This window comes from Cavia porcellus, unplaced genomic scaffold (genome assembly GCF_034190915.1).
Source record: "Cavia porcellus strain 051 isolate PalLab524CR breed Dunkin Hartley unplaced genomic scaffold, mCavPor4.1 scaffold_14, whole genome shotgun sequence".
In the NCBI taxonomy this organism is placed as follows: domain Eukaryota; kingdom Metazoa; phylum Chordata; class Mammalia; order Rodentia; family Caviidae; genus Cavia; species Cavia porcellus.
Genome location: NW_026947497.1, coordinates 64,373,208 through 64,623,873, shown reverse-complemented (window position 1 = coordinate 64,623,873; position 250,666 = coordinate 64,373,208). Strand labels below are relative to the sequence as shown.

Sequence of the window (250,666 nt, the reverse complement as noted above, 5' to 3'; positions counted from 1 at the left end):
GTGGCTCTTCCCGCTGTCACCTTATCTGAGTGGGCAGTCGCCTCGGACCATGTGGCCCTGGTTGCTGGGCTCTGGATTCCTGCACTGTGGAAGCCAGCACCTTGTTCACTCTTTGGTGCTGGTCGGAGGTTTGTGCAGCACTTCGGGTGGGGGCAGAACTGGTCCAGGCTACCTGGCCCACTGTTGACTGACAACAGAAGTCCTGTGTGCTGGCCTTGGACTCCAGCCTGAGCACAGCCAGCGCCATCTGCCCTGTGCTGCAGGGAACAGCTGTGTGTCGGGGTGCGTATCATGGTTTTGCCCCTGTATCTCTTTCCCACTTTGGGGCAGGGGGTTGGCGTGGTTGTGCCCAGGACTCCTGTGCTCTGGGAATCAGGGGTCCTTTCCCCCCAGCACAGGCCCCTGGGATCCTTTCCACAGAGGCCAGATGGAGAGACAGCACCTGAGTCCCGTCCAGGCCCAAGGCCTCCTGAATGCTCTGCTTTGCTCTGTGGTTCTCACAAAGGGTGAGGAAATAGGTGTCAGAGCCTCGGCTTTGTCTCCCAAGTAGTCCGTGCAGGAGACAGTGATGTTACTGCTACAGGCCGCTGAGTGAGATGGAATGTTCTAGGCCCTCAATGGCCGGGGCCCTTCAGTGTCAGCGCAAAGATGAAAACTCAACACAACTGCAGCCGGAGGGGGGTCTGTTGGAGGCCATACCTCAAGACAAAGAAGAGATGGCCAGGCCTAAGATAAGCGGCAGCTCCTGGTCTGATAGAGTCTGGATGGCCATCAGTCTCGGGTCCTCACTAGGTGACCAAGACCCGCGGGACTCCTCACTGCCTGCACAGGCCTCTGTTCCTTCTGTGGCCCGACTTGCTGCCCTGTGGACCAGTATGAGCTAAGTGCTGTACTGAGGATCTTACCAGTTGATCATAGCTGTAGCCCACATTGTACCCACATGATTGTGCTCTATAAAACTTCCCTTGAAAAAGTGGGGTTTTCAGAAACCCATGCGGGATCCCTCCTCCTCTCAGGAGCTGGATCTCTCCCTCTCAGTAAATATTTCCTACTCTTAACCTCTGTCCTTCTTTGATTTCGAGGAACACAATCTTGGTGTATCCAATACTGTGTAGGGTGGTGGTTATAATATATCCCCTATGTCATTTTGGGGGTCCTGGGTCATTCCTGTACCATACTTGGAGGCCCCCGAGAGATAATTGGAAGAAGTTCACTTTCATTTCATAGATTCTAGATTATGATCTGTTTAGGTAATCAATCAGTCATCACCTTTGTTTGTCAGTTGTTTGTGCCGTGCATTTGTGCCTTGTCTCTTACAAACTTTTTTCGTCAAAATGATGATAAATTTGAGAACACGGGAAAATTATTATGTTCAAAGTAAAATAGTGTGTAATTTTATGTTCACAGGCAAGGCCTTATGTCCCTGTTTAAATGTTGTGTTTACTGGTGGTCCTTGTTTGACCTGTTTGCTGAGTGACAGCAGCATAGAAAGAAGTGTTAGCGCATCCGCTCGTGGATTTGATGCTAATTAAAATGTGAATTTACAAAATGCTGTCAAATGGGTCTTTCTATGAAATCTAGTTTTTATTTAGGAAATACACATCAATTAATAAATCATAAGACCCCATTTCCAGTTTAAAAAAAAAAAAAAAACCAGTAAGTTGGCAACCGTTGCTAAGACAGGGAGGGCAGGTTTCACCGGGACAGACTGGCCCTGATCCCCTCCACACACTAGAGGGGATGCTGAGACTGCTCTGCCTCTGTTTCCTTTCTGGTCTGATTGCCCCCTAGTGAGGAGGCAGTGGTAGCTCTTGGCATTCCCCACCTTCCCCTCTCCAGGCTGAGGGTGATGTTCACAGGCCAGTTGTCTTAGTAACTCACTGTTACTGAATGTGAGAGAAAAGACCTCCATTTCTGCTTGCATTTCTGAGCTTTTCCTGTGGCTTTGTACACTCCTTTTTTCTTTTTTCTTTTCTTTTCTTTTCTTTTTTTTTTTTTTTTTTTTTTGAGGGATGTAAGAGAAAGAGCCAGAAACTCTGAATTTACCTTTCCTGAATCCACCTTTCCCTCTTACCCAACTGCTGAGAATCTGTATCCCTGACAGAACTCTCACAAACAGTGGCTCCTCTGTCAGCTAGGGAGAGCCTCCAAGAGCGGCTTCCACTCTTAAAGCAGAGGACAGGTCTCCCCAGCACCTTTCGGTGAATCCCATGAAAGCCAATGAAACGCTGACCACACAGGTACTGGCTTCCCTTCCAGAGACACAGCCCAGGTTGTGTGGAACCAGTGGACTCTAAAGGACAACTGAGGAGTCATGGTCAGGGCTACTCTCTGGCAGAGACCCAAAGCTTCCGCAGTGGCAGCTGGGTGTCCACAGCCTGACTGGATAACCAGCAGAAAAATCTCCACTTCCAGGACTTTGTCTACACTCCTCAGAGAGGTGAGAGGTAACCCTCTTGCTAATCTTCTGGTATCCTCTGTTCCTCAGGGACTAGAGACCACACAGTTAGAACCCGCTTTCAAGCCTCCATTAAGAGTTGAGCTAAAGTTTTGGACTTTTTCTCTCTGCTAGTAAGTTAGAAACCCCAGGTTTTCTCCTACTTGTTGGGAGCTGACTTTGGAACTCCTTAGTTAGCTAAACTCTTTTATCCCTAGACCACCCATCCTTCCAGGAGGACAAGTGTTTGCCTTTCGCAGAGAAGAGTATCACAGAGGAGCAGTTTACACCTGTGCCTTACAAAGGAGAACTAGGAAAAAGGAGGTTCAGTAGGCTTCTTCTTTTGTGTGCACGTAAAAGACTGGTATGTCCCTTTTCTAGCTCTGGGGAATCACTCACCCTCAAAGTTCCGGGGCATCTGAGGGACATAAATGAGCTGTCCAGCAGAGTGGCAGTGAGATATGCCTCTGCAGCCATGACTCAGCAGAAGACAGCCAGGCACACACCGATGAGACAGCATGCAGGAATGTAAATATGTGACAATGCTCCATGTAGCAATGATACAATAAAGATGCAGGCTGCTCTTGTTCTGCTCAGCTGCTGCTACTGCTGTGTTGCTGATGCCCTGCACATGTACATCCCTTAACCTGGGGGCCTCACCTGCAGAAGACTCCCTTGGACCCCTATGGGGCCGACTCTAGCACATATGTGTTGAGGCTGTGATGGGCATAAATTTAACTTGTGAGCTTTAGAGACATAGAAATTTTACAGTGGACTCTGAATAAAACTTAGCCTTGTCTTGCTGAGGACGATTGCCCAGGTGATCAGGTAAACAACATTTAAGAGACTTCTTGGCCCTAGAACCCAGGGCAAGTTTTCTCAAGCCATTTCTTTGACTCTGTGTATCTCTAGAGGTGAGCTCTTTTGCAGGCTGGAAAGTACCCCAACCCTTAGCTCTTTGATCTTCTTTCTTCACTCTCAAGGAATTGGAAAGCAGTGGTTCAGACCTCTTTTTTTTTTTTTTTTTTGTCTTTTTCATTTTTATCGGTACCGGGGATCGAACTCACGATGGCCTGCTTGCAAGGCAGGCGCTTATGCCGCTGAGCTAAACCCCCAGCCCCCAGACCTCTTGATTACTGGTTTTGTTAACAGTGCTTCCTTCTTCAACTATGACAGCTACAGCTGGAATCAATTATAGCTTGTGCTTTTAGAAACACATGCTAGAGTTAGGCGTAAGAGTTTCCAGGAACGATAGGATCATGAGTTGATCCTTCTACTCTCCAGATGGCAGGTAGACACCTGCTCAGCAATGGGTCAGCTCAAGGGGATGCCTTGAGTGTATAGAAATCAAGTAAAAATTAACGGGATGCCAATCCTTTCTATTGTATTTCAGATGAGAAACTTACTGTCAAAACCTCTTCCTCATCTGGAATGTATTCGTAAGCACTGGAAAATGTTAGCTCTCACATATTGAGAAAGAGTGGTTTAATATATTCCTGCACCTGTGCTTGCCCTGCCTACCACCTAGAGCCAAAATGAAATGCAGAGTGAGGTACTAATTTGATACTATTTGACAACTAAAATTGTACTGTAAGAGGGAGAGAAAATGGTCAGAATTACCTTATGTTGAGACTTCTTATGCATTAAGAAATAATTCTTACTTGTGTTCAAAATGTAAATATAAGGCACAGAAAACCAGATATCTCTGGCCCTTAAGGCATCTACCTCTAGAGATGTTGAGCCTGGGGTATCCCGCATTTGCCCTTTGGAACCTGAGGATAACTTTCCAAGGCAACCCTACTCAATTCTGCCCACTATTACTGAGCCTGAGGATTCTTAAATCAAACGAACCTAGAACCTAAGTTTTCAGATGACCCTGGTAAGTAGCATGAAGTCTTTGAGGACTTACTCAGACCTGTGAACAGGACTAAAAGGATGTAATGCTACTCCTAAATCAAACATTGATTTCTGATGAGAGGCAAACAGTGTTACAAGCTGCTATTCCATTTGGAGATAAATGTTATATTGTTAATTTTATTTTTTTAATTTTTATTTTATTTTATTTTATTTTTTTGGTCCTTTTCATTTTTATCATACCAGGGATCGAACTCACGACTGCCTGCTTGCAAGGCAGGCGCTTATGCCACTGAGCTAAATCCCCAGCCCCTATATTGTTAATTTTAAAAGGCTAGAAGAGGGGCTGGGGATTTAGCTCAGCGGCATAAGCGCCTGCCTTGCAAGCAGGCAGTCGTGAGTTCGATCCCTGGTACCAATAAAAACGAAAAAAAGACAAAAAAAAAAAAAAAAAAAAAAAAAAGGGCTAGAAGAGAGGCGGCCAGGGGAACATCCATTTCTGACTGGAGCCCAAGAGGCCCTACACAAGACCCCTACCGGTCTAACCACCAGACAGGCAGTTGGAGTAGGAGGCACCCTTCTGACAGGCATCCTTGGAGGTGTGAGAAGGACAGAAACTACGCCCTTCTGTCTTCAAGAGGGAGATGAGGATGCCTCTGCCCTTTTAGACTGTTTTAAGGACCACTGAGGAAACACACATGCCGGGCTCCTGATACGATAAAAGGACAGATTATTGCCCAGTCGTCCCCAGACAGAAGGAAAAAGCTGCCAAAAATGGCTTTTGCTCCAGCAGCTCACTGAGCCAAAATGGCCTTCCCAGTAGTTCATAATCAAGACTAGGAGAAAAACAAGGGGTGAGAACAAAGAAACCAAGAGAAAATGCCAGCCCTGGTTGGTCTTAAAAGGACTGGGCCCTTACATGTGATTCTCAGGGCCTCACAAAGAGGTCAGTGACTAAACTCACCTGCCCCTGCTGCAGAAGGCGGGGCCACCTCAGGAGAGACTGTAAAAAGAGTGCCCGGGTGGCACAGGTGACCACTAGGAGTCACTGTGCCCCCGAGGTGAAGGCCCAGGGATCAGATGCGTCTTACCAGCTGGTCCAGAAAACCAAAGGGCCCCCGGGGCACTCTCAGCTAGACTGTCATCTCCGACAGGAGCCACCGGTAATCGTGACTACAGAGGGACAGGAACCCAGCCTCTTGCTGGACACCAGTGCATGCCTCTTGGTCTTTCCTTTCAACCCTGAGCCTCCTTCTAGCTATCATACTTCAGTAAAAGGAGTCACTAGAGAAGTGATAACCTTTAGGCTGTCACTGGGCCCAACTAGCAAATTCACAGCTCTGACCAAAGCATGCTTTCCTTGTATTATGTGCCCTTGCAGCCATATAGAAAAAAAGAAATTATCTGATGGGCAATAGATATAAAGTATCATAAAGAAATAAATGAACTTTTATCATCTATCTATATGCCCTACAAAGTGACAATAATTCACTACAGAGTACACCAAAAAAAAAAAATTTGATGACGTATTTCAAGGTAATCAACTGGCTGATGCAGCAGCAGAAGCCTCCCAAGGGCCCCCCACTTTTAGGTCCCTGTGATCTGGGAGGGTCCCTTGATCATACTTGACCCAAATTTTCTCTGTCAAAAACCAATTGGGCTCTCTCCCATGGGGTTCAGTCCCCACCATCAGGATGGTCACAGTCAGATGATGATGAGTTGTCCCTTCCTGGTTCAGACAGTAGAAAATTAAGTCTTTACAGCTCACCTTTCACTTGGGGAGAGACGAGACCCAGCAGACAGCCTCAGAGTTATTCATGGAAAAGAGACTTTCTCAGACAGCACAACAGACAGTCAGGACGTGTGAGCTCTGCCAAAATAACAGTCCTCTTCCCTGGGCCATAGCCCCTCCAGGTACACAGATGTGGTAAAGATCCTGGGAAAGACCAGCAGCTCGATTGCACTCATATGCCAAGAATAAGGGCTCCAGGGGCTGGGGATTTAGCTCAGCGGCATAAGCGCCTGCCTGGCAAGTACACGGTCATGAGTTTGATCCCCAGTATCACCAAAAAAATAAAATAAATAAAAAAGTAAAATAAAAAAAAAAGAATAAGGGCTCTAACACCTCCAGCATCGGTCTGGGTAGAGGCTTTCACAAACTGGGCTGAGGCCTTTCCTTGTATAACAGAAACATACAAGAGTGGTAAGGGTTTTGGTCTCAGAAACCACCCCCAGGTTTGGATTCCGAACAGCTCACAGAGTGATAATGGGCCTTCTTTTAAAGCAATGGTCACACAGGGTGTCTCAGCTGCTGGGCATCCTCTATCACCTTCACTGTGTGTGGGGGCTACAGTCATTGAGAAAGGCAGAGAATATCAAGGAGACCCTAAAGAGACATCTTCACAGAATGGCTCAGGAAACCCACCTACAGTGAGTCTCTACTTTTAGCTCTGATCAAAGTGAAAAACACACCTCAGCCTCCAGGCCTCAGTCCATTTGAAATGCTTTACAGGGATCCCTGAGCATTATTGCAGGGATCCCTGAGCATTATCACTATTTTCTCTTTGATAGAGAAACAGATGCCTTACCAAGGACATCCCCTCACTGGCTAAATTCCAGTAGGCTCTTAACAGGTGGAGAGCGCTCAGCCTGAAGAGAAGGGAAATCCCGTATTCCACCCCAGAGACGCAGCACTGGTAAAGTCTCTTCCCTCCTGTTCCCTTCCCTGGGACCGACTCAGAAAGGACCACACACCATGATCCACTCGACTCCGTCAGTTGTCAGGGCAGCAGGCCTGGACTCCAGGACCTACCACCCCGACTTGAGCCCTGGAACCAGGTGAGCCACCCCCTGAACACTCCTATGAACCCACAGAAGACTTGAAATCCTTGTTCCAAAAGAAGTGAAGTCTTCAGATGAGTAATAAAGAAGTTAGTCTTAGTCCTTCTCCTGATACTTCATCACTCATGGAAGAGAGCAGCTCCTTTCTAGTGTGGGCATAGGAGTGTGCAGAGATGTTACAGCAGGCATCTTGCTGGCTATGTGGCCTGCTCCCCTTGGCAAGTATATCAGGACTTCCTTCAGGGGTATCCCCACCTCAAAGAGATGATTGGAATAAATTACAAGACTGCACTGATCAAGTACAAGGTTGTAAGTTTGAGTCCCAGTACCAAAAAAAAAAAAAAAAAAAAAAACCCACCTGATGAGTCCTGAAAAACTCCAGAGGTTTGTTGTTCAGCCCAGTGTTATGAGGTTAATGGAGTAGCCCATAAACACCACCCTTAATGATCCTGGACGTAATCAAAGTTTTTCTAAAAATGCCACTAAAGCCTCTTGACAGACACCTTCCTGCTTCATGGTGATGTGGCACAGGGTGTCCCCTGGTGACACAGGGTAAGTGTCCTGTTTTCTAGCTGCAAATGCCAGCATGAGCGCTTTGCCCCGTGGCTTCATCTCCTTCTGATTGACTTCCACATGCTCGGAACACGTGATCGTAGGAATAGCCCCGGTCATTTCCCCATCCCTGGGGCCACACACTCCACATCCAGACTCCCGAGGCAGGCTCTGTCCTGGCTCAAGAGCTCAGTCCGTGGTCAGCTGGCTCCAAGACACAAGCAGCGTGGCGGCAGGGCTTGGCAGCAGACAGCCGAAAGGAAGGTGAGCCGGGACAAGGTCACAGCCGTGAGGTCACTTTTCCCAGTGAGCATCTCCATGCAGATGCAGACCCTACCCTGTCACTGCACAGTCCACTGCGGACTCCTTGGAGTGAACCTGGGATGACCACAGCTCCCTGTCATCCTGTCCCCTTGGGGACTTTTTAAGATGCTACTATGGCTCAGTAGCAGGCCAGGAACATTTTCTTTCTTTCTTTCTTTCTTTCTTTCTTTCTTTCTTTCTTTCTTTCTTTCTTCTTTCTTTTTCTTTTCCTTCCTTTCTTCCTTCCTTTTTTTCTTTAAGCAGGCCAGGAATTCTCTCTTTCTCTCTCTTTCTTTTTCTTTCTTTCTTCCTTCATTCCTTTCTTTTCTTTTCTTTTTTACAGGCGTGTGCCACCATGCCCAGTTCCTTCCTTCCTTTCTTTTTAAAATTAATTTTATAGCCTAGTGTGATGGTGCACGCCTCTAATCCCAGCACTCGGGAAGCTGAGGCAGGAGGATCGTTTTAAGTTTGAGACCAGCCTGGGCTCCAAAGTGAGTTCAAAGCCAGCCTGAACTGCATAAAGAGATCCTATCTCAAAAAGACAAAAAATAATAATTTTTAAAAATTAATTTTACATGTTCATTTTTGATATGCCAAAAGATCACATTCATCATAGGGTTAGTACCTGTACATAATATATCTTTCTTTCTTTTTTTTTTTTTTTTGTCTTTTTCGTTTTTATCGGTACTGGGGATTGAACTCACGACTGCCTGCTTGCAAGGCAGGCACTTATGCTGCTGAGCTAAATCCCCAGCCCCACATAATATATCTTGATTCTTCTTTTTTCTCCACGCCCCCACCCCTCAGCCCTTCTTCCCCTCCTTTACAAAAGTTTTCCATTTTTTTTCCTTCCATTCTTTTTCCCTGCCCCATGCGTTCTCCTTCCCATCTGAACATTTTCTTCCTGCCTACCAATATCCGCCACCCATTTTGGTCTTTATTTGAGCTTTCAGCTTCTCTCGGGAGAGAAACAATGTGATATTTTAAAAACTATGTCTGCTTTGTTTCACTTAAAAGTATGGTCTCATGGGCCGGGGATTCAGCTCAGCAGCATGCATAAGCGTCTACCTGGAAGCACGAGGTTGTAAATTCAATCCCAGTACCAAAAACAACAACAAAAAAAAGTATGGCCTAGAGACTTGGCTCCCAAGGGGATGTGACAGGGCCAGGACCTCTGCCCCACCCTGACTGGGGTTTAGCCTGGCCAACTGTGAGCTAAATCACCCTTACATCCTTCTACAGGAAACATGCTGGAATGGGCCTTGGGAGGAGGAGCCTTGGGAACAGGTGACTAGGAGGTGACTGGAGGAGCAGGCTAAGAAAGCCTGCAAGCTGTGAGGAAAATGCTGCGCTAGAGAGTCTGGGGATCTCCAGAACCACCCCCCCACACCCCCACCCCCACCCCCACCCTCACCTCCCCATCACCCCCACCCCCGGCATGCTGCACACATGCAGGCAGGGAGTATTGATGAGGCTTCTGATGCAAAGGAGTGCTCTCTGGGGAGCGGGAGTAAAGGTGTCATTGTTGCATGGTGGCAAAGTGTCCTTGTCCTGAGACTGAAAAACTCTAAATTTCAAAGTGATAGACTCCTGGCCTGGCAGAGGAGCAAAGCAGCAAAGCCCCAGGCTGCTTTTAATTGCTTACAGTCAAAAGAGAGTGCAAAGGGATGGGCTGGAGAGAGAACTCACCCTTAGAAAGGAAGCAGAGAGGAAAGATTTGGAAAATTTACACCTGGCCAGGGAAGGAGAAAAGGCGAGGGTGTAAGGGTGAAACCAAGAGGGGTTCAAGTGAGCAGCTGCTTGCCGAAGAGATCAGAGCAGACAAAAAAAACCCACCAACAGGAAAAGGGCCTCCAGGGCATTTTAGGGATGAGCCAGGGCAGAACTGTTGATAAACAAGAGCCCCACACCCCAAGGTGCTCTGGTGGTCTGGCAAAGTACAAGGCTGCTGCAGCCTTGGCTCAGAGGGGCCCAAACTCAGCTCCTGCAAGTGGTGGTTAATGCCGGTGTCCAAGTGTGACGTTGCTTTTTCAGCTGTGCAGAATGTGAGAGGTACAAGCTCCCCGTAACTTCCCCCAAGATTTGCAAGGAAAGCCTGAGAGGCCAGGCAGAAATCTGTCTCGATGTCCAAGGCCCCAAACAATGTGCTCAATGTGGAAATGAAGCTGCCGTGGAAGTGAAGCTTCAGTGGAGACCCCAGAAATGTGGAGGTGCCACCACCATGAAGCCCCCAAAGCGTCAGAGAACTGCAGATGTCACCTTTCAGCTTGTGAGAGCAGCCGTGTCGGGGAGGAGACCCACAGATCCATAGAGGCAAAGATTTCGCCATGTGCCCAGAGGCCCATGCTGAGATCTGTGGAGGGAAGGAGCCACTGCAGAACCGCCTTGGGCAAACCTAAGCAGAACTGTGGGGTCTTTACCAGGCCAGTGCCTGCCGGAGCTACCAGCAAGCAACAGCCGGTCCGGAGTTGCTGCAGAGACTCCGAAGGGTGAGAACTGAAGTGTAAACTGAGTCCAGGTGAGCGGAGCAGCTGAGCGACAAACTCTGGTGCAAGAGCAGGGCCAGCCCCCAAACCACGAAGCTCCAGAGGCTTTCTTTTTAACATAGTTAAAAAGAGTAGTAGTTTTTTTCTTAATCTCCCATCAACCCCTCTCAGGACCCTGCCCCCTGCCCAGCTTGTGTCATCTAGGAAGCCCCGTAGGAGTGAGGCTGCCCACAGCCTTGGGGCACTTAGCCCTGCCCCAGTATGGACCCTGACTTGGAACTTTGAGTTTAATGTTTGCCCTGCTAGATTTTGGTCTTGCTTTGTACTGATTACTCATTTCTGTCTGTCTATTCCTTTTTTCTGTTGGTGGTGGTAGTGATTGTTAGACATACACGGTGACGGTGTTCGTGGTATAGCCTGCTTCTCCTTTTTCCCATCCCCTCCCCTCAGGCCCCACATTGTGTCTTTGGAATATGTACTTTGTTCTGGGTTTACGTGTTCACAGCTGCAAGGAGTTTGCCTCAGCTGGGCCACTGAGCTTTGGAGTTAATGTGGGAATGAGTTAGGCTTTGGCGTTGTATGAACGGAAGGACTTCGTGTTGTGTGGGAGAAGGACATGAGCTGCAACAGTGAATGAGGACCCAGGAGGGAAATGCAGTGGTTTGAATATGGTTTGTTCCCCTGAATCCACCGAGGAGTTTAATTCCCGAAGCCTTACGTTAGTGGATTATAAGGGGTACTTAATGGGACTGTGGTGTCAGGAGGTGGGGCCTTCGGGAACAGACCAGCTTAGGCCTCAAGGTGAGGCCCCCAGAACTGAATCCTGGTAGCTCTGTAAGGGAAGCAAGGACAGACACAGAAATGCACAAGGGCCCCACTGTGGCGTGATCCAGCTAGAAGCTGTGCCCTGCTGTTTGGGTTTTAGCCTCCAAAACTGTGGGCAAAATGAATCCTTTCTCTTTATTTTTTTTCAAATAAAAAATTGTATTAGAAGCATCCAGAATGTCAATACAATGGCTGCAACTTTTTTTTTTTGCAATTCCAGAGTGGTATTCAGTTAAGAGAACAATTATTTCACACAAGCCACATCAGAGATGACTGAAGGTGGAAAACTACCCTCCCGAAGGGTAAGTAATTTGTGCTGTACACCGACAAGAACCTGTTTTAAGTGTCCATGCCAGGGCCAGGTAGAGAGCTCAGTAGCACAAGCAACTGTCTGGCAAGCACAAGGTCCTGAGTTTGACGCTTGGTATCAAAAAAATTATTTTCCAGCTGGGCGTGGTGGCACAGGCCTGTAACCCCAGCATTTGGGAGACTGAGGTAGGCGGATCGTTGCAAATTTGAGATCAGCCTGGGCTACAAAGTGAGTTCAAGGCCAGCCTGAACTGCATAGTGAGACCCTCTCTCAAAAAGACAAAAAAAGAAATCCCCCCCCTCCATGTCAATCTACAACCCACACCAGGACTGGGCTATCTAAAGACACATGGGGTAGTACGTTAACTATCCACACACAAAAAAAGACATTGTATATTAAAAACAAATCTTAAGCATCCTTATACTTCGATTTTTTTCTTTAAAACGAATGAGTTGCATAGAGGGGAACGCATGCTCTATAGACAAGAAAAAACCTCACTTATTCATGAGCCAGCTTGTCACCATCATCACCTTCGTTTTCCCCCTCTTCTCCCTCCTCTTCTCATCTGTCTTGCATTTCTTCGCTCCCTCCCTGGCTGCTGCATCCGCTTCCCTGCAGCCCGACGGGCAGCACCATCCTCTCCATGCTTTTCCTTCCCCGGAGGCCCAGTACCCTCTGCCCAGCGGTACTCTCCCGGCCTCTTCGAAGCGTCCCTACGGTGCAGGCTGGGATGTGCTCTTTGCATTCTGGGCACATCCTCAGGAGGGAACCAGAAAAGGCCCAGGAGGCCTCCTGGACGCGCTGCCCCCTGACTTCTCTGCTTCTCCCTTCGGGGGATAAAGGTTTCCACTCTTTCATGACCAACCTGGCTGCCTTTGCCAGGGCTTCCCGTTTTCCTTTCTCTTTGGCAGATGTGGTCTCCACCTCTCTGGTCGCTTCCTAGAAAACTCTGAGAAGGTAATGGGAGCCTCTGGGTGCTGCTTCTTGTACCCTCCTGGCAGTTTGCATGGAGGACACATGTGATGACCTTTGTCTCTCGGCTTCTTAGGGCTCCTTTGCCCACCTTTACTTGTTTCCTTAGTAAGGCACAGAGTCGCCAGTGCTGACCCTGCCTAGTTCAGTGTTCTGCAGGGACTGTGTGAGCCGGAGCTGGCCGCCCTTTCTCTTCGTAAGGTTTTTTAAAAAACATGGTCTCCAGGTGCATCCATGCACCTAAAAAGTCTCGAGTGTATCCTTCTTTGTGGCAGAGTAGTACTCCATTGTGTATAAAAAACATATCTTCTCTATCCCTGCCTCGGCTGATGGGCGGGCGTCTGGACTGTTTCTGCTACAGAGTATGCTGCTGTAAACATGGGTGTGCATTTGTCACTGTAGCATGATGCTTTTGGAAAAATACCAAGAAACAAAGAAAAAGGAAAAAGAAGAATAAACCCAAACCCCCTCCCCACAAAAAAAAAAGAAGAAAAAATAGGTAAAAATTTTTCTGTCATTTTGAGTGGGTAGTTTCTTTCCAGCGTCTTCTGCAAGCTTGTAACTCAGCAAGTCTCCATGTTTTCCATCTAGCTGTGGGTTTGTGAGGGGTCCTCCCTGCTCCTGTGCCCCTCTGTCCATATGTCCCAGACCGTGGCAGCATCTAAGCCAAAGCACGTCCTTGCTCACACTGGTGGTGGGGAAATGAACCAGACGGCTCTGCTGGATGTAGCCAGTAGGCCAGTTGGGCTGAATGCCAGCGCTTTAAGATCCAGCTGCCTCTGAGAGCCACACACACCAGGCCTGGCTTCCCACTGTGGAGAGCAGGGGGCAGTCTGTTTCCAGCCCATGCCACCCCTCCATGGCTCTTTCTCACCCAGTCACTGTGGGAGGGTAGCACTGGGAATGCTGAGGTACAGTTGTTCTGTGGCTCCATCTGAAATAGTTCATTCAACCCTGCCCGACACAGTGCCCACTTAAACACTCTTTGGCTACATGGCGGGCCATTGCACTGGATTTTTTCTCCAACTCTAGCCTCCCATGAAGGAGTCACTTTCAGAGCAAAACCCTTTGCTGCTTTTGTAGTTTACAATAGCTGTGGAATTTTCTTGGAGTTAGCACTGCTGTCCTGGCCCATTATTTCTCCCCGGAGCTGCAGGATCTCCAGGGCTTATCTTGTGTCCTGGGCCATTAGCTTCCCCCTTGATCAGGTCAGTCAGCTGATTGGGGCTCCTGCTGTCCTGTGCCAAGGGGAAACAAAACACAGAGTGGGCTTGGAGTTTATAGGTGGCCACAGTCAGCGTGTGAGATCCACGGGTACGGAGTTGGCCTGGGGAGAATACTGCAGAGGGGCAGGTTGTGTCCATGATGACTGTGGCCAGGTCAGATAATTGAATTCTAACTGGGAGCGGTGGTACAGCCCAGTCTTCCCAGCACTCAGGAGGCTGAGGCAGGAGGAGCACCATGATGAATTCGAGGCTACCCTGGGATTTATGGTGAGACCCTGCCTCAAAACAAACAAACAAATAAATTTTAAAAATAAAACTCCAAAGATGACAACACCCCTTGGAGGAAAGTCAGAGTCCACGTCCTGCTTGTCACATGGCAGAGCCCAGGAGGAAGTGGTAGCACCACAGGGCAGGAAGGGAAAGCACCTAACTGAGAACAAATCCATGAAAGCGGAACGGGAGCCGCCAGACAGCGTCCCCGGGCGGCCCAGGCCCAGGGAAGGATTTGGCAACAGCAAATCTCAAAGCTAGCAAATCTCGAAGCCCACTCTCCTGCCTTACACGGAGTACGTGCAGAAGGGGCTGTGCCCCGCTCTGGACATAAATACTGTTCATCACTATTATGTTTTACTCAGAATATTTAGCATTTCTTCAAAGCTTATGACACAAGCATAAAAAAAACACCAACAATGATAGAAGGGAAAAAACAATCACACCGGAGATAACACAGTGACAGAACCACCAGACAGCGACTCGTGAGCCTGGGAACAGATTCAGCCCTGTGCAGTGGTTTGTGTGCATTGTCCCAGCTACTCAGGAGATCAGGAGGGTCCCCTTGTGCCCAGGAATATGATACCAGTCTGGGTAACAGGAAAAATATAAAAAATAAGAATGCATTTCCTATTTTGAGATTATTTTCCTAAGTCATATTATTTTTAAAAAACTTTCAAAAATTGGGCTGGGGATTTAGCTCAGCGGCATAAGCACCTGCCTTGCAAGCAGGCGGTCGTGAGTTCAATCCCTGGTACCGATAAAAATGAAAAAGACAAAAAAAAAAACTTTCAAAAATTGATCAGTTCTGAATTTTGAAACCATTGGCCTTTCTCACTGAAGTCCAGAATCAGCAGTTTGCTGGGGTTTGCTCATACTGGCTCGTGAGAAAGTTGTTAAATTTTCAGGAACATTATGATCCAATTGTTAAGCATAACTCTGCTTCTGTGTTTGGACATAGTCTTACTGAGTTGTCCAGGCTAACCTCAGACTTGCAGTTCTCCTATGTTATGGTTGGTGTCTGCAAATCCCCTCAAAGCCTCATTTAGCCATGAATGGGCTTCTAGAGCTTGTGAATGATTCCTGGAACAATGGTGGGACTGCGGGTATGCATGCTACATTCCCCTTAGGGTGAGTGGTCTACATGCAACACAAGGAACATAAAGAGTCTTCTCTCCACGCTCCCCTTTTGCTCCTCTTGCTTTTGATGTTCTCTGCTGCCATGCACAGTTGTCCCGCTGCCATGTGCCACCCTGCCTGGGAGCCAGCTGGTTACAGGCTGAAACCTCCACACACTGTGAGCTAAATAAACTTTCCTTCCTTCCTTTTGAGTGTCAAATATTTTGTCTCAGCAACGAGACAAAAGTAACTGAGACATCTTGCCTCAGCCCCTGAGTTGCAGAGATTACAGGCACGCCCTGTCACTCCGACAATTATTTAAAATTATAGGACCTTCATTTTTGTTCCTTCGGCCTTTTTGTCTGTCTTTGTGCCATTATCACGCTGGGTTACCCACTTTGCTGTGAGACCAGGTCCTCCACTTGATTCTTCAGGCCGGTCTTAGTGATCCATTTACATTTCAGTGCTATTTCTTGGTTTATCACAGTAGCCAGGACCTTTGAGGATGTGATGAACGTATTTAGCACGAGCAGATATCCTGCACATTGCCAGACTCAGGGGAAGCCTTGTCCCCATCGCCGAGAGTAATAATAGTAGGCTCTTGGCAGATAACCCTTTACCACCACAGAGTGGCTTCCACACTCTGAAGTTCAGGTTGCTAATTACCTTGCTGAGCGTTTTCACATTGACTAGATGTACAACTTTGTCAGAAGCTTTTCTGCATCAACTGGAATGATCCTATAATTTTCCTATTTTATTCTGTTGTTTATTTTTATTTGCTATCGTTGCCTGGGAGACTGAACCCAGGGCCTGTGCACTGAGCCATGTCCCCAACCCTTTCTATTTTTCTTATTTTGGAACGATATCTCTAAGTCACTAAGTCATACAAGCTGGATGCAAGCTTGTTCTCCTCCTGTCTCAGCCTCCAGAGAGCTAGGATTACAGGCTTGCGGCACTGCGACCAGCATTTTGTTCTCTTAATACAGAAAATTACAGTCTGTTGATCTTTCAAACATGACACCAATCTTCCAATTTGGGAATAACAATGAACATAACCCCCGGTTACTGTTAGGATGTGGGATGTGTGTGTGTGCACGTGCATGTGTGTGTATTTTGGATTTGGGGAGATTTTTAAGCTATGGACCGAGCCCCAGGTCCTGCACATTGTAAGCATGGGCTTGCCCCTGGACTGTCCCCAACTCTGGCCCCGTGTAGCAGTCACACCACCTCTCCTGTGAGAGTGGAGAGAGGCCCCATGCCTGGGTCCTCCTTCCTCCGATGTTTCCTTTTTTTTTTTTTTTTTTTGTCTTTTTCCTTTTTATCGGTACTGGGGATCGAACTCATGACTGCCTGCTTGCAAGGCAGGCGCTTATGCCGCTGAGCTAAATCCCCAGCCCCCTCTCTGATGTTTTCTTAGCTACAGAGTTAACTTCCTCAATTACGGGAAAGAAGGTTTTCTCCTTTTGTTTCCATAAGTCGAATTTTCCAAAAGATTTGTTCATTTTCATCTAAATCTCCAATGTCCGCAGTAATGTTTTCCATACTACCCTTCGTCATTTTTACTGCTTCAGAGAAGGTGATTTGTGTTCTCTCGTCCCTCTCCTTAGGCCACGAGAGACTGAACCCCCAGCCCACATATGCCCGGTACCCACACTGCCACCGAGCAACAGCCCTGTTCTTCCCTCTCCTTTTGTTTGAGGCAGCGAAGGAAGAGACGCAGGGATGGCAGGTGGGCTGGACAGTAGGGTGGCCTGTCAGTCACACAAGCCTGCCCAGTCCCAGCAGGGAACAGCTTTTCACAGCCCAGATCTGACCTCAGAGGAGGACACAGCTCAGGGCCAGTGCCTGCCTGGCAAGGACGAGATCCTGAGTTCAATTCCCGGTGCCCACAGAAGAAGAAGGGGAAGGAGGAGGAGAAGGCGGGGTGGAGACGGATGATACAGCTCACAGCTGGCTCACCAGCTCACACTGGTCACCAGTGTCCTCTTCTCCCAGGTTTCCCCACTACATTCAAGGCACATCGTCTCTCTTCCTCTAGCTTCTCTTCTTTCTTCATCTTCTATTTTTTCCTTCTTTTTTATCTTCAGTGAGTGAAACTTTAGTATTCATGAAGTGTCTCCATCCAATTCTTTGAACAGGATGAGAGCCTAGAGTTGCTGGCCCCCCACTGTCTGACAATAGGGTCTTGCTATGCAGCCCAGACTGGCCTTGAACTCCTGGCGATTCTCCTGCTTCAGCCTCCCCAGTGCTGGGATTAGAGGCATGTGCCACCATGCTCAGCTCTTCCTGTTTTCTTGATGAGTTGCATGGTCAGTTTAGATGTTGCATTAGTCTTTTCTAAAAACAAAAAACTTTCAGATGTGGTGCCACGCATCTGTGATCCCAGCACTTGGGGGGGCTGAGGCAGGAGGGTCTTATGAGTTCAAGGGCAGCCTGGCTGCACAGTGAGAACCTGTACCAAAAAATACATATATAAACAAAAGGAAAACTTCCCGGCTTTTTGTTGATCCCTCTCTACTTGTCCCTGCATTTGTTTTTAATTCTATTATTACTTTTTATTAATTTCTTTTGTGTAGATTTTGCCATTGTTTCTCTTGTTACAGATGCTTGGTTCATGCATTTTCAGACTCCTAATACACTGATTTTAAGACTTTGAATTTTCATTTCCTGAATAGTTTTTTAAGCCATTTATTCAGATCTTTGGTTTGTTTGTTTGTTTTTGTTATTGTTATTCTTTGTTTTGTGTTGTCTTTTTGAGGCAGGGTCTCACTATGCAGTTCAGGCTGGCCTTGAGCTCACTTTGTAGCCCAGGCTGGCCTCAAACTCCCAGAAATTCTCCAGCCTCAGCCTCCTGAGTGCTAGGATAACAGGCCTGCACCACCACGCCCAGCCCCATTTATTCAGCATCTTGATCAAACTATCACATTTAACAATCAACAACACAGCTTCAAACATAAAAGCTACATAAAAACCTTTGGCTGAAACCCAGCTCTTTATGCAGAACAGGAACAAATATAACCTATTGGGAACTAGTCCTTGAGGCTTTCACCCTGTGCACACCCTCTCCTCGGGAGCCAGGTCTGACGGAATCACAGACCTCTGGCAACCTGCACCTCCCCGTGCCCTCTCCAAGGCCCTGTCTGCTCGTGGTGTTTCCTGGCAGTCACTAAGGCCTCTGCCACCGCCACAGCCACTGGCCGCAGTCCTCTTGCGCCTGTGGCTTGGCACTGCTCTGTCCTCCTCCAGCCAAGGTCCCGCTGCTGCCTCCAGAATGATGCAGAGTGGTCTCTGGTCTTCCCCAGTGCCCAGTGCCCACCATCTCCGGAGTAGCTTCCGCCACTGCTAAGTCTATGGTCGCCATCTTTGCTGCCACTGTATTCACCACTGCAGCTGCCACCAAAGCCAGCGCCACCACAGAGGTCCCTCCATGATTGAAGCTGTTAATGCCAGCCAGGTGTGGTGGCACACATCTTTAATCCGAGCATTCAAGAGACTGAGGCAGGAGGGTCTCTGGGAGTTTGAGGCTAGCCTGGGCTACAAAATAAGCTCAAGGCCATCCTGGATTATAGAGCGAGACCTTGTCTCAAAAAGTCGGGGGGAAAAAACCTGTCATTGCCACTTCCAGAGCACCCCTTGCAGTCACTGGAACCACCCCCAGCTCTGGTTCCGACAGGGCTCACTTCACAGAGGCAGTGCCCACATTCTCCGCGGGGTACCCCAAAGCCTGACGTTTGGCTGCTTGACTGCCTTGCAGTCCGTGGCTCTGTGGATTCTCATCAGTTGTGGTAGCTCGGCCTTTTCACCCAGTCTCCTCAGCTGTCCGTGCTTGCCAAGATCCTGATTTAGAGGTCATGCCAGTGGGCACAGGGACTTTACCATACTTCCTTGGTGGTCTTCAAGGCAGAGAGGGTGAGCTAATGAATGGGTTGCCTCAGGATTTTTTTTTTTTTTTTTGAGACAGATCTAGCTATGTAGTTCAGGCTGGTGTTGAACTCACTATGCAGCCCAGGCTGGCCTTCAGTTTTCAGGGATCCTCCTGCATCAGCCTCCCAAACTCAGCTTAATTTACATCCCATACAATTCACCCACTTAAAATGGCTTTAGTATACTCACGGATTTTACAGAAGTCACCACAATTTTAGAACATTTTCATCACCATAAAAAAGAAAATGCCAAACTAGGCATGGGGTGCACACCTGTAATTCCAGCACTTGAGAGGCTGAGGCAGGAAGATCACTGGGAGTTAGAGCCCAACCTGGGCTATGGAGTAAGTTCAAATGCAGCCTGAACTTCATGGAAAGACTGTCCCCAAAAATCCACATCCATTCCCCTTTTCCAACTTTCCCCCACACCTGACAACCAATAGTTCACTTTCTATCTCTGTGGATTTGTCTTTTCTGGAAAATTCATAGAAAATGGAATCCTGAGATGTATGGTAATTCTGCGACTCTCACCAGATGTTTTCAGGTTCACTGATGTATCAGTACTGCACTCCTTTTTGCTACCATGTAGTATTCCATTATGAGGTGCACCCACTTCTGTAATCCATTCGTCAGTTGATGAACTTTTTCCTTGGTACTAGGAATTGAACTCGTGACCTCACACTTGCCAAGCAGGTAACAGGCTGCTGAGCTATTTCCCAGGCCCTGTTGAATGTTTGAATCTTTCCCGCTCTTTGACTTGCATGAACATTGCCGCTGGAAACGTTTCTGTCATGTTGCGGGTTCCCTTGGGTGCGCACCTAGAAGGCGGTTGTGGGTCCAGGTGCTGACTTGTGGTATAACCGTTTGAGCACCTTGTTGGGCCATTTTCCAAAAGGGTGGCACCATTTCCTCCCCGGCAGCAGCACCTGAGACTTCCGATGTCACACACCAAGTGACACCCATTACCCTCTTTCTGATCAAGCCGCCCTGGTGCTGTCTTGTTTGGGGCACCAGGGGTTGGAGTCGGGGCCTCACATGGCAGGCGGGTGCCCTGCCACTCCGCTGCCCCCTGCCCTTCTCCATCGGTTTCCACAGCCAGTACCTTGGTACTGAGTTTCCCCTCTGACTCTGCTTTATTCAGAATACGCTTCCCTCTTTGCAAATTTAAGAATCGTCCAGTTTTGTGGCTGTGTAAAGCTCAGCTCCGCGCTGCTGTGTTATGGTCCAGATGGCTCAGAGTCGGGGCTCTCGGAAGGTGGTCGGATCCGGGGTGCTGGACTCCTTGGTGGTTCCTAGCCGAGCGAGGTGTTGGAAGCAGATGCCTGGTCAGAGGAGCCATCTCAGGTTATGGCCTTGGCCTGGTATCTGCCACCCTGGGCCACCAGACCAGCAGCTTTCCTCCTGCCTTGCCAAGCCCATCCCTGTGCTGTTTGTTGACTGAAATTTCTGAAAACAAGAGCCAAAATAAACATTTCCTCTTATATTTTGCCCCAGCAGTGAAAAGTGGCTAAAATTAAAGAACATTCTCCAGCCAGGTGTGGCAGTGCACCTCTGTAATCCCAACTCTTGGGAGGCTGAAGCAGGAAGATTGTACAAATTAGAGGCCATCCTGGGCTAATAGTGAGGCCCTATGGGAGTGTTTACATTCATGGATCTCTGAATCCCTCCCCACCCAAAAAAAGAAAAGTAAAAAAGAAAGGACATTCTCTTATTTCAGCCACTGAAATTTTTCTAGTGTTTGCTTTATTGAGCCTATGTGCTCGTATTTTTGCCAACATTCTTCCATGTTTTTTTTTCTGTTAGTACCTTCTTTTTTTTAAATTTTAAAGAGAAAAAAAGCAAAACAGAAAAAGGGTAGAAATAATACAGAATTTCAAAAAAAATAAACTTTAAGAAATCACTAGTTGATAAATTACATACTGTCCTCTTAGAAATAGTTGTTCAATTTACAAAAGTAAAGCATACAAAGTGGACATTCAGACAGTGAGACTGCAAACAGTTCTGCTCAACGATCCAACAAAAACTTAATCATATAGTTATCAATCCTACACACTTAAACATACATGCAGTTATATCCTTTAGAGCACTTTCTTTTCCTCTCTTTTTTTATAATAGCAATAACACATTTTGGGTTTTAATACTCCTACAGCTCTTATTACTTTTTACACTAGAGACACAAAGTGATATTTATAAACATGATTTTTATTTATTTCACTTATGAACATTCTTCCATGTTTTGAAAAGAGTATCTGTAGTTTGAACTTCAGAGATCCATGTATATCAGTTAGGTCATTAGCTAATCTTACCTGTATCTTTCATAATTTTTTGGCTTGATTTTTCTATTGATTTTGAAAGATAGGGATTAAAAATCTTCCTGTGGTATATAAAATTTTGGCTTAATAAGGCTGTTTAATTAAAAGCATCCCCATGGTGATGGTGGATATGTCAGTTTTCTCTTATAATTCTATGCATTTTTGTTTCACAAAATACAAGGCCACACTGGGCAAGGTGGTACCTTAGAATTCCACTTAGAATTCCAGCTACTGGAGAGCAGAGGCCTAAAGCAGGAGGATCACAAGTTAAAGGCCAACCTGGGCAATTTAGTGAGACCTTGTCTCAAAAATAAATAAGGAAGCTGGGTGTCAACTGTCATCCCAGCGCTCAGGAGGCTGAGACAGGAGAATTACTGCAAGTTTGAGAGCAGCCTGGGCAACAAAGTAAGCTTAAGGCCAGCCTAAACTGCATAGTGAGACCCTGTCTCAAAAAAAAAGACAAAAAATTTAAAAATAAGTAAGTACATAAAAGTCTCAGCTGCTTGGTAAGCATGAGGTCAAATTCAATTCCTGGTATCAAATATAATAAAATAAATAAAAATATCAGGATGTAGCTCAATGTTAACAGCAGCCCTGGTTTAATCCCCCGTTTTGCCAAAACAAACAAACGAACAAGAAAAGGTCGCGTTATAGAATACTTCCAAGGGCTGGGGATTTAGCTCAGCGGCATAAGTGCCTGCCTTGCAAGCATGTGGCTGTGAGTTTGATCCCTGGTACCGGTAAAAAAAAAAAGAGAGAGAGAATGCTTGCAAATTTACTGTATTTCATGGTGAATTGTGCATTGCTAATATCACAGAGAACCATCTATCTCTGTGGTAATGTCTGTGTCCTGGCTGTCTGAGGTTACTACAGTTACTCTGGTTTTCTGCTAGTTAGTGTTTACAGTGTATATTCTCCTGTTCTTTTATTTTCATACTTCCTGAATCCTTTTGGTGTAGACATTTAACTTGTAAACAACATATGGGTGATTTTATCACTCTGGAAATATTTTTATTTTCTACCTGGGTCGGGGACAGGCTGAGTTGAGAGCAACTGAGGTAAAAAAGCACCTGAGTGCTCTGTGTCTGGCTTCTCTCTGGGGCCGGGGTCTGAGCATCTCTGGGGGTGGGAGGCGGCAACAGTGCAGTGCAGCAGACTCTGTGATTTTCTCCTGTCTTGTTTTTGGTTTTCTTTGTCTTTTTCATTTTTATCGGTACCAGGGATCGAACTCACGACCGCACACTTGCAAGGCAGGTGCTTATGCCACTGAGCTAAATCCCCAGCCCTCCTGTCTGGTTTTTGAAATCCAATGTTGTTCTCAGTGTTTTGTTTTGTTTCCGTTGTTTTGCTTCATTCAGTGTTCTGTTTTGGTTTTATTCTGTTTGGTTTCGTTTGACAGACAATTGTTCCATCATAACGGGTTACACTATGGTGGCCATTGTTGTTCTCCTACTCTGCTTTGAAATTCTGCACCAGTTTTGCTGCTTTGTTTTGATTGGCTTTATTCTGTTTTATTTTTGTTGGGTTTTATTATTATTATCTTTAAAAAATTTTTTAAAAAAGTATAAACCCACCAAAAACTAATCTGTGTGTCAGTTTGGAGTGTTTGGGGTTTTTGTCATTATTGTTGTTGGTTGGTTGGCTTGGGTTGGTTTGGTTTTCTGAGACAAGGCTTCACTGTGTAGGCCAGGCTGGCCTTGAGCTTGTCGCAGCCCTCTTGCCTCAGTCTCCCAAGTACTGGAATTACAAGCGTGGACCACTACACCCAGCCCACATATGGCTATTGAACATTTGAAATATGGCCAGTGCAACTGAGGAACTGAAGTGTCTGTTTGTTCATTTGTGTTTGTTTTGGTTTGGTTTTTTGAGATAGGTTCTCACTGCGTAGTTCAGGCTTTCCCTGAACTGTGTAGCCCAGACTGGCTTTGAACTCACAGCAATCCTTCTGCCTCAGCCTCCCGAGGGCTGGGATTACAGCTGTGAACCACCATACCCGGCTTGAAGTATTAAATATATATATATATATATATATATATATATATATTTTTTTTTTTTTTTTTTGTCTTTTTCATTTTTATCGATACCGGGGATCGAACTCACGACCACCTGCTTGCAAGGCAGGTGCTTATGCCGCTGAGCTAAATCCCCAGCCCCGTGTTAAATATATTGAATGTAAACACCCCCATAGGGCTCACGGCTCCCACACTGGACAGCATGTTGTCTAAGTTAAAATGTCATCTTTGCTGGTTGGTATCTACTCCTACTGCTGTCTTCCTCGCAGATGACACAGAATTCTTAACACTAACTCCTTCGTGCCTCTCCGAGACCTGGGACAGTTAGTATCTTATGATTCTCTCTGTATATTTTAAGTTCTTGAAGATATAGTTGTTATCATTGTGCCACCTCCCTCTCACTCCGTCCATTCTGTCACTGGGCGGTCTCCCGGTATGCTGTGAGTACCGGGCTCTTCCTCCAAGCCTCTGTCTGGAGTGTTGTCTCCTCATGGAACAACAGTACAGGTGGCTCCTTCTCAGTGTCCAGATCATGCTCGGATAAGTCCTCTTCTTCATAACAGGGCCACACAGTGCTCTGTTCCAGGAGCCCCATTTTTGCCTCCACAGAGAGCCCCCGTGTTCCAGAGTGGGCCCCACTGGTGGGCAGCCACGTGGACCCTGTCACCTCGCCAGTGACTGGTGCTGGCCCTGAGCCTGTGGTGCTCTGGGAGGCTGGGTGTGAGCGGAAGTTTGCAGGGGGAATTCTGGGAACTTTCCTGGTCCCTGGGAAGAGATGGGGACATGAGGCAGGAGGCTTGTCACACACAGACGCCCTGAAAAGCAAAGCGCTGTCACCTGCCTGAGGACAAGGCTGAAGGTTTCAGGACAAAGGGATGGAAGACGCCTGTCCTGGGAAGTGGACCTGGAGCCCCTGGGTCCTAGAGCTTTCCTGTCCTTATGCCTGCCCTGCGGTACACAGCTTTCCCATCCCCACCTTCCAGCAGAGGAGGCCCAGACGGAAGAGAAGACGCTCCTGGAGGTTCCATTGCTTGGTGGAGCTGGGGTCAGAGTCAACACCTTTCTGCTTCTTCCTGCCTGGCTTCTGTCTGATGCTTCCGTTTGGAAGCCCACATCCTGGCTGTCTTGTCCCGGATGTGGCCAGCTGCAGGGCACTCCACGGGGGGCAGTCTGCACTAGGAATGAATGAATGAATGGGTGGCTGAAGATGACTGAGAACCCGACTGTTTCCTGTTGGTGGCTGTGGCACTCATCCTTGAGGAGAGCGGAGCCTCCCTCAGGCTGTGCGGAGAGGGCCTTCGGGAGCGCCCCTTTCTGGATCCCTGTGGTCTCCTTCCCTGAGGTCCCCGGGGAGCTCTCCAGAGCATGGAACTGTTCTTGGGGCTGCCCGCCTCTTGCTAGGTGCTGGCACAGCTGGTTACCCTCTTTCTCCCCCTGTTTTCTCTCCTCCACCTCCCCTCCTTCTTCCCTGCACAAGGAAGGAAAGGAGTTGGCCCCTCTTCCTTCTTGGCAACCTGGGTACTCATTTGGAGCCCCGAGGCTGGGCCCAGTGGGCGGCCGAGTGGCTGTGGTTCCTCACACAGCCTGCCGTGGCTGTCCACACGGCTGCCTTTGAGGAGAGGCCAGGCCTCAAGGAGAACCGCTCATCGCTCTAATTGGCCTCTCCCGGGAGGCGGAGGCTCTGGCTCACACTCGTCGTTACCCTGGTGGCCACTTTGCCCCGTCCAGGGGCACAGCATGCTTCCTGGGAGCTGGCTCTGTGGCCAACAAAGCAGGAGTCCGCCCCTGTTCTACAGATGGGGACGTGGGAACCGCGGGGCAGTCTGGGTCCCTACCCAGGGCTACAAGGAGGCTGGGCTGCGTCACTAGAACAAACCACCAGCAAGGCCTGTGCCAAAGCTCTCCTCTCCGCTCTGCTGGCAACCAGAAGGAGTTACCATGGGAAAGGGACTTCCCCTTTCCCAAATGCCAGGCACAGGACTCTGGCTGCTCACGGAGATATCCCTGTGAGAAGTGTCACACACCTGGACATCCTGCCCAGATGGCACAAGGCAAGCATGGGAGTCAGGGTGCTTTGCCCAGCAGGCCACCTGGTCATGAGGTCCCGCTGTGACCTCAGTTTACTCTTGCTGGAAAGTGGGAAGAGGCCAGGCAGTTGTTCCCCGGAGGGGCTCACACATACCTTTCATCGCCAGCCTTGGAGACATCTCAGGGCAGGAACAGGCTGGATTCCTGGTTGGTCCTAGTCCTCCATCTGTGGCTGCCATCACTTCTCTGGACCCCTAAAGATCACGAACTTGGTGCATATTATGGTCTTTCTCCCCCTCCCCCCCTTTTTTTTCCTCCACCCCTTTTTTGAGAAAGGGTCTTGCTATGTGGTTCAGGCTGGTCTTGAACTCACTATGTAGCCCAGACTGGCCTCAGCTCATGATCCTCCTGCCTCACCTCCTAAGTGCTGGGATTATAGTTGTGGGCTACCACACCCAACACAAAGGATTTTAACAGATTAGAAACAGGACACCCAAAAGCTGGCCTTACACCACGTTAGACCATCACCATAACCATACAGTAATTTATACTAGGACAAGAACCTTTCATTCCCATCTTTTTATTGTTAGGAAAAGGGCAAAATGTTCTCTTACTGATTCCTGCTGAGAGGGGGCATCATATTGGGGTTCAGGAAGGTTGACGGGATGATGGTTGATGCCCACGCAGAAGCTGGTGCCAGGTGTTTCAGCCAGGACAACTGGTGAACACTTGCATCCTAGATTGGAGAAACAAAGAGACAAGGTGCTATGAGGAGGCAGGTCACTATCATACTTAAGGACCCAGGAGAGGCAGAAGGAAAGGTGCCCTTGATCCAAATGTATCATTCCATCAGGGCCACGGTAAGGAAGAATCTGAAAAACAAGCATGGAGTTAAGAGGGGTGGAGTTACAAGAGGTAATTATTTCTCCATCTGAAAGGATAAAAAATAAAAGTATAGGTAGGACTTGTCCTTGGTCCAGGAGTTGAGCTGGAAATAAGAAGCATGAGAAATATAAGGCCTGATGACTGAATCATGTTTGGGAGATTATAGAATAGGGGTGGGAGGGCCTTGGCTATGTCACTATAAGGGAGCTAAGAGCCTAAACCCAGAGGGATCTCTTGTTTAACTAAACAGCTGTGGGCGGAGAGAACTAAGATAGTTATAGTGAAAATTTTAACTAATAGAATGTAAGGGATCAGGAACCAAATAGGATAACAAAACATGATCTAGCCTGAAAATTGTGGCTGTGGGGCCCTGGTGAGATGGAGATGGGAGACAGGAGATAAGATGACCACTCAGGTGGAGATGTTTAGAGTCAGGGGAGTTAGGGTTAGGAGGGCACCGCTTAGCTTGAGTGATGTGGAACCAGGATGGCAGTCCAGCAACCCTGATCACCATTGAAGTTCCGAGGAAGACCAGGTAAGGGGCTGCTCCATTTTAGTTGTAGTCCTAGTGAGAGATCTGAGGAATAAAGGCTGGACCATTATCTGCCTGAATACTCTGAGGTAGACCAAACCTTGGGATGATTTCCTGTAACAGAAGTTTAGTAACTACATCAGCAGTCTGCCTGGTTGTGGAAAAAGCTTTTATCTATACTGAGAAAGTACAAACAAAGGTGAGAAGATATTTGAGACTTTTGTGGACGGGCATGTGTGTAAAACCTACCTGCCAGTCCTGGCCAGGGGTGTGTCCAGGAAATTGATGAGTAGGAAAGGAAGGGGTGCTATGTGTCTCTGAGAAGAGGTTCTACTATAGAGATGACAGGTGTAAGCTGTTGAGACCTGAGAATGTCTGGGTCAGTCTACATAAACACAAAGGAATCCTAACAGTCAGGATGTAGGGGGGATCGTAAAAAAGGCATCTTTAAGATCTATGACTGTAAAGTGAGTGGTGGAGGGAGGGATATGAGAGAACATAGTATAAGGGTTTGGCACCATTGGGTGAATCAGGGTAACAGCATCACTGATTACCCTAAGGTCTTGCATTAGATTATAGGACCCATCAGGCTTGAGTACCAGGAGAATGGGAGTATGATAGGGTGAATGGGTAGGTTTAAGAAAACCATTGTCGGAAGGCTGGGGATTTAGCTCAGCTGTGTAAATGCCTGCCTGGCAAGCGTGAGGTTGTAAGTTCAATCCCTGGTCCCAAAAAATAAAAAAGAAATCCATTGTCTAAAAAACACTTGATTATAGATTTAAGTCCCCGTAAATGTTTGGGAGCTAAAGGATATTGGGAAACACAAGGAAAAATTGAAGGATCCTTGAGATGAATTAAAATAGGCGTGGCATGGATAGCACAGGTGGGGTTGGAGGTATCAAACTATGGAATTGACAAAGGAAGAAGGGAGGGGACAGGATGGCTCTGGAACCTGCATGGAATGGGCCCTGTCTGCAGGGGCTGTGTAGGTTGGCTGTCGATATCTACTACAGAGACTGAGGACTTAATAGAGTGGCCTGAAAACTCAGGAAGAACACTGAATATGGCCTTGTGTCTACAAGTACAGAGAATGTCTTACCTGAGACCTCCAGTGAAACTTGGGGCTCTGAGGACACCTTAATGGGGGCTATGGACCCTGAGCCCCATCAGTCTTCAGCAGCAGGTCCAAGTAGATCAGCCAGTGATGAATGCAGTGGTGATGAGATCCCCTAGGAGGGCAAGGAGTTAGAGGATGGTTTACCCGCTCTCTGGAGACTAGGACAGTTGCTCTTCCAATGGCCCTTGATATTGCAGAGGAGGCACTCTCTTGTCCAGTGTCCTTTTTGTTGCTCTTGGAGTATGGTCCAGGAGGGATTGGGCAGTTCTACCTTGTCTCAGTTTACCTGTCTCAGAGCTCCAAATGTGACTGCTAAAAGATCAGGTTGTTGTTTTTCCTTTGGATTTTTATCTCTGTTGTTGAAAACATAAAAAAAATATTTAAGCCTTTTGTCATGGGATCTGGCCCACAGCAGGAAGTATCTGTCTCCTCCACAGTCACAAGACATCTGGTCCTTTGTGCTGGCTACTTTGAGGCCCTTGCCCTGTCTGACTGCCTATCATATTTTTAACTGACTTAGATGCCTGTAACATTTTTCCTCTGAAGAAGTAACCCAAACTGCCATGAGGGATAATGGGCAGAGACCGATCTGACTTCTTCAGGCTGAAGGAGGTTGAAGTTGTTGAATGGCAGTCAGGGATACTCTGCAGAGCTTTTAACTAGCGGCCCTCAGTAGACAGCAGGCATTTTCATCTTGGGTAGGTGCACAGCTTTAAGTCCAAAGGAGACAAAGGCAAAAATCAATTAAGTTTGCAGGAGTCAAATAATAGAATCAAGAGGGTATTTATAATTTTAGTAATGGTTTCCCATAAGGAGGATAAGGATAAGGTCCAGGGAATTTTAGAAACTGACATGTCATTCATTTTTCACACACACATTTCGGTTTTACAGTTATATAAGTACCTCCTGTGCTGTTAGAATGTGTACTGTCATTTGATTTTGGAGGATGGCCTGTTTTATTAATTTTACCTTTTTTTATTTAGGAGAGAGATCAGCTGTGGTGTCATTTAAGGCCATTTGAGTATAGTTAATTATGGCCCCAAAATGCATCATATAACCTTTTTCTGGAAAAGATCTGGTGGATCTCAGTAAAAGGAATGTAATAGGAATTTATAATTATCTCTTACTTTTAGTTGTTGAACATCCAGAAGAAAAGATGGATAATAGTACAGTGTAGTAAATTTAGTAAGCTTAACACAGTACATTAAATGGAACTACTATTTTCTATTAACCATGGGTGTTTTAACATTTGAACACTGAAAGAATTTGTGACATTGTTTGTACTGCTCAATATTTAAGCATGTCTAAGTATAACATATACATTACATAAATTTTTGTTTAAAAATTATTATTTGACTGATGACCTCATGTTGGTTTGACTTGGATTTCCTGGCTGGAGCACAAGAAAAAGGCAGGCGTCTGGATCTGAAAGAAAACACTTGTCATCATAAACAATCCCAATTTTATATTTGAAGGCGTGACTATACCACAGATCAGCAACAATGAATTGTCTTAGTCATATGAACTTTAGTTGAGGTGTCTCCCATAGGCTACGGAGATTATTGGGGCCTCCAATTAATGAATAAGAGCTGGTTAAAGTTACCAGGGGGCCACTTTCTTGTTTATCAGGTGGAGTCCTGTCTAATGTCTCCTCACTCCAAGAGATTTTGTTTAACCAGTTTTAGCATCATTATGACCAGCTGGCAACCTAGGTAGAAGCATGTTTTTTAAATCTATAACCCAAATAAACTTGGATTAAATGATCTGAAAATGTAAAAGAAGAGAAAAAAAGATTGTTGAGCTCAAATAAAAAGGATCAGCTGTTTACAGAACAGACATATGGACAAACATGGACAGATGATCTGTACAGTATAAACAGACTGAAGAAACAGACAACAGATATGTAGACTGATAAACATCTTACAAAATCAGAGTGCACTCAAATATATTTGACCAATTTGAACTATGATAAGTAGACTAGTGTGAATATTTTTGTAAGTTAAGTAATAGAGATCTCTTGAAATAAGAATAGCAGAAAAGGAACCTAATTTATGGTTACTCTGAGATAGGTGAGTAAGGGAAAAAAAGAACATGAATATGATCTAGTCCCTGGGACCAGCCTGTTCCTGAAGCAAGAATAGGGACTGAGGCTGAGAAGGCTGTGGAATGGGAGGTGTAGATGGCCACCGAGCAGCCAACTGCCCAGCAAGCATCTGTGGGCAATTACTGGGTGACTGGCCACCGTGTAACAGGAAAGCACAAGACGGCAACTGACTACCATGAGACCCACAGCTAGAGGGCTGCTGCTGGTCCCATGATGAGGGACAGCAAGATGGTGGTGCACTCTCATGTGGCAGAGGGCCACAAGACGGTGGCTGTCCTCCATGGGAGCTGCAGCAAGATGGCTGCTGAGAACCATGTGGCCTGCTAGGTGACTGAAACACACAAGACCAAGTATGGTAAGCCAGCATGGAAAATGGTGACACAGGAGTAAGGGACAAAGAAGAGCTGTCTAATGAAATAGATTGCTCAAGTGGAAGGGATTGAGAAATCTGCAACTGGGGAGGGAAACTAAGGGAAGAGTTAAAGGCCACTGGGAGTGAGAAATGGGGAGAGGACAGTGCAGGGGGCACAGAAACCTCTGGCTGAGAAGGCTGTGGGATTTGGTCTTAGAGATACAGGGAAGGAGCTGTAAAGACAAGACCCGCCTCATCTGAGGGGTCTGGTGGGGAAGAGTGGAGAGTTTTTGGTATGGTAGAGTGAGCCAGATGGATTTGGGCCTTCACACAAGACAGAGTGAGAGGAGGACGCGTCCTCAAAGTGAAAAGGCCTAAAGATGAAGGGTTCTGCCAACTTGCCACCATTGTGACAAAAACATAAATTAAAGATCAGCTTTTTGGTTTTCACAGCCTTCTTGAGGCCAAGAGCACCAAAGCACCTCAAAGATGTGTTTTTCGAGGGACAGGAAGTGGTCCCCATAACCGAATTATAAATGAGCTGAGAGAACAACTTTACCTCAGGACTGTAGCTCTCCCTCAAGGAACGTGGAAGCTGTCCTGGATCACGCCTTAAAAAGAATTCATCACTGTTTTGAAAGTGTGACACGGAAAGTCCCAACACCCGTTCTCCTCAGCAGTCACCAAGAAGTACAGGACCGGGTCCCAGGGAACAAAAACATCAGTTTTGCCTCTGGCTGTGAGGCCTAAGGAGCATGAAAAGTGCTATTTCTGTCCAGGGATGGGCAGGGATGGGTTTTCTGATGCAAGCTTGTGAATTTTAGGAACGGAAACAGAAAACCCCAGACGGAAAGCAGCTTACCTGTGATGAGTGAGGAAGGTCCTGTTGCATGTGGATTAGTGGCAGCAAGTAAACAGCCCCCCGAGGAAAAAACAGGTGGTTCTTAGGCAGGGGAGCCCCAACTGGGAGGGGCCCCAGGAGCCACTCACTCTGCCATCCAAGTCACGGCACCATTGTGAAAGAATTTTCTGGTGCAATAGAGAAGTAAAAGTACAAAATGCACAGGTTTACTGAGTTGAGGACGTGGAAAGGAGCACCAACCCATGGGCTGTCTCCTTCCACCAGATAGAGAGGCAGAGGGTTGTATGACCTTTGATTGAAGTGGCACATGAGGCAGATATTGATGACATGTGAGGAACCAGTTGGAATTCTCTGTGCATGCAAACAGGCAGGGGAACTGCACTTAAGGCTGAGGAAGAAGCAGGAAGTGGTAGGCGGTCCTGCTTTGGCCTTCTACCACGTTACACCACCGCCATAACCGCACAGGAATTTATAGTAGGGCAAGAACCTTTCAGTCTCCACCAGGCAGAACTTCTGTTTTTATTAATCCTTTGGGGAATTAATAAAATTAATTTTGAAATTTGCAATTTAAAAGAATAGATTTTGGGGCTGGGGATTTAGCTCAGTGGCATAAGTGCCTGCTTTGCAAGCAGGCAGTCGTGAGTTCGATCCCTGGTACCGATAAAAAAGAAAAAGACAAAAAAAAAATTAAAAAGAAAAAAAGAATAGATTTTACGGGACCGGGGATATAGTTCTGTGGCTTAAGTGTCTGGCTAGCAAGTGCAAGGTTCTGAGTTGATTTCTGTACCCACTGTTTCCCACCCCCAAATAAAGGAAGAATGGATTCTAGTTCATCTTCTGGTCAGGTTTCTCTGAAGTCAGATTCCTCCTGTGTCTCCCATGGTTCTGGCCTGCAGGGGTCTTCATGTGGCCATCCTGGAGCTTGACCATTTTGTTTTGTTTTATTTTTTATTTTTATTTTTTTTTTTTTTGTTTGAGACGACGTCTTGATATGTACCCAGGCTGGCCTCAAACTCACAGCAATCTTCCTGCCTCAGCCTCCTGAGTGCTGGGATTACAAGTAGACTTAGCCCTTCCTGCTGTTATGTTGTCCCTCTGCTACTTGGATGGGGAGACCAGGCTGGGTGTCTCCAGGTCCCTGCCAGCCTCAGCCAGAGCTGGGCTCCCCCCAACCTTCCAAAGGATGCCTGATTCCAGAGGAACCCCTCAACTGCTCCCCTTGGCCCTCTAAGAGCCATCTGGGCTTCCCAGAGAGAGAGGCAGAAGTCAGGCCAGGTCCTTCTACAGCCCACTGGAGGCCCAGGCATGTAAGTGCTGGTCAGAGCCCGTGGTCTGGCCTCGTCATCACCGGAAGCCCTCGTAGCAGTGACATCCAGCTGCACAGTTGCTTGGCGGGGGCCACAGCCCTGTGATGAGATGCAGTTGGCACTGGAGTGTGGGACAGGGGACGGGCTGGCAGGAGACCAGAGCGGCCTTCTGCTGCAGGCTCCAGCCTTCCGCTGGTGCCACGTAAGAGGATTAGGGCTCAGGACGGCGGACAAGGGGCTTTTATTCTCGGGGCCGTGTTCTCATTAGGCTGCAAAACCCCAGAGAGGGGAATGAGAGGGAGAGAGGGACCTCCAGGCCCTCATCCTCCAAGCTCCGTGCTTTGGGGAGCACAGGAAGCCCTGAACCCCCTAGTGATGGTGGGGGGCATCCAGCCCCTCCCAGATCTGCCTGAAGCTGGAGTCCAGAGCCCGGGGACAACCATACCACACAGAGCTGTGTCAACACAATGGCTTACTGGGAAGTCAGAGTCCTCGGATGTCTGCATGGAAGGAGGTGAACAGAACACCTGCATGGGGAAACTGAGGCACAGAGAAGCTGCGATGTGACTGGTGCTACTGGTGCTACTGGTGCTGCTCCCAAGCTGGGGCTGGAACGAGAAACTCAGTCTCGTCCTCCACAAGGCCTGAGGTGATTAATTGCCACCAGATTTCCCTGGCGCTGGAACCTCCTGTAACAGGAACCGTAGTGTGTGCTTATAAGCTAAGACTCCTTCCGGCACAGTGGTGTTGCACGCCCAGTGTACTGGTAGTTTGTTCCTGGTCGTTGCTCAGAATATCCCAAAGTTTGTTCACCAAGTGATGGACATTTGTTTCCACTTTTGTTTGTTTGTTTTGAGACAGAGTTTCTCTATGTAGTCCAGGCTGGCCTTGAGCTCACAGCAGCCCTCCTGCCTCATCCTCCTGAGTGCTGGGATGACAGGCATGTGCCAACATCCTCGATTGCTTTTTTTTGTCCTTTTCAAAATCTGCAGCCAGGTGTGGTGGCACACGCCTTGCTGTGCATTTAGGGGCATCCTGGGCTACATATCAAGATCCTGTCTCAACAATCCAAAACCTAAAACAAACAAAAAACAAAACAGCTATGCAAAGGACACTGATGTGGAAAGGCCACACACTTCGTGATCCCAACCGTGTGACATTCTGAAATAACCCAGAAGTAGTAAAATGATCAGTGATTGCCAGAGATTGGGGCCAGGAGGGGTGAACTGGGTGAACTGTGGATTTTTAAGATGCTTCAGCTATTTTGTAAGACACAGGACGCGTGTCCTCACACGTGTCAAAACACACAGGATGCACAAGGGTGTAAGCCATGACTCTGAGGGGTGACACACATTGCTGTGGGTTCAGCCATGACAAACGTACACTGGAATGGGGCACTGAGAGTGGGGCAGGCAGGGAAGGCAGGGGGCAGGACACGATGGAGGGGGACACTCATGAGGGAGAGGTCACGGGCCTGTGAAGCGACCGGTACAGGAACAGGAGGGAGGAGGGGGCGCAGCAGCGTACAAAACTCTTGTGTCTTGTGGTTAAAGACAGGATGAAGCGAGACCGGAACTTCATCTGACCAGCAGGGCTCAGGATTGAGCCCTGGTGCTGGTGGGAGGTCTCAGGGAGGTTTATTTTCCTGTTTCTGGGAATTGAACCCAGAGCTTGGCACATGCCTGGCCATCTTTGCTATCCTGCCGGCCCTGCTCAGACTCTTCTGAACCAAGTTTTTCCTGATACTTCTCAGGCTCCACTTAACTGCTGCCTGAATACTGTTTTCAAGAATTCCCTGGGACATAAATTACTCAGCAGGTGGCTAAAAGGGATCTCTCTTACGATATTGTTTGAGATTTTTTTCTAACTTCAGGATGACTTTTTTTCTGTATCTTTCCCTGGTTCTTTTTAGTAAACTAATCCACCTACAATTTAGTGTCTTTAGACTCCTCCAGGTTTGCCTTTTACCACAACCTTCATAGCTTCTGAGAGAAAATGTAAGCGTTTACACACTGTTGTAAATGAAGTCACTTAATCATGTTTTTTTTTTTTTTAATCTTTCTGAGACAGGGTCTCACCATGCAGTTCAGGCTGGTCTTGAACTTGCAATGATCCTCCTGCCTCAGCCTCCCAAGTGCTGGCATTATAGGCGTGCGCCACCATGCCTGGTTTATCATGTTCTGTCTTTGTTTTGTTTCTTGAGATGTGATTTTAGTATGTAGCCCAGGCGGGCCTCAAACTTGGTGATTCTCCTGCCTCTGCCTCCAGAGTGCTGAGGTTCCAGACATGCATCACAGTGCCCAGGCTTCAATCGAAGTCATTTTCTTTGGAAGGAAATTGGGAATTCTGTGCCTTCCCCTCGGCCCAGGCCAAATCAAAGACAAAGGCCTGGATTTTGTGGAGTGATGGGCCTATGCCTGGACCGGGTCACTTAGTAGAATGGGTCTCCCTCCCATGTGAGCTGGAGCAGGGCCTTCCCCAGGATACCACTCCCAAGGCAGAGCTAGGGGTCCCCAAATGGGACTAGTGGGGACCAAGGGAGCTGCCATCTTAGCCACCCTCATGCAGAGCTTGGGCCACTGCCACATCCTGGTCTCCCAGTCAGGAGGCTCTGATGATGGGACCCTGTGTCCATGGCTGCTCCAGTCTGGAATGAAGTTGATCTCATTGGTGGACAGGAAGAAGACGAGGAAATTTTTATTTTTATTTTCATTAGTCTGTGTTTGCAGTACAATGATCACGTGTTATGGGGAACGCATGCATGGACCAAGCACACCCCGGTTCCTGCCCGGGCCCCTTCCCATCTGCATAAGATCTGTCTCTCCACTTCCTGTTGTTCTATTGTGTATTTCTGTTTATATTTTGGGTTTCTCATAAAAAAGAAAGCATGCAGCACTTAAGGTTGTTTGTTTATATTTTACTTAACATTATAGTCTCATCAGTTTTTGGTTTTTCTGGGTACCAGGAATAAAACTCACAACCTTGTGCTTACCAAGCAAGCGCTTAAACACTGAGCTAAATCCCCAGCCCTAACATTACACTCTCAAAGTGCAACTATTTTCCTCTGACTGAAGATCTCCTTATGGCAATGTGGTACTCCATTGTGTACAAACACTACATTTTCTCTATCAGTTCACTGTTGATGGACTTCTAGACCACTTCAGAGATTCAACTGCCATGAGCTACGGTGTTACAACAGTGGCTGTGTGTGGATCAGGTAATCCCTCGTCTTTAACTCTTCATGAAGACACCTGAAGGGGAATCGCTGGGTAATGTAGACTTTCTCATTTTAATGTTTGAGGAATAATCACCAGAGTGATTACAATCCCACCAAAAAGTTGTGTTTTAAATATCAGTGTTGTAACCTATCAAACTCTAAGAGCAGATGTTTGCCTAATCTAAACTTGCTTGTTAGCCCACCTGAAACTTGTACTTCCCAAGAAATGTAACCATTGTGTTCCTGTTCTGTAGTGTGCTGCAAACTCCACCCCCCTGCATTGTGAAGACCAGTAGCTGTTTACAGTTTTTTTTTTAAACTTTTTTTTTTTATTTTGAAAGTATACAACAGAACAAGTCAGAATAAAGCCAACTAAGATCGTACAGTGAAACTGGTACAGAACTTCGCAACAGGTTACTGGGATAACAGTAATAGGTATCACAGTATATTTTGTTATCTTGATAACAGTTGTTCTTTCAATCCTGTATATCAAAATGAGATGAAATATAGAACACTATAGAACTTATCAAAACAGAATATTGAATAGAGCAGTACCATTAATCAGAAAAGAGCAAAACAGTAATAAAAATATTTGCCTTCAAAGAAATGGTAGAAGGAAGTCCCCCTTATTTGTTATGGTCAACCTTCCAGGAGATGCTCAGATTTCTGGTTCCCACTTGCTAATGGGCAGAGGGGGGGAGGGGAGAAGGAGGATAGGGGAAGTGGGATATTTGACTCTAGGCCATGTAGCAGTAGGTTCACTATTGCTAAGCAGGGAGGCAGGATTGTCATTTGCTTTCACAGTGTCCTCAGTTCCAACATGTCGTGGATCTCAGGAGACACTGCTGGTTCTCCCCCTGGAGGGGCTGCAGTCTGCCACACTGCCTCCGATTACCAGGGAGGGGAGGTGCTTGCTTGGCTTCCCAGAGTCCTAAGTTCCAACATGGTGTGGATCTCAGGAGACACTGCTAGTTCTCCCCCTGGAAGGGCTGCAGTGGGCCACACTGCCGCGGCTTACCAGGGAGGGCAGCTGTTTGCAGTTTTACAGGATAAAAACCCTGCCCTTTAGTTGTTAGGTACCCAGTCTTCCATATTGGCTACTGGAGGCTGCATCACCAGGCCTGTGCTTTAATAAATAATTTTTTCCTTTCCAAATTATTTTCTCTGGCTCCTTCATACCTCAGGAAGTGGGGGACCACCACAATCAGAACTTTGATGGTTCTTACCAAGTTTTGGTAAGTTTTGTTTATTTCCTTAGGACCATTTAAAGAGAATTTAAAAGTGTGTTTTTTAAAAATGCAAGCACATAATTCTATTTGACTGTTTTTAAAGCATTGGGGGTTTTGGCTTGGATACTATCGGACATCAAATCCCCAGGTGACTGTCCCAAGCCTGGAAGTAAAAAAAATAAAATAAAATGAAGTAAACATATTTCTTCCCCGTAGAAAGATTCTGAGGTCACGGAGAACATAAACCCACTCCACTCTGGCTGTCACTAATTTTCCTTATCTTCCACCCACCTTGAGCCTCAATCAACTGGACCTTGAGGAGGTCCATGGTCCATGGTGATGAAGGAGGGCGGCCTGGTGGGAAAGGTCACGGGAACAGGAATAGGAAGAGGAGTGGGAATCATAGGCCTCTGGGCAGTGTCTGACTCTCTCCTGAGGCCCTGCTGGTGGCTGGAGCCAAGTGCTCAAAGCTCCCCACATCTGTCCACGCTCTTGCCTCGGCCCCCAATGTGTAATCTGTCCGTGGAGCCTGAGAAGACGCATGTCAAGGGCTCCCAATGGAGACAGACTTCAGGGGTACATGATATGAAATACGGGCTTCTTCTGCCTGGCCGAGAGCCCGCTGCCTCACCCTGAGAGGTGATGACCAGCTGACTACTTTAAAGCAAACAAGTGGTCACTGGTATCCTTCGCTCTGGGAAAGCAACAGTAACTAAGACAGAAATTCAAGAAAAATGTATAAGACCACATCAGATACCATTTTTGTATCTGGATTCAGAGTCCACTTTGAGAATGACAAGACAACTGGCCTTGGCATGGTTTATGGTCCCTTAGATTACGCAAAGAAAAATGAACCTGAACATAAATCTGCAAGACATAGCCTGTGTGAGAAGAAAAGCTCAAGAAAATAGCAAAAAGTGCCAGGTGTAGCAGTGCACACCTGCAATTCCAGCACTCAGGAGGCTGAGGCAGGAGGATCACCACCAGCTGAGACCAGCTGAGGCTACATAGTGAGTTTGAGGCCAGCTTGAACTAAAAACTGTCTAAAAACACAAACAAAAAATGAAAACAAACAAATACCAATTAAAAGAAGAAAGCCAAAAGAACAGAATGGAGAAAGGGAGATGCGAAGGCCTGTGCTGATGCTGGCAAAAAGTGAGCTGAAAATTAAAGAACCATGAAAAAAAAAAATACTCTGCAGCAACTACAGGGACTGTGCGAGTGTTTCACAAGAGCATGAAGAAACTAAAGAGCTTCAGAATATGTCCATGTATCAGGCTGTGGCATGGCCCCACGATGGAATGTTTACTTTGCACGTGTAAGGCCCTGGTTCTGCCGCAGTGCTACACACACACACACACACACACACACACACACACACACACACACAGGCTCTCACGGTCCCTGGAGCCCGTGGGCAGCTGTGGGCCCACCTGCCTGCGTGGAGCCTGTGCCCCCAGCCCCGGCTTCCGCAGAACCTATTCACTGCGTCCCTCAAGGTCTCTGCCACCCCTGCCTTCCTGCCCGCACAAAGCCACTCATTCTTCCCAGGACTTAGGAGGCCATTGAGATTTTAAACACTGGCTTCTCTTCTCTCCAGGGCCTGGAGAGACAGCCCAGACTGAACGCCGCTTTATCTGTGCTTGGTGTGGAGCCCGAAGCTGGGCAGGGCCTAGCAGACCAGGCCAGGCTCCTGCAGGGTCAGGGCAGGTGCATTCGTCCTGGCTTGAGAGAGGTCCGCCTGGCCTGGGAGCAGTACCCTGGGACTCAGCTCAGAGGTCGACAAGACTCCCAGCGCAAGAGGGCTCGGTTCTAATTGGACCCTTTGGGTCCTGATAGTTGAACCCAGTGATCTCTCTCACTCCCTGTGTGCTCAGCCCCTCACCTCCAGCATGAGTTTTGTGATCCTGAGGTCTCTGGGGTGCAGGCATCAGCACTGTTGGGGAAAGCCTTTTGTTTGGTTTGTAGTAGGAAATGAACACGCTGAGCTACGTCCCTGGTTCTTTTGAAATATTTTATTTTGAGACGGGGTCTGGGCTTAAACTTGGGATCCTTTTGCCTCAGTCTCCTGAATGCTGGGATTACAGGCATGCACCACCCAGCCTGGTGTCAGGAGTTCGGGACAAACCCCCGTGAAAGGAAGGAAGACAAAGTGGGACTGGACAGAGGGAAGATTTGAACAGTGACAGGAACTCAGTAAACCCAAGGACACTGAAGCAGAGCAGTCAGCCTGAGTGTCCCAATGCCAGACATGTGCAGTCCCTTAAAGGCTGCCTGGGGGAGGGCGTGGTCTCAGGTGAGGCCCCACAGGTGGCTGATGTGGACCTTGGAGGAACTGGGAGCTGGGGAGGCCTCAAGGAGTAGGGACTGAAGGAGGAAACCGGGCCTGTGGATATCTGGGAGTGTCTCACAGACACTTTGAGGGATACATGGTAGCAACTGAGGTCTTAAGTTGTCACCAGGAAACCAGGTCCTGATGCAGCCCCTCTCTTTCTTGGTCCTTGGTTCCTGTACCCTGGATAAGGACTCAGGCCATGTAGGCCGTGCGGGAGCTGAGGCAGAGCTTCCTGTGGGGTGGACACTGAGTCTGAACCTTCCAGGGAGGAGGCAGGCAGTACACGGAGGCCTCTGCCTTGGGCTCGAGTTTGCTCGGGTTTTGATGCTCACAGAAGTGACTCCTGGCTCCAGGAACTGGAGTGACCACGGTGCTGGTCGCTATTTACTCAGAGGCCACTCTGGAGTTGCAGAGTGTCTTCCCGTCCTATTTAGGTGGTCAGTGTCTCCCGAGGGGCTTCAATCGCATCAGAAACTCAGAGAAACTAAGTTCTATGAGAGCAGGCCCTGCGGAAGCAGTGAGTCTCTGGAGGGTGCCTCCTTTCCTGATGCCACTGGGCTGTGGCAGCCAGGAATTGCTGAGCCTTGCTCTGGAGCTGAGCAGCCTGTGGCCAGGTGTCAGAAGGAATGTGTGCCGTGTTTCGCGTAAGATGTCACTGTGCCCCGTGGACCACTTCGGGTCTGAGATCTTAGAAGTGATTTAAATGCATTAGACATTGATGTCTTTTTTTCTTTACATAACTGGCAATGCAGGCTATTTTGGGATGCCCCTCTTTGTCCCTCAGGCCCACTCACCTGTCTGGCAGAGTGGATGGGTGAGGACAAGACAGGTGTTCACATAGCCAGCTCCATGCCACCCAGTGAGGACCCTGGCTTTTAGTGTGGGACAGAGGGGACATCCTTAAGGGACATCCTTAGTGGACACCTGGGCAAGGACTGCTCAGGGCTTCCTCAGAAGGGAGGCAGGACCAACAGGGGCAGCCCAAATGCCTGCCTGGCCTCTGCCCCAGGGAGTTTGGCAGCATTTGTCAGGGGCTTCTGCCCCCTAGTGGCATTCAGAGGCGACCCACCCTCCTGCCAGCTGTTTTTCTTCTGCCAGGATTCTGTGGGTTCTGTGGGTTCAACCTCAACACCAGGCTATGAAAACTCTTGTCACAAATGGCAGAGGTGACAGGCAATACTCGAGAGAAAATAACTCATAAATTAGAGACAGGAAAGCAAAGGGAACATATAGTGTTGATACAGAGTCTACAGAGCTGGGCCAGGCAGGGCCCCGTGACATTTTCAACAGTGATGGTTGCCAGCATCCAGAGGTAGGGCTGAAGGACATGTCCAGGGGCTGGGAGCTGGGGAGCAGGTCCTGCTGGCGTCCCCGGAGGAGCCTGAGGAGAGCTCTGAGTCAAGGACATGATCAGTTCCTGCTAGGGAAGAAGAAATGGAGCCAGAGGCCCAACTACTGGAAAGAAAGCAGACATGATTAAGCCCTGTAGGTCAAAATGGAGCTTGAATCTAGGAATAGTAATTTTGGCATTTAAGGAGGCTGAGGCAAGAGGATCACAAGTTCAAGGCCAGCCTGGTCAACATAGCAACACACCATGTTGAATAAAATTAAAAAATGAGAACATGAAGCTGGATGTGGTGGTGCATGCCCATGATCTCAGCACTTGGGAGGCTGAGGCAGGTGCACTGCTGCAAGTTTGAGGCCAGCCTGGGCTACAAAGCTCAAGCCCAGCCTAAACTACAGAGAGACCCTGTCTCAAAACAAAACAAAACAACAAAAACCCAAAACAAAGCCCATGGAACAATGCCTGTGGATATAGCTCAATGGTAAACTATCCTTGGTTTTCATCCCCAGCACACCCCCACCAAAAAAGGCAATGCATTATGAATGCTAATTGGCTTTATTGCCTTAAGGTTAAATTCACCTCTGCCTATAATCTAAACATTCCACTTTGTGGGCCAGGGATATAGCTCAGCAGCATAGCATCTACCTGGCAAGCACAAGGTCATGAATTTGAGCCCTGGTACCAAGAAAAAAAAAAGTCCATTCTGGATATATATTCAAGATAAAGTCTTTTGGAGTCTGCCCTAAAAGCAGCTAAGAGGACGAGAACTAGACTGGACCCACTGTGACTCACATCAAGATTGCCTCACAGACTTGAGTATGGAGCATTTGATTCTCAGTACAGCAGTGTTCTCATCAAGGCATTAACTGATGAGTTCATGGAGCCAGGAATGATGGTGTACACTTGTGACCCCAGAACTCTAGTGGCAGAGCCAGAAGGGTCACAAGTTTGTACCCAACTAAAAGTCTGGGCTGTTTAGTACTGTAACTCAGTGAGAACCTGTCTCAAAATTTAAAAAGTACTGGGGATGTAGCTCAATTCCTAGTAATGGAAAAAAAGGAACTATGGCTGGGAGAGTAGATGTTTGGTAGTTTTTGTAGCTTGAACAATGCAGATGTTTTGTGTTCAACATGATTATGGAGTGGCCTAGTTTTGTCTTGCTGCTTTACAATCAGTCTGGTGTTGACATGTCTGGAAACTGTTTATGTTCAACAGGACACCAGGCCAGTTCCTTCTCTCCTTCACCTGTCAGTAAGCATGAAACATCCCAGTGTCACCTTGGGGATTTAAGTCACTTTGACATAGAAGCAGCCTTGATTTCCATTCCAGGTGCAAAGCTTCTGCTAAGAGACTTCATTTCACAATTGTGTGTTTTAATCTTATAGTTTCCATACAAACAGCACACTGTGTCCACTTTGCAGGTCAGATGTTGACCCCTGTGCACACAACTGTACTTTTTGTTGTTGTTCGTTTGTTTGAGGCAGGGTCTCACTATAGGCTCAGGATAGCCTTAAATCTCCATCCTCTTCTGCCTCCCACTGCTGGGATTACAGGCCTGGGACACCACACTCGGCAGCTGTGCTTCCTTTTGAGCCTTTATAAAAACATTCCTTCATTTCAACTTTACCCCCCTACTCTTCCTTCAGACACAACCCCAGGCTCCACTGGGTGTTACGTCCTTCATCGAAATGAATCAACAAATCGACTTTGGTGGAATTATAGATTAGTATCTCGTGACCCGAGACTAACTGGAACAAAACTACGTTATGAGAAAAATAAAAGCAAAGAAAATGTAGTGTTGAGAAAGGAATAGCTATGAGTGGTGGTGCTACACCTGTAATCCCAGCACTAAGGAGCCTTAGACAGGAGGATCGCTGAAAGTTTGAGCCTAGTCTGGGCTATAATGAGCTCAAGGACAATGTGGATTACATAGCTAGACCCTGTCTCAAAAAAAAAAAAAAAAAAAAAAAAGAAAAAAAAAAAAAAAAAAGGAAGTTTGAGGTTTAAATAAGGTGCTCCGGGAAACTCAGGTTAATGACATCTGGACAAAGACCTAAAGAAACTGAGAATTGCTAACTGGTTGACTACCTGGTAAAAAAAAATCATTTTAAGAAGAGGCTTTTAGAGGCTTGTCCTAACATTTCTGTAGTTCTGTAACCTATCCGCTACTCCCATCGTTACTCCCTTCTGCTTTTGCTTTTCTCCATTGACCTTTTCTTTCTTCTTCTTCTTCTTTTTTTTTTTTTTTTTGTCCTTTTTTGAGACGGGGTCTCGCTATGCAGTTCAGGATGGCCTTGAGCTCACTTTGTAGCCCAGGCTGGTCTCAAACTCGCAAGGATCCTCCCACCTCAGCCTCCCAAGTGCTGGGATTACAGGCGTGAGCCACCAAGCCCGGCTTCCATTGATCTTCTCAACATACAATGCCGTGTTCAGTTTGTATCATATTCATTTTTGCTTTTTGTGAGGGTGAGCACAGCCCAAGTTTCTGACACTGGGGCACAGAGCAGGCACTCGACAACAGCACGTGGAATGAGGCCAAGAGCAGGAAAAGATTCTACCAAGTGAGCCATCACACGACCACCAGGGGACACCCGTGATCAGGCTCACCACCGATCCTCGTCCCTAAGGCGCTCTGAGGCACATTCCTGCGCGTGCGCCGTAACACCCGCCCGATTGGTTGTGGCCGTAGGTCCCCAGTGGTGGTGCGCATGCGCACTGCATGGCGCGAAGCTAACAGAGGGTGACGCTGTTTACCCTGCGTTGGCCACGCAGCAGCTCACCTTTTCCACCGTGCTAACTTTCTCGGAGTTCGTTATGTTCCCAGAACTCAATCATCTTCTCAACACCACTCCTGACAAAGCAGAGCAGGTAAAGTGTCGCGCGACCTGGAAGGGGGCGGGTCCCAGGAGCGTGGCGAAAAACACATCCGGGGAGTAACGCGCATGGGCTGGCGGGAGAGTACGGTGGCCGCGAGCCCCGAGTGCCGGGTAGAGGTGGTCACTTATTTTTTTTTTAACCAGGCATAATGCTGACCCAATGGTCACTTTTTTTTAAGACCTAGTTTCACAACGTAGTTCAGACTGGCCTTGAACTTGACTGTATAGCTCACGCCGGCCTCGAATTCATGGCAGTTTTCTTGCTTCAGCCTCTCTAGTGCTAGGATTATAGGCGTGTGCCACCATGCCTGGCTGGTCACATTTTAAGTCATGCACAAGTTACCTCTTCCAGGAACATCAGTGGCTTGCTCCTCCACCTTTGTAATGAGAAACTGGACTCCTTCAAGCACTGTAAACTGCCTTTCCTAGTGCCACGCAAATTGTAGTTTGAGTATTCTAATTGAGGAGTTCTTGTGTATTCAAGCCTTCAGATGATCGTGGTTACCTGATTACCTTGGCAGTTACTGAGACCAGAGGGAATGGAGGACTGGAGTGGGTAAAAGAGAATGACAGCGTTGGTGTACAGCAGCAGGCTCAAAGTATGCCAGTGTGAGCCAATCTTTTATTTTTGGTACTGCAGATTGAACTTACAGCCTTTACACAGAGCTATGTCCCTACCCCTTGTTACATTTTTTGAGTGAGAGACTTGTCAAGTCAATAAATTGCCCAGACCAACCTGGAACTTGTGATCCTTCAGCCTCAGCCTCCCAGGGTGCACTACCTTGTCCAGCTTTATCTTTCCTACTTTACCAGTGAGAAAAGAGAAACAACAGAAGCTCAGAGAAGTTGGGCACTTGCTTAAGGTCACACAGCATGGAAGTGGTGTGTGTGATAAACAGTCATTGGGAGAGGTGTGTTATCAGAGATGTCTGTTACAACTTCTTCCAGAGCCCTGAGACCCACCCACCAGGATATAGGACAAAACTGGCATGAGAATCAGAAAGTGAGGTTAGAAAATCCCTTCCTGAAAGTCCCTTGCAATCCTGGCAGTCTGTGATTTTCACTGGAGCTAGATGGTAAAAGCATTTTTGCTTCAGAATCTCATTCTCCCAGGGACTGGCTCCTGAGTTAGTAAGGTGACAAGGGGAAAGAGAAGCAGCTTTATTCTGTTTTGCCTTGAGAAAGTGTAGGCTGTGATAAGCTTGTACATCATGAGCTACAACACAGGTAACTTTGATCTTAGTTTCTTAGACGTTTTCTTCATTTTTGGGTAAGTTTAGAATATACAGCATTAACAAGTACACCCTAGGTGTAGAAATTTAGCAGTGGACACAGTTTACCAGAGTTTTACACTAGATTGATCTCCTTTTTGGAAGTCAAATTCACCTTTGTGTTTTTCTTAACTTTTAGGGGAAACTGACTCTCCTCTGTGATGCCAAGACAGATGGCAGTTTCCTTGTGCACCACTTTCTCTCTTTCTACCTCAAAGGTAATGTAACTCACTGATGGTGCAGAAAAAGAAACCCAATGCAAAAAAAGGAAAAATAGCACAGCCTGCTTCAGGCAGCAGTGGGATGACTTTTACTAAGTGGAGTTGGGATTTAAGTAACCAAGAGCTGTTTTACTAGGTAACAGAACACTGGCTGCATTTTGTTCTCTCCCAACCCTGCAGGGTGGCATGTACTCACTGCGCCCACTTCCCGCCTTCCCCCTCTGTCTCTGATGTCCAGGTGCTAATTACCTCTCAGAGGTCCTCATGTGGTCCTTGTTTCATGGCTCCTTAGTCCTTGCGTATCTTGAAGTTTCTGGACGCTTAACTCTTTGACACTTTGCCCGGCTAGTGGATGCTTCCTAAAGAGTATGGCCCCTGCAATTTCCATCTGGAAAGAGGCTAGGAAAAGAGTCAAAAGCAAAAGAGACTTGACCTGGCATGGTGGTGCATGCTTGTAATCCCAGCACTCAGGAGGCTGAAGCAGGAGGATCGTTGCAAGTTTGAGACCAGCCGGGGTTACAAAATGAGCTCCAGGCCATCCTGAACTGCATAGCGAGACTCTGTCTCAGGAAGATTTTTTTAAAAAAGCAAAAGACACTAACTTACCAGTGGGTTCTCCTGGAGTATGTCCTGTGCCAAACCAGGGTATAAGGCAGAGCCATAGTGCTCATGGTTGCAATAACTTAAAGCTTTTATTTATTTATTTGTTTAGTTTTGTTTTTACTTAAAAAAGTTTATTTAACAAAAAACAGTACAAAAATGTGTATGACTCAGTTTTGAGTCACTGAAACTAGCGCTTTGAAGAGGACCATGGATTTCTCTGCTGAACAGTCAATCATTGTTTAAACTCGTTCTAAGGCTTCCCACATAATGATACTATTTCCTCGTATTACCACCATTCCAATATTGTTCTGTTGCCCATTAGTTACCATCTTCACACATTCATCTATCACAAGATTCATAAAGGGATCAAATCCTCACAATATTCCTTGGACATGCCCACCACCATTTAATTTCAATGATAACTTCTTGTCCATAAATTTTTTCAGCTCAGGAGGGAGGGTGAGCTTTGCTCATCTTGTCTAGTTCACAGGCTCAGAGAGTCTTCAAAGGGAATTTGCGGCCACCTTTACTTGTTTTTTAGTTTAGAGACAGAGTCTTGCTAGGGCAAGAAGGAATGGATAGTTGAAGTGAGTACCAGGAAATGACAGCAGTGGGGCACAGGACCCTTAAAAGTGTGGCATTACATTTTTTTTTTTTTTTTTGTCTTTTTCCTTTTTATTGGTACCGGGGATCGAACTCACAACTGCCTGCTTGCAAGGCAGGTGCTTATGCCACTGAGCTAAATTCCCAGCCCCCTGGCATTACATATTTCATAAGTGATAAAACAAAACTGAAGCCCAGGGAAATTAGGCACTTGGTTAAGGTCACATAGCATGAAAGTGGTAATGGTGGGGCTGGGGATTTAGCTCAGTGGCATAAGCACCTGCCTTGCAAGCAGGCAGTCGTGAGTTCGATCCCTGGTACCGATAAAAACGAAGAAGACAAAAAAAAAAAATAAAAAATAAAAAAAAAAGAAAGTGGTAATGGCATAGAACTTGTGATACTCCTCCCTCAGCCTCCTGAGTGCTAGGATTACAGGCCTAAACCACCCCATCCAGTTTAATCTTACAACTTTGAAAGTAAAGTTCATGTAATGTTGTCATCAGCATAGAAAAAGCAATTTATCTACAGATAAATTGTTAGAACTAGTAAGAGTTGGTTGAGTAACTGGAGTTTCTTTGTGCTTTCTTTGTTTTCTGTGGGATATAAAAATTTTTTTTTGAGACAGCATCTTGCTGTGTAGTTCAGGGTGGTCTTAAACTCACTATGTAGTCCAGGCTGGCGTCAAACTTGTGGCAATCCTCCAGCCTTAGTTTCCAGCGTGCTGAGATTACAGGTGTGCATCACCATGCTGGAGCCCTATAAAACTGTTTAAAAGGTGAATAGTATTCTTGTATACCAGCAGTAAACGGGAACACTAATTTAAAAAAAAAAAAGACACACTTCACAATAGAACAGAAGTAAGTATCTAATAATCCATCCATCAGAAGTACATCTCAGAATCAACACTGTAAGGCAAAAGTTTCGGTTGTTTTGTTTTGGTAGTAGGACTTGAGCCCAGGGCCTTTGCACTGAGCAAACCCTCAGCCCCTCCTCGCTTTTTAAAAATCTGTTTTATTTCAAAGAGAATGAAAAAGAAAAACATAAAATTTCAAAACATGTCAATCAAGGGGCAACAATGGTACATACATTGTACATCGTCATCCCCAATTCACCCAGAGGACAGGACATCTGCGTTCAATCCAAATAATACCAGCACAAATTTTTCTCTTCAGTGAACTCAGAGAAATCACACATATATACATACATTGTTTCTTTTAGCTTCTCACACTAGTGAGACAATATGATGTTTACACATGGATGTCTAATTTATTTCACTTATGAATATGGTCTCGAGTTGCATCCATTAGAGTCTCCAGTTTATCCTTTATTATGACTGAGTAGGACTCCATTGTATAAAAATACCACATTTTTTTTATCCATTCCTAGTTGTGGATATTTCGATTGTTTCAAAGATCTACCTGTTACAGATTGTGTTGCTGTAAACATGCGTGCACATATAGCACTGTGGTGTGATTTTTTTAATTCTTTGGGGAAGATACCCAGAAGGGGAATAGCTGGATGGATTAGTAGCTCTAGCCCTAGGTGTTTTTTTTTTTTTTTTTATCGGTACCGGGGATCGAACTCACGACTTCCTGCTTACAAGGCAGGCGTTTATGCTGCTGAACTAAATCTCCAGCTCCCTAGTCCTAGGTTTTTGAGAAATCTCCACACTGCTCTCCACAAGGGTTACACCAGGCTACACTCCCACCACCAGTGGAGAAGGGTCCCTTTTTCCCCACAGCCCCTCCAGCATTTGTTATTGGTTGATTTCTTCATAACAGCCATTCTTTCTGGGGTGAGCCTTTTCTGTTTTTTATTTTAAGATAGGGTCTAAGTTGCCTAGGCTGGGTTTGAACTTGCGCTCTTCTTTCCTCAGCCTGAAAAAGTGTGTCTCGGAACCAAATTTGTCGGGTGCCTTAGTGCCTTTGTTCCTAGAGTGGCTAAGGTTCCCGCAGGCTGACCGTAAACAGGGGCTGTGTTCACCAGCAGCTTACTTTGCTTCCTAGCTAACTGCAAAGTCTGCTTTGTGGCACTTGTCCAGTCCTTCAGTCACTACGGCATCGTGGGACAGAAGCTGGTAAGTACTTCAGACCTCTGCACTGGGGCCCCCGCGTGAGAGCATGTGCTGTGCCCTTGTGGGCGGCCTTTTCTATCTCGGCTGTAGAGGACTTGGTGAAGGAAACGCTAAGAAAGTCTTGGGACCCCACTGTCAGCTGCAGGGTGAAGATGGCATCTCAGCATGATTTATTGACTGAGCTGTTAGTGCACATCAGTGACTCAAACCCCTCTCTACTGATTCTGGGCCACTTAAGGCCGCCTCCTTGTCAGTGTGGGCTTTTGCAGTGGTCTGCTGGGGTGCAAGTCACAGCTTAGTCTCTTGCTAGGCTGGGGGTCTAGGCAGAGCTGTGAACCTGTGGTTTTTTCCTAAGACAAAAGGTGTTCATGTATAAGTTGTGTTTTCTAAACTAAGGCCTCATATCAGGGTTAGTTGCAGTGTTAGCATTTTGTGATGAATAAGTGGGTTGCATCTTAGGCACCTGGGCTCTCGAAGGTTCCCCATCACTGCTCTAGGGCTTGGAGTTCCACTGTGGGCAGAGGCAGTGGTACTTGACTCACCTTGCTCGTCGTTAACTTTTCTCATTGCTGAGACAAAATATGCAACACCCAAAGTTAAGGAAGGAAAGGTTTATTTAGCCCACAGTTTGTAGAGGTTTCAGTCCACTATTGCCCCTGGCTCCAAGGAGGGGGCAAACAGTGCACGGGGTGGAAGATAGCAAAAGCAAAGGGGCACAAACCTCTTTCTGTCCCTTATATTCTGTGCAGGCTACCTAGTCCTAGTCTGGGTGTAGCACTCACACCCTTAATCCCAGTATTGGACCATGAATCAGTCACAAACTAGATTCAGCCACCCCCGAAAACCTGCCCCCCTATAATTGTATGAGGCTCTGGGCCAACATCTAGACCCAAACCATAACCCCTCTGATCTCATCAGATAGGGGCAAATTTTTTTTTATTTTTTATTTTTTGTATTTTTACCGGTACCAGGGATTGAACTGATGACTACACACTTGCAAGGCAGGCGTTTATGCCGCTGAGCTAAATCCCCAGTCTCAAATTTTTTTTTGTCTTTTTGAGACAGGGTTTTGCTATGCAGTTCAGGCTGTCCTTGAGCTCACTTTGTAGTCCAGGCTGGTTTCGAACTCCCACCAATCCTTCTGCCTCAGCCTCCCGAGTGCTGGGATTACAGGCATGAGCCATCACAGTCGGCTCTGAGCAGACAAATTTAAAATAGCAGATTGGGCGTGGTGGTACACACCTGTAATCCCAGCACTTGAGAGGCTGAGGCAGGAGGATTGCTGAGAGTTCGAGGCCAGCCTGAACTGCGTGTGAGACCCTGATTAAAAAAAAAAAAAAAAAAAAAAGAGAGAGAGACTGGGCCAGATATTTAGCTCAGTGGTGCAGCGCCTGCTTGGCAAATGTGAAATCCTGAGTTTGATTCCTCCCTTGCTAAATAAGATAGCAGAGACCAGTGAACCTGCTTACCTGTCCAGGGACATGGCCCATGACCAGTGACCTGTACTTAACTGCCCGGGAATGGGAGCTCAAGGGACACAGACTTTTGGGGGTTTGGGGAGTGGATGTGCCAGGCTTAGCAAGAGAACCAGGGCACCCGTCAGGAGTGATTTTGTCCCCGGAGCTGTGGATCCAACACAGGACTTGGTGTGTGCTCAGCGAGTGTTTACCACTGAACTCCACTCCCAGGCCCAGCAGTGATCTTTAAATGCCACTTGGACTGTTATTGGCCAGCGGGGAGAGAAGGGTACATTCCTTGCTGCCTTTTACAGAGAAGGAAGACCTCCCTGTGGAGCCCGGGAACATGAGTTGCATGCCAGGTCTCTGATGCATATGCACTGCATAAGCCTGTGTGTTTCTCATGACAAAGCTCTGTGCACTCACCTGCAGATTGGGCGCTTTTTCTTTCACCTTCGGCTCATCTGCACACCAGACAGCACACACTGAGGTGGCCTGTGAAGCATACGCGTGGGGCCCTGCTTGTGGTGCCATACTGCACTTCCCCGCATATGCGGGGCTGCGCGGGAGCAGAGAGGCCAGTGGGAAACACATAGCGAGACCCTGTTTCAAAGGAAAAAGAAAAACAAAGAATCAGTAATGCAGCAGTGGGTCAGAGTCTGGGAGATGCCAGGACAGCAGACTCGCAGCTTCCTCCTGATTCATAGTGCGTGCCTTCAGTGTGGTTCTGAGGCTTTAGGAAGGCAGAGATCATGGGCCGCAGCTTTCAGGCTATCAGAACTATAGCTGAGTCATGCAGGTAAGTTCTCCAGTGCTGCCAAAATGATTCCCATTGATACCTAACACACTGGATAGTTACCTACCCAGTCATACCCAGCACTGGATACTCAAGGAAGCACATACATAAACAAAAGAAAATGCTATTTTTAAAATATGACGAGGAAACGGAATGGGGCTTGTGGGTGGGGCAGGGCACCCTTGGGTACATGGGGGGTGGAGGGTCTCTTTCCATTGAGTGTGTGGCTCGTATCTCTTGGGAGCTGCCATCCTGTCCCTCTGGCAGGTCCCTCATGAGTTGTAGCAACTTCCTCTCTTCTGTCACGTTCAGGGAGTCAGCCTGACTGCGGCTCGGGAGCGCGGGCAGCTCGTGTTCCTCGAGGCTCTCAAGACCTCTGTGGACATCTTCTTCCAGCCCCCAGTGGAGCCTCACCCCCTGCAGTTTCTCAGGTCAGACTTGTGCACCTGGTGGGCAGGCGCGTGTGCTGTGCAACCCCTGTTTGTGGTATGGGAAAGTAGAACTGGCTTCAGGGCTCCCCATCGTGGGGCAGGGTGTACAGTGGTCTCCAAAGCTGTAGGAAGCTTGTGCTGGCACTGCTGCTCAAGCCCTAGCACACCCTTCTAAGCCATGGGCCCCGAGCTAGAGCACCCCTCTGCGTGGCTGAGCCGTGGGCTCGACCTGTTTTGTAAATGACTTGGGTAAGGGCACAGCCACCCTCCCTGTTTGCCTGTGTCCCTGCTGTTTTGTTTTTCAGCAACAGACTGAGTAATGGAGACAGCTAAAGACTATGACCCTAGCCTGGGGTGTTCACTCTCGTGGGTGTTTCCCTAGAGGGCTGAGATTGGCCCCCTGGCCTGCATTCCATTCTGAGCATCAGCCCCAAACTGGGCCACTGCTCTTCCAGCCCTGTGTGTGACTCCTCTGACACACGCCCCTTTTTCCTCCAAGTGCAGGGCTCATTACCTCTGATGCCGAGGTGTGGGGAGTCGTCCTCCTTGGTGAGGGGGATCTGGGGCTGGGGGATGTTCGCTGGCACTCAGGGCAGTGGGGTGGTTGGCGTGGGTCCTATGCTCTGCTCCTCCTCCTCCAGCTGGGAAATGAGTGTTGGGGTGTTCATTAGGGAAGACAGGTGGGGTGGCCAGCACGTGACCGCAGGCCCATCCACGCAGCCCTGAGACCACTGCCCCTCACCGCCACCTAGGCTGCCACTTAACTCTCTTCAGTGGCACATGGCTTCCGAGGAGGCTTTCTTGTTTAATCCGCCAGGTGCCATAGCTCTTAGATTGAGAGGCCACCATCTGGAGTCTTTTTCCTTTTTTTTTAAGATAGGGTCTTGCATTGTAGCCCAGGCTGGCCTTGAACTTGCCAGCCTCCTGCCTCAGCCTTCCAAGTCCTAGGATCACAGGAGTGCACTTGGATGGTGTCTTTTTTTTTTTTCTGGAGATAGGGTCTCCCTATGCAGCTCACACTGGCCTTGAACTCATTATACAGCCCAGGTTGGGCCCAAACTCACAGTGCTCCTCCTGCCTCAGCCACCTGAGCTCTGGGATTATAAGTGTGTGCCACCACACCCAGCTGTATGATTTCTCAGCTATACAGGCCCCAGGACTGTTCCTTTCTGTGTCCTCCAGTTTCTCGCACAGTGTTTTTGTACCTTGTGGTCCTCAGGGAGCACTCAGTGTAGAGGAAGCCTATTCTTGTGTGTCTGTGTGTGTATGTGTCCCACATTGCTGAGGGCTGTCGTATTGTTCTTTGGTGCAGCTTGGTTACAGGTAGAGAGTGAGCTCTAGTGACTTTTGTGCTGTGTCCCCAGGGAAGCCAGTGCAGGGAACCTGCAGCCGCTTTTTGAGTTCGTGCGGGAGGCTCTGAAGCCTGAGGACGGCGGGGAGGCGAAGTGGAGGCACCCGGTGCTGCTGGTAGACGACCTCAGCGTGCTGCTGAGCCTGGGCGTGGGGGCTGTGGCTGTGCTGGATTTCATCCACTACTGCAGGGCCACTGTGTGCACAGAGCTGAAGGTACCACGGGGACCTATGACCTCTGAGAGCCCCAGCAGGTCCAGGCTGGCCACCTCGCCCACAGTGGTCTCTTGTTATTTACCTGGGCTTTAGCCTTCCTCTGGGTGGCACAGAAATCATCTGGCCTGTCCACTCTGCACTCCCCTACTCCTGTTGCTAAAAGTAAAGCTCTCCAGCACTTGGAAGGCTGAGGAAGGAGGAGTGTTGCAAGTTTGAGACCAGCCTGAGCTACAAAGTGAGCTCAAGGCCAGCCTGAACTGCATAGCGAGACCCTGTCTCAAAAAAAATACAGTTAAGCCCTCAAAGCTAAAGGAGCAACTGGCCCTGTGTTCAGCAAGGCCAGTCAGGTGACCCTGCATATCTTGGAGCACATTATCATCCTTGGGTTCTTTTATTTTTTATTTATTTATTTTTGTGTGAGTGTGTGGTACTGGGGATTGAACCTGAGCCCTCTCGCTGCCAGGTTGCTTGAGTTTGCTTTGGAATCATCTGATGTCTCTTTTTTGTGGGGATGGAGGGTGCTATTGGGGAACAAGCCTAGGGCAAACATGGTTTTACATGAATTGAGCTAGGAGTACAGGTTGGGAGTACATGGCCCAGTGGGTTTTTTGTTTTCCTTGGGTACTGGAACTCAAACTCAGGACCTTGTGCTCGCCAGGCAGGCATGGTGCCCCTGAGCTGTGTCCCTAGCCCCCAGGAATGCAGGTTGGACTTGCTGGTGCCAGTCGCCTGTGGATAACTGGATCATGGTCCTGGTGGAGAGGGTGACCTAAGAGGGTGTGCAGGGTGGGGGTGGCAACAGCACTGAGAGCCTGGGGGCTCCTGCTCCCGCTCCTGTGTGGCTGCAGGGAAACGTGGTGGCCCTTGTGCACGACAGTGGAGACAGTGAGGATGAGGAAAACGACCTCCTGCTGAGTGGCCTCAGCCATCAGAGCCACCTGATCCTGCGGGCGGAGGGCCTGGCCACCGGCTTCTGCAGGGATGTGCATGGGCAGGTACGTGGGGGCGGCTGCTCCCTCAGGTGGCAGGGCTCGGGCATGCAAGCACCAGTCAAGACCTGGCGCATCCCCTTGGCACCACTGTGACCGAGGTGGAGAGCCCCTCTGGGGAAGGAGTCTCTGCAGCACAGCACAGACTCAGCGCATTCTGGTCACTACTGTTTCTTGGAAAGAAGGGACTTGGGGAGGCTGTGCCCCACCCCCAGGCTCCTGTGGTACTGGGGATTGAACCTGAGGCCTCTCGCTGCCAGGGGGCGAGGCGCTAACCCCATGCTAACCTCTCTTGAGCCAATGGTTGGAGCCATGGCCCAGTTGCTGGAAGACAAATCCAGCAGAGAAAGCGAAGGAGCAAGTTAAAAAAAAAGAAAAAAAAAATTTGAAGACTTGGTGGAAGTAAAAATAAAAAAGAAAGCGAAGGAGCAGGCCTGGAAACCAGTGTAGGTGCCTGTGGCCCTGGGCAGGGTGAAGGTCCTGCAGGCCAGTCAAAGGCTCTATTGTCCCTATGACAGGCCTTCCCTCCGCAGAATCATCCATGTCTGGCCCGTGAGCCTCCGTGCTATCTGTGTGAAGTGCGATGTGTTGGTCTAGCTAACAAGTCTAAAGCTGCATAGAAAAGAGACAAAAGGAAATACATAGAAATACTGTCACAGTTTTTCTCTGGGGGACAGTTTTCCTCTGTGGTCAGCTCTGCCCTGCTTGCTTCCCCTGAGCACATGCCACCGCACAAATGCTTACTGTTTTTTTTTTTTTTTAATATCAGCTTTGCATTATATAATAACATTATTCGTGTTCCTTCTAGAAGGTTGCAGCGTGGAGTTGTAAGCTGGCCAGACCTGGATTCCAATTGCAGTTTGCACTTGATAAAGTCATTTAACCACTCTCCAAAACAAGCCACTTCTTGGTCTTCAAACATTTCTTTTTTTTTATGTTTTGGTATTGGTGATCAATGCACTTGACAGGCAGGAGCTGTGCCACTAAGCTGTGTCCTCGGCCCTCTAAGGGACTTTTGATTTCATTTTTTTCTCTCATGTTTTCTGTAACAAGGAAAGATGGCTCTGCCATGGAAGGGAGGGCCTTTATTTTTACTTCACTGTTTATTGTACAAGTTGGCCCCACTAGCAGCCTCAGTTGAAGGCTGCAGCGAGGCATGGTGGGGTTCACTGTGGGCCGTCCAAGTGCTGCCCCCCTTTCATTTTGTCTGTCTCTGCAGCTCAGGGTCCTCTGGAGGAGGCCGTCTTGGCCTGCAGCCCAACGGGATCGAAGCCTCACCTACCAGTACAAGATACAGGACAAGACCGTGTCCTTCTTTGCCAAAGGCTTGTCCCCTGCTGTTCTGTGATCAGATTTGGGGGCTACTGAGGCTGCGTTGGACTCTTAGTGGATGTGGACAATACAGGGCCAAGCAGGAATGGGCCTGTGCCTGGGCAGTAGCACTGCAGACTGGCCTGCGGCTCCATGGTGACCGGCGAATGGTAACACGGCGGTTTGCATGCTTTGTGCCCTGGCCTGTGCCCTGTGCCCAGGAATTGGGGGAGTCTGGCCCCTGCCCCTGCTGAGAGGGCCCGGCTGGCACGGCCTCCTTATGCTTGAGCCCCTGCCTCCAGGAACCAGAGCAGGAGTGCGTGCCAGGCAGGAGGTTGCCTGCTTCAGGGCCCCAGGGCGGCCTCTCAGGTGCCTGAGGCTGGAATAAAGTGAGTGCCTGCCGGGGTCGTCTTGCTTCTTCTTCCTCTCCTTCCTCAGGTGCAGTGAGAAAGCAGGCCTGGGGGGCGGGGTGGAGGCCCCTTGGGGGTGAACCACACTTCCGGTTCTGTGGTGCGCAGCCCTGGCTGTCCAGGGCTTGGTGTGGGTCAGGTCAGCCTGTGTGGGATACAGCCGTGTGGCCTTGGGGATAGGCAGGGAGGCTTGTGCTGCCAGCCAGGGTGCGGCCTCAGTGACTGCAGGGGCTGAGCCCTGGTCCCGGCACCTGGAGTGGACCTCTGGTTCCTCTGTGAACCTCAGTCACCACCACTGTGGGTGATTTAAAACAGGTGCTTTGTTTCTGTGTGTAATTATGTCACAATGAGGTATATCTTAAAAATAAATACAGTGAAAGGATAGCATTACTTTGTGGTGTACTAAGGAACTTTTATATCTGTTGATTTTAGATTTTTTTTTGTTTTTTTTTTTTTTTTTGAGACAGAGTTTCACTGTGTGATTCAGGCTGCCCTTGAACTCACTAGGTAGTCCGGCCTGGTCTCGTACTTACAGTGATCCTCCTGTGTGCTGGGTTCTGGCTTGGGAGTGGTTTTTCTTTGATTTTAAGATAGGATCTCACTATATGTCTGGCGCTGAACTCCTGGGTTCACATAACCCTCCTTCCTCAGTGGCTGGGACTACAGAAATGAGAAAAGTACCCCAGTGCTAGCTTCACTTCAAGATCCTGTTTTTTTGGTTTTTTTTGTACTGGAGGTTGAGCCCTGTGTCTTTGCAGTGAGATACACTTCCAGCCTTTTTATTTATTTTGAAACATGGTCTTGCCTAGTTGCTGTGTTGTCCAGGATGGGCTTGAATTTGGGATTCTCCTATCTCAGCCTCCAGAGTGCTAAGATTACATGTGGGCACTACCATGCCCAGCTTTTTTTTTTTTCCCCAGCCTTTACTGTGAAATCCTTAATCCTTTTTTTCTTTGTTAGGGTAGTCAAGGTCAAGTGAAACTTTGAGGATAATTAAATTGTTATTGGCCTTTATGATTAATTTTTTATTGTATCAATTATCTTTTTCTGAAATATTTTCTTTTACTGAAAAAACATTTCTAATCATATATACAATAAAAGGCTTATTTTCAGAGTGTGGTGTGAATTCTTACAACTTAATAAGACATAGAACTCATTTTTTAAAAAGGTCAAAAGATTTGAATAGCTGTCCCACCAAAGCAGACACCTACACTGCCGTGTGCCTGTAAAGTTGCCAGACATTGTTAGCCATTAGCACCAGTGAAACCCACAATGATATCCCATCACAGGCCGAGGAGAGGGCTGTGGCGGACCAAGTGTCTGTGGGGTGTTGCGAGGCGGTAGAGAAGCCAGATCCTGGGTACCTTACATTGCTGATGGGAATGGGAAATGGCTGCTGCTTCAGTTTGTTTTGTCTTGTTTTTTTGAGACAGGGTCTTGCTATGTAAGTCAGGCTGGCCTGGAATTCGCCAGGATCTCCTGCCTCAGCCTCCTAAGTGCTGGGACACAGACGTGTTCTAGCCCACCCAGCTATGGTACAGTCTTTTGGAAAACAGTTTGATAGTTCTTAAATGCTGTATGTTAGACACAGATTTATTATGCAACTCAGCTAATCTGTTCATAGGTATGCAGCCAAGAGGAAAGAAGACATCTAAGCTGGGTGTGGTGGCACACACCTGTATTCCCACACTCTAGGAGGCTGAGGCAGGAGGATAGATGATTTAATGATATAGTGAGACCCTGTCTCAAAAAAATAAAAAAGGCTGGGGATACAGCTCAATGTGAAGGCTCTGTTTCTATCCCTAGTATGACCAAAAAAAAAAAAAAAAAAAAACGTCAGGCAGTGTTCATTTATAAACACTTGTATATGAATGTCCATAGCAATGTTTCTCATAGTAGTCAAAAATAGAGGAGCTGGGATGTAGCTCAGCTGCGTAAGCGCCTGCCTGGCAAGTGCGAGGTCGTGAGTTCGATTCCTGATACCAAAAAAAAAAAAAAAAAGAAAAACTGGATGACTTCAGTGATGATAAAAATGCATATTTCTACATGAAATATTAGTAAAAGCAAGAGAAGACTGCACATTCCCCAACAGGGTGGACTCGGACACACCAGCCACAAAACCCTATGTCCCATGGTTCCACCTATAGGAAACATCCCCCAACGGTGAATTTGTGGGGACACAGTGTAGTGTGGTTGTGGGCCTGGGAGTGTGAATGGGAAATGGCTCCATGAGCTTCCCTGGCATGATGGCAGTGTACTAAATCCACTGGTGATGTGCTCTGAGCTAGCTCACTGGCTCGTGCGTGTAGCCTATCCTGTGGTGGGGTGTGCCTCTTTTCCTGCTTTTACTTAGCTGGAACTTTCTCTGTAGAACCTGTTTCTCTTCCTTCCTTGAATAAAACTTTTCTGTTTAAAACACATTACATTGTAATGGTTGCATAGTATATTTACTAAAAGTCATTTAATTATGTTGATACATTGTGTCAACTTGAGTTTAGAAGTTTAAGACTCAGCAGAGGCTGTTACTTTGTAAATGTCCTGTGCAAAAGGAGGGCATAGAGATTTTGTGAGTGTTACACTGCCCTGGGTGGGGGTTACACTGCCTGTGTACAATATAAGGGCTCTGGCTGCTGCCATGAAGTGTTGCTCCGGTGCCATGTGCCACTCTGCCTTGAAGTCAGCTGATTAAATGGGCTGAAACCTCCACAAAGTGTGAGCTAAATAAACCTTTCCTTCCTTCATTTTGGGTGTTGGGTCTTTGGTCCTAGTAACCAGAGAAAAGTAACCCAGACAATACTTAACTGTTATAGCATTTATGTGATGCTTGTGAAGTTTCCAGCTGATTGTGTGACGATCTACTGTCACAGCAGTGCCCTCCCAACCCTAGAGCTTGAAACAAACATGTTTACGCACATCACATCTGAGGGTTACAGGGACCAGAGGTCAGGGAGTAAGTAATGTGTCTGTGGCTTATGCAGGCTTATGCATCAACCCTGCTGCTACTAGCTTCCTGTGGAAGGCCACATTGAGTCTGTCCTCCCGATTCCTGCTCTGGCTTCCCCCACCGCTTCCCTTCAGGCCATATGGAAAAGGCCATACAGCAAAAGGTCAAGGGTCCTGAGTGGGTCAGCATTGGATGCTGGCCCTGTCCAGAGATCTGCTGATGTCCTAACGGCAGCTGCCGTAGAAGCTGGGAATGCTCCATTCTTAAATACTTACAACAGGCTTTATCTCACTTACCTTTAAGGGTCATTGCAGGGTCCTATTAGCTAATGTAGCTAATGTCTGCCATGGGCAGAAGCCAACCACAACTGGTCACTGAGCCATGTCCAGTGGCTCAGATCCGTAGGCCAGGTAGGCGCTTATGCTGCTGAGCTAAATCCCTGGTTTGGGATTGAGGCATTTCGTATGTGTTCCTACTCTGATTTATTTCAGGAGCTACAGAAATTTGAGTTCTTGTTGCATCCTGCGCTTGACTTCCAAGTCAAGGTTCTCTGAGGTTAATTCTCACTGCCATGAAGCTGCTGCTTTAATCCAAATGGGAATTTGAACCCCAGAAATGTGCAAGGCTTTAATCATGTGGCCAGCTCTTATCTCCGATGCTAAATTCATAAGCAGGATGCATGGTGTGATGAAACCCCTGCGGCAACGGGGCAATAAGTTGGAACTTGGTGTTTGGGGTTCTAGACTGAGGCCATATGGTCAGTTCTCAGGGTGACCTTGAGGACGTTATCTCACTCTAGAAATTTGCTACGTTTACAAAATATTCTCAAGACTGCTCTGAAGCTAGTGTGGTGGCGCACACCTGTAATCTCGGCCCTCAGGAGGCTGAGGCAGGAAGATCACTGTGTGCAGCACAAACTCAGCCTGGATTACATAATGAGCCCACGGCCAGTCTGAGGTGCACAGAGAGACCCTGGATCAGAATCAAGAATAGGCCTAGCGTAAAAGCCCAAGACCTCAGGGGTCTTCCTCCGTCCACCCTGCAGGACACAGCCCCCCGGGGCAGCTGGGGTAAAACAGGCTAGGATTGCAGAAACTGAAGGAATAGTCACTCTTCGAGGTGGAAACCAAGGTGGTACTTCCACCGACTCTAGCCCCATGACCCTCCTTCCATGCATTCTTCAAAAAGGCACACCCCGAGTTGTTGCTCATGCCTGTAACAGCAGCCAGTTCCGCGTTGCGCGAGTCCTTCCCAAACCCCGCCCCGCCCCGCCCTCGAAGTGGTGTTGCGGCCTGATGCCGCCAGGGGGCGAGCGGGAGCCGCGGCCGGGGTGACCACGCATGCGCACGACGTGGGTCGCACGTGCGGAGGGCGGCGGGCGCAAGGGGAAAGGTAGGAGGTGAGAGGTGAAGGGGCGGGCGCAGCGCGGGACCCGGAGACGGAGGGCGGGCGCCACGCACCGGGCCGCGGGCGGGAGCGCGCACGCCGCTCCCTGCCGCCCAGAGCTGCCTTGGCCTCAGGTACGGTTACGCGTCCCCACGCGGTGCGGCCCAGCCCGACCCGGCCTCGCCTCCTTCTTCAGCTGCCGGGGCGGCTCTGGGAGTGGCGGCCGGGCGGCAGGCGCTGTCCAGCAGCCGGACGGGCCGGGCCCCCAACTCTCCACTCCCCGCCTCCCGGCCACGAGCGACCCGGCCAGCCGCCCGGAGCTCGGGCTCCGGAGTCCGCGTGGGGCTGCGGGGCGCGCCGTGCACGCCTGTCCGTGCGCAGGGCACTGGGCGCGAGCCGGGACCAGCTTGCCCTGGGGGGTCAGTCCCTGTCCTGAGACCTCAGCTTTGCCTGCTGCGGTTTCGTCTGTTTGCTTCGGGTGGGTTTATCACCCCCGGGTTACCCCGGAGTGTGAGGCCAGCCCGGGGCTAGCAGAGGGAGCTCAGTCCATGCTGCATCGCTGAAGGCTGTGCAGATGAGATGGAGGGGCAGTAGGATCCGCGTGGGGGCTCCTTTACTTTGATGCAGGGTCTGCTAGGTACTCTAGGCTGGTTTTGGACTGGATATGTAGCTCAGACTTACCTTGAATTGGCTACATGGCCCAGAGGGGCTTCACACTTGCGATTCTCGTGCCTCAGCCTCCCTGGTGCTGGATGACAGGCGTGTGCTACCCACCAGGCTTAGCTCTGGACTTTTGCTGCACCGCCTTTTGTGATGAAAGCTAGGTCTGAGTGATGAAACTCTTTTCTGGAGATTTTGTGATACTTGTGATAGGGACATAGAAGGCGTTTTTCTTATGATGTTATCTTTGTAGTGGTTTTTGTCATTTCATCCAGCGTTTGGTGGAGTGTGGTTGTGTAGTGTTCTTACTGGCGTGCTGGCGTCTTGAGCTGTGGTCTTAAAAGACTGAAGTGAACCAAGATCTCGTGTGTCAGTGGAGAATGAGTTTTAGGTGTTCTTGACTGATACCTAATTAAAGATGGTATCTTTCTGTTTTTTGTTGGACACAGGATTTTGTTGTGTAGTCCAGGCTGGCCTTGAACTCTCAGCCATCCTCCTGCCTCAGCCTCATGAATGCTGTTCCAGGTGGACACTCTCATACCTGGACAGAAGACGGCATTTGTTTAAATGTGTATTAATATAGTTGAGGTTTTACAACGATGTTGTGCACCCATGTTTATAGAAGTACATTGGAAACTATGTAAATGCCCATCTTCTGAGGCATGGATATAGTTGAGGTTTTTAAGTGTTTTGCACATTTGCAGCCATGACGTCAGAAACCATACCTACAGGTAAACATTGTAGCAAAAGGACACCTTCCAGAGGGTTCCGTGTGCTTTATACCACTGGTTTACTACCGGTCTACCTCAGTCTGGGTTAATTTTACTGTGAGATGGGTAAAAAATTGACTCCTAACTTAGGGCTAGAAGACAGAGCCGGAAAGGTTGTGATTTGCCCAAGGTCATCTGTGAACAATGAGGGGGCGGGGCTGGCCTGCACTGGAATTGCTGTTAGTACTCACCTTTGATGGGGGTGTTAGGGCAGCCTGGGCTTAGTATCTAGCCTTGCACAGAACCGTGTCCAGGGATTCTGTGGTGACCCCCACTGCATGTGTTGTTCTTGGGTGACCATTTGCTGGCTGCAGCTGTCAGGTTTAGTGGCCTGGATCGGTGCTGGTCGTTTGTGTCATCCATCACTCCCTGCCTTGCTCTCTGTTGCTGTGACAACACCTGTGGGTAGCCTTGTGTGAAAACATAAAATATTCACGGCTTCTTGTGAGTCAGTTGTTCCTGAGCAGAAGTCTAGTGTGATCCTGCATAGTCAGACTAGTATTTCATACTAATAACTAGTAGTGAGCTGTTATTAGTGAAACTGTCTAAAAAACAAAACTAGAAGGGGCTGGGGATGCGGCCCCTGGGTTTGACCTCCAGTACTGAGAACAAAAACGCAGTTGGGAGGTGCAAGAGGATCTGTGTTTCAGTGGTCTTTGTTTCAAGTAGGCATTCATGTTAAGTCTCAAGCTAGGGTGACTGACAGGGTTCCCTCAGATGAGGCTAGCGCATAACACTGAAACCAGGCCAGGGTTAGCTCAGTGGCATGAGCACCTGCCTTGCAAGTGTGCAGTCGTGAGTTTGATCCCTGGTACAAAAAAAAGAAAGAAAACTGTTGAAACCATTCTACTTTATTATTTTTTTAGCCATTTGAAATTTCTAAGTTTTTTATTAGTGCATCTGCAGTGTATGATAATTACTGTCACCGTGGGGGGTCAGCACGTATTCCTGACATCCCAGTCCTGAGTGTCTCTTCACTCTCCTCCTCTCCACTTTCAGCTCTTGGCCTTTCTGCTTTACACATGTTCATCTGAGTGGGAGGCCAGAAGTACTGAAATCATCTGCTCACATGAATGTGGCACTTGCAGTGTGAGTGTTCCTTGTTTAATGACTTACTGTTTAGCTACTCCTTGGACTTGACGAGGACCCACTGCTCAGACGTGTGCCTGTCTTTTTTGGGGGGTACAGTTCTGGTACATCTTGTTTATAGAGCTTCAGTGCCTTGCTTTTGTGACACATCTTGTTCATGCAGTACTGTAATTTTCACTGATTGTACGGTAGTTTTATGTTGTTCTGCACAGTACGAGTTACGCAGATAAAAGCTAAGTCATCCTATTGGATCCTAAATATCATCATGCACAGACTATGTACGATTTGTCATTTAGGGACCAGTTCACCAGTGACCTATTGTAGGAGTGTAGCTCGGTCATTAAACAAAGGATGAATGTAGCTTTTATGTATTTAAAATTTTTTTTGAATGTTTATTTATTTCTCTATCGTCAGTTCTTTCCTTCCATATCTCTTTTTCTTCCTGCCCTCTTCCCTTTTTTTTTTCCTTCCTTCCATGCTGGGCCTCCAGAATGCTAAGCAAGTCCTCTAACCCCTGAGCTACATCTCCAGTCTTATTTTCAAATAATCTAAATATTGAATTTGAAAATGCGTTGATTCCTTATCATTTTGACAAAGTAGATTTCATTTTCTTCAGTTTAATTCCACTGCAGTGGTTCTGCATTATCTCAAAATAAGCAGTCCCAGGATTCTACCTAATTAAAACAAAACAAACTTATCCTCTTTCAGTTTGTCATTTCACTGGTAAATAGATTACTTTCTGTTCCAGAGAGTAAATACAAATGACAGAGCATTTTGAGCATGAAACACATTTCCCTGCGGGGCGCAGAGGCACACCCCTGGAGTTCCAGCACTTTGGACACTGAGGCAGGAGGAGCACAGATGTCAGCCTGACCCGGGAGCCCTGTCTCAGAGTAAAAGGGCAGGAGATGTAGCTCAGGGGTGGAGCCCACTCTCCCGGGTTTATTCCTCAGTACCATGCATAGAAACGCCACTAACTAGGGAAGCTGTTTCACCAAAAGGGACCCCGATACTTCTGTGTTCCTCACTGCTCCGTTCCTGCTGGTGGTGCAACTTTGGCGAGAGTCATGGCCACTGGATGGCTTGTGTGAACCCCATCCCTAGAGCTGCTGATCCTGTAGGTCAGAGGTGTGTTTGGAAATTTGAATTTCAAAAACAACTCCAGGGCTGCTGCCATCCGCCCCTGGCCTGGCACAGGGCTGAGGGCCCTTGGGAAGGCACCTGAGCCTGGGGGTGTGGGTGCCTGTGCTCGCCGTGTTCTCCTGCAGAAGCCCAGCAATAGCCAGCTGTATTGCGTCGCTTTGATTAGTAGGTAATTGGCCAGTTTTCTTCCTCCTTTCAGATGGTATTATAGCAAAGATTGCATTTTTAATTATACTGTTACTTTCATTTTTCTTTAATCCTGTAGTTGTAAATTTCTGAAGAGAGTCGAGTATTTTTTTGGTGTAAGGATTGAATGCAAGGCCTTGTTCTTGCCAAGGCTGCTCCTGCCCTGAGCCACTGGCCTAGTTTGTTAATACAAGTCACCTGTTTCTTTTCTTCTCTCTCTCTCGCTCTCTTTTTTTTTTTTTTTTTTTTTTGCGGTACCAACGATTGAACCCAGGGCCTTTGCACTGAGCTACATTCCCAGCCTTTTAAAATTTATGTATTTTTGTCTGAGAATTTTGCTATGCAATTTAGGCTGGCTTTGAACTCACTTGTAACCCAGGTTGGCCATGAATTTGCAGCAATCCTCCTGCCTCAGCCTTCTGAGTGCTGGAATCACAGATGTGCACCACCACGCCCAGCTTTATTTTTTATTTTAAGACATGGTTTTGCTCAGTCGTGCAGTTGCTCAGGCTGGGCTTGAACTCATGATCCTCCTGTCCTCAGCCTGTTAGAGCACTGGGATCACAAGTATGCGCCATCCCTTAAGGAAAGTTCATAAGCACACGTTCACAAAAACCAAAACAAAAGCTTTGATTCCCTGCAACCCTGGCAGACTTCCTAGGCTTCCTTCTGCTCAGTCTGTCCTCTGAATAATGTGGTCTCTCTCACATTAGGTTATAAACTTCCCTTGATTCTAAAAAAGTGAGTCAGCATTAAATCTCATTTGCTTTTATGTTTCTGACAATGTTTTTGAGCAGTCCAGTTTGCACTTTGGGCCACAGGTCTGGGCTGTGGGTTCTGTCTCTCAAGGTCCTTCGTGGTCATCATAGCTCTGTAAGCTCCACACCCTCCTGCCCTGCACTGGCTGTGTCCGTGCTGCCTCTTCTGCATGTCCCGAATGGGCTCCCTCTTTCAGGCTTATGTGACAGTGATTTGCACTTGGCAAGGATGGTGACTTAGGTACCTCCAGACCTGCTCTGAGTGGGAACAGTACTGTCAGGAAGGTCAACCTTGGTGTGAACTCCTGAAATCCCCCAGAGCCCAGCAAGGAGAAGGGTCACCCCGGAACGTGCTGGCGTGTTTCCGTGCACCCATTTGCAGTCTGCAGTGCTTCTGTCTGGCAAAGCCAGGACTCGCTCACGTTGCTGTTTTAGCCTCCCACATAGATGTTTTCATTCTGCACACTTTGCATGGCCCGTCAGCTTGCACTGTGGTCTGTGAAAAGCTTCCAGGGAAACCTGTGAAGCTGAGGAGCTGAATGTGGGTCCAGTGCCCGGAATGGCCGTGGCTCCTGGAGCTCCCGGTTGGAGTTGGCCCCTGTGAACTCTGTGCTCACTCTTTGCCTTTGGCACTAGCGGGTTATACAAGGTTCTCTAGCTTGCACTTTCTATACTGACCTAACTTCTGCACTGCATTTTTTATTTTTTGCGGTGTTGAGAATTGAACCTGGAGTGGCTTGTATCATTGTGCATGTGTGCATATGATGCTGGGTGCTGAACCCACGGTCTCCTGTGTGCTAGTCAAGCTCTCTGCCACTGGGTGACACCTCCAGCTTCTGCGTCAGTGCTGCTGATGGCTGCCCTGTTCTGTGTCTCAGGTTTTACTGTGACTCATCTCTCTGTTATACACAATACCAAGATTATATTCCAGCAGCAGAATCCCTGTCCCCACCCCCCGCATTTCCTTTTGTTTTCATACGGTTGGTTTCCTTTGAGCTCTGTGTGTCCCCTCTCTCCTCTTCTTCCTAGGTGCTCATTCCTGAATCATGTAAGGTGATGGGGTGTTTGTTTGTTTGTTTTAGACAGCATCTTGCTGTATATTACAGACTGGCCTTGAGCACACTGTAGCCCAGGCTGGCCTTGAGCTCTCAGTGATCTTTCTGTCTTGGCCTCCTGTGTGCTGGGGTTGTAAGCACTCACCTGGCCTGGGGGTGAAGTCTTGGGGCCGTGTAGCATTGTGGTGGTAGAGTGCTTGCCTGGTGTGTACAAGGCCCTCATTGGGACCTTGCAACAAAACATGTGTGTATTTTGAAGGATTTTTTGTTTTTAAAGATGTGGGGCTCACTGAGTAGTTCAGGCTGGCCTCCTGCCCCAGTCTCCCAGGTACTGGGAGTACAGGTGTGCACCACCACATCCCACTAGGATTTAATTTTTGTGACAGTAAAACTCAGACACAGATACAAGGCAAATTCAGATAGCACAGGTTTGTCACACACTTGGGGCAGTTACAGATGAACTAAGGGATGTTATGTGACTGACCCGGAGGAGAGGCCATGCAGGAAGGCAGTGTCACGGGCTTGAGTCGACAGAGACATGCTTGTTTCACCTGCATCCTCCCCTCCTCCTCTTTACACTCTTCTAAGAGTTGGCTGATTTTTTTTTTTTAAGTTGTGGGAAAAGAATACACGACATAAAACTTACCGTTTGCTTTCTTAAACTCACCATTTTACCTTTCAGTGTACTGCATTCGGTTACATTTGCAGCACTGAGTGGCCCTCACTGCCGTTTTCAGGACTTTTTCATCATTCCAGGCAGAAACTTTGTCCTGTTAAACAGTCCCCACTCCTGACCTGTACTCTGGTCACTGTGAATTTACCTGTCCAGACCTGGGGCTTTACCGTGAAACACAGAACACACTTTCTCCCTGGGCTACACGTCACTGTGATTATGTTCCCAGCCCTGCAAAGCTTTTGGAGATCTGATTCCTTACAGAATTTAGCAACTATGAGTAACCCCAAAAAGCACAGCCACGCAGGCAGGGCGCAGAGGGATTAGTGGTGTAAAAAATTAAAGAAGAGGGATGGGGAGAGGCCAAGATTGGATTGCAGGTGTTTAAGTGGAATCACACTGTGTCCTTTGCACTTGGCTTACTTTGTGTAGCTGTTTGCAGAGTTCATGTAGTATATCAGTGTCATCACTCCCAAATAGTGGGATAAACAACAAAAGACAAGAGAATTTTATTCTTCTTTCAGAGTGTTAAAATTCTTTATAAACTACACTAAAATGCCTTTTTTTTTTTTTTTTTTTGGAGACAGGGTCTCACTCTAGTGTAGCCTGGCTTTGCAGTCACCTCGTAGTCCAGGCTGGCCTCCAGTGCTCATTGATTCTCCTGCCTCAGCCTCCTAAGTGCTGGAGTTACAGGTGTGTGCCACTATGCCCAGAAAAAGTGGTTTTCAGAAAGAGGAAGCATTTTCGGTAGAGGCTGTGCTAATTAAATTAGCACAGTCAAGACCAAAAATATAGTAGATACTGCTTCCTTATTATCTTTAATCATTGGCTTTGACAAGGCTAACAAACAAAATTCAAGCACAGGTGATTTTTCCTGGGTCTGAGCCAGATTTCTGATCCCCTTTTAGCTCTGAGATACTGTAGTGGCTGCCTCTTTGCTGTTAAATGTGAGGAAGAGCAGAGGCTTAGGTGTGCGCAGGTGGGGCTGGCAGCAGGAGGCCGGGCCTGACTTTGCCCTCTCAGTGCCCGCCAGGCCAAGGTGGAGAGGGCCTGCTTGCTGGGCCGAGGGTCTCCTGTGCAAGGAGAGCCTCAAGGGCTGTCCCAGGGACTGCTGGCTTGTTTCTGGGTTGAAACTGGGTGACTGATTATTTATTTAGTTTTGGTGCTGGGACTCAAACTCAGGACCTTGCACTTGGCAGGCAGGCACTGGGCCACGACAACAGATAATGTGAAGTGAGAGGACACTGTTCAAAAAGAAAGAGGAACTAGGGTGGGGGAAAGGGGAAAGAAGAAAAAATGCAAGTTAGTTATACAATAGTGTCTCTTAGTTCATAGGAAAGGAAAGTTTGCACTTACATCGATTGGAGAATGTTTTATGCCCATATCTTTTTTTTTTTTTTTTTAACTTTTTTAACTTTTTATCGGTACCAGGGATCGAACTCACAACCGCCTGCTTGCAAGGCAGGTGCTTATGCCACTGAGCTAAATCCCCAGCCCCTTATGCCCATATCTTGTACTCTCAATATTAAGGATAATATGCAATGTATTGACCATTGTTATTTTCCTGGCATCTTTTTTTTTTTTGTCTTTTTCCTTTTTATCAGTACCAGGGATCGAACTCACGACTGCCTGTTTGCAAGGCAGGCACTTATGCCGCTGAGCTAAATCCCCAGCCCCCTCTCCTGGCATCTTGTCATGAAATTTTGTTTTACCTTTTTTCCATTAAAAAAATAATTGGAGCCGGGTGTGGTGGCTCACGCCTGTGATCCCAGCACTCGGGAGGCTGAGGTAGGAGGATCATTGCGAATTCGAGACCAGCCTGGGCTACAAAGTGAGCTCAAGGCTAGCCTGAACTGCATAGCAAGACCCCAGCTCAGAAACACACAAAAAAATAATAATAATAATTGGATGATTAGTAGTGGGAAGTATAGTGAAAATGTAGGTAGCTAACATTGTGCAAGAAAAGGGGGTGGGTAGGAGACACATAAATACATGTGTTGCTGTTCTGCTGTGAAGCAGGTTGGCGCCATGCCCATGGTTGGTTGTAACAAGCATCACAACCAGTAAATGTAATCAGCTGGTCCTTCAGTCTGCATGTTCTGTGCCATCCAACAGTAATTCTAAAATGGAGCAATAATTACCCTCCTGAATGTGGTTGTGCTCCAAATTATGTGAATTAGCTGTATTCATTAACTGAAATTCCCTTCTTTAGTGCTTAACCTTGACTTGGTTTCCTAAAAATTACTCCAATGTGACTTTTTTTTTCTTAATTGGCATTGAGGATGGGTCTTGAGCATGCCGGGCAGGTGTTCTACCTCTGAGTGACATCAGTTTTATCAAGACTGGGTCTTGCTGGCTTCCCAGGCTAGCCTGGTGCACTCAGTCTTCTGTTTCACCGTCCTGGCCAGCTGGCACAGCAGGCGTGTGCCCTGTATACCATTTATTTGGCTAATGTCGATGCTCAGAGGAGTGAAGTTTCTTCCTCTGAACACTGGTCCACTTGGAAAACAAATTTTAGAACAACTTTCTTTGTCTGAATAGATGACTTGCAGCTCCGTGCAGCAAAGAGGTTTGCAGTGGCCTTCTGTCCTGCTCCGGATGAGGAAGGGCCGGTGGAGCCATTCAGATGTGACCTTGTTGGGTGAGGCCTGCAGTCAGTGAGTGTGTAGGGGATAAGGAGTTTAAATGTGCACCTACAGGGTGGAAAGACGGTAACAGGCACCTGGTGACTGATGTCTGGAGAAGGGGGTTACCCCCGCAGGAAAGCTGTACTTTTTATTTTGCGCCTAGTGCAGGAATTCTGCCCATGACACAGAATTAAAAAGGTACAACCGAGTCCGCACGGGACAGCTTCCCTTCCCCCTGCCCCGGCCACCAGATCTTCTCCTGAGAATGGCCAGTGTTACCGGGGTCAGGTCTTCCATGTCTCAGGTGTTTTGCACGTATGCGGGCCATGCACAGAGAGCTCTTTTTCTCACTTGAAAGTAGCACACTATATTCTCTTTCTTTTTTCTCTGGGTGTTGCTTCATGAGGGCTCATTATCAGTGTTTGAGAGCTGGGCTGGGGCTGTATCTTGGTGTGGAGTGCTTGTCCAGTCTGTGCAAGGCCCAGGGTTCTTTTATTTTTTTGTGGTGCTGGGGATTGAACTCAGGCAAGCGCTCTACCGCTGAGCCACATCCCCAGTGCTTGAGGCTCTGGGTTCTGTCCTAGCACTGGAAATCAGCTACAGTACAGAAGGCTTCTTTACTGTCTGCACAGCTGGGTGATATTCTGTGGTCCATTGTGATTAATTTAGGCAGAGCTCTATTGATGGAATCATAGGGAGCTCTAATTGCTGGTGAAGGTGACACGGTGGGGGTAACTTGGTGGCGCCAGTCCATCACACAGCCAAGGAGGGTGAGCAGACAGCTGTCACCAGATGTTTGATGCAAGCCTTCTCCTAAGCAGTATGAGACAGTGCTTGTTTATATACACCCACACCAGTACTGCGGTGACAGTTTGATCTTTACAGTTCGATGGGTGAGAACAGGTTCTCTGTGTACATTTTACCACATACATGTGTGTGAGCACACATGTTCTTGCAGACACACACAGTGATATAGGGGAAGGAAACTCCCAACCTACTATGTCCAGTATCAGTTTGTGTTCTCTAAAATCAAAGAGTTAGTTTTAAGAACAGTGGAGATTAAGATTGGAATGTATTTACTGAGAGAAAGAAAGCTGCTGTCTGAGAGATAGAAGGGTCCCGAGCGTGCTGCCAAAGGACTCTGTCTTCTGTAGAGACTTTCATAGAGTAAAATCATGGGGTGAGATGGTTCAAGGTGGGGAAAACTAGGAACTCTGCAAGGCAGAGGGGCATAAAATGGGACAGAATTATGGTTAACCAGTAAGATTAACTGTTCAGGTAAAGATTAAATCAGTAGAAAGCTGGCATGCTTCACAGCAGTGACTCTTCCTGTAGGGGGTTGGGATGGTACCTGTGCTTAGGGTGTGGGTGCATTTGTTTGATCTTTTGTCTTGAGGCCTGGCCCACAGCAGGAAGTATCTGCTCTCCAAGTTTGCAGGGCATCTGGGCTTCTGCACTGGCTCCTTGGAGGACTCAGCCCTGTCTCACTGCCTAAATACTGAGTTAGTATTTCTTACTCAGTTGCCTTACCAATAGTATCATAGTCTTGAGTTCAACCTACAGAAAGGTGAAAGAATAGAAAGAACATGCATTATCTCTGGGTCAGTTTAAATTTATATCTCTAGTTGCAGTAAGGTGAAAGGACCATTTACATTTTCTTTTCTCTGAGAGATGTTCAGATCCTTTGCCCATTTTCTATTGGATTTTGGTATTTTTAAATAGATTTGGTAAAACTTGTTTACCTATGAGGGGCCTAGTGCTGCAGTGCCACGAATCACAGTTACTGCCTTGCTCAGGATGTAATAACTGAGGCCAGGTACGACGGTGGGCACCAGGAGCCAGATTCAAGCACAGTATGAGAGTTCGGGAGACCTTGTCTCAACTAAAAATGAAAAGGACTGGGGTCATAGCTTAATGTGAAGGCCCTAGGTGCAGTCTCCAGTGCTGAAAAAGGGCAACAAGAAAAACTGAGTCATTTTTATATTTCCTTTTTCAGTATCTTTAAATCTTTTACACATTTGGAACTTCCTTTGGTTGCACTGTGAACACCGCTCTTTTCCCAGATGACTCCCTGTTTGCGGGACGTGTCCTGCTGAACACATTGTCTTTGCCCGTGTGTTTACTCTTTACATCATTTTCTGTGTGTGATGTATTTTGCCACATATTGTGTACATTTGAGTCTATTGCTGTGCTTTCTATGCTGTTAATCCCTGTATTTATGTATTATGTATGTACTAGTTTTTTTTTTTTTTTTTTATCGGTACCAGGGATCGAACTCACAACTGCCTACTTGCAAGGCAGGTGCTTATGCTACTGAGCTAAATCCCCAGCCCTGTACTAGCTTCTTTTTTTAATGCAAAGTGTTTTTTATCGTTAGCCTCTTGTGATAAATTGAAGGTTTTAGCATCCTGTCCACCAAATTATACCTAAACAACTACAAGTGAATTACTGTAGCTTTGTAACAACATATTTTAGTATTTGATAAAATTCCATTTCTTTTAATTTCAGAACCTTCCTGACTATTTTTGTTTTTCTGTATGTACCTTAAAATATGCTTCTGTAGTTTTTTTTTAAGACCTGTGTGTTTTTGTTGTATTATTTATTTATTTAGGGCTGGGACCCAAACTCAGGACCTCACGCTTGCTGGGCAGGTGCTGTGCCCTCCTTTTTTAGATGAATACAGGAAGAGTGACATTTCAGTGTCCTGAGTCTTCCTCAGGCACATTGCTTGCCTTTCTTTTTGTTGAAGTTTGTGAGTCCTTTGGAATTTGAGAGATTCCTCTTTTATTTTGGTGGTGGTACTGAGGCTTAAACCTAGGGCCTCTATACTGAGCTACATCCCAGGCCTTTGCATTTTGAGAAAAATTCTCACCAGGTTGCTAAATTGCTGAGGCTGGGTTTGAATTTATGACCCTCTTGCTTTAGCCTCCCAGGGTGCAAGGATTACAGATACCACCACACTCACACTTGGTTTGCATTGCTTTTTTCAGTGTTGAGATTTCCTACTTGCTTGTTGATGATCTATTTGAAGACTGATTCCTATGTTTTTGCTAACCTACCTGATTCTTTTCTCAGCTGCAGAGGTTTTTAGTTGTCTTGAATTTTCTAGCTATATAATCATATCACCTGAAAAAAAATTATATCTTCTCCTTTCCAGTTGTGTACCTATTTTTTTCTCTTGCCTAATTGTGATAGCTAATGCTTTCAGAATAACAGTAAATGGTGGTTAAGTGAACATCCTTGTTTGACCCCTGACTTAGTGGGAATTTTTCTAGTGTGTTTTCCTTGGGCTTGATTTGAGCTTGTGGTTGAGAAGCAGGTAATTATGTAATTGAAGACTCTTTCTTATTAAGATATGCACGTATATAAGTCAACATCAGTATTTACCAAGCACCTGAGAATTTGAAAGGATGTCCAGTGTCTAAGGTACTGCTGGTGGTCTCTATTGATGTAGTAAATGTAGTGCGTTTTAACCTAAGCAGCGTTGAAGTACTTGTGTGTTTCTGGTATGCAGGGGTGGAGCAATGTTTGGAGAAGGCGTGGGAGGAAGTAGCACTTGTGTCTCAGGACTGGGTGAATCAGGGAGAGGTGGGGCTCTGGGGTGTGGCTCACAGAGGCCCTGGGTTCCAGTCCCAGCACTACAAAACAAACAAACAGCAACAAAGCCAGGTGTGGTGGCCCCAATTTGGGGCCAGTTTGGGCTATATAGTGAATTAAAGGCTGGCTTGGACTGCATGACGAGACCCTGGCTCAGCACACCAAAAGAAAGGAAGCGAAGAAGGAGGGGCAGACAGGTGAGGGATTGAAGGATGGAGTGGGAGTGAAGGGCCACTCCGAGAGGGAGGCAGATGGTTTGAGGCGGGGATGCCGGTGACCAGTGTGGGCTCCTGGACGGACAGCCCCCACTTCTGGGCCTCAGCATCCTCATGTTTGGAACTGAAATGATAGAAATAGTGTGTTCAACTTTCCTTTTTAAAAGCTTACTGTAAAGGCTAAAGGAGATGTATAGTTAAAAGTCTTAGTCCAGAGATTAACACATGGTACATAAATGGTATTTTTATTCAATAAAAGAAGGAAAGAGTTTCTAGTACTGTTTTGTTGCTCACTAAACTATATGCCCAGCTCTTTTTGTTAGAAACAGGGTCTTGCTAGGTTGCCTAAGTTAGGCCCAAATTTGCAATCCCATTTTAGCCTCCCAGAGTGCTGGGATTCTGGTGCATCCTGTATCACCCAGCTCTTAGTGTATTTTGAGTGCATCTGTATACAAAAAAATGAAGTGTGCCCCAAAAGTGTGGGCACTAGGGAGCAGTTCAAGGCCTTTGTGCTAAGAATGACTGGCAAAAGCAGGTCTTTATTCTTGGAAGCTATCCCCACCAGTGGTGTTGGAGGATGAGCCACAGGGGGAGGGAAATCTATGAAGCAGAGCATGCGGGGTTAGAACGTGCTGGGGGTGCATGGAGGGTCACCCATGCTGCCTGCCTGGGGATCACCATGGTGTGTGACATTGCTTGGGCTCCGGCACACCAGGAGTTGGTCGGCCCTCGATGCTTGGAGGGCAACACACACAGGCGGCCGAGCTCCCGCTCTGGAGGGAGCCCAGTAATTTGCACTTGTGTTTTGCAGGCCTGGGGATGGAACCCAGGAACCTGCACACGAGGGGCAAGTGCTCTTCCTGGAGCTGCATCCCCAGCCCCCGTAGCACATACTTCTGACCAGCTCCCAGATGTGTCTCTCAGGGCTGGCTGCTCTGGGACCATCTGAAAATCACCATGCTAGAGGGATGGAGAGTACGCACTGGGTGCCTGTACTCTGTGTTGATGACTGACTTGCTTGTTACCTCTTCACCTCATTTTTATTAAGTGCTGGGCTGGGCTGTGGTGCACAGTCAAGAACAGACAAGGAGTCGATCATAGTCTTGGGACAGGTCGGGACAGATGATAAACCAGGAACTAGACTGCACGGCTAGCTAGTTTGAATCTCAGAGAGGGATACTTAGGCTCTGTGAGGAACAGTAAAAGAGGCTTCTTAGGAGCACATCCAGTCAGGAGAGAGGGCTTTCTGTCAGCGTGTCGTTGCATTTGAGACCTGAGGGATGAAGAGGTGCCAGGCCGTAAGGAGACGAGGGAATTGAGAAGGGAGCCGTCTGTGCTGGGCCTTGAGATGGAAATGAGGCTGGCACACACAACACTGGGCGAGAACAGGGCATGGAGGGAGGTGACGTGAGGTGAATCTGGGGAGGATGGGGCGGTGTGCAGAGTCCTTGGGACCAGGGACAGGCTGTGGGCCTTGTTCTCAGTGCAGAGGGATCTGGCCAGGGCACCACAGAAGCTGTCCAGGGGACCCGAAGCAGGTGGATTGAAAGAAGATAAGCAGACAGGTCCGTGGTAAGGCCAGGTTGAGGCTAGGGTGGGGCAGTGGCTGGTGTCAGTGGGGTGCGGAGTTGTGAAGTATCCCCAGGTTCTGTGTGGAGGCCCTTGGGAAGGCAGGATGAGGTGTGAGGTGGGGAGAGAACGCAGGGCTTGGGGGGCAGGTGAGGCTGAGCTCCTAGAGCCTTGTGTCCAGGGTTTCTCCAAAGGGAACCAGGGCACGAGAAGTAGGTTTAGTGATGGAGTCACATTGCTACAAAGGTGATTGTTTTCCCACTTCGAATCACAGCAGGATATGCAGGATGGGGGGTGGGGCCAAGAATCCTACAGAAGTGACTCTTTTTGCACAAGCACGGTGAGTGTGGCAACACCAACCAGAGGAGAAGCTACAAAGGTGTTCATTACCTAGAGAGTCAGTAGTTGGCTCTCTGCACTGGAACCCCGTGACTGGTTCCTATTGCTGTGGGGCCTGTGGAGTCGTGATAGTCCGCAGGTCATAGTGGGGATATGTTGTTGGGTGGACTTGTCACTTACTGACCCCAGAGCCATGGAGGGAGGATGGGACAGGCCAGGCTCCCAGAACCTTCTGAGGGACCAGCAGCCTTCTCAGGATGGTACGTCCCCTGGGATAAGCTCTTCAGCACACTCAAGACCCACATCACAGCAGCAGAGCAGGTGTCTCATGGTGTGGGTGCTGCAGAGAGGAGCACCCTGATCTGGCGGGGCCCACGGTTGCTGGGTGGGCAGGCAGCCTGCAGTGGCCTTTGGATACTTGCTACTGTTGGTTCTGCAGGAATCCCCAGGAGAGCACACGGGGTGTTAGGGCTGAATACCAACAGTGAGGTCATCATGGGTGGTTTCATAGACACGCTGCTGTGAGTGAAGAGGTGTTCGGTGGACAGTGCCGACGATTGGATTCCCAACTGGAAATAAGTGGTGTGTAGGACTAGGAGAATCGGCAAGGTCGTTTGCAAAAGAATAGTCAGGTGAGAGGAACATGTTGTCCAGAATGCTCCCTAGGTCTGTTTCTTCACCTGGAGCTTGGGGTACCAGTGTTTGTTTTATCTGCCTCTTTGTTATTTTTGTTAGATGAGATCTCACAGTGTAGTTCAGGCTGGCCTTGAGCTCCCTCTGGCTGGCCTTTAATTTGTAATTTTCCTGCCTCAGCCTCTTACAGGTGTGTACCACCACACCTGGCTGTTGTCTGTCTCTTTTCTCTCTCTTTTTCTCCCCACTCCCTCTCCCTCTGTCTCCCTCTCTTCCTCTTTCCCTTTCTCTCTCTCTTCCTCTCCCTCATGACAGGGTCTTACCCTGTAGTTCAGGCTGGCCATGACCTCACTGTAGCCCAGACTAGTCTCCAACTCACAGAGATTGTTCTGTTTCAGTCTCCTGAGTGCTGGAGTTACAGACATGTGCACATGGTGGTATTTTCTGACTTTGATTTTCCATTGTTTTTGTTTGCTTACTTTTTTTTTCTTTTGTACTGGGGATGGAACTCGGGACCTTGCCACTTGCCAGGCAGACACTTATGCTGCTGAGCTGAATCCCCAGCCCACTTGCTTGCTTTTCACATCCCTTTCCTTTAGCCATAGGGTGTCTTTGTGCATGCATCCTCTGGCTGGTGGAAGCTTAACTTCTCTCTGCTGAGTGTGGAACTTAGGTGCCTTGGAACCTGGGCTCTTGGTCACCTTTGTGCCGTTCCAGAGCCTGGCAGATGCATGTTCCAGGAGGAAATGGAGGTGTACACGGAATCCTTGATGTTTTCACTGAGCTCAAATGTCCATGGAAAGATTTTGCTGATTGGTAAAATAATATTCTGCAGGAAAAGCAACACATAATTGTAGAAATAGAAAACATTTAAAATTCCTCCCCTGTATTCTTCCCAGAAAGAAAATTTTTTGTTGTTGTTTTTTTGAGACAGGGTCTTAATGTATAGTCTGGGCTGGCCTGGAACTTGCTGTGTAGCTCAGGCAGTCCTCCACTCTCAGCCTCCTGAGTGTACCACATGTGGCAAAATAGTAGTTTAGTTTCTGCCCCAGTAAGTCTGTGGTGGTCTTCTCAGCTGTAATGTAGGAGTAGTTTTTTGTTGTTGTTACTGTTTGTTTTTGTTTTAAATCTTAGTTCTGTTTTGACCTAGGTTATAAAGATGAAATGAGAGGTAGTGTGTGTAAAGTTCTTATAGTTTGGTGCTAGGTGAGCACCTCATCGTAAGTGGTAGGCTCTGTCACTGCAGCAAAGATTGTTATTTCACTACACCTCATATCGTTTCTGTTGGTATCAGTTACTTCTGAGCAGTCGGGTGGTGGCCTGTCATCCCAGCACTTGGAAAGCTGATGCAGGAGGATTGCACTGAGTTTGAAGTCAGCCTAGGTTGCACAGTGCAACCTTGCCTCAACAAAACTTGTTTAAAAAAAAAAACTGCTTTGGGAAAAAAATGCAGATTTAAAAAAAAAAAGGTTCAGGGCTGGGAATTTAGCTCAGCAGCATAAGCACCTGCCTTGCAAGCAGGCAGTCGTGAGTTCGATCCCTGGTACCGATAAAAAGGAAAAAGACAAAAAGAAAAAAGAAAAAAAAAAAGATTCTACCCAAGAATAAATCCTGTTGTTATTTTCTAATTTACATTTTCGAAAATTTAGTAATGTTGTGATATATGTTTTTGCCTTTAAATATTTTTCTAAGCATCACTTAAAGAATAGTATAACTACTTAAAAAATATTTTTGTTGCAGAAAGTATCACATAGAGCCAGGCATGGTGGCGCACGCCGAGAATCTCAGCACCTGAGAGACTGAGGCACAAGGATCTCTGAGCCTGGACTACATAGTGAGACCCTGTCTTAAAACCCAAAAAAGAAAAAGAACTACATGTAGAACCGTGTAAAGTCCCAGAATCAGTTTTCTCCTCTGCAGTCTCCCATATGTTTTTCATGAATATTTCAAAAACATGAGTGCAATCTCTGTGTGCATGTGTTCACTGGGGGCTTGGAGATCGAATCCAGGGCTCCGGTGGGCCAGGCACTCACTGCAGTGCCCGTGACCCACAGTTCTTTTTATCTTTCTTTTCAGAGACACTGGGGACAGACAGACAGACATTCTAGAGAAGCCCTGACCTTCTAGGGGAGCGTCCTTGTGGGTCAGGAGTAGGTGTGAGGGGCAAAGCTCCACTAGTGCGCTCTCTCACTTTCTCCTTTTTCTCTAGCTCTGGCTGCGAGCAGCTCTGTGCAAGTGGTGTTGGGTGGATGAGGGCGGAGCCCGCTGTCCAGCACAGAGGGCTTGGCGAAGGGTCTCACCTCTGTTAGCAGGTGTTCTCTGTGGCATGCCCTGCCGGCAGCGCTCTTTTCCCTTTTTGCTCTTCCCTCTCCTCCCCTCCATGCGGCCTCCTGAATGCTAGCAGATGCTCTGCACCCTCAGTCCCCTGCCCTTGAAGTTCTTCCTTTCCTCTCTTTTCCTTCATCGCTTGCCGTAAGCAGCTGTAGTAGCTAGAGGTGCTCAGCAAAGCCAGGAAAGTAGAGTCCTGGGTTTCTGTCCCAAAGACCAGGAAATGAGCCTTGGAGCTGGAAAGGCTTAGGAAGAGTGCAGAAAGGAAGGAAGTCAACAGAGTGTACCAGAGCATGTGTGTGAACTCCTGGTCGTGCTCTGCTGTGATTGCAGCCCACCCTGACCAGCATGGCCTGGCTTTAGGGACACAAGCAGGTCTTCAGGGACCCGCAGATCAGTAACAGAAGGCTTGTCCTTCGTGTTGTCCAAGGCTCAAGAGGAAAAGAGGAAGAGTGTTACAGAAAAAAATACTTGAAGAAATTATGGAAGGAAAAGCATGTTCCCCTTCGCAGATGACACAGTAGTCTGTAGAAGATACCAAGGAGTCCACTTCTGTTTGTTTTGTTTTTTAGACAGTGTCTTGCTATGTAGTTCAGGGTGGCCTAGAAATCACTGTGTAGCCCAGGATGGCTTGAAATTCCTCCTGTCTCAGCCTCCCAGAGAGCTGGGATTACAGGGTGTGCTACCATACCTAGCCTACTGCTTTTTTGAGTGAGGTGATAAGGCAGTCTGGTGAAGGAAAGGTAGCCTTTTTAACAAAGAGTGCTGGGACACTTGGTTATCTAGAGGCTAAAAAAGTGGACCCTACCTAACACCTTACAGTTTATGCAAAAATTAATGCAAGTGGATTATAGATTTAAACGTAAAACTGCAATAAAGAAAACATTGGAGAAAATTACAATTATTACATTATGACTATGAAATTCCACTCTCAATCATCAGTATACTCAAAAGAATTGAGAACAGATGTTCAACCAACAACTTGCACAGGAATGTCCATAATAACGACACTGTTCACAGAAGCCATCTAATTGGCTGTCAACTGATGAGTGGGCAAAAGGTGACAGATCCATTGAATGAAATGTTTCCAGCCAGGAAAAGGGATGATGTACCGATACCCGTGGCTTCAGTGAGCCCCATGCTAAGGGAAAGAAACTATTCACAAAAAGTCACATTAAGTGAGTCCCTTTATATGAAATGTCTAGAATGGACAAGTCCATTGAAACCAGAAAATTAGTGCTGGGGGTAGATGGAAAAGAAATGGGGTATGGCATTTCTTTTGGGGATAACAGAAATGTTTGGAGTTAGATAGTAGAAATGGTTTTACCATTCCATGAATGTCTTAAAAAGGGTGATTTCTATGCTTTGTGAATTATACCTTAACTTATTTAAAAATATCTTCAGTCTTAAACATTCAATTAGAACATGGTCAAAGGAAATGAAAGAAACATGCATGATGGAAAAAATATACTGATGGCAAATTAAACCCATGAAAAAATGATTAGCGTTACTAGCCACGAGGGAAATGTAAATTAATACCTAATTAAATGTCAGTACATAACAATTAGTATAGTATTTTTTTAAAGTGACCATGTAAGAAGCTGCTGAAAAAGTGAAGACTTTAGATCTCTCCTGTGCTGCTGGTGGGCGTGTGCAGTGGTGTGGGCACCGCTGGATATTCTGGCCGTTTCTTAGAAAGCTTAGGACACCTTGGGGCTGGGGATTTAGCTCAGCGGCATAAGCACCTGCCTTGCAAGCAGGTGGTCGTGAGTTCGATCCCTGGTACCCATAAAAATGAAAAAGACAAAAAAAAAAAGAAAGCTTAGGACATCTCCCCAGCAGTTATGCCTCTGAGCATTCTTCCAGAGAATGATAAACAGCATGGTCAGGACAGGCATGCTAGCCCAAGGTTTTAGGGGTGATGGGCATTTTCAGGAACTGATCTGGGAACACAGCCTCTGCCCACTTTGGCCTTTGCAGGGAAGTGCATCCCAGGCCTTGAAAATTTTTTGTTTTACATTATGAGACAGGGTGTTACTACAGTGCCCAGGCACAGCTCAAACTTGCAATTAGCAGTTGTGTTTCAACCTTGCGGAGTGCTCTGCCACGCCTGGTCTCTCCATCCCTCACCTGTATTCTTTATCTCCCTCAGGCTTTTAGCACCTTTACTTTTCTTCATTGATCTCCCTCCCTCCCTCCCCCCCTTCCTTCCTGTCTCTCTGCTGGGAATTGCATATGTGGTGAATGTGTGTGGATTTCCCCTGACTTCTTCCCTCTCATTTGGGATGGATTGAGGGACCTGGGTACCCTGAGCTGGCTTAGGATAAGGTGGGGTGCATCTGCCTCCTGTGGGGCTCATACTCATTCCCCACCCTCATGCCCCTTATCTCAAATGCCCTTGGCTTGACTTGGGCTTGTCCTCTTTGTGGGTGTCCTTAGGACTGTTGTTCTGTCCTCTCTCAAAGTGTTTGTTCCTTGTTTGAACAGCTCTATAATTTGGGTTTCACCAAGCTGCTTTGTTTTTGCTTTTAGTGGGGTCTTCCACAACAGCAAAGGCAGGATTGCTTGAGTTTTTATGTAATTGGTCCAGTTAGGCCTCCAGGACAAGACTGTTCCTTGTGATCTGAAGCAACCTATAAGTGTGGGTCAATACAAGAAAAACAAGTTTTTCTTGCAGGTTGGGTAAATTCTGTTTTGGAGAACTTTGCATTAAAATTTGTGCTGTGGAGCAGAGATAAATAGCTATCTCCTCTTGCTAGGTTCAGGTAGGTGGGCTGATTGAACCAGAATCTGTGTGTGTTTCCCAAGTGCTGTGAAAGTCAGCGGCTGGCATAGTAAAGGCCAGCCACAGCGAGATTTGTGTTGGCTGTAGGGTAAATGTGGATTGGATGGCTTTGGCTTCCTTCGAGCTTTGGCTTCCTGAGAGCTAGCCAGTTCTTAGTGTGAAGAGCTGGGTGGGCCCTCTCTTTGTGGCCAGCACATGTGCAGGAGACCTGGGAGGGGATTGGGATCCTGAGATCAGGATTTCTGGAGGGCACAGTATGGGGCCACATTTGAGGGAAGATGTGTGAGGCCTGTCAGGGAAGCTGGAGCTGGCTCCTGGCTTCTGGCTCCTGGCTCCTGGTTGCCTGTCTGCAGGGATCTGAACACTGTCTCTCTGCAGGTGCCCAGCTTCTGTGCATTGATTGTCCCCTGGGGAGCTGCAGGGAGGGTGGTGTGCAGGAGCAGGAAGTTGCATGCTGAGAACCGTAAGCCGGTCCTTGGCTTGAGGCCTCTTCCGTCTGTCACAGTCCCAGTGAGTCCCATGGACAGTGGAACGGTTGTGAGCACCTCTGTGGCTCAGACTGCAGCTGTCGTGGGCTACTAGGATATACTTCCAGCTGGTGCTTCCCCCCAGGTGGAAGGAGTGAGAGCTACTCTTTGGCTTGCGAATTCATCATGGTTGACTTCTTTTGCTTCTCAGTTCTGGTCTTGACACTTCAGAGTCATTTTTCAGCATGGGTTTTCTTCAGGGAGGGTAATCAAGCTGAGACACGTGTCTGGGCAGGTTCCCTGTAGCACAAACCAGAGACACAGCAACACGGAATAGAGGTGAACTTCAACTCAACTGGATTGGTGAGCTCAGTTAGGAAGAGATTCTAGATCACTAGGTCTTCTCTTGTAGTTTTCTGTTTGGTTGTATTGGTTTAAGATGCTTTGATTGCAAGCAACAGAAACCAACATGGGGAAAGAGGTTTTTTGGAATGCTGGAGAAAGACTTCCAGTCTGGAATTAGGAAAGTCGATGAGCCAGTTTGGAGAAAAGCCTGGAGCCAGCACAGCCCCGGATTGTGTGAGCAGGAAGAGCTTGGGGCTGAACAAGCATCCAGGCCTGTCTTCCCTTTGCTCAGGGTCACAGTTGGGGCAGTGCCCAGCCGCTTTGCTGTGGTTCAGGAAGGGGTGGCCTGACTGACACCAAACCCATGGGGAGGCAAGTCCCCCTGAGCATCAGTGGGCTCCTGTTACTCAGAAGGGGACAGCTGCTGGGCAGGCAGGGCAAGAGGGGCTCTGCCCTTACAGTCCCAGGACAACTGCAGGGCCAGGAGTAGAAGCTGCAGCCTAATACTGCACCAGAGAGAATTCCACCTGGTGACACTTACCCTGGGGACTGAGCGATGGGGAGAGCTTTTGGGTTGCACACTGATCCCATCAGCTGTTCTTTATCAGGGGTTGCTGTTGGTTTTGTGCCCATCCCTTTCAAAGGTTCTTTTCTGCCCAGCCTGTACACTGAAGGCAGGGAGGTGCCCAGAGAGCCCGCCTGACAGAGGCCTGCAGGAGGTGATTTCTGTTGCATGCATGGCTTCCTGTGCTGTCTGTGAGAGCAACGCCCTGTGAAAACTGCTGGCCTCCATGAGAGCTGAAGTTTCAGGGCCACACGGGAGGCTCCTTGGTGTCCTTGGTTAGACCGAGACAGAATGTGGCCCATGGTCATTTGAGAGGTGACCATGGGGGATGGGTGTGTGTTCACGGGTATATGTCAGGATGCCCTCTTCAGATCTTGCACATGGATGTCCTGTGGCCACTGTGGCCACATTTCTGCTGCTGCACCAGCTATCTAAGTGTGCAAAAGCAAGAGCTCTTTGGTTTTTTTTTTTTGTGTGTGTGTCTTTTTTCCTTTTTATCGGCACCTGGGATCGAACTCACGACTGCCTGCACTTATGCCGCTGAGCTAAATCCCCAGCCCCCCAAGAGCTCTTTGTTAATGGCTTCTGTCTCTTCTGGCCAGGTTCCTGCAGATGATGTCCTTTGTCATTGGTGCCCACTGCCTGCCAGACTGATCCATGGTCACTTTCCGGGATGGCAGCAACGTGACCTGGGCCGAGGATGACCCTGACTGAACGACTACGTGAGAAGATTTCTCAGGCCTTCTACAGCCACGGGCTGCTCTGTGCCTCCTACCCCGTCCCCATCGTCCTCTTCACGGGCCTCTGCATCTTAGCCTGCTGGTATGTGTCTGGGTCGCCCTTGGCAAGGTGGGTGGTGTCTTGGAACCCTAACTGTAGCATAGCCCTTGGAACTCCCATGTGCTGTTATGCAATGAGACCTGGGCCCGCTGGAGTGGCTTGGTGGAAAGCTCTAGTCTGGGGTGTTTAGCCAGTGAAGTGAAGCAGTCTAGGCTGGCTCTGGGGTGGTGATTCAACAGAGCGGTTGCGCCATGGTGCTTTGTTACTAATAACATAGAGACAATTATAAGAAACTGCAGGATATTGGAAAGGCACACCCTTCTCATTTCCCTTGGGAATAGTGACAGTTCCCTTTCAGTACCTGGTGAAGAGCAGTTGTTAGAAGGCAAAGGCCATTTGGACAGTTCCTCAGACACTGTCCTGCAGGCGAAGCCCAGGGTCATGTCTCTGCCCCGGCACCTTGCTCACTTTTGCGTGGATCCTCTGCCTGGCATCTTGTTGGTTTTGAGGCCTACCTTGCTGGCAGAGGCTGCAATGAGAGGTCCTTTGGTCTCAGTTCTGTTTGCCTTTTGCAGGCTTTCTTAGGAGCCTGGGGACTGGCTCAGGATAGTGTAGAAGCAGGCCCTGGATGCGAGATGGTACTGGGGGCTGCTGGCTGCTGTGCGTAGGGTTGGGTCCTGTTACCCCTTTCCAGAGGGAATTCTGGTTTCTGGAGTTGTGGTGTGTCTTGCAGAGTGTGGGCAGGTTTCCTTTCACTGCTACACTGAAGGGTGGCCCAGGCATAAGCTGCTTGCCTTTCTGTGGTGAAGGACCCCAGTTTTTTCCCTTGTTAGCAGCGGGAAATGTGATCCTTGTTCGGAGAGCTCCCTTGGTGGTGCCAAGTTGGTGCTTCAGGTGTCTAACCCAGTCCCTGAGTCAGCACATGGCCGGTGTGACTTCAGGTCAGTGCATGGCCCGGTGGCACTCCATTGGACAACAGATGGGCCCAGACCCTGGCCACTCCATGGCACCTGTGGGTGTCACCGCCTCTCCTCATTCTGGCTCTGGGTGTTGGGATTGTGTTGAGATTTTGCACAGTTGTGATGCACGGGAGGAAACACAGAGCGTGACAGGCTGTATGTGATGGTTGGGATGCTGGGGCACCCACTTTCATTTTCTTGTGTTTTTTTTTTTTTTTTTTGTACAGGGAATCAAACTCCCAACCTCACAGCCGTCAGGCAGGCGCCGTGCTGCTGAGCTGTATCCCTGGCCCTAGCTTTCTGTGTTTCCTCTAACCTCTCATTCCAAATCATGTTTTGCTCAGCCTGGCCTCTAGGCCAAGGCAGCAGCTGCAGACCTGAGGGAGCCTCAGCGTGACCTGGAGGACATGTCCAGCTCACTGCAGAGTTCTGGCTCGTGGATCCAGGGTAGCCACACTGCACACTGCAAGCACTGAGCTACATCTTCCTTGAAAATTTCTCTGCACCTCTACCATAGCCTTCAGCCATAAGCACAGCAGCAGGCCGTGGAAGTGCTGTGTCCTTGGCTCTGAGTGCCTTCTGTGGAAGGGTTACGCTGAGGAGGCAGCTGCTGGGATCTTTCTGCCCAGACGGCCCTGGCTGCAGGCGCGGGAGGGGGGTTCTTCTCTGCGATTTGTGCCTCTGGGGCTCAGCAGAGCTGGCCAGGCCAGGTGCCACTGGAGTAGGGTATGTGAGGCAGCTGTGCGGGTGCAGCTGGGTCTTATCTTTGGGTAACTTGATACTGCATGCAGACCTGTTTCAAAATAGACTGTCCTTGGTGCTGACGTGAGGACCTCTGCTCTGAAAGCAAAAGACGGTCAGGGTCTTGAGCGTGGAGGCCGCTTCCCTGATGTGGGGTGGTCAGAATGCAGAGGCTGATGGCAGATATGTGATGACAAGGTCTGACTCTGGGTCTGGTACAGCCCAACGCAGCTGACCAGGCGGATGTCCATCTTTCCATCTTGAGAGAGGGGCAGGCGAGGCTGCGGCTGGGCTTTGGGGAGGAGGGAGGAAACCTGGCTTTCACTGACCACCAGCCAGCGTGGAGGGTGCTTTCATTTCCCAGCACCCCAGGGAGGACTGTTTTCCTTTGAAAGTTCTCGTAAAGATGATGAGACTTGGCTGCTTTGTCCAGTAAACAGTAAGGGCTGCCCTGCGAAGGTCCGCATGGCCAGCCGGAGCCTGTGCCCACTCTACTCCAGGGTGGTGCTGGGGATACCTTTCATCCTGAGGAGCTGGCCCCTTGCTGCTTAGGAAGCCTGCGGGGTTTAGTGTGGCGGCAGGAACACTGGCAGGCAGGCCAGAGAGCAGAGACCTCTGCGTCAGTGGCCCTGCGAGGCAGGAGTGGGGGTGGGGAGGAACCCCTGCCTTGGTGCGGAGGGGAGGTGGGCCCTGAGCCAAGCCCTGGGCGAGCAGGGGCCCTTGGACTGACGTTAAAGGCTCATGCAGTTATGTCAGAGATGCCAGGGATTCTGGACTTCACAGCCAGGAGAGCAGAGATCCTGCACCCAGCAACTAGGCTTTGCTGTCCTCATCCATCCTGGGAGCGGTTCCTCCTCTTTCCAGAGTTACTTAGAGGAATAAAGTGTGAATAGACAGCTAATAGTACTTTTGTCAGATATTCAGCTTCCATTTAATTGCTTATCTTTTACTGTTTCCTCCGTGAGAGAGTTGTTCAGCTTGAACCCAAAGGGCCACAGCACTTCACCTCTATACAGACCCAGCGCCCCCAGCTGTGTAACACCCCCTCCCACTGTGCCCCCCCCAACTGAATGGAGCCAGAGGCCTAGCTGTTAATGACAGCTTAGGAGTGCAGGGTGGAGGGCGTTGATGGACCCAGCCCCCCAGGCAGCACTGAGGTGCCTGCCTGGCACAAGCGGGGTGTGTATGTGTGGGGGGGGTTGTGGGGACCAAGTGTGGCAAGTAAGTGACATTTGTTTTCTTCCTCACTTGTTCCTCTGGGAAAATCTGATGAAATGCAAACAAGCCTGTGGCAAGAGGTATCTGTTTACATTTCCTAGAGCACTGGTCAGAGGGACCCAAGGTATGAGCTTGCAGGGGGTCCTGCTGCTCTGGACCTGACCTGGCAAGTGGAAAATGCCTGGACCTGGACGTGCCCCCACCTAGGCCTAGGCCCAGCCACCCGTGGGCTTCCCCAGGCTGTGCGCTGGGCACGTGGGTCCCAGAGAGAGAAAGAACCAACCTGCCCCTCCTCCACAGCTCTTTTCCCCCTAGACAGCTGTCATGTGGTGGCGGCTTCCCCTATATTTCTGGTCTTTTTGAGACAGGGATCACTGCACAGTGTAGGCTGGCCTCGAACTCACAGCCAAGTCCTGGGATTACAGGTGTGCGCCACCAGGCCTCGCCTTTCCCCTTTTTTTCCCTGTCTTTTTGCAGCCTCCTTCTCTTGTCCACCCTGTTTCAGGTCTTCTACCACCACTGTGGCCCCTTTTGGGTCATGCACAGGTTTGGGTCCCTTTCTGCTCTTTCCACATGGCCCCTGCGTAGACGATGTACTTAGGTGTGATGAAGCCCTGCCGCCTGTGCTGTGGTGAGCCAGGCTGGGCGGCAGAGGGCAGCTCCAGAGTCCCTTGACCTCTGCCCTGAGTCCTACACTGAGGACTGGGCCCTGCTGCTGCTTCCAGGCCAGAGCCTCTTCCTAAGCTGACACTCCCAGCAGCCTCACAAACGAACCTCTTTGTCACCTGCAGAAGTCTTCAGAAGGAAGATCCCAAGTGTAGCCCCTCCCTTCCCGCCTAGGCCTACATCTATGTCCCCCGGGAAGGAGAGAGCCATGTCTCCCTAGGGACATCTCACGAGAGCTGTGTCCCATCTCCCAAGCTTCCCTTTGGCGATGACAGGCGAGGGTGGGAAGAGGGCAGAGCTATCGTGTCTGTGTAATCTGTGGGACCAGTGTGACAGAAAGCAGGAAGGAAAGTGCCCTCAAAGGTAAAGAGATGTGCCTGGACGGCTGCAAGTGAAAGGCAGCCAGGTGTGCCGTGGTGCCCTCGCATCCTGAGACAGCGGGGCGAATGCATCTGACGCCCAGCCTGCTCTGTGCCTGGACTGACAGGACAGAGACTCGGCACCTGAGCCCAGAGGGGAGGCTGGTCCGGCACACAAGAGGGAGCTGGTGGTGGAGACCCAACCTGGGCAGGGAGGTGACCTGGTGTCCTGCTGGAGTTTCTTAGAAAACCCAAGGTGTTATAGTTTGGGCTCCCTCAGAGGCAGGGTTTGGGGTCAGGCAGCTCACGCCCTGTTGTGCTGAGCTCCGGGAGGGAGGTGGGGACACCCGAACAGCTGAGATCCCCTCACACACAAGAAGGTGCAGGACAACTGTCAGTATCCCCACCTGAGTAAGGGGCTGGACTTGCCAGGCGTGGGCCCTGTACCCCTTCCATAAAGGGCTGGACAGTCCTGTGGGCCATGCACTCTCTGCCACCTTTTCCTTGTTTTTGTTTTTTGTTTTATGTGAGCCTTTTAAAACTGCTCTTAGCTCATGGACTACAAAATCACCGGCCGTGACTCAGGTGTAGCTCTCAGGTGGGCTGTGGGCTGTGTGCTGAGTAGGCACAGGGTGCTGGGCTCAATCCCCGACACCAAAACAAACAGGAAAACAGGCCGTGGGCTGGTTGCTGTCCAGGGGCTGTCACCTTTGAGGCCTGCGAGGCCTGGTCTGCATGACAGCACAGCAGCCGGGTGGAGGCTGCCTTCAGACTGGTGTCAGTCTCTGCAGAGCCAGAGCATCCTTGGGCACAGAGGGGCAGGTGCTGAGCTGAAGTGCAGGAAAGGATTGGAGTGGCCTCCAGTGGGGGCTCAGGTGATGGGGTGCAAAGCGAGCTGTCCAGTCCTAGCCCCAGCAAGGCACGTGGCCAGGGGGGTCACTCAGGACAGAAAGTGTGGAGAGCCCTGGTAGCAGTGCACCTGCAAGCCACCCTGAGGAATTCGGCCTTCGTTTCTTCCACGAGTTGGGGGCAAGGCAAGATTGCAGGTGGAAGCCGCTGCCTGGCCAGGCTGGTTCCCTCCACTGGTTAGTCTGAGTAGAAGCTGTGGAGGGGGGGGTGAGACCCAGGGGATTCTCGGTATCTTGAAGGTGGGGCTTCAGGACTAAGTGTGGGGTGCAGGAGAAAGGAGTCCAAGGCTGGCCAGGGAGCTGCAGTGGGAGGTCCCGGGCACGCTGCAGTCCTCTGCTGTGTAGTGAGATCAGGCTGCGCCTGCGGAGTCCCATCTAGGAACCAGTTGGCAGAGGCAGCACGTGAGTCAGTGGGAGAAATTCCCAGCCAGCTCCTTTCTCAAAACCCTTGGTCTTTTTTCTGACCTTGGTAAATTGAGTGTTTTTAACTTCTTAAGACTACTTGACACTTTCCTCCCAGGCTCTCCTTTAGGATTGGAATTTGGTAGCCATGGGCAGTAATTATTCCTTCGCCTGTTGCATTTTTTACACAATCTTTTGGGTGTGATTTTTACCAATAATAAAAGAGCATATAGTTAAGGTGTTAAATCAGAAACCTGGCACAAGGCAGTTTGGTGTGACGCTCGAAGACAGGCTCAGGGCCAAGCTGCCTGTGCAGGGGGCCTCAGCACTCTGGTGGGGATGCACCCTCGCACGCTTCTTCCGTGGAGCTGATGCGGGGAAGTGAGCGGAGGCCCTAGAAGGCACAGGGCTGGTGGAGTCCTGCAGTGGCTCTGAGTGAACATGTGGGAACTGGTTGTACCAGCAGCCAGGGAATGACAAAGGCCATCATCACCATGCAAACAGAACCAGCAGGTCCTCTGGGGGAGGCAGGAGCTGCACTTTGGGAGACTTTGGGGAATGGGAATGCCTGGCCCAGGAGAAGGATGGGCAGGAATGCCCCTTACATAGGACGAAGCCTCAGAGACCCGGCAGGGGTGAGACAAACCCTGGAGGTGGGTGTGGCTCGGGCTGGGCTGGAGACGCAGTGCAGTGCCAGAGGGCCTATGAGCCGCCTGTTGCTGTCTTCCTTCGGGAACATTCTGGTAAAGGCACAGACACTTCTGACCTTGCAAATCTTGAGAAACAGGTTGTGTGGGGCACAGGGTGGCCTCTTTGTAGAGGGCGAGTGCTGCCCGCCTTTGGCCCAGCAGCCCAGGGAGCCACAGACTGCTTCCTGCACTTGCACACAGCCCCGCCTAGGCTTTGAAAGCTGCAGGAGAAGCCTCTCCCTTGCACAGGGGAGCCTCAGCAAGCCAGGTCCCCATCTTCTGGAACCACAGGGGACCGGGGGCGTGGCGCGGTATGGAGCTGTGCAGGAAAAAGACTGAGCAGCGGCTGAGTTGTGTGTTTGACAAAACTTCCCTTTAAAGGCTGGGGATTTAGCTCAGCGGCATAAGTGCCTGCCTTGCAAGCAGGCAGTTGTGAGTTCGATCCCCGGTACTGGTAAAAACGAAAAAGACAAAAAAAAAAAAAAAACAAAAACAAAAAAGGAGAAATGAAGACCTTCCCAGGCAGAGCCTACCTCACCACAGGAAGTCCTGAGGGCCTTTCCGGGGCCAGGGGGAAGGGGGCTGGGGTCAGGGGGAAGGGGGCTGCCGCAGTTGGGAACCGAGGGGAAGACAGGATGCTGACTGACAGGCCACCTTGTGATTGCACTTTTGGGTCAGTTTGTGACTTTTTCCTGTGTGATTGCTGGCAAGCAGTCTGTGCCACAGCAGTGCAAAGCACAGGGATGCGGCATCCGAGCTTTCCCGGCCTGGAAGCGCGGCTCCCTGCTCAGACTGACTGTGGAGCCCCTCGAGAATTTTAAGTCTTCAACTAACCAAGTGATAGAAATATACCCTTTATCCATATTCACATTAACTGCTGCTAAAAGGAAAAATTGGCAGATACACTACAGCTTTAAGATCACAAAGGGGTGGGCTGGGCCAGAAAGCTGCTTCCTGTAAAAGGTAACCAGATAACACAGACCTCAAGTCTGGCGGCAGTTCTGTACACGGGAGCGTGTCACCCTGGGAGGGTTCGCTGGGAGAGGATGTGATAGCTGTGAACATGAGCACTTAGCAACATAGCACTGGATGGCAACTTTGCAGTGATTTTGGGAGCTCACACTCCACTTTGAGAAGTGGATGCAGCAAGCAGACAAATGGGGAGGGAAACAGAGGTCCCGATCCTGTGCCTTGACTCCTCCGAGGGCCTGCCCTCTGGCAGCAGCTGGGTCTGTCTGGCACTGACCCTGGGGGGCCATGAGCCACCCCTAATGCTAAATGTTTGAAATCCTGTGAAGGGAACAGAACAAAACAAACAAATGGAAAGGAAATCAAAGGGAAATTAGAAAATGGCCAGAGGGATGAGAGCAGAAATGCAGCTCCCCAAACCCTGGGCAGCAGTGCAAACCACGCTGGAGGGAATGGGCTGCTCGGAAGAAGACTCGAGCCTCAGGTTTAGAACCCAGTGGTGCCTTAGCCTAGTTGTTAATTGGTTCGGGAGACACAGTGTGTACCAGACGTGACGAGTACCAGATGGTTTTGGTCATGAGGCAATCAGTGCCGACAAGTACTATCTTGTGTGTAGTACCAAACTAATGGGACAAACTGTCCCTGTAGTACCAACTACAGGGACAAAACTGTCACTTCAAAATGCATTGACAAACCTGCTGAGCAAGGTCAGGCATCTATAATCCCCATGCTTGGGAGGCTGAGGCAGGAGGATCACTATGAGCTCAAGTCCTTTCTGGGCCAAATAGTGTGTTGAAGGCTGAACTACATAACGAGACCCTTGTCTCAATGAATAGATAAATAAGTAAGTAAACAGGTAGCACTGGATAACAAATTTCAAAGCAGTCAAGAACCAAGGCATGACTGTATATGAAGAATGAGAAGTCAACTGGGAATGCTGACACAGATCTGCAGCCCCACCACTCCAGAAGGCTCAGGCAGGAGAATCACATGCTCAAGCCCAGCCAGGGTAGTTTAGTGACTTCGCAAGATCCTATCTCACAGAATATAAAAAAGGCTGAAGACAGGAGGCATGAAGGCCCCATGAAAAGGCAGTGAAGAATCAGTTCCTCTGTCTGAGTCCTCGGCAGTGGGCCTGGGTCCCCATCTTCCTGGGAGCAGTGCCAGCTCATCCCCTCGCTGTGACAGAAAGTATGGAGCTGAGAGAGCAGCATTCCCAGACCCTGTCCCTGTGGCCTGGAAATGCGGAAGGCTCTGGGTCCCCTCCCTAGAACCAAAAAGGAAAGATCTGCTTCTGGGACAAAGCAGGCCGTGCGGGCTGAGGGGTGCTCAGATGACCTGGCTGACCAAGGGGCCTGCAGGACCCCGAACCAAGGGGGACCAGGTACACAGACTGGGTGGGTACCAGAGGTTTAGGATGGGTGGACCCTGGGGCAGGGGCGGCCAGGTGAGAGACTGGTTGGCAGCTGAGGGGCCACAGGACTGGATAAACCTGGTGCTCTGTGCAGGGCGCAGCCTGGGCGATGCAGCCTGATAATGTGGGCTCTGGTTGTGCAGGCTCTGGTTGTGCCTGAAGTCCCTGCTTCTTGGGACTCTATCCTGGGCCCCTCAGCCCCTTTCTCCCACCCCAAGTGTAAATTCTGAGAAAGCAGAGAGCCGTGTCTTTCACCCCGGACCTTGCACAGTGACTGCCTGAGTTGATGCTCAAATATTTGCAGACAGCTGCGGAGAAAACCTCTGGGCTGCTGGCTGCTGGTGCACAGTCCCCAGCCTGAGCAGATGGCCTGCCCTGTGCCACACAGGTCCCCCATGTGAAGTTTCACCTCGGCCTCCCACATCTCACCAGATAATCGTGCCCTCAATTCAGGGCAGAGCAGCGGAGAAATGCCAAGGCCCAGTGCCCTTGTGACGCAGCATGAAGGTCTCTGGTTTCCCCAGGGACAGTACAGATTGTGGAGCCGACTGCTGGGTTGGAAACCTGGCTTAGTGACCTTGCGCAGGTACCAAATGACTGTGCCTCACCAGTAACGTGCACGCTCTCTCCAGGGGTATTTACATGGTCAGGGCATGTAAAGTTCAGAGTAGTTCCTGGCATATGCTGAACATCAGAATTTCCTGTTACTGCTACCTTGCTAATTTCTACATCCATAGCCTAAAAGTATGAGCATACTCAGGAGGCTGAGGCAGGAGGATTGCTATGAAAGTGAGCTTAGCATGGGCTGACATAGTTCAAGGGCAGTGTGAACTACATAGAAGATCCTGCCCCAAAAATAAATAGATCAACTCAAAGCGTAACAGATTTTTTTTTTTTTTTTTTGAGTCTCACTAGGTGGTTCAGGCTGGCCTTGGGCTCACTTTGTAGCCCAGGCTGGTTTTCAATTTGCAGTGCTCTTCCTGTCTCAGCCTCCCGAGTGCTGGGATTACAGGCATGCACCACCACGCCCAGCTAAGCATAGCAGGTTTCAAAATGTATACATGTATTCTAAACGTAAAACAAAACCAGGGCGGTGGGTGCCTCCTGTGCTCACTGTGCAGATGCTGCAGTGAGCCTCAGTACTCCTTGCACTATGTCCTAACCGTTCACGGGTCTCCCTGTCAGCAGACCCTGTATTCCTAGCACCTGGCATGTGATTCTACTACAAGGAACAGTTTTGGTCAATAAAACCGGGAAGAAGCTAGGGAAAAGTGAACTTTTATTTTAATGAGGCAATGGGATAGTGTGATTGTATTTTGTTGTAAGTATTTCAAATTTAAAGTTCAGCAAGAGTTGAAGAGGTATTTTGTAAGAGGCTGTATCCAAGTGGCCAATAGAAAGCATATAGAGAATTTTCAGTATTGTTTCTTTTAGGGAAATGTAAGTTAAAACTGTATTTTAGCTGGGGATGCAGCGCAGGGACAGAGGAGCCCTTGCCACTAAAGCCCTGGGTTCAGTCTGCAGCCTCGGAAAACAGAAACAAGCAAAACCCTTCAGCGAAATGCCACCCCTGCCGCAGGGGGCACATGGAACAGGCTGCGCATTCCAAGAGGTGCAGGGCTTGGGGGCCGGAGTCCGTCGTCCTGGTGATGGTGGGTGGGGACATAGATTTGTACAGCCACTTGGGATGGAATGTACATGGAGGTGACTTAGAAACTGTCCTTGGAATGCACAGGGGACAGTGTGGGTGGCCTCCGGGAGCAATATCCCAAAGGTGTCCATGCCAGAGGGGGGATAGGCGTGTGGTGGCCACCCAGCAGCACCCAGCAGCACCCAGCCTTGGGGATGAACAGGTCAGATGGGAGAGGGTTTCCATGAAGGCAGTCATACCAGGGTGTGTGGCGCATGGGTGAAGACCATCTGTGTGACACCCAAAAGGAACAGCCTGGGGCTAACACTGTAGTGCAGTGGACAGTGGTGTGTGGCGAGCGCAGGACCCTAGCTTCAGTCTCTGAGGTCAGAGACAAGATGGGTTGTTGTGGTGCAGCCTCCAAGAGCTCATCCTGGAGTGGCAGGGGTGCCGGGAAGGCCTGCAGTTTGACCCAGGCGATGCTCACACAGGGACGCATCCAGCGCATTGCACTGTGTATTTGAGGTCCATATGCTGTACCGGGTACAAAATTATTATTATTATTTATTATTACTATTATTTTTTGGTACCGGGGATTGAACTCACAGCCTTGCTCCTGCCGGGCAGGCACTTATGCCACTGAGCTAAATCCCCAGCCCTCTGGGTACAAAATTATTGCTAAATTTTGAAAAGTTTTTTAAAAAGTGAGACCTAAAACCAAATGCCAACTTCTCAGTGTGAAGCCAAAGTTTTGTGTTCTTTTTTTCTTTGTTTTGTGTTTTGAGGCAAGGTCTTCCCATGAGTTCAGGCTGGCCTTAAACTCACTGTGTAGCCCAGCTGGCCTAGAACTTGTGATGATCTTCCTTCCTCAGCCTTTTGGGATTACAGGCATGCACCCCACGCCTGACCATTCTTTGAACAGAGCCACTGCCCCACCATCTAAAGCCTAGTCCCTCTGGGTTTTTTTGTCTAACTCGACAGGGAAGTTTTAGGTTTTGCTCTTGGCGTCTGGCCTTTATGAAGTCTGGAAACTCTTAGCAGTTGCACTCCCTTGTCCACTTCATGTAGCTAAAATAAACTGTAACAGCCAGATGGAGGTGGCGTCCCAGCTCTGACACTTGGTGATTCTAACCTGTTGGGCGGCTGCAGTGGCCTCCAGCTGAGAGCATTTCCCACGCCACTGTGGGCACTGCCTCTGGCCAGTCGACCTCACCTCTCGCCTTGCCCCCTGCAGCTACCCCCTGCTAAAGCTGCCCCTGCCGGGCACTGGCCCTGTGGAGTTTGCCACCCCAGTGAAGGACTACACCCCGCCCCCTGCTGACCCTGAGCCCTGGCCGGGGGAGCCCAGCGAGCGGCCAGATTGGGTAGGTGCTGAGTAGAGAGCCTGTGGGGCTGGCCAGGGAGGGCATACATGGTCAGCCTCAGGCCCCACCGCACAACCTGGTGGAGGTGCAGAGATGCCTTGAGGGGACCAGCCAGACACCAGAGCATGACTGTGCCAAGGAGGTTGCGCACTCCTGCACAGGCTGGGGGATAGGCCCTTTCCTCTTCGCCCACAGTGATCAGAGGAGAGATCCTCCCCAGCATCTGTCCTCAGGGTCCCACACAGCTGGTATTTGCAGTGTGCACCAGCAGTTTTCACATCTCTTAGGTTCTACTTTATTCCCATGATCTACACGGAAGGAAGAATTGCAGGCTTTTAGTGAGGGTAAGAAGGCAGCTAGGAGGCTGTGCCATGCACCAGAGAGCCCAGAGCAGTGTGCCTGGGTCTTGGGGTGCAGGTGCCTGGTGCTTCGCGGCTCTGCCCTGAGTAGGGGCCTGGCTCTCGAAGCCCATGGAGCTGTGCTGTGCCCACTGTGCCAAGCTGACCGCTCTACTCCTCTCGTCTCCTCTGCAGTATGTGGGTACCCCAGTGGCCTATATCCAGCAGATATTTGTGAAGACCTCTGTGTCACCCTGGCATAAGAACCTCCTGGCAGTGGATGTGTTCCGTTCCCCTCTGTCCCGGGCTTTCCAGCTGGTGGAGGAGATCCGGAATCATGTGCTGCGAGACAGGTACTGGGGACCTGCTCCCTCCTGAGGGGCATCGGGGCTATGGTGCCCAGGGAGTGGTCAGCTCTGCAGGGGTGAGGGGGGCAGCCCTGGCTTAGCAGCACCCTGCAGGCCTGGCTTGGGGGCCCTCCGCATTACAGATAGCTGCATGACAGCCCAGGTTTGTCCTTGTGGCTCAGACAGGCTGTGACCAGCAGGCTGAGGACCAGCCACCTGTCAGACATGCAGCTCTGGCCTCAGGGTCATGAGCTGTGAGGGTGGTAGTGGCTCTGCCTGGGGACACCTTCTGCAGCACCAGCACAGGCCTCACTCCCCAGCCACCAGTAGGTCTGCAGAGCAAGCTGGTGTCGCGGTTGCGTCCTCTTCAAGTCGTGGGTAGCTAATAGGACAAGGGTTTCGGTAAACAAAGTGGACCCCTGAACCTTCCCCTTGTGACCCTTTGCCTAGAAGTTTCAGTGTGTGTACCCTCTGAGGTGGCAGGTGCCACACGCCCTTGAAGGACAGGCAGGCACTGGTCTGGATGTTGACTATCTTGAGATACCTTCTCCTAACCACAAGGCCATCTGAGATGCCAGGCTGACACAGGCCATGCAGGAGCCTGGCAACACAGTGCCCTGCACTGTGGGCCTGTCCTCTGCTGGCTCCTCATCCTTTTAGTATGGGACAGACGGTCCCACTGACAACCCCGAGCCCTTCCTCATCCTCTGTCTGCACAGCTCAGGGACCAGGAGTCTGGAGGACGTGTGCCTGCAGGTGACCGACCTGCTGCCAGGCCTCAGGAAGCTCCGGAACCTGCTCCCCGAGCATGGCTGCCTGCTGCTGTCCCCGGGGAACTTCTGGCAGAATGACCGAGAGCGCTTCCATGCTGACCGTGACATCATCGGGACCATCCATCAGCACGAGCCCAAGACACTACAGACTTCCGCCACACTCAAGGGTAGGCCCTGCATTGGCTGGGTGCTCTGCAGCCCGCATCTCCTGGCCCCTGTCCTTGGGGGAGGGAGTCCTGGTGGTCCTGCCATGCTTCGATCCCACCGCCAGTGCCCGCTGTGCCTGCAGACTTGCTGTTCGGTGTTCCTGGGAAGTACAGTGGGGTGAGCCTTTACAAGAAGAGGAGGATGGTGTCGTACACAATCACCCTGGTCTTCCAGCACTACCACGCCAAGTAAGGGGGTGGGCCTAGGTTCCTGGCCAGTCTGTGGGTGACAGGAGCCTGAGTGGTCCCTATGCTGGTTGGGTGCCTGGTGGCTATCAGGCCTCCTGCAGAAATGCTCCCCTGGAGGCGCGGCCTGCCACATGGTAGTGAGGAGCATCTGACAGCTGGCCCAGAGCACAGACGGAGAAAGGTGTCCTGACATCTCCCCTGCTCTCGAGTGCGGTGCATGCGGCCCCTGGTGGTGCCTCCGAACCCATCCTGAGATAGCCAGGCCGCTGCACACTCTGGGCAGAGGCAGCCAAGACGCCCAGGCCTAGTGGCCAAGCAGAGCAGCAGCTAGGGAAGGAGCAAACCATGCAGCACTTTGGTGCTCCAGAGGCCATCTAGAAGCCTGGCTGCCTCAGAGAGGCCCCATGACATGGGTGGGGTGCAAGAGGCCTGATGGACCCTCCAGGGAGTTCCCTTGTCCCCAGATTCCTAGGCAGCCTACGTGCCCGCCTCATGCTCCTGTACCCCAGCCCCAACTGCAGCCTCCGGGCGGAAAGCCTGGTGCACGTGCACTTCAAGGAGGAGATTGGCATCGCCGAGCTCATCCCCCTGGTCACCACCTACATCATCCTCTTCGCCTACATCTACTTCTCCACACGTAGGTCTGCCAGTGGGCACTTCCTCACCTCCCTACCACTGGAGGCGACTGTTGGCAGAGGTTACCCCAGGGCCAGGGCTTCCTCCCCACCCTGACAGCGTCCTGGGGACCTGGGTGTCTGGGAGAGCCTTCCGGGCTCAGGGTCCCAGAGACCACACTTTCCTTGATTCACCAGGGTGCTGCCCTGATGCACCCCCTCTCTGCCTCCAGGCAAGATCGACATGGTCAAGTCCAAGTGGGGGCTGGCGCTGGCTGCCGTGGTCACTGTGCTCAGCTCGCTGCTCATGTCTGTGGGGCTCTGCACACTTTTCGGCCTGACACCCACACTTAATGGCGGGTAGGTCCCTGCTGGTCTGGGCCCTCCTGGACCCTGTCTTGACTGTGCCATTTCTCCCTCACAAGCACCTGGCCTGTGTGGGTTCTGTCTGGGTGTATATGTGTGCACACGTCGGTACTGTGGACTGTGTTCATGTCGTGTGCAGACAGAATGCCTGTGTTGGTGTCATGGGTGTGTGTGCATCTGTGTTCTCACTAGGGGACTCGGCACGCACACATAATGCACCTTAATCCTTCTCCCATCCCGGTCGCCTCCTGCCTCCTGTGTCCTGGGTGCCATGGCCGCATGCACACTGCTGCCTCCCAGCTCACATTGCAGAGGGGCAGGAGGGGTGGTTCCTTCCTTCCCCTTGGAGAGAGCTGTCCCCAGTCAGTGCGCAGGCCATGGTCACCTCCCTGCTGGGTGGCTAGCTTCAGTCAGGTCCCACCTGCCCCCCTGGGGTCTGCTCTCCCCAACCTTGGTGTGTCAGAGGAGAGCAGCTAGCCTCCTATGGTTTAGAGGACCTATGGTTTAGGTCCCAGGTCACACAGCGGACACAAAGGTGACCGCGGCTCCGGCTGCTTCCTTGGGGACACCTGCTTCTCCCAGTGCCCCACCTCAGAGCCCTTGCTCCCTCAGTGCCTTCCTTAGTGTCTGTCACCAGTCATGTGAGGCCAGGGGGCCACAAGCTGGTACAGTGTACTTTAGGAGCAATTGCTCAGCCAGGCACAGTGATGCTCACCTGCAGTCACAGCTACTCAGGAGGCTGAGGCAGGAAGATCAGCAGTCTGGCCTCGGTAACATAGTGAGTTCCTTTGTCAGAACGCTGGACAAATAGCAACGGTGTAGCTCAGCGGACAAGCACTGCCCTGCTGCATGCGGAGCCCCGGGTTTGCTCCCCATCCCAGTCCTGGTCCCTAAGGCAGCAGTTGCTTGGCAGAGCCCTGGGCCTTCAGGCTGGCTCCCCCCTTCACACAGCTGCCCATGCACCCAGAGTCACTGGTGTGTGGGGCTGGGTGGTCGTTGTTCTATCCCCAGCAGAGGCTGGTGTGTGAGGGCAGGAGAGTGGACCGCTGCCCCTGCCTAGGTGCAAGTCCTGGAGCCCACCCGCAAGCCACCGGCGAGCTGGTGGGAGGCAAGGTTGCTGTCCTGTGCTCAAAGGCCCCTGCGCACCCTTGCTGATTCCTTCGTCCACAGTGAGATCTTCCCGTACCTGGTGGTGGTGATCGGCTTTGAGAACGTGCTGGTGCTCACCAAGTCGGTGGTGTCGACCCCGGTAGACCTGGAGGTGAAGCTACGGATTGCCCAAGGTAACTTGGGGTGTGTTCCTCTGGTCCGCATGGCCCCCAGGAGCTGTGGGCGCCCTGCTGAGCTCTGGTGGCGCACATCAGGGGTTTGCATTTGGGGTGCCTGCTGTCTCCACCACAGCTCACAGCGGGAGCTGGACACTGGGGTTCTGGGGTGAGTGAGAGGCTAGGGCCCTGCCAGTGAAGCATGGCTGGGGCTGTCCACTCACTGTCACTGTGTCCTGTGGTGACCTCGCCCTAAATGGTATTGGGCCCCGAAGCCACAAGGCAGAGGTCCCAGGCTGCCTGGCCCTCAAAGCCAGATGCCACAGTGAGGGCCAGGGCCCCAGCTGGCTAGGGCGGAGGCCAGGCGTGGGGAGCCCAGCTGCGGTTGCCCCTGCAGGCCTGAGCGGTGAGAGCTGGTCCATCATGAAGAACATGGCCACTGAGCTGGGCATCATCCTTATCGGCTACTTCACCTTGGTGCCTGCCATCCAGGTGAGGCCAATGGTGCTGCTGCTGCTGCTGCTGCTGCTTGGGGGCTGGGGAGAGGGCTACCCTTCAGGGATGTGTCCTGTGGTCTGTGCTTGGTCAGGCGGGATGTACAGTGCTGGGTTGGGCACTCAGGCCAGGACTTGCGGAGCAGAGGTGCCCCGCTTCAGCGTCCACACGGAATCAGGTCTTTTGTCTTCTCTTTTCCTCGGTCCCGGGTAGGCCCGGCCCGGGTTCTGGCCAGGTCGGTGGCACCTGGGCAGGGCCAGGGCCAGGGCCACCTGGGAACCGGCTGGATGGCTTGGAGTTGGGGCCTCCTGGGTTGGCTCACGGCTCCTTGGAGCGGGGTGCCCACCCAGGGTGGTGAGAGGGAGCCTGTGCTGCCCCCTGGTGGTGACAGCGCTCCCCGGCAGCGGCCCTTGATCTGGACCTGTGCTGTCACCTGCCTTGGGCCGAGTGGTCAGGGCACTGGGCCTGTGCTCTGTTCCAGGAGTTCTGTCTCTTCGCGGTTGTGGGCCTGGTGTCTGACTTCTTCCTCCAGATGCTGTTCTTCACCACAGTCCTGTCCATCGACATCCGCCGCATGGAGGTAGAGTGGCTGGGCCTGGCCTTCCTGGGTGGCGGGCAGCATGGGAGTGTGGGCCACTGGCAGGGTCTACAGACTCAGGCCTGTCCCCTGCTCCCGACAGCTGGCGGACCTGAACAAGCGGCTGCCCGCAGAGGCCTGCCTGCCCCCGGCCAAGCCCGTGGGGCGGCCAGCCCGCTATGAGAGGCAGCTGGCCGCGCGGCCATCCACACCTCACACCATCACACTGCAGCCGTCCTCCTTCCGCAACCTACGGCTGCCCAAGCGGCTGCGTGTCGTCTACTTCCTGGCCCGCACCCGCCTGGCGCAGCGCCTCATCATGGTACCTGCCGTCCTGCGCTCGCACTCGTGCGACCGTGGCCTGGCCGGCAATGCCTTCCCTGCCGGGAGCCTGGGGGTCCTGGGGCGAGGAGTCCATCTGGGGGCGTCAGGGCAGGGGAGTCCCCCAGAGGGACCCAGGACAGGCATCTGGGTCAGAGACCAGGTGGCCGCCACGCTGGCTCCTGGGCGCCAGAAGCACGGGAGAAAGCTGGGGCCTGTGGGGGTCTCTGGCTGCAGCTTTGCGGGGCGTGCAGGCGGCGAGGGCCGTGGGCAGCCTCCTCCCTGGCTGACCGGCGCCTGTACCCTGCAGGCCGGCACCGTGGTCTGGATCGGCATCCTGGTATACACAGACCCCGCCGGGCTGCGCACCTACCTGGCTGCCCAGGTAACAGAGCAGAGCCCGCTGGGCGAGGGGTCCCTGGCCTCCATGCCTGTGCCTAGTGGCGTGCTGCCCGCCAGCCGCGTGGACCCCGCCTTCGCCATCTTTCCACCTGACGCCCCGAGGCTCCCCGAGAACCAGACGCTGCCCGGGGAGCAGCCCGAGCAGGCCGGCCCAGCCGAAAGCGCCCAGGACGGCCCGGTGCCAGAGGTGACCTGGGGGCCCGAGGACGAGGAGCGCTGGCGGGAGCTGTCCTTCCGCCACTGGCCCACGCTCTTCAGTTACTACAACATCACGCTGGCCAAGCGGTGAGGATGGGCGGCCGGCGGGGGTGGGGCAGGGCTGAGCAGGCGGGCGGGGTGGGGGTCCTTGCCCAAGCCGAGCCCAGCCGATGCCCGCAGGTACATCAGCCTGCTGCCCGTCATCCCCGTGACGCTGCGCCTCAACCCGCGGGAGGCGCTGGAGGGACGGCACCCCCAAGACGGCCACAGCGCCTGGGCCTCCCGTGGCCCCGCACCGCCCGGGGTCTGGGAGGCAGCGGGGCCCGCGGGGCTGGGCTCCGCGCAGGCGCCCCGGGACGTCACGCTGTACAAGTGAGCGGGGAGTGGGGGGCGCGGGGGGGCGGGGCTGGGCTGGGGGCGCGGTCCTCGCTGCTCACCGCCGCACTCCCGGCCGCAGGGTGGCGCTGCTCGGGCTGGCAGCCGGCGTTGCGCTCGTGCTGCTGTTGCTCTGCCTCTACCGCGTGCTGTGTCCGCGCGACTACGGGCAGCCCGGGGGTGGTGGGCGGCGGCGGCGCGGGGAGCTGCCGTGTGACGACTATGGGTACGCGCCGCCCGAGACAGAGATCGTGCCATTGGTGCTGCGCGGCCACCTCATGGTAAGCGGGCAGCGGGCAGGGGGCAGGAGGAGAAACGGGGAGGTGGGGGAGACAGGGGGCTTGAGCCCACACCGCACCCGCCTCCCGCAGGACATCGAGTGCCTGGCCAGCGACGGCATGCTGCTCGTGAGCAGCTGCCTGGCGGGCCACGTGCGCGTGTGGGACGCGCAGACGGGGGACTGCCTCACGCGCATCCCACGGCCAGGGTAGGTGTCCCCGCCACGCCAGGCCTCCCTGCCACGCCAGGCCTGGCCCGGCCTGCCCTGGCCCTGCCCTGCCCTGGCCCTGCCCTGGCCCTGCCCTCCCCTGCCGTCTCTTCTCACCTCGCCTTCCTCCCCGCTCCCAGGCAGCGCAGGGACAGCGGAAGCCCTGAGGCTAGGGAACACTGGGCGCGGCTGCCTGAGGATGGCCCGAAGGCAGGTGCCCAGGAACCAAGAGACAGCCCCCCACGCCGCCGCCGGCCCCGGGGCCCCCCGCCCACGCTTTTTGGGGACCAGCCCGACCTCAGCTGCCTCATCGACACCGACTTTGCCGGGGCGCAGTCCAAGCCCTCGCAGCCGGAGCCCCGACATCGGGCTGGTTGCGGCCGAGTGTGCGACACCCCAGGCTACGACTTCAACCGTCTGGTGCAGCGCGCCTGCCGCAGCGAGGGCCCTGCCCGTCACCCCCCCTCGCCCACGCCCCCCTCTGAGGACCCCACGCAGGACAAGGACGGCCCCCCACCTGCCTGGACGCCAAGCGCTGAGGGCTCCATTTGGAGCCTGGAGCTGCAGGGTGGTCTCTTCGTGGTGGGGCGGAGCAGCGGCCGGCTGGAGGTGCGGCCCCACCCATCCCCACCGCCTGTCCCCTGGGTTGGCCCCCTGCTCACAGCTCTGTGCTCTTTGCAGGTGTGGGACGCCATTGAGGGTGAGCTGCGCTGTAGCAGCGAGGTGTCGTCCTCGGGCATCACAGCCCTGGTCTTCCTGGATGCTAGGTGAGCTGGTGCCACTGCCCTGCCTCACCCTCCTGAGCCCTGGGTGCACGGTGGTGGCGGTCCAGCGGTCCCCAGCTCCAGCATCTCCACGGGGCACCTGCAGCTTCCTGTGCAAATCTTCCCCTGGGTTCTGGGCTCTCCCACTGCTGCCTCCCTTGACTGAGTGTCCACGCTGTCTGTACCCGCATTCTAGTCCAGCCTCTGAGTCTGGCAGCCATCCTGAGTCGCAAAACCATGTGGCTGGCTGTCAGCATCACTGGTCACTGCCAGGCTACCAGAGCTAGAACTGGAAGGAGCCTTTGCTGGGGGACAAGGACTGTCCCTATAAACACTACCCATTAATGGCCCCTTTGGCATTGCTGGTATCTGCCTTGCCTCCATCTGGTGCTGGTAGAACGGCCACTCACTGCCCAGGAGCCTTAGTGCAGCCATCTGCTCCAACCAGCGAGGTGCCCAGGGATGGTGGCCCGTCTTCTGCACTGTGGCTCCCGCAAGGCTTGGATTTTTGAGGGCACAATGGTCTTTTGGGCCATGGATGGTGGCCTGTAGTAGGAACTTTTGGGCACCAGGGACACCCTTTCTTCTTTATGGGAGAGGGAAGCTGGGTGGGTTGCTGCTCCACACAGGGCAGCCTCCCGCACAGCCCTGGGCCCTGCGTGTCTTCCTCAGGGGTAGCCCTGCTTAGATGAGACTGTGTGGGGAAACCTGCTGCTCAGTTGCTTCTTGTGCTTTAATGGACACATGCTGGTAGCCAGCCCTCAAGGTGGGCTCAGTTACCTCCACTGGACATCTGACCCTGGCATGGCAGGGTTGGCAGAGTTGACAGGTGCAGCCGGTGTCCTCTGCTTCCTTGCCTTAGCCAGACTCCTCCTGAGCTGGCCTGAGCTTCTCAGTTGTCCCCACCACCTACTGAAGGGAGCCACCTGCATCTCTGTTGCAGGGTGGTGGCCGCTAGGCTCAATGGTTCCCTGGATTTCTTCTCCCTGGAGACACATGCGGTCCTCAGCCCGCTGCAGTTCCGAGGTGAGAGGTGTGGGTAGGGACAGGGGCACTGCTCGCCCAGTAACGTTCACAGGCTGCCTCATGTGGCTTGTTGTCCCAGGAACCTCGGGGCGGGGCAGCTCTCTGTCTGCTCTGCAGAGTGGCAGTGACGTGGTGGCCTGCCGCCTGACCCACACGGTGCCCTGCGCACACCAGAAACCCATCACAGCACTGCGAGCCGCTGCTGGGCGCCTGGTGACCGGGAGCCAGGACCACACCCTGAGGGTGAGTGGGCCTAGCCGGCAGAGGGGTGCTGCGCCTGGGGCCATCTGTGCCTCAGAAAGCCTAGAGCATCCACCCCACCGCAGGTGTTCCGTCTGGAGGACTCGTGCTGCCTCTTCACCCTACAGGGCCACTCAGGGGCCATCACGAGTGTCTATGTTGACCAGGTGAGGAGTGGGGTGGGGCACAGGCTGAGCCCTCACTCGTCTGGTTCCTTGGCTGGCCCAAGGGCCTTCGAGGAAGGTGGCCCAGCCTCCCCAACCTCTTCCCCCAGACCATGGTCTTGGCCAGTGGGGGACAGGACGGGGCCATCTGCCTGTGGGACATGCTAACGGGCAGCCGGGTCAGCCACATGTTTGCGCACCGTGGGGATGTGACATCCCTCACCTGCACCGCCTCCTGCATCATCAGCAGCGGCCTAGATGACCTCATCAGCATCTGGGACCGTAGCACGGGCATCAAACTCTACTCCATTCAGCAGGTGGGCAGGCGGGCAGGAGGGCGCAGGCACAGCCGGCTACGTCGAGACCCCTGACCAGAGCACCCCTCCTTCTCTTCTAGGACCTGGGCTGCGGTGCAAGCCTGGGTGTCATCTCTGATAACCTGCTGGTGACTGGTGGCCAGGGCTGCGTCTCCTTTTGGGACCTGAACTATGGGGACCTGCTGCAGACTGTGTACCTGGGGAAGAACAGTGAGGCCCAACCGGCCCGCCAGATCCTGGTGTTGGACAATGCTGCCATCGTGTGCAACTTCGGCAGCGAGCTCAGCCTGGTCTATGTGCCCTCTGTGCTGGAGAAGCTGGACTGAGGGCGAGTGGGGCCGGCACTGGACCTGGCTGGCTGAACAGGAGCATCCCTGCTCCTGGACTGTGGCATTAAACTTTTTAAAAAACAACGCCTGTGCGCTGGAACTACGTCTGTCACTCCCTGCCCAAGACAGAGTGGGAGGCCCTGGGTGAACTGTGCTCCTGGCTGAGGAAGCGGCAGGGGCAGACACTGGCCACAGAAAGGTCTGTTTATTTCATAGCAAAGAGCTGAGAAACACCAGGTCCGATGCAGGGCAGGGCCGGGCCGGTGGGGCTGAGGCGGTGCACAGAGGCACTCAGGTCTTATTGAGGGTCCAGAGCGGATCCAGGAGGCTGAGGGGGTCGTCAGGGGCTCGGGCCGCGCGCAGGCCCTGCCCATTGTGTGCCTGCAGGAAGCTCTGCTTGCTCATACGCTGCTTCCCGCGCAGGGAGCTGTCCAGGGAGAAGGCCTCAGGGGTCAGAGAGGCCAGCAGCTCCAGGGAGGATGATGGGGGCCCCACGTTGGGGGCTTCAGGCATCAGAGGTGGCTGCTCCTCGGGCTGGGGGGCAGCAGGCAGGGGTGAGGAGAGGGGCGGGGGGGAGGCTGGGGCAGGTGCAGGCTCAGAGAGGCTCACGGGTGCCAGGCCCGGCGTCTCCGTGGGGCCTGACTGCATGGCGGCTGGGGAGTCCATGCCCGCGGTGGGCCGGATGCTGAGCTTGGCAATGGTGGCCTGGATGGAGCTGATGGGTACGTCCCCGCCGAGGACCAGGTCCTGGGAATCCTGAGGCGGCGGCTGGCTCTGGAGAGACCGCAGAGTTGAGGCCGGCAGGTGGGAGGCTGTGGCCCACCAGCCCCAGGAAGCCCGCTCACCTTGGGGCCAGTGCTGACATTGGCACCAGCCAGGGCCTTGCAGGGTGGGGGCACGCCATGGCGCTGCAGGACCTGTTCCACGTGCCGCACCACCGCCTCATGGCAGAACCTGAGGTGCAGCTACAGAGGTGAGGGCCGGGTCAGCAGGGCAGGGGTGCGGGGCCGGGCCCAGCCATCCCTACCCACTGCCACCCGCTGCCTCACTTTCTCCTGTAGCATGTGCTTCCTCTGCTGCCGCATGCGGCGCACCAGCTGTGGCAGCGCAGGGATGCCGCTGCCTGCCTCCACCTCCTGCACAGCTGCGTAGAGCAGCGCAAAGGCACCTGTGCGACCCACGCCGGAGCTGCGGGAAAGGGGGGTGAGGCTGGGCCAAAAAGCCCCCAGGAGCCCCGGGCTGCTGGCCCTACCTGCAGTGCACAACGACGGGCGTGTGCAGGGGCCGCTGGTGCAGGTAATGTGCGTGCACCTCCTGGATGAAGTGCAGCAGGTTGCTGGGACTGTCCGGCAGGCCTCTGGGGGCAGGGCGGGACAGGGCAGGGCGGTGAGAACAGGGCCTGGCCCTGGGCAGTGCACCCCCACCCCCGCCCGCCCGTGTCCAGGACACACAGCTCCGGCCAGGTGGGGAAGTGGAGGTGCACAAGGGAGCGCTTGAGGCTCTGGTCGCGGAACTGTAGGCTCAGCACCCGCTCCACGTGGGTTTCGGTGTTACGCACGCTGCTCAGCGCTACGCTCAGGGCTCCATGCACCATGGGCTGGCCACGCTCCGTGGGGAAGTAGCGGGCGACCTTTTGCTAAGGGACAGAAGAGCACGATGAGGCCAATCCTGCCTAACCCCCACTTGGGGGAACCCAGCTCACCACACTCACCTTCTCTATCTCAGCCTCTGACACCAGCATGACGATGACCGACACTTTCTGCTCGTGGACCATGAGCCAGAAGTCGGCAGCTGTACCGGGCAGCGGGGCCTGGGTGGCCACCAGGGGCGGGCAGTACGGGGACAGCCCCTCCACACAGCTGGCATTGATGTAGTCATCTTTGCCCGAGCGAAGAACCACGCGGTTGCTGTCATATGGCATCACGTCCTGGTGCCGGTTCTTCAGGGAGTAGCAGCGGGCGATGGCAATGGAGCGGCCTCGAGCGTCCTGCTCCTGTGCCTCCTGTAGCTCCCGCCAGACCACATCCAGCGCCCCTGAGTCCCCCAGCTGGCCCCTGAAGGCCTCCAGCTCCTGCCGCAGCCGCTCTAACCTCTCAGGATGCTCGTAGGGATCCCGTTCTATGAGCCGCAGGGCCTGTGGGCGTCGGCCATCAGCTGCGTCCACCTTGGTCGGCTGCAGCAGGGGCTGCCCACCCCCAGGAGGCTGTGCACCACCGTGCTGGCTCTCTGGGCTGGAGGACAGCAAGTCTGCAGCCGCTGTGCCCCGGCGTGGGCACACAGGTGGATCTGTTGCAGGGGGCCGAGTGGGCACTGGGCCAGGTCCCGGGGAAGGGGCGGGTGAAGGCACCAGATGGGCACTGGGGCTGGGCTGGCCGGTGGGCGGAGGGCCACGCATAGGGAGCGGGGCTGCCTGGGTGCCCATGGGCCTGGGAGACGGAGCGGGACCATAGGCCAGAGGTGGGTGAGGTGGCTGGGGAGTCCCTGGGTTAGGGAAGGGCAGAGCCCCTGCCGGGGTTGGCAGGCCTTCCTGGGAGGGGCCAGGGTAGAGCTGGGTATGCAGGGCAGCTGGTGGCTGTGCAAGGACACCGGATGGTGGTGCTGGGAAGGGGTAAGGAGACTGGGAGGGAATGACTCCCGGAGCCTGGGGTGGAAAGAGGTGTGGATGCTGGAATGGAAGAGGCTGCGGAGGGGGCAGAGGTCCAAATGCTGCCCTGGAAGGATGTGGCTGGGGGGTGATCCTGGGGCCCTGTGGTGGGGGAAACCCCGTAGGGACCCCAGAGGAGAAGAGCTGAGCTGGGGGTGCTGCAAGAGGCTGCTTGGTCCCAACCGGGTATGTGTAGGGCACAGGCAGCTGCTGCGGCGGGGGCATGGGCTGTGATGGGAAGCAGGGCTGGGGAGCAGGGCTGGGGTTGGGCTGCAGTGCCAGGTGGCTGGAGATGGGGGCCTGGACACTGTCCACTGTGGTGGTGGCTGGCCGAACTGCCATGGCCAACTCGGGGCCTGCAAACTGGGAAGGAGGAGCGGAGGGCAGCCCTGCACCCGCCAGGGGTGCCCCTACTGCCCCATAGGGAGTGCTCACTGCACCATGCTGTGGGGAGGAGCGGGGCACAAGCCCCAGCTCAGGGGAGTAGGCAGGGGCTGGGTAGAGGACAGGGGACGGTGCCACGGGCATGGCCAGCGGCCCTGAAACCCTAGCCTGCAGCAACTTGGGGGGGCCAGAGTAGGGAGCCGGGGGGAGCACACCTGGGGCATAGTGGGAGCCCGGGATGGTGGAGCTGGGGAAGGGGCCAGGCGTGAAGTGGAGTGGGGTGGGGGCACCCAAGAAGGTGTCAGGCAGCCGTGGGCCGGCCGCTATGTCAGGGGGCAAGCTGCGCAGTTCCTCCGGCAGGTCCCCCGCCTCTGTGGCCTCGCTCTCCTCCCTGCGGGGCAGCAGTGGCTTTGGGGCTGTGGGCCGTGGGGGTGGCTTCTTCTTCAGCTCTCTGGGGACAGGCAGGGAGGGCGACCATTACCGTGAACAGCCCGCCTGGCAGGAGCAGAGCTACGAGGCAGTGGGGCCTCACTCACCGGTCCAGGAGCTGCTGGCGGGCAGCCTCTCGTGCCTGGTAGGCAGACTGAGCCCGGTCCAGCAGGGTGGCCACCTTGCTCTCCAAGTCCGCATAGAAGTCCTTGCCCTCCTGGGACTTCTTCATCAGGTCCTCGTAGGCTTCGTAAGAGGCCACCAGGGTCTGCAGTGTGGAGTTCCACCTGGCAGGCAGGCAGAAGGCTGGTGAGCCAGCGGCCTGCAGGCAAGGGCAGGGCGGGCAGGGCAGGCAGGGCAGGCAGGGCAGGCAGGGCAGGCTCAGGCACTGACTTCTGGTCCAGCTCACTGAGCACCCGCCGCACAGCTGCGTACTGCACATTGGCCTCGGTGAGCGCGCGAAGCACGTTGTCCTGGGCAGCCAGGTTCTGCTCCAGGTACACCCGCAGCTGGTCATATTTCTTCAGCTGCTCCTCAAACAGCTTCTAAGGGGGTAGTGGGGAGGGCACTCAGGGCCTCAGGGCCTCAGGGCCTCAGGGCCAGGCAAGCCGCCATCCCACCCACCTTCATCTCCGAGTGGTCAGTGGTCACTAGGGAGGCTGTGATGTCATCCTTCTGGATCAGTTCGCGCAGTTGCTGCTCCAGGGACACACGCTGGTCCCGCATCTCCTGCACCTTGGCCAAGATGCGCTTCAGGTTCTGCAGCACGGCCTTGTCCTCTGAGGATGGGCACCAGTAAGGCCACAGAGAGTGCCAGCTCCCCCTACACGCGCAGGCATGGCAGCTCACCTGGGGTGAGGTCCGGCGTGGGCAAGGCAGCCCGGACCTGGTCCAGGGGCCCGCTGAGCAGGCGCAGGTTGGCCACATGCAGGTTCATGGCACGGTGCAGCTCACTATTGGTGAAGGAGGCCTTCTCGTGCACCTCCATGTACTTGGTCCACTCCTTTCTCACCTCTGCCAGCTCCCCCTTGGCGGTGGCTGGGCCAGTCCCAGCCTGACCCAGGGCCTCCTGCAGCTTCTGCTCTTGAAGCTCATCCTCCTCCAGCAGGGTCCCAATATCTTTCAGAGAGGCTTCCACATCCGTGAACACGCCTGACAGCACTGAGGTGGATGGAGTGGCCCCTGAGCAGGTGTGCCAGGCACCTCTCGGGGATAGGCTAGACAGGAGGCCGCAACAAGGGACTCATGCCATCCTCTGTACCCGTCCTGCCCCTACGCACCCTGCATGGACTGGACGAGGTTCCTGACCGTGTCAGGCCGCACACTGAGCGCAGCACACTTCTCCATGAGCTGCGGTGGAATGTGGCTGTATGCGTCCAGGTTGTCCACTGTTTCAGGGTCCAACTGCATGGAATCCATGAACTGGCTGTGGAGGAGTCAACCAGGTGAGCTGGGTATCAACCCAGCTCCTGCTGGAGTGCATCTCTTGCTGAAGCTGGGCCTAAGACTTAGCAAATCTCCTCTACCAACCTTCACCACAGCCACACAGATCACACCCAGGGACAGCTGGGAACTGGCCCAGAAAGGACAGCAAGCTTCTGGGCAGAGAGGCAGGCTAGCAAGCCGCTGTGAGCACAAAGGCAGCACTGTGCACCCCCTCCCTGATTGGTGCTCACCCCACACTTACTCCAGGACCTCGTTCTTGTCCTCTATCTTGGCCATCACCTCCCGGAGCAGCTTGGCCTTCTCCTCACTGTGGAAGCCACACAGCAGCTGCTGGGAGGCCCATTTCCTGGGATGCCCAATTCCTCCCTTGGTAGAGGCAGGCCAGCCCACCCCACCTGTACAGTGATGAGGCCTCGTGGGCAGCCATGGGTACCAGTTTGGCAAAGATGTCAGGGCCTGTGACAGCCGGATCCGTGGGGTTTACAGGCAAGGGCTTCACCAAGGGAGCACCTGAGGCAGAAAAGAAGTGTCAGGCCTTTGGAGACAAGACCTCGCCCACCATCCCCTCACACTCAGCCTCTCTCAGCCACAGACCTTTCACAGGCTGCAGGGTGTCAAGGGCTGGCATCGCCTCATGGTAGATGAAGTCATTGTCCTTCTTGGCAGAATTGTACCTGGGGTTTGGGAGCAGGGAGAGTGAGGAATCCGGGGCCACTCCCATGGGTGCCACTGCTCTGTGCTGGTGCCACCTCCTCAGGGGGCAGGCAGACAAGTGGTGCCCCCCCGTAAGACAGCACCCCACTCACTTTCCCCCGATGACATCCATTGTGAAGCGAAGGGCATCTTGCACAGTGTCAGGCTGGCCCTGGAGGTAGCATGAGAATGGGACCTCAGTAGCCACTAGACCAGGCCAGGCCTGGCAGTCCTGTGCAGTTTACTTCCCTTGCCCCAGCTTCTGGGGGCAGCCAGGCCTCCTCAGCCTTACCTTGGCCAACTTGATGGCTTCATTAAGCTTGTCCAGAGCACTCTGGAAGTAGGCCACCTGCAGAGAACAGTCTGCTCTGCTGTCCCTGTGTGGACCCTGTTCCTCCTACCTGGTCATCAGTGACCATTGGAGGACCAGAAGCCCAGGTGGCAGGGGTCCCGCCACGCCTCTGCAGCCCGGGGTAAAGGCTTCTTGGGGATCCATGTGGAAAACCCTGTAGGCGGGGCCTGCAGAGTGGCCCGGTCCCAACTTGCCACCCTGTACAGGACAGAACCAGGGCCCAGGTGCCCCCACCACAGCCTGCTCACCCGCTCCCCGAACTTCTGCTGCTCCTCGGCCTGCTTCCCCATGTGCAGCTAGGGAGGAAAAGGAGGCATCAGACTCAGTCATGACCGGGCCACCCTGCCCACCAGCCTAGGCCCAGAGCTCACGTGAGCCACAGCCGCAAAGTAATAGATCTTCATCTGCACCAGCTTCCTCCAGTCCTTCTGCACTCGGCCCAGCAGTGAGGCGGTGTCAGGACTCTCCAGGGCCCGGCAGGCTTCCTTGTAGTAGTCCACCACCTGCGGGGGAGGCGAGCACTCAGCAGGGCCAGCCGGCTGGGCCAGGGCACAGCCCACCCTCAGCCCACCCCTACCTGTGCACTGATGCGGGCCACCAGGAAGCTCTTCCGATTGTCCAGCATGGACTTCTCCAGCAGGCACTCCTGAGCCTGGCCCTGAGGACACACATGAGTCACCTCCTCCTCCACGGCAAGTCTTTTTCATGGAGGATAGGGGGAAAGTGCAGATGACTGCCACAGGCACCTCACACAGCCCTTCCCTCCAAGTCTGCCCACTCTGCCACCCAGAGCGCCACTCTTGGCCAGTCCATGCCAGCGCTAACCCAGATGTGGCTCACTCTGCGCAAGGCCCCTCTCACCAGCATGAGATTGACATTGAGCGTGAGGATCTGGCGGCTCATGTCCACACTATAGGCCTGTGGGAAATGCTCCCGCAAGTAGGCAAAGGCGCCTGCTGCACACTGGAAGTGGGTGCAGGAGACCTTCATGCCCTGTGAGGGAGGAAACAAGCTGGCCAAGTCCATTCCCGTGGGACAGCGCTCACCTGTCCGTCCCGTTGCCAACACCTCCATCTCTGCTTCCACCTCCCCTCCTCCAACACCCCTGCCTCACCTCCTCTGACACCCGCTTGTCCATGGCCCCCAGCATGGAGTGCAGCGCGCCTGAGGAGGCAGAGGACATGGCGTAAGGAAGGCAGAGCACTGTCCAGCCCACCCTGGAGGGAAGCTGCCCTCCAGGGCCACAGGAAGCCCAGCAGCCCAGCCAGTGCCCAAACTCCACTCTGCATACTGCAGGGCTGGGTCACAGCAAGGAGAGCTGCTTGCCAGCACCCAGGGGTCCCCCCAGCAGCGCCCAGAATGGCTAGAGTCCTCTGCAGCTCCTCCCACTTCTTCCTGCGCCCAGGTGGTCCTGAGCCACAGAAGGAAGTGCCCCTGCCTCTCCCTCCGTGGGCCCCACAAACAGCAGAGGTTGCAGGGCTGGGAGGCTTCAGGGAAGGCCAGGTGGCTCACCGAGGTTGTAAAGGATGCAGGCTTGCTCGTATTTGATGTCTTCATGGGCCACAGACTTGCCTGAGAAGATCTCAGTCCTGCAGATGTGACAGCACCTGGTCACTTGCAGGCAGGGTTGGCCAGGGCCAAGAATAGTACCACCACAACGTGTGTCGGTGGGGATGCGGGGTGCTCCATGGCCACTCCTTCCCCAGAGGTCAGAGGGAAGAGGAATGTTGCTGTCATGCAGGCTCTTGGGTCCCTGGCCCCACACCCCAGCCTTACTGTAGCTCTCACCAGGTGACAGGGACTGCAGCCTCCTGCCCTGAGCCCATGGGGACGCGGCTCTGCAGGTAGTGCAGCTGGCCAAGGTACTTCCGGAGGACACTGCAGCCCTCAAAGTCCCGGGGGACACGGATGGCATTCTGGAGGCAGGAAGGGAGAAACAGGGAGCTCATCCCCAGCTGCCAGGAAACTCACACCAGATCAGAGCTGGCAGAGCCCCACGCCTGGGAGCCACCCGGGAGCCTACCCCAGCTGCCAGTGCTGGCTACCACTATGGCATTCCTAGACAGTAGCTTGCAGTGTCCACTTGGGTGTTTTGGAAGCAGGACAGACAACTGCAAGACTGAACCCAGCCAGCACTGAGCTACAGCCCCGCTGCTTTTTAAACTTTGAGATATGACCACATTAAGGTGCCCAGGTTGGCTTCGCTTGCAATCCTCCTGCCTCAGCCTCTTGAGAGGCTAGGATTACAGGTGTATATTGGTTCACCTTGTTAAAACTTCTCAAATTTAATTTTCCATCTACAGTTCTGTATCTAAAACTTCCATCATGAGATATTCAGAAAAGCAAATCTTTGTTTATACAAGGATGTTTATTTCCCACATTACTGCTCACAAACTGTATGCCAAGCCAACTTCCACTCTAAAGAACACAGCTGAAATAAACCCAACTGAAGCAGACACAGAAGGGCACGCTTTGAAGCTGTGAAAACTACAGACAGATATGGGGCTCTCCACCTATGCATTAAAATGTCCTTGACATACTATCAGGCAAAAAAGCACATCACGGAAGAATGGTCTGGTCTCAGGTAAAACCACAGAGAGAATTTCTAAACAAATGTGAATACCAAATGGAGAAGGGTTCAGAAAACTACACCAAAATGTTAACAGAGCTTACCTCTGGGAAGTAAGATTAGCTTTCCCTCTTTCTATACTTATCTTGTAAGCAAGTCAACAGATAAGAGTACGTACCTGGCAGAGACATGTATTTAATTCCTTATATTCTTAACATTAAACATTTTTAATTTTTATAATAAACAACAAAAGTAACAACACAGCAAATGAACCATCTGCTTAAACAGCAAAGCAGACATATATCCTCCAAGAAGCAGATACCTAAGCCAGGCATGGTGATGCACACCTGTAATTCTTTTGGAGGCTGAGGCAGGAAGATTACTAGTTTGAACCCAGCCTGAGTAGTTTAGTAGTGAGACCCCGGCATAAAACAAAACACAACAAGGCCCTTGTGCAGATAGGCAGACCTGAGTTCAGCCTCTATTCCCACCTCCCCCCACAAAAAAGAATCACTGATAGGATTTAGACCGTTACACTCTTTTTTTGGGGATTGAACTCACAACTTTGTGCTTGCCAGGCAGGCGCTCAAGCCACTGAGCTAAATCCCTGGCCCTCATTTCACTCATTTTTAAACTCTATTCAAATAAGCTCTTATGTAAATTTCAGTTTATGTGGAAGATTCCAGATGGTGGCAGAGTAAGAAGTGCTAGAAATATCTCCCACCAAAGCAGCAACTGCACTGGCAGATTCTGCCTGAGGAAACTACTCCAGAGTTCGGGTATCTCCTGAACTCGAGGTTTGCTGCTTTCAGGACAGGAACAGCGAATAGGTCAGCTCCAGTCCCAGCACAGGAGCAGCACCCACCACAGGTCAGCACTGGCCAGCGGCCTGCACCTCACAGAGCATCTGTTGGGAGCCAGCAGGGCAGGAAGGCCTTGGACCTCAAAGGACAGGGATCAATGCCTGACCATTGACCAGCTTCGGACCAGAGATGCAGACAGCAGAGCAGTGGCCACTGCCACACCTCCCTCCACTGCTACAAGCTCCTCCACCTCTAGCTGCAGCAGTCCCTGGAATGAAAACGGCCTAACTCCATTTTGCCTTCGCCTTCATATTCCTCTTCCCCCTCTTCTTGGCAGTGTTGGTAATCAAATCCAGGGCTTCATGCACGCCAGGCAACTGCTCTACCACTGTGCTACGCAGTCCTTTTTAGTGTTTCACTTTGCGTCAGAGTCCCAGGCTGGCCTTGAACTTGAGACTCTCCTCCCTCAGCCTTCCAAGTAGCTGGGATTATAGGCCTTCATCACCATGCCAGCCTGCATGGCTCCTGCAGCCTCTTTCAAAGGCTTCCTCCTCCTGGACTGACCTCGGACAGCCCCTCTTTCAGGAAGCTGTGCAGTCTAGTGGCTGGGCCTTACCCCCAGGCCAAGCTCCCAGTGCTGATCTACCCGGCCAGAGATGGGTCCACTTTGCCATGTAGCTTCAGCGCCCCCTTTGCTGTGTCTGTGCCGCCGCCTCCCCCGCCCCAGCTGGCCTCAGTGCTGGGGTGGGCATCTGCAGTGTCTCCCAAAGGCCTGCGTGTTAAGACCACGCCAGGCGGTTCCTGTCATTTGTCTACCCAGCCAGACTGCTCGTCCATAGAAATACTCTCCTACCTGTCTGAGCAACTCCAGCTTCTTCAGCTCCTCGTTGTAGGCTTCTGGGTTCTCACCATAATTCTTCAGCACAAACTGGAGAGAGAGAAGACTGTGAGCGGGCACACACATCCTGCTCTGCTCCGTGGGGGAGTAGCCTGCTTACACTGTGAGGAGGGAGCGAGGCTTGCTTGCTCTTCCCCCTTGGCTCTTTTGCTTCTGCTGTCTTTCATAGCCCTCAGCTGCTGCCCCTGTCACACCACCCTGCCTTGCAGTTAGCTGGTTAAGGACTGAAATCTCCACAAATAAACCATGAACTAAATAAACCGTTCCTTCCTTAATTTTGGCTGTCAGGTATTTTGTCTCAGCAATGAGAGAAAAATAACAGCAGTGGTGACAGCCAGGGTCTCATTGTATATTCCAGGCTGGCCTTGAAATTTGGCAATTTTCCTGCCTCAGCCTCCTGAGTGCTGAGATTACAAGTATGCGCTGCTGCATCTGGCTACACACTGAATCTTTTTTACTTTCTCTTCCTTCCCACCTCCATCTCCAGATCCCCTTCCTACTTGTAAAAGGTGACTTCCCTTTTACTTTGCTGATTAAATGTTCTGATTTAATGTTCTCATAAAGAGAAACCAGGTAGTATTTACACTCGTGTATGTGATTTCTTTCACAAAGTGTTATGGTCCCAAAGTGCATCCATTCCCTACAACCGATTCAAACTGACTCCTCTTTGTAGCAGAGCAGCACTCCATTAATGTATGCATACATGTTCTGTAGCCAGTTATCTGTCCACAGACACTAGGTGACTTCCAGGATTTATGAACTGTGCTACCATAAGTATGGGAATGCATGTTACACTGTAGCACAATGTCTTTAGGGGCAATATTCAGCAGAGAAATAGCCAGGTTGAGTGGAATTGTTTTGTTTGTTGAGGAAACTCCAAACTGATTTCCACTAGTTTACATTCCCATAAACAAGGTGGAAGGGTTCCCCCAACCCCATCATGCCCTTGCCAGCATTTTGTTTTTTTAGCTCCTGATGATAGCCATTCTTCCTAGAGTAAGATGGAATATTAATATCGTTTTTGTTGTTTGGTACCGGGATTGAACTCATGACCTGTGCTAAGCCGGCAAGCCTGAGCCACTGCGCTAAGCCCCAGACCCTGGAATATCAGTGTTTCATGTGCATGTAAAACGTTTTTTTGGAGACAGGGTTTCACTATGCAGTTTCTGGCCTCAACTTCACCTCGATCCTCCGACCTCAGCCTCTCGAGTGCTGGGACTACAGGTGTGCACTGCATCCAGCCAAGTGCATGCCTTTAACAGCCACAAGACGAACATTTTCTCCTGTACGTATTAGCCAATTTCTCCTGTACGTATTCTCCTGAATGTATTAGCCAATTTCTCCTGTGTGTATTCTCCTGTAGGTATTCTCCTGTATGTACTTGCCAATTTCTCCTGTATGTATTCTCAATACTATATGTATTAGCCAATTTCTTCTGTACGTATTCTCCTGCTGAGAAGCATCTATTTTTTCCCAGCAGATTTTATCGGTACATTTTAGATATACACAATGATCACATTCACCATAGAGTATTCATTTGAAATGCTCATTTTTTTATTCTTTTACTTTTGGGGAATTTTTTTTATTTGCTGCTGAGGAAGAACATACATTCTGCTGTAGTTAGGCTGAACATTCCATAGATATTTATTAAATCCATGTATTTGAAGTAATGATTCAACTCCGATTTTTTTTTTTTTTTTTTTTTTTTTTTTTTTGGTCTAGTTGACCTATCTGAGACTGTGGGGACTGAGGTCTCCTACCATGCTGCATCAGTGTGTATCTTTTATATCCAGTAGCATTTGTTTTATGAAGCTGGGTATGCTGTATTCACACACATGCAGAACAGCTCCCTCTCCCGTTGGAGAGTTCCCATTACCAGTACGCAGTGACCTTCTTTGTTCTGATCAGTTCTGGCTTGAGGTCTACATTCTGTGAAAACAGTATCGCTATTTCTGCTTGCCTTCACACTCCTGCTGCAGGAAAAATTGTTTTCCATCCTTTGTTTTAATCTAAGGGCTTCTTTAAGTAATAAGTGTATTCAAAAAAGGAAAAAGACAAAAAAATATTAAGTATATTTTTCATATCCAGCACACCACTGGATTCTGTTCTTTAATCCATTCTGCTACTCTGTGTCTTTTCACTGGGGAGCTGAGACCACTTGCGTTGAGAGAGATTACTGAGCTGTACACCAACTCCTGTCACTGTGGTGTTTTCCTTGCTGATTCGTTTCTCCCTCTTGCTTAACTGCTTATCCTGCTTGTTACACACATTCCAGCAGGCCCTTTGGCATTGTCTCTGTCTGGGATATCCTTGAGTATTTTCTGTAGTGCTGGTTTGGCAGTCATGAAGTACTTCATGAAGGTGTCCTTTATTGTGGAAGGTTCTAATGTCTCCATTTGTTTTTTTAAAGGACAGAGTCTCGGACTTCCAGGAGAACATGGCGGACAGATAGCAGCTATGGAGGCTCTCTGAGTTAGCCAACTTAGAATCCAGGAATGGTGTGGTGTGAGGAGTCCTAAGCAAGGGAAGATATACCCTGCCGACCCAGGAATGAACTGAGCTGACAGAAACCAACAGGAAATGCAATCCCGGAGCTATAACCACAACAGATAAAATCTCAGTGCTGAACCTGAAACCCGTGCCTCTGGAAGTTGTGATTTGAATTTGCTGCTGCGTCTGAATCGGCACAGCAGGAACAAAGAGGTGAAACCTCTGAGAGCGGGAATCGGCAAACAGAGTTGAGAGTTGGACTGGCAGGGAGCCCTGTATCAACCTGCAGTGAGTGAGAGGAATGGGGACCCTTCCATAGATTAGGAGGCTCCAACAGAGGACATTTTGGGACCTGGCAGACTAGCCGGAACAGGACGCTGCAGTGACTTTAGTCTCATATTTCCCTCTCAAGTGGGTTTGGTGGGGAGCACTTGGCCTGGGTGATGCCGCAGACTAAGACCCAGTAGGCTAGCCCAAATCAGGTCCCAGCACCTGGCGGTGCACTCAGCAGTGAAGCCTTCAGCAGGTTGACCTGGAGGGGTGGGCCCAGCAGAGGCTGCCAGGTCTGTGTCTCCCCAGTACACTGCAGTGGGCGGGAACACCTAGCCAGCACAATTGAAACAAACTGTAACCGACAAAGAAAGAAACTGGGCCTCCTATATACGCTTGTATGGAAGGAACAAAAAGTATGGGAAGAGGGAGCAACAAGAAAGGGTCCTCGGCCCCCAATCCTGAGAACACTGATCCAGGAAAGGTAAATACAAAGGAGAATGAGGACAGAAAATATGCAATATCAGACACAGCACCAACAGATATAAAGCGGTACCTCCAGAGCCTCGTAGATGAGTTCAAAAGTGAAGTATTTAACGACCTAAAGCAAGATATAAGTAGAATAGTTAGAGAAATGCTAAGCACCGCCCAAGAAAAAACAGATGGTGGAATGGAAGAACAGAAAAAAAGGGGAGAATTCTTTGATGGAGATAATAGAGAAAACGTAGAATACGTGAGGCAGGTTCAAAGAGATTACCAGGAAACTAAAAACTCTATTGAAAACTGGCATAACAGCTTGAAAGAAACTAAGGATAGATTATCTGAACTGGAGGACAGATATGTAATGTGAGAGCATGAAATGAAAAACTTCTTAAAAATAACAAGAAAACAAACAGCAATAATACAAAGGCTTGAAGATGATAAGAGGATCTATAACTTAAGAATTAAGAATGTAAAGAAAGAAGTAGGGACACAAACAAATGAACTACAAAAGCTATTCACAGAAATAATCCACAATTTCCCTAATTTAGCAAAAGGTAAAGATACTCAGATGTATGAAGCATACAGGACCCCAGCCGCCTACAACCCAAACAGAACTACACCCAGGCATATAATAATCAAAATTCCAAAAATCCAATATAAGAACAGAATATTAAAAGCCGTCAGAGACAAGAAACAGATCACTTACACGGGAACATCCATCAGAATTACAGCAGACTTCTCGGCACAAACCATCAAATCACGAAGAGCGTGGAGGGAAATAATTCAAGCTTTGAAAGATAATAACCTCCAGCCAAGATTGATATATCCTGCACAACTGTCCCTAGAAATTGATGAAAAAACAAGGTGCTTCCAGGATAAAGAGGAACTAGGGGAATTTGCAACCACCAACTCAACTCTACAGAGAATACTGCAGGACATTCTAAAAAAAGAAAAATACCAAGATTTCAGAAACAGTGGCAGGGAGGCCACAATGAATGGAGGAGAAAGCGAAATGAAGACGACAAACTGACAACTAATGACAGAAAAAGAGCTCAACAGAAATGAGGCAGAGGAGTTTGGATGGTAGGAACAGCTATTTTGGAGAAAACAAGACATCATTATAGCTAGTGCTGATTTAATACAATCTTGTTTTGAAGTCCCATCAAGCTTTTGTTCTTCTGTCTCCATCGGTCTTAATTATGTTGTATCTTATTGGATTTTATTATATGTGATAATATAAACAAAAACTTTTATAGACAAGGAGATTATACAGAAACCATTGTTCATTTTCTGTTAATTGGTTCTAAATACCCTGTAATACTGTCATTCTCTTAAATGGTTTTACATTGTCTTGATATGTTTGATGCTACAGTATACGAAGTTATACTCAAAGATTTCAAGGAAAGAGACACTATAGTAACTACTTTTATGTCAGGATATCTTGTGGTGAAACACTATTTTGCTTAAATGGTTATATTCTGACCTGTGCTGTTGTGTTATGTCCTCTTTTATCTCAACCTCATTTTTTATTATTTATTTTATTTTTATCTTTTTAATTAAGGGAAAAATTTTAAAAAGCAGGATATATTATAGTAACCCACTTTCATTTCCTATTAACTTGATTTGAAACCCTGTATTGCTCTCACCATCTTGTTTTGACTGATTTTCCTCTATTCTGTTTTGCTTGATACTACCAAGTTCGAGAGTATAGGCAACAACTGTGAAGACAATACGATTCATTATGACACCCATTTTGGTTTGACTATTATCTTCTTTTGAAGTCTTGTAATGTCTCCAATGTTTTGGTTTTATTGGTTTTGTTCTTTACTGTTTTGTTCAATTTTATTATAACTGATCAAATAGGCAATTCTTTTTAAGATAGCAAGAAGCATTATGGTAACCAATGTTGATCACCTTGTATTTTGTTTTTACAGTAGGTATTATGTCCATCCTTTTGATTTGACGGACTCTTTTGTTATATCACATTTGGTTTTATTCTCTTCAAAAAAAGTATTAAGAACTATGGGAGTAATAAAACCCAAAATGTGTAATTGTCATTGTACAAAAGAGAGAAAAAGAAAGTGTTCTAAAGGATATAACTGCATGTATATTTAAGTGTATAAGATAGATAACCATATTAGAGTTTTGTTGGATCACTGAACAGAACTGTTTGCAATCTCACTGTTTGAATGTCCACTTCATGCTTTAATTTTGTAACTTGAATAACTATTTCTAAGATGACAATATGTAATCTATTAACTAGTGATTTCCTACTGTTTACTTTTTCTGAAATTCTGTATAACTTGTACCCTTTTTCTTTTTTTTCTCTCCTTAAAATATAAAAAAAAATAAAGGACAGAGTCTCACTATGTAGCTCAAACTGGCTTCAAACATGGTAATACTCCTGCCCCAGCCTCCCAAGTGCTATGATTATGGTGCCACCATGCCCAATTCTCTCCATCAATTTTGAGTAACAGGGGCTGGGGATTTAGCTCAGCGGCATAACTGCCTGCCTTGTAAGCAAGCAGGCAGTCGTGAGTCCGATCCCTGGTACTGACAAAAAGGAAAAAGACAAAAAAAAAAAAAAAAAAAGAGAGAGAGAGAGAGAGAGAAACAGTTTTGCAGGCTATATTAGTCTGGATTGAAAGTTATATATATTCTTTTTTTTTTTGAAAGGTGGAGCTGGGGATTTAGCTCAGCGGCATAAGCACCTGCCTTGCAAGTGTGTGGTCATGAGTTTCGATCCCTGGTACTGATAAAAACAAAAAAAGACAAAAAAAAATTTTAAAAAAAGAAAGTTATATTCTTTTAGGGCTTAGAGAACCTCCTTCCACATTGTTCTAGCCTTTAAGATTTGTACTGAGAAACCTGCAATAATTCTAATAGGTTTACCTTTATGGGGAATTTGTTTTCCTCTAATAGATTTTATTTTATTTTTTGAGACAGGGTCTTGCTTGTAGCTCAGGTTTTTTTTTTTTAAATTTTTATCGGTACCAGGGATTGAACTCACGACCGCCTGCTTGCAAGGCAGGTGCTTATGCCGCTGAGCTAAATCCCCAGGCCCCTGTAGCTCAGGTTGGCCTTGCACTTGTGGTAACCCTCCTGTCTCAGTCTCTCGAATGCTGGGATTACAGGCATGTACTACCACACCCAGCCTCTCACAGATTTTAAAATTTCATTCATATGCTGGACTTCAGGGATTTTAACTGATATGCTGTACAGAATTTCTTTCCTGATCATGGTTATTTGGAGTTCTATATGCCTTGCTAATTCTTTCCCCATACCTGGAAATTTTTCTATGATTTTTGTGAACAGATTTTTTATGCCATCCATACTGTCTTCTAATTTCTAATTCCAATTAAGCCTTAAGTTAGTTTTCTTTGTATTACCTAGCAGCTACTGTATCATTTACTGGGATTTCTTGTTTTTAAGGTATCTCTAAGTAACGGTCACCTACATCAGACCTATCTTCTAGTTGTGACACTTTCCCTGTGCTAGTCACTTCTGCCCCAACTTTGAACAGAATTTTTTGTCTTTTTCGTTTTTATTAGTACCAGGTGAACAGAATTTTTTAATCTTCTGGATTTCTGCTTGGTCCCCTTTTGTGGACTCTGATTCTTTGTAAACTGGTTATTCATGTCTTGCATTGTCAGGGTTAGCTCTGGTAGCTTTTTAATTGTACCATCCTTAAGTTCACTGGTCACTTTAAGTCTTTCATCTGCTTAGTTATATCATCTCTGTGCTTCCCGAATACCTTCCTGACCTGGTTTTTTCTTTTCTGACATTGTACAATTCAACCATCTGGTACTGTATTTCTTCCCCATTAATTCCCACTGCATCAGCTTTAGGGGAGTCAGAGCTTCCTGGGGGCATTTTGTTGCCTTGTTTTTTTATGTTTCTATGGTTGGTATGTTGCATGCATGTATGTACACGTGTACATCGAGAAACCATTAAACCGGAAGACTTTTGTTACAAATGGAGAGCTCTTCAGTTAGTAAATACTTCCATCATGCTCTTTCTTCACAGATCCACAGGATCAGACCCACGTGCTATGTCGGAGGAGACTCTACTAGTCATACCAACATCCAACCAAGCATCACCTATACGCGCTCCCCCTCTTATCAGCACAGGGAACACTAACAGCTAGGCTGTGATATGATGTGAGGGCAAGGAAAAGGAGACAGAAAAGAAGGGAGTAAATCAGTAAGAAGGAGGGCACAGGTATCAACAGGTGAAAACCAGCAGAGGGAGCTGGTATCTGAGAGAACACTAGTGTAGATTTTCTCAGGTGTAAGAACACTGCAGCTGTGTGAGACCGTCCTTGCCCTCAGGAAACATGCTGAGACGTACACGCATCCTTCTCTGCACAGATAATGGGGCTGTGCTGCCTACCTGGTGCAGGAGCTGAAACTCCATCATTTCTGTAAAGCTGTGAACCCTGAGACCGGCATCTTACTGAAATAATTGTGTGCACACAGGGGCCTGACTGTAGACTATCGGGCCAGACCTCTCGGGTCTCCTACCACTGCAGACTGACAGGAAGACAGGTGACAAAACATATAAAGGTGTCTTGAAGCGAAGCTGTAAGGAACCTGCCTCCTGTGACTCTGGGTCCGGAGTCCTGATGTTTCATCACACAACAGTAGTTTGCAAAAAGCACTGCCTAAACTTAAGTGGAAATACGAGCTTCCTCAGTTCAACATACTCTTAAAAATAACATTTTCTTCTGGGATCTGACTACTAAAGGTTAAGTGAACTAGAAAATATTTACTAGAACTGTTAAATATGTATGTACATAAAAAAATTTAAAAACATGTATGTACATGTCTACACATGCACAGAGGCATCTCTGCATGGTTCTCAGAAACAACTCTGAAAAATGCGAAGTGAGAATGAAATCCACACCACAGGTCTGCGGAGCAGCCAGAGTGTATTTTCACTTCATTTTGTTGTTTGTTTTTGCATCAGGGCCTCACTATGTAGTTCAGGCTGGCCTTGAATGCACTATGTAGCCCAGGCTGGCCTCAAACTTTTGGCAATCCCGCCTCAGCCTCCCAAATGCTGGGATTACAGGCATGCTCCACTACACCTGGCCAGAATTTTTTTTTTTTTTTTTTGGTACCAAGGATTGAACTCACAATCTTGCACTTGCCAGGCAGGTGCTTATGCCACTGAGCTAAATCTCCAGCCCTGGCCTGACAAAATCCTCTATTACTGCTGATCTCTCCTCCACTAAAAAAACTGGGAAGAGGTTAGGCATGGTAGAGCATGCCTACAAACCCAGCACTCTAGGAGGTTGAGGCAGAAGGATTGCAAATTGGAGTCTAGCCTGAGCAACTTAGCAAGACCCTGTTTCAAGGGGTTGGGGGTAGAGGGGCTAGGGCTGTAGCTAGGTACAAGGCCCTGGGTTTAATCCCCACATGGGGGAGGGAAAGAGGGGAGGCTGGCTGAAGGTCACAGTGGTGGCAAACCTACGGCACACTGCAGCCAGCTGTTGATATCATTGAAAGCTTGAAAAGGTTCACCACCACTGGCCTAGAGTAAAAAACAGAGCCTGAAGTACTCAGAAGTTTGGCCAGGAGTCTGAAGCTTCCAACAGCGTGTGAGGAAGCAGCCCCACAGCAGAATGATTCCGCAAGAAGACAGCACTGGGGCACCTTACAGCTCAGAGACTGTTCCAGGACAGTAAGGAGAATGTACTGAGGGATCAGGCCCACTGGGATGAGGAAAGAAGGCAGGGAAGGAAAGGCAGGCTACACACAGTCAAAGACATGTGTAATCTCAACACTGTAATCTCAACACTCTGGGAAGATCTTAAGATGAGGGCCATTCTGGGCGATGCAGCAACTTAAGAGTCTGTCTCGAATAACAAACAGATATGTAGCGGTGGGGTGTGCTGCAGCTCACTCAGTATTCAATCCCCAGCTCTACAGAAGAAAAACAGAACAGTAAAATGCTATTTCCACATCCAAAAATTAACTAGAAAAAGGCCATGTCCAGAAATACTAAAATAGGGTTTTTTTAAAATGCTAGCTGTGAGACCCAGGGCTTGGCTTTTCTTGTGTAAAATGGGCTTAATATTACCTGTCAAGCCTAATTCACACCTCCCAGACTTGAGCTGTTGTTTCCTACACAAAAGAGGATGTTCCAGTGGGGGATAACTCAGTAGTGTAAGTGCCTGCCTGGCAAGTGTGAGATCATGAGTTCAATCCCTGGTACAAAAAAATAAAGGGAATACTCAGCTGAAAATACTGCCAGGATCTGTACTGAAAACTCCAAGCACTGACCCCTGGTTCTCACAAGCTTGTTACAGAAGCCAAAGCAAGGACCAGATTAGTTATGGAACATGTGTAGCAGCCCAAGGCTATTCAGCTCCAGGGACACAGAGAGGCCTGAACCCAGATCTGCCTCCAGTGGCCATGATTCTTCCACGCCACACCTCTGCACCTTTCCTCAGCAACTCGTGGCACTGGATTTCATGCCCTGTGAACACTGCAATAGACATGGGCCCCCGCTGTTACTCCGCAGGTTAGAGAAATGGGAACCATAGAGAGCAGTGCTAGGGTCGGCACCCAGGCCAGGTATACCGCCTCCTGTCTAGGGACAGTCCCTCTGCCTCACGTGCTCTTCTGCAAGAATGTTCCCATTCTTCTATTGTGCTTTGCGCTTAATTTTTATTATAATATCCTTGAATATCAGGGTACTAGTTAAAGTAATAAGCCCAAAGGAGAAGAAATAAAGCATTGTGTATCTTTTTTTTTAAAAAAAAATTTTGGAAACAGGGTCCTGCTGACCTCAAATTGGCAATAATCCTCCTGCCTCAATCTCTCAAATTTTGGGATTACAGACTGAGCCCCACACCCAGCTTTTTTTTTTTTTTGTACTGGGGATCAAACCCTTGACCTTGTGCTTGCCAGGCAGGCACTTATACCACTGAGCTAAGTCCCTAGCCTTTTTAAAAATTTTTTTAAGAGACAGGATTCTTGCAGTGTTACTCACGCTGCCCTTGAACTCCTGGCCACAGGGGATTTCCCAGCCTCAGCATCTCAAGTGCCTATAACTAGATATATGTCACCACAGCTGGCATCACTATGCATTACCTTTGTTCACCACATATACTGTATTTCTTTTTCCCCTCCACTTCCAGACTTGATTCAAATGCATTCCTTGGATTATGCTATGTAAGTACATAACTGAGTCCCACATATAATACTATCACATAGGAGCCAGGTGTCGTGGCTCCTAATACCCCTATAATCCAACCACTTGGGAGGCTGAGGCAAGAAGATCCCAAACTGAACCAAAGGTACTACAAAGTGTGAACCTGTCTCAAAAACCAAAAAATGAATAACAAAATAATATTGATACTTAATACAGTATCTGCTACTCAATTTCAAATGAGACTAATGCTATGCAGAAAGAAGTAATGCCAAAAGAAATCTTGAGCCCGCTGGTCCATCCATGCCAGCAAGCATGGAAAAAATATCAGGCATGAAAAAAAAAAAAAAATTCCAGGCATGTGGCTGTTACAGCTTTCCTCATGGCAGTCTGCCTTGTGTCCATCAGATGTCCTTTTACCCACTTTCCCCTCTTTTACGCAGCCCAAGCTCACTAAAGAGCCAGCTTCTCCTCACTCTTCACTTTTACCTTTTCAAATAACTTTGCCATCATTTTTTGGAAAAATGAAACAAAACAAAAAAAAACATGAGAAGAGACTTTCATCCTCCCCAGCCCAGCCCTCCCACATCTCTCCTGAGTGGGCCCATGTCTTCCTGAACACAAGTGAGAAAGACTCAGGTTACCCCTCCCAGAGTGCCAGCAGCAGACCAGGTCATCCAGCTGGCACTCCTGAGGTCCCCCGTGTCCATCAGTTTCTGAGGAAAGAATCTGGTCCACGCCTAAGCGAAATGTGTGCAGGACCTGGCATACAAGACTAAAGTCAGAGGAGAGTGAAGCGGACAATCCAGGTCATTGGTGCCCAAAGCCTCTGCCTTAGGACACAGGGGGAAGATAGGCCCCCAACTCTGACTGCACAACAGCCAGAGGCCTTCATGCCTCACCCACTCAGTGCCTGTTTGTGTGTATACACACAAAAAGCCACCTTGCCCCGGTGCAGCTGTCCCCAGGGGAAGTCTGGAAAACCCTGAAAAACCAGGTGTGAATAAGACCAGTAAGAAGGCACAGTGAGCAGGCGCATTTCAGGGGAGGCATTTCAGGGGAGGACAGTGAGCCGCATGGCTAACATCGAGGGTGGAGTTTCAGCAGAGACCCAGCAAGGACAATGACCAGATGTGGAAGGAAGAGAGGCTAATTGTGTCCACAGGAGGGGACTGGGATGGGGCAGTCGGCAGTTTCTCTGGAGGGCCCTAATAGGAAGCAGAGAAGACTCGGACACTGTGCCACATGCCTGTAATCCCAGCACTGTGGGAAGCTGAGGCAGGATGGCAAGTCTGAGCCCAGGCTGAGCAACTTAGCAAGATCCTGTCTCAAAACAAAAACTAAAAAGGACAGGGGCTAGGGACAAAGCCCAATGGAAGAGTGCCTGAGAGTTTGATTCCCAGTATCAAAAAAAAAAAAAAAAAAAAAAAGGAGGAGAGACTACAGAGGAGCAGAAAGAGGAAGAGAGGGAAAAAGAGTAAGATTTCTGGGGGCTGGGGATTTAGCTCAGTGGCATAAGTGCCTGCCTTGCAAGCAGGCAGTTCGATCCCTGGTACCGATAAAAAAAAAAGGAAAAAGACAAAAAATAAATAAATAAACAAAACTGTGAGCTAAATAAACCTCTTTAAAAAAAAAAAGAATAAGATTTCTGTAGCTAGCTAATATTACTGTGGAGCAGCCAGAGGCTAATGAAAATATCTGAAATATAAATAAATAGACACACATACGTGTATTCTTTTCCAGACAGAATCTCACAAAATTTTCCAGGCTGGCCTCAAACTTGTGATGCTGTTGCCTCAGCCTTTCAAGTAACTGTAATTACAAACATTTAGGGGCCAAGGATTTAGCTCGGTGGAGACTTAGAAATCAACTGAACCAGGGTGGAAGGGAGGGAGAAATGGAAAGGCACCTGACAAGTCAAGTGGCCACCCACCAAAGGGAACACGCACCCTGGAAGGTCACCACCACGGGGAAAGTTCCACGAAGGCACAGATTTGCTCCGTGTTCTCAGGGTAGCCACATAGTGCCTCAGGGTGGGGGTAGTGGGAACTGAACACAAGGCCTCACACTGCCACTGAGTCATGCCCCCAGCTCTTTTTAAAATTTTGAGACAGGCTGCTCAGGCTGTCTTGAACCTCCAGCCTCAGCCTCCTAAGCAGTTGGTATTGCAGGCGTGTGCCACCATGCCCAGTTCAGGAGCTGAATAAATGAGTCAGAAGCGGGTGCATCCCTCAAACCCAAGTAGGCCTGCCTTGGGTTCATGCTGCCTGGGTAAGGATGGGTGTTCAGGTCAGGAAGCAGGGAGACCGTAGGACACAAACACCTGCGGCCAATCACTCTCATAAAGTACAAGAGTCACACTCCAAGTGACCAGTGAGTCAGCACTTCGTCCTACAAACCACAGCTAGGAAGGTGCATGGGCCGGCAGCTCAGTGGGGCAGCATTTGCCCAGCTCAAGGGCCTGGACTCCATACCACCCCCTACATGCATGTACGCATGCGCGCGAACACACACACACACACACACACACACACACACACACACACACACGCACACAGTGCAAAGCCAGCAGCACTCCTGCACTAACACATTAAGTGGGCCCAGGAGGCCAACCCAAAGTTCAGCACTGTGGTTCAAAACTCCGGGCTCATCACTGCTTAACGAAGTAACGGCAAATCCTTTAAAGCTTTCAAAGATAAGAAACACCCTGCCGCAGCACGGGTACCACAGATGTACCACCACTGATTTAATGGAAGGCTTATCATCCACTGGGAGAAAGAAACAAACAAAAAAAAAAGAAATGCTGCTAAAAGAAAAGCCCTTGACAAGTTTAAATTTAATGGGGTAGGGGATATAGCTCAGTGACATAAGTACCTATCAGGCAAGCACAAGGTCCTGAGATCAATTGCCAATACCAATCAATCAACAAATGATTTTAAAAAATGGTGTTTATTGGAGCAAAAGCACAATGATCTGTGAATCAGGCAATCTGACCAGAGCAGGTTCAGAGAACTCAAATTCGATCTAACACATATAAAAACAGTACCTGGCACAGGAAACAACCTAATTGGCTAGTCAGTCAATCAATCTGCCAACTGCCTACCTAGTTGTTTAATTAGTTAATTGGCTACAAGGCCTCCAGCAACCAACCAAAGTTCAGTTACAGTGATTAAACTACAGGTTTGGTCTTTTGAGCCCACTGCAAATCATGATTGAGTATTTTTGGCACTCAAATGTAAAGCAGCACAGGATAGATAAGGAGACAAAGTAGAAGAGGCCTTTAGCGAGGGCATGGGAGAGCTTTATAGGGGTGCAGCAGCTCTCCTCTAGAATAAACAAGTTACTCTTATGCGTTCTGAGTCAGGGAGGTGTTTGGGAGGTGGGCAAAATGACATATTAACCACTGATTTGAAGGAGCATCTGCCTGTGTAAAACAGGAGACAGAGAGATTTACTGGGGGCTAGAGGTGGAGGCTTGGGTGGTTGTGGAGTTTTGGGCTTGGTGCACTGCAAAAAGGGAGCAGCAGGTTTATCTCTGGAATGAGATGGAGAACACAGAAGTTAGTCTTGGAGAGATAAGTTGTTTCTCTGGGTCCAGTACCAAACTGGTGGAGGTCATGTTACAGATAGCTAGTCCCCAGGCTAGCAGAACCTATCATTTCACAAATTTTATTTAATAGTACCAATCACCATTAAAAGTTTTGTCAAAAGACTACCCCGCACAAAGAGACTGTCTAGAAAACTCCTTTTCATCGTTTAAGATTCACTCTAGCAAGCCTTTCTGATGACCCCTCCTAACCTGGTCGTTCTACACAGTGCAAATACTTTTAAGTCTCACACTAAAGTCGTCTACGCAATCTTAAAATTTCCTCTACTAGCTGGGGATATAGTTCACAACTGCTTGCCTAGCAAATGTAAGTTGTGAGTTTGATTCCCAGTACCCAAAAAAAAAAAAAAAAAAAAAAAAAATCTCTTTTCCTCCACTATACTAAGAATTCAGAGCAGGGGAGTCTTCATCTGCATTACCAGGACTCAGCGTATTGTACTTGACAGGCTGACCTTGTAAGAACCAATTTATTTTCACTCTATATACTAAGTCAAATTCTACCCTTAACACCAAATTGATGGTAGAGATTCCCACAGCTCAGAGCAAGGGCAGAGACGGGATAACTGGCAGAAGCTAGAAAGGGTCTCCAGCGTTAGGAAAGGAAGCAATGCCAGGCTGCAGACGCTTCTGCAGAATCTCCTCTAGTATCAGGGCCACTGCTTCTCAAGCAACTTGTCTCAGAGGCCCAGATGTTCCCACAGTCACAGTTCACCCAACACTGTACCCAGCTCGTTGTACATGAGTGACCACAGCAGGAAAGCTAAGTTCAAACAAAAATATCTCCAAGAAGTTTCTGGGCTGAGGTTTTTATCCACTGGATTTTCACACAATTGAGCTCATAGCAATATAGTTCCAATCTAATAAGTGATGGAAGAAACATTTTGTGACAGCCAACTATGAGAGTGCTCCGCTGGGTATGAGGACCATGGAGATGTCTCTTCAGGACACCAATTGAATAAAAGGGTTAAAACATAGCAAGCCTTTGGGCAGGGGGTATAGTTCAGCAGCACAAGAACCTGCCTGGCAAGTGCCAAGGTTGTGGGTTTGATCCCCAATACCAAACAAACAAACAAAAAACATATCAAGCCAGGTATGGCAGTGCATGTGTCAAGTCCCAGCCCTCTGAGGCAGGAGAACTATTGTAAGTTCAAGGCCAAACTGAGCTACATAACAAAACTGCCTTAGGAAAACACACACACACACACACACACACACACACACACATAACTTATCATCAAAGAAAAGACAGAAGGCCCAGTATGGTGGTACACACCTACACTCACAGCATTCAAAAGGCTGAGAGGCAAGAGCATCATTATGAGAAGGATCACTATGAGTTCAAGGCAAATCTGTACTACACAAAGACCCTGTCTCAAAAAAGAGGCAAATTCAGAGAGAAATCAGCTCAGTTAAAAGGATTAAGAAAGGCTTTATGGAAGAGTGGTCTTAACCTAGACCTTAAAAGAGATTGAAAAAGGACCCATCATCACCCTCCAGGGCAAAAACTGAGTTTTTCTTAGCAGGAGGGGATTCTACCACCAAAGATGCAGAGGATGAAGCCCAGAGCATGTTAAGGAAACAGCAAGTAGCTATGAGATAGATACGTGTATCAGAAGCATGCAGATCAAACATAGAGGAACCTCAAGAAATGCTGAAAGGACTGGGACAGGTCAAAATGGGAAACCCAAAACACTGATTTTACTCTGTAAAACTAGAAAACAAGAATTCTGCTGTGTTTTTAAAAAAACTCGTCTAATTGCATCTGTACCAAAGATGGGAAAGAGTTAAAACTGTGGAATTTTTCACTGGTCTAATCTGTTGGGTTTATAGAAAAGGAAAAAAATGCCTGGGTTGGGAAGGGGACTGGAGCAGGAGCGAGCTGAGTGGACAGAGCATGCCTGACGCGTTTGAGCCACTGGATTCAACCCCCAGCACTGCCAACAAAGGAAACAAATGAGGCCTTGAGCAAAAGCGGTGGGTAGAAGATTAGAGATGGCTTCTTAGGAAACTACCTCCAGACCACTCTGAGCACCTTACTGAGCTGGGAATCACTGTCTACTGCTTGCGATAGCAGCGGAAATGCCAAGGCCTCCCAACTTCAGCAGTCTTCTGCTGTTCCTTCTCACTTCTTCTCCTGTCCTCAAAGCTGCTGGGCGGTCCGCGGGCGCCTGATCCCCACTCAGCACCCCGTTCTCGGCCTCGTCGGAAGCCCCCTCGCCTCCGCCAACGCCAGACCCTCCAGTCGGCTGTGTCCAACACAGTGACCAAAGGTCAATGCCCCTTCCTGCATCCAGGCAGCTAGGGAAAGCAGCAGCTTTCCTTAAAACAACACGAACTGCTTTCTGGTCCAAGGGAGATTCCGAATAGGATTCTTCTAGGGAGGTGGCCACACAGCACTGCGGTGAGCGCCAAAGAAACCGCCACTGCCAGGACCAGCGTCCCTCTCAGCCCCTGGAGCCCAGAGACCTCTCATCCCCCGCGCCAGTCCCCGCGGGGTCGCGCGCTGACACCCCCGAGGAAGGCGGTCCTCCCGCGGAGGAAAGGCGGGGCAAGTCGGGTCCAAGCGTCACGCGGAGGAAGTAAGGGGTCCGGTTGGGAACTGCGGCGGGCCGGGGCCAGAATCCCGAAGGGGTTCCGACGCGGAGGCGAGAAGCGAGCGGCGAGCGAGGGACGGAAGGAGGGCGGTCTGCGGGTGCCGGCAGAGGCAAAGGAGCCCAGGCCGAGGAAGACCATCCTCACCGACGGGGCCTGCAGAGGGGCGGGCGTGCGAGGGGACATCCGGCGCTGGGCGACGACAGAGGTACACGGGGGAAGGAGGGAGGTGGCTCACCTTCTTCACAGCCGGCTGGAAATTGAAGTCACCTGCCTCCTTCAGGTCCAGCCAGATCATGGGCATGCGGGGCACGGCCTCCATGGCGGCCGGCGGCCAGCGCCCAGCGGGCCCTCAGCCGCCCTCCTCACGGCTCCAGTTGCTGGCTCAGCCACGCACAGCCCCGCCTCTCTACGCCGGAAGTCGCTGGTCACGAGCGGCTGAAGGCAGCCCCGCTGCCTGTTGGGAGATGCAGTCCGCGCCACCGCAGGCTTTGTGCGCACGCTCAGTCCGCCTTGGGTGTCTCCGAGTGGAGGGAATGCGCAGGGCAGAGTCCACCCCAGGGGAAGCGGTTTCTGGGACCAGTGGGGTTTTTACTAAGCAGGATGGCGTCGAGTAAACTCGGGTTGTGTTAGCCGCTCCTACCTCCCAGGGTGGGCACTGAGAACTCGGTGCCCTTGAACTTGTAGATCCAACTATGGTGGAGGACGGTGCAGGACTGGAGCAGATGCTGTGGTGGACATGTGGCAGGCCGGTGGGTCAGTGGGTGCATTTACCAGACTCAGGAAGGGTCATGGAGTGTTTACCTCCAGAGAGGGGATAGAGTTTTAAGTGGAAGCAGGGAGACAAGTGAGGAGCCTTCTGCCGTCTCCCAGGAGATACAGATATTCTGTCCACTTTGGGAAACTTGACAAATTATTTTGGAGACAAAAATATCAGTTTGGGGGCTGAGGATTTAGCTCAGCGGCACAAGTGCTTGCCTGGCAAATGCAAGGTCATGAGTTCAATCCCCGATCCTCAGTCCAAAAAAAGAAAGTCAGCATGGGGTGGGTGAGAATGGGTATGTTGAAGGTGAATCCAAGTTTCTGGCCCATGTAACTGGACCGTTACTGACGTGGGAAAGCAGAAGAGAACGGGTTGAGAGTAAAGAGCAAAGGTTTAGATCTCTCTTGCACTAGAAAAGGATGTATTGCAGGAAATGTGGAGGGGGACAAGGATACAGGATCTGAGCTCATAGACAGGCGTCACGCACGCACACTCCCTTTTGCAGTGAGCACAAGCCTTTTAATATTCAGCCGAGGGCCTATCTTCATGCCAACGGAAGTGAGAACAAAAGAAAGTATACCAAGTTCATAGCAGCACTACATGGACAAAATCTAGAAGCAATCCAGGAAATGGATCAATTGCAAGTGGTATATAGATACATTGGGTATTACTCAGGTGTAAAAGGAAGGAAATTTCTGATTCACACTGCAACGAGAATGAACCTTGAAAATAGTGTACTAATGAAACAATGAAAAGGTCTAATACTGTGTGATTCCATTTATGTGAGGTACCAAACGTAACCAAATTCACAGAGGAGAAAGTAGAGTAATTGGCAGGTGCCGGGGAAATGAGAGAACTGAGACTTAACTGTGTCATTACAGGATGATGAAAAAACTCTGGTGCTGGGCGAGGTCATGCCTGTAATCCCAGGACTCAGGTGGCTGAGTCAGGAGGATTATTGAGAGTTCCAGACCAATGTGGGCTATATAGTGAGTTCGAGTCCAGTCTGAACCCTGTCTCAAAACAAACAAGCTGGGACAAAGAGAAGAAGGGTATAGAAGGGAAGGGAGGGGGATGCAAAAAGAATAAAGGTGTTGTGTACATGTACCCCTTCCCCACAATGAATGTGATCATGTCCTGCAAACATGCGCTTATTAGTAAAACAGTGTGCTTATTAAGAAAATGAAAAGAACAAAAATGAAAAGAGCTGGCATGTAGCTCCGTGCAAAGGCCCTGGGGTCAGTCCCCAGTGCAGGAGTGGGGGAGTAGTTCTGGCCAGGCTCCAGGATTCAGAGCAGCCAGGCAGATGGGTTCCCACCTCATGGGCTCCATACAGTGACACCTTTGGCTCCCTCCCCTTTCTCCCCTGTGCCTCACTGTCTTCTAGAATTGGAGCCCATTGCTCCGAAGGGCACTTCTGGAGTCCAGCCTAAAGTTCCAGGTATATTATCAGAGTATATGGCTGAAGTTTGTCATCAAGGTGCATAAACATGATTCTAAGCAATGAGTATTTGACAAGAAAAAATGTCACAAAAATAAATTGAGTGTTTAATTTTTATTGTGTATAAAACCAACATTTTCAACAACCGCTGGTTTTTGGTGTACGGAGTCTAGAAAAGGACATCAGAAATAAATTCCCGTGTGAACTACAATGAAAACACCAATGGCACACTACAAAAAAAATCATCTTTACTTCGGTGGTCACACCTGAGCTTCTGCACATGTGACAGCAGCACCTTCCACACACGCACACTGCTTACGCTGACAGCACGTCTCTCTGCTCTCCTGGCCCTTTTGAGGGCACATCTGACATCTCAGAGGTCTCACTGTTTGGTCAGGCTCTCACTGTGCTACACAGTACGTAATTAGCAGGAACATAGGCTATCAATAAAATAAATTATTAAATTCTTAGAATGCACTGTGCATTTGCATAGACAGCATTTCACATTAGCTGTGTACTTCCTCACAAAACCTAAAAGATAGCATCAGAGCTAGATTCCTCTAGGAACGGCAATCAAAGCACCAATAGAACTCCACCATCAAAACAGGCTTGCTTCAGCTGCCGCACCACGGCAGTCTTCACACAGAACAGCTGTGTGTGCCATGCACCCACCCCGCTTGCACTGACAGCATGTGTGCCTAGCTTAGCTTTCCTTTCCTGTGTGGCAGTCTTGTCACCTCTCTTCTCTCCCTGTTTTGCTGGGACCTTCCTACTCTATCGTACAACATGCGCTTAGGGAAATAAAACATGGATAAAATACAGCATCAGGTACGTAATGAATGCCCAGAGCAGACATCAGCACTCTCACATCAGCTGTTTACAAGCTCACAAACTGAAGGAGAACATCGAAAATAAAAAGCCACGTGAACTGCAGTGTAGACACAAGCAGAAGGCAGCCACAGAAACAAGCTTTGCTCAGCCCTCACACCAAGGCCTCTTCCCGTGAATAACTGCGTGTTCCACACACAAGCACCCTCCCATTCATAGCACGTGTTTTGTTTTCCTGTTCTTTGTTATAGGGCACAGTTGAGATCTTCTTTGTTGGGGCTTGGGATTTAGCTCAAGTGGCGTAAGCACCTGCCTTACAAGCAGGTGGTCATGAGTTCTATCCCCAGTACCGGTAAAAAGAGAAAAAAAAAAAACCACGAGATCTTCGTTTTCCTGTTGTAATAGGTGTTCAAGATGCTGTGCCTGCCTGTTTACCTGTCAGCTCACCAGTGTGTGTGCACCAGTTTTTTGTGTAGTTCCCTAGGCAGAAGCATTTTTTGTCTGCTTTAAATGATATCTTAGGAGCTCCAGCTAATCTAAAATAGTCTAAAAATTTTTCTGTATGACATTTTGCACTTACTATTTTCTTTGTAAATTATCAAACTATTTATGCCACACATTTAGGATCGAGTAAAACCACCACTGACCTGTGCTTTGTTTCAAGTGACATCATAGATGCTGCATAACTCATCAAAAACATCTGCTCCACCTTTGGGTTTTTTTTGGTGTGTGGGGGGTCTTTTTGAGACAGGGTCTTGCTCTGTTCAGGCTGGCCTTGAGCTCACTTTGTAGCCCAGGCTGGCCTCAAACTCACAAGGATCCTCCTGCCACAGCCTCCTGAGTACTCCCTCTTTGGTTTTGCTGTGAAAGTTTCCTTCTGTTGCTGTTTCCCTGTCAATATTTGCATAGTGCCGAAATCTTGGCATCAGCAGTTCTTGGAGCCGTTGAAGCTGAACACACATGTGAGGCTGCAGTGTGGCTGGGCATGATTGAACAAGGAGAATGCCTTGGGGCAAGATAGACAACAGCTGAGGCCACCTGGAGACTTTCTGGACAGTTTTCCTTAATTAGCTTTGTCTGTTGCTCTGAGGGGTTCTTGAACCCCTCCCAAGATCCTGCTCAGGTTTCTTGTGTTTTCCACTCAACTCCTGAGGCTGCCCAGAGTCAGTTGGTTGGCTGGCTAGCAGAGTTACGAGCTCTGCAAAGGATTTTAGTCCTCTTGGAACCCTAAATATCATGCCTCTTATCTCATTCCTTTGGGCCTTCGCTGTGCACCCACTTGGGAGATTGAGGATCTAGGCACAGACTCTAGTGTTACATCTTTCTGAAATCCAAAGATTGTACTATACAATTTTCTGTTTTGAAATTTCTTTTTTTTTTTTTTTTTTTTTTTGGTCTTTTTCGTTTTTATCGGTACCAGGGATCAAACTCACGACTGCCTGCTTGCAAGGCAGGCGCTTATGCCGCTGAGCTAAATCCCCAGCCCCCTGTTTTGAAATTTCAACATTTCAGGTTGGGGATTTAGCTCAGACAGTACAAGTGCTTACCTGGCAAGTATGAGGTCATGAGTTCCATACCCAGAACTCCCCCACCCCAAAAGAAAGAAATTTCAACATTTTGGCGCCATGGATTTAGTTCAGGGGTGTAAGCACCTTCCTGGCAAGCATGAGGTCATGAGTTCAATCCCCAGTACCAACCCGCCCCCCCAAATTTCAACATTTCATTTGGATTTTCTGCTTTGTTCCTCTGTAGTTTCTGCACTGGTCAACCTGTGCTCTGCTAGCAAATATAATATTAACTGGAAGCCAGTAAACCAATTGTCAACTGTCACATTCTGATCAGTTTGGGAGATTCGAGCAACAAGTCTGTTCGTGACTTCAGTTTATTCCTATAGGAATAAGGACCTGATGGCCCAGTTCCCGGACAAATGTCTAAATTGAAAGCTTGATAAGCCTTTGCATGTACAAGGGCATCAGTTTCATGCCGTATTTTGATCCATCGCTTTTCCTTAAGGCTTACATCCCTGTAATCAGCATGAGAAAGCTGTGCTAGGTACAGCAGAACTAGGAATGCTTGCAGCTGAGCTAGTGAGATGGACCTACAAAGGCTTTGTCTCCGGGACCCAGGTGCCCTCCTGATGCGCATATTCCACCCCACCCTGCCCCCCCCCCCCACTCCTTGCCCCAGCAGGGCTGGGAATCAGAGGAAGCAGAGGCTTCAGTGATACTGTGGAGAGTTGGCCCCACCGCAAGGGGGCAGAAGCACCACATTCAGCCTGGGGAAGCCGCCCCTTTCCTCCAGACAACTCCCTGATCACACTCATGCTTGTTTTGAGCATTGTTTCTTGTACATATGTTATATAGCTCAGTAAAAACACGAAATGTTAATGTGACGCGCAGATACTGTCACCCAGGTTGCCAACGCAGAAACTGAGCCAGGCTGGGGGAAGTGCCCCGGATCTCCCAGCAGCAAGTGAATGTAAAAGTCCAGGAGGGTCGTGGGTTTCTCCACTGCAGTTCAAGTATGGACCAGACATTTGCTCAACACCCACAGCATCCTACAAACTGTGGCTACTGAACAAAACAGGCAAAGACCTCTGTGCCCGTGAGGCCACAGCCTGGTGAAAGGGGAGGGACAGCAGCCAGAGAAGGAGCAGACAGTACACTGAGAGGCAGCAACCACTGGCAAGAAGAAAAGCTGAAGCAGGGGGAGGCGAATGGCATAAACCCCAAAGATCTATACATGGGGAGTAAAGGACCCAAGGCATCCACAGCAGCCACTTGATGGCTCCCCTGGGGGGAACACAGGCCCCTGAGAAGCAGGGGACCACTGAGTCAACAGTGCAGGCCAGCCACACATGCCTGGGAGAAAGTAAGTGGGAGTCTGTTTAGAGTTGAGTTGTTTCTGAATGTTAAGGGCTGGCCATATAACTCAGCTGGAAAAACAATATACAGTGTCTGTGCGTGGGACTTTATTTTGGAATAGCTTCTTTGCTCTCATTCTAGATTAACAGGGTCCTAAGCCAGTGACCAGAGTCCTTAGGAGAAGAAATTCTGCTTTGGGACTGTGATATCAGCTCATACCCACACTTCCAGCTGCCAGCTGTCCCTAATTGCTTTGGACCTGCCAAGCCCACAGTTCTGTGAGCCATTTTCTTGATCTGTTTTTCCTGTTGCTACCATTTCTCTAGAGAACCCTACTGTGAGTCCTGCCTCACACCATGTCTCCAGGGGTTCTGAAGACATAAGAGTGGCCACCCTGGGGAAGGGGACTGAGCAGAGATCTGCAGCAGAGACACAAAGGGGCTCTTAGAACTCCATGGGTGTCCTGTTTTAACCAGGGGACTGCTAACAGGAGTTTGTTCACTTTGGGAAAAGAAACCAAGCAGCATGCTTGTTTTGAGCATTGTTTTTGTACATATGTTATATAGCTCAGTAAAAACATGAAATGTTGGGCTAGGGAAAAAGCCAAAAAAAAAAAAAAAAATCATGAAATATTAATTCCGGGTACCTGACAACATAAGAAAGGCAGATTTCTGACTTTTTTGGAGAAGCAATAGGATTTTTTGTTGTTGTTGTTAACTCAAGTAGGAAAGGATCTCAAACAAGATTTTGAAGTTGGGCATGGTGGCGCAAGCCTGTAATCCCAGCACTCAGGAGGCCTCAGCAAAATGATGGAGGGTATATGGAGAAAGAGAACTGAGGAGAACCAGCTGGGAGAAGATATTTGTAATTCATAAACAGAATCACCATCTGGCAGAGGTGATCCTCCTCCCTCAGCAGGAGGATTGATAACTGTGAGTTTGGGGCCAGGTTGCTACAGAGTAAGACCCTGTCTCAAAAAGGAATTAATTGGGGCTGGGGATTTAGCTCAGCAGGCATAAACGCCTGCCTAGAAAGTAGGCAGTCGTGAGTTTGATCCCCAGTACTGATAAAAAGGAAAAGGAAAAAGACAAAAAAAAAATTAATTATAAATAAAAATAAAGATAGTAAGAACTATAACCCATTGAATAGGAGAATATATAAGTTTACATAGGTATAAATAAAAGAGTAGAAGGGGTAAAATCCTTTTGTACTATAAAAAGTCAACTAATATTTGTGCAAATGTGGATAAAATTAGAAAATTGCAGGGGCTGGGGATTTAGCTCAGCGGCATAAGTGCCTACCTTGCGAGCAGGCAGTCGTGAGTTCGATCCCTGGTACCGATAAAAAGACAAAAAAAAAAAAAAAAAATTAGAACATTGCTATTTGGGGACTATTCCGGAATCAGTGGACACAGAACAGTGCATTTGAGGAGGACAGGCCAGGGCAGTCACAGAGCCTCATGGTGTCTTCCCTGCTTCAGCCTGAACTGCATAGCAAGACCCTGTCTCAGAAAGAAAAAGAAAAAAAAAGTTGCTTGAGAAAAGAACACACTGAGGGGCTGACTGTGACATAACAGACTTGTCATTTCCAAAGTACCAGCATCGGGACACTCAGAGAAATGCTGCTCCAGAATAAAGGACCTTAAAGAGACACCACAACCTCCCAGTACCCTAGGAAGTTGAGACAGGAAGATCTCAAGTTGGAGCCCAGGCTGGGTAACTTAGGGACTTAGCAAGACCCTGTCTCAAAATTTAAGAATTTTGAGGCTGGGGATTTAGCTCAGCGGCATAAACGCCTGCCTTGCAAGCAGGCAGTCATGAGTTCGATCCCTAGTACCGATAAAAAAGAAAAACACAAAAATAAAAAATAAAAATTTAAGAATTTTAAAAGGGTTGGGGATTTATGTAGCTCAGTGTAAAGGTCCTGGGTTCAATCCCTGATACTGAAGAGAGAGACAGACAGACAGACAGAACAACCAAATATAACACTTGATACAAGATTTTCATTTGCTCCAAAGGACATTACTAAGACAATTGGTGAATTCTGTAGGTGGGATAATGATCAGAGTAAACTTGCTGATTTGGATCACTGTTCAGAGGCAATGCTTCCATATAGAAGAAGGTTTTGTTTTTATTTTTATGAAATATTCACTGAAGTATTTTTTTTTATATTCACTGAAGTATTTTAGAGCAAAACTCTTACATGGGCTCAGGAAAGGTGTGTGTGTGCACAGAGAGAGGGGGCAAATCTAAAAGGCTTGTGGGGAATTGACACGGAGGGCATTCAGGACTTCTTTGCACTCTCCATGCAACTTTTCTGTGCAAATACGTATTTATGTTGAAATAAAAAGTTAAAAGAGGCTAGGAGTGGTGGCACATGTCTGTAATCCCAGTTACTCGGGAGGCTGAGACAAGAAGGTCACAAGTTGGAGGCCAGCCTGAGCCCTGTGTCAAAGTAAAATTTAATCAAAGGTCTGGGAATGTAGTTCAGTGGTAGAGAGCTTGGCTCACAGGCAACGGTCCTGGGTTCAACTCCCCATACTGCAGAGAAAAATGATGGAGGGTACATGCAAAATGATGAGGAGGGTACATGGAGAAAGAGAACTGAGGAGACCCAGCTGGGAGAAGATATTTGTAAGTCATAACCAGAAAGAATCACTGTCTGGCAGAGATGAAGAATTTCCTAAATTCTCAAGAGACAATGCAATGGCATGGATAGAATCTTACAGGAACAGGCAGAAGTACTTGGAAAGATGTCTCCTCATTAGCAAACAGGGAACTGCAAAGCAAATCACCCCAGAGGGCCATTTCCAGGCTGCAGAGTATACACAGTCCATAATAGTGCTACACAAAGCCCGTGATGGGTGTGGATTACTTTCATGATCCAAGTAAGGAAGTGTTTTATTTTACTTCCTCCTTCCTCTCTCATGTTTTATGTGAGATGGGGTCTCACATTTTCATCCAGGCTGGGCTCAAACTCATTCTACACCCCAGATTAGCCTCAAACTGGCAGCAGCTCTTTTGCCTCAGGCTCCCATGCTGGGATTCCAGGACAGAGGCATCATGCCTACCCTACCAAATTAAGAAAAAATTAAATCAAGTACTACACACACACACACACACACACACACACACACGGATGTGGGGTAACATCCACACTCCTCTGTGCAGATCCACACTCCTCTATGCAGATGGGGCTGAAGGTGGGCACCCCCTGGTTTATCTGCTCAGGCTGATACCCTTGAGTCCTCTGTCCCAAGTTCACTGCTGGCTGGCTGTGCACGACCTCCACAGTCCTGCTCCAGAGTACCAGGGGTAACCAGGAAGAACAAGCAAAGCACCAAACAGGAGGGCCAGGGGAGATGGTTGGAAAACAAGGGAGGGGCCTCTCCTGGCCTCACACTTGGGAGGATCACGGTGTAGCCCGCCCTGGTTGCCCAGTGAGTTCAGAATCAACCTAACCTGCATAGCTCAAACAAAAAAACTAGAGAGGTGGGGGCCTGTCTCAGCAAGGTAGCAAAGGAGCACCGCTCTTGAGAGGGTTCTGGACGCTCCAGGAATCCCAGAACATTGGATACTTTCTCCCCTAGAAAGGCTCTAATGTCTAGGACTGCAGAGAAGCAGGGAGGTCAGAGCCATTTGAGGACCACACATGCAATCAAACCCCCTCCCCAGCTGCAGGGGTCTCAGCTGGCAGAGGGCACCAAGCCAAGGTGCTGCTGCAATCCCAGATGCCCTGGCCATGCCAAACCCTACAGAATGGGAACTGCGGTTTTTCTGTTCTAGACCAGTCTTAATTCTCTGGCAAAGGACCCTTGTGTACTGGCGTCTGTAACTGGAAAGGGAGCAGAAGAGGGTTTATTAAGAAGAGGGTGCCGGGACTGGGGATTTAGCTCAGCGGCATAAGCGCCTGCTTTGCAAGCTGGCAGTCGTGAGTTCGATCCCTGGTACTGATAAAAATGAAAAATGAAAAAGACAAAAAAAAAAGAAGGTGCCTGCCTAGGACAAACCCCCCAAGTTCAGGCCATTGGTAGGGAGGGCCCCCAGGTTGAAGGCCTTCAGGACTCCCCCACCAGGCACACCCGCCAGGACTGGCAAATGTGGAGCTTTAGGACAGCCTGGCCCTTGCAGGGAGACGCCCCAGGCTGGGCAGTGTACCTCCACCCACTGCGCCCTGCAGGGTGTGGCACAACCATGTCCCCGGTACTGGTTTAGGAACTTCAGGTGTGTGTCCCCATGGGACCTGTGTGTGGTCACGGGAGCTTTCCCCATCCGGACTTGGCACAGCCACTTGGGCAAGGGTTCTGAAATCTGTGTCCACCTCCTGACCACCCCATTCTGCAATAGGAAGCCCAACCACAGTGGGATGTGTTTTGCCGCACAATTCTCCAGCCCTTATGAAAATCTTTGCTCTGGCCATTTTTTTTTTCTTTAAAGACAGGGTCCCATGATGTAACCCAGGTGGGCTTCAAACTCACAGTGATCCTCTTTCCTCAGCCTCCCAAGTAATAGGGTTACAGGCATGCACCACAACACCCATCTTTTCCAGGGAGGGGTAGAAGCTGCAGGGACACTGGGAAAGAGACACAGGTGACCTGTCACACTAGCTGTGTGCACTAGATGGGAACCAGTGCTTGCGGGGTGGGACTGCAGCCCGAGTGGGATTTCCCACCTCCTGGAGGAACAGGACTTTTCCCTGGGTGCTCCTTACCTCTGCCCACTTCGGTTGCCATCCCAACTCCAAGCCCCAGGGTGAAGCTGCACTCTGGTTGGGTCTACAGGACACTTCCTGCTGGATACTGGGGCCCTGTCCTCAACAGCTGCAGCTTGGCTCCTAGCAGCCCCAGGCTCTCCTCTGTAGGCAGAGCCGCAAAGTGAACACCACCAACTGGGGCTGGAATCCCAGACCTCTACTTACCAGCGTGGTAGCTGGGCATGGTCTTAACTGCCCAGGGTCTGTGTTTCTGGTTAGTTGAGGTCCCCTCATCCTTTTCTGGCTGAGGTTGGCACCCCACATGTCTGCTGTGGGTCTTGGCTGTGGCCGCAGTAAAGCCACCACACCCGTGGCTCCCTCTGCTTCAAAAGCTGGCCCAGAGTCCCCTCTCCACTTTAGCTTTCTTACTCCTTTGCAGGCGAGAAAACTGAACTCCAGAGAAAATAAGGCACTGGGGAAGTGACAGAGATGGGATTTGAACCCAGGTCTATGTGACTCTGAAGCAGAGGCAGGACTCACACAGCTCTAGCCCTCGGTCCACAGTAAGGGACAAGGTATGGAGATACGTTTATGGAGCTCAGAGTTTGATCATTTGAACTTTTTTTTTTGTCTTTTTCCTTTTTATTGGTACCGGGGATCGAACTCACCACTGCCTGCTTTACAAGGCAGGCACTTATGCTGCTGAGCTAAATCCCCAGCCTGATCATTTGAACTCTTAATCTGTAAAGTCCACTTGCCCCAAATAGATAAATGCCAGTGAGATGATACTTCTGCTTCCCACAGGGCTCTCAGGACCAACTGCTGCCTTCCATCCTCAAACCTCTGGACTTAGGGTTTGATAGGAGGGCTGCTCCCTCCCCTTCTCCAGTGATGGCCTGCGTCCTGCCTGCATTGCATCTCTGTACTGGAAGCCACAAAGAAGCGCACACAAACTGGCTTGAAGGATAGATCCACCCTGTTCTCTATGTTCACCTTGTCTCTTGCTCTATTTTAGAGCAAGCACTGTTGCATTTGGGGCTGGGCGGGTTCTTTGCTCTGAGGTGATGTTCTCTGCCTGGGGAGGATATTTAGTAACATTCCTGGCCTCTGTCTACTCCATGCCAAAAGTACCTTCTATGTTATGATGATTGAACAATTAGAAATGTCCCCAGATACTGACAATTGTCCTGGGAATGGGGGGCAGGATTGACCCATCGGGAACCAATGCTTCACTGTCCATAGAGTTCCATGGTGTGTGCCCCATCTTCCTTGGCTCACATCCCATGATGGACCCTGGACACAGACACAGACACAGATCCTGCTGTCCCGAGCACCCCTGCGGCTCCAGAGTGAGAAGCCTGGCTCATGCACCAGCACAGACTGCATCTGTCAGGCAACCTGCCAGCCAGGCTCCCATTAGACCTGCTGCACGGAACCCTTGCTCCTCCATCTAGGAGGAATGCAATCACTGTGAAGAAAGCTTCTGTGCTCCCACAAGCAGGACCTGTATTCTGGGAACACACACCTGCACTAACAGTCACTTTCTGGGGTTTGAGATAGGGTCTTCTGTATATTCCAGGATGGCCTTAAACTCACAGTGTATCATAGGATGGCCTCAAACTCACAGTGACCCTCCTGCCTCAGCCTCCTGAGTGCCAGGATCACAGGCGTGCACCACACACTGGCTTCTGTTGTGTATTTAGGTTGATTCTAATCTGCCACCACTATGCATCAGGCGTCTGTGGACTCGAAGATGAGATGTGGGTCCTCAAGGACCCATTCTGTCTATGGAGACTGGTACTGGACTTGGTCCCCACCCCTAACTTCCAGCTCCGACTCTCTCACCTCCACCCTTAGCTTTTGGGAGAAAGCATCATGAGTCGCTCTGTGCCTCAGTTTCCCCACTGGCAGGCTTCCGGGGGGCTGACAGTTGCTGTCTTCCCTAGTCTCTGAGTCTCCTTTAGGACAGCCAAAGCCCCTCGGCCCAGGGCTGGTTAGGAAGAGAAGGGCTGAGGCTCACTAGCAAAGGAGCCCAGGAAAGTGGGCGTCTTCAGTGGGGCAGAGGCCCTTGTGTTCCCCTTCCATGCTGAGCCTTCCTGCAGGGAGTGGCCAGAGCAGACTGGCACCAAGGGGCCACCAACTGCACAGCTGAGGTGGCCAGGATGGTCAGATCTTGATTTTTCAAAGTTTGGGTCCCCAGATTTTTGAAGGTTGGCAACCAATATTTTGTTTTGCATTTTGAGAGAGGGTCTTGTTCTCTAGTTCAGCTAAACTCTGCCTCGGCCTCCTGGGAGCTGGGCTGTGGGTCTGCATTGCCACACCTGGCTTCCAATTTTTTTTTTTTCCTTTTCGGTGCCTGAGCACAGCCTGGGATTGGATCCTCTCTTGGCCATGGAACCGTCCTTCTCTAAGGCTGCGGATTCCGGGCAGAACAGCCAGACTTCGAGACACGAGGAGTCCTAGGAGAGCAGGACAGTCCTCCAGGTGGTGACATGGGTCTGGTGTGAAGGGGTACACAGATGTTTTGGCCCAAGTCAGGGCCTTGGGCTGTTACCCAAGCTTCTTGGCCAATGGCATTTTGCAATATTGACCAACCTCGCTCCCCGGCTGCGCAAAGCAGCAGCCCTGTTTCAGGAAGGCACCAGCCTTCATGTTGCCAGCCGCTCTTGGGCAAGGTGAGCTGAGGAGTCTAAAAGGGGCCGCGTGAGCAGCGGGTCAGAGTGGGCACCATGGCAGATGCCTGGAAGTTACTCCTCCTCACGTTGGCCTTGGCAGGGGTGTACTGCGCGCGCCGTACCCAGCCCTGGCTGCGCTATGAGGACATCATCACTGAGGCCTTGAGGGTCTACAATGATGCGCAGCGGGGGAGGCCCCTCTTCCGCCTGGTGGAAGCTACCCTGCCTTTTAGGTTGGTGAGTGTCTGGGGCTCAGGCTCAGAACCAGGCAGTGGGGAAGCTGGTGCCACCAGCCCTGCACCTGTGGGTGATGGGCAGGAGAGAGCCTGGCACTGTGACTGGTAACATCAGCCACTGTTATAATAGTGTTTCTTAGTCAGGTGTGGTGGCACACACCTGTCATCTCAGTACCTGGAAGGCTGAGGCAGGAGGAGTATCATGAGTTGCAGACCAGGCTGAGTTATATAGGGAGTTGAAGGCCAGCCTGAACTATATATAGAGAGACTCTGTCTCAAAATAAAACAAAAAAATAAAGATTTTTTTCCACTTGAAGATTGTAATTGCAGCCTACAGCTGCTCGGCTGAGAAATAAGGGGCTTCATTCAAATATGGGGCTCCAGCCTCTGTCAGGCCCTGGGCTTGAGGGACTATGAGAGTTGCTCCAGGGACAGGAAGGAACAGGCCTGGTCCCACTACACCTTCGGGGTTCCCAGACTCTCCTGTCCCCCAGCCCCGCTCTCTGGGCAGTGGAGCATTCGGGGAGAGAGTCTTCCTTTCAAAGTGAGGCTGCAGAGGGGCCAAGGCAGAAAGGGCAAGCCTGCAGGGTTTGGCTTCTTTCTGAAAACCAAGCACCTCCTGTCCACAGAGGCACCCAAAGGAGCCTCCGGTCCTGGTGGGGCCCAAGCCCCTGCCAACAGGGTTCCCCCAGCTCCTGCAGCTCCTGCCATGGCTCTGAGAGGGAGGTGGTCACAAGCTTCCTGTCACGTCCTTCTCTAGAACTCTACCGCCAGGGTCCCGCTGAACTTCAGGATTAGACAGACGGTGTGCATCTCCACCTGGGAGAGACTGCAACAGTCCGAAAGCTGCGCCTTCCAGGAGGGTGGGGTAAGTTAGCCCCAAGGCCACAACGGGCCCTGTCACTGGGCCACCTCGCCAGAGGTCTGAATGTGAAAGAAAGCCTTTTTTTTTTTTTTTCCAATTTTGTTTTAATTGGTACTGGGATCAAACTCAGGACCACCTGCTTCCAAGGCAGGTGCTTTTGCCGCTGAGCTAAATCCCCAGCCCCGAAAGAAAGCCTTTTTGCAAAATCAAACCTTTCTTATTCCTTTTTTCTTTTTATAAATTATCATAAACCTTTATTATAAAAGCAACACACTTTAAAAATTACCATCTGGAGAGACTTCGATAGCTCAGGTCAATCCAATACCTCTAGCTGCTTTTCTTATACTGTAAAGAAAACAAAAACTAAAACATGTGACCATAATTCACCTAGGAAGATCAGTGTTTTTTTAAAAATCAGTAAAGCAAGTAAAGGCATGGTAGCTCATGCCTATAATCCCAGCACTCGGAGGCTGAGGCAGGAGGATCATTGTGAGTTCGAGACCAGCCTGGGCTACAAAGTGAGCTCAAGGTCAGCTTGAACTGCATAGAGAGACCCTGTCTCAAAAAGACAAAAAAAAAAGAAAGAAAGAAAGAAAAAAAAAAAAATCAGTAAAGCATATGTCCGTAATCCCAACTATTTGGGAGGCTGAAGCAGAAGGATCCAAAACTTCAAGCCCAGTTTCAGTAATATAGCCAGACTCAGTCTTAAAAAAAGAAAAGCTGAGCAGGAAATGGTGGCTCACGCCTGTAATCCCAGCACTGGGGAGGGTGAGGTGGGAGGATCATTGAGAGTTCGAGACCAGCCTATGCTACAAAGTGAGCTCAAGACCAGCCTGAACTGCACAGCAAGACCCCATCTCAAAAAAGACAAAAAGCCAAAAAAAAAAGCTGTGGGTGAGCTCAGTGGTTTAGTGCTTGCCTAGCAAATTTGAGGCCCTGTGTTCCATCTCCAGCAATGAAAACAAAACACTTAGAAAGGGGCTGGGGATTTAGCTCAGTGGCATAAGCACCTACCTTACAAGCCCAAGGTCATGAGTTGGATCCCTGGTACCAAAAACAAAACAAAAGAATAACCTTATTGGTTATCCTACAGTAAATGCCCTTATTGGGCAGGGAGCATAGCTCAGTATCCTGGGTTTAAACCCCAGGGTCCCCCTCCCCCAAACCAGAAAACATATTTTTGCTTTATTCTGCTCCGGGCTCTGGCTTGCACCTTGGCTCTGAGGCCGGGCTGGAGCCGTGGGTGGCTGCTGCACCCAGCTCCTGTTCCTGTCCCCACAGGAGGAGCGCATTTGCACTGGCCTGTTTTCCAAGGTACGGCTACGGCGGAGCCTGACTATCAGTTGTGACCGAGACTGTGGGCGCCGGGACCAGGTGAGTCCCAGGTCCCCTTCCTGTGTCCCACCTGCAGGGCAGCCAGTGGGAAATGGCATGTGGTCAGGAGGAGGGGACAGGAGGGACAGTGGCCCTGGAAGGGACCTGACCACCCAGCCTGGCCCTACAGGGACGCTTCTTGGAACAGCCAGACCAAACCGAGGTTGCGGAGGCTCCGGAGAAAGCTGAGGCCTCTGAGGCTGTGGAGGCCCCGGAGGAAGCTGAGGCCTCTGAGGTTGCGGAGGCCCCGGAGGAAGCTGAGGCCTCTGAGGTTGCAGAGGCCCCGGAGGAAGCTGAGGCCTCAGAGGTCGCAGAGGGCCAGGAGAAATAGCTCCATGAGGCCAAAGCCACAGTGCTGCCCACTGTCAGGGACCTGCATGGGAAGGCCAAGTAAAATATCATCCTCAACATCCTGAGCAAAATCCTGATCAACTTCTAGGGCCAGAAGGGAGAGGAGCCTGTGTCCGGCGCTGGGCTGCAGTACCTCCTTCCTACACTGCCCAGAGACTAGTGACCCCAAACTTAAGCCCCTCTTTGTACATCTTCTACCTCTACCTGGTCTGCCTGCCCTTCTGGTATCTGTAAATCCAGTTTCTCCCACAAGGCTCAGTGGGGAAGTCACCTCCTCCAGGAAGGCCCCTGCTTTGCAGAGCAGAGGCATCCTTCCTGGTTTGCTCACTTGGCCCTCACACCACATGGTGTCATTGCTGTGTCCCCAGCCAGCATCCATTCAGTGGCTCTGCCAGCTGCAGCTGTGCCCTAGGAGGGAAGTTCCTTTTGTGTAAGCCCTCGAGCCCCTCTGCCCAGGCCGACAGCCAAACTCGCCTTCGCATGTCCAGAAACTTCAAGCAGCACAGAGAGGGTTCAATAAAATGCTCCTGCAGTAAATGACCAAGTGTGTGGCCCGAGCACTGGGGGCTGAATGTGGGGCGAGGTGACTAATGAGGCAGGGCCTGAGTAGTGGTGGGGAGATCCCGAGATCAGGACAGGAACTGTGAAAGGGAGCTGAGGACACGCAGGGAGCCCAAAGTGGTGGCATGGCCTGTCTTAGCCTCCTCAACTGTCTTTAGTTCCCTCCTGCCCCAGCTTTATCACAGGGAACCCCACCTTGGGACCCTGTGCCTCTGGGATGCCTCCCTGTGGACAACTGAAGTGTGGGGCCAGGGATGTAGCTCAGTGGCACAGCGCCTGCCTGGCAAGTGCAGGACTTGAGTTTGATTCCTGGTGGCAAAAAACAAAAAAAACACCAAAGCGTGTTCCATGTCCAGCCTCTTCCTGCTGCCCAGCTGCATCAGCCCAGTACCTTCATCTACCCCAATACTTGGGTGCCATCCTCACCCTCTTCACTCCCCACATCTGGCCCCCAACAAGCTCTGGGCCAGGTCTTTGATGTGTCCCCAGCCCAATCCAATCCTGGCCAGGGAAATAACCAAGCAAAAATGGGCTCTTTGGTGTGGGCGTGGGGAGGAAGGCTCTGTCCACTGGTGAGGATCATGCCCTTATCCCAGCATCACTTCCTGCAGTCCCTCAGCTCTGCACGCTCCATCTACAGCTTTTAGTGACAAAACCAAGTGTCAAGCAAATTGGTTCCAACTCCAGGTCCCATTGCACTCAAGGCCTGGGGCACCCAGAGCTGGGTGAGAGGAAGGAAAGTTGTTCTGTGTGCGAGCAGGGTGCGCGGAGACCCTCAACTCTTCTCCCCCACGGCAGGAGGTGCCCCCATCTCATCCATGCCACACCCTATCGCTCCTCACCTGAGCCAGCTACTCAGAGAGGCTGCTCTACACTCACCCAGGTCTTCTGGGGTCACCAGGCTCAGCTTTCCAGGTTGGACAGCTTGGGGATGGCTGAGGGACCTCTCTCAGGAAGCTAGCTCATCCACCGTGTTGGTCAGCACATCACATGGGGTGCAGGATCAGCCATGTGGCTCCGCTGCCAGAGCTGCCACCACCACTGGTTCAGGGACCACACTCTGAGCAGCAAGCTTTTAAATCATGAAATTCCAGCCAGGTGCACCTCAGGTACCCTCAAGAGGCTGAGGCAGGAAGATTACCTGGGCAACTCAGAGACTTAGTGAGACCGTCTCAAGAAATAAAATAAAATAAAATGGCTGGGAATACAGCTCACAACCAAGGCCCTGGGTTCAATCTCTAGCACTGGGGAAACAGGTGTGAGGGAAACAGACAAAACCTTTTAGGGTGGGTGACAGGCACAGGCAGATGTTCTGTGTTAATACAGTGGAGATTGAAATCGCGCACTGTGCTGACCAGGGTCGCTGTGCAGGCCTTCAACACAGGCAGTAGAAACAGCAGAAAGTCTGATGCAAAGGAGCAGAGGGGAGTGGGGTCGGCTTTAGCAAACCCTGGTCATGAGTGGAGCCTATCCTGTCCTGTATGTGCCACGCGGAGAATTTAAAATGACAAAATGACCAGACTCTCAGGGCCTGAAACACCAAGCAAAGTGTGTGTCAGTGACAAAGCAGGACCTGAGGTTTACCTGTTCCAGGGTCTGGTGTCAGATTCGGGACCCCGGGGCCCAGCTCACAGCTCCTGGGCTTTTGATGTATGACGTCTGATTTTTCTGTTTTTGCAGGGATGTTCCTCCTTGCCATGTATATTTGTATTCATGAATCTATAAGTGGGTGGTACTGGCTATTGAATCCAAGGCCTTTGCACTGAACCACATTCCCACCCCTTTTAAAATTGTGACACAGAGTCTCACTAAATGGCTAAATTGCCCAGGGTGGGCTCAAATACAAGGTCCTCCTGCTTCAGTCTCCTAGTGTGCCAGGATTATAGGCGTGCACCACCACAGCTGGCTTGTCCAATATATTTTCACACTGAATCACAGTAAAAACCATTTGCTTCTAATTTTCAAATATCAGACAGGGCAGGGTGTGGTGGTGCATGCCTTTAATACCAGCTCTCGGGAGCCTGAGGCAGAAGGATCACCATGAGTTTGAGGTCAGCCTATGCTACACAGTGAGACCCTGTCTCAAAAAGAGAAAAAGAAAAAAAAAAAAATCAGAAAGGGACAAAATCTATTAGGAGTGTTCTCTTTATTTTCTTCTCTTTGGTTTCTTAAACAAATGACATGCATTCTATAAATAAAGGATTTTCTGTGAAACAATAAATGGGGGGGGGGTTTCTGACTTAGTCACATCTCGGGGTTACAGGGCTAGTCTTCAGCTCTCTCTGGCTGTGATGTCAGGTGACCTCAGAAGAGAAAGCTGTGTCATCCAAAGGGGCAAAGTGACAAGAACAGTGAGCACTGGTGTCCTCTGCTCAAGCTGGGCTGCACCTGAGGCCACAGAGCACGATGTCCCTGGGCACTGGGCCGCATCCTGCCCATGGTCTCCAATCCTATCTAAGGTGGCTGAGTGGTCACTGCGCGCAGCTGTCCAGGACCAGCCGGGGCGCTCTGATTCTGCTTCTGGGTTGGTTCAAGAAACTGTGCGCAGAGCCCAAATCAGAGTTCCGGCTTCGTCCTTGGAAAAAGACACTGGTCTCAGGCACAGTGCATCCTCTTCAGCCTCTCCAGCGGGTGGTAGGCCCAGGGAGGCCACCCTAGGAACACATGGGAAAAGCACCGCATGGTCCTCAGTGTTGAGAGGGCCAGTGCCCAAAGACCTGTAAGGCCAGCTTGCTCGGGTGCCCACTGCTGGTCTTCAAGAGTTGCAAGGGAAGTGAGGGGCTCCCAGTGAGGGAGTGGGTGCTGCTGGCTCCTCCAGGCAGGAAATGGGTCCCCTTCCTCTGAGTCCACCCCTGGAAGCAAACTGAGAGCCAGCTGGGTTCAATTCTCAGCTCGGAAGCTGCTGAGCCTTAAAATGAAAGCATCATTTCCAAGAGCTTGTAAGAGGCCCAGTTGCTAAGCTGTAACAAGGGTCCTTCCCTCGGGCTCCACAGCCACCGGGCTTGGATACTGGTGAATCTAGTGGTCCTGGGGAGGGGGGCACTGCTGCCCTATACCTTTCCAAACAGGCTCCCGGCTGGTCCAGTGCACAGTGCAGGCAGGCAGCAAAGCATGGAAACCAACTGGGCGGCAAGGGGAACCCTAAGGCTCGGTCTTGGGCAAAAAGGAATTGAGTACTCTCTGAGTCTCTACTGGAAGAATTTATAAAAGCAGATTTTGGCAGCAGTTGAAGGACAGCTCCACTGCCCAGTGCAATGGTAACAAAATGTCCTCCTCATGTCCTGCAGTGTGACAGGCAGGTCCCATCCAGGGAGGAGGGAGGAACATGGAGTCTCTTCATGAGGTCATTTGCTGAGATTAGAGGAAGAAATAAAATCCGTTCTTTGCAGCAGCAAAGGATTCTTTCGGCCTTCAGTTCTTTGGACCCTAACAACAGATTCGTTTGGAAGGAAAGGTTCACTTTGCTGGTCGGGCAGCCAAGGGCTGGGGGGAGGTCAGACCCTTGGAGGTGGCGCATGGACGAGGAGCAGTGGATGGTAGGGTAGGCAAGGGTGGCCTTACCCAGACTGTGGGAGGAGCAAACTTCCAGGTGGGTTCCAGAAGAACAAAGGGGTACGGTGTCTAGGGGCATCACAATGAAGGGCAGTGTCCAGGAGTGATGGCCCGTAGGTGCAGGTCTGGCCAGATGTGCTGTTTCCCGCTGGTCCCAAAGGGAAGGAATGGAGGCAGGGGTGGAGGCTAAGCGTGTGTGTGGTGGCAGTGGGAGGGGTCCCGGGGGCGCCCAGAGCTCCCACCTAGGAGAGGCAGTAACTCAGCCGACTCGCCCAGCCTCTGGCTCGGAAGGTCCTCCAATGGTGGGTGTGGAGACAAACCAAGAGCACCTGGCTGCAGGGCCGGGCACGAGGGGCTTAGAGGGGACCCCATGCTTCTTGAGGCCCTGGGACCCTGGGACTCAGATGTAGGAGTGGACACGGCCGTCCCATGTCTGATGGCTTTGTCACTGAAACACGTATTTGCTTTTAGTGTCCTTTATGTTTTCTGCCTGGAAAAAAAAATTCACTTAAAATATTTTTCTTTCCAGTTTCTTTCAAGTGTTTTATTCCTTCGGGTTCTTTCAAGTATCTCTTTTCCCTTCTGTTTCTCCTGGACAAGATGGAAAGACCTTACTGAAATCCCAAAATTAGACAAGGGAAGACCAGGGTCCTCCCTGCTTACCCAAGAGGTGAGGACAGAACCTTTCTTCTGTGCCCCCTGGTGGCAGCTGCTGCTGTGGTGGCCACATCTTCACAGGCAGGCAGATACTCAGGGCGCACCCCATCTCTCCAACTGCACCCTGCGGTGCCCCACACGACGCACCCCTCCAGCCTCCCTATGGCAGACGGCTGCACCTCGGTGGTCCCTGGTGCTGCAGTGAGCGGGAGCTGGCTCTGCCAGAGCCTGTGTCTGTGTCACTGCTGTGGGCCCCGAGGGGCTTCTGTCTCAGGCTGTGTACCTTGATGATCTCAGGTCACAAGGGCAGCACAGGGAGGAGGATGTCAGCACCTGGAGCAGCCATCCCTCTGGCAAGCTCGCGTGTCACCCCGTCTTCTGGTCCTGGTCCCCCACCTCTCCCAGGAGGGCTTGGCCCGGATGGAAGCACCCAGGTGTGTACCAGATCCCTACCCCGCTTCGTCCCATCCTGAGCCTTAGATGGTGAGGAGAGGGATGCAGCCCACGCCCACCCCGCCCTCATGGCACGCCATGGGGGCCATGAACGTCCAGTGGTCCGTCTCAGGATCATACATCTCCACAGAGCTCAGGTTTGACTGTCCGTCATAGCCACCCACCGCATAGAGGCGGCCACAGCTGGCCACAAGGGAAACCCGGCTGCGACGAGTGTGCATGGGGACGATGAGGCACCATTGGTCCGCCACGGAGCTGTACGCCTCGGCGATGCTCAGAAAGCCGGAGCCATCGTAGCCCCCGCACACGAACATCCTGCTGCCCAGAGAGGCAGCGCCGTGCCGGCAGCGCTTGTTGAGCAGCCCGGCGGCTGGGTGCCAGGTGGCCGTGTGGTGGTTGTAGTGTTCCACCTGCAGTAGGAGAGGTATGGGTGTAGACGTCAGAGTCACAGCCTGGCCCCAAGGACCCCGCAGGGCACGGCATGGGGCTCACAGGTGTCAGATGGAGGAGGCCTGGGGTAAGGAGCTCTGGCAGCGTGCATGCAGCTCTGATGCCTTGGGGGTCCCAGGCTGACCCCTTCTATGTGTGTCAAGGAAACAGATGAGGGGTTACCCAGGAGGCACTGCTAGGGCACAGAAGAACGGGGCTGGAGTGTGGTTTCTGTCCGTACTGCTTGCCCCACAGCACTGACTGTGGGACCACTACTACATGGCCCTCAACAAATAAAATGCAAATAACCCCTAAAAGTGCAGTTTCATCCAGTGTGGAATTCCATCGATAATCCCAGCACTCTGGAGGCTGAGGCAGGAGGATCACTGAGTTCAAGGCCAGCCTGAGTTACACAGGGAGTCTCTCAAGATTAAAAAAGAAAAGAAAAAAACCCCAAACAAACAAAAATGCAATTTCAAAAAACAGTGTCCATGGCCAGGGATATAGCTCAGCAGCAAGCTTGAGGTTGTAAGTTTGATCCCTGATACAGAAATAAAAACAAAAACAAAAACAGTATCCAGAAGAACACGACAGTGTGAACACTGACCCCGCAGCTTAGAATGGACAGGGATTTTGGGGCCATAGAGTGGGGTGGGTGGATGACCCTGTCTCTCGCAGAAGCTCGAAACTGCAGAGGATGGTGCGCAGACGCCACCTCCCTGGGCAGCACGCTGCCCTCTGCCCGCACTTACGCTGCTGAAGATCTGCAGGCCGTCATGGCCGCCCGACACGTAGATCCTGCCCTCGAAGATTGTGACGCCAGCGGCACTGCGGTTCGCACTCATTGGGGTCACCACTGTCCACCTTTGGGAATGAGTCAACATGGGAAAGGGGCTGGCCATCAGTCTCTCTGTCCTTGAGACGGCAGAGTAGGGCGTGGTGGGCTATGCCTTGGTCCTTGTGCTCTGGGCACCTTCCTGCCTCAGCCCACTTCTCTGCCTGTCTCCGTGGGCACTTGGCTGGCACCTCTCAAACAGGGCTGCTCTCCGGTGTGGCCACTCCTGCCTGCACTTCCTGGTCTTGTAGCTGCTTCTCCCAATTCTCTATGTTCTTATGGTCCCTAAGTCTCAAATGGTTTGCCCCAGTCACGACTAGATCTTTTCCCCACAACAATGCCCTCTGACCTCACCCAAGATCACACACCACCTGCTTGCAGCCAGGCTGACTGTCCCACCACTGCCACCCTGGCCCATGCCATCAAGGACCCAATCCTTCAGTGAGCTGCTTACCCTGTGGTCCTCAGTGGTCTTCCCTGTACTGCGCAGTACCCCACTGCTGCTTCTCCCACACTCTGTGCTCCAGCCCAGCAGACCTAGCACTGTCCCCGGCACGAGCCCCTCTCCCCGCTGTCTCCATGGCGGGTTTCACCTCGGAAGACAGCCCTGCCTCCCTGCCCCTGCACCCAAGCCCCGAGAAGAGGAGGGACTCTCCACTCCGGGCCAAGAACTCAAGGCCTAGGCCCCTGGGCTAGGGTGACCACCCAGCACCACTGGCCCCACCACCCTGGGTGTCACCCAGACAGTCCCCGACACCAAGCTTGCTGCCCACCATGTCCTATATTGGCTCAAGAGCACTGTGAGCACCCACTCAGCTTTGTTTCTTCTTTTCTGTTGCGTAAGATGAGGATCAAATGAAAAAATGAAAACTCCAGACCAACCTTAGCAGGACTTTCCAAAAGGAGCATCCTACAAAACCACCCTCGTCATGGGACAGGTGTCCCCACAACGCAGGGTTAAGCAGGGTTCTTACAGCAGAGCTTCCTGGAGCCTCTGCAAAGTTAGCACTCGATATAGAAAGGTGGACAATAAAACTTCCCATGTTTCTCTCTTTTTTCTTTTTTTCAATTTTTTTCTTTTTCTTTTTCTCGGTACCGGGGATCAAAGTCACGACCACCTGCTTGCAAGGCAGGTGCTTATGTCACTGAGCTAAATCCCCAGCCCCTTCTCTTTTTTCAAATCATGTCCCACCAGCGTGGGAATGTGCTGTTTATCTACTTCTTGTCCCCTTTTGCCTGCATTTCCACGAAAATGAGTTGATTCATATAAAAGGTACAGACCATTAACCAAATCTTTTCAAATTCCTATGCAGACATTGGATTTGTTATTTTTGTTTTTTGAGACAAAGTAGCCCAGGCTGGCCTTGAACTTGTGATCCTCCTGCCTCAGCCTCCCAAGTGCTAGGATTACAGGCATGAACCACCACACCTGACATAGACATTTGTTTTTAAAATGCACTTAGTAATTCATGTAACCCAGGGTTAGTAAATACCTATTATTTATGTATAAAGTACCAGAAGAGACAAGAAAGCAGACATTCTCTGCCCTTGGAAGAACCCGCGGCTCTAACATGGCAGTGCTCGGTATGAGCTTGGTCCCAGAATCAGAGTCCTTACTTGTCTGTCTCGGGCGAGTAGGTCTCCACGGAGTTGAGGGAGGAGTTGCCATCATAGCCCCCACAGACGTAGATCTGCCCATCCAGCACAACAGTCCCCATGGCGCTGAAACAGACAGAGCTGTCATCCCACAAGGGCCTCCGACCTCCTGGGCAGCCCTCTCTAAGGGATGAGTGGATCAGCTGGCTCCTCCAGAACAGAATCAAACCTCAGGCACGGGACTTGGTAAAGTGCACGTGGAGGCGGAGAAGCCGCTCAGCCTAGCTGAGTCCCTCCTCAGCCCCCATTCTGAGAGTTTAGTTTACCTTTGAGGCCCAGGTTGAATTCCTCTCTCCCCTCCTCCTCCCTGACCCCTCAGCAGGACTGTCTCGACTCCATACTCCCAGAGTGGCTGCTGGGGAACACCACTGGTCACATCATCTACTCACTGGATTTTCAGTTGCCACTCACAGGGCCTACACTACCCAGGCATGGCACTTATGTTCTAGTCCTGTGGGGTACCAGGGAGCTGCCACCCCTTAACAAAAGGGAGTCTCCTGGAAGACCTCAACTCTGCCTGTGTGAACTCCACAGTGATCACAGACCTGGGGACCTGGGGTAAACATAGGATCCTCTATTCTCAACAAAGCCTTAGCAGAAACCACACACCAGGGCTAAGCTGCTTGATTCACTGTGGGAAAATCTGGTGCTGGAGAAGACTAAAAGTCCGCCTGGCTGTCTCACCAGCAGGGAACCAGAGCACACCTGCAGACTGCACCTTTCCAGTGCACATAGCTCGTCAAACAGATCCGTGCCCCATACCTTTCTGAGACCCACTAGCCAGCCTAAAAGTGGGGAGGGACTGGGCCTGCGGGAATGTGACGGACGCATGGACAGCTGACACCCTTCGAGGGAAGGCCCAGGTGGGGCTGGGGATAGAGCTCAGAGGTACACAGCGTGCAGGAGACTGGTATGTGCAGAGGGAATGCAGAGCACCAAGCGGCATGGACTGGAGTTTGCGGGCCCAGACAGCTGCAAGGAGGTGGCCTAGAAGATGGGAGGAGAGAAGGAGGAAAGAGCAGAAATGGGTTGCTTGGGGACAGGACTAAGAGTTGTGTGGGAGTTAGGAGAGGGCAACTAAGAACCTCTTTTTTTTTTTTTTTGGTCTTTTTCATTTTTATCGGTACCAGGGATTGAACTCATGACTGCCTGCTTGCAAGGCAGGTGCTTATGCCGCTGAGCTAAATCCCCAGCCCCAACTAAGAACCTCTTAAGGTGACCTATAATTTAAAGGGGACACAACAGAACTGGGTCTGTGTTGCTAAAATCAGTGCACTGACCATGGTGCAGAGAAGGAACACCCAGATTCACTCATGTCCAACAAGGACCTGGCCCAGAGACTCACATGAGGAAGGGCACAGCTTGGAGCAAAAAAGGCTTGTGGTGGGGACATGGGGCAATGCATCCTCAGCCACAGACAGCTGCAAAGGGCCCAAGGGGAGGCAAAAAGTGGGAGGGAGACTGGAAGAGCAGCCTTGAGAGGAGCCTTGGGAGGAACTCAGGTCGTTCGGTCTCCAAATGGACCTACTTGGATCCTCTGAGGATCTGGATGTCTCACTATGCAGGCTGATCCCTCCTGGCTCATGCCACACACTCGCACTGCTGCACATGGAGCTACATACTTGTGGGAAGGACTTTCCCACCAGCTCTGCTTCCACCCCACACGCATCATCACTAGATCTCCTGGTCTTTCCCAGCATGTGGTCACACGAGCAGGGACCCTGGGGATTGTAAGCCAAACACTGAGACCACAGAGCACAAAGGCCGCTGTACAGTGACTGGTCCAGAGCCTTCCAAAGTGCTCCCAGGATTGCTGAGCTTCATCCCCAGGCCTTTTTATTTTTACTTGGAGACAGCCTCTCTAAGTCAAGGCTGGGCTGGAAAGCTATCCCGCACTTCCTTTTACCGCTAGTGAAGTTAAATCCTCCTTACTCTTTGGGTTTCTACTTTAATCCTCCCTCTTCCCTGAAATCCTCCAGATGTTTCTCCAGTTTCTCCCCCTCCTCAAAGCTGCTGAGATGCACAGTAAAGGACAGCTCCTACATGCCTACGTCTGTCTCCCTGCGCCACTCCAGGGACAAGGCAGCCTTGCACATTCAGGCCGATACTGGCAGAGCTTGGCCTGGCCATAGCACCTTCCCAGACTGAGGCTCATGTCTAGCTTTACTATGTTGCCAGCCTGGTGGGCACGGCTCTCCCTGGCACTGTGTGTGTGTGTGGCTGGTCTGCGCGTAGCCTCCAGAATACCTTCTCTTGCTGTTCATGCTGCCTACTCGGGTCCACGTATCTGTCTCCGGGTTGTAAGCCTCCACCGTGCTCAGCCGCCGCTGGCCGTCATAGCCACCAATGGCATAGAGCAGCCCGTTCACCACGGCCACGCCCACCCGGCTGCGGGCTGTCGTCATGGGATGGCACTTTGCCCAGCGGTTGGCAATGGGGTCGAACACTTCCACCACATTCAGGGAATCACCTGCATAAAAATGTGCTACTCAAATTAAAACAAATGAGACCAGCTGTTTAGATCGTAGCTAGTGGGCATGGGTTACACGGAACATCTGACTGGATGTATCAGTTTTCCTTGGAAGGACTGGGGCACAAAGGCCCATTAAGGGTTTCATGGTTCCTTCAAGGGAAAACAGAATGGGATGGAAGGGTAGTTTCACTTTACGGTCAGGCCTGGCCCCACTGTAGGGGGCACACCCGAATAGGAGAGCACGCGCCCCAGTGCCACGCTTGGCTTACTACCAAGGAACCCGAGCCACGGGGCTTTGTGTCCCCATCCTGCTTCATTTGTGACACCTATGGCAGAGCTGTCAGCAGGAATGAATGACTGGCATGGTTCTAGAACACGCTCGGTGAACGGCAGAAGCAAGGAGTAATTTTACCCCTACCCTGCTACCCACCTCTCACTAGCCTTCCATTAAACACAGAACTGCCCAGGGCTGCCCACCGAGGCCCCCAGAAGGGTGGGTCAGGGGTGCTCCTGAAAACCTGGTCACAGGACACCTGCTAGCAGCACATAGGCTGGGAAGTACCAAAGGCAAACAATGCCCTCAGTGCAGAGCCGGAGCTCCTACTGCACCCAGCCCCAGGCTGAGTGAATGTAGGGGCTAGCAGCATATTCAGGAAGACTGCCGCTGCAGGAAGTGAGTTCAAGCCCTCAGTTTGCCCGAAGCGGTATGTGAACATGGAAACGTCTCTGGGCCTCAGTTTCCTCTGCTGCAAGGTAAGGAGGTGAGGTTTCATGGGCTTCTAAGGCCTCCCGAGCACTAATGTTCGGGTTTAATGGTGTAAGGATGTGACTGGGACTGCAGAGCAATGACACCAGAGTGAGAGGGGCGAGGGAGGTAACTTCTGGACCCCGAAGGCATAGGCAAGGTCAAATGCATTTTGCATTTCTTTTTTTCTTTTCTTTTCTTTTTTACTTTGTACCAGGGATTGAACTCACAACCTCACACTTGCCAGGCAGGCACTTATGCCACTGAACTAAATCCCAAGTTCTGACTGCATTTCTGCATCCAAGGTGCTCCAGATGAGGCCAGGCATGGGTTGATACCTGTAATCTCAGCGCTCAGGAGGCTGAGGCAGGGGACCACCAGACTATGAATTAAAATTCAGCCTAGGCTACCCAATGAGTTCAAGGCCAGCCTGAACTGAATAGTGAGACCCTGTCTCAAAATAAACAAACAAAAACGAAACACCCCCAAGGTACCCCAGATAGGGCTCTGTTTAGGGTTGCAAGATACCTGCTGAGTTGAGGCCCCCCACAGCGTAGATCAGCCCAGCGATGGACGTGCAGCATCGAGGCCGGGTTCTGAAGGCTGGGAGGTGGGGCCGCCGCTCAGGCATGAGGTGATAGTCCTTTGCTTCATCCACCAGATCCCTGGAAAGATGTGCAGGACATGAGGGTGGTGTTGTACTCTAAGAAAATACCTTCATTATTTTGTGTATTATAGCCAACCTGCAACGAGGCTTACTAAATGTGTTTTTTTTATCCTTTTTCCCTAACTGATATGTTAAGTGACCTAATTGATATGTTGAGCAATATTCTCCTCTGTAAAGAATTGCAAGAATGTCACCTAATTGATATGTTAACCATTGTTGCCCTCTACAAACTACAGAAGTTGTGCTAAAACAAGCTAACAAGGGTTATCAATCACTGTTAGGCGCCTCTATTCTCCGCTAAAGAGCTAACGAAAACTAGGATGGCCCACTAATTTACACTTGTTTAAAGTAACTTGCTTGTGTGCAGAGAGATTTGCGTATGAGTTTAACCCTTTACCTGACCTTGACACATAACCGCCGTTTTCTGTTCTGTATGGCGCCTTATTGCCTCCCTCTCCCTTCACCTATCTATCTAGGCCATAAAGAATTTGGATTTCTGGTGACCTCTTCCCGACCCGGTGATGATCTGTCATAAAATGGGCCTGCCCCAATTTTAAGAACTGGTTAGCTTCAAAGAAATTACCGGGAAATACTATGGCCCAAACCCCAATCGGTGCTTTCCTTTTGTTCTGTATGCATCAAATGAGTTAGATATCAGATCTTTGTAAAACTTAAGTTTCAGCTTCTTGTAACTCTTGACCCCTTCACACCCACTAGCGAAAACGAGCTGTCCTGGGATAATTAACTGTCCACTTTCTTCTCCAAATATTGCTGCAGATGTGCCACTCCGAGATAATGTCAGTCTGTAGGATGGGAGTAATTTGAGAAACACCAGGAACTCCCGAGATTGTCCGAGCTAAGTGGACAGCAATACAGTTTCCAGACTCGGGTCAACAAGTTTGATGGCTCTGCAGGTTTCTTTGTTTCTCCCCCCACCCTTTTCCTCCTGCCTCTTTTTAAAGTCCTCCCTTCAGTCTCTGAGGGACAGTCTCCAAATTGGCTCCCGGAGACTCGTCGCCAGGCCTGGAAATAAAGCCTTTGCTACCTAAATTTTCGGACTCTTGCTTTCTTGGATTTTATACCGGGGCCCGAGTTATAACAGGTGGGAGGCGCCCTCTCCTCTCCGCTCACACCTGCACTTGTGAGCCAGGCTCCTCCAGCCCTAACAGCAAGGAAAACCTGGCAGGGCCTTCCAGAGAAGGACTAGCCTCAGAGAACCCAAATGGTACAGCTAAAGAGACAGGAAAGTGGAAAGGCAGGATGAGCAGGGCCACTCCGCTGTGTAACAAGAAAGGTCTCCTATCTGGCATAGAATGGACACAGGGAGGCTGGGCTCCTGTCATCACTTCGACCTACATGTCCCCCACATAGGGCTCTGGGCACAATCCCTGCAATCATCACCTCTCCTCCACTGTTCCCCGACTTCCCTGCTATTTAAGACCCCCAAAAGCTACCCCTTGCCAATGGCACCCTTGGGACCACTGGCCACAGGGCCACGAGCTCCTCAACTGCCTGCACCGGTGGTGATTCCCGCCCAGGGTGAGGAAAGAAGGTGGGCGCTGGATGGGTGAACACAATGCTGGGAGAGGAGAAAGAATTTTCCTGTTGTGAGGGTGACAAGCAGTAGAGGATCGGCATTCACCTCTGCTGCTTTAACCTGGGCACAGTTTTCCTGCTGGGCACTGTACACTGAGCAGGGTTGGTGCTTGCCCGTGCCGGGTCCCCACTGATAGTCTCTGCAGAAGGGTTCCAGGGTGGTGAACTGGCCCTACCTGTTCCACAAAGCCTGTGCCTCCCTCCCCCAGAGACAGGGGCCCTGACTTAAGTTTTTACTGAGGGGTCAAGGAGTTCAACCCGTTCACATCACTGAGTCAGTGGCCAATGTGGACAGGACCAGGGCAGACAGGACAGATGCTGGTCCACACAAGCAGCTCCATGGTAAAGATGTCAGAACGTCTTCCTCAACGTAGGGGAGAAACAACCTTCAACCCCAGCGCTCCCACACTGCACTGTTCTCTGCCCTCAGCGGAAGACTTGGGTTCTTACCACTTCCTCTCCCAGTCTGGAGTGGGATCCCCAATCCCTGTGCCATGAGCGGGCTGACCACCCCCAACCTGGAAACAGTGGCTGAGCCCACTGCCTTGGCCTTCTGCACTGTGCCATGCATCCACCTCACTCACCTGCACTTGTGGCAGCAGCGGACCAGGTCATCCTGCTGCACTCGATCGGACAGGAACTGAGGGCTGCAGAGAGGCAGGCGGATGTTGGACAGCAGCTCAGGCAGGCAGGGTCCCCTCTGCTCCCGGTCATATCTGACCCAGGCCAAGGCGGCTTCGAAGACCTGCCATGAGAAAGGGGTGCTCTGGCCCTTGCCCCACCATAAGCCACTCCCCTATCCCCCCAGCTTCAGTTCTTTGCTAGGGCCCCACAATCCTTCCTCCCACACGTTTCCTGAGTGTACTGCTTTTGTTCCACTTCCCCACCTGCCCTGTCTGGTCCAGCCTTGCTGGGAGATCTTCCTGCTTTTCACCGATTCCCTGTTGACAGCTGTCAGTGGCGTTGATTCCTCCCTGCACTGCAGCAAAATGCCTGCTTCCGTCCCTTCCTGCTATTCTCCCTAAGCCCCTTAAAATCCTCAGCCCCAGCCATGCTGGGCCTGTTCCTGTTTCTCCGCTGTCACCTTCCTCTCGATACCCTGTCCTAAACCTGCTTTCCTCCCTTCTCTAAGGCCTGGCTCGAGCTCCATGTTCTTCTGGTGCCAGGCATAAGGCTGTGTCACTCAAAACCCCACCACCCCCTTCATGGTACATCACTTAACTACACACAGGCTGCCCTGGGCTGCATTAAGTAGCAGAAGAGCTGGGATGGACGGGTGATCTTGGGATGAGGGATGAGGTGCTTGCCTTTACTCAGAGGTCTCTGCTGCCAAGCTCAGGGTCTACTTTTCTACTGGTCCCTAACACTCAGGGTTAGGGACTCTTCTGTCGTTAAGCAAATCAGCTGAGTTTGGGTTAACACTTCTTGAACCTAGGCATCTTGAAGCCCCGCTTCCTACAGGCCGCCACTAAGTCTCATGTCCTAAGCGGCTTGGCCAGCTAAAGGCCAAGACTTCTCAAGGGACCAAGGTAGAGGCCAGGCAGCAGCAATGCTCCCAGGGCACGCAGGGCCAGGCCATGCTTCTAAGCCTGCACTGCAGCCCTTGCCGGTCTCTGCTCGAAGTAACACTTCCTCGCCACTCTCCTACAATGGCTTGCATGACACCTCCAAGACAACAGGTGGGTTCCAGTCAAAGGCTGGCCCCATGTTCTTGTCTGGCTGAAAGTCTGTGCTCTCATTCTAGCTTTTCTCAACCATGCCAACAGCTGTCTTCTCTGTCCCTAGAGGGCCCTAGGCTCCAGAGCTCATTCTGCCAACAGCTTTGCCCTCCTACTCTGTAACTGGCTTTACCGAGAGCTGGTTCCTCCAACCGCTCAGCTCGGAATCACCTCCCCTTTTGTCTCTGACACTGACTGCCACTCCCTCCTCAACGCTCCACTTCTGGCCCTTGTCCCCATCTCGCTGCCAGAAAGGGTTCCACGGGCTGTCACCCAGGGACCCTTGGTTCCCAGGCCCAACTTCTAGCTTCCTCTCTGAAACACACCTGGAAAACGAGCTCCAGGCCCACGAGGTCTGCTCTTCAAGTTCTGCTTGCCCCTGCTCCGTGCTGGCCTTGGGGCATGTAGCTGGTGGAGAACACACTGCAGAGTGGACCTGCTCATTTCATGTCTGTGACTACTGATCTGCTACCTACCCAGCCCTCTCTGTCTCCCCAGCGCTGTCCTTTACTGCACCCCAAGGCCAGCGCACACTCTTGTATGCTGCCACTCCTCATCCCCTGCTGAGAGGACAAAAGTGACTTGGAAGAGAGCGCAGTGAAGATCCACACATCTCTTTGGAAGGATGTGGGCACGCGTGCCTGGCTCTCCGTACCACCCACGCACCCTGGGGCCCTCGACCTGTCTCTTCTCCCTTCAGAACTCAGCCCAGTTGTGCCTCTGACATGACTAATTCTCCTCTTTCCTGGAAGGTCTCATTGGCAGTCAGACACACTGTATTCTGTACGCCCCTCGCCCTGACAGAAACCCCAGCCCCTTGGGTTTCACACTCCCTTTGGCGACTGCCCCAGGTTCCGTTCTTCTTTAGAAAAACTTTCCTTCAGAAGTTGTCTGCTTTTGCTATTTCCAGTTGCTGGCAGTATTATTTCTAATAGAAGATACCTGAAATAACCCAATCACATAAGAATAAGGGAAGTGGAGCTGATAAACAGAATATCTGGACTATAAAATATAAATATTTTCACCAACACATACAATAAAACACACCTCACTATACATAATAGCTGCATATGCACCATGACCCTAACTTAATTTTTTTCCTGTACCGGGAATCAAATGCAGGACCTGGTGCTTGCCAGGCAGGTGCTTGTGCCACTGAGCTATGCCCCCAGCTGATCCTAACTTCAAAACTCAACAGAAGACAATGATAGGGAGCCCAGTATGGAACACAGACCTGCTCCTCTGACTTCACATTCAGCTCATCCCGGGACACGAGCTCAAGCACATCCTCTGCTGGCAGGGCCAGGAACTCCTCTGACATGGACACCTCCACAAAGTGCTGGTGGATGAAGCTGTTCGCCGCGTCATACAGCACGGCACACATCATCGTCTCGGCGAACTGGCGCACACCCAGGCAGTTCTTGGGGTGGAGCCTTTTGGTATAATAAAAAAAAAACACCCAAAAAGTTAGAGGAGGGAAGAATGTTGCCTCTGAGCATTCTCAGCACGGTTCTGGGGGTGGGCCCCGGAAATAAAACAGACTCATTTTGTCCTTAGCTTGTTGGAAACCCCTCATGACACCAAGCATACCGGGACACCATCCAGGACTCAGCCTCTAAGGGCACCAAATGAGGGCAGTTTATCTGCAAAGCGTTTTGCTTCACAGGCCTGCTGCCCTGTGTGGGAGGCAGAGAAACCCTGGGAAGCCCTGGGATGCCGCTGTCAGGAGAGGACCAAAGTGTGCTGGAAACACTGCCTGCCACCTCGGCCGCTGCAGCTCCTGGCTGGTGTCCAGGGCACAACTCCACCCCTGGTCACCAGAAAGGCACTCGGGTTGCAGAGGAGGCTAAGTCATGAGGAGAAACTTTTGTCTTTTTTTTTTTTTTTTGGCGGGGTATGTTTGTGGGGTGAGGAAATCTAACCCAGGACCTTGCATATGGCAGGCAAGTGCTCTACCACTGAGCTACACCCACAGCTGAGAGAACACTGAGATGATTCCCCTCACATCAGGCCCCTTAGGAGCTTTTTTCTTCTCTCAGATGAAAGGTTTTACAGACCTAACTGTTCAGGTCTCTGGAAATAGCAGCAGCAGCTGCCATCGATTCGCCACCATTGAGGATGAAACACTCCACTCCACACATTCTCCAGAATCTGTTCTCCAGGGCTGAGGACTGAACCCAGGGGCATTTTATCACTAAGCCACATCCTTAGCTCCATTTTTTGATTTTAGGACAAGTCTTGCTAAGTTGGTCAGGCCAGCTTTGAACTTTCGATCCTCCTGCCTCAGACTCCCAAGTCGCTGGGATTACAGGCTGTTCTCACATGGCTCTCACTTTACAGATGGGAAACAGACACAGAGCAACCAAGCAAATGTGCTCCAAGCCCCTGGACAAACAAGCGTGGTGCTGAGACTGAACCCAGCCTCCTGCACAATTCCTGGGGCACTAAGGGAGAATGGTTCACTTAGTTCTCTTCAGGGTCAGGGTAATCCTGGTCCCGCCCCTCCCTGGGCAACCTGAGTAGGTTCCCTCAGTCCTCCCAGGCGCCAGCCAGTTCTTCACCTGGAAAAAGATGACAACAGCGACCCACCTCCTCAGGTTGTGGCCAGAGACACTGAGGCAGGAGGACCTATTGAGCCTGAGGCTTGAGGCTGGCCTAGGCAACCAGGGAGACCTGTCTCTAAAATTAAAAAGTGAAAAAAGGAAGAAAGACTGTAGGCCGACACACTCAGCCGGTGCCTGTACAAAGCTGGCTACTGCCCTCATTTCCATTACGGCTGTTGTCCTTGATTCCAGACGCATACACACGACTCTCACATCTGGTGACAGCAGCAGACTCCGGGGGACAGACCTTTTCTTACTCTGATTCGGTGACTGATGATGACCTGCCGTGGCTCATTCTCCCTCATTACAGTGATTCCCTTCTCTCTTCTTCCCTCAGGGTGACTTGAAGGTTACAGGCAGGGTTATGTATACTGAGCAATAACCACCCATGTCCCCCAGCAGCAGACCTGTCACCCAAAAGACAGAGTATCTCAGACACGTGATGATCATTCCTAACAGTCTGAACTTGGTCCACCTCACTGCTTTGGAAGCATAAGGGAAATTTCCAAAGGCTGAGGAAACCAGACTTGGGTACGGTGCACAGCAGGCAGTGGGGAGCCCAGGCCCAGCATTATCTGTCACGTGCTTCCTCCTAAAGCCTCAAAGTGACTGAAGAAGAGCTGATAGGGTGCTTCACAAATGTAAGCAGCTATGAGGACCAATCTTCCCTGGGTCTGCCACTCTGCTCTACTGCACAGGATCTAGCTAGGGCCAAGCACGGGAGTGGACTGAGTACAAAGATAAAGGCAAGGATGATGTGGGCAGCTCCCAGCGTTTCCTTCCGTCTTCTCAATCCAGGTCAGGATGCCTGGTCCTCATCCTCGGCAGGCTTGATATGGTACTGAGCACCAAACGCATCTTAACTGAGCTGCGGTACCGTGTCCAAGAGGATGGGAGGTGGGAAGCCTGTCTGGGGGACGCTGCCGGGAGGGAAGAGGCCCACTCTGGAGGGAGGCAGGAAGGAAATAAGCCTAACAGGGAAATGCAGACCCGCATTTTTCGTTAGCTACTTCGCAACCCCATTCTTTGCTGATATAGCTCAACTTTCATGGCAAGGAAGCTGTAAGATGTGACACTTTACTAGAAGCAGGAAGCAGTGATGGTGCAGGCATGTGGCTCACTTCAGCAGTGCATCTTTTATTACAAACCTAGCTCTGAGGGCAGGTGCAGCTCAGCGGGCCCAGGACGCACAATCCTTAGCACCACAAACAAGAACAAAACAGATTAATCAAGTTTGGAGAGAACAGCTTCAGAGAACACTAATGCCTCCACCAAGGAGGCCCAGATATCTGGAAAAAGAACATAAGATAAAAAAGCCAGCTGGAGCCTTGGGGAGAAAGCAGGGGGCTGAAGCCCCCACAGGCCCCAGTGCCTCTGCTGCACAGCCTTCTCTCCATCAGTGCTAGGACGCTGTTCCTCGTTGCTGGCGACCAAAGCTTCCAAGCGCAGAATCCAGGTGCTCGTTTTCAGGGTCTTGTGTCACTTTGCAGGCTCAGGGAGAGCCACTCAAGACACACAGGCAGGTTCAGTAACTACTAGAGAGAAAAACAGGAAACAGGCCACGGCTCTGGGGCCTGTGGCAGGGAAGACTCAGGAATGAGGTAAGAGCGTAAGTCTCTGATGGTGTTGTGTTGCTGACTGAAAAAATGCCAGACAGACTCAGGACACCAGGATTTATATTTAAGTCCTTATTCCCAAAATGTTACTATAGCATGTAAAACCCGCACAGGTCCAGAATCTTTTAGGAGCCCAAATCCAGCAACGGTGGTGACCTCAAAGGCCTCTAGGGGGAGATGTTGTTCTCTAGTGAAGGTGTAAGGATGGCCAACTTAATTCTGGAAGCGTCTACTTTTAGAAAGTCATTCTCTGAGTTTCATAGGAACAAAGGGAAGAAGCTGATCTGTCTGAACCCTTAAGGTTTAAGCCTGGATCCAGCGGACCCATCCCTTACTTTCCACTGGAAATTTGTACTTTAGCATTATAGTTGCCAGCTGTGTACCTCAGTACCTTTCACTGAGGAATACAGGAAGTAATCTACGTGTTTACCTACTTGATGTGAACATTGGTGAGGAGTGTGCACTTGTGCAAAAGTGGTAAATGGATTTAGGCTCACCTTTATGCTTTGGCTGATTGTGTGTAGGTTTACTGGAGCATCACAGAGGATCCAACAGACCCATACCCCTCCAAGATTTGTTAAAATAAATAAATAAATAAATAAAAGCTTTCTTTTGTTTTTTTCTGGTACAAATAGCCCAATTCAGTACAACAGAGTATGAAAAATCATATTTGCAAGTTTCAAAGGAGATCAAAAGTGAATCATCTGATTACTCATACAAAGATGGGTGGGCATGATGTAATATACCTGTAATTTCAGCACTCAGGAAGCTGAGACAGGAGGATCATAGTGAGTCTGAGACCAGCCTGGGTTATAAAGTAAACTCAAGGCCAGGCTGAAGTGCATAGTGAGACCTTGTCTCAGAAAGACCAAAAAAAAAAAAAAAGTGGTGTGGGTGGACAATGATGATGAGTTTGACACTGGCCATGTGAGCCAAAATTCCTATGACAGGGAAATGAAATAAGAATCAACTGATATGGACACAGGGAATACAGACCTCCTTGATTCAAGTAACAACAACAACAACAACAACAAAAAGCAATGTAAGTACACATGTGACTCATCAACATGTTGCAAAATGGCCATGCAACCAACTGGAATGATCCAGTGTTAGAAATGGGTCAGAAATGCAGTGAGGGTCCTGGTAGGGGTGAAATGTATTGGACAGAATGTCAGCACTGCCACTCAGTGTTGGAAACTGTAACAGACAAAATGCTACCATATGCTGTCAAACAGTGAAATACAAGAAAAAAGTTCTGTTCTATGTATATCAGTATCCACATTAAAAAACATACTTATTATGACACGTCAATAGGTCTGCTGTATGTGGCACAGATTTCTCGTGGTGATCACAGGAATGTGAGACTTATGGAAAATTGATGGACCAAAATATGGCATAACATTTAGGCCACTGTAGATTGTATCTACAAACACATATTATGCTTTCAGTTTAGACATTTACCCTGGAACTCGGCCACCAGGTTCTTATTACTGTAGGAATAAACTGAGTGATGTTACGAACAGACTTGTTGCTCCCATCTCCCTAATCAGAATGTAACATTCAACAGTTGGATTACTGGCTTTCAACTGATGTTACTTTTGCTAACAGAGCACAAGTTGACCAGCACAGGAACTGTACACAGAAACAAATTAGAAATTCCAAATGCAATATTGACATTTCAAAAAAAGAGAATTATATAATACAAAATTTGGATTTCAGAAGGATGTAACATTGGTCTCCTATACAGCAAACAGAAACAAACTGGTACTGCCGATGCCAACATTTCAGCATGATGGAAATACTGACAGGGAAATCTCAAAAGAAAGGAAGCCTGAGATGGAAACTTTCAACAAGAAAAGCAAAGGTGGAGCAGATGTTTTTGATGAGTTATGCAGCATCTAGGATGTTACTTAAAACACAAAGCATTGGCCAGCAGTTGTTTTACTTGATCCTAAATGTGTGGCAAAAATAGTTTTTGATAGTTTATAGAGAAAATAACAAGTGTAAAATATCATAGAGGAATTTTCTTAAAAGAATTAGGACTGGAGCTCCTAAGAGATCAGTTACAGCAAAGCAAACACAGAATGCTTCTGCCCAGGGAACTACACAAAAAAACTGTGGCGCACACACACTGGTGAGCTGACAGATAAACAGGCAGGCACAGCATCTTGAACACCTACTACAACAACAGGAAAACAAAGAAGATGTCAACTGTGCCCTGCAACCAAGGACAGGAAAACAAAACATGCGTGCTATGAATGGGAGGGTGCTTGTGTGTGGAACACGCAGTTATTCACGGGAAGAGGCCTTGGTGTGAGGGCTGAGCAAAGCTTGTTTCTGTGGCTGCCTTCTGCTTGTGTCTACACTGCAGTTCACGTGGCTTTTTATTTTCGATGTTCTCCTTCAGTTTGTGAGCTTGTAAACAGCTGATGTGAGAGTGCTGATGTCTGCTCTGGGCATTCATTACGTACCTGATGCTGTATTTTATCCATGTTTTATTTCCCTAAGCGCATGTTGTACGATAGAGTAGGAAGGTCCCAGCAAAACAGGGAGAGAAGAGAGGTGACAAGACTGCCACACAGGAAAGGAAAGCTAAGCTAGGCACACATGCTGTCAGTGCAAGCGGGGTGGGTGCATGGCACACACAGCTGTTCTGTGTGAAGACTGCCGTGGTGCGGCAGCTGAAGCAAGCCTGTTTTGATGGTGGAGTTCTATTGGTGCTTTGATTGCCGTTCCTAGAGGAATCTAGCTCTGATGCTATCTTTTAGGTTTTGTGAGGAAGTACACAGCTAATGTGAAATGCTGTCTATGCAAATGCACAGTGCATTCTAAGAATTTAATAATTTATTTTATTGATAGCCTATGTTCCTGCTAATTACGCACTGTGTAGCACAGTGAGAGCCTGACCAAACAGTGAGACCTCTGAGATGTCAGATGTGCCCTCAAAAGGGCCAGGAGAGCAGAGAGACGTGCTGTCAGCGTAAGCAGTGTGCGTGTGTGGAAGGTGCTGCTGTCACATGTGCAGAAGCTCAGGTGTGACCACCGAAGTAAAGATGATTTTTTTTGTAGTGTGCCATTGGTGTTTTCATTGTAGTTCACACGGGAATTTATTTCTGATGTCCTTTTCTAGACTCCGTACACCAAAAACCAGCTGTTGTTGAAAATCTTGATGCTTTTTTATAAATGTTCACTAAATATTAAAAACTGAATACTCTATTTTTGTGACATATTTTCTTGTTAAGTACTCATTGTTTAATATAATAAAACTAAAAAAACTTAAAATTAATAATTCAGCAACAGAAATATGCTAAAGGATAAACATGGGCCTGACACCCAAGTTTACACACCATGATGACAGAATCAGTCTTATGCTACAAGGGTTGCACCTGCACATAAGTAGGAAATGGCAGTGTATGCCCTGTGCACCTCAGAGAGCCCCCTCCAGCCTGCCCTGGGAGCATCCAAGGCAGGCACAGACCGTGCTATCAGGACCCCACTCTGCACCCTGTACCCAGCACATGAATGCCTGTGTCCAAAGCCCTGCTTCCATGGTGCTTACAGCCAACTGCACACACAGCGATCCTCACCATGCCCGTCCAGTGCTGGGGGAGGAAAGGGACAGCAAGTGGGGACCAGAAGCAGCTAAGTGTGTGGGACCAGAGGAGTGAGAATGGGAAGACAGGCTAGGGTTAGTGAGGGCAGAGCTGAGCTAGAGAAGGCTCAGGCCAGAGCCTGGTGTCCACGGGAGGCTGGGCAGAGGCCGGGCAGGGGCCAGACCTGGAGAGCCCTACACACCACAGTACAGTGCAGTTTCTCTCTGGCTGCATGTGGCCCTGCACTGCCTCCTTCCCAGGCTGATGAAATGGCCTTTAGCTATGATGAAGAGCTTGGTCTTCTGGCAGAGGGGGAGGGAGGTCTCACACCCTTTACTCAGTAGGTCATGGAGAACCACAAAGCCATCTGCCACACACTGGAAATAGGTGGGGACATCATACATCTCTGGGCCCAAAAGAGGACAGAGGGGGATGGAGAGTTCCAGGGTGGGCTCTTCCAGAAAGCCAAGGCATGAAAAGTAAGGTTAAGAAATTCAGGTAGAAATGGAGATGGCTAGGGAACAGTTAGAAAAGATGGGACTGTTATGGTTTGTGTCTCAAGCTTCATGCAGTCATGGAGGTGGCTGAATCTAGTGCATATGATCGGTTCATTGTCTAGTTTTAGCAGTGTGAGTACTGCACCTACCCAGGGGTGGAGCTAGCATACAATATAAAGGAGAGAAGAAGGCATGTTTTTTGTTGTCTTTGCCCTTTTGTTCTTGCTGTGTGCAGCCACCATGAATGGTTGCCCCTTAGTCACACCACCCTGCCTTGGAGCCAACTGAGTATGGTCTGAAACCTCCAAAAACTGTAAGAAATAAACCTTTCCTTCCTTCATTTTGGGCATCAGGTATTTTGTCCCAGCAATGAGAGAAAAGTAACCAGGACAGGATAAATCAGGTTAGTGCAAAATGTGTGGCTGGTCAGTCTGGAGTGAGAAGATGGGAAAAGGGACTCCTCACCTCCAGGATGATGGCAGGCAGGGCTGCATATTATGCAAAAGGCTCATCCCCAAAGTAGGCACTGCTGATTTCGAGAAATGTCACCCATGCTTAGGAAGCACCCCTTAGTAGCACTGACCTCTTAAGACCCAGGTGCACAGGGACCCAGCCAACTGGCAGGGGCTACTGAAAGGATAGGGCAGTGCCCTGAGTGTCACCTTACCGCTCTCGGAGGAACGTGCAGCAGGCGTCTTTGATGCTTTGCAGCTGCAGGAAGCTTGCCCCCATCAGCAGCGACTGCACATTCTGCTGGTCGATGGCCAGGTTGCCATTGTAGGCGAAGTTGATGAGAGCTTCCAGGGCACTGGAGGAAGAGGGAAGATGTGAGAAGCTTTGCAGAAAGGAGTGGGGTTCTCCGTGAACCCACACTGCCACCTAAGGACAGGGACCCTGCTCAGAACCCACACAGCCCATGACCTCTGAGGACCTGTCTACATGATACAACCTCCCTCCCACTCCCCAGCTTTCTGCACCACCCAGACAATTTTATGGCAGAAAATTCTGAAAAAGAAAACAATTAGCCACAAATTCACTATAAAACGTGTCATGGGGGTCATTTTGCTGGGCTCATATTTTTTGTCTCTGTTCATCTGCACCTACAAATGAGACGGGTAAGATCATAAAACCCTTACCAACCAAACACTCAGGAAGTTGCTAGGTTGCTGCATGCTATTTCACCATGGAAATATGCTAGAGTTTATTACCCTATTGGTAGGCACCACAGCAACCTCCATCTTTTGCCATTTAATGCTCTGGGATTCTGTTTTGGAGGAAATTACTATCATGAGACTCCAGCTGGCTTCCAGCTCACACTGAGACTGAAATCTGAATTTCAGCCATGGAGCTGTATAAGTCCGGCCCTCTCACCTGTCTGACCTCATTACGTGTGCTCTTTCCTCTCCTGCTCCATTCTGTACATATCTGCACCTCGGGGCCTCTGCACTGGTTACTCCCTCTGATTCCAGGGCTTTCCTGAGAAGGCTCACTGTCTCGTGTCGGCTATAGCCCCATCAAGTGCCACCTCCCTGACCTGGCACAGACCCCCCCTGCCCCAGAGCCCTCGCCTGCTTTCCTCTCCTCTCCCAGCCCCACCACCTGCGTTTGCCTCAAACCTGCACGTCCCCAATGACAGGTCCGCCTGTGGAAGGGAAGCACCTGGACACACGTGGTGACCAGCAGAGTTCTTTCAGACCCTGATCTCAGAAGAGCACGCAGCTGCCCCAGGCCGCATAGCTGAGTCTCTCCCTCCAAGCAGTGACCTAAGATTTCAGCCCTGTGGTGCTAAACCCCTTCTCCATGTGTAGGTGGATATCCTCAGCCATCCAGAGGGGACCACACGGTCTCCTGGCTCCCTCCCTGTAGCTTTGCCACCAGGAGGTTAAGAGGTTAGACAGTTACTGGGGAAATCTTGGGCTTGACCTCTTTGTGCCTGATTAGCTAATGCATCAGAGAAACACCCTAGACTACTATAGCATTAACCACACATTGACTATTTAAACTTTTTTTTTTTGGACAGGGTCTTGTAGCCCAAATTGGCCTTGAACTCTCAGCAATCCTCCTGTCTCAGCCTCCATTCCTGACAAATGATTAATATTAAATTTAAGATTAAGTTCTTCAGTTCCTCTGGTCACATGTCAAGTGCCCCACAGCTTCCTGTGGCTATCGGCTGCCATTCATGGTATGAATGGACTATTTCCTGTGATGCAGAGTGGAAAGCACTATGCTAGACTGACAAGGTGGAATGTGAGCACAGACACTGATTAGAATGATTTTGTCAGCTACAACAGCTGGTTCAGAAAAGTCTGGAGTAATGTGCCGCCACCAGCCCCAGTGCAAAATGCTAGAAACATCCTGGACACTAGATGTTACTAATTGTGTTGTTCTAATAGTAGGGTAAATACACCATCAAAACTCCCTTCATAGGAATGGAGATTTAGCTCAGTGGCATAAGCACCTGCCTGACAAGCACGAGGTCGTGAGTTCAATCCTCAGTACCCCCCCCAAAAAAAAAAAACTAGGCATGACAGCACACAGCTCTAACCCCAATACTCTGGGAGACTGAGGCAGGAGGACCGGCACGTTTGAGTCCAGCTTAGGGAACTTAGGGAGATTCTGTCCCAAAATGAAAAATTAAAAAGGGCCGGGGATATAGTTTAATGTGAAAGGTTGAACCTTTAGCACTACAAAAACAAAAATCAACTCCCTTCATTTTAACCCCATCTTAGGTTGCTGGCTGAAGTGCTGACCCTTTTCCTAACCACCTCCTTGAGTGGAGCCGCCGTTAGGCCTTCAAGTGGCCCTGAGCTCAGGGGAAGCTGCTCCTGGAAGGTGACCAGGAACACACGAAGGATGTGCGTACCTCGGGTCCATCCCCTGCATGACAATCTCATCCTGCTTGCACTCCATCATGTCATTGGTAAACATAGCGTGGAAGTATGGGATGGACGCTGCTAGGACGATTCGGTGGGCACTGAACTTGTGGTCCCCGATCTGTGGGCAAAGTGAGACATAAAGACAGACACTGAGGAATACAAATGTAAAGACCCTGTGTGTGCCCACCACTGATGACCCTGTGTCACCACAGTGATGCTAATGGCCTTTGCGTACCACTCTGAAGCTCAGACTTGACAGACTGGCTGCAGGAGCACAGTGGAAATGAGACAAGTTTGCTGAAGGCTTAGAAATGCAAGTCTGAATGCAAGCCTGGCTGGAGCCTGCAGCCTCCGGCGCAGCCCTCTCCAGTCCTGCAGCCACCCAGACATTGACTCTTTCGACACTCTACTGCAAACCTGGCTGGATTAGAAGGCAGAGGGACAGATGAACAAACTGCCCAGGACACTGACAATCCTAATAGTATGTTTCATCAGAGAAGTAAATACAGTGCCAGAGAGCGACGAGGAGAAACGAGGCCAAACCTGAATGGAGAGCCTGGCAGTGACCAAGGGCAGGGCTGACACTGTGGGCTCTCAAGCTGGGGCAGCAGGGCTGTGGCAGGCAGCAGCAGCCCAGAGCTCCTCCACAGGGAGTGATCCCAGCAGGCGAGGCCAGTGCTGCAGACAGACGTTGCTCTGTGTGCCCAAAGGGACAGAGGCCAGTTCTTCCTCTGGTCTGCAGCCAGCTCTGACAGACGTGTGTCCGAGGAATTCCACGAAGTGCTTTCCAAATACTTGCCCAAAAGCTACTCCCTTCAATGAGCTTCACCATTTATAGCTCTGAGCTCCATTAACCGGAGACCAATGATTTCCTCAGGCTCTGTATTAGCAAAACGCCAGGGCGCCTGGTGCCAGATGCTTGTCTCTGTGTGTCACCTGTCCCACTTAGGAGCTGCTCCTGTGTCTTCTGTCACAGAACTCGAGTTTAGCATCTGCAGCCAGTCCTCTGGGGTGTTGCTCCTTTTCTGAACGACGAAGGATCTTCATCAGAGTCAAATCCTGTCGGTCCCTCTCCTCCACTCTCTGGAATCACTTCTGTGGGGGAAGCTCCAAAACGCACCTGGAGGAGAGGCCCAGAGGGAGGGATCCCCCAGGCCGTCTAGCCTGCAGGAGGCTGCAGTCCTGGTGAACACCTGCCCCAAAACTGCAGGAAAGACCCTCGGAAATCAGGGGGTAGCCGGGTGTGGTGATGCACAGCTGTCGTCCCCTAACTCAGGAAGCTGGGAGGACCACTGTGAGTGCCAGGCCAGCTGGGACTACACAGCAGGACTCTAAGTCTCAAACAACAGCGACAAGACGAAAACTGCAAAGAAGTTGCTTCAAGTCACTAAGTTTGGGGTAGTTTGTTACGCAGCAAATAGTAACTCTGACATTATGAACTGAACCCCTGTGATGAAGGATTAGATTTTGGTTCCAACACCCTTTAATATACACCCCACAGTCTTCTCATCTTTCCGAATTAGGTCACTTTTCTTTTTTTGGAGACAGGGTCTCGTTCTATAATTCAGGCTCACCTTGAAATCACTATGAAGCCGAGACTGGCCTTGAACTTGAGGTAATCCTCCTGCCTCCAAAGTACTGGGATTACAGGCATGCAACACCACACCCAGCACAACTGGGGCTATGACTGGCATCTTAGTTTTAACTTATGCCCAAAGTTATGGGTTATGACCCAAAACGCGAGCTGCTTGTGCTTCCAATGGGTCTTAGATCCAGATTTAACCCTTGAAGAGTTCTGTAAGAAACATGACCACATCCTCCCCTGTATGGGCTTAGCTGAGAAATCCTGGGCTGTGTCTCTCCATGGACTCTGGGATCTGTCCCTTAAGGAGACTCTGAAGGCCATGCAGAGGAGCTGAGTGTTTGGCTGATGACCTGAGTTACAACTGGCCTCAGGGAGCGGACCGAGTTCACAAGTCAAGGGCCCACTATATTTACTTTTTGAGTAATTTTTACTTTCCGTAGGGTGTGAAACTCCTTTTAACTGCCTCTGTCAGGACCTGTACCAGAACTCACTCCCCATGACTCCTTTTCCTAACCCCCGTTTCCTGGCTTCCATTCAGTCCTGGTCTCTATGCCCCTCTCTGGAGCGAGCCTCCTCAGCAGGGTGACACCATGTCGGAAATGCCTTTACCCTCAAACTGTGCTGAGAGTCAGGCCACTTAAACCTCTAAGTCAGGAGGAAAATGTTTTTTCTGTTGGAATTCTGAAAATAGCCTTTTAGCATAAGGCTTTTGAGAAATCTAATGCCAATTCGAGTATTGATCTTAAGAGACTGTTTTCTCTAAAGTATTTAGAAATTTTTCTGGAAAAATCTCTGTATTTTTGCAATTCTTTGGTAATTTTCATCCCCCTAGTGCATCTTGTTTTCTCTTCCTAAACTTCTGCTAACATCAATGAACCAATGAATAATCTAGTGTCCTTAGTTCTATTTTCCATCTCTTTCATTTGGTCTATCACCTAGGAACTTTTAAATCATATCTTTCAATCTTTCTGTGTTGTAGGTTTTTTTTTTGGGGGGTGGCATTTTTTTCAAAGGAATTTTGTTCACCTTTCAGGATTATAAGATTTAAAAATAATTTCAGTATATTACATAGCTAATTTTTTTCTACCTTGATTTTACTATTTTCTTTGAGACATTTTCTCTTCTATTTGTTTTGCCTTTTCTGTATGTCACAGGCTTTCTTTCAATGTCTGGTGACATCTGCTTATCTGCTCATACTTTTTAAACTGCTGGAAAGCTCTACAAGACTACATTTGTCAATTTTTGGACTTCTGCTTAGGACCTGAAGGCCCTTTCACATGACTCTGTGTTCCCTTCTTCTGCACTTGGACGCCTGCGTGTGGAGTCCAGGTTTCAGAATCTAAGCCTCCAGCTCCTCTCTCCCGAGAAGCTAGGAGAGGGGCCACTGGCAAGGAACTACTTTCACGCAGACTCCCGAGTGAGTGTCCTGATTTCACTTTGTGGGATCCCCAGCTCCCGGGGCTGCTGCCGGGTTCTGCAGCACAAATCCCCTCTCTTCCTCACCGTTCCTATGACCCACTAAGCCTGGCATGCGACCCGGCATTCAGCAGTCTATTGACTTCCCGCTTGCTGATAGCTGAACCCTCTCTCACTGTCATTATTAAAGGCTAAAGTGTATGTCCAATTTGTTGTATTCAACTGTTGTACTTTGCTTTTTGACCTAGAAAATAAGCAAAGGACAAAAGAACAAACTGAATGCTGACTTGGTTTTCCCCTGCAAGAACAGCTAAGTGGAACACAGGCCTATCCTGGGATAGGCTGGTCAGATTACATCCGGGTTCTGCATCTGGCTAAGGGGAACAAGAAATCAGACTTTGTTTCGATGAGGGAGACCACGCTGGCCAAGGGGCTGCAGCTGTACCTTACAAAGGATGGCTGAAGCATGTGAGGGTGGTGCTCAGGTCCTAAATGGGCTATCACATGATGCAGGGCAGGCGGAGAAGGGAAAAGGAAGCAGAAGAGTACAATGCCCAAGAATATTTAGGGGCATTCTGGGCTGGTTCTAAGACTAAGTGGCTACTTACAGGACCTCCTAATGCTATCATCCTATGAGGCTGCATTCTGTGAAAAGCTGTTAAAATTATAAACACTCGCATTTGTAATCTGTTTTTTTTTTTTTTTTTTGAGGGTGGACAGACATGGTGGTGTATACCTTTAATGCCAGCCCTCGGGGGGCTGAGACAGGAGGATTGCTGTGAATTCGGGGTCAGCCTGGGCAACACAGTAAGTTCAAGGCCAGCCTGAAGTACATAGTGAGGCCCTTCCACCCTCAAAAAAAAAAAAAAAAAAAAAAAAAACAGATTACAAATGCGAGTGGCCTTGAACTCACTGTGTTGCCCAGGCTGACCCTGAACTCATAGCAATCCTCCTGCCTCAGCCTTCCGAGGACTGGCATTAAAGGTATATACACCACCACATCTGTCAAACTGTCATTTTCTCACAGGTAAGTGTGAAAGTTTGAACTGTGGTTTATGTGAGAGGCAAGTGGGTCCCTTGGTACAACATCGAGGATTACACAGGCTCACACAGAGGGCACTTTCCCCACTGTACACAGCGATGCACTGTTTTAAGTCTTCCCTCTTCCCCATCCGTAAGGTGGCTAGAAAATGTTGACTGGTACACCAAAACCTAGAAAAAAACAATCAGTGACTAGCTGGCCAGAAAACCACAGACTGGCGTGCAGCTCTGCCTCTCACCACACTTGTTATATCCCCACCTCTACCACACTTCCGGAAAGTACACCTGAAGAAATGGAATCAGAAAGCAAGGCTAAAGTCTTGGAAAGAGCCACGTCGAAGATTAAGCAGGCTGGAAAGAAGGAAATGCATTTATGAAGCATGGGCTGTACCCCGAGAAGGAGTTACACCCCGACCACACGCATGGGAGCTGCAAGGCTGGGTCAGGACTCGGCACCTGCTGAGCACCTGCTGCAATGGTGCCTGGGCCTCTTCACCACTGTGAGGTGACCACATTGAGCAGACCTACAGTGCAAATGGGCGGCGAGCCTGGGGCTTCCCGGTTGCCTACGACACCCCTGACCTCGCTGCTAAGAGAAAAAATCAGCTCTACCTGGAAAGTCCAAACCATTTCCACTAAACCCACAGCAAAGATGCAGCTCTCGTGCTGCTTGGGCTCGAGGGAGCAGGGTTACAGAGCCTCTTTCTGCACGGAAGACAAAGAGCGAAGTAGCCCTGCTTCCCCATCCGGCTCCTCCTTAATGTTAATGTTTGTCAGCAGTGTGGCTTGGAAATTACAGGAGATGGAATCGCAGGCAGGGGACAGAGACTAGGTCCTACAAGTCAGTGGTGACAAGAGCACCTGTATTCTAGCTTCACGATACCTGGCTTCATAAGTCCTGAACAGCCAGAAGTGGTGATTGATGGATGCCTGTATTCTCAGCTTTCTGGGAGGCTGAGGCAGAAGGATCAAAACTTCACAGGGGCCAGGGATGTAGCTTAGCAGCATAAATGCCTGCCTGGTAAGTACAAGGTCCTGAGTTCAATTCCTAGTACAAAAAAAAAAAAAAAAGTTCAAGCCTAGTCTGGATAACTTAGCAAGATGCTGTCACAAAATTTTAACAAAGGTGGGGAGTGGGGGTGGGGGTGGGAGGCGTGTTGTGGTGCAAAGGCCCTGAGTTCAATCCCAAGTACTAAAAAAAAAAAAAAATTATGAAAATATTATTCCTGAGACCAGGAATATAGCTCAGTGGCACAGTGCCTTTCTGGCAAGCATGAGGTTGTGCATTCAATTCCTGGTACCAAAAAAAAGAGTTCTACAGAGCATCTGCTACAGTGTTGGGGAACCAGGCAGGAGTACTAAAAAAGGGATCCCAAGCTGGTCAGGCCACTCTGCATGGGACAGCGTAAGCGCCAGTGAGGACCACAGTCAGGAGACCATGGCCTGGGCTGGAGGACAGAAGAGGAGAGAGCTCCGTCTGGAGCAGGATGAGGACTCAGCCCACTCTGACCTGGGAGGGTCTGGCTGGGGAGGGAGCAGGAGATGAGGGGCTCCCCGATGACTCCTGGAGCACTAGTATCACCTGATACAAAGGGGAGAACTCATGTAGAAGGTCAGGGATGCAAGGTCAAGTGAAGTTTTGGACAAGCTGATGTTGAATACGAGGGAGACCCACGCAGATACTGGGCAGGAAGAGGGTGGAAAAACCTGAACAGAACTGGGTCTGGTCTCAAGTGACACATCTGTGAATCATCAGTGTAGAAGGGAGGTCTCTTAGGAGAGCTCCTCAGAGTGTGAAGGAAAGAGGATGTAAGACAGTCCCCAAGAACTCTAAAGATCACCCACTAGAGGATGCCTGTGCAAAGGACAGGGAAGTACAGAAATGAAGACAGGAAAAGGGAGAGAGTCTGGAAGTAGAAAAGAGTGCAGGAGCAGCAGCAGCCACCAGGTGGCAAGGAGGCATTAATCTGGAGTCGGCGGCCCCTACCAGCTGTTAGCACAGGTAGGCCTTCTCTGTGTTTGGCTTATAAAAATGAGGTCTTTTGTATGTCCCTAAGTTCTCAAGAATTCTTGAGATCAAACAGCAAAGTGAGAAATGATGGCCATGAACATCACTGAACCGCATCACTGAAGCCACTCCAAATGCTTGAAGTGCCATGAGAAAAAGTGTCATCTTGTGGAGACCAGGTTGATGTTGACCATCCTGGTCCTGTGGCTCTGTGCTGATTTGTCCCAGCCTGGCCACCAGCGCCTCTGCAGACCTGACAGTGGGACTTCACTCAGAAAGAAATGCTGGGGCGGGAGACTCTGGCAGGGACCAAAGCCACTTAGCTCCCTCTCAGAGGGATGTTGACGTCCTTACATGAAATGGTAAGGACACAAAAGCACCCCGAATGGCGGCAGGAAACACAAGCTGCAACAGCACACATGATGGCACCAGTTTCCAAGTCAACTGTCACCTTTTTTCTTTCTTTCTCTCTCTCTCTCTCTTTTTTTTTTTTTTTTTGTTTAGTACCAGGGATCAAACTCATGACCCTGCGGTTCCCAGGCAGGCACTTTTACCACTGAGCTGCATCCCCGGCCCCTTTATTTCACATTTTAATTTTTCTTGTGAACCTTTCTGAATGAGCTGGGCCAATCTCTTCCCTGTACCCCTGAGCTTGGGTTTGTTTGTAAGATAAAGGGCAGGGACAGGTAGCCCAGGAGACAGCAGCTACTCTAACAGCAGCCTAACACAAATTTAGAAAAGATCCTACTTTTCAGTTGTGATGGTGTCTATACACCTCTGAAAGTAAGTACACACACACAGGAGACTTATCCAGCCTGGGTTCCTGGCCCCAGACCCAGGGGCACTGCAAATCTGTCCCCTGTCACAGACAGTTGGGCTCAATACTGCACCAGGAAAAACATCCGAGTCAGGAGTGATATGAGCTGGGTGCCTCCAAAGAAAGCAAAAGATACACCCACAATCGATTTCTCTCTGATGGAAAACACTTTAATACTATTGCTCTTTCCTTCGAGGAGCTCACAATGAACATCAATCAAATAAACAGTTAAGTGCCTGCTGGTACAGATAGAATACCCTTGGGATCTGTGGGGTGCAGGCTAAGCTTTTGGTCACCAGTGATCCTGAGAGCACACAGCCAAGAGAAATCTGTAACTGCAGGAAGGCACAGGCTGATAAAGGCTACAAGGCTGGGAGGAATGAGTCTGGATGCTGGGGAAGTGAGGAGCTGAGGGTGGTGGCGCCCCATTTCCAGGGGGCTGAGGTGGAAGGCTCACCTGATTCATGAGCTGGAGGCAAGTCTAAGCAGGACTGGGGGCTCTCATCCCAAAAAATAAACAAACTACAGCAGGGATGGCTATGCACATGTGCTGTCCTAGTGCTGAGACAGGAGGATCAGGAGCACTGCCAGTTCAAGTCCAACCTAGGCAATTTAGTGAGACCTTGTCTTGAACTGAAAAAATAAAAAGGGTTGGGGATAAGGCTGGGCATGGTAGCACAGGTCTGTAATCCCAGCACTTAGGAGGCTGAGGCAGGAAAAGTGCTGCAAGTTTGAAGCCAGCCTAGGCTACATGAGACTGGGTCTTTAAAAAAAAAAAAAAAAAAAAAAAGAGCCAGGGATGTAGCTCAGTGGCATAAGCGCTGCCTGGCAAGTGTGACCTGGTGACTTTGATCCCTGGTACAAAAAAAAAAAGCAATCAGGGTGAAGGAGGAGAGAATAATTATAGCCAACAAGCATAGGAAAAGATGCTGTCAGGAAAAAGTAAATCAAAACCATGGGACAGCACTTGGCAGTCATGAGAATGGTTATCATCAAGGTAATGGGAAGTAAGCTGTGCAGTTAAAACACGCAGACAGCAGAGCCCTGGTACACTACTGGTGGGAATATGCAAAGGGCACACCACTGTGGGGAAGGGTTTGATGGTGCCTCAGAAGTGTTAAATGCAAGCTGGGTGTGGTGCTGCATGCCTGTAACCCCAGCACTCAGGAGGCTGAGGCAGGAGGACTGTTTCGAGTTCGAGACAAAGTGAGTTCAAGGCTAGCCCGAATGGCATGGTGAGACCCTGACTCAAACACACACAAAAAAGTTAAATACAGAAACCCAGGAATGGCGGGGTACACATGTATCCCACCCCTCTGAGGCAGAGACAGGAAGACTGAGTTTAAGGTCGCCCCAAACTATATAAAGACTTTATTTTAAAAAATGTGGGGGGGTTGGTATAGAGATTACAGAGAATCCAACAATTATACTCCTAGGCAGACACCTGAAGGGATTGAAAAAGGGTCTCAAACAGATACTTGTGCACTATAATCGCAGCAGCAGCATTACCCATAGTAGACCAAACTGAAAAGAACCTGAGCAGTTATCAAAAGACAGACGAATAGGGGCTGGGGATTTAGCTCAGCGGCATAAGCGCCTGCCTTATAAGCAGGGAGTCGTGAGTTCGATCCCTAGTACCAATAAAAAGGAAAAAGACAAAAAAACAAAAACAAAAACAAAAGACAGACGAATAAACAAGGATGGACAGACAGGGACATGGCTCAGCGGCACAAGCGCCTGCCTGGCAAGCACAAGGTCCTGAGTTTAATTCCTGGTACTCTCCCCAAAATGCGATACACACGGTAGAGTATTATTCAGCTTTACAAAGAAGTAAAATCAAAGGGATGAGAAGACAAGCCTCAGGCTGAGAGAAAGTATTTGCAAAAGACCTGTTGGAAAAAAAGACTATCATCCAAAACACAAAAGGAATTAAAACTTAAGAAAGCATCTCAATTTTAAACAGGGCAAAAGAGCTATACAGATAACGCATGTAAGAAAACACACATATGGCAAATAAACCTATGAAAATCTGTCACTGGTGAACTGCTAACGTAAATGACGAGTTACTTTAACAGAGCAGCCCAAATCTAAAACATCAAGGACGCCAATAGCTTTCAAAGATGAAAGCTAACATGAAGTTACACTGGAAGACAGTTTGGTTCTTAAGAAACAGCGTATCTTTACCATGGCATCCAACAATCATGCTTCTTGGCATTTACAAGAGTTGAAAACTCACATCCATACAAAAACCTCCATGGAAACGTTAATGGACACTTGACTCATAACTGCCCAGACTAGCCAGGTGAGGTGGCACACAGCCGTCATCTCAGCACTTGGAGGCTGAGGCAGGAGGATTGCTGGGAATCTGTGGCCAGCCTGGATTACACTGTGAATTCAAGCCCAGCCTGAACAACACAGCAAGACCCCAAACAAATCATAGCTGCTAACACATGAAAGCAACCACAATACCCTTTAGAAAGTGAACGGGTAAGCCCTATTCCGGCTGCGCTCGAAGAATTGTGGAGTTTCCAGCAAGCAGGCAGGCGCACACTATCCCAGGAGCCCAACCTATTTGGGACTCTTGCACCGTGTGGGTGCAGAGTAAGGGCTGGGCTGGTCTGGGGCGCCTGCATCCACCTCTCCGTGTGTCTGGAGGACTGTGGATTTCTCAGCAAGCAGGCGAGCATCACTAGTTCCAGAAGCCCCGCGGCCAGTGGTAAGTGCCCAGTGTACTCTGCCCCAAGCCCAGACTGTTCGGGACCCTCGAACCTTCCGGGTGCAGTGAAGTGGCTAAGTGAGCCCCAGGCTCCTACATCCGCCTCCCATTTCCGGCTGCGCTCGGAGAACTGTGGAGTTTCGAGCAAGCAGGTGGGCGCAGTGTCCCTGGAGCCCTGCTTATCTAGAACTACGGAGTTCTAAACAGGCAGAAGATGGCCACTGGTTCCAGAGACCCAGTGGCCTGGGGGAACTGGGTGCCAGAGTCCTAGGAGCTTGCGAACATAAAAGTAGATTTCCAACAGACCCTGAGGAAGCTTTCGAACAACACCTGAAACACAGAAATATAGGAAAATGACAAAATGAAAAACCAAATTATAACCTCAAACCTCCAGCCCATCTCAAGAAACCCTAGGAGCGATGTATATAGAAGAAAATATATGCCATATACATCAAGTATTGGACATAATAGCTACTGAAATAAACAAGCAACTCCAGGAAGCTTTAAAGGAATTCAAACTTGAAATAATCTCCCAGGTAAAAGAAGAAATGATAAAAGAAATGAAAGAGATTCTGAATATATCTAAAGAAAACACAGTTTAAAAATTGGAGGAACTGGATCATTGAACACAACTGTTTGCAGTCTCACTGTTTGAATGTCCACTTTGTATGCTTTGATACAGTGACATCTCTAAGATGATAATGTGTAATCTATTAACTTGTGATTTCTTACTGTTTTTTTTGTAGTTCTGTATTACTTACCCTTACACTGCTTTGTTTTGTTTTTTTTCTCTTTTTCCTTTTAAATAAAATTTTAAAAAAAAATTGGAGGAACTAAACAAAAAGATAGAATCCCTAGATGAGCAATATAAGAAACAAACAATACATAAAGCAGATGAACAGAGATATACAAGAAATAAAAAACTCCACTGAAAGCTGTAAAAACCGCCTCAATGAAAGTGAAGATAGAATTTCAGACCTTGAAGACAGGATTGCAGCTAGTGAACATGAAAGGAAAGATCTTTTAAAAATAACAAGGAATCAGGAAATAACAATTCAACAACTGCAAGATGATGCAAAGAAAAACAACACCATAATAATCACCATCCCAGAAATCCAACACAAGAATAGATTATTAAAAGCTGTCAAAGAGGGCTAGGGATTTAGCTCAGTGGCATAAGCGCCTGCCTTACAAGCAGGCAGTCATGAGTTCAATTCCTGGTACCAATAAAAATGAAAAACACGACTGCTGGGAGAACATGGCAGACAACAGCAGCCACGGAGGCTCTCTGAGATTACCAGTTTAGAATCCAGGAGCGGTGCCATGTGAGGAGTCCTACACGAGAGGAGATGTACCCTGCCGACCCAGGAACGAACTAAGCTGAGAGAAACCAACTGGAAATGCAATCCTGATGCTATAACAGGAACAGATAAAATCTCAGTGCGGAAGCTGGATCCCGCGCCACTGGAAGCCGTGATTTGAATTTCCTGCTGCCACTACTGCGTCCCAATCCACAAGGCAGGGAGAGAGACACACGAAAGCTCTGAGAGCTGGAATCGGTGAACCAAACGGCATTGAGAGCAGGACTGGCAGGGAGCCCTGCATTGACCTGCAGTGAGTGAGAGAAATGGGGACCCTTTCATAGACTAGGAGGCTCCAACAGAGGACATTCTGGGAATGAGCAGACTAGCTGGAACAGGGCCCTGCAGTGACTTTAGTCACATATTCCCCTCTCAAGTGGGAATGGTGAGGAGCACTTGGCCTGGTAATGCTGCGGACTAAGATCCAGTAGGCTAGCCCAAATCAGGTCCCTGCGCCTGGCGGTGCACCCTAGTGGTTAAGCCTTCAGCAGGTTGACCTGGAGGGGCGGGCCCAGCAGAGGCTGCCCAGGTCTGTGTCTCCCTAGTACACTGCAGTGGGCGGGAACACCTAGCCAGCAAATTCAAACAACCTGTAACAGACAAAGAGAAAAAAAAACAAAAAAACTGGGCCTCCTACATACGTATGGAAGGAACAAAAAGTATGGGAAAAGGGAGCAACAAGAAAGGCTCCTCAGTCCCCAATCCTGAGAATACTGATCCGGGAAAGGTAAATACAAAAGAAAATGAAGACAGAAAACATGCAATATCCAACATGGCACCTATAGACATAAAGCGGTATCTCCGGAACCTCATAGACGAGTTCAAAAATGAAGTATTTAATGAAATAAAGCAAGAAATAAGTAGAATAGTTAGAGAAATGCTAAGTACCGCCAAGAAAAAACAGATGGTGGAATGGAAGAACAGGAAAAAAAGGGGAGAATTCTTTGATGGAGAAAATAGAGAAAACATAGAATACATGAAGCAGGTTCAAAGAGATTACCAGGAAACTAAAAACTCTATTGAAAGCTGGCATAACAGCTTGAAAAAAACTTAGGATAGATTATCAGAACTGGAGGACAGATTTGTAAGGTGGGAGCATGAAATGAAAAACTTCTTAAAAATAACAAGAAAACAAACAGCAATAATACAAAGACTAGAAGATGATAAGAGGATCTATAACTTAATTAAGAACATAAAAGAAGTAGGGACTCAAACAAATGAACTACAAAAGCTATTCACAGAAATAATCCAGGAGAATTTCCCTAATTTAGCAAAAGGTAAAGATACTCAGATGTATAAGGCATACAGGACCCCAGCCACCTACAACCCAAACAGAGCTACACCCAGGCATATAATAATCAAAATTCCAGAAATCCCATATAACAACAGAATATTAAAAGCCGTCAAAGACAAGAAACAGATCACTTACAAGGGAATACCCATCAGAATTACAGCAGACTTCTGGGCACAAACCATCCAATCACGAAGAGCGTGGGGAGAAATAATTCAAGCTTTGAAAGATAATAACCTCCAGCCAAGATTGATATATCCTGCACAACTGTCCCTAAAAATTGATGGAAAAACAAGGTGCTTCCAGGATAAAGAGGAACTAGGGGAATTTGCAACCACCAATTCAACTCTACAGAGATTTCTGCAGGATATTCTAAAAATGAAAATTACCAAGATTCCAGAAACAGTGGCAGAGCGGCCACAATGAATGGAGCAGAAAGAGAAATGAAGAGGACAAACTGACAACTAATGACAGAAAAAGAGCTCAACAGAAATGAGGCAGAGAAGGTTGGATGGTAGGAACAGCCATTTTGGAGAAAACAAGACATCATAATAGGTAGTGCTGATTTAATATCCTCTTGTTTTGAAGTCCCATCAAGCTTTTGTTCTTCTGTCTCCATCGGTTTTAACCTGTTGTATCTTATTGGATTTTATTATATGTGATAATATAAACAAAAACTTTTATAGACAAGGAGATTATACAGAAACCATTGTTTATTTTCTGTTAGTTAATTCTAAATACCCTGTAATACTGTCATTCTCTTGAACGGTTTGACATTGTCTTGATATGTTTGATGCTACAGTATACGAAGTTATACCCAAAGATTTTAAGGGAAGAGACACTATGGTAACTACTATTATGTCGAGATTATCTTATGGTGAAACGCTATTTTGCTTAAATGCCTATGTTTTGACCTGCACTGTTTTGTTGTTATGCCCTCTTTTTTATCTCAATCTCCTTTTTATTATCTACTTTTCATTTTTATCCTTTTAATTAAGGGAAAAATAAATAAAAAATAGCAGGATATATTGTAGTAACCCACCTTGATTTCCTATTAACTTGATTTGAAACTCTGTATTGCTCTCACCATCTTGTTTTGACTGATTTTCCTCTATTCTGTTATGCTTGATAGTACCAAGTTTGAAAGTATAGGCAACAACTATGAAGACAATAAGATTCATTGTGATGCCCAATCTGGTTGACTAGTATCTTCTTTGAAGTCCTCTAATGTCTCCAATGTTTTGGTTTTATTGGTCTTATTCTTTACTGTTTTGTACAATTTTATTATAACTGATGATATAGGCAATTCTTTTTAAGATAACAAGAGGCATTGTTGATCACCTTGTATTTTGTTTTTACATTATGTATTATGTCCATCCTTTTGATTTGACTGACTCTGTCCTGGTATGTCACATTTGGTTTTACTTTCTTCAAAAAAAAAAGTAGTAAGAACTGTGGGAGTAATAAAACCCAAAATGTGTAATTCTCATTGTACAAAAGAAAGGAAAAGAAAGTTCTCTAAAAAATATAACTGCATATATATTTAAGTGTATAAGATAGATAACCATGTTACTGAGTTTTGTTGGATCATTGAACAAAACTGTTTGCAGTCTCACTGTTTGAAAGTCCCGTTTATATGCTTTAATTTTGTAACTTCAATAACTATTTCTAAGATGACAATATGTAATTAACTAGTGATTTCCTACTGTTTACTTTTTCTGAAATTCTGTATAACTTGTACCCTTTTTCTGTTTTTTTTCTCCTTAAATAAAATTTTAAAAAAATACAAAAAAAAAGCTGTCAGAGAGAAAAGACAGATCACTTATAAAGGAAAACCTATCAGAATCACAACAGACTTCTCAGCACAAATAATAAAGTCAAGAAGAGCATGGAGTGAAGTATTCCAGATCCTAAAGCAAAATGATTTCCAACCTAGACTGATGTACCCTGCAAAACTATCATTCAAAATCGATGGTGAAATATGATACTTCCATGACAAAGAACAGTTGAAGAACTTCATAAACACCAAGCCAACCCTGCAAAAAATATTGAGAGACAGTTTAGATACACAAAGGAAAAAACCACTAAGCAAAGCAGATAATTAAACAGAACAGAAAGATGAAGATGCAACAGCAGAGAAATAACATGTCAACAATAAACCAGCATATAACAGTTATAATCATTAATGTAAATGGTCTCAATGCACCAATCAAAAGAAACAGACTAGCAGAATGGATCAAGAAACAAAATCCAACCAAATGCTGTTTACAGGAAACCCATCTAACCCAGAAGGATACTCACAAACTGAAATTCAAAGGATGGAAAACAATACTTCACACAACAAGAATCCAAAATAAAAAGCAGGAGCAGCCATTCTGTTTGCAGACAACATGAACTTTAAACCAACAATGATCATAAAGGACAAAGAAGGTCACTATATACTTGTTAGGGGAAAACTCCAAGAGGAAGAGATAACTATCTTAAATATATATGCACCACTCCAGAGCACCCAGTTATATAAAACAACTATTAACAGAAATGAAAATTCAAACTATCAGTAACACAATTGTAACAGGAGACCTTAACACGACATTGACACCAAGGGACAGATCAACCAGACAGAAAATGAGCAAAGAAATAACAGAACTGAATCATACCTGTAAACAAATGGACTTGATAGACATATACAGAATGTTCCACCCAACAACATCAGAATACACATTCTTCTCAGCAGTACATGGATCATTCTCTAAAACAGACCATATATTAGCTCACAGAACATATTTAAACAAATGCAAAAGAGTTGAAATCATCCCTTGCATGTTATCAGATCACAGTGCTTTGAAATTAGAAATTAATGATAAAAGATACTGTAAAAATCCGACACCCACATGGAAACTAAATAACACACTATTGAGTAATCAGTGGGTCACAGAGGAAATTAAAGAAGAAATTAAACAATACCTACAAGAAAATGAAAATACAGATACAACTTACCGGAATCTGTGGGATGCAATGAAAGCCGTCCAAAGAGGAAAATTTATTGCACTGAGTTCCCACATCAGGAAAACAGAACGAATACAAATAAATAACCTGATGCCACACCTCAAACAGCTAGAAAAAGAAGAGCAAGTCAAGCCCAAAGCCAAAAGAAGAGAGGAAATTATAAAAATCACAGCAGAAATCAACGCAATGGAGACTAAGAAAACAATCCAACGAATCAAACAATTGGTTCTTTGAAAGAATAAATAAAATCAATAAGCCCCTAGCCAATCTTATTTAAAAAAGGGAAGAAAAAGCTCAAATTCATGCAATAAGGAAATGAAAAAGGTGAAATCACTACAGACTCTACAGAAATACAGAAGATCATCAACACCTATTTTGAAAACCTCTACTCTCAAAGGTTTGATAACACAGAAGAAATACACAGATTCTTAGAAACATATGAAGTACCAAAGCTAGATCAAGAGGATGTAAAACTGCTGAATAACCCAATCTCTATTAATGAAATTGAAAATGTAATTAAGGGGCTGGGGATTTAGCTCAGTGGCATAAGCGCCTGCCTTGCAAGCAGGCAGTCATGAGTTCAATCCCTGGTACCAATAAAAAGACAATGTAATTAAGTCCTTACCTACAAAGAAGAGCCCAGACCCAGATGGATTCACTGCAGAATTCTACAAGAAATACAAAGAAGACCTCAAACTATTGAATGAAATTGAAAGCAATCCTTCCTAAGTCATTCCTGGAAGCAAATATTACTCTAGTACCAAAACCTAAGAAAGACCCAACTAAAAAAGAGAACTATATACCAATCTCCCTAATGAACACACATGCAAAAATCCTCAATAAAATACTGGCAAATAGGATGCAGCAAATCATCAAGAAGATTATACACCATGACCAAATGGCATTCATCCCAGGAATGCAGGGATGGTTCAACATACGTAAATCAATAAATGTAATCCACCATACCAATAAAGCCAAAAGTGAGAATCACATGATCATTTCTATAGATGCAGAAAAAGCCTTCAATAAGGTCCAACATTCATTCATGATAAGAACTTTACAGAAAATTGGAATAGAAGGTCTTTACCTCAATATAATAAAGGTCATTTATGACACACCAACAGCCAGCATCATACTAAACGGCCAAAAATTGAAAGCCTTTACTTTAAATTCAGGCATAAGACAAGGATGTCCTTTATCACCACTCCTATTTAATATAGTACTGGAAGTACTAGCCAGAGCAATTAGACAAGAGAGAGAAATAAAAGGGGCAAAGATAGGAAAAAAAGAAGTTAAATTATCATTGTTTGCAGAGGACATGATACTCTACATAGAAGACACCCTAAACTCCATTGAAAGACTCTTAGATATAATAAATAAATTCAGTAATGTAGCTGGATACAAAATCAATACTCAGAAATCAATAGCATTCCTATACACTAACAACAAAATCACAGAGAGGGAAATAAGAGAAACCACACTCTTCACACTAGTAAGCAAAAAAATGAAATATTTAGGAATTACTCTCATGAAAGAAGTGAAAGACCTATACAGGGAAAATTATAATACACTGGAAAAAGAAATTGAAGATGTTCTCAGAAAAATGGAAAGACGTCTCTTGCTCATGGATAGGAAGAACAAACATTGTGAAAATGGCCATTCTCCCAAAACTGTTATACAGATTCAATGTAATCCCAATAAAAATACCATCATTTTAGGGAATTCACTCCTAAAATTCATCTGGAACCAGAAGAAACCTAGAATAGCAAAGGCAATTCTAAGCAGCAAAGGCAAGACAGGAGGCATCACAATCCCTGACTTGAAGTTATACTACAAAGCAACAGTAGTAAAATCAACATGGTACTGGAATCAAAACATAGCCGAAGATCAATGGAATAGATTAGAAGATACAACCACAACTACAAACACACTCAACCACCTTATCTTTGATAAAGGAGCCAAGCAGGTTCACTGGGAGAACGGCAGTCTCTTTAATAAACAGTGTTGGAAAAACTGGCTCTCCATTTGCCGAAAACTAAAGCTAGACCCATGCCTATCACCATGTACTAAATTAAAATCTAAATGGATCAAAGATCTGAATATTAAAACAGAAACACTAAATCTATTGGAAGACAAATTGGGTAGAAACCTTGAAGACATAGGGGTAGGTAGAGAATTCATGAACAGGACTCAAACCGCACGGGAAATACTTCCCAGAATCAATAACTGGGACTACCTCTTATTAAAAAGTTTCTGCATGTCAAAAGAAATCTCCAGCATAGTGAAAAGAAGACCCACAAACTGGGAAAAGATCTCACTGAAGTCCCCCTCAAACAAGGGACTTTTGTCTAAAACATATAAAGAATTAAAAAAACTCAGACCCCCAAAATTCAAAGATCCAATCCAAAAATGGGCATCTGAGATGAATATGCACTTCTCAGATGAAGAAATACAAATGGCAAATACATGAAAAAATGTTCATCATCACTGGTCATTAGAGAAATGCAAATTAAAACTATACTGAGATTCCATCTCACTCCTGAAAGAATGGCCAGGATCAAGAAAACCAACAACAACAAATGCTGGAGAGGCTGTGGAGAAAAAGGAACTCTCCTACACTGTTGGTGGGAGTGTAGACTGGTACAACCTTTGTGAAGGTCAGTCTGGCGATTTCTCAAAAAGCTAGGATTGGAAGTCCCATTTGTTCCAGCTATTCCACTTCTAGGAATATTCCCAGAAAAACTGAAAGCATCATACCACAGTGATATATGTGCACCTATGTTTATAGCAGCACAATTTGTAATCGCCAGATCTTGGAAACAACCCAAGTGTCCATCAACTGAGGAATGAATAAAAAAAGGTTTGGTATTTCTATACAATGGAGTATACTCAGCTATAAAGAAGGATCACATTGAGATATTTATCAATAAATGGGCGCAGCTTGAGACCATACTCATAAGTGAAATAAATCAATCTCGCATGTGTGAATACCGAATAGTTTCCCTAATATAATGATTCAAATATATAAAAGTATGTGGTAATCATGATTCCCCATTATGTGGCCTTGAAGCCTTATAAAGTTTTCACTTATTAATTGGAATGGCTTTATTCTGGGCTGCTTGATATTATTGCTTGTGATGAAATGAACAGCTATTTTGAAGAAAATAAGTCATCATAATAGCTACTGCTGATTTACTATCATCCTGTTTTGAAGCCCCACCAAACTATGGCTCTTCTGTTTCCATCGGTTTTATCATGATGTACCTTGCTGGATTTTATATGTGATAGTATAAACAAAAATTGTTATAGGCAAAGAGATAATATAGAAACCATTCTTCATTTTCTGTTAGCTGGTTCTAAATACCCTACAATGCTTTCATCCACTTGAATGGTTTTACACTGACTTGATATGTTTGAAGCTATAGTATATGAAGTTATATTCAAATATTTCAAGGCAAAAGACACTATGGTAACTACTATTAAGTCGGGTTATTTGGTGGTGAAGCACTAGGTTGCTGAAACTGTCATGCTTTGACCTGTATGGTTATGTTGTTATGGCTTCTTTTATCTCAAATTCATTAAAAAAATTATTTATTTTTTATGATTTTTTTTAATTAAGGGGAAAAATCAAAAAAATTAGCAGGATATATTACAGTAACTTTTCTGATTTCCTATTAACTTGATTTGAAGTCCTGTAATACTCCCACTATCTTGTTTTGACTGATTAGACTTTGTTCCGTTCTGTATGATAGTATCAAGTTTGAGGGTATAGGCAACTACTTTGAAGTCAGTAAGATTCACTATGATGCCCGTTCTGGTTTGACTATTATCTTCTTTGGAAGTCCTGTAATGTTTACAAGGTTGAGGTTTCATTGGTCTAGTTCTGTACTGTTTTGTTCAACTTTATAATACCTAATGAGATAGACAATTCTTTTTAAGGAAGCAAGAGGCATTATGGTAACCACTGTTGATAACCTTGTACTCTGTTTTTACATCATGTGCTATCCTTGGTTATGACTGACATCTTTGTTTTGCCATATTGGACTTTATTCTCTTCCAAAAAAAAAAAAAAAGTAATAAGAACTAAGGAGTAATAAAACCCAAAATGTTATAAATTTTGTTGTAAAAAACAGAGGGGAAAAAAGTGCTCTAAAGGATACAACTGCAAGTGTGTTTAGGGGTGTTAAATAGATGACCATATTAATGTTTTTGGTTAGATCATTGAACACAACTGCTTGCAGTCTCACTGTTTGTCCACTTTGTATGCTTTGATACTGTGACTTGAGCAACTATCTCTAAGATGATAATATGTAATCTACTAACTGGTGATTTCTTACTTTTTTTTTTTTTTTTTGTAGTTCTGTATTACTTGTACCCTTACACCGCTTTGTTTTGTTTTGTTTTTTCTCTTTTTCCTTTTAAATACAATTTTTTTAAAAAAAGTTAATGGGTAAATAAACAATGGGATACCGAGGCAGCCGAGTATCACTGAGCCCTAGAAAGAAATGTGCTAACAAACTGTGAAAAGAAAAGGAAGATCCCTAACTGCATGTCAGTGAGCACCAGGAACCAGCCTGAAAAGGCTGCGTACTGTACGACTCAAACCAGATGATGTTCCGGGGCAGGTGGACTAGGAGAGTGTATAGGGCCGGTGGCCGCCACGGCTGGGGCGGGTGAGTCAGGGGCAGACCATAGTTCTAGGGCAGTGAAACTGCTCTATACAATGGTATAACACTGGCTACTCATCCCTATACCTTTGTCAAAACCCACAGAACACATGGCACCAAGAGCTGACCCTAACAAACTAGAGCCTTGGGGTGACAGTGATGTGTCAACACAGGATCACTGACTGCTCAGGGTACCAGGCTGTGCAGGGCTGAGGTTTCCCATACATCCTCACATATCCTAGCAGTGGGAGTATGTGAGGATATACAGGAAACCTCTGCAGCTTCTGTGAGACTCACACTGCTCTAAAAATTAAGGTCTATTTTAAAGGATGAAATGGGGCTTAGGGTGCACACCTGTAACCCACCACTGAGGGAGACTGAGACAGGAGGGCCACAGAGTCGAGTCACCTCTGGGCTACTTAGAGAGGCCCTACTGCAAAAATAAAAATAAAAAAGGCTGGGGACATAGCTCAATGGTTAAGCATCCCTGCGCTCCATCGCTAGTAACACACACACATTATGATACAAGTCACAACATAGATATGAATCTTAAAATCATAAGCCAGGCACAAAAGGGTGCTTCTTTTTTTATATTAAAGAGAATAAAACCAAGGAAAATAAAACAGAATAAAACCAACCTCAATAAACTAGTATAAGTGAGACAGAACTTCAAAACCTTAGGAAATCATAGTTACAATGCCTTTTGTTGTCTTCAAAATAGCTGTAGATACCTTCAGACACAGTAAAAATTGAACAGAACAGAACAGAATAGAAACAATAAAAGCAAAACAGTGAATGCAATAAAGGATTTCAAACAAGCCAATACTAAAAAGTGGATGATTCTTACAGGAGGGGTTTAGAGTACGCAAAATTTATAGGAGTAGGAAGTAGAATATTTAGGTTTTAAAGAAGTAAGGGAAGAGGAACTGAGGACTTATTGCGAATGGCTATAATCTGTATAGGTGATAAAAATGTTGCATAATAGCCTTGATGGCTACACAACATTGTAAATGTATTTAATTACACTATACATTAAAAATGGTTATACATGCGGGCTGGGAATTTAGCTCAGCAGCATAAGCACCTGCCTTGCAAGCAGGCGGTTGTGAGTTTGATCCCGGGTACCAGTAAAAAGAAAAAAGAAAAAAAAAAGAAAGTGTAAAAAAAAATGGTTATACATGCAAAGTATGGTGGTACGTGGCTGTAATCCTAATACTTTGGGGGGCTGAAGTAAGATGATCCCAAATTCTAGTCCCAGTCCAGGCAACTTAGCAAGATCCTATCTCCAAAGAAAGGCTAAAGCAGGAGGACCTTGGGAATCAAGGCTAGCATGGGCAATTTAGTGAGATCCTGTCAATAGGTATAGGATGGACAGATAGATAGATAGATAGAAAAGTAGACTGAGGATGTAGCTCAGTAGTAAAATGCTTGTCTTGAATGGATGGGCCATGGGTTCAATACCCAGTACCACCACCAGCACCACTGCCACCACCACCACCAAAAAAAAAAAAAAAAGTTTTAAAAAATAAGAAAACTGGCAAAAGACATGAAGAAAAAGAGATAGTTCATCAAGCAGGATGGATGATACACACATGACAATACAGTCAGCATTATTACCCATTAGAGAAACTTAAAATCATAATGAGCTATTAGTACACATTTAACCAAATGACCAAAATGAAAAATTGCAGCAACAGTAAATGCTGGTGAGGATACAGAAGAAGTGGGTCCCTACTGTATTTCTTAGGGTTTTCTGAAGAAATGGAAGACACACACATATACATATATATATACACATACGCAGGTATGTATATAGAGAGAAAACTTCTCTTGAGGAACTGGGTTATATTATGGGAATTATCAAATTCAAAACTTGCAGGGCCCAAATACTCATCAACTGATGAAAGGATAAAGAAAATGTGTTTGTTTGAACACAATGGCGTACTCCTCTGCCATAAAGGGCAAACCTGAGAGCATTCTAGGTAGATGGATGCACCTTGAAACCACACTCTTAAAGTGAAATGAATTGGACACATGTGTGTAAATACACCAAACTGAAAGTGTAACCAATGACCAGAATGTAATAGATCCTGTGAAATAAGAAAATGTTCAAACGGGAAGGGGAGCCAGGGAAGAAGGAGGGGGAATGGAAGGAGGGGAAAGAGAGAAACAAAGGTTTTATAAATGAGGGAAAGAGGGGTTGAAGGGAGGTTAGGGGAATGGGGGAAAACAAAAGGAAAAATCAAGGTGTATCACATATAGGTACAAATGCCCCAGGATGAATGTGAGCATTATGTACCAACAAACTTAATTTTAAAAAAATCTCTTGCAGGGTAGGCTGGCAGGCTGGAAATTCAACACAGCAGTCTTTATTAGCCTAAAGTATGCATGGCAGGCAATCAGGCCAGAAATTCGGGCAGGTGTCTCTTGCAATTTTGGGCGGGGTACCTTGGACCACACTCGGGGCCTGGGCACACTACGCAGCACTTCAGCCCTGACTACACGCCAGGAATCTCTTGGAATCCTGAGGCCAAAGTGCTTCTTTGAGCAACCCCAGGTTTTGTATGCTTGTGTTCTGTGGCGTTGGGAATGAAGCCCAGGGCCCTGTGCAGGGCAGGCAACCAAGCCACATCCTTAGCCCAAGAGAAAGCTCAGGTTTTGCTCTTAAGACTACTACTGAAAGAGCTCCACTCCCATTATGGAGGGTAATAAACTCTATTCACAGTCTACTAATTAAACCGCTAGTCACACCTAAAAATATCTTCACAGTTCTGACCAAACTGGTCCTCACACATAAAATTAACCACTAGGGGGCTTGGGATTTAGCTCAGTGGCATAGACGCCTGCCTGGCAAGTGCAAGGTCATGATTTCAATTCCTGGTACTAAAAAAACAGAAAAAAAAAATTAACCACTAGGCTCATGTAGGCCAATGGGAACACAGGTATCATCAGTCTGCAAAACTTACTTGGGTAATTGCTTCTAAAACTGAAGACATACTTACCATGTCACACAGAATCTGTTTTTACCCCTGGACTTTTACCCCAGGGGAAAAAAACACCTAAGCTCATGCAAAATGCAGTGTATTTCTGTCCACAGTGGCTTTATCTGAAATGGGTAAAAATGAGAATGCCCTTCAGTGGGTAAATAAGTGATTAAACAAACTGTATAACCACCCTATGGAATATTACTCCAAAGTAAACAGGAAAAAATCAACACACACAACAGCTGGGACGGAGCTCCAGGGCACTATGCTGAATGAAAGGATCAACCCCAAGAAGTGCCAGTGGACTGGGGATGTAGTTCAGCAGCACAGCGCCTGCCCAGCAAGCTCAAGGTCCAGAGTTCGATCCCCAGCGCCAAAAATAAGTAAATAAGTGAGTCTCATAACTTGTGATTCTATCTGGATGACATTCTCAGTGTGAAAAGGGAGGTTCTCTGTTAAATGTGTAGCAATGTCTCATTATGTTTTTAAATTTCCCTAATGGGTAACAACCTGCATGTCTTTTCATGTGGCTGCTAGTGGTTGCCTGAGACCAGTCCCAATTATGGCACACGTTATACTGTCCCTAAAAAATGTCCCCCCATCCAGGCTGAAAATATTCTGCCCACAGCCACAAACGTTGTGTCCCAGCCCTTAACACAATGCCTCAAGGCACAAGTGTCCTTCGCAGGTCCTCAAGTCTGTCTCACCTAAAAGGCCGTGCACCTGAGATACAAACAAGGAGCAAAACATCCAACGTGCATCACCCCTTGACATGGACCTCCTGGCTCATGGTTCCTCCTCCGGGGAACCGTCAGGGCGGAGCTCAAAGGTGCCAAAGCGTGGGGAGTGCTGTTCTCTAACCTCACCTGCCGAAGTAAAAGGCTCAGGAAAAGGAAGGCAAGGCTTAGGGGCAACGTAAAGTGGCCCTGCTTCCAGGCCAACTGTGTTCCAGCTTGGAGAACTGAATGAACTACCTTGTTCAGGTAGGCTTCCTAACAACACGGCACGTAAAGAAGTGGCAGAAGTGTCCTTTCACCTGAAAGGCTGATAGCCTCCCCGCCAGCCCAGATAACAGGCCAAGGAACACTTGTCCACCCACCACAGGAAGAAAGGATCAGGTCTCACACACGCATGGGGCTGGGAAAGCAATGGTGAGGATCAGGAACAGGTCTGAACCCTCTGCTGGCCTCTGAGCTTCTGCTTCTCCACTTTGAGGGGCCCCACTGAGCAGTGACTCCGGAAGGAGGTGAGAAAGGAAGTGGCTGACCAGGGGACACTAAAAAAAGACCTGGAGCTACAGTCCCACGTAAAGAGCTGGCTGACTCCCTTAGGCCTACTCCCACCCCTTCCGAGTCCTAGCTTCTCCACATCCAGCAAGGCAGGATGAGGGAAAGGAGGGAGACGGGGGCCGCCTCCCATCATGTCTGTTTGTCCAAGACCTATTCAACCTGCAGGGCATGGTCAAACACCAACCTCTTCATGAAAACCACCCCAAGAGTCTCAGAACCCTAAAAGCAGAGGCTGAGTCTCTGCATCAAGCACTGTGCAACGCTGAATGCTCTTTTCCAGCAGGCTGACTGAGGAGCATCTCAAACACAAGGCCAGGTGTCCTTCAGGGTTCATTTGGGACCTTGGAGCCCTTGGAAAGTGCCAAGACCCACAAATGGATCATCAGTGGCCTGCAGGCTTCAGAAGCGTGTCCTCCTCTGGTAGAGAAGAAAAAAATGCAATCATGCTGCCATATTTGGCATGGGAAGGGTGCTGGCATGAAATGCTAAGGTCATGCTTCTGCACTGAGGCATGCAGAGGTTGGAGGAAACACTGGGTCTGGGGCACAGCCTGCGGTTCTGCCATCTCCCATGGGCTCCTGGTGACACCAGGGTTACTAGAAGATAGGCTGAGAAGTGAGAAGGGCTGGGTACTGGGCTCTGCCAAATGGAAGCAGAGGCTGGTGGGAAACAAGCCATTAACCTATTGGGTGCACACAAACACTACAGGGTTAGAGGAGAGTAGGAAAGAGTTGAAAACGCCAATGGAGATGGACAGCAGAGGTCCGCAAAAGCCAATGAGACCATGGGCAGCTGGGAGGCTGAGGGCACAGCTGGCAGTGCTAGAAAAGCCCGTTGGGAGGAGCTGTTAGCACCAAAACCCTTAAGCTTCTCCCTTAAGCTTCTCTCTTGGCAGAGATAGCAGGGACAGGGAGGGATTTCCCTATGCAGCTTAGAATAACAGCAGATTCCTTTAAATCAGCAGTGCTTCCCTAAATCCCTCGGAAAATCCAGCGCCACCTGTTGCTCCCTCTACTGCCAGGTGTCAGGAAGACAAGAAAGGGCTGCTGTGCCCACTGCACAGCATGGGCACCTCTAAAACCCCAGTGGTGCAGAGGCTCTGCTTGCTCCCTGGCAGCTCTGGCCTCTGGTTCTATGTGGGCAGTGTCCAAGCCTTCCCAGGCATTCAGAGGAATCAGTCACACTGAGCGACATGATCAAAAGTGGAGAAAAACTTAGGAAGCAAGTATTGTCCGTGCAGAAAAGACAACTTCTTTTCATGGTGGAATGAATAAAGTAAGATTTCTGTGCCATCCTCCTCCACCACAAAAAGAACCAGCCGGAAATGCTCTCTCGTTCCAACTCAAGGCATCGCCTCTCCTAATGGGAGAAAAGTACAGATGAAACCTGCGTGCCCGTCCTCAGCTAGGGAGCACATAGAACACCTTCCCACGCTGTCCTGCTTCCTCCTTCACAGATAAAGGAGTGAATGATCACTGCTTGGCTTCATTCATTCATAAGGCTGCATCCCTTCATTAAGATTTTTGTTTGTTTCAGTGCTGGAGTCCGACCCAGGGCCTCCCGAGTGCCACGTGCTCACTACCAAGCTCACCCAGGCCTCATACCATGCCAAGCAGGGAGTGAAGCTGGGCCCGGAAGGGCCACCTCTGACCTGGTGTCCTGTCACTTTTCTCTTTGGCTGTTGCATCTGCACCGGGTCAAAATGCCAAGTGTGCTCCTACCTCAGAGCCCTGTGGTTCAGTGCCCTATACCCAGAGTACTCGCTCCCCGCAGCCCCTCAGCCCCCCATCCTCCCTCCCTCATTCACTCACACCCTTCTCAGGCTGCGCAGGCCCTCACAGGACACTTAGTGGGCTTTTTCTTTTTCTTTCCTTTTTTTTGGTGCCGGTCTGGGGATGGAGCACAGGACCTCCTGCATGCCAGGGAAATGCTCCAATCCTGGGCCTTTCACAGCCACTCAGCTGTTTGCTGTCTGCCTCTAGAGTAGAAGCTTACATCCCAAAGGCTTGGCCTCCTCTACTCCCTGCTGTACCAAGGCACAGCAGACAGTGCTTGGCCACAGAAAGCACTAACACCACCAAGTGTACTATGCAATGGGAGCGAAATGCGAAGGGCGGCCACTCGGAGTAGGTGAGGGAGACCACAGGTAAACCTGAAAAAGCAAGCCACTGGCTGCAGAAGGATCTTTCCCTAAGGATCTACAAGAATCCTCCCAACACACTAATAAAATTAAAGCGATACTGGAGCCCACTGTGATGGTGCATGCTTATAATGCCATCACTCTGGAGGCTGAGGCAGGAGGATCACAAGTTCAAGTACAGCCTGGGCCGTTTAGTGAGGACCCCCTCCTATCTCAAAAAAATAAAAATAAAAATAAAAAAGGGATAGGGATGTAGCTCAGTGTGAAGGCTCTGAGTTCAATCCCCAGTCCTGGAGATGGGGAGAAAATACTAGGTTGGGTAAAAAACGAAGAGGATCTCAATGAGGATAGTGGTTTACTAAATACCTATGACTTAGACACCTGTGTAAAGAGTTCAGTCCCAGCCCTGCTCTTGGAATTACAAAACTATAGAGTTATACAATTATTATTGTGATTAGTGTCACAAAATATATTAAAGGGGAAGATGAGGAAAGCCAATGTCAGAGTTTTAATGGTGCATGTTCAGATAGCTAGATTCTTTTTTTTTTTTTTTTTGTCTTTTTCATTTTTATCAGTACCAGGGATCGAACTCACGACTGCCTGCTTGCAAGGCAGGTGCTTACGCCGCTGAGCTAAATCCCCAGCCCTAGATAGCTAGATTCTTACAGAAAGGAAACAGAAGAAGAGTCACTGAGAAAGCCAAGAAGAGTCCTTTCAGACCTAAAGCATCTGAGGAATCACAGGACAAACAGCAATGAAAGCCCCTTAATCTAAGAACAAAGAAAGGGAAGAAATATAGCTTTGGAAGCTATTTGTAATTTGAGACTGTGCCCATACACCTTCACCTGGAAGGTGTGTTAGCACAGCAGGTTCTGCAGGTCCTCAGGACAGCTCTGCCCAGCTAGTGTGACATCGAGATTTCCTAATCGCTCACAAAAATGTGCACAGAGCAATGTGTGCATCACTTAAATAAACCATGTCATAGAAATCAATTTCTTGGCCAGTTGTGGCACATGCCTGTAATCCCAGCACTTGGGAGGCTGAGGCAGGAAGATGGTTGAGAGTTCGAGGCCAGCCTAGGTAACAAAGTAAGCTCAAGGCCAGTCTGAGCTGCATGGCTAGACCATGTCTCAAAAAGACAAAACTAAATTAAGATCAGTTTCTTAAGTGACAGTTTGAAGTGCAACTACTGCACCAAATACAATTTGGTGGGGGGGGGGGTCTGTTTATCTGTGGGATTTTTGTATCAGTGCCTTTCTATGAAACTGGCCTTAAACTCATTATGCAGCTCAGACTGGCATCAAAATTACAGTAATCCTCCTGCCTCACCCTCCCAAGTGCTGCGATTATAGGCACGGGCCATCATGCCTAGCTTACAATTTGGTTCTTAATGACTAAGACAGCATATTACAAAAAATAAAAAGAAAGCTTATGCCTTAGTATCAAATGTTTCTGACCAATCTGTTTGGATCCAGAGATGAACTCTGTTTTTATTGTCACAAGGCACTATAAGCAATCTCACTTGCCTATCTGGTAGCAAGTCTTTCTGAGGTTATTATCTTTTGTTTTTTTGGTGACAAAATATAAATAACAGAAAACTTGCCATTGTAACCATTTTTGAGTACACAGTTCTATAACATAAAACACATTCACACTCTTTTGTAAGTGTCACCTCCATCTATTTCTAGAACTTCCTCATCTCAAACCAAAACCCTGACCCACTAAATAACAACTTCCCACTTTGGCTGCCTCCCAGCCCAACAACTACCGTGATGCTACTTTCTGGCTCTGTGAATTGGATACCGTAGTTCCCTCACATAAGTGGAGCCACACAACATTTGTGCTTTTGAGAACAGTTTATTTTATTTACTATACTGTCTTTTATTTTGTTTTGTTTTGAGACAGGGTCTCACTACGTAGCCCAGGCTGGCCTTGGACTATCAAACTCATGGCAATCCTCCAGCCTCAGCTTCCCAAGTGCTGGGATTACAGGGGGGCACCAAGATACCTGGCTTTAACAGTGTCATCAAGGTCGATCTGTGTTGTAGCATGTGTCAGGATCCTTTGTGTTGAAGGTTACGTAATACCCCAAGGTGTGTGTGTGTGAGTGTGTATACTATTTTTGTTTATCTTTCGGTTGATAGACCCCTGGATGACACCTGGGTTATTGTGAACGATGTGGCTGTGATCACTGGTGCACACATATCTCTTCCTGAGTTTGTTTAAAAACCGTTTTTGTATTCTCACCAGAAATTCAGCACACTCTGCCCAGACACATCGCTTCACCTGGGCAGTATGCAAATTACTGGTCCTCTACTCTGCCTTCCAGGAAACCCTGTGCCCCTTGCCGTCAGGCCTGCACACAGACAGCCCCATCCCCTCCACTAATGCAGGTGCCACGGCAGTCTCCACTGGTCTGCTGCTCTGTAAGCAGCTGAGTGTCCTCAGCCTCCACCGAGGCAGAAGGGGAGCACGGTGACCCTGGTTAATGCTTTGGAGATACCAGGCTCCAGGCTGCAGCAGAACTACCTGACTGATTGAACAATACCTTCCCCTGAGTGGGTAATTCACTCAGCAGCCAGGACACCCACAAGCAGGCTGGAAACGGGGTTCTTCACTTCAGGGTTACCTGTACTTCTGCATGAGGCGTGTTCAGGATCAAAGCCAGGCTCGGGGACACGCTGGGCAAGTGCTCTGCACTGAGTTACAATAACCTTTTCCCCTTCACCTGTACCTTGCAGCCAGAGACGCTTCCAAGGGCGAGATAAATAAGGCAATGGTACCTGTGACCCGCTCCAAAGGCCTGCGCCTCACGAAGGCTACAGCAAAGGATAATGGAGCTTGGCAGGGTGGTGTACACCTGCTTTCCTGGCTCTTGGGAGGCTGAGATAGGAGGACAGTCACAAGCTGGAGGCCAGCCTGAACCTCAAGGGAAGACGGTCTCAAAAAACCAATTATGTCAAACAGGACGGTCAGCTACAGCCGCCTGGGCTGGTTCACACTTGGTTCTGTAGTTTCACGGGAACGTGGCTGCACCCACGCACTATGCAACACTGCATCAAAGCTGAGTGGCAGCAGCTGAAACTTCATTGCCCACAAACCCTGAAAGACAGCCCTCGCCAACTTGGAGTTCACACAACACACTGTGGTTCACGCATTGTGTCCCCAGTGCAGTGGCCTTGTCATGATACCCTTCCTGAGGGTGCTGACCACAGGGCCGCGGCCAGCTCCACACCTGTAGGCAATGAAACAGCGCTGGGAAGTGGGCAGACGGCAGCCCGATTGAGGAAGGGCGGGAGACGCACTGTTAGAGAAAGTGGGGAGGCTCGCTTCCCAGCCTCATCGGGCCGAGGGGCAGATGCACGGGAAGCAATAAAGGAGCAGGCGTCTGCGGGAAGCAGCTCTGCTGACAGCCGGTTTTCCAGACTGCGCCCTACTCTTCCCACCTGCGTCAGGCAGCACCAACGGCTCTCCATCTTCGTCTCACTGAACAGCATTACCCTCAGTCTAGCTTGGCTGGGAGAGCTCAAAAGTGAACTTGGGATGAACATGGGATGCTCACTTTGCTTCCTCAAGGAATGCACTCTTCTCAGCCCTGACTGCTCCTAAGAGACACATAGGCAGATGATGAACACAGCTACCTGAGAAGAGCAGAAAATCCCAGGAATGACTACGCAACGGCACCTGCTCGCCAAGACAGCATCGTTTTAAAAATCACAAAGTTAAAAAAAAAATCCTGGCTGAGCTCAGCGTGATGGTGCCCGCCTGTAATACCAGTTACAGTATTGGGGAGGCCAAGGCAGGAGGGCTCTGAGTTTGGCCAGCCTGGGTTACATATCAGTAGTGAAGTCAAGGCCAGTTTGAACTACAAAGTAAGACCCTTTCTCAAAAAACAACCAACCGGGGCTGGGGATTTAGCTCAGCTGCATAAGTATCTGCGTTGCAAGCAGGCAGTTGTGGGTTCGATCCCCGGTACCGATAAAAAGGAAAAGACAAAAAAACAACCAAACAAACAAACAAAACCCCAAATAAATAGACACATAAGAAAAACAACAACAACAAAAAAATCCTATTGAGAAAACTGCAGAAAAAGTCTGTATTTGCTTCTCTGCTGAAATACAGCAGGACTTGCCCTAGGACACATCCACATCCTTGCCAGCTGCGCTCAAAGACACCGTGGAGGATCCTCTGTCCCCTGCTCTGCCTCACTCCCTGGGGGGCAGGTGAGTGATCTGACAGAGGATGTAAAAGAATCACTTCCACCAATACTAAAGCAACTGGGATAGACCTCAGCTCCTGCAGCTTTGTAGCTTGGGCAAATCCCTTAATAGCTCCGGGGCTTAGGGATGGTTTGTTTGTTTGCTTTTAATGTGCAAATGGACAGCTTTGATGGAGGACCTCACAGGCTCCTCTAAATATGACTGTCCTAGTGCTATAATTATCCCTGCATAATTCACATTACGCATGAGCACGGCATGCAGCAGCAGGCCCTCCTCCACCTCCGCGGTCATCACAAAGGTTTCCAGACTCCAAGCCAGCTTAGTTGAGAATGCTGTACCTGGATTCAGTGGATCCAAAGGAAATAATTCTAATACTGTGCCCTTCACCCTTGGGGAAGCTGTTATCTCCTACAGGTGAAATTCTCAGACCCGGGTTCAAAATCTCAGTGAGAAGACTGATGTAACAGATCTTTCTGTTTTATTAGTGGTTGCAAAACAAATATGTTTTTACACATACACACCCCTTCTCTGATCATCTATACTTACAGGTCTATGAATAACACGCAGATTTAGAGTTTCACTCCCCTCACACCCATTCTGCTCTCACAAATATACAGAAAGGAAGGGAATATCTGAATTTAGGGAAAAGCAAATGAGTCAGTCTGGTGGCTACAAATCTCATAAGTATGAAGAACACTCAATGAACTAAGGGTTCTGCCCACCAGACTGGTCCTGATGGACCTGACAGGTGCTGCCTGGGTAGCCCAGAGGAAGAAGATGAAGCAGGAAGAGGCAAGAGGGCACCCACGGATCCCAAGCTGTCTGCCTCACCCAGCCTGGGACACAGTGCTTACTGCCCTTCTAAACGAAAAGATGAGAGACCAGGGGTATTTTTCTAATAAGAGGTTCAAGTGATGGACAGTTGAATGTGACTTTAAAAAAGAACATATCACACTTTTCCACCATGCCTCCACTTAACCATCCAACAGACTTCCAAGCAGTTGATTTTCAAATACTTCCAAAAAGAGAATAAAGTCAAGCACTGACAGGGAGCTGTGAGAATGTTTGTGCACGGTTGGGAATGCTCATTTTCAGGCTCTTCTTCCTAACAACCTTGGGAAAGACAAGAAGACACGTTGCTGAGGGCAAGTAAAGGTGACGGGAGGCAGATGAGCCCAGTTTCACGTGGTAGTGACTGGAATGCATTCAGTCACTTTTGGCGTCAGGAGAGGCAGCCGGGCAGCACGAAGAGCGTCTGGCCCTGAACATCAGGCCAGGAGTCTAACCCTATTTCTGCCTAATTCAGGCTGTGACCTTGAACAAGTCCCTTCCCTTCCTGAGTTTGGATCCTCACCTGTAAAAGCCAAGCTTATGGAAGCAGAGCAGTGATTTGCAAATTTCTTTTTAAGATGATGAGCATTTTGTTTAGGAAAAATCACCCAAGATCCATCAGGCACTGAAATAAATTCAATACAGCTGACTGAAACGCACATTACCTCTCTAGAACTTTTACTGAATCATTAGTAAGCTGGGCAGTGCAAACCTGCAATCCCTGCTACTCAGGAAAGTAAGGGAGGAGGATCACTTGAGTAGAGGAGCTCAAGACCAGCCTGGGCAACATGATGAGGCCTTCTTTTCGGAGGGTGGGGGTGGGGAGGATAAGAGTCTCGTTCCATAGTTCAGGCTGGTCTTGAACTCACTATGGAGCCCAGCCTGGCCTCCAACTCATGCTGATTCTCCTGCATCAGCCTCCTGAGTGCTGAGATGACAGATGTGTGCCACCATACCTGGCTATGATGCGGATTCTTAAAAAGGCATGTATTAGACAGTGTGTGGTGATGCATGCCCTTAGTCCCAGCACTCAGGAGGCAGAGGGAGGAGGATTACCATGAGTTGGAGGCAAGGCTGGGCTACATAGTAAGTTCAAGTCCAGCCTGAACTATATATAGCAAGACTGTGTCTCTTAAAAATTAAGTATGAGTAATAAATTCCTACTCTTTACTAAGCCTTTACCACACAACTATTTGGAGTATATTAACTAATAAAATCTTCAGAATGGAAGTAGGTGATGATCTCGGCCTTACACACCAAGAAACTGAACCATCAACATTTATGCAACTTGTTCAGTGCCTCCAACATTAAACCTCTGGAGGCACCTCTGAAGGTGTGTCAAGAGGAGAGGCCAAAAGCAGGCAGTACCGGTCCCCTCCCCAGGCAAGCAGCTGCTCTGTCACTGTCCTCTGAACGAGGTTAACTCAAGACTCCAAGTTAGGGAACTGCTTAAGTCAAGCAAGGATACGATTCAGGGGGCAGAAGTGCAAACCTGAATGCAACAGCCAGAGCCCCAGCCCCTCTCATTGTAAGACTCTGGGTAACATGTGGGAAGATGTACAGAGGGAGACCAACGTTGCTGAACACACTCCAAAGCAAAGGACATTGTCCTACAGCTGTGGCTCTCGGGAAGTGCATGGCCGCAGACGCTGAAAGGAATGCACATTCCCAGGCCCATGCCAGACCCATGAGTCAGGCCTCCCGGGGCAAACTCCAACAACCAGAGTTTTAACACGGCCACCACGGGATTGTAAGCCCGCTGAAGTTTGAGAGCCCTTGCTCTTCGGGAGGTGCGCTACTCAGTATGCCATCACACACCAGAAAGCTTCCAGGCAGCTTCTCAGTGCCTGTTTATGTGAAAAGTAGTCTGAAACCACAAATTTGAAGAAAGATTCTTATGAAAGAAATACAGCCAGGCATAGTAATGCACACCTGTAATCCCAGCACTTGGGAGGCTGAGGCAGGAGGATCACTGTGAGTTCAAGGCCAGCCTGGGCTCCATAGTAAGACCCTGTCTCAGACCAAAACAAAAAAAACCCAAGAAAATCCACTGGTCTCTGTTGCCCCATCCTTGGCTCTAACAGAGTAATTGTAGCTGACACCCTCAGTAGGAACTCCATCTGAGTAACTTACTTGTTCCTTTGAATAAGCAGAAAGCTTATTAATGGAAAAATCACTCAAGCATTTTTCTGCTACAGATTTGGTATTTGCATTAAATGTTCTACTTTATGTAGCTGTGATCTGCAACCATCCCACCTGCCGTTCTCTTTCCTCAGTGTCTCAGAAGTCCTCCTGAGCCCACTCTTACAAAGTAACCTTAATCCAAAACTTCTCCCTTACTATGCACCTTCTAGTCTTCACTCACACCAAATGTTACTGCCACAGCTCAACAGTTCTGCTTAAAAATCTCCCGCAGCCTCGGCATCTTCCACCATGTGATCACCGTGGACAAAAATCTCTCATCTATTTTTATTTCCTCTGCCTCCTTTTGTCCAGGATATTTTCCTTAATTCTCTTGATTTCCCCCTTGCCACCTGTGAAGATCTTGCCCCTTTTTCTCCAATCTATTTCTCATCTGGAAATACATTTCCTTCGAAGAGATTTCAAAGGGATGAAAACTTCCTGCCAGGAATAATGCAAAGAATACCCCTCATGTAATCCTCACATTAACAAACCATTTCTATTTTTACATTTAGAAAACTGAGGCTTAGAGAGATTAAGTAACTCGCCCAAGGTTACAAGTAGGATTTTAATCCAAATCCTTCTGTCTTCAAAGCCAAATTCTTAACCATCTGACTCCTACTGTACACAGTAGTGTAACTCAAATTCATGCAGAGAAGCAGTTTCCTAACCTGTGTAGAAAACAGGAGCAAAAAGATCCCTCTGCACAGTTCAGTTTTGGGCTTTTTTTTTTTTTTAAAGACTCAACACAGAATTCTTTATTCTGTACATGGTAAAAACATCACAAATAATATAAAACCTGTATGTAAAATATAGGATATCTCCAATACTTTCCCCTTATGTGGCAGCACACTAGCATATGCAAGAGTTCATATAGTTGATGGCCATAGGAGAAAGTAATTTGGGCCAGACATCAGCCTTCAAAGACCAGGTCATGGTCAATTTTAATCAGAATAGCAGTATTAAGAGAGTTTCTAAGATGCTTGCATTTGCCTATTTTATTTTGCATTCCTGCTCATTTCATCCACAGCCTAACTTCTCAGTTATGGTTCTTTGCCTCTGAAGTAGTACTATAAAAGTACAAGGAATGCTTCTACTCAAGATGAAAGTTTCACCAGAAAAAAAGCATAGTAGAAATAACAAAGCTTAAAAACAAAAAAAAGCATGCTTGATTTCAGAAGTACTTAGTAATTTTTAAGAAAGCTTACCATAAATACTTCCAAAAACAACAGGCTTTACAATCCTGCATATAGAGCCAACTTGACCCACTCAGGCCATTAGTCAAATTCTGCTTAGTAATTTCCTTCTCACATACCTTTCCATCTCAGACGCCAATAACCATCTGATTCCTTCTTTACCTAATGATCTGCTGTTTGCCGTCTTTTAAGTCAGCTTACGATATGGTTTAAATCAGTTGGTTTCCTAAGTCACATGATTTCTATCATTTCAACATCATGCTGCTGCGTCTTTACACAAGCAATCTCTCAAGGTTTACAAAGTGAAAAGGAAAATTCTTTTCCAAATCCCTTCTTGCTTAAAAAATTAAATGTGTAACACCAACCACAGGCACCCCAAACATGAAGCCAAACCACAAAATGACTCGATAGTTTCAGAAGGTAACTCTGATTCCTGGGTTCCTTGCCTGTAGCTTCAGCACGAGGGCTGGTCTTTGACACTTCCTTTCCTCTCAGCCCACCTGGAGATCCCAAGGGGAGAGTCCTCGCACAATTACAGGCTGAGGAAACCTGTGAAATCACAGGCCTTGGAATAGAGAAGCTGCTTTCAAAACCACATTCTCACCCCTGCTGGAAGGAGCTACCAAGGTAGGTCGCCTTGTACCTAGGAACGTGTTATACTGCTGGGAGAACAGCGCTAGAGACTTAGTTGGCATTCTGGGCCTGGTGCGTACCACTTTTGTGTTAACTATTCCAAGACATCAGCAGAGTTGAATAAAGAAAAGAACGAAACAGGTTCCCCAAGGGCACGTGGAACACAGGTCTCTTCTTGCTCCTGTTTTTAAGTAGCCCTGCATTAGGAAATCACTTCATGCTTTAGGTGATGCAGCTTTAGTGAGGAAGCTCTGGTGAAGTTTTTCCCGCAGCAGTCATACTGAAATGGCTTAATTCCTGAATGCTAAGCACAAGCTGCTTTAGGTATAGCAACCACAATCCATGGTTGGACACTAAAACGGCCCATCTGGAACGTCTGGACTTGGTCATTCTGTACTGCTGGTAAAAGGTTTGAAGTGTCGGTAACATCTACTGTGCTTATGAGGAAGCCTGTGGATTAAAATCAAAACGTCTTCTTGGACTTGTGCACTTCCTGGCACTGTCTGTTGATCACTTAGTGAACTCCAAGATGCGCCGATGATCTGGGACGCTTCCTTGTGGACCTCATCACTTAATCTTTCTGCTTTGACTTGAACATCCTCTTTGGCCCACAGAGGCAAGGCAGTTTTGTGCTCTCAATATCACACAATCAATTATTCTTCTCCCTGCCTCACATGGGCCATTCTAAAGTCTGGGTATTTTCTGCCTGTTTCATTGTCTCAGGCTGAATTCTTTGATAAATTGTAAAAAAAGAAAAAGTCTAAGGAAAAGCTAAAGAACTCAATATCTGGGGTGAACTTGTTTGTGTGCTAGCCTTTACAGAACTCCCAGGAGACAGAACAATGTAGCTTTTTCTGGGATTCTTAGTAGACAAGAATGATCTTTCCACCACACTGCACTCCGAAGATATGTGAGAAATGCTTCCATCTCGGGTAGTAAAACTGCAGTTACAATTACTTTCTTGCCCAGCACCTAGATTGTTTTCTGGCTCTACTTGGTGTATTCCAAAAATTAATTGGTTTCATGAACAGTGCACAGTGCTGGCAACACTAAACATTTGCATATAGCTGGCAGCAGCTAGAACACGAGTATTTTCTGTGCTAATTGACAGAGTGGCTATGTAAGCATATTCTAAAAGGGGTATAGAGCCAGTTACTGTCATGTGATGCAGACCCAACAAGATCTTGTTCCCATCCTCTTTGTCCTACGAGTTTGGTGCAAAAGAATTCACTGTAAGCTGCTAGTACCACCTATGTGTCCGAAAGATTTTGTCCTGGACATAAACAATGACATCACAAAAATGTCCATCATTTCCCAGCACATTTAGTTTTCAAACCCATTCATGACAGTGGGAAGAGAAGCTATGCGGGAATGTTTTCACATCTATCTCTCCCTTCCTCTTCTCCAGATATAAATGTAAGTTCTCTTAAAAGGATCCAAATAAATCCAGAATGTCTTTGGAGTCACGTGATTTGGGGAGGAAATAGGTCTTCAGAGTAAGGGACGGTCACAATCCAGGGACCACGTTCAAGCTGCGCGCCAGGCCTGAGAGGAGGAGCCAGGGGGCAAGGGGAGCCCTGCGCAGCTGCAGTTGAGGGGACGTTGGCCAAGGGCGGGCAGCGGTTTGAGGAGCTGGTAGGGAACCAGTGGTTACAGCAGCCCTCTCCCAAGCTCATCAGTCTGGGACCTTTTCTGGGGGGAGTGGGCTGGGAGATGAGAATCTGTCAGTATGAGCTGAGCAGCAACCCACCTCAAAAGAATTCCAGATCTTGTAAGAGCTCTTTAAGAGACCAGATCGTCATCTAACAATCAAGGAGAGGCAATGACTCCAGAGCAGGAGCCTTCCCTTCTGCACAGCACGGCCCCTTTAGGGGCACAAAGAAGTCCATGTGCCAAGAGAAGATGCTCCAGGGCGCCCACCCTTTCTTCCACGGATAGAGGGTGTGTGAACACATCTTCTCTGGTCCATGTAACAGAAAAAGAGGCGGACACCCATGTCGCCCCCACCCCCCGGGCCTGGCGGCTCACTCGTCCTCCCAACCCACAGCTGAAAGGCTTCCCTCGTCCCTCCCAGCTTGGCCTGCATCCCCCTCTCTTACCAGCTCAGTCTCCTCTAGTCTCGGTCTCCATCCCTCGGCCCCTGTCCTCTCTGCCCCTGGCCCCCGCCCCTCTTTGATTCTGGTTCCGCTCCTCTCCACCCAGCCAGTCGCCGCCCAGCCCGCGGCACCTTGAGCGTCACGTCGCACAGTTTGCCCTGCCGTCGGATCTCCTCCATGACGCCGTAGCCGCGACTAGGCAACTCGGACACTGAGAAGTGCACCAGGTCCTCAAGCTCCTCCGCGCCGTCCTCCACCATCTTCCCCGGCCGCCGCGACTGCGCAGGCCCGGCCGGCGGGCTCCACACTAATCAGGGCGGGGCGAGAGCGCACGCCGACTACAGCTCTCAGCGCGGAGCTGCAATTAGATGAGCCCGCGCGGCAGCCGTAGGCGCAAACTTCTCTGCGCCGGAAGCCCGGCCGCCCCGCTTCCTGGTTCAACCACAGCCTGCGTTTCCCCGTTCTCATAGCCTCGGCTTTGTGCATACACCTGCTGTAGTCTTTCTAGGTTAATGGGTCCCATTTGCCGTTTTCTGATTCGTCCTTGATCTTACTCGTATCACCGAAAGAGGTCTTTGGATTTCATTTCCGCCACACTCTAAGGCACTTCCGGAAATCCGGAAGCGGCCTGTTACCATGGCGACTGTATACACTGCCCAGCTGCCCAGCCCGTAGTGACCCGGTCTCGTGCAGTTTGGATTGCTGCACTTGCCGCTGTCGCGCTCAGAAAGTGCCGCTGCCTCGCAAGGGGTAAGCAGGGGCCACATGCGCTTGGGGTTTGGGCGAAGGGAGCCCCGATGGGGTGTGCGTCCGGGCCGCAGGCAGTGGCTGACTGAGGTCCTAGCGCGCTGTACTCAGGAGATCCCGGCTTAGAGTATTTATTTGTGAAACCTAGGCGGAAGAGGGCGAGGCACCCCAGGACCCCTTTCAGCCTGTCAGTAACTTGGGGTTTTTGGAGCTAATGTTCCCTGGCCTCACGAGGGTCCCACGTAGCGCCCAAGACACAGATGTTGTGAGGCGAAGAACCAGAAGTCGTCTGGACTCTTCACTCCTCAGTTTTCGAACTGGAAAGGGCTTCGGGATCATCAGCTCGAGGCTGTCACTTTACAGATCCACCCCAGAGAGGGACAGGTGTGACCCAACGCCTCCTGCTGCGCACACTCCACACACAGCTCCTTCACGTTAGGTGAGGAAAAGGAGAAAGGCTACTTCTGCCTGGATGCAAGGCTTGTGTCCAGTCCAAGGCCGGGTGTGGTCGAACTCTATAGTTTGGGTTCAGAGGCTGCTGCTACAACACATCCATCTCTGTCCCTGGTCTGGGCAAGAGCACTGGAAGATACAGACCTGCCTATTGCCTACAGTCCGTCTCTTGTGAGCCTTCAGGGATGCCCCATTCCCATTCCTAAAACAAACGGGGAAGCCGTGAGTCTTAGCACAGAGATCTCCTAACAGCAGCATATGAAGGATGATGCCTAAAAGACAGGGGTTTCCCCGCAGCGTCGTGAGGAAGAAAATCCTGTTAAAAAGGAGATGCAGTGAGGAGCCAAGCATGGCTTTTTATACCTGGAAACCAAGTGCTGGCTTGCAGAAGGGCTGAAGGTAGTGTAGGAGGTGAGGGACATTACATATCCCTTGGGATTCTCTCAGTAGTGATTGAAGATGGACGCAGATGTGGAGACTCAGCCACCCTGTGACTTCTGGCCCTGACCATCACTGCCAACCACCATTTCCTGACCCCCCCACCCGCTCTGTACCAGGCGCTGTTCTGGATATTGTTGGGCGGGGGGGATTCAAAAGACATAGAAGGCGCAGAACTTGCCCTCTGACATCTCACCAGTAATTTGGGCTTGGGAGCTGAAACCCACATAAATGAAGCGGCATAGAAATGGTAACAAGCAGTGTTTCAGTAAGTGTACAGTGGCATGGGGGTCCCCAAATGTCTGGGTATCCAGGGGATGCTAAGTAGAAGGTCACAGGAAAGGCTTATTGCATGAGGATATAGCTCCTGGCATGCTTGGAGTCATGGCATTAGCATGAAAGGGACAGACTGGGCAACTGCATGTGCATGTTGGCAATTTCAGGGCAGAGACCGGGAAGGCTCTGGGGGCTGCTGTGGCCTGGCCTGTGTTACCCTCGTGCTGTTGGCAGGCAGGGACTCCAGAGAGGGAGACTTGGACACCTGCTCCCAGAGCTCCCCTGCTTCTTCATGGTCTCTTTCAGAGGGCACTCTGGATGGCATTTGAACTTCCGGGCCCGAGGATTGGCCCTTGGTGCTGGCATGGGAAGTGGTTCTGGTGTGGGGATTTTAGAAATTGTGTATGTGTTTGAGTCAAAACCAAATTCCCTCTTCCCTCAACTTCCTAGTAGTATAAATCAAACTGCAGTTAGTCATGAGATATGTTCTCCATTTTCCTCAGTTTGGGGGCTTGTGCTAGAGCTATCTGTAGCTTTTTATTTCTAAAGCTCAATTTTGCAGACAAAAAATAATGTTAGGGCTTCTGTTGCTCACCCCAATATCTTTTAGATTAATTTTATTTTTTGTTTTTTTTTCCCATAGAGTCTCATGCAGTTCAGGCTGGCCTTGAACTCACTATGTAGCCTAGACTGGCCTCGAATGTAAGGCAGTTGTGCCTCAGGCTCCCAAGTGCTGGAATTACAGGTGTGGACCACCACACTTGACCAGATTCATTTTCTTTTTCTTTTTTCTTTTTTTTTTTTTTTTTTTTTTTTGTCTTTTTCCTTTTTATCGGTACCAGGGATCAAACTCATGACTGCCTGCTTGTAAGGCAGGCGCTTATGCCATTGAGCTAAATCCCCAGCCCCCAGATTCATTTTCTAAAAATAAAAAATGCTACATGCTATGTCCCACAGCATCTAGGAAAAGGACTTCCATGAAGTAGTGACCTGAGGGATGTAGCAAGTGCAAACACACTGTGTAAGTACCATGTTCACTCACTCGATTTGACAGCTGCAGGAGATATGAGAGGTCATGGTTTTATTTTGCCCACATCATTGAAACTAAACTAAAAAATCTACACCTGTCTCTATTTAACTGGCTCCTATAAGGACACTTCTTAACACCACTTGATGATATTATTATAAGAGGAAATCAAAGAATCACCACAAATTGTGTCTGGAAATGAGAAAGGAAATTAATATGTTAAAAATCTAGAATAATTATTGTTAGGTAACAGCACTGAGCCTCTCTTAGTAAATTATATATAAAACGTTGCTATTTATTTAACAAACTTTTTTGTGATGCTAAGGATTGAACCTAGGACCTTCACACTGAACTTCCTCCCTAGCCCTTGCGTGTGTGTGTGTGTGTGTGTGTGTGTGTGCGCGCGCGCGCGCAATCAATATGCTTCATATTAACCAAACAGAATAATCATTTCAGACCCAAGAAACTCACAGCAAGAGAATGTGAAGAGCCACCAAAGGGTTTGGAAGATTACTGGCTTCCCAGTACTCACTCTTGGTTACAGAAGCATTTCACTCTGGGGATCATAGTGTTTACGCACTGCCATTAACAATCTGATCTAAGGAGCCACGGAAGCCAGGAGAGACCTGTTCCCCAAGACGCATCCTTTCTGGCGTGGGGACAAATTCGTACTTCTGAAAGGAGAACCGAATCATCTTGGCATCCACACACAGCCTCTTCCTGGAACAAAATTGCCTGTCGCTTGATGAGGTCTCTCAACTGGCTCAGACAGAGGCAGGACAGGAACTAAGCTACCTGGTCAGGCCCAGGAACACGACAGACAGGCAGAGCTCACTGAGGAGCGGTGATATGCACAGAAGCCGTGTTACTAGGGCCACTCCTTCACGTCTCTGGAGGAGTTCGATACAACCACTGTCTTTGTCAACTTTGGGCTGCTCCAGGCAAAGTGAATACAAACACACAGCTCTTTATATTTTTGACTTTGACAGTGTTTCCCTAACTCACAAAGTTTCCTGGACTGGGCTCAAATTTGTGATCCTCCTGCCTCAGCTTCCCAGAACACTGGAATTACAGATGTATATCACCAAACCTAGACTTCATGTGCTTTAAAAATAATAATTCATTAATTGAAAGAAATTCATGTTATACCTGAGTGGTTCTTTTTTTTTTTTTTTTTTTTTAATAACAGAGGTCTTTGAAATTAGCTTTAAAGGCAGGTGTGGTGCTGCATACCTGTAATCCCAGTCCCCAGGAACCTGAGATAGGAAGATCGCTGTGAGTTCAAGGCCAGACTGAACTCTTAATGAGACTGTTTTTTAAAAAACGACAAAAAATTAGATTAAGAAATTTAACATTGAGCCAGGGATTTAGTTCAGCAGCACAGGTACCTGCTTGGCAAGTGAAAGGTCATGAGTTTGGTTTGCAGTACCAAAAAAAAAAAAAATTAACATTACATAAGTTTGTTAGAAAGCTCTTCAGATGCTGGGCATCCTGTCCCATCCGCTGCACAGAGCTGCATCCAATGGTTAACCTTCTGTCATGAGTGTACAAACCGTGGTCGTGTGTGATGGGATAAATGAGGGAAGACAAATGCACTTGCGGCTGCCTGAAAGAAACTGGTGAGAGTGTACTTCCATTTCAGGGGAGGGAGAGGGAGTAGGGAACTGTGGTTTCTGTCCGTGGAATGAGAGAAGAAAGACTGACAATGGACCACTAGGCTGGACTGCCCTGCTAGGGGATCTTTTATATGATCCAGTTGGTCAGCTGGAGGTACAGAAAGTGTGTCGAAGCAAAGTGAGTTAACAAAGACAGTTTTTCTTTTTTTTTTTTTTTCTTTTTTTTTTTTTTGGGTGTGTCTTTTTCTTTTTTATCAGTACCGGGGATTGAACTCACGACTGCCTGCTTACAAGACAGGTGCTTAGGCCGCTGAAAGACAGTTTTTCTAGGTGTGGTGGCACATGCCTATAATCCCAGGATTCTAGGAGGCTAAGGCAGGAGGATTCCAAGTTTGAACCTAGCCTGGACAACTTAGTGAGATCCTGTCTCAAAAAGTAATAAAAGGCCTGGGAATGTAGCTCAGTGCAAAGGTCCTGGGTTCCTTTCCTAATACCACACAAAGACACACACAAGGGGCTGGGGATTTAGCTCAGTGGCATAAGCGCCTGCCTTGCAAGCAGGCAGTCGTGAGTTCGATCCCTGGTACCGATAAAGATGAAAAAGACAAAAAAAAAAAAAAAAAGACACACACAAAAGAAAAAGAATAAAAAAAGGAAAATCCTACTTTTAACATTTCATAGGACGTTACAAAAAAATATATGTGAGGCCAAGCAGAAGTGAATGCATCTTAGATGCATAATATTTGCAGAAACACAAACCACTAAAGAGAGGATTACAGTTGCTTTTTATTTCAGTCTCTTTGAGGTCAAAGCCTTTGGAAGTTCAGTGCTTGCCAAACAGGGTCCTTTGGGAAGGGCACTGGCCAGCGCCGGGAGGGAGGGAGAGTGGCTCTCACAGGACAGGAGAGCACCTGCACCTCATTCTTCTGGTTTCCTTGATGCTCCACCCCACTGGTATTGGATGCTTGGCACTGAGCGAGGCCTTGTTCTTTTCCTTTTAGCGAAGATGGGCTCCAAGAAGAAGGTTCACACCTTTGTGCGCGTCAAGCCCACTGATGACTTCGCCCACGAAATGATCAAGTATGGAAATGACAGCAAGGTAAGTGTGTGTTTCTGCCCTCGCCCACTGTGGGGCCTTGCTGTCTGTCCTGTGTCAGTACTGTTCAACCCTGTTTCTGAACAACCACCGGTTAAGGACCCAGGCAGTGTGGGTTGAAGTTCAAATGGATTGGGGGCACTCTGTATCTCCACCACACCCTCACAGTGCAGCTAGGCCCCATCCCTAAGAGCCTTACGATCATTTTAGTGGTAATAGCTTTGTATCCCCCCCATCTGCTCGCACTTACAGAACTTTCTGGTGGTCAGAGCTGTGGTTATATAATCTCTCAGTGGGCAACTTAAGGATGCCTCAGAGGTCCCAGCAGTCAGAGAAGAGCTCAGATGCAGCCCTGTGACGTGTTCCTCTGCATAACCTGGTCTCAGAGAGCACAGAAGCATAGAGTGTTTAGTAAGTGAAAGATCCAGACTTGTCTTTCTTAGTCTTAGTTTTACTCTGCAAATCCAGGTCTTAGGTCAGGAATTAGAGTAGCCAGGTGGAGATTTAAGCACAAAGGTGGGCCTGGTGGCTCATACCTGGAATTCTAGCACTTCGGAGGCTGAAACAGGAGGATCACTGTGAGTTTGAGGTCAGCCTTGAACTAAATAGCAATAGCCTGTTTTGAAAAACAAACAAACAAACAAAAAGGTTGGAGCAAGAGAATGTTTACACCCAGAATCTCCATTAAGAGGAATTTTTTTCGTTTTTATCAGTACCAGGGATTGAACTCACGACTGCCTGCTTGCAAGGCAGGCGCTTATGCTGCTGAGCTAAATCCCCAGCCCCATCAAGAGGAATCTTACTGGGAACTGACTTTACCCAGGATGTCCTTTGGCTAGCTTCTGCCACCATGGCTGGTCCAAGTGCCTGCATAGAAAATCTGCAGAGGACAAGGAGGATGGGCCCCATCAGTTTACTGTGACACCAAACAGTGACTGTGTCTGTGAAGCCCAGAGCCTTTCTGTGCTGTTCCAACCTGGCCCAGGGCCCCAGTGTGGATGGAGGAGCTCCTCACATTGTAGAACAGAAGGGGGCCCTCCACTGTCACCCCGGGCCTGGTTCCTTGCATCTAATCCAGGGGCTCTCTGTACTGAAGGGACATATCTAAGCTTTGTTTATTAAGAACATGAAGCCAAGGAGCTGGGGATTTAGCTCAGCGGCATAAGCGCCTGCCTTGGAAGCAGGCAGTCGTGAGTTCGATCCCTGGTACTGATAAAAAGGAAAAAGACAAAAAAAAAAAAAAAAAAGAACATGAAGCCAGGCATGGTGATGCCTGCCTGGAATCCCAGACTTCAGGAGGCCAAGGCAGGAGGATTGCAAGTTCAAGACCAGTCTGAACTATATAGTGACCCCACTATACAAAAACCACCACCACCACCACCAAAAACCAGACAAATAGACAAAAAACATGATAAACGTGCCTAGCCCCATGTACTGGTTGGAACCTAATGGTGAAAGTTACCTGCCCCCTCAGGATTGTGTGACCTCCCCACAGGAGCTGCTTTCTCCCATTCCAAGGAATTCCTCCAGATTTAGCACCTGTTCACCCTAAAGCTCACTCCTCTATTTTCTCCAACTCAGGCCTCAGGTCTCAGTGATTTGGGTGTTTTGTTTCGGTTTGGTTCTTTTATGTTTTTTTTTTTTTTTACCAGTACCAGGGTTTGAACTCACGGATATGCGCTTGCAAGGCAGGCGCTTATGCAGCTGAGCTAAATCCCCAGCCCTTGTTTTGTTTTTTGAGACAGGGTCTTGCTAGTAACGCAGACTGGCCTCAATACTCTTGGTGATCCTCCTGCCTCAGCCTCCCAAGTGGTAGGATTACAGGGGTACACAAGCACTCCCAGTTGTCCATAGTGGTTTGTTTTGTTTTCTGGCAACAGTGTACTAATAAGTACCTTTTCTTCTCTTTTTTCTTAGAGCATTGATATTCACTTAAAAAAAGACACTCGGAAAGGAGTTGTCAATAACCAGCAGACAGACTGGTCCTTCAAGCTGGACGGAGTTCTTCACAATGCCTCCCAGGACCTGGTTTATGAGACAGTCGCAAAGGATGTGGTTTCTCAGGCCCTGGATGGCTACAATGGTAATTTAGCTAATTAACTTATGTTTCCTAAGAGCCTGGGCAGCCCTTTCTGTGAGGAAGAGATACAAGTACTTTATGGTGAATAACATAAAATATAATCTCACTTACTAGCATTTACACGCTTATTCATCTCCATGTTATTAAGGTAGAAATTTTACTGCTTCTTGGTGCTGTGGTGAGCATGACTTGATCCAGTGTCCTCAGGGTCCTGCCTTCCTAGAATGATTAAAAGACCCTAAGTCTAGCCAGATATGGTGACAAATGGTTCAGTCCCAGGAGGAGGCAGGAGTATCACAAATTTTCTAATCTAAAGCCCCGTGTGGTGGTACATATCTGTATTCCCAACACTCAGGAGGCTGAGGCCGGAGGATCTTTGTGAGTTAGACACCAGCCTGGGCTACAAAGTAAGCTCAAGGCCAGCCTGAACTGCATTGTGATCCCCTGTCTCAAAAAGACAAAAAATTGTTGTCTAGGAAAATTTGGTGAGACTCTGTCTCACTAAATAAAAAATAAAATATAAAGGGCCTGGAGTGTAGATACCTGGGGCCAGGGTAGAGCACTTGTCTAACATGTACAAGGGGCCCCACATTCAACACAGGTATATGCCACCATGCCTGGCTTTTTTTCCTTTTAGGACTGGGTCTTAAGTTGCTAAATTATGCAGGCTGACCCCAAACTCATGGTGATCCTCCTGTCTCAGCCTCCTGAGTGCTAGAATAATAGGCATGTGCCATCATGCCTGGGGAAGGGGAAGCTTTATTGAGAAAGTTTTACAAACTTGGAAATTCTAAGATTGTTTTAAAATCTTAAAAAAAAAAACCAGGGCCATATCCAGCACTGCCCCCTGCCAAAAAAATTCCCAGACATTCCTTTAAAAGATATAAAATATAAGCTGAGCATGGTGGAACACACATGTAACCCCAGTACTTGGGAGGCTGAGGCAGGAGAATCACCAGGAGTTTGAGGTTATCTTGGGTTACATAATGAGTTTAAAGCCAACCTCAAGTACATAGAAAGACCCTGTCTCAAAAGCCAAAACAAAACAAAACAAAAAAACCCAATAAATATCAAAAGTGTTGCAAAGTCACAATTTGTCCACTTTGCCATCTGGTGGCTGCTGACTAGAATGTTCCTTGTTTTGCAAGATTTTTTTTTGTTTTTGTTTTTGTTTCTGGTGCTGGGGATCAGACCCTCAACCTTCTAAATGCTAGCCAAACTTCTCTGTGACTGCGCCAGCCTCGAGGCTCCAACTGTGTAAGTTTCAGGTCTTCTATTTTAAAAGTCTATTGAGTGCGGACACCCAAACATTGAAATTTATCCTGTTGGGACACAGGTGTGGTCCACTGAGTGTGGGATATTATGGGAGGTCATGACACCCTAGAGCACCTGGCCCCAGGAGATGGAGACAGAGGATCCAGGGCCCAGGAGGTTGCAGTCCTCCTGCCTCAGCCTCTCAGAGTGCTGGGATCTCAGATGTGTGCCACTATCCCTGGTGTGCCAGGAGGGCCCTTGTGTTGTGGAACCACAAAAGGCCCGGCGTCTCCACTAAGTTGATAGCTTTGCTTGTATTGGGGTAATAGCTGGTCTGTGACTCAAGCTCTCACCTGAACCCTAGGAAGGAGAGCCCTGAGGGTGAATGCGAATCCCACACCTGTAGGCTGCCCTGGCAGGTCAGCCACATCCATACTTGGAAACAGCCTTTGGGATGGGGTCCAGCTCCGGGAGCAGCCACGCATCTGGTGACCTGTGTTCTGTGTTCCGGAGCCTGGTAGACCCAGAGCACAGCAGGAGCACAAATGAAAGCCTCCCAGGGTGGTCAGGGGATCAGATCAGAGGCCAATCATGGCAGCCCAGTTCTGGAAGTGGCCCAGGAGCCACTCAGAGCCCTCTGGGTCCTGCAGGTACTGCATCCTTACTGTGAAAGAAAGTGCCATTCCCACTCCATCTGTCCTTGAGCCTGGGTGGGCAGGTCAATGCCTCCCAGCAGCCCTGGGACCCAGGCAGTTCCTGGCCACACTAGGGAAGGGCTGGACTAATCTTCCAGCTCCCTATCCGCTGAGAGTCCTGTACTCAGAGGCCCTAGGGCCAGAGTATCCTTGGCCTGGGAAGCAGTAGAGTAGGGGTAGACTGCAGATTCAGGGCAGAGGAGCACATCTTGACTCTTCTTGTCCCTGTGCCCCTGCTTACTCACCACCCTCCACAGTGGCATTCCTGAAGTTGCTAGCAGCCTTCACTCCCTGGTCCTGGCTGGCTCCTGGCGTGTGTGCTGGCTGTGCTCAGAACAGTTTCCTGGATGTCACTGAGATGTGTTTTGAAATGTTTGCAGGCACCATCATGTGCTACGGGCAGACGGGAGCTGGCAAGACGTACACTATGACGGGGGCCACCGAGAACTACAGGCACCGTGGAATTCTGCCCCGTGCCCTGCAGCAGGTAGAGCGGGCCCACGGGTGGGAGGCCACCCAGGTCCCCTTTGTCATACATGCTGCCGACCCCATGCTGGCTGCTGCAGATGGTGGGTCCAGCCCTCAGTGGAGCTGTGACTAGAACAGGCACCAGGGCCCCAGACAGGACTTGTGGCTGAGAGCGGGGTGGGAAGAGGCCTAGGACACTAAGGGACCAGGCTGCAGATTGGCCATGTCCCCTAAGCCATTTCCTCATTTATGAAAAGGGGCAGACAGGCTATCCACCTCCCACTGCTCTGAAGGCCTGCAATCCTGTAACAAGGATTTTGAAGTCTCACTCTTGTTCCTTCCGGTTTTAAAGAGTGGAATATGGGCCCTTTCTGAGCTCCCTGATTTTCATGTGTAGAAGATAGGCCTGCTCTGGCTTCTTCCACCCCATAGCTCCAGAAAGAGCAAGACAAGCTGGGTACAATGGCACACACCTCAGATCGCAGCACTCTGAAAGGCTGAGGCAGGAGGAGTACAAGTTCAAGCCCGGCCGGAGCAGTTCAGTGGCTTAACAAGACACTGGTTCAAAAATTTAAAAGCTAATTCACTCAGTGCAAAGGGCCTGGGTTTAACCCCCGTCCAGCAAAATAAATGAATAAATTAAAGCAATAATAGGGCAAAGGCAAGAAGTAGGGCATGACCTGAGCTCTAGGACCATGTCAGCATGGCCTGGGAAGTGTGACTAGAGGCAGCAGATGGTCCAGAGCCCAGATCTGTGAGGAGTCTGGTTGGAGGTAGGAGGCAAACAGCCTTTCCCCGAAAGCATCTGTAGTTTTTCTTTTGTTTGTTTGTTTGTTTGTTTGTTTGTTTGTTTTTGGTACCAGGGATCGAACTCAGGATCTCATGCTCGCCATGCAGTCGCTTATACCACTGAGCTAAATCCCCAGCCCCACCTGTAGTTCTGACAAGCTCGTTGTATAAGAAGTGTGGCCATCCTCCTAGTATATCCACCACCCATGCTCTGGTTTCTGAGACAAAGGTGGAAACATCAGTATCTCAGCATCTTCGACTTTAATAGTTCAACTCCGTGCCACCTCATTGAAATACCAAGTAAATCACATGCATGATGCTGAGTTTTCTACTAGCCACAATTTAAAAAGTAAAATAAAACCATGAAATTAACTTTCATACCATAAGCCAGGCACGGTGGTGCACGCCTGTAATCCCAGCACTGGGGAGGCTGAGGCAGTAAGATCACTACAAATTCCAGGCTATGCAATTAGGTCAAGGCCAGCCTGAACTATATAGCAAGACCTTATTAGATGATAATTAGTATCACCCAATGAAGTAATAAACATTATCAGTGTTGTCTATGTTGAGTATCATACCAGCCAGACTGCAAGACTTACCATATATTTCCAGATGTTCCCCTGGGATCGGTGACACTGGACGCCTGCTCAGTCCTACGTGGTGACTGCTGTCCACCTCCCACCTAGGTCTTCAGGATGATTGAGGAGCGCCCCACACACGCCATCACAGTGCGCATCTCTTACCTGGAAATCTACAATGAGAGCCTGTTTGATCTCCTGGCCACTCTGCCATATGTGGGCACCTCCGTCACGCCAATGACCATCGTGGAAAACACCCAGGGGATCTTCATTAAGGGCCTGTCGGTCCACCTCACCAGCCAGGAGGAGGATGCCTTCAGCCTCCTATTTGAGGTGAGATGATGGAGTCAAGGGCTTCCTGGCCTGGCCTGAGCTCTCTTTTTCTCTCTTCCCCTCCCCTCCTTCCTCCTTAGGATCTTACTTTGATCATGAGAATGAAGATTAACATGTGCTCATTTAACAAATTCAGCTAGAACTGAAAGCCGGGCATGGTGGTGCTTGTCTGTAATTCTAGAACTTGGGAGGCTGAGGCAGGAGGATAACTGTGAGTTCAAGACTAGCCTAAACTGAATAGTGATAGTGAGACCCTGTCTCAAAGAAAAAAAGATAGCTCCATGTGAAGGCCCTGGGTTCAATCCCCAGTAGTGGGGAATAAAAAGAACTTTTGGAAATGGAAAAATATAATACCCATAACTAAAGAGAAGATTAGGTTCCAGTGTGCTAAGAGAACATGTTGGGGACAGCAGTAAGACATGAATGTCCCACTGCTGCCACCACAAAGGTCTTTTTTCCCTCCAGATGCAAAGGTGCAGTCACAAATCTCCTGAGGCCATCTATGTAATTTGTCCTGAAAAGCAGTTTTATTGATTATCACTTAATTATCATAAAATCTGCTGTTTTAAGTTTGCAATTCCTTGGTTTTTAGTAAATTACAGAGTCATGCAACCATCAGCACAATCCCATTTTAGAAATGCTACTTCAAACAGGGCATTGATGGTACACACTGTAATGCCAGCATTCTGGGAGGCTGAGGCAGGAGGATCACAAGTTTGAGACCAGTCTGGGAAACTTAGTTTGCTTAGCAGGTCCGTGTCTCAAAGAAAAACTTTTTTAAACACTGGTCTGGGGCTGGAGGACAGTACAGAGGCCTTGAGTTCAGTATCACGGATACATACACGCACACACAATGCTGCTTCACCCCCAAGAGTTCCCTGGGCCCATTCGAAGTCACTTCCTGCCCCCTCCCCAAGACAACCACAGCCTTGATCTGTGCAGCTGTGACTGTCACAACATTCTATGCTGGGCTTTTGTGACCCACTCCCTTAGCCTGTCTGCAGGGGATTAGAGGTGTAGCTCAGTAGTGGAGTGCTGCCTAGAATATGCAAGGCCCTGGGTTTGATCCCCAGCACTGAAGAAAAAGGAAAGAAAATTTTTGGTTAATAAATTTAACTATTTTTTAAATAACAACTAACTAAATAAATAATAACAACAAGAAAGCCCTTTTGATTTCCTTTGTGAATCTGAGGGGAAAGCCAAAGATTTCGAAAGAGCTTCTCCAAAGAAGTCCATTCCTAGGGCCTAGATGGGGATCGCTGAGGACTGTCTGGGGCACAGAGGCTACTGGCACAGTCAGAGGCTTTGGCCAGGCCAGCCCAGAGCACTGACCTAGCAGCGCATTCCCCAGGCACCGGAAAAAATGTCAAAACAAAGTGAGGGAAGTCAAGGCCAGGACAAGGGTTTCCTTTGTGTACGGTACGGAGACTAAACCCAGGGTGCTCTACCACTGAGCTCCCCCCCCAGCTCTTTGTTTGGGTTTTATTTTGAATCAGGGTCTTGCTGACTAGTGATCCTCCTGCCTCAGCCTCCATAAGCGGGTGTTACAGGAGTGCACCACTACAGCAAGCCTTGTTGTATGTTCTGCTGCTGTTTTCATTTTGGTGCTGAGAATTGGTGCCAGGGCCTTACCGATGCTAAGCCTGCCTTCTACCACTGAGTCATACCGCAGCCTGCTCTCCTGCTCTCCTAGGAGACCAGCTGGGTTTGTCACCTTTAAGTGGGAGCTAAAGGCTTGGGCAGGTTAGGAGCAGGTGGCTGAGTCAGCTGGCTCCAGGCACTTTTCCAGACAGGAAGAGCCTTGCTGCCTTCTCCTGCTTCAGCCTCTGCAGTGCTGGGATTGCAGGCATGGGCCACCACACTTGGCCCCTATACTTTCTTGCAATCTCAGGCATCCATGAAATAGGCAGCCAGATTCATTGTGCCCTCCACTTCAACTGTTCTGCCATGGAGGGTCTCGCAATACTCAGGCCATTTTTTTGCTGCAAATAAAAGCCTCTTTGTTGTGATTTGGGTTGAAATATAAGATGAAAACTATAGGACCTGGAATCTGGGGGCCTGAGTCAAATCCAGGTTTCATCCTAATCCCAGGTTACTCATCTGTAAAAGCAGAGATGCCAGTTGTGCTGGTCCTGGAAAGTTGTCAGGAGACTAAGGACCAGGCACCCTGGCTCTGGCTCCAGGCCCTGGCACAGGGAGGCCTTTTGCGAGCAGCAATCACTCCTCACACCTAATACCTTCCAGACCCAAGTCCTTGCTCTGGTGGTGAAAGGACAGGGAGGTGGGATAAGGAGGAAACTCCCTGAGGGCAGGGAAGGGAGTGGGCAAAGCTGCTCTGTGCAAGTACAGTTCCAGGAGTGACAGGCATGCCCAGGATGTGGGCCCAGCCCAGGCGGTGTGCAGGTGACACAGTGAGTTTGAGGCCAGCCTGAACCACATAGCAAGATCTTTTCTCAGAAAACCAAAATCAGAACAAAACAAGAGTAGAGATGAAATGAACCTTTGTCCTGGTGGAAAGCGTCACTGGGTGTGTACCCGGGGTAGACAGAGAACAGCACTAGAGTCGTAGCCATGGGAACATGCTTTGCTGGCTCCCCAGTAAGGAGCCCCTTTCCCTAGAGGACAGACAGTCCTGCTCTGGGGCTTGTTCTTCCCATCCCTGGGAACCTTTTAGGAGACAGGAGTCCACTCCACAGGGACTGATTTCCCCACAAACAGCTGTTTTTACCACATTCGCTTTTAAATATATTCTGGTTATAGAGTCCAGACTGTGAATTAAAGACAAGGGACTAGTGGCCCTTTAAGAATACAAATGACGTGTGTTCCCTACATTCTAAAAGCTCAGTGGGCCCCACTTAGCCTGGGGGTCTATGTTCCAAGATCCCCAGCACATGCCTGAAACTATTGATAGTACTGAATCTTATACAAAACCTGGGTTTTTTCCTATGTACATATACCTGTGATAATGTTTAATGTATCCGTTAGATACAGCAATTGGTTAACAACGAAAACTAGTTAAAAAAAAGAACAACAATCATAATATATGATAGAACTGTGGGGGACCGGCAGTGGCTGAAAAGATAAGAAGTATGAAATATAAATGACCTTTATTTTGAGAATGTGGGGAGAGATACCCCGGATCCCCTGGGGTGTAGCATATCAGCGCCCCCCCCCCTCGGCGATCTCTCCATGGAACACGTGGAGTGGAGGCATATAAGTAGCCTCCGTTTGGGGTGGAACCTAAGGGGTCATTAGGGATGCACAGGTAGCCCATTGGTCTTTGTTTGGGGCCATAGGTAAATTCGTAGGGGTGGGGGAGATGGAGTCACAGGTAAATTCCTAGGGGTGGGGGAGATAGGAGCTCCTTGGTTCCGCCTCTAAGGCTTCACCAGCTACAGTGTCCTGTCTGGGCCAAAACTCTTTCAATATACTGTATTAAAATTTACAAATTAGGGTCAGGGATGTAGCTCAGTGGCACACATCTGCCTGGCAAGCATGAGGTTGTGAGTTTGTTCCTTGGTATCAAAAAAAAAAAAAGAAAGAAAGTTATGAATTATTGCATTCAGGAGGCTGACATAGGAAAATGGCGTTATGTGCAAGGTCAGCCCTTGAACTACACTATGAGACTTTGTCTCAAAAAATAAAAAGTCAGGTTATCTTAATATAAACATAAGCCTCCTCTTTTTAGAAAAATTAGGTAACATGTGCATTATGGGAAAATTGATAATGTCAGCAGTAGCCTAACTATCCAAATACTGCAAACACAATATTATACTTGGGTGGTGCATTTCTGGAATCTCAACTCAGGAGGCGGAGGCAGGAAGATCAAAAGTTCCAGGCCAGCCAACCTGTAAAACCAACAGTCTGGGATGCTGAGCCCAGGTTGGGCAACTCAAAATAAAAACTCAAAAAGTGCTAGGAGACCCAGCTCCGTGCAGAGGCTCTTGGTTCAATCCCTAGTACCTCAGAAATAAATAACTAAATAACAAATGAAAAAAATTATCCATAGGCCTTGTCATTTTAATGTTTCAAAATGTTGAATGCATTTCCCTTCTTTAGGGAGAAACCAACAGGATCATAGCCGCCCACACCCTGAACAAAAACTCTTCCAGGTCACACTGTATCTTCACCATCTACCTGGAGGTGAGTGGAGCCCTGGGAAGGTTCGAGGTGCGGATTCCTGTGGGGATCTCCCAATCGGAGCTCGGCTCTGTGACAAGGACCATGCATTGTTTTGTAGGCCCATTCCCGGACTTTATCCGAGGAAAAGTACATCACTTCCAAAATTAACTTGGTGGACCTGGCTGGCTCCGAGAGGCTGGGGAAGTCTGGGGTGAGTGAGGTGCCTGGGTTCTCCTACGCTTGAGCTGCTGCTGCTGTTTGTGCTCTCAGGCCGCCCCTCCTGGGTGGGGGGGGGGAGCTTTGGGAGGACAGAGACAGCAGAGGGGTGGCTGCTAGGGGTGTGACACTTCCCACTCCTGGGAGTTTTCTAAACATGAAACGATGCGATGCCTCCTAAATTCTTAGCAAGGTGCCTGAGACTCAATACGTGTCTGATAACTGCTCCATGCCATGTGACATTTCTCTATCCACGACTATGAGGATTTGCATGAGGCTTTCCCTTGAAACAAGTGTTTGTATGTGTATTAGCACAGGTGTCCACAGAGGGTTCACGTGAGCATGGCCATTCATGTGTGCACCCATGTATAGGCACACACTTGCTCAGCTCTCTGTACAAGTGTTATTAGTCTGTTTATACTAGTGTGCATCTTCGAATGAGGCTCGCTATGAGTGTTCACAGAAGTGTTTGCAGTCGCAGAAGCATTCACACATGTGTTCACACCAGTGTTCCTGTGTGAATTTTAGTGTTACCATTGTTTTGTTTTTTGGGACAGGGTCTTGCTGTACAGTTAGACTGACCTGAACTCACTGGGTAGCCCATGTTGGCCCAGACCTTGTGGCAGTTTTTCCTGCCTCAGCCCCTTAAGTGCTGGGATCACATGCGTGCACAGCCACGCCAGCTTGGTGTTACCATCATTAAACAAAGGTCCTGGAACACGGTCTCAGGACTTGAGCAAGACCCGGGTTCTGGGCTGGAGGCACTGGTGTAGCATCACCCACTTCAGGTGGGCAGCCACTCTCAGTGGGGCAGCCCCACTCTGCCCCAGGTGGAACTGACCTCTGATTTGCAGTCTGAGGGCCTTGTCCTGAAGGAAGCCACTTACATCAACAAGTCGCTGTCATTCCTGGAGCAGGCCATCATCGCCCTCGGGGACCAGAAGCGGGACCACATTCCTTTCCGCCAGTGTAAACTCACCCACGCCTTGAAGGACTCACTGGGTGAGGGTGCGGCTGGCGACCCTTGTAGGGAGGGCCAGGCCTTGTGCAGGAAGTGGGAGTCAGCGGCACTCCCCGCCCTGAGCATGCACAGGCGCGCGCGCGCGCGCACACACACACACACACACACACACACACACACACACCCCTTGAGCATGCACACACTCACACCCCGCCTCTGGGGGTCCCTTCTTGCAGCCAAGACCCACTGTGCTGTTTGTGCCTCTCTTTCCGCTTTCATCTCTGCTGGGAAATCTCTTTCCACTCCTCCACCAGGCTGTAGGATCCTTCACAGCCTAGAAGACTGTTGACAGGACAGGCTCGCTTGTTATTTTCTCCCTTCCTCATTCATTCATTTCTGAGACAGGATCTTGCTGCATATAGTTCAGGCTGATCTTGAACTCTCTGTGTAGCCCAGGCTGGACTCAAACTTCACAGCCATCCTCCTGCCTCTGCCTCCTCCGTGCTGGGATTACAGACATGTGCCTCTGTGCCCAGCACCCTACCCTTACTCTTTCAGAGCAGTAGAGGCTTTGTCTTGTGATCTTCTGTCCCCAAGCATGCGTGCAGTGCTTGTTGACACAGCGGCTGGTTTCTCGCTGTTAGCTGAGTGACTGAATGACATGGTGAGCAAAGCCTTGGCTCACTGTCTTTCTTGGCCCTCCCTCAGCCCACCCTGCACTGTCCTCCTCTGCAGTTCTCTTTGGCTTTGCTTTTAGGGACCTCAGGTGGCTTCTGTCCTTCCCTCTCTCTTTCCCACACTCCAGCCTCACACAAGCTGCAGATCTGTCTCTTGACTCTGACTGCATCAGCTTGGGCGGGCCAAGCAAAGAAGCACAGACTGCCGGGCTGTGCCTCACAGGGAGAGGGAGAGAGGCCCTACTGTGCCCTCAGGGCCTCACCCTGGGGGCCTTTGAGGGTCCTCCGAGCAGCCCCTGTGGCCCCAAGGGGGTCTCTTGGAGAAACTCATGCGGTGTCTTGCTCTCGCAGGGGGAAACTGCAACATGGTCCTAGTGACTAACATCTACGGGGAAGCCGCGCAGCTGGAGGAGACGGTGCGTAGTTACAGCCAGTCCAGGCAGACCAGAACCCCGCCTGGGGCCGACACACTGCCCAGGGCCAGGGATGCACTGGAGCCAGTTCCCAAGGGGTTCAAGCCAGCTCCCAGAGTGAACCCCGAGTCAGGTTGAGGAAGAAAGGAGCAGGCTGGGCAGGAGGACCAGCAAGCCAAGCACACTGATGGCCAACTTGGGGACGAGAAGCTGGCTCCCAGGGCTGTGCCCAAGAACTGGAGCCAGGGCAGCCGAGGGCTTGATCTTTATAATCCCACAGATTTGGGCTGGGGGTGTAGGTTCTGATAAAGTGCAGTGAGGTGCTAGGTTCATTCTCCAGTACTAAAGAAAAGAAAAAACCTCACCTTTGGCTGTGAGCGCTGTGCCCAGTGGCAAAGAGGAAGCAAGTCAATAGAGATAGGTGACCATGGATGGAGAGAAGAGCCTGGCATGGTGGCACCGCCTGTAATCTCAGCACTGGGGAGACTGAGGCAAGATGATCATTGCAAGTTGAAGGCCAGCCTGGTCTACATATTAAAATGTCTCACCAAGCCCCCAAAGAGTTGCCCACTCGCTCCCCTTCTCCCCAGACCCCTAAAAGGGCACAGCATCAGAAGTGAGTCTCCTGGGACCTCCGGTGCCCAGGGGCTCACACCCACATCACTGGGGTTTCCGCCCAGGACCACGAACCCAAAGCTCAGAGGTGTGTGTCTAGGGTGTGGGACAGAAGTATGTGAGGCCTTGTGGGCCAATGATTCTCTTCCATGATTCCAATGATTCAGATTCTCATGATTCTGTCATGGATTGTGTGACACTGTGGTAACTCTGTGTGTGTCTGTGTGTCTAAAGGCACAGTGATGGTGCTGGAGCAGGAGACTCGGAGGTGGCCTATAACAGGGGAAACCACCTGTCATGACAGAGACTTCTTTCTTTCTTCTTTCCTTTATTTATTTATTTATTTATTTTTTATCGGTACCGGGGATTGAACTCACGACTGCCTGCTTGCAAGGCAGGTGCTTATGCCGCTGAGCTAAATCCCCAGGCCCTCTTTCCTTTATTTTTAAAATTTTTTATTATTATTTTATTTTTGGTATCAGGAATTGAACTCAGGGCCTCATGCTTGCCAGGTAGGCACTGCATCACTGAGCTAAATCCCCAGCCCCTCTTCCTTTCTTTTCTTTTTTTTTTCATTTTTAAAAAATATTTTATTTATTTATTTATTTATACTGAGAATCTAACTCATGACCTCATGCTTACCAGGCAGGCGCTAGGCTGCTGAGCTAAATCCCCAGTCACCTATTTATTTATTTTTTAATTTTTAATTTCTTTGGTCCTGGGGATCCAACTCATTACCTCACACTTGCCAGGCAGGCACTTACTCTGCTGAGCTACATCCCTGGCCTCCTTATTTATTTCTTGAGAGAGGGACTCACTGTGTGGCCCAGGTCAGCCTCAGCCTTGTGGGGATCCTCCTGCCTCAGCCTCCCTAGTGTTGGGATTACAGGTGTGTGCCACCACAGCCAACAGATCTCCTTTTACCTAAGTGGTAAGATCTGTCCAACACCAGACTGGCACAGAAAAGTCAGGCAACTCACCTACTTCCACGTCTGCTTCCTCACTCAGGGCCCCTTCACTGACAGTGAGCCCACCTGGAGGAGCTCTGCTCTCCTCAGCCTCTGTGCAGGGCATGAGGCATCTGGAAGTCTCCCAGTTCCCTCTCGCTCCGGCCTTCATTGTCCCTGGCTGGCTGCCCATCCAGAGTGACTGCAGGGAGAAAGAACCCTGGATGTCAGCTTGTGAGCTTAGCGGCCCCACTGTGCAATCTGGAGCATGTCTCCATGCAAGGATCCCCCTTTCTGACCCGTCCTGCACATGCCTCTGCTAGTCAGCCTGACAGGGCCTCCCTCCCATGTGACGGTGAGGTTTTGACCCCGGTTCTGTGCATGATGGCTCAGGGGAGTGGGCGAAATTCAGGCTTCGTCTCCAGAGCAGCATTCCCAGTCCCTGGGGCTGGAGGCTCTCCCAACAGCACGAAAGCACTGCCAGTCCTGCCACCCTTCTGGAAGCAGTTCAGGGCAGTCAGCAGGGAAACATTTGAGTGATTATTTCTTTCCCAGTACTGGGGATGGAACCGGAGCCTTCACAGTGAACTACACCCCCAGACCCACAGGATCTTAGTAAGTTGCCCAAGCTGGACTCCAGATTGTTATCCTGCCTCAGTCTCAAAGTGCTGGGATGGCAGGTGCATGCACACACAGTGCATGTGGTGGGGCAAAATTGAGATATTGTATAAGTTTAAAATATCAGGTTTCAAGCCAGGTGTTGTGGCATACACCTGTATCCCCAGAACTTAGGAGGCTGAGGCAGGAGGGTTATTGTGATGCTAGGAGTTCAAGGCCAGCTTGGGCTACATAGTGAGACCTTGTCTCAGAAAAACAAAACAAGCATATGAAAAAACCCTCAAATTTCAAAGACTAACTATAAAAAAGTAGGCTATCTCAACAATTTTAGAATGTTGATTACTTGTTGAAATCATAATATTTTCAGTAGATAGTATTAGACTGTTTAAATAAGATATATTAAAATTATTTTTACTTGCTTCTTTTTACCTATTCTAGTAAACTACTAGAAAATTCGAAACTAAAGCCAGGCATGGAGGCATGTGCCTATAATTCAAGCACTCAAGAGGCTGAGGCAGGAGGATCTCTTAAAACCAGGAGTTTCGGACCAGCCTAGGCAGCATAAAAGAAAGGAAGGAAGGCAGAAAAGAAGGAAGGAAGGAAGGAAAAAAAGAGAAAGGGAGAGAAAATAAAAGAGGCTGGATGTAATGGTGCATGCCTACAATCCCAGCCACTCAGGAGGCTGAGGCAGGAGGATTGGACATTCGAGATCAGCCTGAGAAATTTACAAAACCTTATCTCAGAAAAAGGCTGGGATTACAGCTCAATGGTAGAGTCCCCCCTAGATTCAATCCTCAGGACTAGAGAAAAAGGAAAGAAGAAATAAAAATATAAAATTGCATATATGAAGCTACTTAGGAGGCTGAAGCAGAAGGAATCCCAAGGTTAAGGCCAGTGCAGACAATTTAGAGAGACCTTGTCTCGAAATAAAATTTTTTTTAAAAAAGTGGCAGAGCTTGTCTAGCTTATGTGAGGGTCTGGGTTCAATCCCTAGTATGACACACATACAGATACACACATGAGTACACATGTACATCTGTGTATATATTGTGAGTAAGACTTGCATTTGTGGGGGCTGGGGATTTAGCTCAGCGGCATAAGCACCTGCCTTGCAAGCAGGTGGTCGTGGGTTCAATCCCTGGTACCGATAAAAAGATTTTAAAAAAAAAAAAAAAAAAAAGACGTGCATTTGTGGTTTGCATTACATTTCTGTTGGATGTGCTGATCCAGACCCAGAGAAGTAGGAGTCCGTAAAGGAGGGCAGGGCCACCCTCCTGAAGGGTGCACAGTGCTTTGTGGAAGGGGCAGAGACACCTCAGGTGGGAAGAACAGAGGGCTTTGGCTGTGTGCAGCTGGGCCTTGGGAGAAAGTGGGAAGGAGAAGGTAGATGAGCTGGGAGGAGAGGGGAGAGGGAGCCCAGAAGTAGAGTGGCTGCAGGTGCAGATCCTCCCATGCAGTAGAGGACCCCGCAATGTGTGTCCTTTCGGCATCTGCCCCTGTCTGTGAGGATCCCACCCCAAGAACCCGTTAATGTTTTTTTTTTTTATTAATGTTCAGCCTTTGGTGCTGGGATTGAACCCACGTGCCAACATGAAGCCCAGGAACAGCAGCCAGCGCCTCTTTCTCTTGGGGCCTCACTGGAGTGGGGAGCCCCCTGACGTCCACTTTGTTTTCCAGCTGTCTTCACTGCGCTTTGCCAGCAGGATGAAGCTGGTCACGACTGAGCCTGCAGTCAATGAAAAGTACGATGCCGAGGTACTGTGGTATGATGCTCCGGCTGTGGACGGCCAAGTCTCCGTGGGGTGATGCATGTGGGGCTTGTTCCTGTGTAGGCATCCAGCTGGGGCAGGAAGGAAGCCCCCAGCCTGCCTGCCTCCTGGCCCTGACCCAGTCCCTCTCTATGCGGGGATAGGGAGGGGCTGCCTATCACCCACTTTACATGTGGGGCCCAGGAACTCTGGGTGCCCTGAGATTTCCTTAGAGCAGGCTGGTGTTTGTGTTGGTCTCTGTGTTTTGAGGCAGGGTCTCACTGTGTAACTCACTGAGTTCAGGTCGACCTTGAACTCACCACATAGCCCTTAGAGGCATCCTCCTGCCTCAGCCCTAGCTCACAACAAACAGCTAAACTTTTCAGATCCAGAGTCCTGAAAGAAAACATGGGTACGTAGCTCTGTGAACCTAATCCAGGGTTCGAGGGGCTGCAGCTGAGAGCAGTGACTTCCAAACCTGAGCTGGATCTGCCTCACTGGGCCAATTCGCTGAGGTCAGGGTCAGTTTCCAGAGTTCCTAATTCTGTCTGTCTAGGGTGGCCTGGGGACATGCGTTTTCCACAGGTTTCCCAACGGTGATGCTTTGGTAGCCACTGTCCTTTGAGATCTGCCGGCACCAAGGTGAAGAACCCTGGCCCTGGTTTCAGGACTGCTCATTAATTGCATATCCTTGGCAAAAAGCCCTGTTGAGCTTGTTTGTTCACTGATAAGTTATAGAATTAATAGAGCCCACTTTCAAAGGGGTTTTGCAAAGAACAGGTCCATGTGTAGAAACCTCTGAATACATTGCCGTCATGGAATAAACATTCAGTAAATATCAACTGGCACCGTCCCATGCCTACAGAGCGGCAGTGGCGCTTTATTTCTTTTTGGCTTTGGTTTTTGGGACAGGGGCTCCCTCTGTGTCCAGGCTGGCTATGAACTCTGGGGTGCTGGGATTACAGTGTGCACCCCTATGCCCACCTGGCCTTGGAGCTGGTCTTACCTTTCATTTGTCAGAGTTCCCTCAGTGTCAGAGTTCCCTCGGTGCAGGACTGTCATGTCATCACCTGTGACCCTGGCCGAGTAGACTCTGCTGGGACAAAGCAAGCCTGCAGGCCAAGGAGAGTAGCCACGGCAAGGGTGGCCCTGCAGCCTGGTGCAGGCCTGAAGCAGGGCTCCGAATGATCCTTATTACATGTAGGAAGCAAACCCTGGCTGTTCGAGGACATACATGCGTCTGCTATTTCTAAGGCATTTTTCCATTCTAACAATGCCCCTGGTCAAATCAAGGAGCTACTTAGCTGGATAGGCTTCCTACCTGTGACCTGAGAGTCTGTGACTCCTGCCAATCGCCAGGGGAAGTGGCTGTCATGTTCAGCAGTGTGAGCTGGAGCCTGGAGGCTGAGCCTGGATGTCAGGGTTTCCCAAAGGCTCAGCTGGATTCCCTGCCCTGGGGCATGATGTACTTTCTAGCGCTGGGAGGAGAAGGACAGGGATGATTGGGCCACCATCACACCTTCCCCCTCAGCCCACAGGAAGTCCACACCTCAGGGAGACCTACATGGGCTTCTACGGGGCTGAGCCAAGAGCTGGTCTTTAATCAGGACTCTGCCCTGCAAGCTCTGGCCTTGGGTTGTGACCCCTCACTATGTGAGAGGGACATAACTGAAGAGAGGTGGACAAGGTACAGAATAGAAGAGAGGCTCATTGCCAAGTGGACAGGGTAGAAGACCATTGGTTTGCCAGGCCAGAAAAATGTGGACTGCACACTGCTTGGGCCGCTAGTTCCAGGATCCAGGTGTCAGGTGTTCCCTGCCATGGCCATTTTATGACAACGAAAGGACACCCCATTGTTCACAGTGAGGGTTCTCAGGATGAAGTCCCAGGATGGGAGACACTGAGTATCTCTAGAACAGTGACGAGGAATCCATGGCATGCATGCCACAGAGGGCTATTTGTATCCTTGAAAGGCCATCACTGCTCTGAAATGTCAGTGTGTTCGCAATTCTGCTTCTGGAAATGTCTCATTTGTTGACTTACCCAGAGCCATGGAGCATGGGCCAGGCGTTTTTCAGTGCACCTGGGATACACAGCTGTGTGAACAGAAACACAAGTCTCTGTCTCAGCTTCCTGTGTGTGCTGGTCAGCTCTCCATCTGCAAGAGATGGGCTGCATGGGGCTGGGGGTTTAGCTCAGCGGCATAAGCGCCTGCCTTGCAAGCAGGCAGTCGTGAGTTCGATCCCCGATAAAATAAGAAAAAAGAAAAAGAAATAAAAAAGGAAAAGGACAAAAAAAAAAAAAAAGAGAGATTGGCTGCAGGCTTAGTGGTGGAGCACCTTCCTTGCACAAGGCCCTGGGCTCAATCCCTATGACTGCCAAACAAAAAATTGTCCAGACATGCAGACATGCCAGAAGGCCAAGACTGTTGTATGGATTTCATGAGTAAGGTGCGCACCATTGCTATAAGAGAGTCCACTTAAAAAGAGGAAAACCAAGCATGGTTGCACACCCTGGGAAGGCTGAGGCAAGAGGATGCCCATGAGTTCCAGACCAGTCTGGAGTCCATAGTAAGTTGAATCCTTGACTATATGTCAAGACCTTGTCTAAAAAAAAAAAAAAAAAAAAAAGGAGGGGGTTCTGGGATTTAGTTCAGCAGCATGAGCACCTACCTGGCAAGTACAAAGTCCTGAGTTTGATTCCTGAAAAAAAAATACAATCACTGCTACTCACACATATGTTTGTTGTTGTTGTTTGTTTGTTATTTTTTGAGACAAGGCCTTGCTGTGTAGCCCAGGCTGGCCTTGAACTCACAGGTGATCCTTCTGTCTCAGCTTCCAGAGAGCTGGTATTATAGTTGTCTACCACCATGCCCGCAGCAAGTGGCTATTTAATATTAAACCCAGCCACAATAGCCATCCTTCCGAGCATTTGCTGGCTACATGTGACTCTCAGCCACCATACCAGCCAACATAGATATCCATTCTCATTGCAGAAAGCTGGTTTAGAGGAAGTTACAGGGTAACACACAGTATGAGAAAATCAGGGTGAAATTTTAGAAAATGGTGGTACCGAGGGAAGAAGGGGATTGCAATCGTAGATCTGGTAACACGAATACACCTAATTTAGAAGGCTTTTATTTAGTTAGTTATTTTTTCTGTACTGGAGATTGAACCCAGAATATTTATAGTGAGTTACCTCACCAACCCCTTACTTAATTTTTTTAGACAGGGTCTCACTAAAACCTAAATTGTGACCCTCTGGCCCAAAGCCTCCCAGAGTGCTGGGATTACAGGAGGGCACTACCATGCCCTGCTTTAATTGAGTGAAGATTTTAAGGGAGTTTGGGCATAAACTGTGGTAATGGGGAAGCAGCCTCCTGGGCAGAGGGGACAAGCATGCAGGGGACAAGTGCTCCAGTCTGGTGGGTCTAGAGTGGGCCAGTGGAGCACAGGGGAGAGGAGGTGTGGGGACAGAGGATTAAGCCTCATAGGTCAGCCTGCGGAAATCTGTAGGGGAGAGAAGTCCAGTAAAACATGTTCTCACGGCATGGTTCACAGCAGCAGAAAATCAGAGGGGATGCGTGTGGTCACTGCTGGAGAATGGTGAAAGGCAGGAAAGGTGCACAGAGAGCACCCAAGGGTGGGCGGCACATGCCTGTACTCCCAGCTCCTTAAGAGGCTGAGGAAGGAGAGTTGAAAATTTAAAAGCTAGTCTTGGCAAGTTAGCAAGACCTAGTCTCAAAACAAAAACCAGAAAAGAAAGTATGCTGGAGCCCTTAGGCTGTAAGGAAAAGGCCATCATTTGCAGGATCTAGGAGGAGCCTGGAGACTGCAGGGGATTAAAGTCCTCTCCTCTTTTCAGAGACTGCACCCAGGGGCCCTCTACCATTGAACTCTCCCTTTTTTTATCTTTTACTTTTTATCAGGTCTTGCTGTGCTGACCCATACTTCTCCTGGCTCAGCCTCCTAAGGTGCTAGGATCATAGGCGCTTGTCCCCAGACCTGGCTTTGTTAGTGAAGTGGCTCTGTAGCCTGCTCTGTCCCTGTCCCCTTGGGAGCAAGTGGGAAAGGCCTGGTCCCCTCGGGCCCCAGATACTTCCCTCTTGGGGAAGATGTAGAGTGCTGAGCATGGGCCCAGAAGTCACGAGCATAGACTGCCCAGGGTGTCTAAGCACAGACACAGGGAAGAGGGGCCACCTCTCTGTTCACCTCCCCACCCTTTGTGTTTCCTGGCAGCGAATGGTCAAGAACCTGGAGAAGGAACTGGCATTACTCAAGCAGGAGCTGGCCGTGCACAACAGCTTGGTAGGGGGGGAAGGGAGGGCAACTGCGGGCACAGAGCTGGGAACCCCCGCCCTCAGCTGATACTATGGCCCCAAAGGCCCCTGTGGTCTGTTCAGTCTCAGCTGGCAGAGCCTTGGGGTCCAGAGTACCAGCCCCCTGTCCTACAGCCTTCCTTTTTCTCCCTACCCCATCGTGTTCTGACCTGGGCCCCTGGCTTCTGGGTCAGGTACTGTCTGCCAGGACTGGAAGCTGAAGCAAACAAAGACTGCCCTGGCAGCAGAGCAGCCCCCAGTCTGGCTGTCGGGATGTCCCCTGCATGCCTGCTTGGGCTTGGGGTTTCCCTGCTTATCACCAGGCTCTCTTCCTCTTCCTCCAGTGCAGCCGCCCTGTGGTGACCTACGACCCCATGGATGAAGTCCAGATTGCTGAGATCAACTCCCAGGTGCGGAGGTACCTGGAAGGAACTCTGGAGGAGATCGACGTAAGGAGCCCTCTGTGGGGCTGTTGCGCCCAGCTGGCCTGGGGCTCTCAGGCCCTGTCCCGGCCACACCCAGTGTGTATGCTGCTGATTGAAACCTGGCACCAAGTGGGGACCGTGGCGGGGGGTAGTGCTGGCCCCCTGGTGTCAGGATCCTTTTGGCCACCCTGGTCTCAGCTTCCATATTTGGGGTTCCGAGGCTTCGGGTTGTATGGCGCAGCCATGAGGTACAGGAGGAGCTGACTCACAAAGTGGAATCCCAGCATGATTGCCTCCCTGCCAGAGTCCTGGGGGGAACCCTCAGCCCTTCAGGGACCTCCCATGTGTAGCAGCCAAGGAGCAGCCTGGCGAGGGGCAGCTGCTAGAGGCCAGAGGTCAGGCTGGCTGTCTGCAGGGAGGACCCCAGGGTCCATGGTGGAGCAGGTTGAGAACAGGGAGACGGAAGACTCCTCAGGGGGAGACACTTTTCTGTGTAGGCCATGAAAGCCCTTGCCAGGAAGCCACATGGGTCACCCTGGCTAGAGGTTCAAAGTCAGGCTGACTACAAAGGTGGGCTCTGTGGCCTCCCAATCAGGGGAGCCTCAAACTGGCCCTCAGTTGAGGGCAGTGCTTGTAGGCTTTAGGGCCAAGAGAGAAACCAGTAACCTTTCTCTACAGATGTGTATGCACGTGTGTGCATGTGTGCCTCTGTGGGCTCCATCTGCAGATGGCAGACTGAACTTTTTAGAAGCAGGAGAGAGCCAATTAAATAGATTTTGTTCAATTTTTTTACCTTAGAAAGTATTTTCAAGAAGTAGAGATCTGCACTTAGGAAAAGCGGTTTTCGCAGCCCCAGCAAGTACTTCACAGGAAAGCTGTCCGTCGGGGACTTTTCTGCGCTAGAGAAGGCATGACCACCTCTGCTGAGAGCTGGTCTGCAGAAGCCCATTCTCAAGGCAGAGGCCAGACCTCTACTAACAGATGCAGCCTCCAGCGGCAGGGGCAGTGTCCTGACTTCTGCCTTGCTGTCTTCATCCTAGATAATCAGCCTGAGACAGATCCAGGAGGTGTTCAACCAGTTCCGGGTGATTCTGAGGTGAGGGGTTCCCTGGACCCCTCCCCACTCCTTCCCCAGGCTGCTGTTTTCCTTTCCCAAGCCCTGGGTGCTCACCCTAAAAACACCCCTTTCTCTCTTCTACCGGGAGCCAGATCTGAGTCCTGGGAGTGCACCTTGCTCCTGGGGCTCACTGGGCCTATCGGTAGGACAGGAAGTCTGTGGCACCCCAGCCCTGTGTGGGCCCCAACCAGGACCTTGTGGCTCTTCCCTGCCTTGCCCTCAGGGGGCAAGGTTGATTCAGGGGAAGATGAGCACATACCCCAGCAGCTCTTGCTGAGTGGTGCACTGAAGCTGGTGGCACCATTTCAAGGGGTCTCACCCAAAAGACCTCTAATCCTAGTACTGGTTCCTGCCCCCTGGGATCAGTGCAGCCTGCAAGCAAAGTGTTTTCTCTTCATCTCCCCAGTCAACAAGAGCAGGAAGTGGAGTCTACCTTACGCCGGAAGTACACCCTCATAGACAAGAACGACTTTGCAACCATTTCCGCCATCCATAAGGTGCACGTGCTGCCTCTTGCAAGCAGCACTCGCTCCAGATTCCCCATCCGCAGCCCTCTGTGGGGGCAACAGGTGTCATGCATAAAACCAGAGCTGGGGAACAAATCACCCTGGAACCGAAAAGTGCTTTCCATGAACTGGAGATGTGGCTAATAATAAACGAGACAGTTCCCGGAATTAGGCTGGAAACGGGTCTTAGGATCCTTGGGGATGGATGAGTAGGGAGGTGACCTGGAGAGCAGCCATTTGTTCCCAGGTCTTGGCATGTGAGGTGTCTGCTCCATGATGTGGACAGAACCCTGAGTGTCACCTGAGGGACCCAAAATGTTCATCTCACCTGTGACCCCTGACCTGCTTCACTGTCTAGGCAGGGATTGTGGATGCTGACGGCCACTTAGTTGGTGAGTCTGACGGGCAGAGCTTTGCGTTTGGGATCATCCCTTTCTCTACCAAGCCTGGGAAGAAAGCCAAGGCCAAGAAGATCTTCAAAGAGCTGAGGTAACTAATGTCCCTGCTCTGCCTGCTTGGCACCAGCCTCCCCGGTGAGTGGAAAGGAAGACACACACTGTCCCCCAACACCCCTGGTGCAGCCGTGTGGCTACAGTGAACATCACTAACTCTGTAGGGCCTGGCTGGGGTCTCAGCCTCACAGCAGCCCTGGGAGATGGGAGCTGATGTCTCCACAGGAGAAGCCACGACCACTGAGGGGGTGATGTTGCAGGGAGGACCTCATCCTTTGGTACCTCAGGTGGCACCCGCCCCTCACCACAGTCCTTTCTGGCACTCAGTCACCTATGCCCCCAGCTCACCTTTCAGACAAGACTTGTCACACATGCAAGGTGGGAACAATGGTCAGGGTCTCTTAGTGAGTGCTCACCCTGCACCCCCAAGGCAGTGCTGCAGAGAAGGAAACGAGGGTGCAAGCTGTGAAGGGAGACTGGTCTCCCCCCATTGCTCTGTACCTAAAACACCCAGAGGAGCCATAAGAGCTGTCCCTCAAGTGGGAGCAATAATGACAGCCTGAGAGTGACTGGAGTGTCATGAGGATCCATGAGTCAGTGCTGTCCCTCCCTGCACCTAGCCCAAGTGGCTTGCGGAAAACCGTCACATGCAGGCAGGTGTCAGGGGGCAGAAGATGCTAGCTGCCTGCTGCCTCCTCGGGAGAGCCAGTCACATCCAAGCCTCTCTGTCTGGCCAGCTTTTCCAGGAGCTGAGTTGACACTGACACTGACGCAGGTGGGAAGCATGGGACCTTGACTGGTCACAGCCCCAGGGAAGACTCCTCCCATTTTACCCCTGGACCACAGACTGATGCCCCTCTGGGCAAGAGCTCTGCTAGGACTTCCCAGGAACACCCATGTGACTAAAGCCTCAACTGCCCTGGGGGCACTGGTAGCCTGCAGCCTGCTCCACAGGGCCACTTGCTTGAAGGCTGAGGAGACTGTGTCAACCTGCCCACGTCTGCGGACCCTGCAGGGACCCTGTCCTGGTGAAGAAAGAAAACCTCTCTTCTTTCCTGTTTGCATGGCTCGAAGTCACACTCTGCCCAAGGACATGGTCGTGATAGGAGCTGCCAGTAGTGGGGGCTTTGCTTGGCACAAACAAAAGGCCCTAGTGTCACCCACAAAGCCAAAGCAAAAAGATACAAGCTGAGGGAGTGGGGTTCCCTTTCCTTCTCTTTCAGCTCCTCACTGAAGAAGGAAGGTGGCAGCAGCCCTTTGAGTCTCAAGGACCTGGACACAGTCTCCACCTCTAAAACCCAGCTGGTCCTGCCTGTCAAGGAGGTGGATGTCAAGGACTCGGCTTCCCGGGAGAGGGAAACCTCCAACATCGAGCCTCAGGTGTCTAGTTCCCCAAAGGAGGAGCCACGCCCGCCCAGGTAACCATCAGCAGGGGCTCCTGCACCAGAGCAACCCAGACAGAGTGTAAGCCTCCGTGTGGAGCCTAGTGCAGCCAGAGAGATGGGAAATAGGGGGCAAGAGTAAAACTCCATGTATGTCCAAAGATGACTTAGACACACACAAAAGGATTCAATCATAGCGATCATCCAAGGCACACAATTCAACATGGAATTTAGACCCCTCCTCGTGGCAGTTACTAAAATAAAGTTATATGTCTTTTACATAAATAAGCAGTGAAAGTACCACATTCTCAAGGTAGGAGTGTAACTTCTTCCTTTTCCTCCATCCATCTCTCTAGTGACTTAATAATTGAGTTTTTGGGGCTGGGGATTTAGCTCAGCGGCATAAGCACCTGCCTTACAAGCAGGCAGTCGTGAGTTCGATCCCCAGTACCGATAAAAAGGAAAAAGACAAAAAAAAAAAAAAAATTGAGTTTTTGAGAATCCAGTCTAAGGACGCAGAGGTATAGACAAGATTTATACAAAAAGATGTTCATTTCAGTGTCAACTGAAAAATTAATTGTGAAAAGCTGAGGCAGGAGGATCTCCACGAGTTGACGAGTTGGAGGCCAGCCTGGGCTCCAAAGTGAGTTCAAGGCCAGCCTCAACTACATGGTGAGACGCTGTCTTAAAAAAATTAAAAAACACTTCAAACACCTTCAATAGGTGACATTGGAGAAAGGGTGTTAAGCAAAGTATCTGACCTTCATGCAAAGGTGTGTATGAAGAATAGCTTCCCCAGCCCATGTGTATTTCAGATATTGACACAAGTTAGGTTGTGTAGTGAGCCAGACACTCGGTACACATCTGGAATCCCAGCACTTGGGAGACTGAGGCACAAGGGTCACCATTAGTCTGAAGCCAACTTGGGCTATGTGAGTGAGCTCAAGGCCAGCCTGCACTACAAAGTAATATCCTGTCTCAAAAAAAAAATAGTTTTGGTGCATTTCAAAGTGAGTTGCCAACATCAATCTGCATCCTCTCATCCAGTACTTCATCTTATATCACAGTAACTAGAATTCTTGAAGAGATGATAGCATGAAAGGATTTCTCTGTGAAAAAGTAAGATGTAAAATTATATATACTTCATGGCCTCAGCCATTTAAAAATCTATCAGCTGGTTTGGTGGTGTCTGCCTGTAATCCCAGCTTTCAGGAGGCTGAGGCTGGAGCATCACTACAAGTTTGAGACCAGCCTGGGCTACACAGAGTTCAAGGCCAGCCTGGACTATGTAGTGAGACCTGAAAAAAACAGATAAAGAAAAAAGAACCTTGTCTTAGTTATTTTTTATTGGTCTCAGTGACCAATTTTTTATTGGTCACTGAGACCAATAAAAAATAACCAATATCTGATGTCCATAATTGGGAAAGCAAAGGTTTATTTCTTAAAGTTTTTGGAGGTTTTAGTCTATAGTCAATTGGCTCCAAGGCAGGGTGGCATGGCGGGGCCACAGTTCATGGCAGCTGCAAACAGCAAGTCAGAAACCTGCAAGAGAGCAAGACACACCTTCCTGCCATTACGTTGCATGCTGGTTCCACCCCTAGGCTGGTGTAGCACTCACACCTCCAATCCAAGCGCTAGACAATGAACCATCACAAATGCATAATGCAAAGACGTGAGACTTGGGGGCCACTGACATAAACCATGACATTTTACCCCTGGCCCCGAAAGACTCATGTACATCCTTTATACCAAAGACATTTAGTCCTTCTCCAAGAGTTGTCAAAGTCTTAACATTTTTAGCATTATTGAGAAGTCTAAGTTTTAAGATTTTTTTGGTATCTGTGGCAAACTCTTAACTGTAACCCCTTGTATAAATGAAACAAGGTTAAACATTTTTGAAATGTAAAGGCACAAGATAAACATTATCATTTTAAAAGTTACAAACAGCGGAATATAAAGCATTGGAAACAAAGTAAGTCCAACATCTAGCAGATTGAACATTAAGTTTTAGACTTTTATGTTCAGCATTTGACGCAATCTGGTTGTAAGCTCTAAAAGGCTTGGGTGATTTTATCCCCATAGCACTTTTAGGAATATCAGCTCTCACAACTTTTTTTTTTGTAAACTTCTCTGTTTACTTTTTGTAGCTTTTTTTGGATGATGTAAGTTTTTGGCTTTTTTGGGGTCTCTATTGTATCTTTGGCTTTATCTTTATATCTTTTTTTTTTTTTTTTTTTTTTTTTTTTGTCTTTTTCCTTTTTATCGGTACCAGGGATTGAACTCACGACTGCCTGTTTCCAAGGCAGGCACTTACGCTGCTGAGCTAAATCCCCAGCCCCTTATCTTTATATCTTTATAAATTTGTGTTTTTAGGGGCACACTGTTTTGTCTTTCAGGCCCTTTGTAATTGAGCAAGAAGCCATCTTACCCTCAGAATTTATGTATATTTTTGCATCTAAAATCAGTGCCATGTGGATGTCACCAAGGTTTGCTGCCAGCTGGAACAGTAGCCAGGCTTTTTTTTTTTTTTTTTTTTGGCTATAGAGGTCAATTGCCTGGATCACTGGGCTCTGTGCTCTGTGAACCTGATTGTGAAGAAAAGTTTTTTTATGTTGTTGCCATTTTGGAACCTCATGTGGCCTCTGTTGCCATTTTAGAGCATGGTACTCTGTAGCTTTTTTTTTTTTTTTTTGGAGCAAATTTTTTTACTTTTAACAATCAAAATCTCAGTTTTATCTTTATAATTTATAGCTTTACTAGAGTTTTTTTAAATGAATAAACTCATTTTAAATTATCCTGGTGAGCTTTTTGCTCTCGATTTGTAACGTATCTGGCTAAAAGCCCCCAACAATAGCCATGCCACAGCCTCAACATTTGACTACCTTGAAATTTTTTTTTGCCAGATTAGTCAATCTATTGTCTTTAATCTCAGTGTCAGGCAGTCTCTGGGCATGAGCAAAATATAGACAAACTTTCTGCCGAGCCATAACACACATCATGGGGAGTCTAAGAACCAATGCAGTCCTTATTCCCAGAAGAAACCTCCCAAGCCTGGTCTTTGACATCAGGCTTTTTATCAGCCTTTTGGTCTCTTGAGCTCTGACCAGAATCTCTTTTATAGAACAGCTTAAGCTGCTCTAGCTCTATGCATTCAGGTGACACATGTGAACCTTTTCAAACTCTGCCCACAAGCCATTTTTAAAGCCTCTCGAAAAACATGGTCAGATATAGTCACAGCAATGGCCCCACTCCTGGTGCTGAATTCTTAGTTATTTTTTACTGATCGCTGAGACAAAATACCTGATGCCCAAAGTTGGGAAAGGAAAAGTTTATTTTTTATAGTTTTTGGAGGTTTTAGTCTCTATTCAGTTAGCTCCAAGGCAGGGTGGCATGGCAGGGCCGCAGTTCATGGTGGCTGCAAACAGCAAGGCAGAAACCAGCAAGAGAGAGATGCACCTTCTTCCTGCCATTATACCACATCCTGGCTCCACCCCTAGGTGGATGTAGCACTGACACCATCAATCCAAGTACTAGACAATGAACCAATCACAAATGCACAATGCAAAGGCATGAGGTTTGGGGGCCAGTGACATAAACCATAACAAACCCCCACATGGAGATATAGCAAAGAAGTGTGGGTGCCAACAGATAATGAGTGGGTTTGTGTGTGGCCTGTGTCCTACCTTTGCTGTCCTCATTTTCTGCATCAGCCTGTGTCCTTGTGGGCTGGGTAAAGTGAAAGCGGGGAATGATGGGCCTTAGCTCCGGCCTGGGGTAGGGCAGTAGGTGGTACCCAGGATGTTGGCCTCCTGCCCACAGAAGCCCCAAGGAAGAAAAACAAAGTAGCCATCACCTGCAAGACTGCCACCTGCTTGTCTCCTCCTTGGCCTCCCCTCTGTCCCCAGGCCCAGCACCCCGCCCCCCAGGAGTTTGGCCTTTGAAGATTTCAAGAACGAGCGAGGTAGTGAGATCAACCGCATCTTCAAAGAAAACAAGGCCATCTTGAATGAACGGAAGAAAAGGGCCAGTGAGACCACGCAGCGCATCAATGCAGTCAAGCGGGAGATTGATGTGACTAAGGAGGCGCTGAACTTCCAGAAGTCACTACGGGAGAAGCAAGGTGAAGGTGCTAGGGTCTCAGGGTCACCTGGCACCAGGGGGCCAGACTCGAGCACTAGAGACAGGAGGGGCCAGCAGAGAGCACTGGGGTGCAGCCTTCACCCCTGGGTCACCACAAGAAGCCCTGGGGGAACCAGTAGGCCAGGGACACACTATCAATGCCGCACTGCCAGTCCTGACCTCTGTTGCCTGTGCTGGCCTGAGGGCAGAGCCCAGGAAACAGGACAGACGCGGGAGAGGTTGTGCCGAACCTGTGCCAGGCCAGGTCCTCTGGGAGGGCACCTGGCAAGGGCCCAGCAAGGCCTCCTTACCCTCTGCCCCTCTGTGAATATTCAGATCCTTGTGATGTATTGAAAACAAGTGCATGCACACTATTCTGATGTGCACTCTGTTCCTAAATAGACCTGAAACAGACATTTCCAAAGGGTGAGAAAAAAGGAAATATATAATTTTAAATATATATATATATATTTTAAATTGTGTCATCTTGGCATGGTGGTGCATGCCTGTAATCCCAGCACTTGAGAGGCTGAGGCAGGAGGATCGTTGCAAGTTTGAGACCAGGCTGGGCTACAAAGTGAGTTCAAGACCAGCCTGAACTGCATAGCAAGACCCTGTCTCAAAAAGACAAAAAAAATTGTATCTATCAATATAAAAATTGTTTCTGGGTCTTTCCTCTCAAAAGTTTTAATCCACTGTTATAAATAAGGAGCCCCGTACAAGGGCCCCATTTTTCTACCCAGTGATGGAAGTTCATGTATATAGTTTTTCGGGGGGTGGTGGTGGCTTGAGACAGGGTCTCACTATGTTGTCCAGGCTGGCCTTGAACTCGTTGTGTAGCCCAGGCTGGCCTGAAACTCATGGTTGTCCTTCTGCCTCACTCTCCTGAGTGCTGGATTATAGGTATGTGCCAACATACCTGGCTTCATGTATATAATTTATATCAAAACACATTATATAATAGGGTTACTTAATAAGTATCTTCAGCTAAGGCTGGGTGTGGTGGTATATGCCTATAATTCCCACACTTGGGAGGCTGAGGCAGGAGGATCTTCACAAGTTCAAGCCTACCCTGAACTGCACTGTGAGACCCTCTCTCTAAATAAAAAAGTCAAAAAAGTGAATATCATTGGCTAATAGACTTAACACCAAAATAAGCATGGCACATGGCCATCTCCACCTCCCTCTGCTCATTCAATAAGGTGCTGCTGCTGTGAGCTGCCCTCCCTGAGGACATGCCCTGACGCCTTATCCTTTTTGTGCTCTGGCCACCTCCTTGCCTGCGCCAGCCCTGCCTCCAGTCCCCTGTCCACCCCAGGGGCTGCCTCCTCCTTGTATTTTTTGGTACCAGGAATCGAACTCACAACCTTCCACTTGCCATGCAGGCACTGTGCCGCTGAGCTACACCCCCAGTCCCTGCCCCTCCTCACTGTGATCTCCTCCCTACTCCACCGCAGGCGAGTATGAGAACAAGGGGCTGATGATCATTGACGAGGAGGAATTCCTGCTGATCCTGAAGCTCAAAGACCTCAAGAAGCAGTACCGCAGCAAGTACCAAGACCTGCGTGACCTCAGGGCTGAGATCCAGTACTGCCAGCGCCTGGTGGATCAGTGTCGCCAGCGCCTGCTCATGGGTGCGCAGGCTGAGAAGGCTGGTGACCCCCAGGCCAGGAGAGAATGGGAAGGCCGCAGCCTAAGGTCCAAGTGTCCCAAGAGCTGCCCAGGCATGGGAGGAGGGGTGGACAGGGCTTCAAGTGTGTGGCTTGCAGGCTTAGGGGTAAATATGGAGAAGAAGGTGGAAACTCTGGGGCAGGAGATGAACGGGGGAGCCTGTAACAGGTACAGAGCAGATGGGTTCATGGCCATTTTCTGCCCCTTCCCGGGGGCTCCCCTCCTCACAGTGCTGTCTCCCTCCACCTGGCAGAATTTGACATCTGGTACAACGAATCCTTTGTCATCCCCGAGGACATGCAGGCGGTGATGAGCCTGGGTAGCAGCATCCGGCCGGGCATGGTGCCTGTTAACAGGGTCGTGTCTCTGGTGAGCAGCACAGGGGTGGGCACGGACCAGCAGCAGCACCCCTCGTCTTGGAATCTTGTCCCCCCACCTTGGCAGTGCAGGTGGATTCTCCAGCCTGTGGTGCAGGCAGAGCCAGGGACTGGTTACTGGCAGACATCACTCTGGCCTCTCCTGACCTCCCGAGGTGGCTCATCCTGCCCAGGTGGCAGCTCCTGGGGTGCGTGGGGAGCCTGACACATTCAGGGGCTGTAGGACTGCGAGATGCCGTGGGCATAACCTGACAAGGTTGGGCTGATGGGACCGTCCTGGGCCGGGCCTCACCCAGGGAGAAGATGACCAGGACAAGTTCAGCCAGCTTCAGCAGACGGTGCTGCCCGAGGCGCCTGACTCCATTCCCTTCATCAACGCCAAAGTCAAAACAGAACAGAAGGTAACTGGGGAGGTTCTTGTCACAAGAGCACAGGGAGTCAGGGAACTCATGACCGGAACCCCCCAAATCTTGCGCTCTGCTCCGAGAGGTCAGGGTTGGCTGGGGCCTGCCGGGGAGATCCAGGCTAGGATAGGCTGGCAGAGGGGGTCTTGGAAACCCTGGCCACATGTGGTTCACAGCTGACAGCAGGGCCCCAGGGTCCCCTGAGGCCACTTTTCTGTCAAGCAGGACCGGGCATGAGCCACACATAGCAGCAGCCACGATGAGCCGGTGGGCAGGAGCAGGCAGACTCTGTTCCTGTAAGGCCCTGGCTGGCACCAGAGCCCAGCAGTCTGTGCCCTGAGGCAGCTTTTACATAGCAGAGACTTACAGGGCAGCCCTGAGGGAGTTCATTCTTTTTAAAACACTTTTTATAAACTAGGCATAGTAGAATGTGCCTACGGCCTCTACCCCTGTACTTGGGAGGCTAAGACAGAAGCTCATGAGTTTGAGGCCAGCCTGGGATATAGTAAGATTCGGTCTCCTCTAAAACTTGGTTTTGGTAGAACGTGCATGTGCTCTGTCACTGAACTATAGTCCCAGACTCCATGATGAATTCAGTTTTTTGTTTGTGACACATGTTTTTTTGCAGTTACAAGGGGGTCCAACCTAGGGCACTCTACTACTCACCTACAGTCCACAGCCCTTGTTATTTTGTTATTTGCAATACCAGGGATTGAACCTAGACCTTCCGTTAAGGTATATGCTGCCGCCTCTTAAATGTTTTTATTTCGAGACAAGGTCTAAATTGCCAAGGCCATGCACTAACTTTTTACGCAGTGTGGTACTTGAACCATTTAAACTTTGATGCATTTATTTAGTCGTATATGAGATATATAGGATCAGATTTTTCAAGGTCAGAAATCTTCCTATGTTGATTTAGCGCAGCAGATCAAGCCTGGTAAGCACAAGGTTGTGAGTTCAATTCCTGGTACCAAAAAAAAAAAAAAAAAACCTTCCTATTTTGTGGAATTGGTCATGGTGGCTTTTATGTGTGTGTGTGTCTGTGTGTGTGTGTGTGTGTGTGTAATATAAGAACACTAAGGTGAACATGAGGGACACACAGTTCCTCAGTTCCTGTTTACTCCACATCTCCTGATCAATTCCTCTTCTCACTCCTTTTCTTTGTCCAGCAAAATTACTTGAAAACCATGATGGGCCTCCAGCAGGCCCACAGAAAATAGTAGCATCACGAATCCCTGGAGGGGCCTTCAACTCCAGCTGCTGTAGGGGAGCCGAGAAGCACCTGCCTGAGCTCCGCCTACCTGCTCGGGACTGCAGCTGGGGAACTTGTGGTAGCCCGCATGCCGGGAGGGGCGTCCTGTGGCCCACCCATGCTCACCTCAATTTTGATTTGCTGTCTTACATGCACGGACAGGATAAAATCACTTTCTGGTTTGAACTTTTTAGTGTTAATCCAACAACTTTGTTTTATTTCCCATCTGAAAGGACATCTTTCCCTCTGAATGGGGTGGGATTAGAACTGAGTTTTTATTTCATTTTATTTATTTTTTGGTACCGGGGTCGAACTCATGATCTCACACTTAAGCCACTAAGCTAAATCCCCGGCCCCTAGAACTGAGTTTTTAATAGGAAGCAAAAGAATAGCTTAGCCAGGCTCTCTTCAGCCCTCCTCCCTCCCCAGCTCCAGGAGCGCTTGGTCTCAAGCGTCCTGCTTCCCATAGCACCCACAGATCATCCATTCTCTAGGGGCATCTTTTCTGTGTCTTTGAGCCAGGCAAGGCAGCAGGAGGCCCTCCTACCTTGGCAACCACCCTGGAGAGGAATATGACCCATGCCTGGCAGCAGGTCAGGATAGGAATGGGGTGCTGCTGCTGTGGGTGAACAGGGAAGGGAAGACTCTACTCCCCATTCAAGTTCTCGTGCAGCTGTGCACTCAGTCACATGAAAGGGAAAGAGCTGACCAACTGCTTTGCACTGAAGACAAGCCTCAGGTCTCTAGTGGCTTCCAGGATGGAGGAGGCATCCCAGGATGGGTGACACAGTCTCTTTCCGGCAAGTGAGGTATCAGGGCTTCCTTGGAATCTGATCTCTCACACCCACTTCTGTTTTTGTAGAGCTCACCGTGGCCTTAAGCCCTCTCTGTATGCTTCACCTGTGCTGCCGGGATTGGGGACAAGAGGAGGCCTGGTCACCTGGAAGCCTGTTACTTTTCTGTAGTTGCTGGGACAAAATACCTGATACCCAAAATGAAGGAAGGAAAGGTTCATTTAGCTCACTGTCTGTGGAGGTTTCAGTCCATAATCAGCTGGCTCCAAAGTAGGGTGGCATGGCACCGGGGCAGCACTTAAAGTTAGCAGAAGAGCAAAAGCAGCCAGAGGAAAAATGAGCAAGGAGCAAGCCTCTTTTCCTCCCTTATACTGTGCATATCTCCCTGCCCAGGGCTGGTGTAGCACTCATAAAATCTCTGCGCCCTCCTCTTGCACTGGATAAGGATGTTTACAAAATAAGAGGGGGCTGGAGGTCTAGCTCAGCGGCATAAGCACCTGCCTTCTTGCAGGTAGAGAGTCGTGAGTTCCGATCCCCAGTACCGATAAAAAGGAAAAAGACAAAAAAAAAAAAAAATAAAAAAATAAGGACCTTGGTTTCCTGCTCTGTCTCCTAGTTAAACTTCTAAATTTTCAGATTGACAGACTGTATCAACCATGACACAGTCCTATCAAAGCTATGAGGTCACATCCAGTGGGTGAAGTATAGCTTGTGGGCCATGTATGTGGGGAAGGCATGGAAGAGCCAGGTCCTCTCACCTAAAGAGGAAGTGAAACATAACAGCACCCCACATCAGGGGTGGGGGGAGGTTGCTACGTGGGACGGGAGCAAGGGGCTTTGCTTGGCGTGGTCCCCAAGTGCCAGGAGGGGACACACATTACCAAACAGGAGGAGATGGCTGAAAGGCAAATGGTCATCTTAAAATACAGAGGCTTGAAATGAGAACAGTCCTGGCATGAGAGCAGCGGTAAGAGCTCTCAGCTGTGCAGTTTAGCGGAGGAACCCTCTCACCTGCCAGTGAGCAGCAGGTGGTCATGGGTTTTGTTGAAGAAATCAGAGCATTTCCCTGTCCCTGCCTCCACCACTTTTCTCTTTCCCTGACTGATTACAGTCCCGAAATCGCTATGGGAACCTCTGGGCCAAAGATTTTGATCCCTGCTGCCTCTACCCTTCCCAGGACTATTTGGGCTTCTTAGGTCTTGGGGGCTTCATAGAGACAGGGTTGTATCAGGCTGGGGTCATGGGCAGCAGCTGTTTGTGGAGTCCCCTCCAGAACCCAGCAGTGGCTGGCACGGCCTGGCCTTGCTGGCCATTCTGCCCTGCAGAGTTTATCACTGAGCCTGTGGTTTGCAGCTGGGTTAAGTGGAGCCAGGCAGTGGCAG

General features: G+C 49.1%; 6 protein-coding genes, 1 long non-coding RNA gene and 2 pseudogenes across 27 annotated transcripts; 4 read left to right on the top strand and 5 right to left on the bottom strand.

Moving 5' to 3' along the window:
* Window positions 1-20,842: 20,842 nt before the first annotated feature.
* On the bottom strand, window positions 20,843-31,697 carry LOC106029182 (uncharacterized). 5 transcript variants are annotated; one of them, XR_010051599.1, is made up of 5 exons: window positions 31,323-31,697; window positions 27,987-31,071; window positions 26,085-26,206; window positions 25,625-25,724; window positions 20,843-24,612 (listed from the first exon to the last, which is right to left on the bottom strand). It is a non-coding gene; the product is annotated as an uncharacterized LOC106029182 (long non-coding RNA). The 5 variants fall into 5 exon arrangements; XR_010051598.1 differs by lacking the exon at window positions 31,323-31,697 and having other exon boundaries at window positions 20,843-24,207; window positions 24,419-24,612; window positions 27,987-31,261; XR_010051601.1 differs by lacking the exon at window positions 31,323-31,697 and having other exon boundaries at window positions 27,987-28,116; window positions 28,291-31,258.
* Window positions 31,698-43,466: 11,769 nt separating this feature from the next.
* Window positions 43,467-56,475, top strand: Elp6 (elongator acetyltransferase complex subunit 6). 2 transcript variants are annotated; one of them, XM_063261087.1, is made up of 7 exons: window positions 43,467-43,623; window positions 45,042-45,120; window positions 48,336-48,406; window positions 50,969-51,087; window positions 52,452-52,653; window positions 53,502-53,648; window positions 54,862-56,475. In XM_063261087.1, the coding sequence occupies exons 1-7, from the start codon at window positions 43,570-43,572 to the stop codon at window positions 54,988-54,990; spliced, it is 801 nt and encodes a 266-aa protein (XP_063117157.1). In that variant the 5' UTR covers window positions 43,467-43,569; the 3' UTR covers window positions 54,991-56,475. The 2 variants fall into 2 exon arrangements, with proteins under 2 accessions (XP_063117157.1, XP_063117158.1); XM_063261088.1 differs by lacking the exons at window positions 43,467-43,623; window positions 48,336-48,406 and having other exon boundaries at window positions 45,064-45,120.
* Window positions 45,830-46,215, bottom strand: LOC111753591 (small nuclear ribonucleoprotein G-like; annotated as a pseudogene).
* Window positions 56,476-59,674: 3,199 nt separating the features above from the next.
* Scap (SREBF chaperone) lies at window positions 59,675-103,473 on the top strand. Of its 4 annotated transcripts, none has more exons than XM_013160150.3 (23): window positions 59,675-59,699; window positions 82,100-82,319; window positions 93,467-93,596; window positions 94,130-94,287; window positions 95,001-95,221; window positions 95,344-95,449; window positions 95,914-96,086; window positions 96,297-96,423; window positions 97,600-97,712; window positions 98,092-98,186; window positions 98,671-98,769; window positions 98,870-99,088; window positions 99,398-99,774; window positions 99,868-100,059; window positions 100,145-100,343; window positions 100,434-100,549; window positions 100,690-101,158; window positions 101,231-101,316; window positions 102,257-102,339; window positions 102,419-102,582; window positions 102,666-102,746; window positions 102,854-103,060; window positions 103,141-103,473. In XM_013160150.3, exons 2-23 carry the CDS (start codon window positions 82,198-82,200, stop codon window positions 103,384-103,386), a joined length of 3,783 nt encoding a protein of 1,260 aa, XP_013015604.1. In that variant the 5' UTR covers window positions 59,675-59,699; window positions 82,100-82,197; the 3' UTR covers window positions 103,387-103,473. The 4 variants fall into 4 exon arrangements, with proteins under 4 accessions (XP_013015604.1, XP_003477089.1, XP_063117147.1 ...); XM_003477041.5 differs by having other exon boundaries at window positions 59,689-59,827; XM_063261077.1 differs by lacking the exon at window positions 59,675-59,699 and adding an exon at window positions 72,300-72,448.
* Window positions 103,474-103,575: 102 nt separating this feature from the next.
* Window positions 103,576-130,631, bottom strand: Ptpn23 (protein tyrosine phosphatase non-receptor type 23). 2 transcript variants are annotated; one of them, XM_063261075.1, is made up of 25 exons: window positions 130,445-130,631; window positions 113,563-113,637; window positions 111,126-111,253; window positions 110,850-110,926; window positions 110,452-110,501; window positions 110,199-110,330; window positions 109,915-109,995; window positions 109,709-109,840; window positions 109,586-109,633; window positions 109,278-109,334; window positions 109,099-109,157; window positions 108,887-108,966; window positions 108,688-108,802; window positions 108,534-108,599; window positions 108,127-108,272; window positions 107,696-108,007; window positions 107,471-107,625; window positions 107,240-107,391; window positions 106,954-107,133; window positions 105,101-106,868; window positions 104,841-105,025; window positions 104,642-104,746; window positions 104,439-104,577; window positions 104,235-104,354; window positions 103,576-104,163 (listed from the first exon to the last, which is right to left on the bottom strand). In XM_063261075.1, the coding sequence occupies exons 1-25, from the start codon at window positions 130,526-130,528 to the stop codon at window positions 103,681-103,683; spliced, it is 4,929 nt and encodes a 1,642-aa protein (XP_063117145.1). In that variant the 5' UTR covers window positions 130,529-130,631; the 3' UTR covers window positions 103,576-103,680. The 2 variants fall into 2 exon arrangements, with proteins under 2 accessions (XP_063117145.1, XP_063117146.1); XM_063261076.1 differs by lacking the exon at window positions 113,563-113,637 and having other exon boundaries at window positions 130,445-130,630.
* On the top strand, window positions 130,231-146,835 carry LOC100723758 (15 kDa protein B-like). 4 transcript variants are annotated; one of them, XM_063261083.1, is made up of 9 exons: window positions 130,231-130,414; window positions 141,234-141,369; window positions 141,599-142,591; window positions 143,161-143,278; window positions 143,415-143,469; window positions 143,570-143,706; window positions 144,466-144,573; window positions 145,852-145,944; window positions 146,075-146,835. In XM_063261083.1, exons 5-9 carry the CDS (start codon window positions 143,445-143,447, stop codon window positions 146,273-146,275), a joined length of 564 nt encoding a protein of 187 aa, XP_063117153.1. In that variant the 5' UTR covers window positions 130,231-130,414; window positions 141,234-141,369; window positions 141,599-142,591; window positions 143,161-143,278; window positions 143,415-143,444; the 3' UTR covers window positions 146,276-146,835. The 4 variants fall into 4 exon arrangements, with proteins under 4 accessions (XP_063117153.1, XP_063117154.1, XP_063117155.1 ...); XM_063261084.1 differs by lacking the exon at window positions 141,599-142,591; XM_063261085.1 differs by lacking the exons at window positions 141,234-141,369; window positions 141,599-142,591 and having other exon boundaries at window positions 130,240-130,414.
* Window positions 146,836-148,985: 2,150 nt separating this feature from the next.
* Klhl18 (kelch like family member 18) lies at window positions 148,986-210,707 on the bottom strand. 2 transcript variants are annotated; one of them, XM_013160209.2, is made up of 10 exons: window positions 210,432-210,707; window positions 172,810-172,940; window positions 170,614-170,754; window positions 162,872-163,070; window positions 160,504-160,664; window positions 158,185-158,321; window positions 156,686-156,923; window positions 154,400-154,504; window positions 152,700-152,811; window positions 148,986-151,928 (listed from the first exon to the last, which is right to left on the bottom strand). In XM_013160209.2, exons 1-10 carry the CDS (start codon window positions 210,558-210,560, stop codon window positions 151,542-151,544), a joined length of 1,740 nt encoding a protein of 579 aa, XP_013015663.1. In that variant the 5' UTR covers window positions 210,561-210,707; the 3' UTR covers window positions 148,986-151,541. The 2 variants fall into 2 exon arrangements, with proteins under 2 accessions (XP_013015663.1, XP_003477088.1); XM_003477040.4 differs by having other exon boundaries at window positions 156,686-156,908; window positions 210,432-210,704.
* Window positions 196,214-210,200, bottom strand: LOC106029161 (zinc finger and BTB domain-containing protein 44-like; annotated as a pseudogene).
* A 97-nt stretch (window positions 210,708-210,804) lies between the features above and the next one.
* Kif9 (kinesin family member 9) lies at window positions 210,805-248,721 on the top strand. Of its 8 annotated transcripts, XM_063261081.1 has the most exons (22): window positions 210,805-211,050; window positions 211,948-212,206; window positions 215,859-215,956; window positions 217,871-218,036; window positions 220,363-220,469; window positions 221,926-222,150; window positions 226,210-226,293; window positions 226,391-226,483; window positions 227,343-227,490; window positions 228,478-228,542; window positions 232,397-232,474; window positions 236,706-236,774; window positions 237,130-237,234; window positions 238,251-238,306; window positions 238,734-238,824; window positions 239,192-239,322; window positions 240,509-240,703; window positions 244,573-244,787; window positions 246,244-246,420; window positions 246,711-246,826; window positions 247,131-247,235; window positions 248,408-248,721. In XM_063261081.1, exons 2-22 carry the CDS (start codon window positions 212,170-212,172, stop codon window positions 248,456-248,458), a joined length of 2,412 nt encoding a protein of 803 aa, XP_063117151.1. In that variant the 5' UTR covers window positions 210,805-211,050; window positions 211,948-212,169; the 3' UTR covers window positions 248,459-248,721. The 8 variants fall into 8 exon arrangements, 2 of the variants coding, with proteins under 2 accessions (XP_063117151.1, XP_063117148.1); XR_010051592.1 differs by having other exon boundaries at window positions 211,951-212,206; window positions 246,711-247,235; XR_010051593.1 differs by having other exon boundaries at window positions 211,948-212,188; window positions 246,711-247,235.
* The last annotated feature ends 1,945 nt before the right edge of the window (window positions 248,722-250,666 follow it).

Bases quoted from the DNA above. Each gene is read 5' to 3' on its own strand.
- Elp6 (XM_063261087.1), top strand. From the start codon at position 43,570: ATGTTCCCAGAACTCAATCATCTTCTCAACACCACTCCTGACAAAGCA. The intron at 45,121-48,335 runs GTAATGTAACTC...TTTGCTTCCTAG, and splicing joins TCTCTCTTTCTACCTCAAAG to CTAACTGCAAAGTCTGCTTT. The intron at 53,649-54,861 runs GTACGTGGGGGC...CTGTCTCTGCAG, and splicing joins GCAGGGATGTGCATGGGCAG to CTCAGGGTCCTCTGGAGGAG.
- Scap (XM_013160150.3), top strand. From the start codon at position 82,198: ATGACCCTGACTGAACGACTACGTGAGAAGATTTCTCAGGCCTTCTAC. The intron at 101,317-102,256 runs GTGAGCTGGTGC...TCTCTGTTGCAG, and splicing joins CTGGTCTTCCTGGATGCTAG to GGTGGTGGCCGCTAGGCTCA. The intron at 102,747-102,853 runs GTGAGGAGTGGG...CTCTTCCCCCAG, and splicing joins CGAGTGTCTATGTTGACCAG to ACCATGGTCTTGGCCAGTGG.
- Ptpn23 (XM_063261075.1), bottom strand. From the start codon at position 130,528: ATGGAGGCCGTGCCCCGCATGCCCATGATCTGGCTGGACCTGAAGGAG. The intron at 111,254-113,562 runs GTAGGAGAGTAT...TCCTGCCTCCAG, and splicing joins AGCTGGAGTTGCTCAGACAG to AATGCCATCCGTGTCCCCCG. The intron at 110,331-110,451 runs GTGAGGCAGGGG...CCTCCCTCACAG, and splicing joins ACAAGCGGGTGTCAGAGGAG to GGCATGAAGGTCTCCTGCAC.
- LOC100723758 (XM_063261082.1), top strand. From the start codon at position 143,524: ATGGCAGATGCCTGGAAGTTACTCCTCCTCACGTTGGCCTTGGCAGGG. The intron at 143,707-144,465 runs GTGAGTGTCTGG...GTCCTTCTCTAG, and splicing joins CTACCCTGCCTTTTAGGTTG to AACTCTACCGCCAGGGTCCC. The intron at 144,574-145,851 runs GTAAGTTAGCCC...CTGTCCCCACAG, and splicing joins GCGCCTTCCAGGAGGGTGGG to GAGGAGCGCATTTGCACTGG.
- Klhl18 (XM_013160209.2), bottom strand. From the start codon at position 210,560: ATGGTGGAGGACGGCGCGGAGGAGCTTGAGGACCTGGTGCACTTCTCA. The intron at 158,322-160,503 runs GTGAGTGAGGTG...ACATCTTTCCAG, and splicing joins CGCTGCTGCCACAAGTGCAG to GGATCTGGTGGATGAAGCAA. The intron at 152,812-154,399 runs GTAAGGACTCTG...TCATTCCCAAAG, and splicing joins TACTCGCCCGAGACAGACAA to GTGGACAGTGGTGACCCCAA.
- Kif9 (XM_063261078.1), top strand. From the start codon at position 212,170: ATGAAGCGGCATAGAAATGGTAACAAGCAGTGTTTCA. The intron at 215,957-217,870 runs GTAAGTGTGTGT...CTTTTTTCTTAG, and splicing joins AGTATGGAAATGACAGCAAG to AGCATTGATATTCACTTAAA. The intron at 238,825-239,191 runs GTGCACGTGCTG...TTCACTGTCTAG, and splicing joins CCATTTCCGCCATCCATAAG to GCAGGGATTGTGGATGCTGA.